The sequence below is a fragment of the Pelecanus crispus genome, chromosome 2 (genome assembly GCF_030463565.1).
Source record: "Pelecanus crispus isolate bPelCri1 chromosome 2, bPelCri1.pri, whole genome shotgun sequence".
NCBI classification, from domain to species: domain Eukaryota; kingdom Metazoa; phylum Chordata; class Aves; order Pelecaniformes; family Pelecanidae; genus Pelecanus; species Pelecanus crispus.
In genome coordinates, this window is record NC_134644.1 from 46,855,082 (window position 1) to 47,112,800 (window position 257,719).

At 39.5% G+C, this 257,719-nt stretch overlaps 3 protein-coding genes across 5 annotated transcripts; 2 read left to right on the plus strand and 1 right to left on the minus strand.

The window, feature by feature from the left end:
* Positions 1-15,754: 15,754 nt before the first annotated feature.
* Positions 15,755-68,836, plus strand: STT3B (STT3 oligosaccharyltransferase complex catalytic subunit B). 2 transcript variants are annotated; one of them, XM_075704530.1, is made up of 17 exons: positions 15,755-15,863; positions 15,912-16,059; positions 38,710-38,818; positions 40,572-40,859; positions 42,593-42,658; positions 46,260-46,359; positions 50,905-51,003; positions 52,632-52,778; positions 55,458-55,506; positions 57,122-57,276; positions 59,018-59,229; positions 60,091-60,278; positions 60,777-60,948; positions 63,309-63,482; positions 64,508-64,621; positions 65,696-65,908; positions 67,935-68,836. In XM_075704530.1, the coding sequence occupies exons 1-17, from the start codon at positions 15,779-15,781 to the stop codon at positions 68,013-68,015; spliced, it is 2,400 nt and encodes a 799-aa protein (XP_075560645.1). In that variant the 5' UTR covers positions 15,755-15,778; the 3' UTR covers positions 68,016-68,836. The 2 variants fall into 2 exon arrangements, with proteins under 2 accessions (XP_075560645.1, XP_075560644.1); XM_075704529.1 differs by having other exon boundaries at positions 15,779-16,059.
* A 5,190-nt stretch (positions 68,837-74,026) lies between these two features.
* OSBPL10 (oxysterol binding protein like 10) lies at positions 74,027-192,409 on the minus strand. Its single transcript, XM_075704864.1, has 12 exons — positions 192,093-192,409; positions 157,208-157,383; positions 155,312-155,391; positions 143,594-143,785; positions 123,839-124,049; positions 114,542-114,696; positions 95,653-95,799; positions 88,423-88,906; positions 78,866-79,052; positions 77,234-77,416; positions 75,512-75,665; positions 74,027-74,755 (listed from the first exon to the last, which is right to left on the minus strand). Exons 1-12 carry the CDS (start codon positions 192,407-192,409, stop codon positions 74,711-74,713), a joined length of 2,331 nt encoding a protein of 776 aa, XP_075560979.1. The 3' UTR covers positions 74,027-74,710.
* A 22,721-nt stretch (positions 192,410-215,130) lies between these two features.
* Positions 215,131-242,353, plus strand: GPD1L (glycerol-3-phosphate dehydrogenase 1 like). Of its 2 annotated transcripts, none has more exons than XM_075704541.1 (8): positions 215,131-215,215; positions 220,630-220,807; positions 222,524-222,664; positions 226,569-226,707; positions 227,899-228,011; positions 235,992-236,225; positions 236,637-236,743; positions 239,391-242,353. In XM_075704541.1, exons 1-8 carry the CDS (start codon positions 215,163-215,165, stop codon positions 239,485-239,487), a joined length of 1,062 nt encoding a protein of 353 aa, XP_075560656.1. In that variant the 5' UTR covers positions 215,131-215,162; the 3' UTR covers positions 239,488-242,353. The 2 variants fall into 2 exon arrangements, with proteins under 2 accessions (XP_075560656.1, XP_075560655.1); XM_075704540.1 differs by having other exon boundaries at positions 215,156-215,215; positions 222,593-222,664.
* The last annotated feature ends 15,366 nt before the right edge of the window (positions 242,354-257,719 follow it).

Genomic DNA, 257,719 nt, shown 5'->3' on the forward strand with positions numbered 1-257,719 from the left:
CTAAATTGGGATATTTACCAAAATGCCTGAAATTAACATTGTCACCTTGAGCTCCACCTACAGCCACTTATGAGAAAGCTGCTCTCCCATGCAATTCAGGCCACCTACAGTCAAAAAAAAAAAAAAAGAAAAAGACTGAGCAGGAAGCCTCAGTTATTGATCCCTGCCCCAACAAGGAGTGCAGCCTGAGACACTCCTCGGAGCCCAATTGCAAATCCTTCATTCGAAACATTAGCAGATAATGCTCTGCATGACCCCAACTACCAGAGAGCTGCAGCTGACCCTACAGTGATATGCAGCCCCAGCTATTGCTTTCTCTTCTCCACAGGGAATAGAAGCGTCATATACTGGAACCATACAGAGTTTCCTATAGGACAGAAAGAGTAGTAACTCGGCTGTGCACTGGCTATGCCTATCAGCAACTCTTTATTACAGTTGGGTGAGCCTTGAGTAACTTTGGGTTCCTCACACGCTCACCTCCCTCAGGATACATCCCATGCACCTTCTTGAGAGCATATACACCCCCGTCACCAAAAATAAAAATCTGAGATCCACTTCTGTGGGCTCATTCTTCCGAAACAAATTATGAATAATTCTGACTGACAACAGTGGCTTAATCCTGTTTGCAGAGTGATAATAGAGTTTCTTGAGCACAATGACTAGTATTATAGTGGGTTGGAGTAGGAGGGCAGGTGATATCTTGCACTTTCTTCTGTGCTTATGTAACAGTATGGAACAGTGCACAAATCCAGCCCTTAGGCTGTTAAAGAAAAGTATGTTATTACTGTCCAGCATTTTATAAATTCTTAATAAAATAGTAACATCAATACATAGCGTGGTATGCTTACCAAATGTAACTTCGGGGGAGGGAGGGGGAGAGGGAGGGAAGGGAAAGATATTTATGGCATGCTTCCTGCATCTGGGTTGCTGAACAGCAGAATTATATTAGAACTGCATTCAAGGGAAATGTATACTAAGTAGTACACATCGAAAGTGAAAATATTTCCACCAACCCTGGGAACAATGCTCATATGTTTAGATATCTTTTTCGTTGCACACATTAAATTCTCTAGGGACTCAATTCAGCAAAACACTTCAGCATAAGATTAGCTCTATGCACTTTAATGGGGCTATTCACGTGCTTACAGAGAAATACTAGCTTAAGTGCTCAGCTGAAGGCATAGACACTTCAACAATTTTAAAAATTACAGTCTTCAAATACAACATGCAAAAATAGATTTTATAAAAATGGATCTTATAAAAATATTCCCAACTTGCAAGCAACTTTTCTGCCATCATCCAGAATCTGCAGGGATGTCCTCACCTCATCCATTGCTAGAGAGAATCCTCAAATCTGTCTCTTTTGTTATATCCAGACATATAACCAAACTACAAATCTGCATGGCAACCTGATCTCCAGAGGGAGCACAGCGATTTCTTTCTTTTTTTTTTTAAATCACAACTCTTCTGTTAATTTTCCTAGAAAAAATGAGATTTGAAACAATATACCTAGAAAACTTTTGAAACAATATACCTAGAAAACTGTCAAGAAAGATGCTTTCTTGATCCAACACCTAAACCAAAGTGCTTCTGCAAGAAGTTATCACTCTGATCCTGATTAACAGTCAGCAGCAGCAGTATCTTCCTGACTTCTAGGAAGGACATGACATAAAAGACACAACTCTAACGCGTATTTCACCATAAGTGTGCTCTGGCAGCACTTCACCTCAACTAGATGGAAATCTTCACAGGAAAATCTACAGATTTTTCTCCTCCCTTAGTTCCCATTCTTCTGTCATGGATTCAGCCCAGTCAGAATCCAAGCAATTCTATCTCAAAAACAATTTTAAAACTCACAGCAAGGAATGCTTAACTCTGTTACTGTAGGCAAGTTGCTTAGATTAACCAGGTAGATTAGCACCAAGAATGCTCCTGATTAGGATTTCATATATGCATTGTATGGGGCAACACAGCAGAAGAGGTTTTTGAGAAAGGGGAGAAAACAGTCCAAACTCTTCTGAAAGCTGGTTTTGCCATAAAACAGAGTAAGGTCAAGGGACCTGCACAGATCCAGTTTTGCACAGATCCAGTTTTTAGGAATAAAATGGCAAGATGGATGTCATCAAATCCCAATGGATGTGATCAACAAAATAACAGCTATGTCCCCACCAACTAGCAAAAAGGAAACACAAGCTTTCTTAGGTATTGTGGGTTTTTGGAGAATGCATATTCCAAATTACAGTTTGATTGTAAGCCTTCTTTACAAGGTGACCCAGAAGAAGAACAATTTCAAATGGGCCCCTGAGCAACAACAAGCTTTTGAATGAATTACATCGGTAATGTAATTACATGCAGTAGCCCTTGGGCCAGTCTGGGCAGGGCAAGATGTAAACAATCTACTCTATTCCTCAGCTGAGGAGAATGGCCCTACCTAGAGCCTCTGGCAGAAAGCACGAGGGGAGACTTGAGGTCGACCCCTAGGGTTTTGGAGTCAGGGACACAGAGGATTCAAGGCCTGCTATACTAAAACTGAAAAAGAGATATTGGCAGCATATGAAGGGTTTGAGCTGCTTTGGAAGTGGTTGGTACTGAAGCACAGCTCCTCCTGGCACCCCAACTGCTGGTGCTGAGCTGGATGTTCCAAAGGAAGGTTCCCTCTATACATCATGCAACTGATGCTATATGGAGTAAGTGGGTTGCACTAATCACACAACGGGCTTGAATAGGAAACCCCAGTCGCCCAGGAATCTCACAAGTGATCATGTACTGGCCAGAAGGCAAAGATTTCTGAATATCGCCAGAGGAGGAAGTGACACGTGCTGAAGAGGCCCCACTATGTAATAAACTGCCAGAAAATTAGAACCAATATGCCCTCTTCACTGATGGGTCCTGTCATCCTGTAGGAAAACATCGGAGGTAGAAGGCTGCTGTATGGAGTCCTATATGACAAGTTGCAGAAACTGCTGAAGGAGAAGGGGAATCAAGTCAGTTTGCAGAGGTGAAAGCCATCCAGCTGGCTTTAGAGATTGCTGAACAAGAAAAATTGCCAGTCCTTTATCTCTATACAGACTCATGGATGGTGGCAAATGCCTTGTGGGGATGGTTACAGCAGTGGAAGCAGAGCAACTGGCAGCACAGAGGCAAACCCACCTGGGCTGCTGCATTGTGGCAAGATATTGCTGCCGAGGTAAAGAAGCTGGTTGTAAAAGTATGTCACGTAGATGCTCACGTACCCAGGAGTCGGGCCACTGAAGAACATCAAAACAACCAGCAGGTGGATCAGGCTGCTAAGAATGAAGTGGCTCAGGTGGATCTGGACTGGCAACGTAAGGGTGAATTATTTATGGCTTGGTGGGCCCATGACACCTCAGGCCATCAAGGAAAAGATGCAACATATAGATGGGCTCGCGATCGAGGGGTGGACTTAACCATGGACACTATTGCACAAGTTATCCATGAATGTGAAACATGCATGCAATCAAACAGGCCAGGCAGTTAAAGCCTCAGACAACGGGACTCATTTCCAAAACAACCTCATAGACACCTGGGCCGAAGAGCATGGCATTGAGCGAGTATGGCACATCCCCTATCATGCCTCCAGGAAAATCAAATGATACAATGGACTATTAACGACTACACTGAGAGCAGCGGGCGCTGGGACATTCAAACATTGGGGTACACATTTAGCGATGGCCACCTGGTTAGTCAACACTAGGGGGTCTGCCAATCAAGCTGGCCCTGCCCAATCAAAACCTTTATGTACTGTAGGAGATGAAGTTCCTGTAGTGCACATAAGAAATATGCTGGGGAAGACAGTCTGGGTTACTCCTGCCTCAGGCAAAGGCAAACCCATTCATAGGATTGCTTTTGCTCAGGGACCTGGGTGCCCCTAGTGGGTAATGCGAAAGTATGGGGAAGTCCAATGTGTACCTCGAGGGGATTTGATTTTGGGTGAAAAAAAGCCAATTAACTGAATTGCATGATGTTAACTGCCATATAATAGTGTATGGCATCACTTTTATGGTTGCTATATGCCGTATCAGCAATATTACGGTAAGAATCACCTAGATTAATGAAGAATGAACTTTAATAAACCTGAGCAAAGTGCAGCAGTGTTGGAACCAGAACTGGCTTCAGCATGCAACAATCCAACACCGCACACCATCTCTCCTGCCCTGAAAGACTATTATGACAGATGGAGCCTAAAGTCATGGACTAAATTAACTCAATGGATATTTTAGAGGGATGGCCCACAGACTAAAGGAATGATATCTGTGTGTATATATCAAGACAGGAAAAGTGGTGGTGGTTAATTGGAATTTATTGGAAAGGGTAGAGACCTGAGCATGACATAGATGGTAGAGAATAAGGGGTGGATACTGTCCTGATTTTGGCTGGGATAGAGTTAATTTTCTTCCTAGTAGCTGGCATAGTGCTGTGTTTTGGATTTAGTATGAGAAGAATGCTGATAACACGCTGATGTTTTAGTTGTTGCTAAGTAATGCTTACTCTAGTCAAGGACTTTTTCAGCTTCCCATGCTCTGCCAGGTGCACAAGAAACTGGGATGGGGCACAGCCAGGACAGCTGATCCAAACTGCCCAAAGGGCTACTCCATACCATATGACATCATGCTCAGTATATAAACTGGTGGGAGTTGGCCAGGAGGCTACAGTCACTGCTCGGGAACTGGCTGCGTATCAGTCAGCAGGTGGTGAGCAATTGCATTGTGCATCACTTGCTTTGTATATTATTATTTTTTTCCCTTTTCTGTCCTATTAAACTGTCTTCATCTCAACCCATGAATTTTACTTCCCCCCCCCCACCCCCGATTACTCTCTCCCATCCCACTGGGGAGGGGGAGAGTGAGCGAACGGCTATGTGGTGTTTAGCTGCCTGCCAGGTTAAACCACAACATTTAGGCACAGGCATTTTACTTTTCCCTCCACCACAGTCACAGGATAAAAGTTTAGGATTTAAAATACTTCTTACATTTCTCTATAACTGAAGTCTTCCACAACTATCCTCATAGTTTTCTTCCTTTCTGCTTCAGGTATCACAGTCAGTCATCACTTGAAACACAGCTGAAGTGCAGGAAATTTAGGACTATTTTTTCTTAATGGTTTAAGGACAGAAGTTCATCTCCCATCAAACCAAGACATCTGTCAATCTGCAGTACTCTTCTTCAGAGCCCTAAGAAACCTAGATTTTATTAGTTTCAGGGACAGACATTCAAAACAGCCTAAAAAGTAAAATACACTATCGCATCCTTATAGTTCTTTTACTCTATGTGTAAACTCTATTTGCCAGCAGACAGGACAACACTTTGAAATCTGTAAATGGCGTTGTTACCAAAAGAACTGGCCCCTGTGACTTTATTCCTCCAGTGGGAAAAAGCTCTGCCATATGTAAGTGAGGCCTACAAAACTGTATTTTTCCAAAAACTCAGAGTTGACTAGATACATGGGTAGAAACACAGTGTTTGTTTGCTCATGACATATATACGCTGATGACCTTGTTTTGAACACTTAACATCTCAACTCTGCTACCGGTATATTATTTATAACTCCAGAGCATTTCTCAAGCCTTGCAGATGCCTGAAAGTAAGGACTACATAAGCATAGGAAAGGAGGCAATGCCAATAACTATGTACTAAGAGGCTCAGAAGAGCCATAATACCATTCTGGCCAATTTAAATATTCATTCTTTCCTTGTTAACATAAAGCCTCTCCACATTCAGTTTCTCAATTAAACAAGAGGTGAAGTGGTTTACATAGCGGTGCTTTAGTGAGATGGAATCTAATTACAGTTAACCTCCCAATATACAAAAGGGTGGCTTCCCAACAGTTAATAAAAAGCGATGGTTAGGAATGATGAGAGTACTGCTTCCAAAATGAACTTAAGATAAAGCACAAGAATTTCTAATTACCAAATTTAAAACCTGTATTGAGAGATATTAATTTCTCAAGCAAGGATGGGTGGAACAAAATATATCGCTCATCCTAGAGGAAAGTAAAGCTTACCGTATACATTTCTTACAGACGTACCTTGCACTAGTGCTTAGGAAGGTGAATGCTTCTGCTTCCTTATCAAGAAACTAGGTGACATGATATTGGCTGTTTGAGTAAAAGGACAATACTACTATATGGAGACAGAGGAACTAAAATATTGATATTTCATTTTTTAATCCTACTGGGGATCTGTCATTCTCCAGATTGTTCTAATACATAACAGAGAAAACTCTTTGCCATCATAAATTAGTGATTCAGGATTGCACACTTAAAAGCACCCAGGGTTTGACCTTGCGTTTCCAAATTTTTAGGAGTCTCTATAGTACTCCAAACCATAATGGTATTATCCTGACAGACAGTGCTTACAATACTCTGGAGGATCTGGCTGATTTCAGAAGCATATCTCTATCTCAGCTAAAATAGAGAATTAAGGAAAAGATGGTCAGTCTTTGTACTTAATATTCACAGCTTTCCTAGCTTCTGGCTGTGAGAACCAGTGGTGATTATATTTATAAAATTTTTCTCCTATCACATTAGAAGAAACCACATAAAACGTTCACTTGACAGTTCAGGTTAGGACATTGCACACTAAGCTACAGGCCACAGTAGGGCAGATGGACTACAATGAAATGACACTGCACTCTTCTCAAGACTAACAACAAAACAACTCTAATGCTGTTAAAAGAACATTTGAACACTGTCTTCTCATTGTTACCTAATGCAATGAGTTAATGAAGAAAACAAGAAAGTCACAGACTAATACAGGTCACTTTTCTCTCCAGAAGGATAATTGTTGCAGAAATAAGAAAAGATTACCATGCCTAATAATTCAAATGCCAGTAATTAACAACCCAATAAAAATTGCCTAGGATTTCCACACAAATCTTACCATCTGCCTGCAATAAAAACCATGGAGTGTATCTCTGCTTCAAGTGGAAGTCACATGAAGGAGATGTAAGCAGAACTGACCGAGCAAATTCAAGAACCTTGTGTGTCAAGATAATGGGCGTATTGTCTCTAAAAAGAGAGGCTCATTATCTTAGAAATTCCTGAATTTATTCTCAATATTAATAAATAAGATCCTGTCAAAAGAAAAAGTTGTGTGACTCCATAAATATGTACTGTCTCTGAGCAGAATATTGAATGTGTGATGTTGTATAAACAAGAATAGTATGTAATAAAAAGATCTTTGAGTAAAGTAAAAAATTCCTGGTAACCAGCAAAAAGATATCATGGTGCAGACAGCTTGGTCATATTCCCTATCCAGCTTGCCTGTGTGAACTTGGAAACCTGCATGTAGCAAGATTTTTTTTAGTGGCGAGACTGCAGGTGCAGCCTCTGTGGGAAGAGGTCAGGGGCTGCCCTGTGCTGGACACAAATGGTTCCAGACAGCTCCACAACAGACCCACCACAGGTCAAAGCTGAGCCCATCAGCCAAGTTAGTGGCACTTTTATGAAAACATATCTAAGAAAGAGAAGAAAATGCCAGCTAGAGAGAAGATGAGGGAACAAAAGGAGTTAGAAACAACAGAGGGAACACCAAGGTCAGAGGAGAAGGTGGAGGAAGGGTAGGAAGTGTTCCATGAGAGATACTCCCCACAGCCTGTGAGACACTAACTTTATACCGTGCACTTGAAAGACTCCAACTACACTCACAAAATACACCTCTCTCAAATTAATGTTGATAAGCTCTTTGTGACATTGTGTGTCTGTTAAATGACAGAGGACAAGAACAGGCATGGAAGCTGCCATACAGTTTGGATGCCAGTGCTATCCTGGTGTGTCCATCCCCCACCATTAATGCATGTCTGACATAGTACGTTACGGGACTGAAAAGACTCTCAGGATGAACTTTGAATACTGTACATAATGGTCCACACTTTAGGCATCAGTACAGGGAACAGCTGGAAGACTCGTCCATCTGTCACCCATACAATTTTGAAGGTCAACAGTTTGACTATTCCTACTGCGTGATCTCCATGGCACAAAGAAGCTAAAGCAACACTGAACATAGTCCTTTGGGCAAAACCAATGTGCATCTGTTCTAGCTCAGAAGAGAACAATATTGAGATTAGAGTTATTGCACAGGTCTCGGCAACTTTGGCTGGTCTCAAGCAACACTGGCTCCATGCAAAAGTGAAGCACAATATCAACAAGGTGGGGGAAGAGAGAGGGCAAGCAGGCTGTATGCTTGTGCCAGGGGAGTAGAGTTATTAAATCAGCATTTGTAAGGCACTTTTGTATCTTCATGCTAAAGACAATTTCATGCAACCCCCCTAAGTGTTCTCAAATGCATTAGTACAGAGAGCATAAGAGGAAAAAACAAGAACAAGTTCTAGAGGACAGAATTCACACCAGAAAACAACAAAGAGGCTTTTTAAAGTTACGAGATGGCTTGTTACGTTAGGGTATATTACTCTGATTGCCACATCAAGGAAGGAAAACAGGGCACGTAATAGTCACATAACCTGCCCAATATATCCTGCAAGTGTCTGCCTTGAACAGTGCCTTGGGTGCTCTGGCAGAAGAGTCTATCCTTTGCTCCTGTTTTGCAGCAGCACTTCTTATATAGTCAAATAAGAAAAGGATCTTTATTTTTGCCTCAGATTTACGTGGCTGCTTTCCTTTAGCAATTAGAAATTCTCTTTTAGGAAATCAATTTGAAATACTAACTGTGTTTTTAAGTAACTGGCATCCAGTATCAATAGGGATTTCAGTGTCCTACAGAAGTGGAACAAATATTTAAAGGAGGGATGCATAAAAAGAGTATAGCAGTAAGGATTAACTATTGTGTGATAGTTTCCTCAGGATTTTAAACACTAAGATTCATTGTTCCAGATACACCTATGATAAAAAAAAAAAAAGAATCAAAAACACATGCCAGAAATTCAACTGGATAACAATACATCTGGGATTTGAGTGCTAAATCATTTACAAAAAGAGATTCCAGTGGTAAGAACTGAAGACCTACAGATTAGATATCACAGAACATAGTGTCTCAGTTCACATGTGGACCAAAGTCATTAAAAGCCTTTTAGTTACTTTTCTGCAATACAGCAGTTTTTCCACTTCTGAAGCCTCTAATCATTTGATGCCACTTGCAGCAGCCAAAAAAATTCAAGGCATATAAAGTCATAAAGTAGTCATTGCTGAATTCTCTTCTCGACAATGATGGAGTCCTTACCTCAGATCTGTATGTGAGGATGGGTTGAAATTACACTATCCCAAAGCACTCATAAGCTCCTGCTTTGTATTGCATTGTGCATTTTGGCACAGTTCATTCCACAACAAAATGACTTAAATTCTTTTGCAATTCTGATGCAGTTATTAATGCAGTGGTTGACTAGAAGAATATCTACACGTAGTCCAGAAAACAGCAAGGAGACAATTAGTCTGAATTGCTAGCAACAGAAAATCACTAGAAACAATCCTTTGTAAACTTTTCTTTCCTCACGGCTATGCACATTTACACTACAAACCCAATTATGGAAAAATACTGCACAATTCTTACAAAGAAATTTTCAGGCATGGGGAATTCTTTGCTGATATTATAGTACAAGATCTTCAATTTTTTTTCCTACTGAATTAGTTAATGCACTGAAGTATCTTTGATATTGTAGAAGAACTTTCCAACTTAAACAACTTGCTGAAATTTATCAGCCAAACTAAAATCAGAAGAGTTAAGCTTTGATAAACTATGGTAATAGTTTACAGACAATGTGCAAAAAATACCCTCTTCCCCTACATTCAATTGCTACCAGGAACTGCATGGGATGTTCTGGTGAGGGAGGCAATGAAGAAAAATACAACTCAAGGGTGATCAAAATCCTACCAACAAAAAAACTCCCACCAATTTCAAGAGGCTTTAAACAACAACATAAAAATAATTTTCTTTCCTCTCTACCCTCTGTTCTTTGTTGTTTCCACACGTCTTACTCTGATGCTGTAACATGCAGCTGGTGTTACAGCTAACAGCAGAATGCCTCTTTCCTGTATGCTGCTCTCCCCTCTCACTTCAGTCTAGTGACAAAATTCACCTTCATTCATTGCAACTAAGCAGTAACAGATCCCATATATTTAAAATGGATCTGTCTCTCACTCCACTCCCCAGAGGTTAGCTGGTTCCCTTAGCAGGGAATTTGCTGTTCCAACATAATAGTTTAATAAGACCCAGTATCAACAACTTCTGGGGACTTAGCATTTACATGCTAAAACACCACTCTTCTGCTGTTTGATGGGCCATTTAGCGATGGCCCTGAAGAAAATGGCCTTTTTTAAAAAAGACTTTTTTTTTTTCCTGATCATCCCCAAGGCAGCACATTCCTTCTTACCACAAAGAATAAAACGAAAGTTTTGCAAAAACACTTGGCTGCAGTGTTTGCCAAGGACAAGTAAGTTCTGGTTAAGGTGCCTGCAAACACTAGAGATGACAAAACATGACACTTCAAGAAAGGTACTTCAGAGGTCCACAGGTTTTAAATGTTGCACAGCACTTATGCGTGTGTGGAAGAATATACACGTGCATGATGTGGAGTATGGTATTTTTTTATTTATTTAAAGAAAGGCCCAGTGTGTGCCCCTCGCTCAGTTTTTCTAACAAGGAATGGGGACTTTGCAGAGCCAGTACTAGCCCACCAGAGGGAAAAGCCCCATTTCTTCACAAGAAGTGAAGATGAGGTTGATACAAAAGGCGCTGGCAGCAGAAGAATATGCCAGGGGTTCGCTAGAGAGAACAAAAAGCATTGAGATTCCTGGCAGGTCTGTGCATGCAAACCAGCGCAATTTTTACCGCTGTGTAGGTCATGGGAAAGGGAAATTAAGTAGGATAATTAAGACAGGAGAAGCAGAGGAGGAACATCAACACACGTTTAAATTATTGGAAAGGAAGAGGAGAAATCACTAGTAGAACACTGTCAGAAGTCAGTCAAGTTTCTACTGTTATTGACTTAAATGCTAGATGAAGGCCTTTTCTAAACACAACAGTTGCACCATTTTAATTCAAATCAATTAACAACCTCCTCATAGTTACACAGATGCGGTGACTCTTTGCAGACAATCTTGTATCAGTTTACAACTGGCTTAAGTGATTTACATGTATCCACAAAGAGTTGCACCTGTTTAACTAAACTGATTCAAAAATTATTTTAAACTCATGCCATTTTGTCTATATGGAGACTAATAGATAGTTATTTTTTAAATGCATTAAACTTCAGATTCTCAAGGATAATTATGTGGAATAGTATTATGTTTTCTCTCATTTAAACACTGCCATACGTTTCTAAACAGTGATCATCTGAGCACATAGCTGAAATCAAGCATCCTCCATCACATCAAGTTATACTCTACTGTGCTACTTACATTGTAATATCCTTCAGTTCAGGAAGTACTGTATCGTCAATTTCTAAAGCCATCCTCAAAAAATCCTAACACCAAACTTATCAACTTGTTCACCTGCAGGACCACAAATTTGGAAGGACCGTTTAAGAGACTTGTTTATTCACCTCAAACCTGAACTGCTCTTCAAATGGCTTTCTAAACTAAGGTACCTACTCCTGTTAATAAACACTGCTGAATTGTTGCCAACAAAGTTTCATGAAAAGTATGAGTTGTTCCCACCAACCATGAGTTTGTACTTCTGATTAATAATTTATTACCTGGATGTGTCCATGGGCAGTTTTATCTGCATAAATTTTGTTTGCTGTTCTTTCAATAGCACACTGAACATCAGTGACACATAGTAGCTGTGAGGAATGAGAAGCTCTCATCTGACATTTTCCTGTCTGCAGCTCCACAACTTTCAAGATGCTCTCGTTTGTACAAGCATAACATGAATTCTGTACTTGGCATTATCCCCTGAATAATTCCATTATTAAGGAAGCTTGAAAATGAAATCAGATTTTTTTTCCTTAAGGCATTTGGCTATTATTTTACATGCTCAGAATAGGAAACTGATTTTCTACATGCAAAATGGTTCATAATCACTACGCAAAGTCAACTCCTCAGTCACTAATGTGGACATTTTTGTGGGTTTTTTGTGTTCAAAGAAAACACCACCACACACAGTGGAACGAATCAAACCAAATTACGTTTAAATAAATGGAAGAATACAAGAGGATGGGGGGGGGGGGGGGGGGAGAAGGAAACAAAAAGAAAAGAAGAGATGAAAAACCTCTTTCCCTATCAAGCTATTAGTATAGGTTTAATGCCATTTTCAGTAGACCTGTTTCACATCTCCTCTACAGAAATGTACTTTCCATTGCTGTCATGGCAGTATAGTACCAAAATCACTGAATCCTTCCATCTAACTGTAGGAGTCTATGAATTTCCATCTGTGTGCATTTGTTTGATCAATTCTATTGTAAGACTGCTAAACTTTATTTCATACAAAAATTCAAACAATATATTTACAGAAACATTAATAAAAGCTTTTACTAGAACTGTGCTTTTGCTGCCGCTAAATTTCATTGCCTAAGCTCTGAGGTATTCAACAGCACAGACTTTTGAACAGTTTGAAAAGACAACAATATCATTTGTTACCAATGACAAAGAAACACTTTACCATTAGTCAGCATTCAAATAAATCACATTCTGTCTGGGCTTGTCTATGCTCAAAAAATTGTCTGATTTAACTCTGTCAGTATAGTCAGAATGATATAACCTCCCTGTTGAATGTAAAAGTTATAGCACTAAAATTTAAAGTAAACACCATATAACCTTATCCGCACCACGATCTGCAATCATTTTAAAATAAACCAGATTCCCAATCAAGGAAAGTTAACACTGATACTAAATTTTACATAAAATGAAGTTCTGATATACACTCCCCCCCCCAGCTGATACACATCATCAGTCCTTTCTGGATCCTTAACATCTAGAAAAATGGTTGTTGGGGGGGAAGGAAAGACAAAGGTATTCTATGTACAACATTACCATTTAAAGCAGCTCCTCTACTGCATTGTTAAGCTTGAACTGCTGTTACCAAAAGACAGGATCCCAACTGTGAGAACAGAAATACCACACTGTCATTTCATAAACGTAGACCAGGACTGAGCCTGTTGTAAAATCAGTCCATGCATTTCAGAAAACACTCAAGAGTTGCAAATTTCTAGTCACGTTTGCTCTTTGTTCATGAGCCAATTAAAAAAAAAAAAAAAAAAACTTCACTTGAAATGCCAGTTGGTCAGCTCATTAAAAAAGCCTCACTGACAACACTAGAAAAGGGGAAAATGTCTAACTTAGTTTATCTTGAACATATTATTGGCCTATTTAAACAAGAGTAAGGAAGAACACAGTCTTAAAAAGCAAGCAAACAAACCAACCCCCACCAAACAAAAAACATAGCCTTTTAAGCAAAACTGAACCTCAAAATTTTCTGGAAGTTTTCCCAAACCTTATTCCAAAAGAATATGTAAAATGGAGTCCTTTAGGAGCAATAGTATGTCGAAGTGCTCATCTTAAAACATGTACACACCTTACAATACAGTAACTCTGCTTTCAAACCCAGTGACCAAGTCACAGCTGTTGACTAATGCAAGGATTGAGGAAAAATAGTTATATTCTCTATAAATTGTTAAACAGAGCTTTCCACTAAAAGAAAAACTTTAATAGAAAGGCTTCCACTTCACTTACAATGAAACATACCATTTTCTTCCTCTGGCAAATAAAATAAAAACAGACACAACAGCAAGGACTAATTAGAATGATACTAGTCAGCTAAGGCTCAGTGTAGCCCCCATCGATATTAGTGAAATTGAACCGTAAATCTTCAGTACCTCTGAAGAGCCGTGTTTGTGTATCAAAGGGAATGCCTGGAGCTCAGACAACAAAACCCAAACTATTCAATTTCAAAAATACAGCCCTACATGAAAGTCATAAAATGAGTTTTGTTGGTGTAAACAGGGCAAACAACTATACACTTTTTTTATTTATTTTGCCTGTGCTTAGTATCATACTACTTCTAAAAGCAGGCAGTCACCTGCCATCTCAGAGCAGAATGAAGGTCAGCAGGAGCATTCAAAACGCATGACTGCAAAACTTCACAAGTTTCCAGTTTTCTTCACATTCTCCTTATAACTGCAGGTTGCGCAGAATATTTGAGGAAGTTACAAGACTCCCAAAGAGCATTTCATTATGTAAACCCCTAAAACAGAAGTCACTTTAAAAAAGAAAAAAGAAAAAGCCAAGGTTTCCATTTGCCTGTCTCTGTACCAGGCTGGAAGCGCTCCCAGCAGAGGCAGGCGGGCCCGGAGGCCCTTGCAGGTGGCCGCAGCGGGGCGAGGCCGGCCAGCTCCCCCAGACCTCGGCCTTGCCTCCAGCTACTCCTCCTTAGCTGCCCGAGGGCCAAGCTCCGGCAGAACGCTTGCCGCAGCCAGCGCGATTTCCACCGGGGTAATTAAACATTTGAAACAAACGGATCAAAGGTGCGTGAGCCCCGAGGAGGCGCAGCATCGGAGAGCAAGCTCGTACTATGAAAGGCAAACAAACGCAGGCTCGGGAGCCGAGAGGCGGGTGACCAGCGCTTAACGCCAGCCCAGGGTCCCCTCAGGGGAGGGAAGCGAGACCCCCGGGGCTCCCTGGGGACGGCTGGCGCCGCTGCTGCCTCCCCCCCACAGACAGGCGCCCCGCCGCCACAGCGCCCTGACACGCAAGGGGCGCCGGAGCCGTTACAACCGTTGGAGCAGCCCCTCGCGCGCTCAGGGGCTGGGGCACGCCCCCCCACCCCACGGACTACGACTCCCGGCAGGCTCGGCTCCACGCCACGCCGCGCGGGCGCCCCCGCGCAGAGCACGCCGGGAGCGGTGCCGCCCCGCCGGCCCACACGCACTGCAGCGCCCTAACACGGCGCCGGCGGCTGCCACGGGTGATGGCTGCCCCTGAGGGCGCCCACGTGACTCGCACGCCTCGCTCCGATTGGAGCAAACCGCCGCCAGTCACCGCCGCCCCTCTTTTTTATTCCCCCCCGCCCAATGGCTGACAGCGCAACCTCCCCTAAGGCGCGCTGCCACGCCTTCACCCCCGCCGCTGCGATTGGCTGCCTGGGCTCGCCCCGCCCCTTTTAAAGACCTGTCGCTCTGTGACAGGTCGTCAGGGAGTTCCTGTCGGAAAGGCTACGGCGGGGATTGGGTCCCTCCCCCACCCCCCCCGCCCTCCCCTCGGAGCCCCGCCCCTCCCGCCATGGCTCCTCCCGCGCTGGAGGGCGGCAATGTCAAACCGCTCGCTCGGCGGGACCCGACCCACCAGCCCTCGCGCCCGCCCCCCCGCCCCCCTCCCCCCCAACTCCCGCCTGGGTCCTCGCGCGCGCGCGCGGCCGCAGGCCCCTGGCGCCGGCCGCGCGCCCGCGCCTCCCGCCGCTCGGCCCCTCAGCCTGCGCGCGCGCGGCCGCCGGCCCCTCCCCCCCGCCTCGAGCCCGGCCCTCGGCTTCTCGGCTCCTCCCCCTTCTCCGTCACTGGTCCCGCCCCCGGGCTCGCGCGCCGTACCGCCTCCTCCCCCCCCTCCCCTTTACACCCCCCCCCTCCGCCCCGCCCGCCCCGCGCCGCACTGGGATGGTGACGGTGACGGCGGCGGCGGGAGGCAGAGCCCGGCGGAGCGAGGCGGCGGCGGCGGCAGCGGGTCAGTGAGGACCGCGGAGGGAGCGGGCGGGCTCCGCCCCTCCCCTGCCGAGCCTCCCTCCCCCCCCCCCCCCCTTCCTCCCGCTCCCTCCCCCACCCCTCCTCCGCCTCCTCCCCGCACGCGCCAGGCGGAGAGGCTGCGAGGGAGCCCCGGGTACAACATGGCGGAGCACTCGGCCCCCGACAACAAGCACAAACCCGCCGCCAACTCCGTGGCGCTGCTCAACAGCCGCGCCGGGGCGGGCGGCGGCGGCGCGGCGGCGGCGGCTGCCGGCGGCCCCCCGGCGGGCGGAGGCGGCCTGTCGGGGGGCCTGTCGCAGCCGGCGGGCTGGCAGTCGCTCCTCTCCTTCACCATCCTCTTCCTGGCCTGGCTGGCCGGCTTCAGCTCCCGGCTCTTCGCCGTCATCCGCTTCGAGAGCATCATCCACGAGTTCGACCCCTGGTGAGTCCCCGCAGCTGCCGGCCGGGACGGGACGGGGCGGCGGGAAAGCCGCCCCCTCAGCGGGCGCGCCTCAGGCGGCCGCCGCGCCGTGAGCCCCGGCGGCGGAGGTGGGGGGGGGGGGGGTGCTCCGCAGGCTTCCCCCCGCCCCGGCCGCGGGGACGGCGGGAGGCCCCCGCCGCTCCGCCACTTCGCGAAGTTGCGCCCTGCCCGTTCCCCCGGCCGCCGGGCGGAGGGAGCCGAGAGCCGCGGCCGCCCTGGGAGGGAGGCGTGGAGGGAGGGAGGCGGTGCGGTCGGGACGCGCTGTGGCCGGTCGGAGGGGGCCCGAGGGGTCGCGGTGCGGGGGGGACGGGCGTGAGGGGCCGCCGCGGGGCAGGGGCCGGCGGGGGAAGGGAAGCGCCGGCAGGGAGCGGCGGTGCCGGGCGCTTCGGTGTCCCCGCAGGGCGGGAGGGAGCGCGGCGGCGGCCTCGGGGACGGGGAGGCGGCTGTTCCCCCGCATCCGGCGGAGTTGTGCGGGCTGGACGCGGCGGAGTTGCGGCAGGACTCTCCGAGGGGCGCGGGGAAAGTTGTGGCGCCGGCAGGGATCGGCGGCTCCGGCGACCGCCCTCGTCATGGAGCGCTTGTACCGAACGTGACCGACGCCCGGGTCCCGGTCCTTCTATCGCGGCGTTGGTCTCCAGATGTGCGGGGCGGCTTCTCGGAGTGGTCGTTCCTAGAGCCCTCGTCGGCCGGGGAGGGGGAGGAGGGTGAGGAATGCACTGCAGGAAGTAATCTTCATAAAAGTGACTTGAGGGATTATAGGGAAACGGGTGACATTGATTTACTGCCAGGTGTTTCAAAGCTGCGTTTCTGAGCCCAAGGACTTTTGCCGTTTCCCACGCATTTGATCCTTCTGAAGATTGTTTTCCCTGCTGTAGAAGCCCTCTGTTCTTTTCCCTATTGGAGGGAACTGAAACCATTTTATGTATAAGATCAAGAAATGCCGCACTCGTCCCTTGCAGCAAGGCGAAGTGAAAGATGATGGGACTTGTGGGGCAGGTTTTTTTAATGCAAAAACGTGACAATGAATTTTTATTTTAGTGGCTACCTCATCCTAGGAATCTGTGGGTTTTTTAGAACTTTAAGTAGGGTAAGCGGCAGATTACTTTAGAATAATGAATTATCTGGTTTTCATTTAAAATTTTATGTCTCGAGTCTTACTGTTAATCGCATGAAGGAAGGAGATGCTTTGTTTTGAAATGCACGGTAGATGCTCTGTTAAACTTAATCAAAAATTGTTACTGAAATTGTACTTATCTGCAAAGCATGCACTCCACTTTGATAGTTGCAAAAGCACAACTTCCTCTTTTCTGGTTGGTTTTTCCCCCCTCGCTCCCTCCCCCCAATGTAATCCATTCACAAATCATGGCTCAGAATAGTGGATAGAGAACAAGGAATTGCTTTGTTTTTAAATGCTGTCTGAAGTAATACACGCTTTGTGATGTGAAAGCCAAATATCTCAAAATATCTTCAAAACATCAAGTAATTGCCCATAATTTAAGTGTTTTTCTCTGCAAACACAAATGAATGGAAGGAATGCAAACTTTCAATTAATGAAGTTAACAACGGGGGGGTGCACAGTTAAACACATCTGCAATGAGGCTGTGAACCTAGGGTTGTATCCTATGGAGTCGTTCTCAGGTTCTTCTAATCTAAATTTAAGCAAAGAGACTCCTTTCTCTCATGGGAGAAGCTTTTTTATTAAGCATACAACCCACATTTTTTTACAACTTTATCTGATTTTTATAATCAAGGCTCATTCTTGTTGGATAAATGGAAATGCTACAGTGTTGAGTTGCATAACTTTTGTTACTAAGCTTTGAAGGACATTTAAAAAGGTGCTGTGGGAGTTAAGTTCATAGCCATGATATGGCTGTAAAGATAAGCTTTTGGTTTAAGCAGTGTGTAAGTTGATGCAAAGTCAACTTCCTGAGTATACAAACAGAAGGCATTGCTGCCTATGCCGCTTTCTGTACCTTTGTTAATTAGAGAATTGATGAAGTTGACAAAACTCATTGATTTTAATGCAGGTCTGTGAGAAGGAGTTGGAAATGTCAAGAATCATGCCAGTGTCATGTTCCTGCATGCCAGAAATGGTAGAGGCAAATGCACTTAAGTTAATTAGTAGGAAAGAGAACCTAAAATGGTAGAAACTGAGGAAAAACAAAGGGCTTTCTCTATTGCAGCAGCAATATTGGTGGAAAGAGTAAAGAATGATGTCACTCCTAAATACTGTTGAGTAGCTAGGTAGGAATGTTTTTTCACAGTTGTAAGGGTCTTACAAGTCTGAATCTAATGTGGAAAGGAGCTTATGAAAAGAGATTAGAAGTAGTGCTCTATTTTTATTTTTTTAACCACTTCTTTAGCAGCTTGTCCAGGTAAACTGGATTTCCACCCTCCACCCCCCCCCCCCCCAGGACAGCGGCCATAGTCTTTGCTGCTGGAACAGTTCCGTAGTTTTCTCTGTTCCTTTGGCTTTTCCTGTCAAGCTTGCATAGGATCTCTTGCAATGTGTTGATATGTCACCTATTCTCTAGTTTTCATTTTGTTATCAAGAGAGGAAGCTGAGGTATGTTTGATAAAATGAGGAGCATTAGGCAAATCTGTTATTCTTTTGAATGGAAAAATATTGTTGCCTCTGAGGTGTAGAAAGCTTTCTCATTTACTTAGGAATCCAGTTTTCTGGTATGGACATAAGAAAAGTAGATCATCTGGGGTGGGAAGAAAGGGAGATTTGCCTTGGGTTTTCTGCATATTAATTGAATTAAATACTACTTTTTTCTAACATCTCTTTCAAGCTGCATTTCTGACAGTAAATTTAGGTTTCAATTCAGGGGCGGATGGTTTCCTTGTTTTGTAAAATTAGCCTCTGAAACTTAATCCAGTTGGCATTTCTTTCAGAAATGACCCAAATGTAGTACAATAGGCCAAGGCAATAGAAAGAGGACAGCTTTTGCTTTTGGTCTCCATTACAATACAATGCCTGTGTGAGGAAAAAACAAACTCGTATTTCGAGATCACCATACTGACACTTACAAACTTGTAACCTGTTCGTCATTACTGGGGTTACTGTTTTTTTCTGCACTGAATACATCTTCCTTATAGTATTGATGCTTTATTTTGATTTATTTCTCATGTCTTGTTTGCTTTCCATACTTGAGCTGGTCCAGAGACTCTGAAAAATGCATGTCATTTTTGGCAGCTCCTAGGTCAGGTGAGCTGTTACATGAAGTCAGTCAGCATTGACTTTAAGCTGTACTATTGACAGGCCTCCAGCATCTAACTTCAGGATTTCATTATCAGGCCAAGAACTTGAAACATGGACAGTGATGGTACATTGGGATGGACAGGTTTCATGTCTGAAATTTGGTTAATCTGTTGGCTGGTTTGGCAGCTGGGTGGACCAAGAGCATAATTTCTGTGCTGTGTACACACAAGTGCACAGCGAAACCTTTTCATGAAAATACAACAGCATGTTTAACTCAGTTGTCAAGCGAGCTCATTCTTTCTGTCAGATCTTGCCTTAAATGCTAGCATGGCTGCTGAACCAAGGCAACCAAAATTATGGAGTACTTGAACAGGGACTACCTTCTATGCACTGTTTGTCTAAAGTACAGCTCCAGCATGCCTGTATGCTATTTCATTTGGCTGCTTGTATCATATATATACGTAATAATCTATATATGTGTGTATATATACATGTATACATATAAGGTAGATCTATCTAGCAAGATGGTTGCACCCTGATACTGCTACTAACTAAAATGGTAACAACCTTTGGTACATCAGTAGTCTTCAGGGAGTGCTATCAAAATAGTAACATTCATCCTGTTTGCACAGTTCTTACAGTTCTCACACGTGTGACTTAATGGTATCTTAATGATTATTAATCATATCCCATGACATTAGATCAAACTTTTGTCTTTCCCTGAGAATTTTAACAGCTTGCTAAATACCAGATTAACACCGGTTACCTTAGGAGTGAAATAGCTGGCTTAAGCTGGAATGCAGAAGCTCGTGTGTCTGAGCATGAGACCCTCTCCGTACCAGTTGGCACATGCAGGATGGAGCACCAGTGCAATCTTTGACAGATACATTTGCCTACCTACTGCTGCCAGGAATGTTGTCTCCTACTGTCCTGCCAGTTCCTGGTACTGAACAGCACTGCCATGATCTCGTACATCTTTGCCTCTTCCAAACCAACATCACTGATTGCTCAAACCACCAGCTTTTTAACTGTCATCAGGGTGACCATTGTTTATCATACCTCACTGAGGTAACATAATTGCGCTAGTGGGAAGTGTGGTTTACAGATATGATAGTAACCCACTTTCTCTGCACTAATACCATCATCTACCATTAGTGGACTTGGTGAGTGGGGATGAACTGGTGAAAAGAAACATAAAGTCGATGTCATTGCTTGCATTTCAGAGGCAGACAGGTTAAAGGAAGTTAGGATTTTATCTTGGGCATAGCCGAAAAGGCAGGTTTTGCTAGGGTCGAATCATGTTTACTAGATGGATTCTTGAGCTGTTATGAACTTTTATCATTCACAAAAACTTAAATTAACACCTATAAATATGATATGAAAGCTTCATTAAAATACAAAGTGTGACTCAAGTGAACATTAGAAGTGGTGTATGGAATTGATCGAACACTGAAGGTTGTGTAAAAGTATTGATTTCGTTGGGAGAGAGTAAGTTTGTGGGTTTGTGTTGTAGTTAGCTGATCTGATGGTTGCCTTTTGGAGTAGGAGTTCTCCTCTGTCACCCACTGTGCAGTCCTGCTTTTTTCTTTGTGCTTGCTCTAAAGCACTCATGGTGAGTTGATTCACTGAGGTAAATTGTCAAAATACCGGAACGTTTTAGTTCCCCAGTCCTGCCCACTGTCAGTTTTTATATTGCACTTTAGTTTCTTATTTTTAAGGAAGAATATGCATGTTGGGAGGGAATGTAAATAGCAAATGATTTTAGATGGTAAACTGGGATTGAGTGATAAGGTGGAGACGTATACATATAAAAACAGAGCATGTTAGGGCACTGGAGCAACAGGATTGGCAAAATAGTATGTAGCAGTGAATGACAGTACCTTAAGCTGGTGTTTATAAGGGGAAAAAAATTCATTTAAAGAGGGTGATAGCGTTGATAATGTGATTTAACAATTCCTAATCTGTAGGCTATGGTCAGATGTGGCCCACCCAGACAATTCATCTGGCCATTGCTTACCTGCTAGTGGCTCTTCTTGCTGGGCAAACAGACAGGCTGTTGTCTAGTCTGCTTGCCTAGTAAATGTGCTCTTCTTGAGGGGTGACAGCCACTGTCATCTCCAAACCACTGTCTTTCCAGAGGCTTTCAACCCATCATATAAGCTTGTTGAAGGTGAGTACATGAATGTGGATCTCTTTAGGAAACATTTCCCACTTACTTTAGGATTCTTTTCCCAAAGGCTTCCTTTTGTTTATAATTTTTGACAACTTCCAGACCTTGGGAAAGCATTTGATTACAGTCCAGTTTGAATATAATCGCTTTGGGTTGATTTTGAGATGTTGCAGATGTCATGAGATTCATATTAAAAACTTTCTACTGTAGCATCTTCATTCACAAGCTTTTTGATTCTATGAAATGAGAAATATTCTATTTATTTCTATTTTATAGGAATATGTTTTAAAAGATTGGGTACTTACTGTTAATGAGCAGTTGGATTAATTTTTTTGTGACTTTTTTCTAAATGTAAGCTACAGACATATTACATTTGAATGACAAAAGTTGTTTACACTCTAGTAATACTAATAATTTTAGCAGGATTTCAGGTAGCCAGGTAGTTCAAACTCCTTTCTGCCATTTTATTATACAAGGAAGAATATTCTAGCGTAGTCTCCAAATCTGATTTAGCAGGGCCTGTGTGTTCATGAAGGGCAAGTTTTTAGATTTTTATGTTCTTGGAGAATAGCCTGCCACATACCTTCCCCTTCCCCCCTTTTTAATGAGGAAGATCCAGACCAGGCATCTTTTTTGATCACTTCTATTGCAATATGACATGGGTTGAGAAACTCTGTTAGTACAGGTCAGTCTCTGGCTTTTGGGGCTTTCTAGATTATAAGATAATAAATCCTGTATGGCCAGGGACTGAACAGCCTTTCCTTGTTTAGGTGCTTCAGGGTGCTGTTTTGAAGCCAAGTAAGCTTTTCTAGAAGGTTGATACGGTGTTAACAGTCAAGAAGATGTGCAGTTGACTGTACTGAACTTTTCTACTGCTTAGGAAATTGCAGAAGTAGGTAAATATTAGAAATTTAATGGAAGGAGGACAGTCTGAAAAAAGAACATTGGACAGAGTTGAAGGCGTAGCAGAGGCTATGCTTTGTGAGTGAGGAGACCTCAGGCTAGATTTGATCAGTTAGACTGATGCAGCTGAAAAGCGGTTCACCATGTGGCCTCATAAAATAACACTCGTGTCGGAATCAAATCTCTGCTCCATCTCTACTATTGTTTTCCTGCTTTATTTAGCAGGTAGTGTTTCTTTCCTCACTTGCACAACTTTTAATTGGGGTGAAGAACCTCATCAGACTTCATGTGGGTGCAGTGATGGGGTTATGCATGAGAGGGTAGGAGGACCGGTGTTCATAAAACACGTGCAGAGTATGGTTGAGTACAGAGACTATCCTTGCAGTCGTCTTTTGGAAAACATAGGAGGTGAGACAGAATGCTTGCAGTGTTGACCCTTTTATTGATTTGTGGATAGCAGAATGAAACTTGAAAAGGAAAATGTATCGGAATGTTCTGTGTAGGCTGGGTCAAACTGAACCAGCTTAATGCCATGATTTTTTTTTTTTAAACAGTCTTCAGCAAATACTCACAAACACTTGACTAGCTAGAGCAAATGCTATGATGAAAATCCTTGAATGGACTTTTCTTGGCAGATATCCTATTATTTGAGCAGCTTAGTATGTTCTGTTTTTTAAACAGAAATTTGATTTGATTATGTAGGGTTAGGGTGGTTTATAAAGGTTACCTTTTGCTTCCTATCATAATTCTGCCTCTAATAGTCTCTGATTTTGGCAGCCTGTAATCCTAATACTCATGCTTTTAAATCTGTCTCATGTTGAACTGGTGGGGGAAGGGGAGAAAAAATTTTGGACAGTAATTCAAAAATCTTATAGGTACTAATAGTTTTTTTTAAATTGGTTGGGGATAGGCTGGGTTTAGGGAGGTGTCTTTGCTGTTCCACAAAGATCTCTTCTGATTCAGTCAGGTTATTTCCCATTTAATGTCTATCTGTGCATGTGCTGCAGAGTTTCCTCAATTTTTGAAAATTCCATTCTTGCAAGCCCTTTGAGGTACATTTGTACTGACATTTAGGGCTAATCCTGAGGGCTTCTTTCTACTTAGCAGACCCATTAAAGCTGCTGCTTTTGGAGCCTGTGGAGCCTGCACCCTGTAGCAGGGCATGTACAGCAGTTTTTATTAACTCCTTCAGCAAAACTTCTTCTAACCATCAGTCTTACCACTCGCTTGGAGAACAAAGTGGACTTAGGACAAGTATTAGGACAAGTATTGCTATAGTCTTTCTGTGCTTTACATCTGCAATAAGTTTTGTAGTATGTCCAATGGATAGACTTACTTTATGTCCCTGTAGCTGAGCAGAGCTTGTGATCTTTATGAGAGCTGTTGCTGGGAATCAAGCTGAGGTATTTTTAATGTGGGTGAGCTGGTAGGTCTGGGCTTGAGAGGTACCATGAAACTGACCCTGATGTTGCACCACACCTTACGCAAGGTGTAAGCAGCCTGAGGAATGAATGTAAGGACATAGATACAAACAAAATAGATCCGCTTCTGTATTTCTCAACTTACTGCTACTTTCCCAGGGTAAAATCTCCTTTGGCATATAGAGAATTAAATGCTTCCTCTCCTTCAAAAGTTTTTGCTATTAAGTGAGGCAATATCCCTGTGCTTTAGAAAAACAAATGGTTTATTTTAAACAAGGAGTAGCTGAATTTGTCCATGAGTGCTTGTAAGAGCAGGAAACAGTACTTAAAATGTCTGTCTGCTATGAGAGACCCAAGTCCGGTATCATACACTACTTTTTAAAGAGCCAGTCTAATAAAAATGACTGGGGTATGTGGACTGTAATGATAATTATTTCCAGGTGTTACAATGCTTATCATATCATTTTCTATGGCAATTGATTTATATGGGTTACATTAGTTTGTTAGGTAAAGAGCATGTTGGAGTTCTGCTCAGCTGATAATCCATGAAGACAGAATTGCAGAACACCTTTTCAAAACTTCCCTCACTTAAACAAAAAAACCCTTGGGAAACTACATTGCAACTGAGGATGTCAGTTTGGTTTGATTATTGATTTTTTGGTGGTGTTCTTAATGGGATTGCTATTATCTTCTAGACTGTTTTACACAGTATTATTTACATTTATTTAAAAAGAGTGGCTCACTGTATGCATGGCCACCATCTATCCTGTTTGTTGAATGGCAAATGGATTTTGCAGAAGGGAAAAATAGCATGTAATTATGTAATTTTAAGCTGTTCTAGCACACGTGGCTGGGCAGCCTACATCTTGTGATTTCTCTGCTTTATTTTTTTCAGTCTCTGCATTCATTTTTTTGCAATTGTTATACTATACATGGTAGCCAACTTCTTCAACTTCAAGGAGTGTGATTTTATTTATTTTTATTCTGATCTTCCCAAGAGATTGATATTTTAAGGAAATCTAGGTATGGAAAGCACCTGTTTGAAGATGCAGCTGACTGGGAAGACCACATGTTGAACAGAATACTTGTGTGCTATAGCCAGAGGATTTGAAAATACAGCAATACATTTGCTTGATGCAGAAGCAAAAGACAACAAAACAAGCCTACTTGTCCTGAATACTTTTCTTTATCTTTATCCAGCTTTTTTTTTTTTCCCTGTAGTCTATTGCATATGTCAAATGTGCTTCCTTCCTATTCTAAACTTATCCCAAGTAGCATTTCGAAGTTCACTTGAGCAACTTAGAATTTCATAAATATTGTTTGGAATGTATATCTTGAAAAAGGCAGTTTCATCTTCATGGTTGAAATATTTAAAGTTTATCATTTGAGTATTAAAGGCCTTTAAAATGCCTTAAAGTTGCAATTCTTCTAATTTAGAAAGTCAGCGAAACATACTTGGAGTTTTGGCATTGTTGTATTGATATTAACAACAGAAGTAAATAGACATCTCTTTGGCTTGCTTTACTGTAGAAGAAGAGTAATGAAAGCCAATGCGGTGTTTGGGTTTTCCAAGAAGTTCTGTAATGCTACTGTGTTTTGACTGTTTTATCTTATACAGGTGACTAGAATGATTTATCTAATGTCAAATGTCTGAAGTAATATTTGAAAAACTGTTGCATATGTCTGACAATTCATTTTACTGTGTAACAGTTTTAATCTTTCATTTGCCAAATAGAAAATGGATTTTGACACTAGAGAGTCTACTTTAAACATTTGTAACAGTATCTTAATTTGTGATGTCTCAGGTCAGCTAGTAATGACAAATGTAATTTTTCTCCTATGGCTAAACATCTTCAGGAGCCAAGGAATTTTTAGTACCTTAATTTTGTAATCCACCGCTACCTCACCAGCACTCCCCCTACCCTCTCACAATAAAACCGAGTTTTTGCTTGGGACAAGACTGGATGATGTGTTTTGTGTCAAATATGTCATGCTTGTAATTGTTTCATCACTGAATTTTATTTTTTAGCTTTCGCTTTTATAAGTCAACTTCAGGGTCCCATTTTCCTTATGCTTCCATCATACTCCAGTTTCAACACAACATTCTTACCTATGCACATCGTGGTTTTGCTTTGTGATAGTATGTTCCGTACAGTGCCATCTGCTGCCTCCTTTCAGGGCTATCTTCGAGAAGAAAAAGCCACAGAACAGCTTTAAATGTTAGTTGAATGGTACTTTTACCTGGCAAGTTAAGCAGTGTTGTCTTCTATCTCAGTATCTGGTACGCTGTGCTGGAGTACCCATGGATATCATTTGCGCGTTGGAAAATGCATGGAAGATGATTCCAAAGGTTCCTTCGAGAACCTCCAGGAAGCTGCTGTGGCTGGTAAGATGGTGGTTCAGAGTGTTTTGAATAAAACCTGACTCTGAAGAGCTACAATATGGCAAGTTGCTGCTGAGCTTGTCTTCACCAGTATTAACGGGCCTTATTTGCATCTAATCAAGTGGAGCAGTTCTCCTGAATTTCCCATCATCTGTTGGACATTTTCTGGGGTAGTTTGCTGCTGTGTTACACGTTAAGGCAACTCGCAGATATCTCATAACCACAGGTGTCAGGATGCAGGGAAAGGGAAACTCCCCTTTTCCAGTGGCAGTGAGCTACTATATTGGCACATCTTGTACCCTGATCCAATCTCAAGTATCCATGAGTTCTCTGACCAACAGGCCATGGGTTACTCAGGGGTGAACATATCAATAAGTTTCTGCTAAAGCTCTTCTACTGTGCTGTAACTGTTTAAAAGTTCTGCCAGAAATAAGATTGTCATTGCTTAAACAGTTATATGGGATGTTTGGGATCTAGAGCCAAATCCCTTTTCTGAATCAGGAAGGCTAACTCTAGTTTTCTAATTTAAATACACATTTGTGGAGAGAGAGTTGAGAGGGCACACGGTCTGGTGGGGATTGAAGCGTGAAAGGTCCTGGAACAGGCAGATTTAATTCATGTCTGGAGAGTGAGGAGAAAGAAGATTTAGGATTATGTGGCCTTAGAACTATCCCTTGAGAACTTCCGCTAGGTCCTTCCCAACAACTCTCATATATCCTCTTTTCAGACCCGCCTGAACTGCAACTGATCCTCTTGCTTTAGTATCCTCCTTTCCCCATTCTTTTTCATGGGAAACCAGACATTCATTTTACCTTTTCTCATTTTATTTGGCAATGGGGGAGAAGGGAAAGGCATGGTACCTCAAGTTAGTACTTGTTATTTAATAAAATGGCATTAGAAATTAAACTCATCCCTTTTACTGTTCATTAATATAAGACAGAAGGGCTTTAGCTACCAAACTGTATACTAATGTAGTCAGCTGGTCAAGGAGGTGATGTGTTTTGGAAAGGACATGCTCCTGGACGTATGATAGATGAGGCAATGGTGAGTGTAGCCTATGAATATTTCTGTAATAGCATTTGTGGCAGAAAGGCGTCACAGCTTCAAAGCATATGTGTGTAATATTAAGCCTAGCTCCACATTTCATTGGTTTTGGGTTGTTTTTTTTTTGTTAAAAAAAGCCCCTTTAAGGTCACTTCTAAACATGAATTGGATTTTACTAAAGTGACAGGAGCACAGTGAAATAGTTTGGTAGCTACAATATAGTAAGACTAAGCAATACTAGAAATTCCATCACATAATGAGAAAACAAACATGTAACTTTAATTTCACATTGTACATGGCAGGAATATGCTGAGCACTGTAGTCACTGCACTACACTTCATATGTAGTGTTTCTGTGAAGTTACTTAATAAAAAGCAAACAATGTTTTGTTATTACACTTTTGTGTTTCTTGTGCATAGTCTTTAAAGGAACATTGGTAACCATTAAGTACAATTCTTAACAGGTTGAATTAAATTCAGTGAAAACCTGCTTTTTTGTTGTTGTTTAGACTTGAAATAGTATGAAAGATATAAATGTAGGGGATAACTGATTTTAAAATCTGCTTGCTGTACTTCAGAATAAATCAGTCATTGAAAGTGGATCAAGGATGCAAAATATACTTAGAAAGATAAACTCCAGTCTGTGTATTGTAGGGAAGGATGAAGACAACCTTCTGTTGTCATCTACTTTCCTGGTCTTTGTTTATTTTATTGGTGACATCCTATTCCCACATCAGCTTCCTCCAGTGTGAGAATATGCAGTCACTTTGCAAGCAGCTGGAAGTCTTTCTGCCCTCAGCTGGAGGCCACCATTCTCTTCTGTTGGACTGTATTAATAGGTCATGTGAGTATTCCTAATCTGCTTCAGAAAAAAAACAGGTGAAATAGTTCAGATCATCTTTAGAGTGGTTTGCTTTTTAGCTGTGATTCAAGCTAGTTTGTCTGATTTGGGCACGGAAGTGGATTAGGAGTGCTTCTGCACTCCTTTTAACTAGCAAAGCTCAGTTGAAGGATAACCGCCACAGTTAAATTTGGATGAGTGTGTAATTCACTACAAGGCATCCTGGAGTTGGTTTTTTTTTTTTGGTCCTCCCTCTCTTACCCTTTTGCACTTGGGCTATATTCATGCCTTTTTCTTTTCAGCTTTATTTGATTAGGGCATAATTAGATCTGTGTCTAGGTTTCTGCAAACCCTGGACATATTGTTTGGTTTGTTCTGCAGATAGCTATGTATGTATATCTATATATGTACATACCCACAGCGGAAAATTGCCTGATCCTTGCTATATGCCTGATGAATGCAATATTTATGTCCATTTATGTCAGGTTACTGAAGGGTTAAGCAGAATTTGAGCAGACATATTGACATTAGATAAAATTAGGTCTTTAACTAGGCCTCAATCACTGGACAGAAATTGTTCAAGTTAGATAGACTGTCTGGTTATGCTCGATGATGCTTTGTATTACCCACGCTGAAACATTAATTTTTTATTTTTTTCAGCATTCGTTGTAGTAAAAAGTCAGTAAGTCAATGTTGCAACAGATGGAGCTGTACAGGTGCTGTGTGAGAGGTCCAGCTTCTTGGACTAAACATAATCTACATACAGAAAGGACAACTGAAAGAAAGCGTAGTCAGAGAATTCAGGTAACTGAGCTAGATGCAGGAGGAAGAACAGCAGGTGCATTAGGCGATGTACTAAAGAGCAAATGTTTAAGGAATATTGGATAAAACACTACATTATTTTAACTTGCTAAACTGACTTAGGCTGCTGGCATGCAACCACAACACTGTAGATTCTTTTCATTTCTGTGAGCTAACAAAAAAAAAGTACGTTGACATAATCTGTACAGAGTGGTTTGATATCTAATGTCTGATTCTGGCTGGACCTACTCTTTCTGATGTTACACAGAAGTTCAAGCAACAGGCTGTTGGTTATTGAGGGGTGAACACAATAGTTTCTGCTAAAGCTTTTCTACAGCGCTGTAACTGTTTACACATTGTACCAGAAATAAGACTATCATTGCTTAAATGATTATGTGGGATGTTGGGGATCTAGAGCCTTTCTAAGGGTTCTGTTTACTTTTTACCATGTCTCGTATTTTATAGGGTAGAAATGGTCTGACAGGCCATCTTGCATCCAGACCGATTCCTTAAATTTCACTTAATGGGAAGTGATTGTGAAGTTGGTTCAACTGCATTTTGGTGTAGCTAGTACTTCCATAGTTGCCACTGCATTGTAGCATACAGGTGACTTTAGAGATGATGACTGTGCCACATACTCCCAAATAGTTAAAATATAATTAAAGTACCCATAACAAATAAGAAATATCCTTTATTTTACTCCATATTTCAGACTATTACAAAAATTAGTATTCTTTTCTGGGTACGTACTAGATCTTGCTACAGTATAGCAGGTAGTATATTTGAGATCAGTTAATAAGAGTCCGCTATAGTTGTTTAGCTGTTACAGGTTGCTTTGTTCTGTAGTAGAATACCCTGAAAAAAGTGGCTTGGGACCTAGTCATCCATTGTTCCTAGTCACTTCTTGTGAAGCAGTCATGTTCATCCCATTGATTTCTAGTATCACATTTCTCACGGAAGGAATATTTTGCTGCTTAAAATATATTGTTCAGCTAATTGCCTTTTGAATTCCTTTCTGCTGACCAGATCCTCATGTACCAGCCTTTAACGTAGAAGATCCTGAAGTTAAGCTGCCTGCATCATGTTAAAAACAAGTACAGCATGAATCTGTTTCATCTGGAAGAAACGTCCTTCTTGAACATATTCTTGAATTTGGTGGAAAGCATCCAGAGTTGTAAGATGCAAGGCTAATGCACCACAGAGTAGCCCAACAGCACTCAGAAAAAACAGACATAACGCTATAGGGCCTTTTGAGTTTATGGTAGTTAATACTGGATTGAGCAGAGAGGTGATGCCTCTCAAGAAGCTGGTGCTGTCAAAAGAGCACATATTAAGAACACATATTGCCATCAGTATTGATGCCAGTCATAGTGTAGTATCTGCAGTGAAGTGTATGTCCAGTAGAGAAGAAAACAAGCATTCAATTTTCCCCTCTAGGAATTTCAGATTATTCTGTTTGCATCTTATCATTGAAACCTCTTGGGAATTTTGACTGTCCCAAGAAAAAATAGCATCACGACTTTCTTCTTAGGTCTAAAATGTTGTTAAATTTTATGAATGGCATAATTCACTGGCGAAGTATGTCTTTTACTATTGATAAAACTAATTCTTTTCTTAATAATCTGCCTTGAGACATGGAATAGTTCAAAAGCAAGACAGAAAAAAAGTCATGAAAAAGCCTAATAGGCATCAGTGTCTGAAACTGTAGGCAGATACACACCCACTACAGTGATGATGGGAAGCATATCGTGGCTTCAGATGTGGTATTGTGTGAAAAGTACAAGCTGTGGTCATGGAATGCTTTAAAAAGCTTGCAGTTCTTTAGGAAAAATATTGAAGATGCCCTGGGCTCTCTGAAGAAGTTAGAGCGACTGTATGCTCCCTGTAGAATTTCATATCATTAAACTACTGGCAGCACGCAGTTCTTGATTTTAGCACTTGCTAAGCATGACATCTTATTGCAGGCAGTAAAAATACCATGCCAGGTAGCGGCAGTAGGAATTCTGTAATCCTTCTTAAACACATTGGGGACATTCTGATATTCTTAATGGTTATTCTATAACCATTCTGGTATTATTCAGGATTTGCATTGAGCATGGTTGAATATTGGACCTGAAAAAATAGGTGCCCTTCTGGTTGTGCCATCCAGCTTTTTCTTCTGCCTGGGCTTTCTACTATTCTTCCCCATCAGGGATTATTCTAATAGTATTACAAACATGAGTTTTGTTGCTCGGCTGGATTCTAGGAACAGAAACTTCTTCCTCCTTTGACTCAGAATGTCCATCTTTTCTGAAGTTAGGTGGCCACATCACTGCGGAACTTCCTGCCCTATTATTACTTCAGCATACTAACTATCCTTCGTACAACAAAGGAGTCTTCACCACATTTTTCTGAGTGTGTTTCTTCAGAATTAGGAAATCTGAAGTCAAAAGCAGGACCATGACCAGTTTTGAACCTGAGGAAACTCATTATGATAGTACTGCTGCCAATTCTCTTATGCAACACTAGACTTCTGGTTGACAGTCAGCTGGCAGGATGTTTATTTCTCTTTTCAAATGGCCCTACTTGCAACAAAACACCTAAAGATTAGTTGGGCCTCTCTGAATGTAGGGCACTCTTGCGACCTTTCACCAAATACTTGATATTAGTTGAGGCTTATCTCGGAATACAAAGAATAATTACATATCCATATATTTTGAGATAAAATCATAAAGACTAAACCATCAAAAAATCCATATTGAACCCCCTAAAACTGACAGAATTAGGACAATATTAAACTCTACAATAGCCAAAGTTTTTTTTTTTTCTTTCTGGTGGACTTGACTTAATTACTGTCTTTTTCAGTCAACTTTAGTAAGAACTGTGCAAACATGTTTCATGTCTCTTGTGAAAGACTGGGGGAAGTTAATGCGTTCATGACTCCTGGGTGTTTGTTGCCCACTGAGGTGCAGAAGCTCCAATTGAGTGTGCAGAGTTGCACTGAGTTTGTGTGGCAAGGTTTTGGTAGCAGGAGGGCTACAGGGGTGGCTTTTGTGAGGAGCTGCTAGAAGCTTCCCCGTGTCCAATAGACCCAGTGCCTCCCGGCTCCCAGTCAGACCCGCCGCTGGCCAAGGCCGAGCCCATCAGCGATGGTGGTAGCCCCTCTGTGATAACATATTTAAGAAGAGGGGGAAAAATAAACCTGCACAACTGCAGCCGGAGAGAGGAGTGAGAATATGTGAGAGGAGCGACTCTGCAGACACCAAGGTCAGTGAAGAAGGAGGGGGAGGAGGTGCTCCAGGTGTCAGAGCAGAGATTCCCCTGCAGCTCACGGTGAAGACCATGGTGAGGCAGGCTGTGCCCCTGCAGCCCGTGGAGGTCCACGGTGGAGCAGATATCCACCTGCAGCCCGTGGAGGTCCACGGTGGAGCAGATATCCACCTGCAGCCCGTGGAGGTCCACGGTGGAGCAGATATCCACCTGCAGCCTGTGGAGCACCCCACGCCGGAGCAGGTGGATGTGTCTGAAGGAGGCTGTGACCCCGTGGGAAGCCCGTACTGGAGCAGGCTCCTGGCAGGACCTGTGGGCCCATGGAGAGAGAGGAGCCTACACTGGAGCAGGTTTGCTGGCAGGACTTGTGACCCCGTGGGGGACCCACAGTGGAGCAGTCTGCTCCTGAAGGACTGCATCCCGTGGAAGAGACCCACATTGGAGCAGTTCATGAAGAACTGCAGCCCGTGGGAAGAACCCATGTTGGAGAAGTTCGTGGAGGACTGTCTCCCGTGGGAGGGACACCACGCTGGAGCAGGGGAAGAGTGTGAGGAGTCCTCCCCTAAGGAAGCAGGTGTGGCAGGGACAACATGTGATGAACTGACCGCAACCCCCATTCCCCGTCCCCCTGCGCCGCTCAGAGGGAGGAGGTAGAAAAAATCAGGAGTGAAATTAAGGCCGGGAAGAAGAGAGGGGTGGGGGGAAGGTGTTTTAAGATTTAGTTTTTATTTCTCATTATGCTACTGTGATTTGATTGGTAACAAATTAAACTCATTTCCCCAGGTTGAGTCTGTTTTGCCTGTGACAGTAATTGCTGACTGATCTCCCTGTCCTTATCTTGACCCACGAGCCTTTCATTATATTTTTCTCTCCCCTGTCCAGTTGGGGAGGGCAGTGATAAGAGCGGCTTGGTTGCCATCTTGCATCCAGCCTGGGTCAACGCACCACAAAAGCAATAACGTTTTCCACTAAAAACTGTGGTAGTTGTGCGTCTAGAGAAATTCCAGAAAAAAGATTTGTGGACACATAAGTACTTGATTATATATAAATGTTCTAATTAGCAACAATTCATGCAGTGTATCTTTATGTTTGTATTAGATTTAAGACCTAATAAAACCATTCTGCTGACATCAGCTTAAGTTAAAAAGAAAGGAACATGAGATTTTTCAGAAATAGAATTGCCTGGTTGCTCTTCCATTTTGCAGAGTTATGTCAGTTTTGGCTCAGATGAATGGAGGACCACCCTTCGTCTTTCTGGCTCTTACGCATGTAGAGCTCAGTGTATGTTTTCTCCTGTCTTACTGTGGAGTCTGTAACACCTTGGGTTTGGGTTGTGGGTGGTAAGAAAGGCTCTTTACGTGTCATAAGTACTTCTGCATACAGGTATTGCTAGTGCAAAATTCTGATCTTGATTAGTTGAAAGTGGCTTAAATGTCCATATATACTTTTACAAGGTTATAAACTCAACAGAAGTGAGCATTTTCATGATGAGAAATACTGCCGTAGTGTACTGAATTCGTTATGTGATTGTTGAAAATTTTCTAAGCCTGCAATTATAAAGGCTTCTGTGCTCTAAAAGTCTTCAGCTGCAGATGCACAAAATTTTCACATCTGCACATTTGGAAAAATGACATGATACAAACTAACTGTGAACATTACAAGCTATCTGAGCAATTCTAGGAGTCAGTTTTTAATGCAAATGTAGATTACAGAATCAATTCTGCCATACAGCATCTAATTAGAGATGGCAAGTCTAGATTCTTGAAAAAGATAGTTGCAGATTGACTCCATATCCAAAATATTCTTTGCATCCAAAGGAAGAATTTATTCAGTGCAACACTTTTATGGGAAATCTAACGAGAAAGTTCAGTAACTTCCATTGAAATGATGAAACATATATACAGTATTCCATATTAAATTTTAAAACACCTGCTTGCCAACATATTATGCTACAAGCACAACATCCTGAAAGACTTATTCTGAAGTCTGTATCTACAAATAAGCAATTACCACAATGAGTTTTGCATATGGTTTTTAAAATGGAAGTACAGTACCCCATCAATCACATAACTAATTCAATGCACTACGGCAGTATTTAGGCACATGCCTAAGAACTTGGCTTGAAAGACTTAGATGAATATTTAAGTTCTCAGTCCATGTTGTGAAGAAGATACACACTTGCTAACATTCAGCGGAGAAAGAGCTCTTAAGGACCTTACTGACTAACACCAGTAAGCGTTGACTTTTCTTATTTTAGCTGACGTTCTAGGAGGAAAAGTGATGCTCTGCTGTTCTCCTTGCCTCTTTCTGTCAGGTCTGTAGTTTGAACTGTCTCCTCCTCTGAGCTAAGCTTTAAAGGAATCGTCAAACAATCCTAAGTCTTCCTACATTTCAGAATTCAAAGTCCAAACCACCAAATTAGTCTGGTATTGTAGTTCGAACCTTTTGGGGGATGCTCTAATGATCACAAAAGCGCTCTATGCATGGTACCATTAATTTTGTAGCACTATTGGAGATACCTGTATTGGTTGCTTCAGTAGAAAACTGAATTTGAATTTAATTTGGAAAGCTTAACTGGGCAACTTGCAAAATAAAGCCTGTAAAGTTTTCAGTTGTATGTTACGTACTGTTAATCTTAACCCTCTCTTCATGCTTGGGTTTGATTTTTATTCCACCCTGTGAACAGCTTTTTTGATGATACAGGGTAAAACTGTAAGATGATTAGTTAGTGCTATTCATAGCGATTGCTTGCTCTGTCCAAGAGCTATGGAATACTCCAGCACTTCTCAGCAACAATTACTGCTATATTCATAAGGAGACATCTTTGGTTTTGGCATTCCTAAGTTTAGTATTTCCTTGACAAAAGTATTATTCAAGATGAACATTCAAGTAAAATTTAGCCTACTGAGAAAGTAAGAACATATAGGAAAAGAGCACACGTACAGCAATGCAGTTACTTCATCCAGATCTTAACAACATCTAAGGCAAATTACACTGATGGCAATGAAATTAATTTGACCCTCCCATTACAACAGAGCGAAAGATCGGAGTGTTTCTTCTTGTGGGAATGTTGTTAACTGTCTAAAACCCTATCAATTTCATGCTACTATTGCCCCATCATCTAGATCTTTTATCTGGCATTTTATAGCTATCTGAGAATATGTAATCTCCGTACTAGCCAGTCAGAAAGAGGGTTGGATAAAAACCCTAAATATCACCTATTCTTGCTGCTGCTGCAGATGGAAGAACTGGGGAAGGCAGTGACACCCAAGCCTGAAATGCAACCCCTACCCAGCACTGGCTGTTCTTGTCTACATTCTGATTCCTCCCTCAGTTGCAGCCCCTAATCTCCAGGATGCAGGCATAGGCAAAGGCAGCACTTCTGGTATTTCCCAGAGCTGTTTTACACCCCTATGAAACCTGTAGGTAGTTATAGATACTGTGACAGTACTGCCGTAGAAATACAATACCACTGTGCTGCGTTTCGAACATGGTTTGAAAAGTGCCAAGACAGTAAGAAGGTTGTGTGACTATGGTTTGTGATACCCACTGTTTGTTAGGGGCTCTCTCCATTCTGGCCAAAAAGGAAACTCTTTTATGAGGTTCAGGCTTTTCCCTAAAGCAGTAGAGTGCTATGACGTGGGTAAGTGGCATTAGAGCATAATACTGGCATTGTGTGATTGCTAGACCATACTGTTGTCTGGTGCACTGCCCATTGCTGCCACTTTGTCAATGCCTGAAGCTGTCTTTGATACGCAGCATTACTCATCAAGCTTCTCCTTATGTATGCATATGTTTATATATACATTTTAACTTATTTTTGTTTGCAGGTTAGCTAGTGGGAGGTGAAGTGAGCGCTTTTTTTTTTTAAAGTCAAAGTGAGGCACTGTAGTTAAGCTTCTAAATACTTTTTACGCTTCTGCGGTCAGAAGGTTATTTCTTGTTCTCAACTATAGGTCTTCTCACAGTGGAAAAATGAATGTACCTATACTATTGCTAATAATTTCTGCTGTAAAGGCATGCCCAGCTGTCTCTGTATGCTTTCATTTGTGGCAAAAGAATCAATTGCTTTTTGAAAGAAGGGGTTAATAGATTTGTATCTATCCAAAAGTATATTAGGAGGGAAGATTAAATCCTTACCTCTTAAGTGGTAGAAGTAGAATGCTGTTACATTGCATTTCAATTTCGGGTGGTAGTCCACTCTTATTAAAGACTTAATGGGATGCTGCCAAAGCTCAAGACAGTTGTTCGCATCCTTCTGAAGTCAGTTATGAAGCTTTACTAGTTCAAAGCATGAGGAGAATGTCAATATGTATTCTTCTCGCCTGTTTCATTTGTTTAACTAATCTTTTCATGCTCTAAAAGTAAACATTAGTCATACTTTTGTAGCCTCTGTGAGTTTGAGTCATGATTTAAAAATTTGAAAGTAATCCATGTTAGTAAATATGTTTCTTGTTTCATTTTTAAAGTGCTAGGATTACAACATTGGCTGGGTTTTTAAGTGTGTTTTAAGTCTGGTCCATAGCTGGCTGGATTTTATGTGTCCTGTGCAACATGGAACTCCTGCTTTGTCTCGTACCATACTGCAGGCACTTGGCACTAAACAAATTAACAATAGACCTTGCTATACTAAGATAAGAGGCTAATTTTACAGGTACAGCATTTCATAAATCACGTTACAGTTGACAGTTCAGAACTGGAGAATTAATTAATATTTAGAAATCTAGTCAAATGGGAATAGTTGCAGGCTTATTAATGTCACATTGCTGTTTGATACAGATTTCTAGGTCAGAATGACTGATGTTTGTGTGAATTTTCTTATATAAACATGACTGACTACTTCTGAAAGTCCACAGTTTTATCAGTTAATGTCTCCTATATAACTGCTTACTTAACATGTAAGAGAGCGTTCCTGAAAATACTGCAGTCTATTTTTTTATTTACCTATTTTTAATGTCATTTGACTGATGCTGTGATAGTTCGGTCAGTGGAAACATGCAGGTTTGCTGACATCTGGCCTTGAATTTCAATTCTTTTTGTTCTTTCACTGTATAGATGAAGAAATCCACTCATGACCTCTGTGTGGTTGTACTTCAGGTATTGGACTTGTAGTGATTAAACAAGTAGGAACTTGATGGGTCTTACAGTCTTGAATGACATTAGCTTTAGTCTGCTGAAATGCATTAGTTCAAAGGAAACCTGGGATATTTTGCGAATCCTAGATATATGAAAGAATTTAATGTAGTTTTAAAATTTGTGTTAGAAGTGATGCATGTTACTGATATAAGTGGGTACTTTCATAAAATAGACAAAATGAAAAATATGCATAAGTTTTTCTAGTCTTGAATACTAGCTGTCTTTGGAAGTCTTTCATGGTGGTTTGCTCATCTAGCCTGTTGTCTGTTAACTATACTCCATTTAGTCATCTGAACTTCTACTTAACTAATGAGTATTATCTTTAATGCTTCTTTAACTAATGAATTTCACATTGTTATCTAAATTACATTAGAATATCTGTTAAGAGGGTTGGGTTTGTGGATGTTGCTTGTTTCAGAAGTGGTGGTCACCCAGGCTGTTCTAATCCTAAACTTTCTTTACAAAACTTTACAGCATGAATACGTGTAGCCTTCTTAGTTTGGCTTTTGAATGATCATTAAAGAGTTGTAGTTTGGGGTAGCATGCACTGCAGTTCTTCTCACAGCAGTCTGATACCTAATTTGAAGAATTAATGGACTTTGTAATAGTTGAAAGGTTTTGCTATCTGAAGTTTGGGAAGTTGGAAAAATTATGTGACAGAAAAGTGGAAGATTAATGCCTTGATGGCAATTCATCGATGTTTTTAATGGTATATGGGCAATGTGGAAGACTGAACTGAAGGTATGCATGGGAGGGCTTTTGTTCTACAAGGAATTTTCTGCAGCAGAGAATGTACAAACTTTGAAAATGAAACTTCATCTGAATAGATTCTACATTGTGTAGATTTTTATTGATTGAAAGGAAGGAATATGTCAAGGCCATTAGTTTGATAGTGTGAACAAATAGACTGATTCCCTTTGTTGCATATTATTACATTACGTCACCTCTCAGTGCTGCATGAAGTAGAGCAGCAGCAGATGTATTTGGGTAGCTGTCCTGTCTCAGAATGGGAGTCCTGCATTGATTCTTCCATGATCTTAATTACGCTTAAGTGGTATTCTGGGTGTGGTAAATAATTGGTTGATAGACTACATTTGAAAACTAGCTTTAAAAGGGAATGCAGAAAATGACAGGAGCATTTGTTAGAGTGATAGAAAACTTTTTAATGTTTATCAAACACCACCACCCCCAAACTGTAACATTTCATCTGTGTATATGCACTAGCTGTAGAAATGAAGAAAATATAGTGGTTAGTAACTGAAAACTTAGTAATTTACTTTAAAACTCTATAGACTTAGAGAGGGCCATTGTAGTTACATACTAAATGAGATGCTAAAGTTTAATTACTTTCTAGGTCTTGGAAAACAGATGACTTAAGGTATGCTTAAAACTTAGGTTCTTGATTTTTTTTCACACCCACCCCCCCCCCCCCCCGCTTTCTTTTCCTGTTTCTTTCTAGGTTTAACTATAGATCAACGCATCATCTTGCATCCCATGGGTTTTATGAATTTTTAAATTGGTTTGATGAAAGAGCATGGTATCCACTGGGAAGAATAGTAGGTGGAACTGTAAGTATTGTAGTAATAACTTAAAGATGACTTTGCAGTAAGTTTTTTTTAACTTTCAGTACTAATTTGACATTGATAAAAGGAGAATCTTAATAAAATATGCTTTTAATTGTCAAATTGCTGCAGAGGAAATAGCAAGATGTTTTTAATTTTTAGCTGCAGGAACTGAGTAAGTCAACATGCTTTAGTCTTTATCCAACAGCATACTGTGAACAAGAAATACAGAACTGAGTTTTACTTCCTTACATATAAACTTCTGACAGTAATAAATAAGGGTATTATGACTCCTGTAATTCTGGTACATTAAATTAAAGAGGAAAAAAAATTTTTTTTTTTAAAAACCAGTTACCTAAATCTCTTAAGGCACAAGTTTTAATCCAGTGGTGTATTTTGAGTGGACTTCATGTGTGTGTGGAAAAATGTTAGGATTTCCCTGGGAAAAGACCTTTTGAAATTAAATCAGCAGGACACCTGTGTGAAGCATCGGGAATAGGTAGAATTGGTGTCAATGCAAGTTACAAGACAGGAAAGGTGGACGAAACTATTACCAAATCAGAATGCAAATATCATTCATTAGTAGAAGAGCTAACAGCCATGTGTTACTTAAGGTGTGAAAGTGCACTACAAATTTTTAATTACAGTACATATTATTTAAATGCATTTACAAAGGTTGTTGTAACAATTGGATCGCCATTTGTTTTAGTATCTTAGAGATACTTGAGACTTTTTATGTAACATCTATATGTGTTTTTTCCATATCTGTCTTATAAGAAGTAAAAACCCTTAGGAAATAGAATTAAAATGTTGATTGCATACATTATTTTGTAAGTCACATGGTATATTAAGTTTTAATAGTTTATCTTGAAAACCAGCTCCCGAGGATATATGCAGGGGAACATTCTGTCATCTGTTAATTTAATTTAGTACAGTGCCCTTCTTAGCTTTCAAAAGAAACTAAGGCAGGTGAAGTCCATATTAAGTTTTCTAGTACATATTGATTTTTCTAATGTTGATAAATGTGGGAGGGTAGAATTCCTATTAAGAATATTTTCATGTTCTCCAATATTCTATGATGGGTTCAATAGATTTGTGTAAGTCTATGCTAGCTTTCCGGGAGTACACCTTAATTCAATTTTATAGGACTTTATTTTAATCCTTCATATCCAAAGATGTCTACAGATGTCTTGTAAATATGTGATACTCAACTGATGACTGTCAGCTTTTCAGCTTAAAAAAAAAAAAAAATCTTGTTGATGCACATTTTCTTTCTCCATGGGTAACAAGAAGTGAGAGTGTGGCATGGTATATTTTGGAGGAAAACAGATGGGGCTGGGAAATGTTGGGTTCCTTCTTGTTGTCTTAGGGTTTTTGGGTTTGTTCTTTTCTTAAAGCTGTTAGCTGGCTTGAAATTCTCTTGCAAACTTTAGCTTCTGCTTCCATACCTTAACAACAAAGTCTTCTCGTGATATGATAAATGTCAGGCAAGATAGGATATTATCTGTATGCTGCTTAGTCATTTACAAAATGGATTATATGTAATTGTTAGCATTTGGATAAAATTTAAAGAACCTTGGTATTCAGCAGTGTTGTCAAAAAATGATTAAAGTAGTATTAAAATAATTCCATTTGCTTTACCTGCTCACTGCTTATATCATCTTAAGAAATTACTGTTTTGTTGCAAACTATATGCAAATAACCTTACGATGATCATTTTCTGCAATAACGTAGTGGGGTTTTTTTTCCCTCCTTTTAGGTATACCCAGGACTGATGGTGACAGCAGGCCTTATACATTGGATTTTAAATATGCTTAATGTGACAGTCCATATAAGAGATGTATGTGTGTTCCTAGCACCAGTTTTTAGCGGCCTTACAGCTATTTCTACTTTCCTGCTCACCAGAGAACTGTGGAACCAGGGAGCAGGACTTTTAGCTGCCTGTTTTATTGCCATAGTTCCAGGTTACATATCCCGATCAGTAGCAGGATCATTTGACAATGAAGGCATAGCTATTTTTGCACTGCAGTTCACATACTATTTATGGGTAAGTAATTGCTGAGTCTCTTGCTTTGGAAAGGTTTTTTGGTTCCTCCTCCAACCAAATGACTGATTTTCCTTAGAATCCATTGAATTCTTATTTTCCTCCCTCTCATCCCTCTTCCCCTTGGCTCTTGATCAGGCAAGTACTGAGAAGTCACATGATCTGAACCACTCCATAATCATGCTCTTTAGTTTGCTATGTAAAAGTACTGTTCAACTGAAGCATGTGTGTCCTGTAGTAGTAGTAATAATAATAATAATGGTGATAAGTCTATGAATTTAAAGCAAACAGAAGGGTTGGTTTTGTTTTTCGGTTTGGAGATATTAGTATTATGTGAGCATCAAACTTCAGCCTCCTTATTTAGTTGGTGAAAAGCAGTAGACTCTGAATATGAAGTGCTTTGAATTGTCTTCTGGAGAAGCTGTTGCCTGTATCGAGGGTCTGGGCTTTGACTTAAGCATCCAAATTAAATACCTAAAGCTGTCCAGAGCAAGATACTAATATTGCTTGCATGCTTAAAAAAAATAGGCTGATGGCTTCTAATTAGCCTACTTGCTAGTGCAGCTTGTTTGTCACTCTTTAATCTGTATGTAGAATTGCATCTGTAATGCAGTTTTGTATGAAGAAGTTTAGGCAAGCTCGAGTTTTTCTGGACTGTTGCATCTATTTTGGAAATACCACAGGTATCATAACTATATTGTTAATTCAGCATAGACACTGTATGGTACTGTCCCTTGTGCGTTCCTTGAATGCATATACTTTTCATTTTGAGTGTCTCCATGTATGTACACGGTCATTACAGCTTTTCCCATGATTCTGTCAAGACTTCTACTTGTCATAAGCAGATGCATACTCACATGTTGTTTAGCTTTAGAATATTTCACACTTGGGATATTGTTGGTAGGAGTATAATGGAAAGGAATTAAAGTTTTTCATGGCTGAGTGACTGGTGTTACTTAAATGCACATTTTTTAAATCTGGACTTAGAATGAACTACAGCTGTAAAGGTGTACTGTGTTTGATAACAATAATAGAATCAACCTACATTGTTACTTTATAATAACCGAGACACGATAGCAGTTATCTGTTCTTACGGAACTCATACTTACTAAACTGCATAGTGCAATAATGTCTGCATGAACTCTTGCAGAATTATGGGTGAATCAGATATATTTTATAGATAACTTTCTAGCTTTATTTAATGTCATTTTCATTGCTATTTTCCCACACCACAATCACCACCATCAGTTTTGGACAAAATCATACTCCTGGGCCAGTTCATGGATCCTGCTAAACTTTTAGTAGTATCTGGATGCTCTCATTAACCTTAAGTGAGGTTTTTCAAAATTACAGAATAGCTCTTTTATTTATGATTGCAAGAGTCGGGTATGATGCCAGCCAAAGTAAGCCATGGATAGTCTATACTTACAATTATAAAGTGGTGTAATGTCTCGGAGAAAGTAGCACAGAGGTGTTGCAACTGCTTTCCTACCTCAGATCATTAAGCAGAGTTGCATTGCATCCTGCCTCAGCTTTAACTAGAGAGATGGGTATAAGCTGTATTGTGTGTGAATGAATTGCACTTGTGGTGTGGTTTTATGGACATCAGTTTAGAAGCATACAAATATAATTTGATATGTGCTAAAGAAGTTCTCTTCACAGTTGTTTTGGAATGAAATTTTGGAATATTGTCCAGTATTTGTTTGTCATTTGTAAATACTTGGTTGTTTTTAAAGGTGAAGTCTGTGAAAACTGGGTCGGTCTTTTGGACAATCTGCTGCTGTCTATCCTACTTTTACATGGTAAGCCTTTTATATATATAATAGCTGAACTATTTGAGGAGGACTTACATAATGCATATGTTGGTGAAGGACAGAAGGAGGAGATTTTAATCTTTGTTGGAGCCATAATATAAAATTGTTGCTTCGTATTACTGTTAAAACCTTAAATATATGAGTAGAAAGACATAATAAATATTTTGAAATTTAAAGTATTTAAATAAACACAATGAAAACAATTTTTGGAAAAACTCTCAAGTGTAGTAATTTTACTTGCAAATTTATCCTATGCTGTGAATAGGTACTCTGATTCAGTGGGATTTTTGTTTTGGTGCAGGTGAATTGAGGTGGAATTTTGATATTCATGTGTCTGTGTGTCATTGTTACTAAAATGCAATAATAATATTTAAAATTTATGGATACAGTTGCACTTATATAACTGAAAGCTATTTCTTTGGGTATAATTATGCCATAAAGTAAAGCTTACCACCAGAACTGCTGAATGAATTCCGTGTCAGATTAAACGATTATAAAGTCCCTTTTCACTCTTGATCTATGAAAATGGAGGCTGTTGTAGAGGTGTTCCTAAGGGCTAACAGAGGGGAAGAACAGTAGTAAAATTGTGGAGATAAAACTAATAGCAAAGTGGAGGGATTTGGTTTCCCCCTTCCTCCATCTTCTGAAACCTTAGACTTGAGGAGTTTTCCTGTACGAGTCAGTCAAAGGTCCTTTTTTCTCCTAACTGATAAACTTTTTTTTTTTTGTGGCTATATGAGAAATAAATTAGCCTCAAAATAGCCAGTGGTGGACAGTCAGGCTAATTGCTTGGTGTCGGTTAAGGTTGAGGTCTCAAATATTGCTTTTTTACAGTCAGGTAACTAGGCTTGTAAGAAAAAGGAATTTATGAACTGTTTTGCATGCCTTTAAATTAAAGTACAAGGTTCATTCAGAGGTTATCTGGATGCTGCCTAGTTTTCCTCTAGCTTTAATGTTCATTGGATTTTGTGGGAGATTTTTGCTGTTAATACAGCAAATAATAGCTCTGTATGTGTCGCTGAAGAGGATAGCTATCTCCAGTGAAGAGTACATTTATTTCCTCCCCCATTTCTCCTCCTCTTTGCCAAGTCATTAAATAAACAGCCACTTCTTTATACATAGCGTTGCTGTTTATATAGCATTACAGTGAAGAGATCCTGTAGGTTTGGTACAGACTTATGTGCAGTACAAAATCAGGCAAGTAAGTTTTCAAATGGTTATATTTTTATACCATAGTCTTTTTTATACTGTGCCAATTTATTGGCCAGATCCTCTGAAAGTGCTGTTCATAAATATGCAGATAACAAATACGATACTTCTACAATTTTACTGCTGAAAAATCACACAATAACAAGTTCTTCCCATCTTAGTTTGACTAGTGTCTTGATCTGTGGGATTGTACAAGAGGGAGGGGATGTGATCTAGAGTGTGCATGGTGACAGAACATACAGAATCAATGTTGTCATCATCATGATGTGCAATCCTTGAATGTAAATTAGTGTTTTTTCTTTTATTTTCCTTTCAAGTGCTGTCAACTAGTGAGTCCATAGCTTAGCCTCAGTGATTAGATGGTAGAATTTTATTGCTTACAAGAGTATACCTACTTCATCCCTGGTGGTGGCTTTCCATATTTGTATTTCCCTTTGGGAAAGAGTTTTGTTAGAATGCCCTTCTAGGCATTTTGCTTAGGTCAATTTTTAGGACAAGGCATAATTATACTATTCGTTACATAGTATTCATTTGTCTTTCTCTGATGCAATTAGTTCTGTTGTCTGTGTAAGTGGAAAATTAAATCAAATCACAATTTTGAGGTAGTAAGAGTCAGTCCTTGCGTGGGGAGTTTGGGGAACAGCTCCTTGAAAGAGAAATGGATATTGCATGGACTGACAGAAATCTTTCTTGCTACCTAAATCTGCTTAAAATATATACCTAACTCTCTGTGGTAATTTGACTCATAGCATTGCCTTGCATTCCATAAGGAGAAGGGTTTTTTCTTGCATTTATATTTTTAGCATTTATTTGACTTCAGCAACTTCTGCTTCGGATAGCTTTTTATGACGAGGAGATAAAGTAAAACAAAGCTTTACATTTAAGCAATCCTTGTAGGAGTAATAGCATGTTTCCACTCTTTTTGCCAATCTATGAGGATGCCTCAGTTTTGTTTGAAAAGTTCCAAAGTGCATCTTCAGTTCAGTACAATCTTCAGTGCTTAGATTTGGTTTAATATTTTGATAATTAGAGATGCAGGTCTCTGGTCCGTACAAACTGCTACCTGCTTCATTCAAACCTTTCCCTAAATATGACAGTGTCCTAATTGCACATTTGTTCTCATTCTATTCTGTCTTACCTGTCTTCATGTAATATTTTCTCTCAACAAGTAAACTTGCCTGTGTAAACCATGATACTTCATGCTAGTATTTTGGCAATAGGATCATGATAATCTGAAATTAATTTCTAGAAAATTTAGAAAATTTCTATTCTACTTGTTTCACATTGTCTGAATCAGTTACCCCAAATTTTGAAATGCTGCGTTTTGTAGTATTAGTATCAAAAAACAGTATTTGGCCTTGTCCTTATTTTATAATCTGTTCTACAGAACATAGTCATTTGGGTTTCTTTTTGGATTCTAGGGCTTTAAAAATTCTACATGAATCTAAGCCCTGAAGTACAATTAAAGTGGAAACCGCATTAGCTAAATTAGCGTTCTAAAAATGAAGATGTAGGGTAGGCATGGTACATATGGGAGAAGTCTAGACTGTAATTTGACAAGAGGACATGTGTTAAAATACAGATTGTCTAGTTAACATTAGCCCTTCTAAGTATGTTAGAAATTTAGATAACACATTGTAATGATAGCTCATTAAATCTTTATCTAAACCAGCAATCAGTGATATATTGATAACATTGCAGTGTTTCCGTTCCAAGTACATCATACCAGTGCTTCTCAAGTGCTGCTGTTGCTACAGGTTCGCAATATCCATGATGATGTTGTACACCATTCCACAGTGCTCAGCCCTGATTCCCTACGCATCCACCCCCTTCCTTTTGTTTCTTTCCTTACACTGCAACCTGCATTGGCTGTTCTGCTCCAGAACTTCTCCTCCTGGAGGTGGAACTTGCTCCCTTTCTCCTCTCTGGCTGGAGATACTGTTCCCTGTCCCCACCAAAAAGTGCAGGACATGGTGTTAAATTTGTATGTCAAAGGAAAATTTTGGATCCTACATGGGACTCCTACCGCTGCCTTGTGCTGCAGCCTTCACCGTGCAAAAAAGTCCCCAGTATCATGTTCTTGTTTGTCAGCGTGACCAGATTAGCTTGGGAGGAGGAGGGTATATAGGAAGGATAGCCTTGAAAATCCACCAGCCCATTTCAAAAGTCTTTAATACTTTGATATGTGGGGGTTTTGTTGGGTGTTTTTCGTTTTTGAAATAAATATTGAGAAAGATTCTGGTGGTATTACTAGTAGTTCTGACTGCTTGGCTAGATGGCGTTTATGTTTTCTTGTTGGACCATCAGGTTGGTCCGGCATTGACTATCCTAAGAATTTGCAGGTATTTTCAGAACTAATTTCCTATTCCATTTCTCATAGGTCTCTGCATGGGGTGGTTATGTTTTCATCATCAATCTTATTCCACTGCATGTGTTTGTTCTGTTGCTGATGCAGAGATACAGCAGGAGGGTCTACATCGGTAAGTTTTGTTCATTGAACAGTCATTTATCAAATGTTGAATCATGAGATATGAAATTAATTATACTGATGTGTTTTGTATCAAGTGGGAATTAAGTAATTGCATATCAGGTTGCATTTTATTAATTTGATTACTGAGTATAGTCAGTTATTTTCTACAACATGGAAATAAGAAGTTAAAACATACACTTCCAAAATTTCATATATGTAGCTGCTAATTAATTTTTTCCTTTCTAGTGCACTGAAAAAAATAAATAATTGGATGGTTTGATATTTGTAGAATCCTTTTAATATATTTTATATGTATTATGTATGCATCTGTAATAATGTTTCATATTTTTGTCTCTTCCTATTATGTTAAAAAGTTGCTATTTTTAAAAAGTTGTGCAGCAGAAATTATGCAAACATATAGTACATTGTGACATATATGAGAAAAGACATAGGGAATTTTAAGCAACCATGTATGTTTTATATAACCTAGACTAACAAGTAGTGTAAGAGTATGTCCACTCCACATGAATCCTTAAGATTTTATTGGGTTGATGGGTCAGCCTTCCTTCCAGTTTCAGGAATGTATGAATAGTGATCTTAGGAGACTAACTTTTTAATTGATTTGCCTGGCATTTAAATACTGTGTAAACTGTTTTTGCAGAGACTTTACCAGTTAAATCGGTTGGCCACGGTGTAGGTGTTGAATGAAATAAATAATAAGTGATTTGGGTATTCAAAGGTTTATAAGTTAACTAGAACATTTTTGATTCCCTCATGTCAAATCTTTACAGTAGGTAGTTTGAGAACATAGTATGAGTTGAAGCATCACAGGATGTTTCATATTTACAAACATATTTTTGTGACCCATTTTAATACTGTTTTATCTTTGTATTTTTTAATTATTTTAAGGCTTTTTTTGTGCCTGCTAGAGAAATTACTATATTTACATATATATATTTGAACCATTTTATATGGTAGTATTTACTGAATTTATTCAAGTTCAGTTTTGTATTTTCGTTACAAAACTATAAATACTGGTTTCATGCTTTTTTGTTAATCTATTTATGTAATTCAGAAATGGAAATTCTTTTTAAAAAAGGGGGGAAAAGCTCTAACCCACCTTTAATTTTTAATGTTACTATTACTAAACTTCTTCATTAACTACTTCTTCATAACTTTGAGGGGAAAGTAATTTATCTTGTTTCGCTTTTAAAATTGTTTTATTTGAGTATTTTCATTTTCCAATTTCTATGAGTTAGGCAAGAGAAAATGAAATTACTAATTATAAAATCCTGAAGTGATGTGGTAACTAGACACAATAAGAATAAGTACTCTTTCTTTTTCAGCTTTCGATGAACTAGTCTTTGAACTCATCTAGGGAAAATAGTACTGCAGGTTCGCGTGAATTAAAGATTTTGGCAGATGTTTGTTTTGCAAATAGCTACAGTGTTTTGAGATGTTATTGCCCTTCAGCTGTGAGGGAGATGTACTTCAGCAGAGTTGTCAGAATGAAAATGTGATTTCTGCTCTGCTGTTTCATTGCAACTGCTGGCTTAGTTTTAGCTTTCATGGAAAGACTTACACACAGAGAAGTCTATATGTCTCGCATTACTATGTGATTTCTAGGTTTGTTTAACAAGATGTTTTTGTAAAACAGGTAAGAATGTTCAAGCACTTCTAGAAGGAAATTAAAGTGTGCTTCACTTCCAAACTATTCAGATAGAGAAAAGAGTTTAGAAAAGCTCATTGAAGTAGGGAGAATAAAGATATTTTTGGAGTTTCTGTGATATGCAGTTGCTAGTGTGCCTACAGCAGTCTCATCACTTCAAAAAGCTACCAATGTGCAGCTGAAACTTTTGTAAGCTATTGTCAGCTGACAGTAGCTGGTAACATCTGCATCCATTTTACTAGTACCAAGAATTTGTGGGTTTTTAATCTCTAGATCAGTTGCTTAATTTTATTTTAAACTAGCACTAGCCTAACTTTTGTAACAGATGAATGTTTAATCTGTAAAACATAAATGTAGAGAACAGTATTTGGTAGCACCAAGTATTTAAAAATAATTATGATTTCCTGGTATGTATTTTTCATATGGGTGTTCATACCCCAAAGAAAAGGTTAATGGGACATGATCTGATATGCCTGGCAGTGTAATTCAGAATCATTTAATGAGTAAGAATTTCCCAGATCGTGAACTTTTTGCCGATTTTAAGATATTTTATGACTTGCAGGCAGATAAATTTATCAGCCAGATAACAGTTGTCATCAATGGTGATCATGCTACCTACATTTGAAAGCTTAAGCTGTGCTTTTTTTTTTTTTTTGTCTTGACAGTGGTCTGTGTCTTTCATTCAGATTGTACTAGCTTAATAATTAAGAACAAGTGCTTTTGATTCCAGTGTAGTAGCAGTGCTTGTATAGGTAAAACCCTCTTTATTCAGATACAGGAACCATTGATACTATTTTCTATTATGTACTTGTAGTTTCTCTTGCAGTTTATCATATGTTTAAAAAGTAAATGGTTTTAGATTTGGGAAGGTACCAATATAGATTTAAGTCATGCTTGCACACTTCAGAGACTTGGTAATTTTCACTTTAATCTGATTTTTTTTCTGTACAATTTTTAAGTTCTGTTTACTTTTCAAAATATTTTGAAAACAAAAACCACTTAAGGATCTTCTAGAATTTAAAACTTAATTTCATTAATTCCTTCTTCTATGTATTGGATTTTATCATTTAAATAGTGAGCAGGCATATATTTATATCAACTACTTCAGTATTCTAAAACTTCAGATCATTAGTGTTTATTTCTGGTGATTATAATCCAGTAATTGAAAATATGTGGTCCAGTATTTGGTTGTACTCTCTGGAGAAGTTTTTTAGTAGGTTCTTCCTGTTTGTGCAGTGTACAGCAACTAAAATTGTTTGTAAAATGAGTTTATCCACAGTAGTTCAGAAAGTTTTTGTTCTTGACCCAGTCAAAGTTATAACCATGCGGGTAGCTTGCAGGAATCAAAATTAACTTCTTGTTTTTGCAAAGACTGCGCACGCAGTAGAACGTAAAAGAAAATGGAAAGTTTGTGATGATCTATCAACTTGATGTATCTGAGTTCCTAGAAAAATTGTGTTTATGTGTGAATTGCCAGGCTTTTTCAGTACCAGGGAGACATATGTGATATCTGTTTGAAAGAAGTCGGAGTAAGGATTGGGGCGCGGAAGTGTTGGAAAAAGTGGGCATAGAAAGTATAACAGTTGCAGGACTAGGCTTAAAAACACGGTGATTTACAATGGTTTAACCAATGTGAAATGTAGTGATTTATGCCAATCATTGAACTTCCACAGGATGGCAGTGTTGTAACACTTTCATGGTACAGTAAATGATTTATGTTGTAGTGAATTCTTCAAAAATGGAGCTTCCTACAGCAAAAACGTATTTCAGTGACATAAGAGAGAATAGATCAGTAGCTAGGCTGAGTAGTGCAATGCAGATGCTTGAAAGAATACACCAGAGAAGACAGCAAGTGGTTGGAAGTATCATCACAGTCGCTTCTGTGACTTTTGGAAAGCATACAGTACCCTGGGAGCATAATCCCCCATTGAGACCACACAGGTGCTATGGGAACAATACCACTGGTAAATGATGCAGTCCCCAAACCTGTTCTCATGGAGGTTAGTAAAGGATTGTATGAAAACAGGGATCTCTTCATAAGATTGAGGCCGTAAGAAAGACAGTGGTTTATGATTTACAGGAGTGTTTAAAAATCTGGGAGGTGGATTATCGCTGTTTGCCACTGAAGGAGCAAAACTTCATTTGGCCTTCAAGTTGTCTGGTTACTTCAAATGTAATCAGACTCATGGCTGTTGGTATTTCTCTCTTCCCCTCCCCTCTCTTCTTCACCCTGGAATACTGAGGTCCAAAACTCTGTCAAAATAAAGTGTATGAATCTAAGTGGATACATAATAATCATTCATATTATTAATACTAATATTAATATTAATGATGTTCTTGGCCTCTACTTTCTGGGGGGTTATGAGTCCCCATGGTTGATACAGATCTATTAATACATGTGCTTAATATTAATTTTTAATTCTGTTGCTTTTCATTTTCTTGGCATGCCTCTGCTCTTGTGTTAAGAAAAGAACAAGCATACCTATTTGCATATTCTACGTGGGTGTCTTGTCACTTCTTATCTGAGAGCTCTTCCCCCACCCGTGACCCATGAAAACAAGATGGGAAGAGAAAACTATTTCCAAGCTAGAGCGTCTTAGGTAGATGGTTTATTTCCCTAGGAGGAGAAAAAACGGTGCAATTAAGAACAACAATACTTCCCTATTTCTGCTAAAAGAGGATGCAGTAAGCAGGTTTATTCTAGTCAAAGGAGGAAAAAGTAATTAGGATGGCTGAAATGTTTAGAATGATACAGTTCTGTTTCAGTGTCGCTGAAGTTGGGGGAGGATGGACTCTACTATGGAACCAATGCTTTTTTGAAATGTGTGTATTCATTTCCTTCTCACCTTTCTCTTCCTCCCTTCTTCTCACTCTTTTTTTTCCTAGCGTATAGCACTTTCTACATTGTGGGGTTAATATTATCGATGCAGATACCTTTTGTGGGATTTCAGCCAATTAGAACAAGTGAACACATGGCAGCTGCAGGTAAGAAAATTAAATGTCTGCTTCCAAACAGCCTGCTTAGCACAAGAAAACCTCAAACCCTTGAGGCTTTGTTTCCTTGTATTAGAAAGAACACATACTAACAAACCAAATTGTTAAAGAAAAAGAGGTACAATTCAGTGTCTGTAGGGAAGTTTTCTTTCCAATTGACACATTATCCTTCTTTGTGTGAGCTAATTGGAGGTAAAATGCCTCTGTAACACTGGATCAGTTACGAATTCTGACAAGCACTTATTTTACACGTTGATAATCTGCTGTTTTGCAATATAATGTTGCCTTCAAGCATTGCACAATTGAAACATTCCTTATTGGTAAACACAGTTTTTACTGAGCAATTTGATTTTAGAGTTGATAGTCTTCTGTAATTTTTCATAGTGGGTTAAATACAAATGACTATCAAGAGGCTGATTTTTAAATAACTTATTTCAATCTTGTTTGATTCTTTTTATTTCTTTAAAGTAAGTTGATTTTTCAATATTTGCTAACAGTCAGACATCTTGATTTCTTGATGGCAATAACCTCTACTAAGACTCATAGGTTTATGTTTCACTGTGTACACTGTTTGTGTGATATAGTTTAGTTTGTTATATTCCTCAGGTTTTTTATTTTGTGTAGTCACTTATCAAAATGTATTTGGGACAACAGTTGGAATATCATTAAAATTTACCAGAAAAATGCTCTAAAAACATGGAAATTTTTTTCAATAATCTGAATATAATGGAAAGAGTAGAGATTATGAAACCACATTCTGCATCTGAAGAATTTTACTTTGATTTAGTGAACAGTTTGTGTCTTTTTCTCTAGGAGTTCAGAGCTAGTGAATTTCAACATTGTGCACCTCAAATTTATTGTTAAATTGAAGAAAGACTATACACTTGAGTTCTGTTTTCTTCTTCTGCTAGCTACTTTCTAGTGAATGTTCACTTTTGAATAGACTAATCATTGGATTGATCTGATTATATACATTGAAATGAATAATAACGGAAAAATCGTGTCCAAGTACTGGTTTAATGTTAAAATCTGAGCAGCTTTTTTGAGGGTGTAGGGTGCTCACCCCATGAATTCTGGTGTTTCAACACTAGCTTTATATAATTCAGTTGTCTGTATTACCTAATGCTTGGGGTTTTGTTTTTTTTCTTCCTTTCATTAAATACTCCTGTTTTGTTCAGTAGCTTGATTTCCATATATTTCTATATTAGCCTTGTTTGTGTGTTGCCTGGGGTCTGTGTCTTAATTTTTCACCGGGTTGAGGTATGTTAACCTGTGTTTTTGTGTCATAATCAGTGCAATCTAGTTTTCAGGTGATTCTCTCCCTTACCCCAATTTAATTTGGGAGCAAAGAGGCGGTGGGTATTGGAGCTCTTGATATAATAAGCAAAGAATGTTTTGGAGAGTATTTTCTCTCATTGCAAGTTTCTGTCATTGCAAGAAATCATCCCTGTTAAGCATTAAAGGCTATTTGTCAGAAAGTGATTTTATACTACTTTTTAGATGTAAGGGTGTACCTTATATTTACTTTTCTAATTGCAATATAGCAATGAGTATGCCAATTGCTTTAACAGCTGTTACTGCTTTTGAGCATTTAAACAAAAACTTTCCTCTTTCTTTAGGTGTTTTTGCACTGCTGCAGGCATATGCGTTTTTGCAGTATCTGAGAGACAGATTAACAAAGCAAGAATTTCAGACATTGTTCTTCTTGGGTGTCTCACTAGCTGCTGGTGTGGTGTTCCTGAGTGTCATCTATTTGACATACACAGGTAAATAAATGTGAAACTAGTTTACCTTTGGAACAGGTAAACCAGATAATCAGCATTTGGTTTAGTCTAAAGTAATTGTTGGCAATGCTACAGCAAACTGGTGCCCATGTTACTCTCTGTGTGTTGGAATTCACTGTGCTTTCTGGACTGCAGAAAAGAAACCCCAAAACTTCATAGCATCATTCCAGTATTTCCGGTTTATCCACAATCCACATAATGATGTAGGAAATCACACTGAATGAGGAACATAACTGTAGCCAAAGCATATTATGATAGGTCAAGGTCAGATTGCTTGCTTTCTGAAATACTTGAATCTGATTTCTGTATGACCAGAATGAATCTGTTAGTTCTACTTTACTTCTGTGGTTCAGCCTCCGGTCTTCAAGGCAGTTGTACCCAATCTCACAAAAACAAGCTTGTCTTTGCTTGGTTGCCATCCCCAGATGCCTCACTACCATCTTCCAATTCCATGACATAACTTCCTTGGTGATCTAATACCATACTTCCTTCCCCTGATGAAGAAAAAGCAATCTTATTTTCCTAGTTAAATATATGTTACTCAGGCAAAAATTGACTTCTGCTTGGTTTAAATTGTGCGATCTTAATATTATACCTCAAAACCAGTTCTGTTTTGTCAGAGTTTTATTTTGGAAAAAACCCACTTTCCTGACACATAACTTGTTTTTGTTTTAGCTGACTTCTTTCTTATACTTCTTTTTAGTAATGTTTCTGGCATAATTTTTTTTTTTGTATTGGTTGTTCAGCACTTTGGACTGTTTAATAGCAGTTTTATTTTTGTTGATTATGACACCATTATTCCAAAAGAATATTTAGTATCTCTATTTGTTTGAAAGTCTTCTAAAACTTGATGGTTTATGATTTGCCTTTCAGTACGTATTGAGCACGTCCTACTAATACTTCGCAAAAATTTTCAGACTGGCATAGCAAAACAAAATTCATCCTCTAATCTCAGTGTGCAGTGTAATATGTCTTCTGTTGCAGTTCCTAGAAAGTGTTGATTGCAACTTCTGAAATTCACTGATCAGTATCACTGCTTCACCAGATGGAACAAACCTCATTCCCTCAGCTTCTGGTATGCTGTGCGATCTGGGCTCCAGACCATCTAGGAGCACTCTGATCCCTCTCTGTTTTCTTAATAATCCTCTTGCAGAAGGATGCCCATATCTAGACCCTGTTATCCCATGTGCAGCACCTGAAAAGAAGGGGTTTGAGGTTCTGGATTGAAGTCCTGCCTTCTATAAGGCATGTCAACGACTCTTTTCAATTTAGAATGGTTCACTGTTTTGGCCTCTGGGATATTTTTACTTTCTACTAGCCACCATCTGGACCCCAATCCACTGAGTACTACTTCGAGCTTGTTAGGACAGCTAGTTTTCAACCCGTCAAATAGGTTTGTCCCATGTTTGTCCAGTCTATTGTTCTTCAGCTTATAAATGAGAAATGAGGAAAATGGATCAAAAAGCACTTCATAATGTCTTTCAGGAGGCTGTGCTCCATGATCTTTTCAGGGTCTCAGGTTACTGGCCTGTAGTTTCCTGCATATTCCTTCTTGCCTTTCCTAGAGGTGTACCATTAGCCACCTTCCAGGCACCAGGGGCCTTTCCTATCACCCTGGTGAAGATGGTGGGTAGTTCTTATATTGGCCAACTCTTTCAGCACCCTCAGGAGAATGCCATCTATTCTCATGTTTTGGGTACATCCAGAGGAGACCATAACCAGTAGTTCCCCATCTGCTAGCAACTCCTTCTTCTTGTGCTTGCAGTGGTTTGGGAGCAAGCTTTGTGTCTGAAGACTGAAGGGAAAAATATGTCTTGTCGTAGAGCATTAACCACTATTTAAATGTCTAAACTAGATATTAAACTAAAACCTTCAGTCAGATTATACTAATTTTAAGTATCAGACAGAGGGAAGACTTACTGTGTCATAGACAAAGACTTGGGTAATAAATAAAGGGATTTAACTTTCTCTTATTTCAGTTTGTCTTCAGAGGGAGCTGAAACAGTTGCAAGGAAAGTGGAAATAAAATTTAAGAAGAATCTTACTAATAACTTTTAATAATTATTATCTTTCATCTGATAATGGTACTGTTTCCTTTCATCTTATAATATTCAAGGATCTAAAGGCTTTGTTTAAAAAAATAATATGTAAAGCTTATCAGCATGTCTAGTAGCAGCTTTTATATTCCATGCCACATGTAGATCCATCAGTAGAGAAACAATAGGGAACCAGTGTTTCACTGAGTATTAGTGTTTTGGCTATAGATTGTTCCCAGTTTCATGCTCAGGCATTTCAGAAAAATTAAATACTTCCTTATCAACTATGTTTTCTTTTTCTTATACTTCTTTACAGATCACAGGTTGCTATCTGTCATATTCTTTGAGGAATATTTTGTTATTGAATTGCTTTGACTTTTGGAGGTGTGCGTGTCTTGATACTCAATGAGTACAATATGATCCTGTAAGAGTGTGTTCTTTTAAAACTAGTTTCATGGTTGGTAGACTTTATAGCCTGCCTAATGCAGTAGGTCTGGTTCACATATATTAGAAGTTCAACGAAATTTCTTTGGTTTTATGCTATGATTTGAAGGAGTAGAAAAATTATTGCATTTAAATACTTGGGCAGCAAAAGGGTTTTTTTTTTTCCCCTTCTCTTTTTCAGGTTATATTGCTCCTTGGAGTGGCAGATTTTATTCATTGTGGGACACTGGGTAAGTAAGGATAAAGGATATAAGGATTTAGATATCAATAGCATTCTACTGAGAACTAATAATCTTTGCTCTCCTCGTCCTCAAATCCATTTACTATTTCAGTCAAGGAGAATATAGTGGGCTTTAATCACTTACCTGGAAGAGCGTATTTGTAGTAACTGTTTCACGATATTTGCAACCATTTCACTAATTTGTCTATTAAATTTCTTGCTTCTTTGGAAGTCTTTGAATATGTAATGGTATGTTTTTCTATATGAAATCGTAGTGCTTCTCAGCATAAAATAACCACAAGCTGTACCAACACTTGAGGACAAGTTTAAAAAATTACTAAGAGCCTTGAACCTACGTTATTTTCATTGTGCAACATTGCACGAAATCACAAAGATGTTGCACATACAGTCTTGCATGTTGCCTGTTAATTACCTTCATACATCTGTTTTGTGTATACAGATGTCTACTCTGAACAATTCTGGTTTATTCCTGCGTGTTTTCATGGGTAAAAACCTGTGTTAGTTAATATTTTGTTTTAGTTAACTTTTAAAAATCCAATGTTGGATTCTTTAGCCAGCCAGGAGAATAGGAATAAAACTGAAGATATTTTTCTCAGATAAACGCATTTAAGGTGAAATTCAGTTGGTAGATTTTTTTTAAAGATTAAAAGCAGGGATAGGAGAACTTCAAACTTTTGCAGTTCAGGTTTTTTCAGGCTCCAAAGTCTAGCTCATACAGGATTCTGTATCAACTCTGTAATAAAAGGAATAGAATAGATGACAGTAAAGAAGCCTCAGATTTATTTGAAGAACATACAGATATTGTTCTTTGCCTATAAATGAAGTGGTCTATATATATATACAAACAAACTTTTGAGGGCTTGTCTACATTAGAAAATCATATTGTGTTAAAACACCGAATGCAGTTTTGAATGAGAACTAGATCTCAGTGAAGAAAAGGACATACGTTTGATACCCCACCATTCGGTCATGTAGCACCCCAGATTAGGGCCGTCTGTATAGCTGTCTTTAATATAGAACACAGTTTTGTCCTTGTCTGCACTGAGTGATTGACATGTTGTTTAATTGACATGTATTTCCAAGTGTAGACAAGGCCTGATTTTTTTTCCGCATCTAGAAGAATGTGGGGGCATTAGTAACTGGTCTGGTATTTAATACTGTAACTTTCTGTACTAAGAAAATAAAGGTATTCTGTGTAGAGGAGAGTTTTCAAAATATGAAGTAAAAAAATCTAGGAGTCTTACCAGCATGGATGATTATCTCTTCAAAATGTAATGATGGGGCTTCCATAGCTGCGTGTTGTCATTTTGGTGAATTTGGCTTCATATTTAGCCATAATAAAACAAAACATCCATAAGTTTAATTCTTTTAATTAGTGTGGAAATAATCCTTTATATTGGTGTTTTAAATAACTCTGTACACCAAATACTTCCTAAATACAGTAAGGCCTGGGGATTTCTTTTGGTGTAAAAGTTTCATCAGATTTCTGCTGAATAGAGCACTTGCCATTTTAATTTGAAATGAATTTCAGAATTCCTAATGTTTACAAGTTTTAATAATTTTATCTTTTCAAAATAATTTGAACTGAATTTTTTTTAAAAAAGGTATGCGAAAATTCACATCCCGATCATTGCCTCTGTGTCTGAGCATCAGCCTACAACATGGGTTTCCTTCTTTTTTGATCTGCATATTCTCGTGTGTACTTTCCCAGCAGGGCTGTGGTTCTGTATCAAAAACATCAATGACGAAAGAGTCTTTGGTAAGAGAAAATATTTAAAAATTGTTTTGAAAAATCTTGTCTTCAACTTGATTCTATTTTGGTTTTGTTTGCTCAAAGCTGGTATATGGCTTGTTCTAAAAAAGGTTTAAAAGTGATGTGTTTAAACATGATTATTGAAAGTTGCCTGCACCTAGCAGTATTTAAAACCATTTATAAAAATGCAGAGATTGGTGAAATGGTGATAGAGTATCATCCCAAGAGGTGGGATCGAAATATTTGTCAGTAGGGTTCCGTTCTGCAGCTGGAGTTGCGTGCTCTTCCACACGCTGATCTTGCAAACCATGTGTCAGGGTACAGTTCCACGCTACAGTTCAGCCAGATGAAAAGCTCGGTGCAAAGGGAAGGTCCCTTCCCCATGCAGGCTGCAAGGCAACCAACACTTCCCTGGGTGTCTGGCACTCATCCCATCACAGATGATGATTCAAAATGCCTTTTCCTTCCAGATTTTGTGCTATTTTAGTGAACGGAACCACTTGCTGTAGAACAGATGCTAGATAAGACACAAGCCTAACCGGAGGTGTGAGGTCTCCTGATGTCAGTGACAGCAAATTGTTTATTTGTACGAAGCTGTACTGTGAAAGCAGACTTTTAAGATTATGAATGAGGCTTGTAAGGATGCAATTTGAAGTTGTAGCCCATATGGAGGAGTGAAGATCATTCAGGTCTTGGGCTTTTACCAGGGCAGGAGGCTCCAGACCAATATAGCTGCCTCCTGGGATTACCTAAGAGGTGTGTGGGCAGTGGGAACATTTACTGTGTTAAATCCAGTGACTCTGAGGTATTCTATGCTCTGTGGCTTACAATGAGTCCTTGTCAAGACCAGTGCTGGGCTTTCAGCCTCCTACTGCTGCATCATCCATTTAAGTCAGCATAAAGAGGCCTATGAGCGAGAATGGAGAGCCATACTACTTCACTACAAAGTAGAAAATATTTATGTAATGTGATCTGATAAATCAGTGTCCCTTTGTGATTTCACAAAAGCGTATTGTTAAACTGTAGCAGACAAGGAATAACCACTGTTAACTTGAATAAGAGATGTTCCTAACCAGTGTATACAGGTTTGTTTGGGTTTTTTTCCTTCTAAGAAAAGTGAATATTCTGAATATTCCTTACTACTCTGAAAATATTGTTTTGGGGTTTTTTTTGGGGGGGTCGTGGAGTGGAGATAATACTGTTCAGGAAAACTTGCTTCAGAATAGGGCTCACAGTATATTGTTTGTCTGTATGGAATTATAGTGTAGACAAGCCCCCAATTTCTCCACAGATGTCTCTAACTTAAATTAAAATTTGATATTTACATGAAATCCTAACACTTCCTTTTGCTTTTTCAGTTTCAATAACTTGTTTGGTCTAGGGCTGTTTGGCCTTTTTAATCAAATGAAACTACCTATTATTCCAGTAGTATTTTTGGGGTGTGATATTAAATTTCACTAATAATGTGTCTTCTGACACATTATTAATGAATATGAAAATGGGGTTGTGTTATTGTTAACAGTTGTCAAGATGAACTTCAGGAAGGGTTTGAGGCCTAAAAGGGATAAACATTAATTGAACTATCTCTGTAAATTAAAAAGCAATGAAATGCAAGATGCATACTCAAGTCTTTATACACACAGATGCTCAACCCACTTCCAGAAGTAGTTTTATGGAGAGCGTGTACATGTGCAGTCAGAGTGAGTGTTATTTTCTAAATGTAATCAGTAGATTTCTTTCTTTGCAGTTGCTCTGTATGCAATCAGCGCTGTTTACTTTGCTGGTGTGATGGTTCGTCTGATGCTCACATTGACTCCAGTGGTCTGTATGCTGTCTGCAATTGCTTTCTCCAATGTCTTTGAGCGTTACTTGGGTGATGATATGAAGAGGGAAAATCCACCAATAGAGGACAGCAGTGATGAGGATGACAAAAGGAACCCCGGCAACCTGTATGATAAGGTGAGGGAAGGGAGCAAAAGTTAGAAGTCAGAAAACAGCTTATTTTTACTTTTTTTTTTTTTTCTTTTGGTCAGAATATTTTAAATGCCACTAGAATTCTGAATCACCAGCATTTTAATTTAGAACAAGTATTGATGTTCTCCACTAAGGTGTAACTGATGCCCTGAAAAAAAATCAGCGTCAGTGTAGAAGTGGTTCCTTGTAGCTTGATTGGTGACGAGCCTTTGACCTAAACAAAGTGTACCATGTTGACCCAGCTTTCTATAGAAGCGATGGCAGACAGTTGCTCGCTCTCCTTAACTACTTATAGCAGTTCTGTGTCACTGAATGTCTCCATGTTTCTCTCTTGTATTTCCTCTAAGACATGGTGAAATTTAAGAAGAACATATTTTATAGAAAATTATTTCTATACATAAACTTGCATACTCTCTTATTCCTGAAAAGGTGGTATTAGGTACTAGGTTTTTTATCTCTTGGGCTTTGTTATACTGGCCCTGACAATGCATGAGCCTTGGGTTTCCCCCTTTTCCTCACAGTAAATATCTGTGCCTTTCTCTTTTCCACCCTGCCTTATAAAAGGGCATCATCATACTGAACCAAACCAAGGAAGTTGCGCATTGACCCTCACAATTATGTGAGTTTTTTTCTTCTGAAAGAGGCTTTCAAGGAATCATCCATTTTTATGAGTTGCTGGATTGTCAAAATATTCTTGTGCACACTTAGTTAATTTATGCTACAACTTGGTCTAGCTTTATAGTATCCCAAAGCACTTACAGGGTGCATGTGGTGAAGAGAAAGGCATGCATTCCATTGTCAGGGGTGATAAAAGTTGCCATAACAGATGTATTTGTGTTTCTTTAGGCAGGCAAAGTGAGAAAACATGTATCCGAACAGGAAAAAACAGAAGAAGGACTAGGTCCCAATATCAAAAACATTGTTACTATGCTGATGCTGATGTTGTTGATGATGTTTGCTGTCCACTGTACCTGGGTAACTAGCAATGCATACTCCAGCCCCAGCGTTGTTCTCGCTTCCTATAACCATGATGGGTAAGTAAGGTCTACAGGTCTGAAAATAATTAAAGGGCAAAAGCCTTTCTACTTCCTTTGCGCTAGCAGTTTGCTGTACCTTCTTTCAATCACTTCCAATCATATGAAGGCAGAATTGTCACCTGAATAAAAAATTCTTAATACTCTAATTTTCAAAAAGATACAACATTTTATGAAATATTTAATGTAAATACATAAAAATAATCCTATCGAAAGCCAATGAGGATGATGGTTTAAAAAAAAGTTTTTGAGTCAGTTGGGAAAATTTGTTTATGAATGTATATTTGATTGGAAATGCATTTAGCCACATCTTCAAAAGCAGTTCAGTTTCTGGCCGTTCAGCTGTCAGTGGGTTCAAACTTACGCCTGCTGGTGACCAAATCCCTCAAAGGGAGTTGAATGCTTAAGAAAACCCTTATTTGTGAGCCCAGATTTATCATGGTGCAGTTAATTAGTTGCTAGTATTTGTATGTGAATAAAATGAACTCTGTCTTCCAGCACTCGGAATATCCTAGATGACTTCAGAGAAGCCTACTACTGGCTGAGACAAAACACAGACGAGCACGCCAGAGTGATGTCGTGGTGGGACTATGGTTATCAGATAGCAGGAATGGCCAACCGGACAACCTTGGTTGATAACAATACTTGGAACAACAGCCACATAGCCCTGGTAAGGGTGGCAGTTTTCTATGGAGTAGAAACACCAACACATATACATTGCAGTCGAGTATGAAATTGTCAATGTCTGCTGATAGATAGTATGATAGATATTAAGGAAAAATCCCACAGAGTGGGAAACACAGAGGTGGAAGGAACATATTTCTTGCATTTATTAGAACTCAATTATAAAGAGTTTTGGGGCTAGAAGGGATCAATTTTGCTTTTGCAGGTTCTGTTTTGTTTCCTTGGAGTTTCCAGAACTTCACCTCTACTTCAGTTTCTCCTGTTTCTTTCGTGGGAGAATAGACAAAATCTAATGTAACTATCCAAACAGGGATCGTTTCAGTTCAGCAGTGTCTTTGCTGACTGAATTTTGAATGGCACTGTGAAAACTGCCCACATGAAACAACAAATTTTCAGGCATCTTGGAAATTAGAGAAAGTTTATGAATAGCAATGGGAGCGTTGCAGATTTGATGCGATTCCGTCTTCTCAAATTTTCAGTTAGACAAAACATCTGTACATTTAATTGCTTTCACTTCTGAAGAGTAAGTTTTAGCTTTGTGCATGTGCTTAAAAGCAGGGTATTAGCATTGCCTGTGGTTACAGGGGCACCACCTCGGGCAACTTAAAACTTTGTTCAGAAACAAAAGAATGCTCTATGTTGTAGCTGGGTTGCAGTCTTACTAGGTGCTGTGTAGTGACTCATCATCACTCAGTGATGATATCAGTCACCACTCAGTGGCTGTTTCTTCCCAGAAGACCTATGTCACACTGAATGGGCAGAATAGGGGAAGGACTTGAGGAATGTATTAGGATAGTTTCTTGTCTTGGGTCAGTACCTAGTGCAGCAGTTGGACCAGATCTGCAGACAAGCAGTGTTCAAAATCAACAAATGAATCCAGCTGTGCTTTGAGCGTACAGAGTCCTGAAAAAATGTGTATTGGGAAAGGGGGGGATCATACATACGTGCTTTTGACAGGGGCGGGGAACTCACATCAGCTGAAAGCAAGCTTGGGAAATTGTACTGTTGGTGCTAATATCAGTCAACAAGCCTTCCCATGTACTAAGGCGCTTTTCTCTTGTTTTGGTTGTTGACCCGACAGTGTTAGTGTGTTTTAGATGGACAATCAGCTCTGATAGCTCTGTGTGCCTCCCTCTTGTTCAAGAGGTAGAAGTGCAGATACTGTATGTAAACCAGCAGATCCCTGCAGGACAAGGTGCATCATGTGAATAGAGAGACCATGGAAGTCCTCTATTGCATAAGCACAGTAACCATATGCATTACAGCAATTAGCAATGATGGTTTTTAATAAAGAATTCTCTCCAGTATGACTGCTGGTGCTGTCAGGTTCCGTTTCGGAATGAACACTCCATAAAGGGGGACCCAAGCAATGAATGTGTGTTGTGGTAAATACCTGAACTTGTGGGCTAAATGAGGCATGCCCCAGAGGTACGTGCCAGATGACTTTCTCCTGCACGGAACTGGAAATCTGCCAAATAACTTCACATTGATTAGGATCATGGCCAAGAAGCTGGGTTTCTCGGTCTTTTTGACAGATTGCAGCCTAAGCTTAGTGTTTTCTAATTACGTTCTTAACTGAATGTTACCAATTTGGATGCAAGATTATGTATATTGTAGTTACTCCTTTTTACCACACCAATACATTATTATGCTTTAAGTGCAAGACCTTCAACAGCAAACAAAACCTTTGAACTGAATGCCAGTTACTGACTTAAGTGAATTCTTTAAGTGTGGGAAGTGACCAGTATGGAAGACCTTCTGGATACAGCTTTAAAAAGTTTTTCAAGGCCAAAACTATGTTATGCTTTTAACTCAAGGATGTCTCTATTCTGACATTTTCTCTGCATAAACTTACCTTGAATTCAACACTGAGGGTGCCTAATGTGCTGCTGAGTACCACGCAGCATGGCAAGGACCGAGCTCAAGGAAAAAAACCCCACAATAAATTACTAACATTTCAAATGATTTATTCACTTTGGGCTGTGTCTAAAGCTTTGGAAATAATTTGGAATCACGTATTTTCTGCGACACTAAGTTTTTGGCAATACAGCTGTGACTTGAAAAATCTGTAAGTGCCATAAAAGGAAAACCCTTATTGCTGCATTTTGTACTCAAAACACTCATTTCAACAGGCATCACTCCTCATACAGAGGAGAAAATATTTCAATATAGGTTGGGCTTTTGAGTTTCTAAATAGATACAGTGGGTTTTCTTTCTCTAGAATGAAAATGTGTGCTTTGGTTGGCAAGTATGTATTTTTGGGCTTTGGTCTGGCAGGATATTGATCTGTGTATCTGTTCAGTAGGCAGCCATGCAGATATTTAAGATATTTTTGCTATGATACAGGTGGGAAAGGCAATGTCATCAAATGAGTCGGCAGCATACGAGATCATGAGAAGCCTAGATGTGGATTATGTTTTGATTATTTTTGGAGGTGTGATTGGCTACTCTGGTGATGATATTAATAAGTTCCTGTGGATGGTGAGAATAGCAGAGGGGGAACATCCCAAAGATATTCGGGTAAGTGGAAACATGCACAGGAAAACTGAAGCGTTCTTGGCTGAATACTGTAATTCTGTATGTTCATCTGTACTGGGTTTTTTTAAACTTTTATTTATGTTACTGCTTTTCTGGTAGTGCTCATTACAGTGGAGGGAAATCTCTACTACTTATTGAAATTTTATTTGAAAAAATGTGTTATGGGTTGTTTTCCTAGAACAGTAGGAGTGCAGAAGCCTGTAACCCAGTTTCTTTCAATATTTATCTTTTTGAAAGGTCAGTAACCTCAAAAGCTTTTCACTTTTTCTGCATGATACTAAAAGTACAGGATATCTTTTGTAATTCTTGTGTGTGTGTCTCACTATGCACTATCATACTTTTAAAAAGGAGTGTTCAGGCTGTTTAAATGGTTGGCATTACAAATTTCTTTGAACTCTGTAAAAGTAGGAGACAAAGTGTTAATATTGACTTATGTAGAGTTTAAGTTATTCAAACATCTCGGAGATTGCAGAAGTCTGTAGTAATATTTGCTTAAGCCTAACAAAAACTTCTGGATATTGAGCACAGGCTTAAGGGAGTAGCCCGCGTGCATAGTTTCATCTTGTACTGGAGATGAAAATGGCAGAAATCTTTTGTTTAAACACTGCGCACATATGAAGTTTATGGTAACACTGCAGACCTCATATATTAACAATACACCTTTCTGAAGAATAATTTTGATAGATACCCAACTAACTTTTATATTTTGAGATCACTTTTCCAGTAACTGCTTACTGTGAAGTGACAAAACTTGTACCAGCACAGTAACATGGATTTAGGAAGACTGGTCCATTGGGGTCTGGGTTACAAGCAGGTTTTTTGTAACTATTTTACCTTTAATGAGCACCATCATTTTCTGTTTTAAGACTAGCTTAAATCAGCTTTTAAACTGTAAAAGTCAGTTCAGATTCTTTGTGAAGTTTTTTTTGTGGACAAGGGAATGAGAAATGACCTTAAGAAGGGGTTTAGTTTATATTGACTCTTTGTATCTTCTTTTATTTTTAAAGGAAAGTGATTACTTTACCCCTCAGGGAGAATTCCGGGTAGACAAGGCAGGTTCCCCAACTTTGCTGAACTGCCTCATGTATAAAATGTCCTATTACAGATTTGGAGAGATGCAGGTTAGTGCTACAACTTCTACTGAATCTTAATGGAAATGTGAGAAAACAAATGTTATTTTGATATGTTTTCCATCTTTTAGATTGAGTGTTGCTTGTAGTAGCAGAATCAGAGGTAAGAGTCAGCTTTACAAATTAAAACACATCTAGGCATGGTCCTACTGTATATAACCTTTAGAAAAAAGCATTTCTGCTGCTAACCTACACTTGTAGTTAGCTTTTTGCTGTCCTTCACATTGCCCCCAGACGAGCCTCTTAATGCCATTATGCAGCGTGCTTGCTGAAGCATTAACTGTTTTGTTGTGGAGAGCTTTAGAGTTGTTTTTTTAATAGCAACACAGAAGTGGAACTGTTAATTGACTATTTAATATCTGTCAGAAGCTACCTGATTTCTCTCCAAGTCACATCAGTGTATTAAGCAACATGGCACTTACAGAATAAGGGCATAATTCTCAGATAGAGCTGTCACTCCCCTTTGGGATCATCAAGCATATGTATGTAGTTAAATCTGCCTTGTTTGCTGTTTTCTTTCCTGTTCTTCCTCCCACTGCCAAGGGCCCTTCATTCTCGTGTGTTAGCACAAGAATCCTTTATTCAGCTAAAATTGATGCCACTGGATCTTAATTGTAACATGGGGGGCGGGAGAGGGCAAATTTAACTGGTAAACATAAACATGAACTTTTCAAGACTTGTATGGAAAACCATGGAAGTGCAACGTACTGCACTACAGAAGAGAGAGTACAAGGGAGCAGCTATGCTAAAAAGCCACCACAGGCTGCCGCACCTCAGACTTTCACTGGAATAGTTTCATCCCTGAATGCAGACTTGATATTTCTGTTGAGACATGAAGTGCCATCTCCTGTGACATCTGTAGGAGTAAAAATTAATTTGTTTCTTTCTCAATTGTAAAAAGGAACTGAGAAGTTTTTTCTGTGTAGTAATAACCAACGGAAGAGAAGCGTTGTCCTTTGAGTAGACCAGTTGAAAGCGCTGCCTTGTGGTACGAAATACCACAGTTTGCAGTGATGGGTGTTTTGGGTTTTGTCTCAAACTAATATGCAACTTTAATTTTTATAGCTGGATTTTCGGACACCCCCAGGATTCGATCGTACGCGCAATGCTGAGATAGGCAACAAAGACATTAAATTTAAACATCTGGAGGAAGCCTTTACCTCAGAGCACTGGCTTGTTAGAATATACAAGGTGAAACAACTAGACAACAGAGAGACATTGGATCATAAACCTAGAGTAACCAACATTGTACCGAAACAGAAGTATTTGTCAAAGAAGGTGGGTTCCTAGTGAAGTAACTGAAAGGGGGCAGGAGATGGCAGTTTATTTTTAACAGTGAATCACGTAGCTGGTGAATTATGTATTTCCACTAGCCAGAATGTTATGGATACTGTTCATGTTAGTGTCCAATATCAGACCTGCCTGCTGGTAATAATTGTTAATTTACTGTCTGCTTAACTTAAAAGCATGTGAAGACACAAGGCTAGATTTTTTTTAGGCAGAATGCTAACTGGAAATAGAGTGTGTCACTGGCTGTTACAACTCTTAAGTCTTCATGTAACTGGAAGTATAATCTCTGAAGTAACTGTATCAGTAACTATGGCTCACTAAGTAAATAATGTGGAAGTTGCTTTCTGACTTTGTTTGAAAGTAGTGATGCCTAGAAGTTTAAAAATTGCAATTTTGTATGAAATAAATTAAATATGAAACTTTTGTTGACGGAACTTTAGTGTCTGGCTGCTTACTGTTTGAAGTCATCTTCATGGTTAGAAGTGTTAGCTGTGGTGTGCTACTTCAGCCTATTAAGAAAGATGTGTTAGTAGGGGAGTTGGGGAGAATATTAGCAGCCCTCTCCTTCACAACATCTGTTTTCTATATATTTCAAATATATGTTGCAAAAGGAATTCCAGAACTCTGTCAGAAACAAATGTGTAACCAACTAAATTAGTATAGGCAGTAAACTTAGACTGCGTCATGGACATACAAGTAAAGAATGTTGGAGGGTAAAGATGCTTATTTTTGTGAGTTGATGGAAGTTCATAAAATAAGGCATTTGGGAGTTGTCACTGAAGCTAGACTTATCTTAAAAGGAAATTAGAAGCTTTACTGTGCCTACTGTACACTTACAGTGTAACTTTTCATTTGATCTTAAGTGGCAAGCAAGGCTGTATTTCTTCGTGATGGATGTACTGACCCCACTTAAGCTGTGGATGTGTTGGTTCTCTGTCTAAAGACGAGATGAAAGTTGATGCAAATTCTGATCCATCACCAACTCTTGCAGTACAAACAGGCTCTTCTTCCCATTAAGAAATCAGAGAACCAGCAAAGAGCATGGGGCAAATGTCTAAAGTGAGATTTCTTAAATGCATTTTGAGGGCTCCTTAGTAGCCACAGGTTTTCAGTTGCTTCCTTACTGGAAATTCAGTCCATCTCCTATCACTCTTCCATGTTAGGAATGACAGTGCTCAAGCTCAGAGATATGACATGTCTGAGTAGTATGCATTAGTTTGTATCTATCTCACTTTATAAAAAGAATAATAATATTAAAAAGAGAATAAGTTATATTTATTGATGTAATAGAGCCTGCTGGTAAGCACAGCAAAGTGCAGCAAATGTGGGAGCTGCCTTCTGTCTAATTTGCTGTGGCAGGCATGTTGAATGTACAGTTCTACCTGCCACGAGCTAACTGTATTTATACAACTTCGAAGTTAATATTGCCTAAGACTAACATTAATGCTTCTCCCCATTACTACCTTAAAAAAAAAAAATCTAAAATACGCTGATGAAAGACACATGAGCAGAAAGCACTAACTAGCCTACAGACCAATAGCAGAGGACTGAAGACTAAAATATGATTATTCAGTTTTTCTCTTACTTTTGAAAAATGCTGCTGTGAGCAAATATTTCTATCATCTTGCTAATTTCTGAGAGACTCAAATAGCACAAAAGATGCGAGAAGGTATTTCCAAACAAAACTAACACTCTTCACCACTTCGGCTCTTTGGGCATATTAGAGCTTTATCATGTTGGTTAATTATTAATTCTGCCTCAGCACAAGCTTTGAAAACAATTCTACAGGTCTGGTAGACGGGGCTTGCAAAAGTACATCTTGTGCAAAAGCAAATGTTGGGCATGAATTAACAATCCCAGCTTCAAAAAGAATAATTGGATAGTACCTAGTTGAGGGTCTAGCATTTAAGCTCTTTAAAATCAATCTAAAGATCAGGCATTGAAATGCGCATCATTAAACCGTGGTCAAGCCTAAATCATTAACTAATACGTTTTATTCTGTTTTTCTTTTTAGACCTCCAAAAGGAAGCGTGGCTACATTAAGAATAAACTAATTTTAAAGAAAGGCAAGAGACCCAACAGGAAGACAGTTTAAATACACTGTTCTGATTGCTAATACGAAGCAGTTGTCCTTGAGATAACCAGTCTTTGCCTTTAGCTCAAGTCATGTTTCACAGCAACATGAGGGTACAGAACCATCATTGGTCCAGATTATTGTACAAAATTTTCAGGCAATGTCTGATTAAAAATATTGGCTTATTGAGAACAGCTGTTTTAGATTTGTAATGTGAAGCAGGACAGAGCTGCTATCCAAGTCTAGCAGCGTTTTTTTTTTTTTATTGGTACATATTATCCTTCAAATCTGTTGAGAATTTGGACTGACTGCACCAAAGAACCCTGTAATTTGGTCCTTGGCACATGCATACTTGTCAATCTTTTTTGGAAAACACTGTTTAGCTGAATAGCAGCGGTATGTAAACTGGAATGGTGAAATCTAAAAACGACTTGTTTTCAACAATTAGGAGGAAGCAGAGCTCTCTGAAATTAAAACTTTCAAAAGAAGTTACTCCCATGATTATTTTCCAATGGTTTCTTTCAATGTCCTTTTACTCTTGCTGCAGGCTGGTTTTGATCTAGAGTGTAAGAAGCAAAGCTGCAGTTTTCACAAGAGATGACAGGACAGGTTAATTGGGTGCTAGCTCAGCTTGGACAAGCTGCTTTTGTTTAACGTGGATTGCAGTATTGCTGCCTTACACTGTCAGTTCATAAGGTAGACAAGGCAAATCTTGCACACCGTAGATACAAGGGCTAAATTTGTATCCTCCTGAAAAATCTGAAGTGACAGTAATGAATGCTATAGTAACATACAGCTGAGCACCATGGGGTGGCTGGTGCTTCAGAATAGAAATTAAACTATTTTAGGTAAATGTTTACATTGGTAAAACACGTATAGTGAGTTGGGGGGGGGGGGGGGGAGGAAAAAAAAAAGGTTGACAGGTATACAAAACCCCTTTTCTGTGGCTGTCGGAGGTAGAGGATTTGCAAACCTCTTCCCCCCCTTACTGCCTTTCTTGGGAGGGTAAAAGTTTTTCTGGAAATCTGTTTCTCTGCATTTTTATTTAGCGTGCTTAAACCAACTGAAGAAATTCCTGCTATAGTGCTATTTGCTTTGTCTGTCTTTTTATACTGGGTTTTATTTCTTTTTTTTTTTTTTAAGTGATGAAAACTGTCAGATGAAATGCACTAAAATATAAATGGAGACTGAACATGTTCACTTTCCAGCTATAGGAAAACTTTATACAGACTTGAAAATTTTCTTTAATTGAAATGAAAGGGTTTTGCAGTTTATTTTCCTGCCACAGGTTGTAACTTTTTATAGAAACAAAGCTTGCATCAATAATTTGATGTAAAAATGCAGAATAGTATGTACCTTTCATGAAGAAAATGTAAATTTACAGTGTTCTGTGAGAATGTTACTGCTGACTTCTTTCCCAAGGTGTAGAATATTTTTTTGATTTATGAGCTCGTTTTTGACTCTGATCATTTACACAGACCAATACTACAGCTGCAACATTTTCACAAAGGTAATTAAATCTGGATTCCTGGCCCCCCCTGTCGTTTGGAGATTTCATTTTATTCTGTTGCTTTAAAGCTCAATGCAGACCAGTTGTTGACTGTAGGGGAAAATAAAGTTAATTCAAGTTTTGTGTTAAGGGTGTTGTGTCACTTTTGTTGTGATTAACTTGATAACATGTTGCTTATATTCCTAGTGATAAATTAAGTCGTTCAAACTCCATAATGCAAATCTGCTGACCTCATGAAGTTGCTGTAATGAAGCCACAGCAGCTACTTAACATCCTTCCAGCTTAAATTTATTAAGCTAAATGCAGGGCCTCTGCTGTGATGAAATTAAGGTGGCTGTAATATTTTCAGAGAGCAGCAGCCATCTTTCCCAAACACACACGCTGCAGTGAATCCTTCCAGCATCTGGAGAAGCTCAAGCTGTTACAGTTGCTTACCCACAAGCAGAAGGGGTGATTATGTGATGCATAACTTGTAGTATCCCGTTGCTTCCAAGCAAATCTGCATCCTGCCTCCTCACCATTGCTAAGAAATAAGCGATCTAACGTTTGGAAGAACATCTGAAAGGCAGCAGAACAGATGCTGCTGGTCAGTCTGGCATTTGGCAGTAACTCGGCCTTGTTTTAAAAAAGGAAATAAAAGGTCCCCCTCCCATCCTTAGGTATCTTTACAGTTCTACCAGATTGTTTTCCATCTTAGCTGACAGTGTTCTCTTTAACAGAGCAGAAATAGGTGAATCCCGTCAACTTTCATAGCATTTTTAAAACCATGTGAAAGAAAAATAAGCTAACTACAGGGATCTGAGCCAGCCTGGGCCTGAAGTTGCCTATCACTTACCTGAGCTTTCTTAAATCTAACTTAAAGGCGTCTGCCTCATTAAATGGAATGAAAAGTCGGAGTCAGTAAGGCAGACGTTTAGAAAAAAACCAAAGTTACAAAGAAGAACTGGCAGGTGTTGTATGACCTTCCTTGGTTCCTCCTTGGAACCTGCATGCCACGTAGGTTACCCGGTTCTCTGCCCGCACCCTAGAATTACTCAGCTAAACTAACTTGTACCTCTTCTCTCTGAGAATTGAACCACACTTGTACCAGCAAAAAATACTAGCATCTTCCATCACTATCAAACATACCCTCCATACTAGTTTACTGGCTACAGCCATACTTTTATTGTTCTACCAGGTCAAATTTTTGAAGATTTTGAAGCATAACTGCCACAAAACAGTAAAATCTGAAGTAAAAAAATGCTTAAGCCAGGCTCTGGTCTTCAGTTGCTAAGGAACTAAAACTGGCAGTGTCCAGAAGCCAGTATTGCATAAGTTCTGTTATCACTTCATCATTACTGCTGAAAGCAGTGAGGGCAGAGAGCACTATAGGTAATCCCAGAAGAAATATTTTGACTTGTGGGAGTAATTCCATAACGGAGGGGGAGAAGAGTCATTAGTGAAGTATCTTGATAGATTTACTCTTGAAAAACCAGTTAAATGCTTTGACTCAGCCTGCTGTACGTATCAATCCCACTATGAATTAAAAACTGAAAATAAATCATATTTGGCTATAACTAAAACTCAGTAATATCTTTAAACCAAATGTATTAAACTGCTCCAAGACATGGCCTTGAAGCAACGAAAGGCAAGGAACGTGACTGGGTAGTGTTTCCCATCCTATATATAGCCAGTGTTGTTTTCTGTTCTGCGTAAAAACAAAGTGTTGTGGTGTGATAGTTTCCAACACTGGACGAATGGTTGAAATAAACCAGAAATGCATTATCCAACACTTGAAAAATGTTGACCAGCATCCATGAAGCACATTTGTCCTCCCCGTGCAAGTATCCAATGCCACAAGAATTGAGAGTTGTATTTTAAGAGGTATCTAATTGAGAATCTTTGCTAATGACAAAGATTAAATGAAATACGATTTTCAGAAACAAGGGACCACCTTGACCTATGTCCTTTTTATTTGTCAAAAGAAGGTGCGTGTTCCCCAGCCTTTCCTAAAGCTGTGACGCTGCCCAGCCCTGTATTCCCTGTGTAGTGCCGTCCAATTTAAACAAACAAAAAACACCTTACCTATACAGCCTCTGGCAGTATGAACAGGGCAGAAAAAGCCCACAACCCACCAGGATTCAGCTGACGAGTCACCTACTTCTTCTCTCAGAGCTGTGCGAACAGCTCACAGGCGCCCCGAGTGTTGCACACCGCTCCTGGGCGTCCGAGCAACCGGTACCAGTTAACTAATGCTTCAGTGGAAAGAGAAGGGGCAGCCCACTACTAAATGAAACAAATCTTTTATTCGTGAGCATTGTTGTTTTAAATTCACAAATTATGAAAGGAAGGCAAATCAGAAGAGACTGCCAGAGCATCTTTTAAATGATAAAGGTATAAATTCTCTTTCTGAACATTTCTAATTTAAGAAAGAAAAAGGTTGCATAGGCTTTCTACAGGTGTGCACGAAAAAAAACCTGAAGTACATGGAGGTTTTTACATTACAATTCCGAGTGTACATTGGCTACTTGAAAATATTTACTTGCAAGTCCAAGACGGCTATTGGAACAACCTACAGAATAAGGCTTATGAATATTTACTTTTCAGTCCTGTAAAATATACTGAACACGTAACTATCAGAAAAATAAAATTACACTTGTGAATCTTGTTCGGGAATCTCTCGCTGATGGGATCTTTTCAGAAAGGCCTATTTTTACGTTTGCCTCTCCCAAGTTACTTTGGAAAAGAACCGGTGGTAATGGCATCAGGGGATTCTTCACAGCATCAGAACAAAACAAAACATTCATCAGAGCACAAGTGGAATGTTCTCGGCATGCAGAAACAACCAACCATGCAGACAGAAAAAATCTTCAATAAATTACAAGCATAAAATTATTCAAATTTCTCCTTAAAAGAACGGCTACGGCATCTTTGTAGCCTCGACAGTCATACCATCAAAGCTGAAAGAGGTCTACTCTTTCAGGAGCGCAGGCCTGCGTGCCTGACAGAGAGGTTTCCAATGGCTATTTTTACTGAGTATGTGGCTTGTTCTTTGGTGTGTGAAAGTCAGAGTTCTGGGAGGATGTTCCACGTGTTTAGTTCTGCGTTTTCGATTGTTCTTTGTGATGACACTACAGACTGGGTGAATACTTCTAGTTACTTAGCAGACTAACCTCTAGAACAAGAGTGGATCCGTTATAAAGCTAATTCTTGCAGGTGATAAAGTACACGTTTTCCTGATGATACTTGGTGGTAGTTCAGTGATTACTATGACAGTATCATTTTGGTTTCGTTCCAGAAAAACATCAACTATTCCTAAAAATAAGATTTTTTTTTTCCTTTTTAAAAAAAAAGTGTCAGTTACAAAACCAAGCTCATACAGTCCACATTTTTTTTTTTAAATAGGATTTAAATCATTTATAACATGAATCTTTCTGATGTGCAAAAAAAGTACGTACAAGCAGACAAAATAGCATTTAGGAGGAAAAGGAGCCACACCTTCATTAAATAGGGATCTGAAGTTCAAATGTAAAGATCTATTAAATATTATGTCTGAATGAAGAACTAACGACATGTTTCCTTGTGTACACACCTCTGTTTAGCCTTCTGAGTCGCTCAAGAGATTTTAAAATCTACCAAAAAAATAATTATAAAATGCAGGACGCCCAAGAACAGATATAAGCAGTGCTTTGACCTAAATATATTTGTGTAATATCTATAAAGCGTAAGCTATTGTATTAAGAAAGCAGACAAAAGGCACAAAATTAATCAGTACTACAGAAAGGTAGGCATCCATGCTACGGTATGTTAGAAATATAGTGGTTTCTTTATGGGGCACTGCAAAAAGCAGCACTGAGCAGAAGTCAGCACATTTTACATGTGCCTTTTGTTGTCACTTCTCCCAAAAACATCTTCAACAAATACGAACTAAAAAGCAACGAAGCTTTAATGCACTTTTAGAATCTGCTCTCTTGGTGTCCCAGTGGTTACCCTTACAAAAGCAAGATCAAGCTTCAGGATTGACCGGGGCAAAAGGAAAAGAAATCAATACACAGGTCTGCTGGGAGCCTTAATGCGGAATTAAGGGCTCTGACCGGATGAGCTCGGTCTAATTTTCCAGAGCCACATAGGGAACGTGCCTCTCGGCGGGTGGGGAAGGCTCACGCCCGTCACAGGAGGCCAGGGCACCCACCCAGCCTCACCCGCCTCAATGCACACCCCGGCATTTTAGCGTGAACGCCATCAGCAGTGGTTTAATTTAAAAGGCAAGGCTGTGAAGTGGGGTGCCTCAAGCACAGCCCGACGGCGTGCTATGCCTCTCTTAGGTGGGGGAGGAAAGCTGAGGCAAGCGCGAGCCGGAACACTGCAGCTACCTCTGCCAGAAGGGATTTAGCGGAACACGTAGCCCAAAAGCATTGGCGTGACGGTAGCCAGAGAACATTACACAGCAAGATCAAAATTACCAGAGCAGCTGGCTCACCGGTGACCAGAGCTCTATTAAACAGCTGGAAGTATGAACAAACAAAAAAGAGGACGCAACGGGTTAGCGCGAACGATGTTCTTGAGAAGGTATTGCTACTTCTTATGAGATGGCAGAAAATTTACACTCGTAAGTGACAGGAAACATGCTCTTAAATCAGCATCCTGAAGAGTGAGCGCGCTGTCAGTGTATCATTCTTACGTCAAAGTGAGTTACTCAATGACTGTTTAGACAGAATGACTGCCGTTAAGTGACATGTCACATTTTAAGTGCAAAACATTTTTGGCAAAAGTGAAAAATAGAAAAACCTTAACCAGTACTAATAAAAAAGTATTTTCTTAAATACTAGCATAGGGCCTGATCCTGCAAGCACACAACTCGGGGAACCCCAGCTGAGTCCAGCCGGAGTTCCGTGCCCTAACACTTAGAGGAAAAGGTCTTTAAATCACTGTTAAGTGTTTATACTTGTTTACATGTAGTGTAAATAATCCACACACAAACACATACACACTGCGTGTATGTATGTGTGTATATATGGACGTGTGCGTGTGTGTGTGCGTATCCATACACACAAAATGGCTCCTGAATAAACGTGAGCTTGTGGTTATTTTCAGATGCATCGTTCACAGTATATAGCTTCTCGTTTGTATCTTCTGATAACAGGACCTATTCAATGACATCTTGAAGTTATATACTATATCATTTTAATGCCTTTAAGGTAAAGTTACGAGGCAACTGCTCTTCCCGTCAATGGGTCTTCCAGAGAGGATTCAAGTATAGCCAACCATCGCCCTGCAAGAAAATTAAGGAGAGTTAACAAACAAGATTTGTACATGCTGGATCTGTGGATGTCCACATAAAAGCTAAAATAATACTCATCAACACAAGAAACCACCCCTGTCATCTGAAAATCCTGTGCTTAATGAACGTACGGGTAATCTGGGCGGGAGGGAAAAAATTACAAAGGGGAAGCGATGGGAAGATGCAACAGATGAACTGCTGGTTAAATAGTGGCACATACTGGCTAATGAAACAACACAGTCACGTAATAGTTCATTCAGTCTTATTTTCCTTTCCCCTTTCCTCTAAGAAAGGGCAAGGATGAACTTAGTAAAATCTGTTTCATTTCAAGCAGATGAAACCCAAGACTGTGTTTAAGATGCCCATGCTTACTTACATTGGACAAATATCCCTCGATTGTGTTCACTTTAGTATGCCGAGATCAAGATTAGCAGGGGATGTGCGTACACGGCATTTGCAAATTAAGTTGTGGCTTTTAAGGTAAAAAACCATAGCTTTAAATGCCTAATATTAGGTATCAAAAATTCAGGTTAAAATTAACTGAAGTGAACAAGTTTACAATATGGACATGGAAAAACCCATTGCTTTTCTTTAAGAGCCAGACTCTGGCAAAAATACTTTAAAGCAATCAGTGGTATATAATGGCAGTAGCCCATGGTAAAAACCACAGACAAATTCATTTGTGCTGGCATCCTCCTGTACGCAGAAACATGCTATCGGGTCTTTAAAATAAGACAGTAAAAGTACCTCTTTGGCAAAATATTTTGGTTTCCACGGTGTTGTAAGAGCCACACGTTGCCTCTCCTCTGCGCGCTGCCTCTCTTCAAGGCGGTGCTTGTGTTCTGTTGCTGCATCAATATTCCCTTCCTTCAGAGAATTGGTGACGTGTTGCCACAGGTGCCTGCGTGACGGGGAGGGAGCACAAGCGACAGCGTGAGAAGGCTTCTGCCGCAGCCGAGCGCCTGGCTGGACAGCAGCACGGTGAGCGGCAGGCCCATGCCGTGTTCTCCGTGCCATTTTTGCAAGTCAGACAGCTTGTGAACCATCACTCTCCTAGGGTATTCACTGCATTTCTCGACCGCATTTTCAGATTTGCTCAACTCCCAGTATTTTGCTATGCGAGTTAACTTTCTCAATAGCTTTTGTTCATCTGCCTGACTCTTTACAACCTGAGCTTTTTTCTCAAGGCAGATGGATTTATTTTTATCATTTCCTGTTCACGTTCTTTACCGATGATCCACCCCCAATGACATGCGTTTATTTGCAGTTAAATTTTTGAATTATAAGGGAATGTTAGCCTAAAGCCAAGAGTACATTAAATTGGGACACTGACTGCTCCCCAACCAGGTTACTAACAGAGGAACTGATGCACTGGTTCTAGGGAGCCCTTCTAGGTCTGTGCTCCATATTCCCAGTTAACAATAATTATCAGTATATAACCAAGCTTGTTTTTCACACGACTGACCGCATTCAGATGCAACGCCTTCTCACACCGTATTAGCCTAGCAGGAACTTTGCCCAGAAAAATACTGAGAAGCAGCCAACTGCAGCTTTCACGTATTTCCAGGGCTGTTTAAATGAGTTTGTTTACAATCTGATAAACTGCATATCCTGCAGAAACACTGGATAGTTGTAATTTGCTTACTAGTATCCAAAAAATACTGTAAATACACTGCAGAGCTACTGGTTTCCTTATTTACTCCAGCCTTTCTATTCCTAAACTGCAGGGGGAAAATGAATTTGTGATAAGCAAGCGTGTCTAGAAAGTAGGAAAATGATATCTGACCCTGCACAATGACTCAAGACACATCTTTGTACCATAAAGAACATATTTACAGATAATAAAATGAAGCTTCAGTCATGTTTTTAAATCCTCCAATAAAATGTTCCTAAATTCAATAAAAATACTGATTTTTCTGAAGATAAACATCAACAGTAATTGACAGTGAGTAACAGAACAAGTTTTTTTTCCAATGTACCTAGTCAGAGTCAGGCATGTGATGTGGGTGCGGAGAGCCTTCAAACCATGTGTTTGTGTGCATATTTATAGCTCGCACTGCATCACATTTTACATGTTTTTATACATATATACATTCTAAAATACACAAAATGTGGAATTCCAGTGCAAATTATAAGATGCAACATCACTTGCAACAAACTGACTGATCTGACTACCATGTTACAATCACTCAAAAAAGCAGGTGAAAACAATGCATTACCATTTTCCAAACGCTCATTAAAACGCATACAAGGATTTTCCCCCCTCTACAAAACTGAGGTACGTCACTAGAACGTAATCTATGTTCCAACGAACCAATACACAGCTTCAGCTATCTGTGCCTAGATTAACGCGCTGTAGGAAGCAAGGCATTTTTGAACCACACCATCTATCTATAACTGCAGTTTGCTTCCCCGTTCTGTTCCCACCCAAGGTTCAGAAGCAAAACATGGTAATGCCTCTGCCCTTACCTTGATTCCAGCGGGCCTTGCTTTGCTATCGGCCTAATCTTTTTCCTGATAACAGGCAGTTTGTTAGTGTCAATCACTTTGGTTTCTCCGTTGCTGTAAGTAAATTCCAGTGTACCGTTCCATTCTCCCTGTGCCTTGCATACAATGGTGTTAGTGGGATTATGTTTCACTTCGGCTGTAACCCTAATTCAAGAGCGAAGAAAAAAAGACCACAGAAATAACTGGTACCATTTATTATCAGCATAGGAAAGCACTACCACAGCTAAGGCTACAAGCAGCTTTCTACATCTACAAAGTAATTTTTCAAGCAAAGTAGTGATGCTATCTCCAAAAAGAGAGACTCAACCTAAGCAAGCTCTGCTAACACAGCAATAGCTTTTGGACGACATTCTCCCAAAGTACAGCAGTAACCCAACTTAAAACTCTGATAGTCAGCTTTAACCCAGAACGGTTTACCTCATCAGCCTGAAAAACAACTCCTGACATTCACCTGACATTTTCAGTACACATGTTATTTTCACACCTGAACATAGTAATGCTGTCAGATACCTATGTCAAACACTTCAGGCACCTTTATTTTCTCCTTAGCTCTGCAAGTTTACTTCTCAGCTGCTGAGAGGCAACAATTAAAGATACCTCAGTCGTCCAAGAACTGGTCTGAGAGTGAGCAAAATAGATAGGTAGGACTGAAAAAACAAAATGCAGGCAGAAGTTTCGTGTGTGTGTGTCTAAGAACATGCACACATGCGCTTCGGCAAGCCATGTCAAGTAATCTGTAAACTCAATTAAGTTTTTAAATTATTAAATTAACACAGCACAACCTTCCCCAAGTTTCACTCACACTGATGGCACCAATTATTAACCCATGCCTTTTAGAAAAACCCTTGTCAGAACAGCCCACGTTGATATTTGCCTAAACACAATATTGAAATGATTGACATGTGTATGATAGAATAATTAGACCGACTGAAATAAAACAGAGGTAACCATGCAAAAAGCACAGCCTTCTCATGGACAACTGCTACAGTCTGCAGCAGAGCAAGAAAGGGTCTGTGTACGTTAACAATTGGGTCATCAACTTGAGCATGGAAGTAAGACAGGAAGCTATCTTGCACAGTGCCTCTTCACACCCTTAATAAAGGGGAACCAAAAACACATAAATAATATTTTCATCATCTGGAATTTCAGTGCAGAAGTGGGAGTCCCCAGTAGGGAGCTACTGCTATGGGCAGCGACACTCGCTTCTTTCTTCCTTACAGGAACTCCACCTGGAACACCAGTTCATCTACAAGACTTACACAGAAGCAGCAGCTGGTGTAGCAGAAATACTGCCTTTTCTACGTACATTTTTCTGATCCTGCACTTAAAAGTAATTTTTACAAGCAAAGCCTGGAAGAATACATTCACTTTAGTTTAATGAGAGAAATATATTCAATTCAATTAAATGATACAAAATGTATAGTTACAATAAACTGTGCTCTAAAGCTGTAAGTCATCTCAGACACTAATAGGAAAAGAAATTCAGATATCTGTCTGTAAAATACTCTGACAGAAGAACCAAACAGATGCCCAAGAGTCTTTCCATTGAAATCCAGTAGCAGGTAAACAAGAATAAGACAGTAATTCCTGTACCTGTGGACTTTTCCTCCATAGAACGGCTTGGTGTGGAACGTGACCGTAGCAGAATAGCCCGTTCTAGCACAATTGATGTTGACTTTCCCTCCAAGCTCCACCCATGGGATGGTAAGTATTGAGCGAGCATAGGCACTAGGCAGCGTGAAAACATACTCTTCTTCATGTTCCATCAAGTAAAGAACACCTACGTAGGAAGAAGGTTGGAAGTGAAATGATAAAAGTTCACTGACAAAACCTGACAGTCACTGACCAATTACTGTGATCAAAACGTACTTCCACAGAGAGTACAACGTGCAACTTGCCTTGAAGGAGGGCACTGTCTGCTAAGAAAAAAAAGTCTGCCCTCTGGAACAAATGTCTTCAAAAAAACATTTTCGAAAGCACACAATTTGAATATGTACCCTGGGGTCCTTCACGGTACCAAATGGCTTATAAAATCTGACTGGATTATTTATTTTGTGTTACTGACAAGCAATAAACTGTTAAATCTGGAAAAAAATACCATTTGCTTGCAAAAAGCCATACTGAATATTCAGATGCTCACTCAGTGTCATATCATCATCTCTTTCCAGAAAAAATACGGGCATGGCCAAAGGACTCTTCAGTTCTCCACTCAATCAGACACGACCAGGTCCTCTCTGCTAATTTCTTACTGATGCATTTGTTGGTAGGAGTGAAAGGCTCTATCTAGGTCTGCCTGGGTGCAACTAGGAAACATGCTTAAGGAAGCCATCTAGAAAATTCCTATAAGTTTGCTCCTTCATTTCCAAATGCCTGGTTTCCACACAGCCTTTGCAAAAGTCCCGCATAATCAACGAGGGGCCGCCAGGGCCACTGCTCTGTTAACCACCAAGACCGATGTCTCTACCATGCAGAGAAAATTACTGGCAATTCTGTTTCATTCTGCAAAGGTTCCTCCACCCTCATGTGTTACAGGGTTGTAAATAAAAACAACATCATGCCACAGCAGTAATTTTTCAAGATTATTTGGAACTACAAAGAAAGTCACATGTCTGATCAGATCTTAGCTTCCCCTGGGCTTAAGGATACAGCTCTCTCCCCACCATAGCTGTAGTTTGGTCTTCAGAATGACAAAAACCAGGACATAAGACCAGGTAAAGTGTACCTTAAACCTTGCACACACAATTGGATCATGCCAAGTATCTCTAATATATTTTTGATTAGAGTTTTACACTCTTCCGTGTCCCGTTTAATAACTGCCTAAAGGCAAAAATTACTGCTTTGAAAATAATTTTTCACAACAGGGATTGAAAATAACCCATCACAGGATGCACTCAGAACACAGAAATATTTAACCAAAAAAAAAAAAAAAAAATCAGGAAAATGATCTTGAAATAGTAATAGTATCTGTTTAGAAACAAGATGAGCTTGAGCCAATTTGCCTTAACCTTGGGGCAGATAGGGAAAGAACACACTGGTAGTGGTATTGATTAGTTTGTCTATCTGTTTAAGGGAGTAATGACACTAATTTTGAAAAGTGATCTGACATGTAATGATGAAAAAGCACTAAATTGGAACAAGGCACTACTACTGCCAACATAAAAATATGCCCTTAATGCTGTATGAGAAAAACCACCTAAAAAACATTCACAGTTTAAAAGCACAGAGCTCTAACAGAATCATCAGCTTAAATATTGGCTCCAATTAATAGAACTAAATGCAGGCACAGGAAGCTCTGCAACTTGTCACTTGTGCCTTCTGAAACCGTTCCACAGGAAAACACCTTTGTGAAAACTGGAACAGTTTTATGCAGTTGTTCTCAGGACTTCTGCAGCCTCAGCCCACCAGCAACGACACAGCCAGCATTTCTACTCCAGCAAGTTTGACACAAATGAGCTGGAGAGTGCAAAAGCACAAACGCAGAAAAGCAATGTCTTAAAAGGCCCTTTAATTATTTTGCCTGGGCAAGTCACAAGTGCCTCGTGTCATGTGTTGAACCCTCACCAGCAGGGAACAGCCAGGAGAGAGCTGGAACACACGCACATTTTGCCTCAAGATTCCTCAGCTCCATACCTGCAGGTAAAACCAAGCTGAACACACTGCAGGACACTGAACTACCCAACTCACCCGGGACATGCAGCCAGGAGAACTTTTACTCAAGAAGATGACTCTGCTTATCAGACTCATTAAATGGATGTTATAATAACATTAAATTAATAAAGAACAATCGAGAAGCCTTTTAACTTGATGATGATATTCGAAAAGGATCAAAGCAAGCTAATGGGTACTGATCAAACGCAGAAAGGAAACCTGACAGTCCGCAGTTGGGCATTTTCCACAGAGAACTACAACAGGTTTTAGACTCAAGTCTGTCAGCTTTCCTTTCTCCTCCTGTTCCCATCTATTCTCCACCTTCTTCATTACAGTCACGGGCAACAGACACGTAGCAGCAACCAGCTGCGGGAAATGGCCTGCGATGCTACCCACGAGGTCACGCTTCCCCAGTCTAAGCACAGACATAATCCTCACGCAGTCAAAAAGCACAGCCCGCCTGAAAGCATCAGCTTCCAACATGACAGTTTTGGGGGTTTTGTTGTCATGAGGGTTTTGTGTTTCTTTCTTTTTTTTTTTTAAAAGACAAAAGGTCTGATAGCAATACGGTGGGCAGGCGTGGTGCTCACTGCTGGGGGAGAACCTCACTGTATTTATGAACCACACCTTCATGTGAGTTTCCCCAGAGCCTCCTACTTCCCCGGGCCCAGCCATCCTCCTCTGACCGTCACCGCGTGTCCCCACACGAGAGGAAACTGCCATGGTAAACACAATTTCCTCCTGGGTTAGCATAGGTTTGCCTCTGTCTCTCTGATGGGATCGATAGCTTTTTTCCTCCATACTCCGGTGGGAGGGATGCAGAGCTCTAATGAACACTGCCAAGCACACTGAAAAGTGAAAAACAAACAACAGCAGTGACCTTCAATGTAAATATTTAACCACCACAGCAGGTTAGATATTAAAAACTGAACCCAGCTCTCTTGGCGGTATTTTTAGCACCTGGTAGCATATTTTTTTAATTCCTTAAACACCTGAATAAATACAGAAGTGCTATCTCTCACTTGAAATATGACTCCAGCTCAATAATTATAATCTAAAAAAGAATAAAGGGAAGATTTGAAATATCCACAACACGATACTACTTTTAGTATTAAGGTGACTGTTAGTTTTGCATTCCATCGCTTACAGAGTCCACATGCAAAACCTGGTTTAACTGAAGCACCGTGAAGACTGTAGCCGCACCACCATGTCTGAACTGAGACCCATGCCCTCTTAGGGAAGTGGAAGCCAAAATGACACTGAGAGTCAACATTTGTAGCTGCTACCACAATTTGAATTCATTCCCTACCCTGCCGAGTTTAAATCTTGAGAAAGTAAAGGCAGAAAAAACTAAAATCCAGCCGTTATTTTTAAAAAAGCCTTGTGTACTCTTAACATCTGCTTCTAAGTATCATTACATTGTGACTGATCTTTAAAAATATCTGCTGGAAAATACACAGGCTATTTTTCTTCCCTTGCTTCCCCACTGCAAGGGATCATTCATTTTTAGTTTAAAAATGGCTATAAGTAAATATACACGAAAAGTTGCAGAAGATTCTCCCATTTTCAGTAACATTTTCTCCTCTCACATCAATGAATTCTTTTGGGAACTGCAAATTCTTTTTAAAAAAAAAATAAATCTTAAGTATTTTTAGGAAGCTATTACGCATGGAAGAATGCACCAGGTAAGTACTCTGGGAGGATTTAGTAATCTAGTTTGTTAGAACAAAACCCACAGAGAAGGGTGAATTTTTTGTAAACAAGTGCGGAATTTTGAAATTCCCCCTTGAAATGTCCTCAATGCCATTTACTCCTGCTTTTGACTAAGGCAACGTATTCACAGTCATGCTCCTCTCCACGACTCCTCAGCCTGCATTAAAGGAAGTGATGTTTGCAGCATATAATTTCCCCTGTTTGACTATCACATGTCCCTCACTGATGCTGCAGCTTTGTGAATTGATTTTCCAGTAATACATATTGATGAAATACCCAGAGGAGACTTTGGATCAATAAGCTGCAGAAGAGGCATGTGAAATTTAATGCTTCCCACTGATTGTATGGAGATCAATCTGAACAACAAATAGTACGTGGGACACAAACGGCCTAGGGCAGTTTTCCTAATTTAACAGGCTCTTCATACTGTCTGCATGATTCTTAACATGGCACAAACAGGAGTGAGTTACGTACAGGATGAACCCCACATGGGCATAGTGCATCACCAGCCACGCAGATTCGCACGGGAAAATATGAGACACCAGAACAAGGCTCATACTGTCTCGTAAGCGTTCCAGCAAGCCGCGCTGCGCTGCTCATTTTCCAAAGACTAGAGCCATTTGCTAAATTAAGTAATGAGTGCTATGCCATACGGAAACTGTTCTGAAACCACTGGGCTAAAAAGTATTAATACAAAAATTAGTATGAGGGTAATATTTAAGTAGCTCTAGTTGCACGGAGTAGTCAATCTTTGGGACTGGTAAATCAAAAAGTCACTAATGCTTCAGGAATAGAAACTATAGACCTGTACACCTATAAACACATACACATACATATATTTAAACAGAAAAAAAAACAAGAGAAAAAACATTCATTGCTTTCATTTAGATTTACCCTGGAAAGAGCACTGAACCTTTTCCCTACCTACAAAGTCTTTTCAAGGTTGATTTCAATTTAAAAAAAGAATTTTTGGAAGCCTATACCTCACTAGTTTTTAAAACATTTAGAACTGCAGGAGTGAAAACACAAGATGTAACTAGCCACTTGACAATACAGAGCAATCCACTTAAACGTACTTTATGCTGTCTGCAAAATTAATCCGTGAATCAAAGGTGATGCTTTTTGTTGGATTTTGCTGTTTGGAACAAAACCCAAGAGCAGAAAAGGAACACGCACAGCCCACACCGACGTGTGCTCACCACAGCCTTTTCCACTAAAGCACCCTTATCCTACAACCAGTATCTGTTTGAAGATTCTTTGGACCACGTAAAAAACATTAAATATTTACATTGACTCTCTCATCCCTTGCTAATTTAAATCTTAATGTGATCTTCTTCATTACACTTCTTCCTCACTCTCTCATTAGTACATAATTAACATTAACCAGAACTGGGGACTGTGCACACAACATGAATTCTTTTATGCAAAACACCCTCTCTTCTATTCAGAGTAGCTTTCTCATGAAGAAACGCAATGCTGACTGCTCTGAAGAATGGGGGTTTTGTCATATAGTGAAGAAAAAGTTGAGACATTTCATTAGCAAGCCAGATTTAGACCCCTCATAACCACAGATGAAGGGCTAGCATATAAAACAGCTTCTCACATGGATTTCCAGCAGTGCTTTCCTACTTGTTCTGCATCCCTGCAACTGATACTTACCTTGAATCAACAAAAAAAAAATATCACAGATGGGGGGAAGGAATCTTAAGTCACTTTGAGATGCAACATACAGTGAAAATTGTACAATGAAGATACTCAGCTGTACCCTTTGTATGACAGGACCATACTTGTCCTCAAATCCCCTAATTCTTTAAATTCTTATAGAAGCCTTTGTACTTCCATGACATCCTATTTCAGCATATCCACTGCTGCTAACCACAAAGCATAAAAAGCAACATGCTCTATATATCTAAGGACATTGTGACAAGCTAAAAAAATAAGCTTCAAAAGCACCACAGAAACATTATCAGCGTATTCCTTACACAATATAGATCCAAAAATTCAGAACTACTGTATTTCTGTAAATAGCCAATTGCAGTAGAAAAAGCCTCATTCAACTGTTTGAAAGCCACACACAAAACTATTCAGTAGAGAGCAAAGTTTCAAAACAAATCATGAGTTTTTTGTGTTCAACACTAAGGTCACAACTAAGTTACATGTCAAACAAAAATGTGCTGATAAATACCTGAACTAGAACAAGATGGCCACTTCCTACCACTGAATTATCCAAAACATTAATTGCGGCTCTCTAATGCTGTTTGGAAGGAAATACTTTTGCTACGTACATCAAATAGTACTGAATGAATGCACAGTATAACGAAACTACTATACCAACACCAGAACAATTTAAATGACGTCTCAGAATGGACACAGGTACATTAGAAACATCAAGGAAACTGTCTTTCAAGTGGCATCATGCAGAATCTAAAATCCTTACTTATCTAACAAAAAGTCAAAGGCACCCACATGTACATAAGTAAACTCCAGCAACAGTCAAAAAAAGGGCTGAATGCTCATAATGGAAAAAAAAAAAAAAACAAAGAGGAGGAAGGGACAAGACCACAAAAATTCAACAATAACACAATTACTTTGGTCATCCAATGCATAGTAGCAAAAACAAGGAACAAACAAAACTCAGGGATTTCTATGATTCATGAGATGTCACTTCATCTCTTATCAAAAGCAGAATCAGTCATGATCCTGAGAAACTCACTTAATCTGGTTTTAGCAGGTTAAAATAAGATTCTAGAACTTTACCAGCCAACCTTGCTGTCAGGAAGCTCCTCCTAAGTGGCTAACTTTAGTTTCTACCTAACTACCTTCATATATATCTTCTAACTGCATCTTTCCTCAATCTGTGCTTTGTTAGACTAACTTATCCCACTTGAAATGCTGCAATGCATAAAATGTCCTTGAATACAAAGAAAAGTCTCCAAATTATATTTCACGTTCAAAAATATTATTACCAGATATGTAAATACAGACATAGTTTTTCCACATTGTAAATCCAGCGGCTAATTTTCATTTGTTCAGCAATCTATTCCCCAGTACTCATGCTGACCTCAATCTACTACAGAATTTATACTTATGTAGCACATGAGAAAGAAATGTCTGCAGTAGATTCTTATTTTTGCACAGCTTGACAAATCTACACACCAACTTAATTAGGAAGACTTCCCTGGGACTAAAATAAATTTTTAAAAAAAATTAAGAAAGTGTAGTTTCAAGTGAAAAAAACTGCACTGCGAAGCAAACATTTTAAACCGAGGCTGTCAGGTTTAGGCTGGCTGTTTTCAGATGGTGGAAAAGCTTCAGTGGTACAACTTCTTGCTGCGTATTGCCAGTGCTCAACACACAACAGAAATGCTTGGACTGCACTGGAGTTTCTCCATCACTTCCCAGAAATGCTGTCACCATGAAGCTGCATGCTTCTGCACTGCTTACATGAACAAAAAAGACTAACAATAACTATAAATTGGTAAACTCAAACTTCCTCCCAAAATGCCCATCATAAAGACAGCAGCAAACCTTGCAATGAAAGGGTTCACCATTGCAGATGTTCCCCCAAAGCCTGCCTCCACTCCTGGGATATCTCCATGTCCTGGTTTCAGCCGGGATAGAGTTAATTTTCTTCCTAGTAGCAGGCATGGTGCTGTGTTTTGGATTTAGTAGAAGAATGTTGATAACACAATGATGTTTGTAGTTGTTGCTGAGAACTGCTTATGCTAGTCAAGGACTTTTCAGCTTCCCATGCCCTGCCAGGTACACAAGAAACTGGGAGGGGGCACAGCCAGAAGAGTTGATCCAAACTGGCCAAAGGGCTATTCCATACCATATGGCGTCATGCTCAGTATATAAACTGGGGGGGTTGGCTGGGGAGCAGCGATCGCTGCTCGGGAACTGTCTGGGTATCGGTCGGCGGGTGGTGAGCAATTGCATTGTGCATCACTTGCTTTGTATATTATTATTATCATCATTATTGTATTGTTATTATTATCATTACTATTTTACTTTATTTCAATTATTAAACTGTTCTTATCTCAACCCAGGAGTGTTTCTCACTCTTACTCCTCCAATTCTCTCCCCCATCCCATCGGGGTAGGGGCAGTGAGCGAGCGGCTGCGTGGTGCTGAGTTGCTGGCTGGGGCTAAACCACAACACTCCAGGATCAGGGAAAAAAAAAAAAAAAAAAAGGAGGGAAAAAAACGGGGGGGCGGGAAGAACTTACTCTCACAAACACACATTAAACAATCCTTGGGGTAAGGAAGTGGTTAATTCCTAGACCCTTTCTCTCTCAAAACTGGGACACATGAGGACTTTGAAGTCTTAAATAATCCCCCCAGTACACACCCCCAATCCCAGGGAACTGTGTGCACTAGCAGCAAGAAAAAGAAATCTCCCTACTCCTACATAATCATAAGTGACTTTGTGTTTAATTTTATTTCCATTAAATAGCTCCCTTCGCTGAGAAAAACAGTACTAGAAACAAATACGTACCAGAAAAATGCAGCAAGTGAAACCAATGACGCAGGCTGGCAGTAGTACATACAGTCAGGAGACAGACAAAAGGACCGATTTCCCTTCTGACAGAAGGACTGATTTCCCTTCTGACACTCCCTTCCCAACTTCCTTAACTATTAAAAGCAAAATACCTAAAAATCATAGGAAGGAGGAAACAGCCATGCTGTTACAGACTTTTACTATCACAACAATATCAAATCCAGTAGTAAGGAAGTTTCATGGCTCTTCTACAGAACAGGGAATATATCGCCATCAGGAAAGAAGCTGCTGTAGCCCTTTCTTCTGTTTGAGTTTGTTCTTTAGTTCCAGCTAGTAGAAACAGCAGAACATAGCCCTGTGTTTTCACCATAATTGTTTTGTTACTAATAAGCAAAACCAAATCACTACATTTCCCACTCTACTTTTTTACTACTTTAGTATCATAGTATTTAACATAACGATGACAAAAAGCAGCATTTACTGTAAATTGTCCTGGTGCTTCTGAGACCACAGTCTAAAAACTAGTTAAGGTAAAACACTAAAAACCATACACAGGAAATTACCCTCAAATGGCAAAAGGGACTGACTAAATTGCTTAGAAACATTAAAGCAGTACATTAGCAGTCAGTAACGACACTGGTACAGGTGTGTTTATCAGTTCAGATCATCCATTAAGAATTTGTTATGATTCCCTGTATTTCTGAATTCATGTTGAGCAATGACTTATCACAAAGCAGACAGTATACGTATGATACGGCAAATCACGATTTATACCGTGACTACAAGCTACAAAGCTTGAGATAATACACTAACTTTGTAAACACTACAGAAACCATGATTCTTTGCAGAAACTATGAAAAAAGAACATTAGGCTTAAGTAAAAACATGGGTTTTCCTATTGCTTTGCTCCAGTTGTGAAACTGTCCCATACCAAATTGCCTATTACTTTAAAAGTGAGCAAGACAAATGGAAGTGTTCTTACAGAATATACTGTCAGTAGCCATTTGCTACTACAACTTAACGTGCGACTGTACTTCAGATATAATTAACAGTCTCACATTCATATAAGCACACATTTATATATGTAATGTGTCTCACATTCTGTCTGGACAGAAAAATGTTACATGAACCCTACAGTTTTAATTCCACACTTCACAAAAGCAAATAGCCACAAGGTTCAAATGAAAGGTCAGAGGGTCAGAGGGCTAGCAAGCAGGAAAATATCTGGATTGCTGTCGTGTTGACACCTACATTAGCTCAAAAAAACAAGATAAAAGCATGTTTCTTACCTTCACCTACCATAGAAACACCTATTGACATGCCCATAAACTTGCTTTTGGTCCATACGTGAGCGTTCACACACATTTTCTTCTCTTTGCACTCACAGTAAAAGCAAGATACCGGTGGATGGTGGGATACTTGTTCAGCTACAAACCTCAGCTTGTAGCACGTGGACTGGTCCTGGCCAAACTCCTTGGTTGGGTCCTTAGAAACCGTGGAGGTACCATTAGTTCTGAATGCTTTCACTTTATCTTTAGGCACATCCCACGAGCAATGAAACGTTTCACCAATTATAGGGTTATAGGGCTTCTTGGCAACCGCTCCCTTTCGGCCTTCGTGAAAAGCTGTTAGATAATACTCCACAAAGCAGATAATTCTTTCCTCGGGAGTGGCTCCAGCTGCAATTGACAAAAACAGGTCTGGATGGGCCATGAAATTTGCATACATCTCCAGCAGGGATCTTTTCTCCAAAATAAATGTTGGAAGCACTACCTGTATGCAAAGCAGACAAAGGCAGATATGATTTCCCCATGATCATACTACCACGGGGGAAGGGGGGGGAAGAACAGTTAAGACAGCTGCAATTCTGGCCCTGCCAAGTTTCAGGACAGCGTATTTTCCTCCCCTGCCACAGCAATTTAATTTTCTTTGCAGTGTTACTAATGAGCGAAGGAAAAAGCAGTGGCCTCGATAGCCATGCAGGCTGCTTCCTATTTCATTATGATTCACAAGAGCAGCTCACGCAACAGGGATGGGCTGTTCCGCTCACGTGGAAATCTGCCTTTTCCTCTCCTCTCAGTTAACAAACCAACCATTGTTCTCCTTGTTTACAGGACATAAAAACATACTTGCATGTAAATTAATTTACATCACACATCAACAAACCCAACTAATCATAACCCTTCAGAAAGAGCAGGGCACACCCTCGCAAACCACTAGAAGATGAGTATTTTATATAAACATACACATTGCCAATCTGGAAGTGGTGGATAGTGCAAGGGGTACACCTACCCATTCTGTCAAACAACTGGGCTCCCAGTTTCACTCCTGGGCCCCTGACCACCCACTGCGTATGTCTTAGGTCCCCTGAAGCCTCTAACAAACCAAGCCAAGTAGATCCAACCAAAACCAAACCTCAGGTGCGTTTCCAAGGATAAAACCATGCCAAGGACTCCTCTCAAGAGGCAGGAAACCACTCCAGGTTTGACTCCCTCTGCGCTACACTGTCATCACATGTGTCATGTCCCCTCCCATCTCCCAAGTCAAATCCCTTGCCACCTCTAGGCTCTCCCGTCACCTCCAGGCACACAGCACATCCCCTCAGTTGGAGATTGTACCATACTACTGTGGTGGGCCCCTGCATGCCTTCATCTTAATTCAGACAAGTTGAAACAAACAAAAAGTGCACAAACTGTTACATTAATATCCTGGGACTGCAGATGCTCCAGGGACCCAGAAAAAACCTGGGCCTGAGCACTAGGCAGGCTGCACTGGAGGGAGCCAGCCCTGGGGGATTTGGATGCAGTCTCAAGTGGCTCATCTAGCAACGCAGATGTTGCCAAAGTCACCCACTTAGGAATAACACTTGGTTAAAAGTTTTCAATGAAACATCCTCGAGTGCACTGCAAGACAGACAAGGGCTACAGGACCTAAAATAATTAAATTCTCTCCCTTCCTCCTCCCTCACCCTCCACCCCTTGTGCAGGACCATCCCAGGGGAGCTCAGAGGTCGCTCCTGCGTGACCAGCAAGAACTTCTGGCACACACAAATTTGTCTAGAGTCAAAGTGGCTCAGTAATGCCAGATGCAAACCAACAGCTGTCCCCTATTAAAGCAATTTTTCTGCTTTCCTCTTCAATTCTTCATTGTGTTTATTTTTTCCCTTTCCCAAAAGCAAGGGTTATTCACAGCAGGCAAGGAGCCACCCTTCAAACACACACATTTGCTTTCCCCCCTGCCGCCCCAGCTTGCTATTCTAAGAGGGACCAAAGCACAGTTCAGTTCTTTTGGATCCCATGGATAATGAAATAGAAGCTGTCAAACTTTTATTCATTGTTTAGTTCTTTTCAAAGAAAACTTGTAAACATGAAAAAAAATTCCAGTCACAACGGCTCTAAATGCAGTCTTAATACCTACACAGTAAGTCAACATACCACACCTGCAAAAAAAAAACAGATCACCGCTCTGTTTGGTAACATACATACTCATTTGCTCTTTCCTTCTGTATACTATTTACACACATATGGTCTTTTACAGGCTAATATTTTTTACCAGTTTAGATATAAATCAAGCAAAGTTCCATCTGTAATAGTCCTGTGACTCTACTCTGTAAGCCTTGAGGACTCTACACGGTCTCTGTTACCAACCTAATGAGGCCCCAAAAGATGCAGGACCTTAATTTTACACTATGAGTGGCAAACTACCGAGTTTTTATTAAAGACAGACTACAGTCCCCTTGGTGGTGTGATAGCAAGGGGCTGAGGAGATTGTTTTTTAAAACTGAAATCTAAAACTTTGGCAGGCGAAGTGGAAAGGCAGTAGATTTTCTTATGGTATTTTTAGCTCTTTAAACAATTCCGTCTTACTTGCAACATTCCCATTCTGACCAAATATTCATTATCCAATATAATCTTTAAAAAAATGCAATTCAGCATTACTGATCCTCAATACAGGATCTCATTTTAATATAAATTGCACACTCGAAGACCAGGTTATCAAGGGGGAAACTGACAGCAAAACATAGAAAAAACACCCCCATCATTTGTGGCTCGAAATACTAGTAGTGACTATCATGAGTTCACTGCACAGATTTGAAAGGGCAGGGAAACTCATTTGAATAAACAGCACTCTGCATCTCGTTACGTCCAAGTGGCGCTCTCTAAAAAGAGTGACCTTTATTAGCACAAATGGAGGAGAAAGAAAGAAAACTATGGACCATACTTAAGCCAATGCAAATTTTATGGTACAACATTAAGACTGCTGTGGTTTCATCCTGTTGACTTGATCATCTAGCCCTCGTATCTACTCTCTCAAGTACTAGCTGTGTGCTTTGCAGCTACATATTTAACACAGCTATGCCAACATCGCCACTAAATGAGATGTTATGAGCCACTGGACACTTATTACTCAGTTTCAAGAATCAATTTGAAATCTGAATAAAGCTTGAACTCCAGCTCAAATGATCTTGCTTTAAAAGCCTAACTAAAATGGAAACTACATCCTTAATTGTAGCAGGAAAGGATCCATGGCAAAACGTAGAATAATTTAACTGTTTCCTCAAAAGGAGGCAGAACTACATATGAAAAATATTGGAGTTTTTAAGCTTACACAACTCCAGTATTACAAAATATGCCTAGAAAGCATTGCCTTTTACTAAATAATCTCATTGCCTGAAAATTTTAATATGCACCACCACCACACACTAACATAGTTTAAAAAAAAAAAAATATTCACACCAGTCTTTTTTTTTTTTTTTTTTTTAAATTGGCCCTACCTTGATTTCTGCAGAAATAAGCAAAATAGAAATAAACAAATTTGGAAGCATACGGCATTCTTGCCAGCACTGGACTGTCATGCACTTGTGCTAGTACTCTAGCTTCCAAAGGAATGAGGTTTTCAACTCTTTTGCAGCCAAGCAAAATGCACTGTCCAGAAGAAGAATACACTTAGGACCTACGTTCTTTATACTGGTTTTGGACTACAATAATTTTTTTTTTTTTTGTATTTGCATAAAAAGTCAAAACTGCCTAATTTTTTCCTCTGAGAAAAAGCTGGCATGACAACCAAATGGACAAAAGCATCTCTCTAGAATAAATACCAAGTTGATGAAGTCTGAAGCAAAAAATTTCCTCATTGCATTCTAAAATGTTAGAATAATCTCTGTTGTTATTCTTTTTCAGGTTTCATGCAAAAAGAAAGCAGTTTAACAGGCATTCTTCCTTTTCATTGAGGTTCAAAAGAGGATATTGGTTCAAAGCTTGATCATAACTTCCTAGGTTTGAATTCACTTTTACTTAATTAGATCTGAATGCAACTGAGGAAAGTAAGAGCACCACTTCTTAAGAACCGAGATATTTATCCCCCCTACTATTTACTGTGAAGCAAAACATGGGTGTCTGTCAGCACCATTCCCTACTTTTTTCAGAAATCTGACCAAGGTACCCCATGCTGAGATGTCCTCCTCTTAGAGGTACAAAAGCTTTCCGCTGTCATCTGTGTCACTGTGGGAATAAAACAAGCTATTTTCATCCCACGAACATTTTAAAATTACAAGATAGAAGTATATTGACAAGCAAATTTAAAACTTATGACATCATGAACATGCTATAATATTAATTTACAACAGGTTAGATATTCTGCAGAATTACTGGCAGCCCTTTTACGCAGAATGGCAGCCCTTTATTTTTAGCACATACTAACTGCCTAGGAAACGTAAGGGAATGCGGGGGAGTCATCACCCATCTGTACAAACTGCTAGCATTAATTTCAATCCATTAGATGCCATTTGCCAACATATTTATCAGGCTGACAGTGATTTTTGGCACTATTCATTTTTTCATTTTTTAAAAGTCCAAAGAACAAACAATTTAGGAACTTTTTTCCCCAGCAATTCCAATTTTAAATTAGATTTAAAGTCCTAGCCCAGTCCAAGGCACTGGTTTTGTACTATGTTCTGCTGCTGGGAACTGTTCCCCTACCCAACTCTCTCTAGCAGCTATTGAAGTCTATTTGGCCACCACAGAGCCTAGCCTGTTCTAGCAAATCCCCATGCAGATTGAATACTTCATTGCAGGTGTTTCCCTTCACAGTAGATTTTTACTGCTTAACTCCTCATTAAAAGGCATGGCAGCATGACACATTTCAAAAGTGAAGCACCTCTGCAACATTAAATGTGGCTATCATCACTGTGGGAAATCCGTGTCAGCACAGGCAAAGCCAACAGTAACATCAGCAAGCACCCCATAGGAAAAGGAAAAGATGCTGTTTCCTCCGATATGGTACATGAAGGTAATGATTATGCACCCAGAACCAAAAGCCACCAAGGGCTCAGAAGAGCTGTTTGTTCATGTGTGTATCATGTTACAATCCATAGCTCACAAAATGAACTGAATAAACAACCCTAGGGAAGAAAGCACAGGAAAATGGAAACATGTAAAACATCCTCTGATATTAGCAACTACTGTGCCACAACCACTTCCAGCAGCAGCTGACTACCATCAAGTCTATCTGAAATCTGACTTGCAGAGCATAAATGAAAAATGAGAAGAGGTGCAGCCAACAAACCAAGCTTTATCGTCACGTCTGTGGCCCTACAGGCCTCATGTCAGGAAGCAAAGTTAATAAAAAAAAGCAGCCAGCTGTCTTGTAATTTTTTTTTTTTAATCCTCAAAATGGTCAGAAAAGTGATGTGCACATGTGGCATGTCTCATTAATACTCATCATATGTGTATTCGTGCATCACACAGGCGAGAGATAGATCTAACTATGCCTGCCATATGCCTCTTCCTCTTTTCAGACTGTGGGTATTACATACGCACATTCATGCGTGCTAGTATTTTGCCACACCATAGATCTGATAATATTCATCACTATCCTCAAAAACTGTCTTCTAAGAACACTATGTAAGAAATAGGTTAGCATATATATTTACATTCCTACTTATAAGTATCTGCACTTCTTTTATTTACAGGAACTTTTTGTGTTTACATTAACCATGTGTCTTTGGGGTTTTTGCCTCCTCTGCCCTGACAAAAAGATGACACTAGAAATCAGGGAAGGTCTTGTTCACGGCAACAGACAAAATGTTTTGAAGACACAAGAACAACAGATAAGGAATCTTAGTCTAGTTTAGACATCATGGACTGAGACAGCCCTAACAAACCAACATAGAAAAGAGGAAAAGCTATGAAAAATTGAGAAATGTAAGAAAAACAAAACAAAAAATGAACTGTACATAACCCCAGACATACTAAGAAGTGACAGGTATAAATGATTCACAAATGAAATGATGAAACTTTTGTTCTATTTAGAACAAAACATTAATTTCCATGCAACTATTCAATAGCTATACTTAGCAACAGATCATGGGATTGTTCAGTCTTAAAACATTTAAGTATCTTTAAATATTGTCAATTGCTCCAGAGGAAGCAGAAAAGACTATATTGAGAAAGCCTGATTTTGTAAGAAAGTGACAGTAAAAATAGATTTCGATTAGCATGTAAGATCAAAAAGGAAAGCAGATGAACTCTTCAGAATACCAAAATGCCCATGAGAAGAATCTCCTGCATAGCTACTTCATGCACAAGGGTAATTCTCTGGTCATTCCAAATTTTTTTTTAATTTGTGGAGGGAGTAAGTCAGAATGAGCTTTTCTTATTTGTGGAAGTAGGTTATAGGGGTTTTATTTGCCTTTTGTTTTTTTTTAAGTAGAAAAGCTTTGTGGAAGGAAAGGGTATTCCATATCTTTACAAAAATCCACTTGATTATTAAGTCCCATGAGCAGGTTTCACTGGAATGTAAGACTATTCAAAAAGAGGCATTCCTTGCTTCCAGAACATCTACCTCCTTTCCAAAACCCTAAGGACTTATAGGAAATTTCTTAGACACCATAACTTCTCTGATCATATCAGTATGGATAAGCTCATAACAATACTGGTTCCAGGACCAGAAGGATGCACAGAAGGTTAAATTGGTGAGCTGCTTAGCACAGACAAGAACAGTGATATATTGAAGACTGCAATTTCTTTACCACCATGGTTTTTTTGCAGCTGCCAAGTAATTAAATGGAATCCAATCCACAAAGCAGTAACTTGAGCACTTATCTCCTTCATCCATAAAACTGGTATTATGATTCCTCAAAATGATCAGTGCACCCTGACTTAACATACATGTGGGATACATACACAACATATGGTTCCTTTGAAAGACTTATTAAAAAAAAAAATAAGGAAGAGTTTCGAGGTTTTTTCTTCTTCTTTTCTCTTTCCCCTTCCCCCTGACCCTGTCCTCCCATCACTAAAATATCTGATGTGGTCACTTTATGCGAAAGCCTACCTAGCAGGAGACAGCACTCCATACCTCTCTGGAACCACACCTTTATGAAGAGGCAAACTTCATTGTCCATGGGGGCAAAACATGTGTACAGGAGTCACACACATGCATGTGCACACACACACACAGAGAAGGATGAGAAGAAGAAAAAAGAATGAACAATTATAAAAGAGATACAGTGTCCGTACCCTGGTAAGGTCCATGCCAAGTTTGAGCTGAGAGATGAGATGGAGAATTACACTACGTTGATCATCCATGACTCCTAAATCCTCCTCTTCATTATCTTCAGTATCTGTCATTTCATCTTCAACTAGGACCAACTCAGAAGCTGAATGCTGAAATGAAAAGAAACATCACCATCTGCACAAAAAGATATGATATGGTTTTTTCCACTATATGTTTAAAAATGGAGCTGTCTCAGCAGAACCAAAGACAGCCTCTGTTAAAACCAAGAAAAGATACACATTTACACTTTAAAAAAATCCAGTGACGGGTTCATAGAGCATTTTGATCCTATCCTCAGAACAAGAGTGGTAAGTATCAGATGCTAATCTACACATTATCTTCTCGTATTTATATTGCAGTGATGCCAGACAAAAATTACAGCATATTAAAGTAACAGATCTTCTATTTATTAAATAGAAGTACACAGGTGAAAATGAGTCTTCAAGAGTTTGCTTCATAACTCTCTCAAGCAAATACTCATACTTCACACCTAGATGTCGCATGACCTGATTTCACACTATTTTTCTCCTTTCCTCTATCCAACTTCGAATGCCAATGCTGCCCGGTTTCCAGACATACTAGCTGAAGATCAAGAGAGAGACATCATGCCATCTCCTTTCAATAGGAACTTTACAGCAGAGAGGGATAATGATTTGTGATACTTTATTTCCCCTCAGGGTTTACAATATATTACTAACAATAATCCAAACAGGTGGTAGTTATTTTGTTCAGTCCATTGAAACCACTCTGCAAGCCTTCCAGATATATATATTCAGGTAAGTTTTTTGTACTTTAAAAAAAAGAGTTGGGTTATACAGCTGAAAAATTTACGGCCCAACATTTCATTATTCCCCAAGGTTTCCATGCTGTAAATGAGACAACACTACCTGCAAAAGTTAGCATTCCTTCATGCTAAACAGCATATTTGCAGAAACAGCTAGTTCATTACATAAAATGAGAATTTTTTCATCTTACTGTGAAAGTCTTTGCAACTGAAAAGTTTCATTAAAACCACCTGATATTCAGAATTAGGTTTCAAAGAAATATTTCTGAATGATCACATTAGAGATCCCTCAAGCGGACAGCAGCTTGTCTAAGGCAAGTGTCCCTGAAATTTAGTTACTACAGATGTTTCCAAGATTTGAATAAGGTGTTTTCTCTTTCTCTGTTTTTTAATTTTTCTTTTTTTTTTTTTAAATTAAATAAATGTTTAGGTAACTGTTCCCAAAAGAATAGCTATTTGGCAAAATCCAAGGACATTTGAAAGACACTTTACAATTACTTTCTTTAGAAAGTAGAATATGTAGATTACATAAAACAGAATCTGGTGAGCTGTAACCTCAACAGCTTGGAGCTTTTCAAAAGGACAAAACCACACTTTCTTCTTCCCACTCACTCAGAAAATAAAAGGATAGAATGATAAGCCCTTTCCTCCCAAATGCACAGCATTATTATCCAACTGACGCCTTACTGACAAGTTCAATTAACATAAAACCTGACAACCTCATACGAAATTATCAGTTGGGGAGACACAAAGCACCGAAGCCTGGATCAGTTGTACAGGCTACGATTCATTTGGAGGGAGCGTGGAAAAAGCAGTATGAGAACTTACAGTAGATGCTTCCACAGGAGGTTTCCCTTTGATCCAGCTTGACCTCATTGAGAGCACTGAGCCACCAAATAAGCGCTGCTGCTTCTGTTACTGCCATGAACCGAGCTCGCGGCAAACAAGCTCCAGCAGAAAAAAAAGCAAGGGAACCTCCCCTCCTCACTCCCACCCCCTCTTTTTTTTTTTTTTTGGCTATCCGACAAGTTGGAGAGTGTGCACCAGATGTCAATCTGCTCCTTGCGTTTCTAGTCATATGACATCGAGATCAGTGAGTTTAACTGCACACAGCTCCAACAGGGAAATGGTGCTGCTGTTTCCCAAAGGATATCCTAGCGGGCTGTTCTCCAGGTGGGGGGGCAAGAGGGAGGGGGCACGAGTGTGCATGAGTGAGAGAGAGAGAGAGAGAGAGAACATGCTAGCAGGTAACAAGCTTTCAAGTGAACATGTAACAGCTGTGTAACCTTTAGTTGTTAACAGCATCAGAAAATAAATTAAATTACACATCAACAAGTTCACAGACTAAATAATGTATTAAGAATTTTCTTTTTCTCCTGGAGATTTTGCATTCAGCCAGGGACAGAAATCCTTCCTTCTTTCCTGCTAAAACAGGTATTAGGTTTTCCATGCCTTCCAAAGTGTTATAAACAAAATAGCAACTGCCTCTCATTGCTACTCTACAAAACGTGCACAGTGAGGGCAAGCAACCCTATGAACAGTTTAGGTGCTCAGGTGTTTGCACTGATCTAAATGAAAGACTTTCTGCTCATCAGGGAGAGTAAGTACAATGTATCATTAGGATCAAGAATGTTTAATGACCATTCTGCAATAAGGACTATAATTTTAATTATCTTAACTTTCCTCTATTTTAAGAACATGTGCAAGGGCATCAAAAATCTCACAACTCTAATAGAGTTAGCAACATACTAGTGACCTTCAGTGCACATAGAATGACATCAGTTGTCTGCATATTTTCTCACTTTCCAAAAAAAAAAAAAACAAAACAAAACTTAAGTGGCAGTTTACAATTTATGGCACAGGAACTGAACAGCAGTCATTTTCAGTAAGCAATATCCTTTCTGTGTTTTCCTCTCTTCTAATTAGCTGTTCTAGGTAGTTACTGAATTACTTTTTAAGAGCACAAAAAAATAGACATTTCTTTTTTAAGTAATGCATATTTTCTTTGAAAAAACAACCATGTAAAAGCACAACATAGGGTGTGTGGACATAGAGCCACAAAATACAAAGCTACTGTATCTGTAAGGGATCATAAAAGTCCAATCAGGTTTTTAATTCTTTTTCTTTCCACAGAAATAGTATGCAGTTTAGTCCTAAACAATGTGTAAGCATGCAGTAGGATGCAAAAGATTATGTTGAGTGATTATCGTTTAATGGCAGCTTTTCTGAATTAGCAGACACTGACATACATCCCCTCTCCCCGTAAAATGTAATTGCAAAGCTGAACTAGGAAAGCAGTGATTTGCTACATTCCTGTGTGGTCAGAGCACAACATAAAAGCTATTGAGCTGTGCACAGCTCAGACCAGGAATGAACAGCACAGCCAGGCTTGGGTGCTAACCCTGAGAATCAAATACTGAACCAGTTACAAACAAGCACCAGAAAGGGGCTTATATTTAATATAATTTTAATCAAAAGTCGTTTACAACACTGGGCTGATGCACCAGGATTTTTCAGAAAAATCTGAATGGGAAACAACAGATCATTTCTAGAAATCCCATGAAGGGGTTCACTTCAAAGTTTAAAGGCCGAAGACACGAAAACACACGCTGGCAGAGATCTATTTAGCAACAGGTCACTTCATTAGACCTGGGATCGATTAACTTAGAGAGGTCATCTGCTGGGATATGAAACGGATATTCTAGTCAGCAGTCTTCATCAGAAAACTTGCTGATTCTTTTTCAACAGATGAAACCTGTAAGGGAAAGAAATTCTTCCTGAAGGAAACATTCTGCATTTTAAAAAAATGTCTTCAGGAAAAAGATACTTCGACAAGCCTAGGATAAAACCACAGAGTTAAAAGCTATGTTTCTGTCAAAGGGCAAACCTGCCTCTGTTCTTCCAAAGCCTCTTCCAGAAGTTAATTTTTCGAATTAACTACTATGCTGGAAATTATTTTTTAGATAATTAGTTGAGTTATAAGGCTCAGAGCTTGGTTTTCCAACATATTTCACAAACTGTATCATGCAACAGTACTGTCAAGCATGACACGGATCTCATCTTGGGGTTTTTTTGGCAGGGGGGAGGGGAGGAGAAGAAAGGAATGTACAGAATCACAGTATCATTTAGGTTGGAATGGACCTCTTGAGATCATCTTGTCTCACACCCTGCTCAAGCAGGGACACCAGAAGCAGTTGCCAAGGTCCAAGTCCAGCTAGGTTTTGAGTATCTCCAAGGATGGAGACTCTACAACCTCTCTAGGCAACCTGTGCCAGTATTCAACTATCTTCACAGCAAAAAAGCATTTTCTGATGTTCAGATTGACTTTCACGTGTCCACTACCTCTCGTCTTGTCACTGGGCACTACTGAGAAGAATCTGGCTCCTTGTTCTTCACTTCCTCCCATCGGGTACTGATATACATCGATAAGATCCCCCTGAGCCTTCTCTTCTACAGGCTGAACAGCCCCAGCTCTCTCAGCTTCTCCTCACGTGAAGGATGCTCCAGAACCTTCATCATCTTTGTGGACCTGTGACGGACTCACTCACTCCAGTAAGCCCGTATCTCTCTTCCACAGCGGAGCCCAGAACTGCACACAGCACTGCAGATGTGGCCTCACCTGTGTCAAGTAGAGGGGAAGGATCCCAATCCACTGGCAACACTCTTCCTAATGCACCCCAGGATGCTGTTGGCCGCCTTTGCCACGAGGGTGCCTGGCTGGCTCATGGTCAGCTTGTTGTCCACCAAGATCCCAAGGCCTTCTCTGCAGAACTACTTTCCAGCCAGTTGGCCCCCAGCCTGTACTGGTGCAGGGGTTTACCCTCAGATATCCCTGGATGCAGGACTTTGCATTTCCCTGTGTTGAGCTGAATGAGATTCCTCTCTGTTCAGCCTGTCAAGGTCCCTCTCCATGGCAGCACAACCATCCGGCTCATCAGCCACTCCTCCCAGTTTTTTTTATCACCTACAAACTTGCTGAGGGTGCACTCTGCCCCATCATCCAGGTCATTAATGAAGATATTGAAGATTACTGGCCCCAGTATTGACCCCTGGGGTACACCACTAGTGACTGGCCTCCAACTGGACCTTGCACCACAGATCACAACCCTCTAGGCCTGGCCATTCAGACAGTTTTTAATCCACCTCACTGCCCACTTATCTAATCCATACTCTGTCAGCTTGTCTATGAGGATGTTACAGAAGGCAGGGTCAAAAACCTTACCATGGTCAAAGCAAACAACATCCACTGCTCTCTCCACATGCACCAAGCTTGTCACTTCATCGTAGAGGGCTACCATGCTGGTTAAGTATGACTTCCCCTTTGTAAATCCATGCTGACTACTCCCGATGACCTTCTTGTCTTTCATGTGTTTGGAAATGCTTTCCGGGGTTAGTTGCTCCGCCACCTTCCCAGGGATCAAGGAAAGGCTGACCAACCTGCAGCTCTCCAGATATTAGCAGAACATCCCCAGATATTCCTTCTTGCCCTTCTTGAAGACAGGAGCGATATTTGCTTTCTTCCAGTCTTCATGAACCTCTCCCAAACACCACGACCCTTTAAAGACAACAGATGGTGGCAACTCTCTCCATGCTCATACGTGCATCCCATCAGGCCTCATGGAGTTATGTATGTGCAGCTTAAGTGCTGCCAAACCCGTTCCTCCTCCACCAAGGGTGAGTCTTCCTCCAGACTTTCCCACAGATCTCAGAGACCTGGGATTCTTGAAGGCTGATGTCACCAGTAAAGACTGAGGCAAAGAAAGCATTGTGTAACTCAGCCTTTTCTCCATCACAGTAATAAGCAGAGACCATATATGTATCCTGACATGGACACACTGAGGACATGTATAGGACTCATAAGGCAACTCTTCATATGATTACACCAAAATATCCTAAAAATTTTCATTAAGACATGAAAAAGTTTATATGTAGTACAAAAAGGACTGCAGTCAGGAGCAAGAGGATGAATCTCAAGAACTTAAAACATCCAGATAAAAAGACATCATTTAATAATATTCCAAGGGAAGTAGTCCTTAAGTCTTCCTACATTCAAAAAAATTGCAAAAGATACTAAAAAAAATAACACTGTATGAAACATTACTGCATCAAGAGAAAGATGGAATAAATTACTTGCAGGGCTTGTTCAGAACCAACATTAAACAGAATTAGCGTTTTCAGACTACGCAAAGATTGCTGTATTTTCTGTAGAGTCATCTAATAACAATTAGTTCTACTAGTGCACATAAAAGTCAAAGGCCTCATTTTGAATTTCAGTTTCCCTTCATTAATGATATAGGCTTGCAAGCATCATTTACACTTGCACTTGTATAACTTGAGAGCTTGCAAACAGGTTTTCTGTGGGTGTAAGATTAAATATAACTCTGTAAGGTCAGAGAGCTTTAGCACATTTACACTAACGTGACAAATTGGCCCCATAAGATTTTCATCAGTCTCAATACCAAAGTTAGAATTCTCTTTGTAAAGTAAACATAGTAAGAATACCCCAAATGTAGTAACATATAATGAGCTGTGAGCTTCTTGCAGGGCTTGTCACTGTATCAGAATCGACAAACTGCACTAACTTGCATGCATCACTTGTCTTCTCCCAGCACGCACACCTTCAAAATATTTAATTGCATTCACTACCAGCTGTGGCATGCACCTGACAGAAAAACATGCAAGCTTACTGCACCCATCCCTCATTAGCAGTGATTTGAATCTCAAACATAGCTTGTACAGTAAGTTGTACTTATTAAATTATTTTATATACAGACTAGCATATTTGCATGCTGTTGTGGTGGGTTGACCTTGGCTGGATGGCAAGTACCCACCAAAGCTGCTCTATCACTGCCCTCCTCAGCTGGACAGAGAGAGAAGGATGTAACAGAAGGCTCGCGGGTTGAGATAAGGGCAGGGGGAGATCACTCACCCATTACCATCACAGGCAAAATAGACTCGACTTGGGGAAATTAGTTTAATTTATTACCAATCAAATCAGAGCAGGGTAATGAGAAATAAAACCGAATCTTAAAAACACCTTCCCCCCACCCTCCCTTCTTCTCAAGCTTAACTTTACTCCTGATTTTCTCTACCTCATCCCACCCTGCCCTGCCCTGAGCAGCACAAAGGGACAGGGAATGTGGGTTGTGGTCAGTTCATCACATGTTGTCTCTGCCGCTCCTTCCTCCTTGCTCTCTTCCCCTGCTCCAGCATGGAGTCCCTCCCACAGGTGACAGTCCTCCACAAACTTCTCCAACAGGAGTCCTTCCCACAGGCTACAGTTCTTCACAAACTGCTCCATCATGGGTGCCCATCCATGGGGTGCAGTCCTTCAGGAGCAGAGTGCTCCAGTGTGGGTCCCCCACGGGGTCACAAGTCCTGCCAGGAACCTGCTCCAGCGTGGGCTCCTCTCTCTCTCCATGGGTCCACAGGTCCTGCCAGGAGCCTGCTCCAGTGTGGGCTTCCCATGGGGTCACAGCCTCCTTCGAGCACATCCACCTGCTCTCGTGTGGGGTTATCCCTGGGCTGCAGGTGGATATCTGCTCCACCATGGACCTCCATGGGCTGCAGGGGGACAGCCTGCCTCATCATGGTCTTCACAGGAATCTCTGCTCCGGCACCTGGAGCACCTCCTCCCCCTCCTTCTTTACTGACCTTGGTGTCTGCAGAGTCACTCCTCTCACATATTCTCACTCCTCTCTCCAGCTGCAGTTGTGCAGGTTTTTCCCCCCACCCTTCTTAAATACGTCATCACAGAGGGGCTACCACCATCACTGATGGGCTCAGCCTTGGCCAGCAGCGGGTCTGACTGGAAGCCGGTTGGCACTGGGTCTATTGGACATGGGGAAGCTCCTAGCAGCTCCTCACAGAAGCCACTCCTGTAGCCCCCTGCAACCAAAACCTTGACATGCAAACCCAATACAGCTGCGAAAGGAGGAGTAATTCCCATATAGAAAATTGAAATGAATATAAACAGAAATGAAATAGAAAATTTCAGTGTACTTCAACCTAAATCTTGAAACAAAACAAAAACTCAAACACATTTACTTCAAATCCCCTGTAAAGTCTGAAATCATCAACATCATCCATGCACTTCTCTAACTTCCAAATGCATTTACAGATCAGCAACTTTAAGCTTAACTATAAGTTAGCAACCCTTTTTTTTATATCCAACAAGCTCCTGTGTCTCTTTAGATAAGTTTTTCTACTCTTCAAGAACAGTTCGAAGAAAACAACATAGAAAATCCTCTTCTCAACATTTACCACCACACCATTACACAATGTAAGCAGAGGAAGGGAAAAAAGAGGGTTGGAAAAGCAGTAGTAGAGTGAACTCAGGTCACTGTTTGAGGCCTGGCCTCCATCTTAGTGTCATCTTATTTATGCTTTGCTCCTGGTAGCCCTGTGACTGATCATTGCTAAGAAAGAGTAGATCAAAGATAAAACCCCAAACACACTGACATCCCATACACCTGTTGTAATGTGGGCACCTGGATACCAAAGTTCCAGTGACTTTCAAAGAGACTTAAGACTCCTCAGTGTTCAGGGTTTGATTTTTTTTTTTTTTTAAAGACTTAAAGAGCTCAGAACCAAAGCAGAACTTAGAGAATTTAGAAAGTAGAACTTATTACAGCCCCTACATCCCAATTTCCTCCTGAAAAAGGTCTCTTAAAGGTAGCAAAATAGGTGGCTCAGCTCAGCTCATTTTCTTCATTTACTCTGAGTATTTCATAGGAGCTGTCTCCTCTACTGCCTTTGTCAGTAGCTTTTGCTTTAATTGCTGGGAAAATTTTTGCCGCAGTATTAATATGCAAAAAGTCTACCACCTCAAGCGGGAACTCACCCCCACCCTCAAAACCCCAAAACACACAAACCCACAGTCACACTTTTCCTAGTATTCAATCCTTATAGCTTAGATATAACAGTGATGAACCAAAATTAAAGTTAAGATAACTTTCAAAATATCAAAGCAAGTAACAGAGGATGACAATCAAATGAGGAGGATTTTACAATTAAAAAGTGAGCACACTATAACCTATACACAACACCACTATAGCAAGCAAAAATATCACTTTCTTTTTGCTTTTCTACTGTCATCTACATACAGATCCAAACAGCAAGACAGTTAGTTTCTCCTTCATAGAACCAGATGGTTGGAAAGGAAAAATGACATAATAGGCAGATTTTCAACTTTGCTTTAAACTATGTATACCAAGAAAAATAATCTAGGCATATCTATCCAGATAGTTAAGTAAATTCTGCATCTGGGTTTGGGGTGTGAGAGCGTGGGGTCAAAGCTTTTATGTAATCCTGGATACACTGTTCATCACTGACAGGTCAAACCATAGAATATTTGGTAGAAAAAGCTTGCATCAGGAAAGAATGCCTACAAAATAAATTTCTTACCAAACCTGTTACTTGTATTTGGTAATTCAGGTCTCCAAAGAAAATAAAATTTTTCAAACTAGGACTAACAATGATTAAAACATCTTATTTTTTTGTGTATGGATAATTTATATATATTTTGTGATATGTTGGTTTGTTGGGTTTTTTTTTTAATTGAATACACTAAACACACTGTATGTTCAAAAAATCCCTCCAGCTAGGGACAAGTGCAAGATTGGAGTGTGGCAATGTGAGCAATCTGTCTATCACTCAAGATTAATTGGATACAACACGTAATAGCAGAGTCATCACTGAACCAAGTAATACTTAGCTCTCTTTAGGAGATCTTTCCTTCACTGCGAAGGAAGCAAGCAAAGTAGAAATGCATTGTGATACTGATACTTTGTAAATATAGACATGCTGACATACAAATGATGCAAGCACAGAAAATAATCACAAAACCTGTATCTTAGGTGACAGATAAGTCTGCAATCTTCTTCCTTCCCAAGAAAACCAATCTGCCAGGTACCTGGAGGCAAGCACATTATCTGGATATTCACTATTTTGAGAGCTTTACTAATGCTTTTTTGTTAATGTTTTGCAGTAGTATCTCTGGGAACAGTAGTTTTTTCATCTTTCAAGAACAAGCTCAAAAAGCTTCCTTTTCCTACCCTGCAGATGTGTTTAACTCTGACCTGTGACCATATTTAGGGGTAAACATAACAATAACAAAATGATGAGGACTAGATAACATAAGAGATGTAAGAAGAAAAAGGGTTGGTTTGTTGTTTAAAGAATAGGAAAAAATGCACGTAACATGAAACAAAGGGCATCTATGTTTATGTTGCAGTATATCCTGTGTAAGCCTTCAGAAAAAAATATTAGAAACTAACTATGAAAGTGATTATGTTTAAGAATAAAGAATCAATCAGTGACTTAACATCCTTTTAAACAGAGATCCTCATTTGTGTTACCTATGGCATTGTAATCCTGTTACACACCAAATAATGTTGGACAACTTTTTCCCTGCATTTTCATATCTTCTTCATAACACAATTCCTCTTGCAAATTTCAGTTTTCATAAACCTAAGGTAGTCAGTTCTGAAAAATCAGCCAAAAAGCAGCTATTTCCCAGGCACAGACTCCACAGGAAAAGATTAAGTACCAGCACCAGTCCACACATCTTGGGAGCATCTTTCATGAAATGAGGGCTACTGAAGTACAGCACTTTAATTTGAATCCTAAAACACAAGAGGACTTTGCAGTATTGCATAAATTCAGTAAGAACTGGGAATAAATATTTTTCATCACTGGTATCATCAGAAGAGAACAGCAATATGTGAGACTACAAAAAAAACGCGCAAAGAGAAAAGCCCCATGGACTTGTCCTAAATTGAAACAAAAAACCTTGAAGGCTAGCATAAATCACAACAGTAAATTTTATGCTAACCTAAAACCACAAGAAATACAGTATCACATCATAAACAATTTTAACAAAACCTATTCCTAATGCAATACAGATACTAGTGAAGAACAATTTCCTGAAAGATACTCAGATTTGTTTTGAGAATCAAATTTTTTAGAAGCAAGATGGCTACAAATACAGCATCTGACACTACCAAAGTTACTCAGAATTTACAAGCTTACAAACCGCGCAGTGCAGCAGGACAGATTCCCATCACTGGCCAGGCAGGACTTCAGAGATCATGAGGTGTCCGAAAGTCACATGCTTATAACTTTGGGGAGCTGAAGACTGCACTGAGCTGCAGGGTGGTGAGGGAGACTAACATGGAGGAAAGTATGGCAGAAGGTTATAGACATCCCCCTGTATTAAAAGGAATCCTCTCTAGAATGAGATGCTTGGGGAGAAACCTGAAGAACTAGGAGCAACTTGCCTCATACTCCCACAAGGAAGGGAAAGACAAACACTTTTTGGTAAAAGGACCCAGCAGGTGATTTTAGTCACCCACCAGACAGCACAGCACACTGATAAGGAAAGGCATCGTACTCAAACAAACCTTTGCTCCCATCAATAAAACCCCTAGAGAAACTGCAATAGTTTGTGCAGAGAGGCTGTGGGACCTCCACTGTTGGAGGTGTTCAAGACTTGACTGGACATGACCCTGAGCAAGCTGACCTGATTAGCTCTGCTTTGAGCAGAGTGTTGAGCTGCAGGACCTCCGGAGGTCCCTTCCAACCTGGAGTACTCTGTGATTCCATAGTGATTCTGCTTGCAAAGCCCAGTAACTGAAAAGTTAGGAAGTAACAGAACTGAAGTCATTCAGCCAGCTGTAATTCTCTTCCATGTCGCTTTGTAAGCTAGCTAAGCAAATTTGTGGCAGAAAAATGCTACCATGTTAGTCAATAATACACCATTCACATACACAAAGATGGACAACTACAAATTTAACCTTTACAATCATCTGGTCTTGCAATAATAATCTATATGTAAATCCAGTTCTCGCAATGCTATTTCTTGTATGCAATATCACATCCCAGCATACTGATTTATAAGAGGAGAGAAATGGTAAAGACATGTTAATACAAGCAATATTAACAATCTTTTCTCAAGGAAACACGCTTATTAAACCATCCTGACTCTTCCTGCAATTTCCTGTCCCATCCACTATACACATTGTCATTGCAGCCACACACATACATAATAAAAAAACAAAAAACAAAAGACAGGCTCAAGTCTTTCAAAGGAAAAATAAATCATTATAAATCATACCAGGAGAACATTCCATGTATATGTGAAACAAATTGAGCCTAGAAGATTGTCATCTTTTATACTGGCCTCTTCTTGAGGCCCGTGGAAGTTCCTACTTGAAAAGCTTCTAGGATTTCTTCTCTGCCTGATGAATCGCTTGGTCCATCTCAGACTGTGAAGACGACTGTGCAGTCTCTCTACACTATAATGTAGAAGAGCCCCGCCTCTTTCGTATTCTCCTTCCAACTCCTCCTCTGAGACAAAGTTTTATAATTAAATACTTTCATCCCAGCTGTTTCCACATCCAGGGCTTTTCAAATGAAGAATCACTAGAATTTATCACCACAAGCAGAAAACGCTATTATTTCCTATCAAGACCAGATGGAATAGCTAAAGCCAGTTTGGATCATGCTTCACTAAGCAAGATAAAGCAAGACAAATACTTGTTGTAGAAGAGTTCAGCCCAACTTACTAAAGTCTAGCTAAGTTATTGACAGTCTTAATGAGATGGGTAAGCTTACTAATGGGCAGTATTGCCAAACCCACATATATAAACATAGTAAGAAATAAAACTGACAGCACAAAGGAAATCAATTGGCACACAACAAATCAATTAGTGCACAATCCTGAAATAAAATTAACCTTGGCTTCAGAGTTCATTTTGCAGAGGGTACCGGTTTTATAACAAACAGCGTAAGCAATTGATACATTTTAACTCAATTTTTAAGCCTTACTGCAAGGGAACTCGAGTTCTTAATATCCAATGATGAGTTTTCACTGAATTTCACTAGTAATTATGGAATGCCACATGAATCAGAGCCTCATGTTTATTCAAATTTTGTATTAAAGCTTCGTATTTTTATTTTACAAAGAATACTACTCTCAAATACATTATATAGATGGCATCTAGAATACATGCATTTTGGAGGTGGGAGTGACTCAACAAAATGCAATGGCTTTGGCTGGAGCTAAATTTTTATTAATTATTTGCATAAACGGTTTTACTAGAGATTGTTTGCTGACACAGTAACTATTCCAGAAAGCAAGCAAAAAAAAATAAACTCAAAATTATCTAGATTATCTTAGTCATTGTCAGTGCTGCTGTAGCAGGCTTAGGGTCATTTAATTCTACTTTTAGTGTAATGGTACATTTAATCCTTAAATACACCTTCAATTGATTATCTCAGATTTCATTTTTCAGATGGTCTACCAGTGAATGGATTAACTGGTACCATCTTTGCCTAGAGATTAATTTATCTATCCAAGTCATTACAGGCCATTTACTGTGCTCTTTAGCCCAAAAAGCACTTCATCGTGCAGAAGGCAAAAAGCAGAGAGCATTCAGAAACCCTGTAATGTCTGTACTACACAGTGAAAAGGAACTCTGTAATACTGCAAATGTTACTTTCCCACCCTGATCTGTTCTCTTTCCATTACTGTACTTGTGGCTAGCACTGTATGTTCATGGCTAAGCTGATCCCCCAACATCAATTACACAGATTTTTGTCAAATACAAAAAGGAACTAGGAAACACTAGGAGCAATTTACACTAGGAAACAATCCACAGTCTTGGGCAAGTCTGCTGAGACACAGATATTTAAAGAAAAGGTAAAATTGAATTAGAAATCATTACTTGTATCTAGCTTAGTTTCTAAAATTGCAGGAGCGCTTTTAAAATTATTTCTTAGCATCTCTAATACATTCTGTAATAGCTCTAAAGGCTATTACATCCTCTGTAAAGGATGAAGTATCATCATATTAGGATGTATGCTAACCTACAGATTGAAAACAACTTCAGCCTGAAAGCTACTATCAGCTGAAGAATGGACAAAAACACATAATCTTTTAAAATTAAGAACTAAACAAAGCAGTACCTCCTGGATAAATAGCGCAGTTCCTTCGTACAGCTGAAAACGTCAAGATTCAGATCATCTAGGGGACTGAAATATCTTTAATAGCCTGGACTTTACTGCCCTTGCAATCACTATCACAATTAAAACCTGGTTTAGCAGTTAGATAATCAGAGCTAAAGCCTCAACCCTACAGAGCTAAAACTTCAATCCTATTAAAAAGACACTTCAATATGGAGCATGTGTAGTTTCTTATGCACACAAGCAAGGAAAAGTTAGGGACAGAAAAGCAGAGAGACTGCATTAGATACCAGATCCACAGGATGGAAAGAATCAGCAGGCATGGCATTTTAAGGCATAAAAATCACACGAAGAGAGCTAAATCGCAGATGTAGCTACAGCATGATTTTTGTAATAATTCTTAACTACACTGTTAGATCCAAAGAAAATTATTCCTTCCCTCCCAGGTCCTGCATAAGAACAGCCTGTTTCCCATTTGTATTTGGCTGCCAGGGGAAGCATTTGGCCTGCAGTTACATTTTCTCAGCTCAGAAGGGGAATTCTGACACCCAAAATGACAATTAGTTGAACTGGAAAAGTAGCTCACACGTGGAAGTGATTCACACCTTTATTCTACTGAGGCACCAAGTTTATTACAACTGAATTTACTATGAGATTCCGTATTTTAAAACTAATCAATTTCAGCATTTCTTGAAAGGAATTTCAAAATTATAAACTCTTAAATGAAGGAAGCAGGGTCCTGTTTACTGCAGACTGGACACAGACCAAGTTCACTTCACAGCTCTGAAGAGTGTACTCTGGCATATTCCATACCAGATCCGTCCTGTTCTGCTTTAAGGGCAAAATCCTAAAAACACCTTGAAATTATAACATAGCTTATGCCAAAAAGTCCAAAGTGGTTCACTAGGGGATGCACAAAAGTATTATACACCAACTCACATCAGATGGAAAACAGTTCTGTTCAGCTCAGCCCTTATCTCTGCTTCTACCTGATGTTTCCGGTGGACAGACCAAAAAATCCAAAAAAGGAAACCAACTAAAACTTGGAAGCTTATTAAAAAAAAAAGAAGTATGAAAAATAAAAGACAAAGGTGCTTGATCCAGCATTTCACTGTCAGGGGTACTTTTTTCAGTGAAGATAACGGGCTTTAACTTCATGCTGTACTGTATCACAACCCTAAAAGAAAACTCATCTGGGAAGGCAAAACAGCGGAACAGCAACATCATGAGAGGACATGCTAAAATAGGCAAGGAATACAAAAGAAAACAATCTCTGCCACAAAATCTTCTATTTTCTGAACTAGTTTAAGCAGTATCTCAAATGATATCCCTACATTTGGAAGCAAGAAACACCCTAAGTAACAAAAGCAAGTGAAGATGTTACCTAAAGAGAAGAATCTTTAGCTGCTACCTTATTTCACCAGGGGTTCCTGAAACCCTGACAGTGCAACAGACCAGAAAGAAAGGTTTTCCTTTAGTTATCTACGGCATCAAAACTCAACTCCAGAACTTACTATATCACTCAAGAATGCTTAAGTATTCAAAGAAAATTGCATCAGATGAGCCTCGTTATTCCAGAGGAGAATTATAAAGATCCATGCTTCTTCATAAACATATAAAAAACACAGCAGAGAACAAGTCATTGGTTTGTTAATGATGTCGCTTAATGCACTGCTGCAAAGTGTCTACATGCTGCGCTGAGAATTAACACAGCTATCACTAAACACATTCAGCCACTCGCTTATGTTGCCAGGAAACTGCTGCCACTGGCAGCCTGCTATATGGGAAAGATTGCTCAGCAGTCATCCTCCCCCCACCCAACACAACAAACATCTCTCTCTTCTTTTTAAAATCACTGCTGATCCACGTACCTGAAATTATCTTTTCCTTATAAATAACATTCTACAAGCAGCTGAGTTGGTTGTTCCTCAAGGGTAGTAATTTAATGGCCTTTTCTATTTCAGACTACAGGTCAATTCACAACTTGTTTGGTCGGTACATCTACTATATTATGCTGACCGTTAGCCAAAAAGAGCTCTCCCGTTCCTTTGGGGTAAGAGATAGTGGTTATATCGTAAGAAGTATAGATTTTTTAAAATAAAAATCTAGGCCCAGTCAAAGAAGAAACTGGAATTAATTTTGATAGCACTGATAGAGGAACCAGCACCCTCTTCTCAGAACATCTGTAAAAGCAAGGCTCACTTCTTTTGGCAGGTATATTTTGAAAGCTGAGCTCCATTAAGAGACTACCAACTTCTTCAGAGATGAGGATTATCTAGTGCCTAGTTTGGGGTTTTTTGAAAGAAAATCATTAAGAGAAACAAGCTTCATTTGAATGAGACATGTGGATTCTTCTTTTCTTCTACATCTAAAAGAAGCTACCAGATAAATAAAAACAAATAAATCGGGATCTTCAATGTCAAAAATTTGTCAAACAATGACATCTAAATGCATTTTCTCATTCTCTGCTGATACCACCACAGTTATTAACAACAATGTATCTGGACTGCGAAACAAGCGGATTGTGATGATTTGCAGTTGCTTTTATATATAATTACACATATTAAGTAATTAGCCCAGTCACTGCTTTTATACCTTTGAAAATGAACTGGCTACTCAGTGCCAAACCTAGACTCCTGCCTTGGACACACAACAGGCCAGAATGTATTTAAATATGCATAAATCCTGCACACAGAATTGTTAAAGTGTATTAAGTCAAACACCTTTGATAACTTTGGTGGGTGTCAGACATCTCCTGCATGACTAACCTGGCTCATATAGCATCCTTAGCAGGGTAACAGTTATGCTGCTCAAAAGATTTTTCTCTTCTTCAAAGGCTGTTCTCTCACCCTCCTTTCTCTAGCTACAAGAAGCAGCAGCTCCAGCTTCCTGCTTGACACTTCGCTCAGCTCGGACAGCTGGGCAGAACCTGCAGCACTCTAGGAAAACTTCACCTCTGCTCCCAGAAAAGGATCTGACCACAGCAGACAAGAGGTGTAGCTTCTGTAATGGGGCATAAGAACTTGCTTGATCTGAACATGAATATGGAAACACAAAAGCTCCAGCTTATGTTAGATGCAACTGTTCACCTCCTCCCTAATTCAGGTTTTGTGCTTCAGCCTTCCAATGGGGCACTGGTATCTTGATCAAAATTATCAGAACTGAAAAATAAATCAGCTACATTGAAAAAAGCACTTCAAATTGTGAGCCAACAGTATCAATCTCAGACAACATGAAGGACTCAGCAGAAGGGAAGACGCAGGTTTGGAAAGAGCTTCCAGGAATGAATCCTGATTCAGACCACTTTCTCAGGGCAAAACCAAATTTCTGCTTAATAAACTGTACTACCATAACAAAAATTACACACGTTAAGTCCAGCTGCTTCTTGTTGCTCCACCAATCCACAAACTTCCACTTACTGCTTCTGCCAAAAACCACCATCTTCAGCTGAGCTTTTTATAACTTAAAAATCTTATTTATTCTCTGCCCCCCCCCTTTTGATTCTTTTTTCAGGGCTAGTGCCCCAGGGCCTCCAGATGCAGGCTGCTGATTTCAGGAAGATTCCCCACAAAACGCTGAGGATTCTGTACTACAAACACTGCTATGCTCCCTTGTTTATATCCACCTCTTCAAGGGTACTCCCTTCTCAATAAATCATGAGTTCCACAAACAAAGCAGTACCTCAAGTCACACGCACAACTCAGTAAAACAAGTCATAAGTGGCTCAACTCAAATGTAAAATGATACCCTGAGATGAGTTAAATCAGCTGCTGCTCTTTATGTTCTTGCTGCAAAGCCCATGCTTCCACATCCCATTTGGCTTTACCAGGTGGCCAAGAATAAAACCATCTAAAAAACCCTAATGAAATAATTGCAGTGTATCAGTGAGTAAAGTAGTAACTCCCAAAACAATATTCTTAAATTGCCTCTTGTCTTAAAAACAGACTATAAGAACTGCAGCTGGCTTATCTGAAAATTACACAACTTCCTAATAAAAAGCAATTACAGGTAATATAAACATTGTGATTAATGGACACTATGAGTAACAGAATTTGAAATTACTTTCTAAGAACAGATCTGGAAGAGGACCAAAGTAACACATAAATTAAAAAAAAAAAAAAGCTGTTTTATCCTTGGATTTTTTGAACTCTATTCAATTCAAGATACTACGAAAGAACTGGAAAAACAAACAGCTTTATTGATGTCCCCAGCCATTACACATTTTGTTAAAGGCAATATAATTTCATTTAAGCCATTCCAATTGCCAAAGAGCATTCACTAGTAGAAAAGGGTTTCTTCAGCGCTCTCAAAAACTTCTTCCCAGTTCTCCAGGTCTCATGTTCTCCAGGTGCCCTACAATCTGTGGGTCTCAGAGTGAAGTATTTCCTGGTGGGCAGCACTGGTAACCGAGGCAGACAGTAGAAGCTGGAGAAGTTTGGCATGGTGAGAGACTTTCAGTGCATGAGATGCCTGATACGCAGCTGTGAGCCTCCTCAAAGAGTCGATGCTTCAGAACTGCCCTTTACCAAGTAAATGCCACAAAAGCACAAATCAACAGGCTGGTGCAAGATGATGTGGACAAGTTCTGCCCATAATCACTTAACAGGAAAAGGGGTCAGAAAACAATATAGTTTTTCAACTCAAAGAATAGTCAGCTATACGCGAGAGACACCGAAGAGCAAACAGCAACATGGAAGAACAAGTAGCAAGCAAATATTGTGGTCCTAGTGTCTCCTCTCTGTCCCAAACCAGCATAAAAAACAGCTTTTTCTGTCACCAGAAGATAGAAATGTGTACTGACAGTCTGTTAATTTCTTTTACGACTAGAAAAGAGACTGTACGCTTGCCACAGTCCAAAGTACCTCAGAGAAGCAAGAGCACACAATATTGTCAACATATTTTTCTAGTATTTAGAGTGCACTTTTGCATGAAACTTAGCATTTTCATAACTGATTTCAAACAAAGAGGATACTATAAAGAAAAAAGTACAGTGAGTACTTAATAAAAGCATCCATCATTGTACATGGTTTGCATCTAACCAACGTCAAGTCTCATAGATACAACAGAAATGGCCTATAGAAAGCAAGATAAAGCATGCCTACCTCTGTATTTGGTTGTAGTGCCTGTCCATCCTGGGCTGCAGATGGTACTATTGCCCATGTAATGTTGGCACTAGCAGACGATAAGGAGCTGAGGGCACCATTTTTCAGTTGCTCTGTGGAGTGCGACTTGGGCCCAGGCCATCCCAGGATACCTTCTGAAGCAGAAAATGGGTGTCAACTTACAAGAGACAGATTACAGGTTTCTTCCATTCATCTCATCATTCTACTAATATAAATGAACTGCTACCTCTTCTCTGCTTCCATGCACAGTTTTACTTTGTAACAAAAATACTCTAGCATCTTCTACGCCAATTTATCTGTGACAAATATTTTTTTAAAAAAATCAATGAAGGAAGATTTTAAAATGTTACTCCTACCACCAGATAGAATTATACATAAAGACTGTATAATCTGGCACACCTTGGTAACTAAGCAAGTATTCTCTATCCACTGTTTTCATAGTTATGAAGCTATCCAAGTAAACCCTCCATTTCATCTGCCAGAAATCAGAGTTTTAAGTCTAGCAGCTGTATTTTATTTCTGTCTGTACTATTAAAAGTTCTTTCTAGATTAAGTGCTAAAATGCTTTACTGGTTCCAAGACCACAGTTTAGAAGACGTCTGATTAGAAAGATATACATTAAATATGAATCAAACAGAACTAGACATCAGAACAACCCTTTTTTCCAGGGGCACCTGATTTCCAGGATAGGTCAGTATTTAAGGATGCCAAGACAGAACAAATGATCAGCTAAGGCGACTGCACAGTTGTTCCTCCCTTACTGCTCTAAAACATAGTATCAACGTTCAAATCAGTAGCCCTCAGGATAGGGCTTAAATTTCAGCTGTTAATTACATGCTGCTATAAAATGCAGAGATACAGATAAGAAAATTGCAGCTCTTCAGTCATTACCATAATTTGTATATGAAAATACAATTAGTGCCACAGGGAAGATCTCCTCTCATCACTGACAACTTTTTAAGACGACCCAAATCAACACAAAGTGCATGAAAGAACATGCAATTTCTCCTATCCGTATCACCAGGGGTTGCCTCCTAATTAAAGTAAATAGTTTGACCTGGTGAGGTAATGCTGTGTACTATTATATTAACACTTACATTATTAAAAATTGGGTCACAAATCCTGTAGCTGACCTTTTATCAAATTCTAAAGATAAAATAATTACAGAAAATTCCTTCCATCTAAAATAGCACTAAGTTATGATGACATGACATAATTTCAGGTCTACTTGCTTAGTGTGATTTTGTGGCACCATCTTTTGCTGAAGAAAGCATAAGCAAATAAGTATAAAATGATCAAAGATCTGAGTAATGAACAAGGGAAAAAAAAATCTAGGGGTCTTTTTTGTTTTGTTTTGTTTTTTAAATGTGTGTTTCACACAATTACTCAAATTTCCCATTGCCAAAGGAAGAACATCTCTGTGGCTCTGCTGTCAGGCCACACACTGCAAAGTTTTTGGGGTTTCAATGACTTTGAGGACTATGCCAGTAGACATTTTAAGTCCCGGTCGAGTTATGTCAACCATGTGAGAGAAAATGCAACTATCAAATAAAAGGTCATTGTCTTGGATTGGCTCTACACATTGATCCTAAACATCAGGAAGCTAGTATCTGCCCCCATTCCAAATATGGGGTTAAATCAACACACGATGTTGCTATGCATGCCAATGTATACACAGGAATGAAGAGCACAGTGACTGTAGTCATAGCAATTCTTTGCTTGCTCCTCAGGTCTTCAGCAACTTGCTGATAGGAACAAAGGATAACCCCAGATTCCTCAAGACAAGCTCTGATTCAGAGGATAATCTGAAGACTGTTTTGGCAGGGAAATGGACTCTCACTGCATGGGAGGAAGGAAGCATACCATCAGCATGAACAATAAAACTAAACTGGAAAATTTCAAATAAAAATGTTGGTTCCTTGGAGGGAATTCACATGTCTGTAAACCGTTAAAAAATTTTTACTCTTTTTGGTGTTAATTAGTACAGATTTCCAAGAGGAAAAACAAAAGCATGAAGTTAAAATAAACCTGTTTCACTTTTGAATAGCCACAAAGAGTTTTATGCAGCATACCTATGCTTCTTGCTCTTCGTTACTTTTCAGTAACAGATCTCCACCTATTTTTCTGTTTCTCCCTGTCAAACAGCTGACTATTGGATTATTTCTGCTATTTTCCTATTACAGAGAGACTAAAAAAAAAAAAATTGAACTGACTTCTCTTTATGCCAGTCTTTGGAAATAATTATCTGATCATTTCCTTGAGCTATCCATTTTCTCTCTGCACACACAATCTATTTGGCCTTCACTGCAAACAATTATTTTTTTAATTAATATATTTTTTTAAAAATCTAATTTCTGTGAATAAGCACAAGAAAAAGCTCCCACTTGAATACATACCTCGCTTCAGGGGAAATTTTTAAGTATGAGCATTTACTTCACCATCACTTACATATTTTTAAAAACACTATGCTAGTTTTTCCTCTTCAGTACAGACACACCATAAAAAGATTATTTACCTCATCTTTCTCCACACAGTTTAGAGACTCTCTTACAGAAATAGAAACTGTTAAAACTATGTGAGCATGTTTTTCCACCTGCCCCAAGGGCAATGCTACCCTTACAAAACAACAAATCTTGTCAGCTTAATCAATTTTTAAACGGATCTTAAAAACACATTATGACATAGCCAATACCAACAGGATGCCAAGAGTTAAGGTCCAAAGGATAAAGGACTTCTGTTTCCTCAATACCACTGCATAAGAGAAAAATTGTTTTGTTAAATTCTGTCTGCCTGGAACTTGACTACTTTGCGGAAAAGACATACGCAGTAAAAGATATTAGCTATAGGCCACAGAAACCTAAATAAATAAAAAGTCAGCTCTCTGAACAAGTTGAAAAAATTCCATGCCTAGTTTCAAAGTACCATCAGGGAACCTTTGATGATCTTTAATCTACAAATCTTACTCTGAGATGTCAGCATTCTCATGTCATCCCCAAAGGAGTTGCCATATACCTAATACAGCAGCCTACTTTTCAGGCAAAAGAGAACTATGAAGAGAGAACTCATCAGAAATAACCTTAAAATCAACTAAGATCAGAATACAATCTCTATATAGAACGTGAAAGGACACAACAACATGGCTCCTACTTCACTCACATTATCAGTTGTATGTCCAAAACGTTCTCAAGAATCTGTCCCATATCAAATCAAATTATTTATTGGAATTTACTCTCCACAGACTAAGCTGCCATCTGTAAATAACTTGATGCTACTCTAATGGAGTTGCCATCTTTGCTACTTCATGACACTCAAAATTTTCCATCACTTGTTCAATTCCTGTTCTTTTAAAGACTTCAAGAAGGGGAAAAAAAAAAAAAGATAAAAAACTAAACATATTATGAGAAAGAAAGTTTATCTTCATTGATAGATAAGAATAGGAAGAAATGGCTGTCACTGTTTTGTTTTTAAGCCAGATTTTTGTTCTGTTCTCAGTCACAGCCAAAGACAGCTGACAGAAAAGTAAATTCAATTCTTATTTTGATACATTTCATAATTCTAAAGATATTATCTAGAAAGGCAGTCACAAATGATATAAAAGCACTCACAGCTACACAGCTACTTACCTATTTGCTTTAAGACTATGCAAAGCACTACACTAATTAAAACAAAACATCTGTTTCTGCAGTAAACTATGCAAAAATTAGAAAGAACATACCAAACACACAACTAGTAAAATCAGCCAGATCTCTTCTACCTGCGCGGTGCTGGTTCTGTGGTTGCACGAGTGAAAACCCAAGCCTGATTCCTCTGGAAGTTCAGTGCATACATACACACAAAATGAGAGTTCTTATAGAAAATATCCATAGAAATAGAAATATTATAGACTTATAGAAAACTTATAGAAAATACTCATAAAAATGAGCTTCTTTCCCGCTTCCCCTCAACACCGATTTCCACTGTGATGAACACACAGCAGACAAATCCACCAAGGCGCAGGAGAATGCTTCTATCTAAGAAAGGTACAGCATCCAGACACAACCTACTCTCCTTTCCCTATAGCAATGCTACAATTCACAAAATCCCATCTATTTCAAATGGCACAATAGGCTGCATCCCACACAAATGCCGTCGGGAGAAACATATTTTCCTTTCACAGGTACACACAGCAGGAGGGAGGGAAACTCCCCAAAGAGGTGGTTTAAAGGAGATTTTTCAGTTAAGCAATGTTGATAATTTTATTTTGTTGGTTCTGATTTTCTAGGTACATGATGTACCTTCAAACTACATTTTTGCATGATAACTGATGCATGATGCTTAACGCCTCCCTCAATTCTGTAACAAAAACCTTTCTATTTTTAAGTCCTCTGGTCTTGGTTTATAGACTTAAAAAAAAATTATGTTTTTTCCTGGCACAATTGTAAGCTAACATCTATTGATAGAACTCTTACAATATACTGTAACTATACTTTTACAAATATCCCCTTAACAATGCAACAGTAGGCCTTGAGGAGAGACCAAGATCAGGTCTGGACTCCTTCCCCTGCCAGGGGTGAATGCAACAGTTTAGTCTCTCCGCTGAATCCTACAGCAGGCTGAAACCAGCAACAGCAAGTGGCAGCTGCACATCTGCTTTCCAGATTAGAAAGACTACGTTGTATTTACTAATGCTGTGCGGGGATTAGGAAATAATTTCTCTTCCGAAGAAAGAGAAACATATAAGGAATAATGTATTAGCATTTAGATAGAACAGCAAATTGTTTAGGTCATTCTCGACAGAAGCAAGTCTAGCGATGATGCATTTAAGGGAGACCTGACTGACCATGCCAAATTTAGTAAATTACACCAGTAACAAAGAATAGGTTCTCCCCTGTCTTCTTTCCTCACCCTTCCCTGCCCACAAGCATTTGGGGGGTGTGGAGAGGTTAACCAAGGAAGAGGACTCCTCTGCTCATTTTTCTCTTCTCCTGCCATCTCAGCTGCAGGAGAATGCCTAGTTGTCATCTGTCACCATATTAAAAGCATCTAGATTTTGTCTTTCCTGTCCATTTATTTTCTCCAAAAAGGAGGCAACAAAGAATCTGCTAAAATAAAGTTCAAAATTACATCCTCCCTGCCCCCCCCCCCCAACTCCATAATCATCTTCAATCCATTCACTGCCATGGGAGACAAAATAAGCAGCATTTGCACATTCAAATGAACTTCAGAAAATCCGTAGCAAGGAAGGGTTTGGGTTTTGGTTTTAGAAAATCCACAGAAAAAAGAAACATTGTATTTTACACTTTGGAAAAGTGGTCAAGTGAGAAACAGAAAAATATAGGAGGGAATTCCTATCAGGGAGATGCTTTATTCAGTAAATGAATGGGTAATGTGAAACGCAGACTAAAAGAACGGATTTATCTGTGCAGGCTGCTACTACAAAACAGGATTCTGTCTGCCAAAACACTAAAATAAAAAACACAGACAAAAAACACAACATAAGCTGGTAAAGCTACTTTAAAAGAAACGTCCATGTTTGCAGTTCGGGAGGGAAGGATGTTAACCATAGCAGTCAATAGGCTCTAGAGATACTCTTCTGCCAAAGGCTACACAGGTGGAAAAAATTACACTGAAAGTTTTAAAGATTGAAGACAAAAGTTTCTTCTCCACATTTTTATTTTAAAAGGCACCTGTTTCCTGTCTGCATGCTAAATGAACTCAAGCTTGTCACAAGGCACTTAATGCTGATTGGCAAATACTTTACATGTACCTCAGTGGTGACATTCTTGGCCAATAAGAAAATCCTTGACATTTTTCTCCCTCCTACAAAAAGAGCAAAATTCCCAAACCCAAAGAAGGTTTACAGATGCAATCCCTCATCCTCAACTCACACCATATGTAGCCAACACTTTCAGCTAATATCCTTCTCCAGCATATGTTTCAATGAAAGAACAAAAGTTAACAAAGAATTTAGCCAGTGATCAATGCACATACCTCTAACAATGACAGCTAGAAATGACTTTTACATTATTTGACATTATTTTCACTCAAAAGTAGAAACAGAGACAGGATTTTGCTTCATTGACTGTTCTTGTTGAGGCACTTCCAAAATCAAGCACTAACAAAAAAGACAATCACAAAAACTCTTCCTTGAAGCTTTAGAGTTGAAATAAAATGTGTTGACTACCCTTCAAGACAAGATTGAAGACTTCAGTTTGATATTCATGTCTGCTTGTAGGCTTGAGGTCTAAGACTGACAACTCATGAGAAACATGAAAATGAAGAGAAAAAAATCATGGCATCATTAAAAATATTTTAAGTCAAGACCTACACAATCCCAAATTCTGGATAAGATTGCACTAAACTGAATGCCAAGCTGCTTGCTTTCTACTCACATTACTGGAAAACAAAAAAATAAAAATATTTACATCAAAAGGAGAGGGTTTTTTTCTGTTTAAAACAATAAAGGTCTGTAAATCTGTTTAAACTAGCTACTATTTAATTATAATTTTCACGAGTGCATTTCATATGTACTAGGTCAGAAACTCTCAGCTAGTCCTTGCTTTAGAAGCAGTAAGATTGCAAGGCCTACGGGACACAGAGAAGAAGTCAGCAATCCTTGCATAATCAGCCATAAAGTCTTCAAGGACACAAGCAGAGCAAAAGTACAGAGAAAGCAGAGAAAATAGATATATATCTACTTTTCAGGCAGTTCTCCTTTATGGCATAATAGCGAGAGCTTTTGAAGCTGAAGGAAGGTAAACTCAAGGGTAAGTTGAATCACCAAAGCTAAGCCACTGATCATTTCTCACGCTCCACATGAGCAGGACTGTGCTGTTTTGCTGGACAGGACTGCTTTCACAAACTGTAAGCTAGAAGCAAGAAAATAAGTTATCAAATTCCTGTCTTGCCTCTCTCTACAAAATTCTGCGGATCTTGCCCCGCAATGCCCACTAGCATCTTGGACACTACGCAGCAGGTAATGAAACAGCACTGGGATGGAAACATTTAACAGTAAGTTGCATGGGGCCATCACATCGCATGGGAAAGGCATTTGGGACTTCCCATCAGAGGAATATATGGCTTTTAAACTAACAAGAGTCATTTTCACCTGACAGTACCAACAGGTGACAGTAAAGGTCATCTTCTGGTTGCATCTTCTGGGTATGAAATTAAAAAAAAAAAAACAACCAAAAAACCACCACCTGGAGGACACAGCATAAAAATGAAACATATTCTCTCAGAATTAGAGTTTGCTAGAGGATTTCTTAAAGGCATTAGTCTGATTAGGTATGAGTTTATGCAGCTTTGATGACTCAAACTCTACCAACTCAGCAGAAATGTTAAGTCTATCAAAGTACACCTGGACAAGAATAAGTGTGTAGGAAAATCAGTAATCAAGATTTGTAGGCCACATTCTTTCAAGCAACTGTGTTCCATAACAAGGCCTGGGGAAAAGAAAAGGAGAAGAAAAAAAAAAAATCATTTCACAGACTTTTTCAGTCAGGGAGAAGAGACTAAATATTTCAGCAGCTTTTGATTACTTTTTTTTTTTTAAATTACATACCAAAGAATGTACCACATGTACACACTGAAGAACTAACTGTTTGCATTCAGGTTCTCACAGTTATACCAAAGGTGCTGGTGTGAACCGGTACTACAGAATTTTAATTCTGAAAGGATTCTTGTACAAGTTTAAAGTCTTAGGAGGAACAAAAACACTTATTAAATTTTATTAAGTACTTTAGAGTCATGGCTTTCCACTTTTTTTTTTTCCCCCAAAAAGGATATGGGATTCCCTTTCAGCAATTACTAAGGTTACGTTTGCTTTTTCTCTGTTCTTGTGCACAGATCCTTCAAAATCATTATCAAATCAAAATACAGACACTGATTTAACAGAAGATTATTTGGACACAGATTCAAGGACATGTAAAAGTCAAGTCATCTATTTCTGACAGTTCACTTAGATCACACGGACATGAAAACCAACCTTCAAGGATTTTGACACTAGAAAGTGACTCTTCTTTGAAGAATATTTTTCATCTTTGGTCCAAACCATTCTCTTTTGAAATGAAATTATATCAAAAGAATTAAATTAAATGCACTTTATCATTACAATTTAGATATTTGCAAGGGTTTTTTGCATTTTCTACAAGAAAAACAGGCTACAGAAAATAAGAAAAATTTTTATTTATGTTCCTTTATGAAGTATTTCAGAATCTGGATGCAGGAAAGACATGACATATGTCCTATGGTATAGCATAGGTGTCAAAGTTTTTACAGTTTTTTCCAAGAACTGTTTTTATATCGTTTGCCTACTTCTCACCGACCCTCCCACATTTCTATTCTCCCCACAATGGGAATTCTTCAGAGGGTTTCCTCCCTAGCTGAGGGCATATCCAGCCCTGTAGTAAACCTACTGTAAGCAAGGACAGGTTGTAGGGGAATATTGTTGAACCACCTGAAGAAAACATAAAAACCCACCACATATCCAGAGTTCTGCTGCTGCTGCTCCTTCTATATCAAAGTCCTGCTCCTGCTCTTAGACTAGACAGTGCAGTTTGTGTATGGAAAAAACACTGACCGCCCTTTCAGAAAGCTAAAGGTCCAACTTCCAACATTATGGACAGAGATGTCGAACTGGGTGAACAGAAAAAAATTCAGCTACATGGGGACTGAGAGGTTCATACCTGCAGAACTCAATGCAGAATCACACTGTTTGACATTTTAGGCTCATAAAAATTTGCCACAGGTTTGGGTTTGGTTTTTTTTGTTGTTTTTTTTTTTTTTTTCAGATAGCAGCACGGAGAACTCTTTCCAGATTTAAAGAAAACCACAGACTGGAATAAATCTGCCTCAGCAGATTTTCCATGTAGAAAACTAGAAATATGATTTTCACTGTAGCATTGTGTAATATTACATGTATTTTTATCAAACAAATCTGTACTGTGATTTCAATCTCAAAAAAAAAAAAGCAAAACAAAACAACCAAGCAGGTTCTGTACTGTCATTAAGAATATAGACTTATCTACCTGGTTTTTTTATTTGCCTTCTGTCATCAGAACCTGATTTCCCTGAGAAGACTTAGGGCAACCTCTTTTCCTCCTCTCTTCTGATTTCAATAGATTTTGCATCTTTTTTTAGGCAAAGAAAAAAAATTATGATACTTGAGGCTGTAGAACCTTACAAGCTACTCACCCCAACATGCCTATCTGAGGAATGGCTAATTTTGCCTGCTTCAGTATCATAATAAAAAACCCCAAGGCACATAAAATAATACCCAAGAGAGCTTGTGCTCACCTGATGACAGTGTCCTGTTATGATGCTGGCCCACTTGATGCATGCTTTGCTGTAATAGAGTCAGGCATTCTCCAAGGCAGCTCAGGGTGGCAGCAGAGGTAGCTTTTAAAAGCAGCAAGTCCTGATCCAAGGCAGAAAGGGGCCCAGAACTTGGGAGAGCTTCAATGGCTTGTACAAGATTCTTCTGTTGTCCCTCAACTTGACTCATGATCTGTAAAGGTCCAAAAACATCTGCTGTCATAGGAAGTATCACTATGTAGCTGTCAAATTTTTATGGGTTGATATAGTGACTAAATGTGAAGAACTACCACAAATGGATGTTAATGTTCTGATCCAAATATACCATATACTTACCTACAAAAACGAAGGGCTTGAGACTACCAAAGGCCTGTAAAAATGTCAAGACTATGTTAGAGAAAATAATCTCTTAAAATAGTAGGTTCATAGAAGGTTTAATAGTGTGACTCATACTTTCTGAAAGTCTTTGTAAGGAAAAGTATGAAAATTCTACTTCCTTCTCCATTATAAATTTAGGCTTAGATTTTCTTTCCTTTATATGTGATCTGAGACACCCAAGGAAGCTACACTGTCCCTCCTCCTTCTCTCCTACATAAAATACCTAATCACAGTTTAAGAACAGACATTTTTCATTTCTGTAGCATCAGTAAGGAATTGTTTTTACAAAGTAAGATAACTTGCAAGTTTACAGATGTTAGCATAGGATGCAACTTAGAGTACTTATTTTCTATCAGATACAGATACCACCTGACAGGGAGAAACTTAATCTGTTTCTAGGTGTGGACCATCCAGATGAAAATGAAATGCGTGCTTGTATAGCAGATAAAAATGGTATTTGAGTAGGCTCTTCTTTAAACAAATTGGCAAACTTCCAAAACCCTTTCTAAAGCCAAAGGAAAAAGGAGACATTTAAAACCTCTCTCTGTTTTTACAGCCTGTAGGAAATTACACATGCATATGACAAGCCTATTTTCTTACACTTACCTTGCAAAAAACCTATTGCAAAAACTTATAGGTTCATACTTGAAGTATCCAAAGCTTTCAAAAAAAATATCTGAAGACTTTGTAAGCAACAAAGATTCAAGCTCCGTTTGTCCAGGCTACTATGCTGTAAAAATGTATTATTATGAACTTCATGACTTTTTTACTATCAGTATTATATTTTCAAAGTATGGTGTGCTTCTGGTAGCCTTCCTACGCTGTGGTAAATCGACTGATCAAAAAAGTGCACGTTGAACGCACTGAAAAGCAATGAAGGAAACTGAACTTAAAGATGCAAATAACCATACTTGCAAACAAGTCAAGGTAGAATTAAATGAAAAGCTGTTGTTGCAAGGTTCATAAGAAAATTTAGCTAAATGCCTTGTTGAAGGTTACAATAATGATATCTTAATAGTCAACATTTAAAACAGAGGCCAAAGCTTCAGTAGAAGCCACAGTCAATTTTAATTCCCTTTGACAGAAAACAAGATCAGTCAGGTGACACAGACCCCCACACCACTCAACTTTAGGGAACCACTAGAACCCCAGGCAGCTCTGAGAAGTCACACACTGCGTAACTGAGCTCCACAGCACAGACAGGGGGTTGCTTCAAAGCTAAAACAAAACCAGAAGGACCACAGACACATACGTGCAAATATTGCTCCCTCAGGAAAAGAGCTCAGGGAGGCAAACTGAAGGAACGGCTAGGAGAGAAAAGATCATTTCCTCCCTGGAAGACTGCGCAATGTAATTGTATGGAAAACTGCTTCCCTCCCTCTTCCCATCCTGAGTAAGAGTGTGAAGTTGAAAACCTGACCTTCCGATGCTTCACAGTGACAGAAACGTTCTATTTTCATTTTTAAGTGACTAGTTTTCCTACCTTCCTTTTTTTTTTTTGGTGAGAAACAGCTTACATTTCCAAAGATTTGCTTCCATAGGAAATAAAATCCAAAATAAAACCATGAAAACTTCAAACATTTCCATTTTCCCCTCCCCCTTAATAAAGGACAACTATATTCTTGTGCAGCTAAGACAGGAGCATAAGATAAACTGACCAGAATGCTTAGGAAACGTTTGGAAAATTAACTGAATGTTTGCAGTTGTCCTGGTTTTGGCCAGGATAGAGTTAATTTTCTTCCTAGTAGCAGGCATAGTACTGTGTTTTGGATTTAGTAGGAGAAGAATGTTGATAACACGCTGATGTTTTTAGGTGTTGCTAAGTACTGCTTATGCTAGTCAAGGACTTTTCAGCTTCCCATGCTCTGCCAGGTACACAAGAAACTGGGAGGGGGCACAGCCAGAAGAGTTGATCCAAACTGACCAAAGGGCTATTCCATACCATATGACGTCACGCTCAGTATATAAACTGGGGGGGGGTTGGCCGGGGAGCAGCGATTGCTGCTCGGGAACTGGCTGGGTATCAGTCGGTGGGTGGTGAGCAATTGCACTGTGCATCACTTGCTTTGTATATTATTATTATTATCATCATTATTATATTGTTATTATTATAATTACTATTTATTTCAATTATTAAACTGTTGTTATCTCAACCCAGGAGTGTTTCTCACTCTTACTCCTCCAATTCTCTCCCCCATCCAATTCTCCATCCCATCAGGGTAGGGGGAGTGAGCGAGCGGCTGTGTGGTGCTTAGTTGCTGGCTGGGGCTAAACCATGACAGCAGTTATCACCTAGCCCAAAGCTTTACAGGCTTTTATCAACTATATTCTTCCTAGATTAGGAGAAATTTAAATAAAATAAATTATTTATTCTCCTTTTATCCAAAACAAGGTATTGCTCTGCGTCTTACTAGCTAACCTAAAGTAGTTTTAAAGGAGCCTTTTTGATTCATCCTTTCTGTGCTACCTAGCTTCACATTATAGTTGTGATACCAGCAGCCATTCTACAGAACTGACGCAGCAGAAGATACCAGGAATGGCAACTTCTGTGTAGGATTCAAAATACTAGAACTTGCTGAACATTTACTGCTCGAGCACTGATCAAAACCACCCTGTTTAAGGTGCTGAATGAACAGAACAAAAAGGAAGAACCTCCCCTATTCTAGAAAGTCACAGAACAACTCTATGGCAAAAGGGGAATGAAATAACATATATTATTTAAATAACTGAACTTTTTTTACATGCTTGCCAGTATTTTTTTTTTAAAGCCAAAAGATTTGCTGAAGTGTGCTTGTTCTAAAGATTAAATCAAAGAGGAGCTAATACAAAAACACCAAACCATGCTAGATGAAATTCATTAAACACACTGACCCTTAACAGGACAGTCACTAGGCCATGCAGCTATAGCATCTTACTTGTGGGCCTGCTTCTTCAGTTTCGGGGGGAGAGGAGGCAAAGTGCTTGATTTATCAACACTCTAAGCTGGTTTCAAAACCAGAATGAAAAGCTTTGATTTTGAGAAAGCTAAATTGTAACTTTTGTTTTCCAAAGTGAAGTAACTTGCTTAATTTTGAATGACTTTGCTCTTACACAGGGTTATTTTAGCACCTTACAGCTCTCCATCCTCCCCATTCGCAAATACAGGCAGCTCAAAGTAGTAGTTCTCTACTTTTTACAACAGCAAAGACTATTTGCCCCTGTCTCCTCACCAAGCCTCAACCCACTTCTCTTTCCACTCGTTTCAGCTTCGACACCCCCCCTTCACCTATAAATAGCTTCTCATAATATTAAAAAGAAACCGCATAGTCCCAAAAAAGCACTCAAACTTCAGAAATACAACTCTCTGGTAGACATAAAATAGGAAAAGTGAAAGAACTATCAGGACTATATGTATTAAAAGGAATTGTATGCGTGTATATATATTTAACATTAGTAGGCCTGCATTTACCTAACTGCAAAAATGTTCAGTAAGAGGAAGCCCCAGGCCAGGAAGAGACCAGCTCATATGCATGGTTTTGCTCCTTTCTCCATCTTCAGCCTGCAGCAGGAGAACAAGCAGACCACATTATGTGTTCCCTATTAACAGCTGCTCCTCAAGCTTGGAGGAGATTTAGACCTTTTAGCCTGCCAGAAATTCTCAGGTATTGTCCATATTCTTGTGGTGGGTTGACCTCGGCTGGATGCCAGGTGCCCACCAAGCCACTCCATCACTCACTCCCCTCCTCAACTGGACAGGGAGAGAAAAAATACAAGAGGCTTGTGCGCCGAGATAAGGACAGGGAAGGATTACTTGCCAATTACCATCATGGGCAAAACAGACTCGACTTGGGGAAATTAATCTATTACCAATCAAAAATTACAGTAGGGTAATGAGAAATAAAACCAAACCTTAAAAACACCTTCCCCGCACCCTCCCTTCTTCTTGACCTTAACTTTACTCCTGATTTTCTCTACCTCACCCTCCCGAGCAGTGCAGGGGCACACGGAATTGGGGCTGCGGTCAGTTCATCACATGTTGTCTCTGCCACTCCTTCCTCCTTGCTCTCTTCCTCTGCTCCAGCATGGAGTCCCTCCCACAGGAGACAGTCCTCCACAAATTTCTCCAACAGCAGTCCTTCCCACAGGCTACAGTTCTTCACAAACTGCTCCAACGTGGGTCCCATTCCACGGGGTGCAGTCCTTCAGGAGCAGACTTCTGCAGCGTGGGTCCCCCATGGGGTCACAAGTCCTGCCAGCAAACCTGCTCCAGCGTGGGCTCCTCTCTCCATGGGTCCACAGGTCCTGCCAGGAGCCTGCTCCAGGGTGGGCTTCCCATGGGGTCACAGCCTCCTTCGGGCACATCCACCTGCTCCAGCATGGGGTCCTCCACAGGCTGCAGGTGGATATCTGCTCCACCGTGGACCTCCATGGGCTGCAGGGGCACAGCCTGCCTCACCATGGTCTTCACGATGGGCTGCAGGAGAATCTCTGCTCTGGTGCCTGGAGCACCTCCTGCCCCTCCTTCTCACTGACCTTGGTGTCTGCAGAGTTGTTCCTTTCACATATTCTCACTCCTCTCTCTGGCTGCAGTTGCTGCTGCGCAGGTTTTTCTGCCCCTTCTTAAATATGTTATCACAGAGGTGCTACACACCATTGTGGATGGGCAGCAGCAGGTCCTTCTTGGAGCCGGCTGGCATTGGGTCTATTGGACATGGGGAAGCTTCTAGCAGCTTCTCACAGAAGCCACCCCTGTGGCCCCCCCGCTACCAAAACCTTGACATGCAAACCCAATACAATTCTCCTGAATAACACTACACTCAAAGAAACCTGCCACCCAATGACACCCTCACAGAAGACTGAATGCAACGGGAATCATCTCTGATGTCTTCCTCCGTAGGTCATCCACTCTCTACCACTTGCTCCAAAACAGCCAATTCACAGCTTCTGTTGCTGCCTGCTTCCTCCTCTCCCTGGCTGATCTTAAAATCCCATGTGATTGCTCTCCCTTCCTTACCCCAGCAACAGCAACTGCTAACTACTCCTTCGCAGCTGGAATTGCAGAAGATCTCCTGGATCTTCCTGTTGTGAATGCACCGCCAATCACAATGCATGGGACCAAACAGTTATGTGACAAGATCCCAAACAAATGGGTAAGTAGAAACGACTCTGTTCTCGGGGTCACTCTCACAGTATGTGAAAGATAGGCAGAAAAAGCTATGAGATACCCTACGATTGCAAAGAAATGTATTTCAGACATAGTAAGAAAGAACATTCTTTCATACAGTAAATAGGCTAAAATTAGCTGCTAAAAATTAATTTAAGAAATAGTAATGAAAAATTGAGGTGCTACTTTCTGTGCTAAAAGAAAAAATTATAGTAATTCAATATTTTGTTAAAATACTAGATAATACATTAATCTTTCCCATGAAGAGAAATCATCTTGCAAAACCTGAATGTCATTTTTTAAGGCTTCAATTTGTTTCTGAAACTAGAAAGAGAAAGTCCCATTTATTAAGTATAATAATAAACTCTCTGTTAAAGATTTTTCCTCCCATCCTAAAACAAAGATAAATAGAAACTTCAAAGAGAGAAAACTGAATAGTCACACCTAAATGGAAGAGCATATGACTGCTTTTGACATGATCTTATTTATGGTGGAAATGCTCTTGTTATCCAGACTCCAGGACTAACAGGCGTAAGTCTGTTTGTCCAGCCCAGACGGGTATTACGATAATCAGAACATCCTTCTGTTTAGAATTACTGATCCTACAGGATTTCACCCAACTAACACAGCGCATGCATCACAACAACCTAAAGCAAACACCAGCTTTAAGCCATCCACAAAACTACCCCATCCACAGCTGTCTCAGGGGCATCTCCCAAGACACAGTGATTTCAAGCTCCCTGAAGCAAAGGAAGAATGACATCAGCCGTGTTACCTCAAAGGGCAAGCAGACACTCTCCCTTTGTCATGTGGAGCTGGCCAAGAAAATAAGTAGCGTCACCAATCCTGTCTTTCTACATAACAATTTAAATACTTCAGATCTTCCTACCCTTCTTTTGGAATATAAAACCTGAGGAAGATTCTTCAGACCTCCCCAGCCACAATCTGATACACACATGAGCAACTTAAATTTTAACGTATGGCATTTTCCTTTTTTGGTATTGATCTCCACACATATTGAATCCTTTTATAGTAGGTATTATGACACACCTACCCATGTGTATGAAAAAATCCAAAGCACTCCAGAGAAAAAGGAAAATATTCTTTTAGCACTGAGAACCCACAGAAATTCTGTATCATCAAGCTCTTCTGTGACGTGCTAGAAATCATTCATCAAGGAGGCATTCAGCTCCATCAGTTATTAACTGTTTTTCTCTACTGTAGTATTCTCTGCACACCACCACTAGCAGCACATTGTCTGCCTACTTATCTCTAGGCAATTCCTCTGAAAGATTTAATGCAGTAATTTTTATTTTTAAAACCTTTCCATTACTGACTACATGCAAGTTGAAAACAATTATTAAAAACATGGGGAAATGAACAACACAGTGCTTATATGCAAAACTGTAAAAACAAACATTTGTGTGGGAAAAGCTTTAGACATTTAAATAGTAACAGAAATGCAACATGGATCACTTTCTTACCAACTCTCAGTCAAGTTGCCCTTGTGAGAAGTTTACTGCCTTCAAAGGCTGGGAAATAGCCAGTTTGCTGCTTCACTTTTCAGGGTTTTTTTTTGTTTGGTTGGTTGGTTTGTTTGGGTTTTTTTAAAATAAATAAAGTGTTATATGAAAACACAGTATCTCTCTCTCTCACACACATATATATACTTTCTGGAAATATTAGTTTCTTGCTTTTAGACAATAGTACCAAAAGAAAAACATTTCAGAAGACATTGGGAAAGGACACAAGGAGACACCAGCTTTTCAAACCACCCTAAAGTAAGTCATGTGTGATACAAGTCAGGACCTTGGTTCTCAGGGTTAAACAAGCATATACCACAGGGGTGTTGGGTTTTTTTCTTTTTTTTAATATAAAACACTGCTTTTCTTAAGAGCAAAAGCAGATAAGTGACAGAAGAAAAGTGACACAAAAAAATATAAACCTTCTAAGTCACTGTAAACCCAATACATTAGGTTGCCATGTAAATCCAACATAGTCATCAATTCTGACCTTGACCAAGAACGACTCTTGCAATCTTGACCTGTATCTCATCAACACCACAAACTGTCATACAGTAAAAATTCAAAGTTAAAAGAGACTACCAATATATGTAAAAGTATAATATATATATACACATGTACCAGATATGTATCAAAATGTAAGATATAGATAACTGGAACTAATGTCACTAAAGAGATCATACCAGTCATTAATTTGACACACTAGCTACCAATTCAGCTCAAGTTCACAATTCCCACTTAGTATCTCCATGAAACTTTCCCACTTTCAACTACTTATTCTGAAAAAGGAAAGAGCATAAACACACATGCAAAAAGACTATTGTAAATACTGTTAATTGCCAGCTCAAAAGGTACACCTCTCTAATTGAGAAGCCTGAAAAATTAAGGTAACTTCTACAACTACAGTAAAAGTGGCATTTTTTCCAGTTTAATGCATTTTTGGTTTAAGCATTTATACTTAACCACTGCAGAGCAAGAGAACTTTTGCCTTGGCTTAACTTCTGAAAAGCATCCTCAAACAATTCAAGGTCACTTGCTATGTGCATCTTACTACTTGAGAAAATAAATTTTCTGGTAAGGATTTATGGACTTCTCTCTTCTCTTCAGTAAAGTCACGTCCACAGATCTTTTAATGGAATTCCATCAATAGCATGCAAGCTAGGAAGGCAAAATTACAGCTTAATATATAACTGAAGTGAAAGAGTATACACAGAGGTTGCTGCTAGAAGTACTGCAACTTATAATACAAAACTCTTATGAACAGAATTTTGCATTTCAGCTTTAAAAGTGTCTAGTGTAGAAACATGTAAAAGACCAGATGACCACAAACATGCTTAAGTTTCACAAGTAACATATCTGTATACTTTGCTTACAATAAAACCCGAGCTTTTGACCAAAAAGAACCTCCTTGAGCTGTGAACAGAAGGGAATTCTATCCACAAAGCTTCAATCTGGATGAAGAGCCACAGTAGCCTCTGTGAACATCACTATGCTAATGAGAAAAAATATTTTAAGAAAGGATCCTAGAACACAAAGTGAGATACTCTGAAATCATCTTGGAAAGATGGAACCAGATAATGACTTCCATATCAATTATCCTTTCTTGATTACTGCTTCCTTCCCATTACAGAGAATAAACACGTAATTCTCCATTATTGTCACCTCAGGGTAGCAGCCCGCTTGACCTCAATTATTTTAAAGAAGCAAACAATGAACACTAAAATTGGAATGACTTGTTATGTAATAGTTATTAAGGCTTAGACACATATATCCTATCAATGAAGCTTCAAAGGAGTAAGTTAATTTTCACTTGGCATGTAATTTGCAGACAGACACACAAAAAATGACTGAACAAACAGAACTATATCTCTGACAATCAGGATGGCAGCTAATCACCAGGGCAGATTTCTTTTTCTTTTCAGTCCTTGCCTCTGCTTTCTATTTCTTCCCTCAGAGGAGAATGAAAACAAGCTCCCCCCACCCCCATCCGCTATTTTGTTCTCTCTTCCCCCACAAGGAATCCACATAATCTCTGTTAAGGGAACAACTGAAAAGCCAGTTGCTACATATCTTCATTGTCTCAGCTAACAAAACATTATTTCCTTTGGGGTTTTGTTTTGGCTTTTTTTGCTCTGCCTTCTCATTGCACAATCCACAGGGTGGTTTCTTGTGAGGAAAACCTTATAGAACAGAGAGCATTAGGACTGATTCTAAAAGCCAAGTCTAAGACAACCAGGAGAAAACAAGGCGTGGAGGAGGCAGTCTGACTCAGTTGTCTCCTGTTCTTAGCTACTCTTTCCAATCTGCAGCTTCCGTTGAGGACAACGTTGCTGTTCCACCGGTTGCCATCAGCACCTCCAGTGGCTATGAGCTCTCCGGGGATCTCAGCACAGGATTTACACTCCAAGGAGCAGCTGTTATTTACCGACTCTTGTCATACACTTTTTAAATTGGCTACTTAATTTAGTCATACACTAGACATGATCCTATGCTCCATTCTTTACACATTCAATTCCTATTTTGTATCTTTCAATTCTGTTACTTGGTCCCTTGCTGCATACCCTTACAACATAATATAATTCTATTTTCTGAAGACAACATTCATTAATCATTAATAAGACTTATTACTTATTGGTCTACTATCCAGTAGCTTATTAGTCACACCTCCAAGCTCCCTTGTTGTTACTTACATAGCTACAACAATCAGACTTCATATTTTGTAGGTCTGCATACTATTGCTTTAGCCTCCCAGTACCAGAGGAGGAAAAGTAATCTACCTTCCCAAAAAATTCTCAGTCTGTTGCAACTCAGGTAATATGGGAGGAAGCTCCTCCTTTCCTTCAATGCTTTAAAACAGGCAGAAGCTCAGTAAGAAAAGGAGCTGAGCTAACTACCTGTTTTACAAAAGCATCTCTGTTCAGAAGAACAAAAGACAGGATATACTTAACAGATCTATCTTCAAATACTGAAGAGCGTATGACATCCGTAGTGGTCAACGTTCTCTGGGACTTTATGCAGACACTTTATTTGGATACAAAACACTCCCAAGGACAACCTGACTGTCCACTGCAAGCTTCTACGGAACTCCACTTCTTATACTGGGTAAATAGAAACACACACTAGAGGGAGGTTCACAGCCCTTGCAACACAGATGCTAGTTAGTAGAGAGGATCTAGCAGTTCTGACAGGATCCCTGACAATGCTCCCAGAAATCTCAGCAAAACAGCTCACTTCCAGGCCAAAACAGATCAGATGCTTCCCTTTGCTACCTCAGGCAGACTCCTTACCACGCTTCTTTATAACCACAGTTCCAGACTTAAGGTTAAATGCATACTTTCTGTATTCAATCTGTCCTTCCCTCACCTGAGAAATGAGTTAGTGAATGATAGAAAGGAAACGGGGCGGATTACAGAATACCCTGTGTCCATGGAGATGGAATAGGACAAAAGTTCAGTCATGCCAGAGAATGTTTTAGCAGACAGACAATCTTGGATTTTCTAAACTAGAGAATGCTTTTAATCTTAATCAATACCCTGAGATATTCAGCTTCCCTTGAATGGCTTCACGTTTTAGGGCGGGGAGGGGAGCTTTTCCTGTCATCCTCCCCAAATTTGCTAGTTATTCTGAGAATCCCTTCTTGCTGCTTAAGATCTGAAGAGAAGAACACTTCTCCCTTCCAAACCAACATAAACTTCAGGTTCTTTTCCCTGTGGAAGAGGAGGATTTACAAACCAACCAAAGTACTAAAACAGTGGATGAAAATAAAACTCCTCTGATAGTATCAGCTATCTTAAGAGGGTGTCTCATGGGGCTACTCCACAAGTCTTTAGGTGAGAAGTTAAAGCTTTTCAGTAAGAGCTGGCTGCCATAATAAATCCTCAAGTGAAAGAGCATGATTCAGACAAACTGTATCAATGAGCAGTACTTTTCCCCACAAATCAGAGTGAGTGGGCTATACATTTTCTGCAAAATTATCAGTATCAGTCTAGCACTGGTCATTTTGCCACTGGAAGGAGATGTCCAGGGATCAGGGTCACAGGACCTGCATGACACATGACGGATTTTCTTTTATGCCTGTTGCGTTAGAGCTCCCTGTGGATACTCCACACGTGTGTAGGTAATGCATGACATTTGCTACCAGTATAAGATTTGTACCAAAACACAATTAGTAAGTGCTAGGTTCCCCCACCGTGAGCTCTTTTCTTGAGCATTTGCTAATCTAACTGCTATATTAACCATAGCCTACTGATAGTCACCTACTGAGACTTACCATTTACTATCAAAGACAACTCAAGGGAAGTAGGATGCTGGGATCTTGAGGCAAAACCACAGAGAAGAGAAAAAGCAGACAGTGGCTGCCAAGGTTGTTTCCCCTGCCCCAAGTTGCTTCCAGCGATCCAGAACCAAAAATTAGAGAAGCAAAAGGAAGGAGCTTGCAAGTTCAGGCAAATCTTGGATGGCAACGGGCTGCCATCCAGCCAAGCAGGAAGCACACTTGCGTGTTAAATCACAGAATGCAGCATTGAGAGCACAGCTTATAAAGAGTATTTTGCGGGGAACTTTTTACACAATTTTACTATAAAAATTACCTCAAAATCTGCAAGGGAAGTCATTAGTTTTAGTGGTTAAATGTTGCTCATAAGCAGATGTTATTCTACTGGCTCTTCTGAGTAGCATTTTCTTACACATTTCAGAAGGATCGCTTTGGTGAAGTTAATAGCTATAGCACAGAGCTGGAAAGCATATTTTGATTATCAGCAATTAAGGCATATTTGTGAATTTTAAGCATTCAAAAAAGCACCTAAGGGGTTGCTGCTAGTCATTAAGTCAACATCAGCAATCACAGGAATATTCTATCAGTTTACCACAGTATAGGATACTGTTGATAAAACCTGGGTTTTGTATTTTGAAGGAAATCAGAAGAGAAAAAGCCATGCTGCACCGGAACATAAATCACACATTTCAACATGCATAGCTTCAAGGACGAGGAGGTTTCTCTCAGAACACATGTTGCTAGAAAATGTAACTCTAACATTTTTCATTTCTTTCTTTTTAAATTATTCCATTCCACCTGGCAATATATAAAGACACATACAGCCTTTCAGAGTAGTCCAATAGCCCCTATAGTACTTACACAAATTCCTGATGGACACTTCCAGTGCTTCTTCCCTTTCCCAACAATGGCTTATACTTCCTTTCACCCCCCTCCCAGTTAGCCACCTAGCTTGTAGCGTCCAAGCATAAACTTTTATTTCTGTCATTTAAACAACTCTCAGGTGTGCAGTATACACTGAAATGACCTTCACTTTTAATCAAAGTAGGTATTACTTCCCCATCTTACAGTCTATTCACCTCATGTTTTCTGAAAAGCGAGTGAACTGTCACTATCAAGACTATCTAATCTTGCCATTCCTGAGCCTTCAATAAAGCGTACCTCTGAACTGTGACAAAACATTCCAAATGCACCCCTTTGACTTCTCATGTCCCAAAGCTGACTGTCAACTGGTTTAAGTCAACATCATTAATTTCACAGCACTGAAGTGATTCAACATACACTGCTATGATTCTGAGTAGCCAATTTATGACATACTGTAATATGGCTGAATTGCATTTATACAGCAACTTTTCCACAAATTCACGTTTTGCATCTGCCAGCCTAGACCTACCAATAAAACTGCAATCGGGCAACTGAGGATCTCTGTGAGAAAAAGTGCAAGCAGCCACCCCAGAACACAGTAAATATCATCAGAACATCATGCTAAGCAGTATGTGCAAGAACATAAGACTATGTTTCCTGAGACAGAGATAAATACATGAACCATAATAAAAATTAAAAATAATTAATCAATTACAGGTATACATCTAGTACCTATAATACAAGGCTACTTAAAAATGTATGTCAAATTCAGGCAGATATAGTTCAGCTTAGCTTGTTGGATGAAATGTTGCTAGCCATCATGTAACTAGCCATATCTTAGAAGCATATTGTCACAAATCAGAATTGCAACCAAGAAGCAGGTAAGCATCTGCTTAATAGCATCCGTGTAACACACACAAAGTTTCTAAAGCATTCAAAACCTGCAAGCCAAGCATTGGAGATGGAGATTAGAGTAAGAACATGTAGCAAGAGCTGCTACAGATCAGGTCTTTGTTAAATAACAGATGAGAGCTATAGCGTTTGCTATTCCCATTTGTTGTAAAATCAAAATGTTTCCTGTATTTCTTAGTGTAGCATGCAGCACTTCGGGTGTTACTCAAGGAGTTGAAGATTATAGTAACTCCCTCGATAAACATGTACAATAACGTAAACTGAATGGTATGCTTAAAACACATGAGCCATTTCTATGGTTACTTTTTCCTGAAGGGCATTTACGTAAGTACTCTCTGTACTTAATATTTGAAACTTGGCTAGCCACCTACTATTACAGCCAGCCACCCAGAAACCCACGCTGAAAGCAAGGCCACTAAACAAGCAGCCATGAGATGTGATACCCTAATCTGAGGAATGATTTACTGAAGTATGTTTTCTTTAAAGCTTTGTTTTCAAATTCTCAACTCTAAATTGAAACTACTGCTGTATTTGTGCTTCAATTGTGAAAGAAAATAGCCTTGTAGCTTTCCAAAAATGTAGGTAAGTGTATGATATGCTATGCTATGCTTGCTTATATATGCATTTAAAACAGAACAGTTGAACTTTCTTTTACGTACAAAATTAAGTGACAGTTTGAAGACATACAAAAGCTGAAGACTGAATTCCCTTCAAATCTGACTACTCTCAAGCTCCTTTGGGAACCTACCATTTACTTAAAGTTTAATGAAATATTTTAATAACTGTAAAGAGTAATCTTAGCTTCTCTGCAATTGCTTAAGAAAACGAATGCTGCAGCAGTCTGTGAATGTAGCTACCATATGCACTGTATTATCCCTAATTTTTAAATTGCCATTTATTAAATGATTGAAAATTATCATCTTTGCACATGCTCAATTACTACTAAACTACAGGCTGAAAAAAAATTTAATTAAAAGAAGCCATATTTGCATCATTTACATTTTTCAGCTTTGGAAGGGGGGAAAAAAAAAATCAGAAATAATGAACGTGGTTCACTCTTGACATAATCTGGATGGACAAACAGTATAATTTTAGTAGAACATTTGCTCTACAATTCCCATAGCAACCTTAATTCTCCTTGCCTGGGTGTCTGGAATCCAGGATGACTCAACCTTTGCATGAATACAAACGCACAGAACAAGGTGTAACTTATATGCACTCTTAGAGACCTCAAAGATACTGCAAAGACAAGGTAAAGACAGAGAACACAAGAGTATTCAGCTCATGTTTATGTGATTCAATAATTATTGGTTTATAGTATTACAAGAATTTACACTTCCTTATGCCCTAAGTGAGACAGTTAATGCTACTTACCGAATAATTTTATAAGCACATGCACATTTACTACTTAGGAAGGTACTATACTGACACTCCCAGAGATTTAAGCATCCCATTTATCCCCTGAGATGTTGTTATTGGTCTTTGCAGTACTAACTTAAGGTAGAATAAACAGACATAGGAGATGAGACTTCTACCAACAAGTCAAATAGCCTCCAAAGAAACTGCCACAGAAGATACCAAATAATTTCACCTGTTTCTCTATGCTCCAAATTCGGTTTTAGTCTATAAGGGTATGGATAGCAGCCAATCGCACTAACATTGCTGAACAGCCAGAAGATTTCTGCATGCTTGCACTGGTATTTTTATACTGTACAAGGAACACACATTTCTAGAACTGCAGCCAATATCAATTCAGAAGAAAGTCCAATGGTAACATCTGCAGCTGCCCCTTTTAGCCCTCGTGTTAAGTTTGAAACCGATTTATACGGTTACAGGTTTAATGCCCCTAAACAAATTATAATGGCTCCTGGTTTTTTACATGCACCCTTACTTATCTTATAACTTCAGTGATATGCCAAACATCAAGAGCTGCAGCATTCTTTTTGCTAGAACCAGCATTAGATTGCTTCTCTTCTTATCCAGACCTTTTTATGTACATACTTCCAGAGAAACAAAAGGAGGATAAAAAAAGGAAATTAAAGTAAATAAAAAGCAAAACCTGACTTTTTCTAAGCTGAAAAGTAAAATTTGGCATGAAACAAAAATCATTCAGTTTTTCCCCTACTACCATCTTAAATGCCGATTACTAAGTTTTACCATCAACATACAGCTTAGTTTATGTCTTCACGTGTTCACATACATGGAAGCCCTGCAAGTCTGAATGTCTCCCCAAGTGGTTTAAATACTGCATCTGCTTTGCTCACCTACAATGCTGCCTCTGCAGTGCTATAATTCTGTAACAGAACTAACAGTTCTCCATGGACAACAGCATCCTTTTCCTCTATCAATAGCTAGTCACAGTTCCTGATTTTGTTATCCAAATACTACAGTGACATGAAGATGTTCACTTCTTGCTTGAAAATTCCCTGAAGTGCTTTAGAAGTATCTCTTTCTCTTAGTACCCACATAAAACTGGACAATTGTGGCCCCAAAAAATTGCAGGTAAAACCCCACTCCGCGAAGCCCTAGGGGCAAGTCTTAGATTTTCCCATACTATAAGGGAGGAAGCAAAGATCTACCAGCTAGTTGCCTAATTCCTGAAGGAATCAAAAGGTAGCCATGTTTGTATATGGCAAAGGACATGCAAGAAGCAGCAGGACTGTCATCTTACCAAAAAGCAGTCCTTTCCAAATTCTAGAACTGCCCATTGGCACATAAAATGGGTGTCACACTGATGGAGGCCCCACGAGAACTGGATCTCACTGTACTAGCTGTTCAGAAACACATGCTAATGAGTAGTCCACTGTAGAGTATCACAAGTTGTAACAAACACCACATTTCAAAGGGATCAGAAATTCCTCCATTGACTTTTTAAAATTGTGGGAAAAAAATATTTCTCTATACTTCTTTTGGTTAACCCCATTTAATTTCTCTAAACTTCTGTAAATAAGTGACTACAAAATGTTCACATAATGCATTTCTTGGTTCTCTAACAACAATGGTAACATTGACAGAGGTTGTACAATAGTCAGACATTCTCAGCCAAAATAAACACCATTCCAAGATGAAGTGTCTGCCATTACTTAGTTCAGTGGCAGCTAAAATTGAATATGAAGTGCAATGTGGCCACTTGGCTTTATGTTCCAGTTAATTTTAACCGCCTGCAGTAAAGAACTCTGCAAGTATAACTCTTACCACAAATTGCTCAGAGAATAATAATATGCATAGTTTAAAAAACAGAATTCAATTTCAAGACCACACACACTTACGTTACCCTAAAATCACTTATTAAAAAATCAGTTGAAAGCACCCCTTTAATGATAAGTTATGGCCCAAATAAATAGGTAGGATCTTGAATAATTCTGCATAAAATGCAACACATAGTAGATTAGCTCTCTCAAATTAATGTATGGTGAATTTTAGTTTTGATATAATATTCCATAAATCAGTACGGACTGGACTATTAACATCCAAGTTAATATAAGCAAAAATCTGATTTAAGAGAACAATATTAAACAAAAAAATTACATTATGATGAAAAGTAATGCTCCTGAGCTTCTTTTCAATTCAATGCAATATGAAAATAGCTTGAGTATTAAAACTAAGTTTTTATAGCAGTCAGAGGCTCCATATTCATGCTCAATTCTAACCTACCAAATTTTTGAAAAAAGGTAAAGTTCTAATTTCACAACAGAAACACTTATTACATGTGTCATTTTGGAGACACACGCAGTTGCTTTTACCACCTTTACAGAATTTTGCACACCAGTTTGGTTCTAAATAGGCTTCTCTTTGAATCAGCCAGAACAAGTAACAGAAGGAAACAATGTATTGTTTATTCTTACTACAAAAGGAAAGAAGGGGAAAAAGAACAACCAAGTATTACCAAATATCATTGTATTATGTCAAATATAAGAGTACATTTTGTCCTATTTGCAACATGGAGATACACTTCACTGTTTGCAAATAATATGCCCAAATCAAGAAAAACTGGTCCAGAACTGAGTGGCAGTTTCAAGTTCAGCACTTCCCAGGGATATTGTCCAAGCTAGAGAAGACCATATGTCCCAAGTGAAGAATGCCCCTTTTGCAGAATTCCTGTTTTTCACAGATATCATATATAACATTGTAGTACTACCATAATATTGTTTTAAAATTTAAAAAAATACATGCTGCTTCTAAATTTCCAGAAGCATATAAATTCTTTCCATTCATACAGCTACTGTATTCTAAAAGATGTAAAATTAGTTAATATAGTCCTATTTATAGTACAATAAAAAAAGCTTATTTGCATGTCAAAGCTTCAATAACTTCATTCCATAATGGGAACACTAACACAGATCTGTAATTCTTTTGCAGTCTCTTCCCTTCATCCAAATCATACCAACCAATTTCCAAATAAAAAGCAAAGATTTGGGGTTGAGGAGGGAATTAACTCCCTCTTATTGTATTTTAGTTCCTATTTCTCCTTGTTTCAGATTTAAAAAAAGGGACTAGAACAGATTTAAGTGCACTTTTTTGAAGGTCTCTGGACCCATCTCTTTATTCATTAATTTAACAAGGGACAGTAGATCTAACAGTCACCATTGACTCATATAGGGAACAAGAATATTCCCTGAAAAAACAGGCAGCATATACCCAAGTCTATTGCATTCACTCTGCAAAAGAGGGGAGAAGGGAATGCACAGAGCGTGACATTGAAATGAAATCTGCCAGCTTCCTTAATCTGGAAAAACAGACTTACCCTTTCACAAGATGGAAATAAAATCAGTCAAGCAGCCACTTTTTACATAAGACTGGGAAAGAGGGCAGAAGGACTGATTTTCCACTGATAGGCTCTTCTTTAAGAAGCAGCACACAAAAAGAACTCCAATACACAAAAAGGTAAAGTTCACACGCCTCCTTATAAAATTTTCTTACACATTGTTTATCTTAGTACCATCTTCCCCTCCCTGAAAAACACTCATTTCTTTTAACCTTCAATCATCATCATATGTTCAATGTGTCAGATTTTTTTACTACAGCCCTCTTAAGTTTTTCTCAATGGATTTGGTGCTGCAGCTGAGGTATCACTCACACCAAACATAGCAAAATAATTATTTTCCAAGAGATTACAGATTAAAGTCCTGTAATATTTACCTACATCACACTGCAATACACTGCAAAGAAATGAGTCAGCAACCCCCAGGCCTCTTCTGCAGGGATGATACCTAGCCACTTATTCTCTGTTTTACTATAGGCTAGTATCTATTTCTTCCTTCCCAAGTGTAGTTCTTTGCATCTGTTGACTTTTTCCTTTCCCAATTTATTATGATCAGATCATATATTAATTCTCTCTTTTAAATTCCTTTCAGCCCTACCCAGCTTCATTTGACAAAGCTGCAACAGCTCCCACTGTTTATTTCATTAATAGGTTTAAGGTGCAATCTGAATTCAACCTATGAGAGCAAATACATTTAGTAAGGTAGAAGCAACTTGGGGGAGATGATTGATAGGCAAAGACAAGATATTCTCATGAAAAACAAACAGATATGTGTTTTCTATAATGGAAAGAAAATGTGGGTGACATTCAGAGCAAGGAATGACTATCATTAATACAATACAGGATACAAAAGAAGTTTTCACTTTTAATGTTACTAGAATAAAAACAAGCATTCTTCATCAGGATGTGTAATTTGAGTCTTCATTGTGAGCACACACTAAGAATTTATTCACATTCTTAATGCAAAAGGTCTCGATTTATAAAACATTTAGGGAGCATAAACTTAAAGCAGACTCTTGAGATTGCGACTTAAAGGACTGGAGTAGATATTTTAAACTCATGTGATAAAAGAATGCTTTAAAGCAGCTAGGCTGTCAACTGTTTCTTTGGTAGAAGGGGTAGGAGGGGGACCTACAAAGGCACTATTAGAGAATAGCAAGAAATTCAGACAAAGCAAAAATAATAGGGGATGAAAGAAAGATCAAAGTGCGTTCTTTGAAAGTCTACCATACTATTTAAGCTTAAAACTCTGTATTTTTTTTGTTGTCTGGAAGACAGACTTAAATCAGTATACAAGTTAACTTCTTAAACCCTGGTAAACAAGCTTTTAAAGAAACATGCTTTCTTGTTTGCTTTTCATGTGTTTAATACGGACAAAACATTCTTCAATTACAAAACCAGTAATAGAAACTTGACAACAAAGTTAAGACTATAGACATGTAGAAACAAACTTCTGAGTGTGGGGAGCTGTGCCTCCTTTCACATTCATTCATCAGATTTACTCAAGCTGGGTTTTTTCTAGTTATATTTAAATGCTTCAGGGCCCTCTTTCCAATCTGAAAGGTTTTGCTGCATGGAGCTTAAAAGAGGTTCCTCCAGCACTGCAGCACCACCGCAAAGTCTGGGAGCTGCGGCCAACCTGCTTCCTCTTTTAAGCATGTGCACACACTAATTTTAACATCAGCATAAAAAAAGCCTGTATACATCAGACTTTAGGCTGAACCAGAACTAAGCCTTTTGCTCAGTGAGGGGATCAAAACAAAGCAGTCAACCATAAAGTAGGAAACAAAGAGAACTGTTAATTTATCAGACTTGATTGCTTATTCTAAAGCAAAATAAGCATTTAGAAGTTATAGCAAAACAGCAGATTTTTCTCTCTTACCTCTCTGACTTCATGGAGTTGACCAGAACGCTGGCTCTTTGCTCTTCGAGCAGCTGCAGGTGATTTGTGATGTGTGATGGTTACAACAGTTGGCCCACTTTGATTCATATGTTTCTGGCCACTAGGAGATGCAGAATTAACTGTCCCAGGTGGCAGCAGAGATGAGCTTCTACTTCGTGAAGATGAAATGCTCTAGAACAAGCAAGCAATGGGATGTTGATATTAGTACCTTTACACAAGTAAATAATTTACAGTTCGGGCTACAGATTTGCACTGTTCTAGTTTCCTCACAAACCTAAATCTGGAGGTGTAACTGTGCTCAGGACTGATTTATTCCTTCTGATCAATCTGCATTGCTCAGCAGGGATCTTCCTGGAAACATTTTGGCTATCACCTTTGTTTCTTGGATTGTCTGAAATTGGCCTTTGCAAAAATCTTCACAAACTCTTACATATTAACATGCTGCTAAGTTCTTACAACCATACTTTTTAGGAAAGATTAGGAAGGATCAAGATGAGAACTGTCAGTGAAAGCAATAGATCTAACCACAAGTAATGATGGCAGCCTTCAACATTGCTGTGACAGTTACTGTCAATGTGGGGTACTACTCTTGAGTCTGCTGTCAAGTGCACAAAAATATTACTTGGGTACATTCTCTCTCCTTATCCCTTACAGGTCCAACTTTGCAATTCTATGGTAATTTCATTAAAAGACTTTAAATGCAAGGCGGACAGGTTCCAACTAGCACTGGAGTTAAAGTCAGGCATCATGACTGTACACTGACTGTAAATGACAAGGCAGATTATCTGGCACCGCCAAGAAGGAAGAGTGAAATAAGTTACATGATCCCTCTGCCACCCCCACACAAAACCAGGCTTCAGACTTTTTGAGGCATTTGAATGTTTTAAAAAAATGGGTTATCACATTCCCAGCGTGCAAAGAGCTGCTATACTCATAGAAATAAGCATTATTCCATTGTTCTGGACTTAGATTTACGAACACTTCCAAGAACGATGGTCTGAGACTGTTTTTGCAACAAATACATTCTTTACTACCGTGACTAATAAGATTGTAATAATAAGCATTTGTAGAATCAGACATTCAAAAACTATCCAACCTGGCTGATAATTCACAATTGCATTAAAACTGGATTTGACTCTAAGGCAAAAAAAAAAAAAAAAAAAAAAAAGCACAGGCTGTGGAATTTGTTAGAAGGACACAGAAGGTTACCAGATTTTTCATTCATCTTCCATTTGAAAGAGCATTGCTTAAACATAACTACAATTAAAATAAGAGCCCCAGGAAAAGGTATTTAGGAGAAGGAAGGGGATGAGGGAAACTGGGTGCAATTGAATTTCCTTTTTTAAATAGACATTTCACAGAAAAAGGCTATCCCTAGTATATAATAGCAGAACATACTTACCGGTGTTTCTTTTTTAAACTGACTAGCATCAGAATACTTCTCAACTAAATTTGGAAGAACAGGGTAAGTTCATTTTTTTTCAGCATAAGATCAACTTATCTTCCAGTTTAAAGTTACTTTGTTTTTAGAATGAAATCTGAGAATCACTGACATTCTAGTATCATGTGATCACAATATTAAAAATACACAACTGCTACCTTCATATAGCTAAACCGATCCTAAAACTCAGATAAACAGCAGCAATGTAAAACAGTGAGTTTAACCATTAGTTTTGCTTGAAAGAAAACAACATTCTGCGAGAAGTGAAGTTTTATTATGTTTTGATTTGGGGGGGGGGGGGGGGGTGTGCTGTGGATCTACAAATAACAAAAGTAACATAAAACAAATATGGAAACATCCATGCATTGTTTCTGTTTAAATACAGAATCAGGAAGGAATTCTAGGAGAGAGTTAGCTTTCAGAAAAAACAGCTGCCAAAATTATCTAATTTGACATGCACACATTGAGAGATATGTTCATAAATTGAAATGCGTGTATATTCTAAGTTAATATCTATATCATTGACATTATTTGGCAATTCAATGCTATTTTCCTCGAGACTGTTTCAAACTGCAGTGACCTATCTGCAGCTGACCCATGGATCACAACAGATACCTTGACTACAGCTCACACCTCACATTTTCTCTTATCATGTCACCTAACATGATACACCTTTCACCACACCCCATGTGCTTAGGAGTTGTAAATTTGATAGTGAACTATTAGTACAAAAGTTGCTGACTAGCTGCATTTTTTTTTTTTAATTGGCTTTGTATCACAAACAAGTAATGAACACATTTCCAAGAAACGGGTATGCCCATCATTTCAGGAGTCTCTTAATCCAGATTAAATTCTTTTCCTGCAAGATTTGCTCTAGTTTGTATCACAACTCACTGGGCTACATCAACTACACTCCTAAACTGTGACTCGAGGCAGAATAAACAGTCCATGGGACCACAGTGCATTTAAGATGGCTTTTCATTAAGTTTTGCAAAGGCACGTGGCAGCTCACAGCAGCTGTTGTTGTTGGACATTCATTTAGGGCATGGAGTTTGGGAATCAACGGAGCAGGAGAGAAAGTCAGGAGGAACAGCCCATCTATAGTTTCAGTAGTAGTGGTGCTCAAGAACGCTGTCCTGCTACAGACACATGAGGTAACCCCAAATCTCTACATACAGAAGTTCACAGCCTGGCAAGGGCTGACCATATCGCACCGCCTGGTCTGCCTGGCGTTCAGCTGCATGCCTTGCCCTGACATAGTGCTATGTGATGTCTAGGGAGAGACCACCTCTGCCAGTGAGCCACTCCTAGAATCTTCTTCTTCCCCTCTCAGCACAAGATAGTTATCAATCCTATGCAGCTCACCAAGTCAGGAAGATTGGCAATCTTGAATTAGCACATACAGCCACAGTCTGTGGCAAATATCAGAGCCAAATACATTGGTTCGAATGGCTCCTAGAGGTCTATAAACAAGTTTTCCTCACCGCTTTGTTTTCTGTCCCTTTATACCTTTCATTCATCTAGTGACCCAACCTTCCCGACCAATGTGCCAGAAAACTCCATCAGCCCACGACACAAATCCTCTAGCATCTAATTTGGGATTATTCTTTAGAGGACGTCTGTAATGTACAAACCCTAAATGAGCTCAGCACCAGGACCTCTGGCTACCCATGAAGCTATCCCTAGGCAAGGACCCATGATAAATGTAAAAAATTCCAACTTACAACTTGCAAAAGCAGTCACACACAAAGTGCGGATGAACGTCTGCAGGAAGCAGTTTCTACAACCGCTCAAACCCTTTTGAAGTGGGGCTCCACTCCTCAATGCCACAGAGAACAGCAGCAGAGCACTGTGCCTGCTCCATCCAAGAATACAGAGGCAGCAGCTAATTTCTTCTGACAGCTTCTTCCTGCCACTGCCAGAAGAGGCCTCTCCAAGAACTACATACTCAGCCCCTTAAGCACTTTTGAATTTTACAACACATTGTCAACACCTATGTCCCAGCCAAATACTTGACTCCTCTTTTGCAGAACTTCTTCAGATCAAATACTGGGAATGACAAGCATCTCTTTTGCATCGATACACAGCTGTGCAAAAATGAAAATTTTCCAATTTTGTTAAAACGTTAAAACCTATGTGAAGTTTTCCACAGCTAAAAGCACTCTAAGCACACATCATACTACAACAGTCATTAAAGTCACTCTCCCAGGAAATCAAAGCAATGACAGTAACTGATGGATCTTTATTCCTAATCCCCTGCTCTTCCCCCTAGCGCTGCTGGTATGACTGATCTGCCCCTCTAACTATTATCGTATCTCCTTTTCTTTGGTCCTACTGCTTTCTAGTTTGCAAATAAATAAATAAAAAGATAGGGGAAAGTCTGATGAAAGGAAGACATAAGCTCTTCAACAATTAGTAATGCATGGTGCCAATAATGAGTCAAGAAATCCACAGGCTGAAGCATCCCAAAAGGATTACAAATACTCTTTCCTGAGGCTACACTTTACCTTTGCTCCAACAGTTTGCCTGCTAGTAAAATGAAACTAATAAAAGAATAATAAAGAAGCCAATAAAAGATTAATTTGTAACTTGCGTTCATCTTGGTTTTATGACCTAAAACTAGCTAAAGTATGCTTAGCTAATATAAATTTGGGTTAAGATTTTTATTTTAGTAGATTGTCCATCTCCAAGATAAAAAAAGCAGTATAATGAATGCTTCCATTTGGATATCAAAAATCCTAACAATTAAAATAACGTAATTGTAGAACAGTAAGTTCCAACCGTACTACTGTTCTCAAGACTTATTTACCCTGGAGATTGCCTTTCCTGCTCACAAAGAAGCCAAAGTGTTTTTCACCATTTACCAGAAGCAAACGGTTTTGTTTATTTTGGAAAGTAAATGCAATGTTCCAGAGATCAATAAACTAATTTCTGAAGTGAATTGTCATATTTGTTTATGGCAGATAATCATCATTTTCACAGGCACTGTGCCACAGATGTTTTCTACAGAATAATAAATACTGAAATGACATTCATTTACTCCTCTGCATATATATAGCACAGAACCAATCCCTGCATGCAGCTTTAGAGCAATGAGAAGTCACACACTATCAGAAAGTAATTATGATTTTGAGACATCACCATTCAGTATTTTAATTCCCATCTACTTCTTTTCCAATGCATCCTAAGTAAACAAACACTGAAAAAAGAAAAATATGGACAGAGATCTGTTAAATTTACATTATCATCATTCAATGCAAATGACTGAATCTACGTAACATCCAAACTTCAGCACTGCAAAGGGACGAGCTTATGATATGCTTTGCACATTTGTATAAAGCACCATTTATGATACTAACTTTTCTGACAGAATATTATAGTGCTTCATCATCTTCAGTAAGGCAATACATGTGTCTGCTTTTAAGCAAAAGACTATGATAATCATTCCATCATAAAAATCTTTTCTTTGTCAAGAATCTTTTGAGCAAGCTCATGTTCAGTCCTAAATGGAATTTTTTTTCCATTTCTGTAGAAGGATTTTGAAAGCAGAGAGCTGTGAACAACTCACTCTATCTTCATGCAGCTTCCAAAGGGAGGAAAAAAGGTGTCAAACACACATATCTAAAGCCAAGCACTGCTTCCTTCTCAGCCTCACCACTCCAAGGATTTCCAAAGCGTGTTTTAATTAGAAGCACCATTCTTTAGTTGACTTCTACAGGTCAGGGACGAGAAGAGGAAGCAGACGAGCATACCAGAGGAGGGAAGAGAGAACTTGCTCAAAAGGCAAAGAGGTTTAATGTGCATAAAAGAAGCCAAATAACTTTCACTAATATGGCTTTATGGAAACAGTTCTCATAACGATGTTAAAAATACCCAGTGAATAATCCATTTAGAAATTTGAAAGTATCTCTGTGGCTACTCATTAATAAGGCAGGAAGAAACCTGATAAAACTGAAGAAGGGCCACCAAAGGTCTGTGATAGCCATTCTTCCATCTATGGAGAAAAATTACACATCTGCCTCATAATGATTTGATAAGAGCACTGACCTCAGATTTTCAGGCATTACTACAGGTGCTGTTTCACAGTACAGATAAACTGCTACTGCAGTTACGACTGAACGGGGCAGGTTTGGACTTTTTTCTCCACCATCCCTCCATGATGGCTCTGAGGCCCATTTGACCTCATGGACAGCCAGTCCAGGGAGTTAAACCAGAAGAGAAACAGAGACGTAGACACACACAGAATTTTCTGCTGATTTAGCTCCCCATACTGCCTTTCCAAAGGGGTGGATGATGGTAACAGGCACCAAGAACACTGCTTGAGGGGAAAGAGAGCAGGACAGTCCCTCACAGAGGCATGCAGTCATCAGGCTGGCTCAGTTTGAAACACAAAGCTTCAGACTAAAACAGAGAAAGGTTAGGTTTTGGCCAATTCATTTCAGCCATCCTCCATCGAGGAGGAAGAAGAGAGCAGGGCTTTAGCACCAGGGGCTGCTGGAAGCTGAGTCCAGCTTCCCCTACATAGTGCTCATCTGATTCCTCAGTGAGCTGGTCAGGTAACTATGTCCTTTTTAGTAGGATGCCATTTTTTCTGTTTCTGACGCCCAAGCTACCACAGGACCAGAAAACACAACAGAGCCCGCACAAAGGGTGGCAGCAGAAGAAAGGGAATTGGACTGCCGTTCACAGCTGCAGGGAATCAGCAGATGAGTTACCATCTGAGCACAATTTAGGACAGAAGCTACTTCACATGACAAAGGTTTCTGTTCCCTGCCACATTCCTGATAAGGACTGAGAAATATAAGGGTTATATGCCAATCCAGCAACTGATCGACATATTGGAATTAAGAGCTGGTATAACATGAGAATTTGGAGAATGTTTTTCAAAGCTGAAGCTGTGTCACTATTTCTGTGAAATATTCATAGGAGAGCATTCCTTCTTCCAGCACTGGATCCAGATCAGCACTGGTTCCCTTTCTTTTTCAGAGCTACTGCCTGCCTCAGAATGCTCTGTATGACTTGCTGTCCTTGCTGTCTTTAAGGCTGCAGTTGGGGACTGGAGTGGTGGAGGAAATTAAGCAGAGCAGTGATTTTTTTTTTTTCTTTCCTCTTCCTTTTTTTCCCTCAAAAAAAGTTGTATACTAACGACTAAATTTAGCTGCATGCTCATGAATGGTCCAAAGGTGAGCTATACAGCTAACACCCCTGTGTTTGTTTTTAGTAGTGCTTTTACAGCCACCATCATTAAACAGTCAAGAAAAAAGGGGTATGAAACAGAAGAACTAACAAGCTTGTGACAATTTATGGATATAAAATTATTCTTGGAAGTTCCCACAAAAATTATGCATAAGCCTATTTCTTCTTGGAAGCATTTTATATTATTGAAAACCAATTTGACTAATGCTTTAATTAAAACTTGTACAATAATATTCACTTAGAATAGTCTAAAAAACAGCAATCCTATCCAGACATAGAAGACTTCTTCCAATACAGTGTGATTTGGCACTCTGTGGAGGCTGAGCACTTTGTAATTAAGCAAGATGAGACTTGTATAGGAATACCAAGAACATTAAGACTATCTTACAGCATGAGAATTATTGCCAGAGAACATTATCCTTTTACTGCTTTTTTATCATTAAGTTGTAAAATTTAATTAAAACAAACTGACAGACTTAACTTGTGTTACATCCACTTGTTAGCTGTATAGCTCACCTTTGGACCATTCATGAGCATGCAACTAAATTTAGTCATTAGTATACAACTTTTTTTGAGGGGAAAAAAAACAGAGAAAAAAAAGAAAGAGGGAAAAAAAAAAAAAAAAATCACTGCTCTGCTTAATTTCCTCCACCACTCCAGTCCCCAACTGCAGCCTTAAAGACAGCAAGGACAGCAAGTCATACAGAGCATTCTGAGGCAGGCAGTAGCTCTGAAAAAGAAAGGAAACCAGTGCTGATCTGGATCCAGTGCCGGAAGAAGGAATGCTCTCCTATGAATATTTCACAGAAATAGTGACACAGCTTCAGCTTTGAAAAACATTCTCCAAATTCTCATGTTTTCTTATGAATCTCCTTCCAATAATATCTATTCAAGATTTCAAAAGCATGTTCTCTCTCCAGTATGAAAGACCTGTAGCTAGGAGTTGCTTCACTGGTATTCTTGGGAATCTTCCCACTGCTTGCCTGCTTATCCCATTATTACTCCCCAGTTAACCTATATCCCACTTGCATAAGATAAAACACACCCCTCACTGCATATTTTACAATTCCCATTCCACCTCCTTCTCAAGTGTATAACTTCTAAAAAATAGCTAGAAATTTCTGCCTCTCGTTCTTCCTGTGAAAAAGGTGAGTTTAAGCCATAGAAGAAGCTGCGAGCAAACACTCAGGCTCCATTTTTTCAGATGCAGAAACATGCCTGTTCCCAGCAGAGACAGAGCTTGGATTCTGTTCAAACTCCAGAAGCTTAAAACACATAAGTAGCTATCTGCCTGTTCATGACAGCACTAAGAGAGACAGACAATTTATGGTTATCACGTACTACAGCCCTCAAAGTATGGGAAGAGGGGAGGAAGAGAGAGATCCAGCCCTGCTGCCGGTAGAATAACAAATCACATCATGACAGTCCTATCAATGGTAGGGCTATTTTAACAAAATCCAAAAATACAGATTTTTGTGAAGTCCTCAATTATGCAAAAGGAAGTCAAACATGTACCCTTCTCTGTGTCATTACAGACCTTCCTATGTAATCCCAGTCCCTAACGCCAACACAAAAGGAACGGTAAGGTGGCTAAAACAGCAGCATGCTATTTTATGTAAATTTAAAATATTTTAAACAGCATGTTTCCACTCCCATGCTAATAATTATTATATTAAAAGCACCTTCATCTACAAGAAAAAAAAAAAAAAATCACAAAAGCAGCAGTTCTTGTTTCCCTTACCTCCTACCAATGGTTTTGAAGTAAGAAACTTTGAGGAAAAGAAAAAAAGAAGTTATAGAAATGCATTTTTTTTTTCTAGTTTCTGGAATCTCTGTGAAGCATCACTCCCTTGTAACCAATATCTGATCTCCAAAGTCTAATCATTGTAGCATTAAAGCTTTTGATCACTTGCTTTTATAGAAAAAAAAAATCAGAGAGAAACTTTAAAACTTACTTGTAGGTGAAATCCAAGTTAGCACTATATGCAATGCTAAAGTAGGGAAAATCTACCTGTCAGATAATACTCTAACCCTGAGAAGATAGGAGGGGAAAAAGATAAAAAGTATATTGAAAAACAAGAGCCAAACCTTGTCAAAAGAAAGGTTCCTAGGAACAGGGAAGCATGGCATTGCTTCAAGTACAGTACACTTCTGGACTAAGAAGCAGAGTCATCAGTGGTCTCATCTGAAGCACATAAATTCCCAACATTTTATTTTCTGGACTGTTAAGCTTAAAAAGACAGAAGATATAAATTCTCTATTTGCTCTATGGCTTACAAAAGTGGAGAAATAAGAGTGCTTCACTAACAAACACGTCAAGTGAAAAGTGACCTACTCTCATTTTAGATGTAGACTTGTAACACCAAACTAAGAATTGTATTATAGTTTTCTTCAGCATTTCTATTCTTTACTAAAAGGATCCAAGCTAATTAAAGTGTATGACTGGCTCTACCAACCAAAATGCATCTATACTGCAGCATCCTATGCCAAGTTTCAAAAAAAAAAAAAAAATATGCAAGAACCCTCCTTCTGCCGTTTGAAATAACCTTTCATTTGGTTCCTCAGTTACATATGGCCACCACCCCTCAGTCAAGGAAATCCTTTTATTTTCTTGCATGATGAGCCTAGGAACCAGAAGAAAGCCACAGCAGTGGTAAGTCACTATGCAAGAGTACAAGAACAAGTCTAGACAGATGCTCCCCATTTTCTTTCCCCTTCCTGTTTCTAAAAGTTGCACTTTAGACCTTCTGGGACAGACTCTGTCTCTGTACGTAATAGCCTCCCACTCACTTAGTCAAGACTTTCTAACAACATTTTACCTTTCAAATACTTTTCAAATCTATTGGCATCCAAAGCATCCCAGTTTTCGTTCATCTCCTTTTACTTTGAACCTGTTTTCAGCTCATTTTCTTTGGGGCTCCCCTACATGGATATTAACAGCTAGCAAATACTTCCTATTCAGCCACTGCAGAGCACTTATTAACACTGTACCTCCCTGATTTGCCCTTTCCCCTTCCCATCATCAGAAAAAAGACTCCAGCGTAGTCAAGTTTCGTCACACAGAGTTCATTCTGTACAGAATAACAAAAGTGATGAAAAGTACTTTTCCCCACTCCAGTGTTTCCGTTTCAGAAATGGAAGGGGACTGATAAAAAGTATTCAAGATAAGTATTTGACAGACTGACAGCAGTCTAAGTATTTTCCCTTTTGTTCTCTGCTCCTTTCCTGGTAATTCCTAAAATTCTATTTGCTTTTTTTGGACCACTACTAATTGCTGGACATTTTCACTGTTATAACACCAAGATTTTTCTCTTGACACACTAATTAATTCAGAGCCTATCAAAATATGTACATACTACTACTGCAGGAGCTCAACACAGAGGCAGCATGAAAAATTCTGAACATAAATTATTACTAAGTGCAACAGTTTTTACCTAAGGAGGAAAAATGATCCAAACTTCACTTACACAAAGATCAGCTTCAACTCAATTACTGCTACTCTAGAATGAGGTTTTGGTAAAATAGACACCTCTACAGAATTATTTATCAGGAGCAGGAAAAAGGAGAAAAAACAAATCCAGTATTAAGAAATATTAGCAAACGAATAGAAAATAGAAGAATCAATTTTCCATTGCACAAGTGTCTGTGAACATATATAGTGAACAGCAGTTCTATTACCTCGTCACAATACACTGTAGATGTTAAACATTTAAATGGGTTCAAGAATTGAACAGAAAACTTATTGAGGAATAATTAGTTGATGGCAATTGAGTATAAAAAGTTACCATCTCTATCTAGCACAGGAGGTCCTTGAGCTGCCAATCAACAGCAACTGGAAGAGCATTTTGACCAAGTAGAGTTGCACCTTTCTGAATGGTATTGTGCCACAGCTATATAAAAACCATATTTCATTGTCATGCATAAGAATTGAAAGAGCACCGAAACACTGAAGTTACTTATTCTCCTTCAAAAAGGGTTTTAATTATACCATAATTGCTTCCGGACAAGTCCACATCACTCAAAAAGAAGAAAAAGAAAGTTGGCTTTATTTTACTTCACACACTTCAGTGAATGCTAGTCTCCTCAAAATACCATTCATCTTTTCAAAGTTTTGAAAGTCCAACTTTCAAAGATACTCAGGATCATGCCTTTGACTGCAGTTAATGCAAGATTGATATTCTCAACATCTTGGGGCAGGGAAGAATCCTTTCTGCTTGCAGTTATATGCATTTTTTTTAATATAGCAAACGATTAGTCATGAGGAAAGCAATTTTTTTCATTCTTGTAAAGATATCAATAGAAATGCCTAAAAGACTGAAGAGCAGGACCTTTTGGTTTTTAGTGACTTAGTATTAACACCAAAAGCATACATAAAATAAATACAATAATAATTTTTTTTCTAATAGGGTTGGTTGTTTGATTTTAATACCTCCCATTTTCAAAGTGCATTCTAATTTAAACAGATTCATGTCATTTCTATTTGGAGGCAGGGGACACCCTCAACCCATCATTCTACTATTTTTAAAGTCCAAAAAGGTTTTTACGTGTCCAAAATATTTATCTGTTTGAGGACAAAAATTCTGACTTCACTTCCAAAGAGAAATAAATAATATAAATCTTCGTATGGTGACCTCTTTCAGATTTGGTAAAGAAGTTGAAGACTGACCACTGCTAACATTGACCTGAAGCTTCTATAAGAGCCATTAAATCTTATAAAATGAAATAAAACTAATATCACAACATTTTTAAATACTAATCAGGACATCACACAGGTATTTATTAATAAACTGTTGATTTAGCCACTCAATTAACCATGTATTGACAGCATCCAAAATGCACTTCATTAATTTCTCATAAATAGGAGAATGTTTATTTATTAAGATTGCCCAATTGACTTAAGTCTGCTCCAGTTAGTGAGGAATGACAACTTGCTGCTTTTATTCATAAACCTCCAAACATCAACCCACTAACTACAGCAACCAGTCTATCATCCAGATCATGCTGTTGTTCACCTGTGCCACTTAAAACACAAGAGTTACTTTTCCCTCTTGATTATTTACCTTAGAATTACCTTCCTTGTGATGTTTGGCACAGGATCGAAGCTGAGTTATCCAATATTGTTTCTCCTTTGCATCAGCAGCTAGAACAGAAACAGAAACAAGAAAATGCAGGGAATCACACATAAACCAATATTGGATTTTTGCAATAGAGGTGACGGGGCAGGAGGAGGGGAGGATTATTTATTCGTTAGGATGCACTATAAATTCTAATTTACACTACTTGAATTAAGTATGTGTAACTTCTTCAGTAAAACACATCTAAACCTCAACTTAAGATGCTGTGGCCAGTTGAAAGAGATAAGCTCATGAGTCGTCTTCATGGTTATGTCCTCCAAGTATTATTAGAAGCAGAATTATGTCAAGATGACTTTTTAAAAATTTTTAATCCACTTTTGTTTTACTTGTCTCTCTTTGTGAAGGACAAGGGCCACACCGCAGCATTTTAATCAGTAAAATCTCTACACTCAGGCTGTCAATCACCTACCAGACAAGCTACCAGTACCCTGGATACTTAAGTACTTCTGTTTTAATGTAGTCGACTAAATCTCTCTTTAAACCTGCATTCACATGCAACTTAAAGACACAAGAATGAAAACCACGATTTCCCCCATACATCTTTAAAAAACAGCTTTAAAAATTATTGAAAAGATTGCCCGCAGTGTATATCAGGTGGCTCCTGCGTAATATTAAGAAGCATATTTAGGACAGAGGTTTGTTTGGGGTTTTTTTGTTTCAGTTTTGTTTTGTTTTTTTTTAAAACAATCCACTACTACAGTAATCCTAATTAAGAGTACCAATACAGAGTGGATAATTTCAGTAAATATTTTCTCTTACTTCCTCTGTTATTAAGTATCTCAATGGTTATTGACTCAGCATAAAAATTATTTACTGATTTGAATCAAATTCACAGATCTCATTAAATTAAAAGCAGCATATTTTAAGTATTTGATAATCTCAAGTGATTGGCAAAGCATGATAATGAAACCACAAGTGTTCATGATTTCTAGCTGTGCATATTCCAAAATATTTTAACAGAAACCCTCCCTGGTTGTTCTTTTGTGTCAGTTCTACATAAAAACCAGAAATACACTGTACCACAGGACAGTCCTGCATACTCTCTCCTGCTAGCCAACTGATAGACTGTGGTCAGAATAAAACATAATTTTAAACTTTTGTTACACTGTATTACATGTCACTTTTTTTTCATATGTATCAGTTTATTTTCTGATAAACTAGTTTGATAGGAAAGTATCCAGATTAATCAACCACACTAAAAATACCTTAGAATCAGAATACTGCCTTTTGGGTTTGGTGGGTTTGGGGTTTTTTTTTTTGGTAACATTCAAAATTAACTCTTACATACCCTGTATTGTCTGTCTTACATTTGAGAGCAAGGGAAGGCAAAATTTTATGTTAAAGGTGCACTGAATTATTCCAAGACTGACAAGAACAGAGCATCTTAACAGCCTTCCACTGGTATTTTTCCCTTCTCCAAAGCATCAGCAGATTCATTACTGCACATTATCTGCAGGATGGCGGCAGGGGAGAACAACAGCTGAAATTAAATGCTATGCTGCGGACTGCAATGAAAGCAGCTTTTGCTTCCTTCAGAAGCAAACAAGATATACTGTACAATCAAAATGCCACAATAACAACTTATAGAAGGCATCTTGAGGTATCTTCCAGCCCTGAAAGTCTATATATTTTAAATTCACACATATTTTAACTCCAGATTACTGTTCCACCGTGTTTTACAACATAGTATGTAACAATATAGATGTATAACCACTACTTTCTGACAGCACAGGGAAGTAAAAGAGAAATGATAAGAAAGAAGAGGTGCAGAAGCAGGAATGGGAGAGAACAACTCAGCTGGCACTTTAAGCAGCACCGTACCTCTCAACTTATACATCTCTCCACTAGCAGAGTAGACCACTAACATGTGTGGCACTTCATCACTGGGTGATATTATAGCTCCAGCTAAAGACAAGGTTCCTCGTGGCTTCTGGTTTTTACTCTGTTCATTCACGAAATACTGCAGAATCCCCGTCTCAAAGTCCAGCACAAAGTACCTGTTCAAAGAAATTGCAATCGTATAGTATTTCTGTTAAAAGAGTTTGTCAAGCATTTACTCAAAGAAGAGCACAGACTGATCTTAAATCAAGATCATAAACAAACAAATGAGGAGTCATTTTTGTAATAACTCGATTTTGTAAGGTACTGTTATTTTGATGATTAGGTTTGGTTTTTTAAGGGCATGTTTGAGCTACTATTTTACTCATGTTTCTGTCAGATTAATGGTGAGGTTCACATACAAGACTTAAAAGCAAGGAAAGTAGTTTTTAATTGAAGAGGGTCCACTGAAGAAGTATGAGACTGCTTCTTTTGGGGCGTTTTGGCCCCTCCCCCATTTTTCCATTTATAACCCTGAAAGACATGCTAATTCCCCATAACTAGTCTTTTGAAAAAGTGACACTGTTTTTGCAGAGGGATGAGCACAATTAAAGATACCATGGTATTTTCATCTTTGTGATAATATTTCATGTACAGATGTTGAGTGTAATTTTGAACATTGGCCAAGGGAATTGAACATTCAGTTTCCAGTAAGTACTAGGTAGGAAGTATGGACACCCATGTACAAGAAAACAATTAGGAGAAGAGAGAAGTAAAGTCTAAATTCTATTTGGTCATTCTGCTAACAAATTCTAATAAGAAAAAAAACGTTTTTACTGCTACTCATATATTTAGGATCAGGAAATACACAGCCAGTGAAAATCCAGTAACAGTAAGGATTTAAAAAAAAAGAAAAAAAAAAAAGAAAAGAGTTATTCAGAATCACAGTACACTGAGGAAAAAGAAGAAAGATAGCACAGATGGGTGGAGAAGAAAGGAAGAGCAAGAGCAGTAACTCTGCCTGAAAACTTTTCCAGGACTTTATTTTCACATCTAAGCGACACAACTGATGGATTAACTAAAGAAACAAATCATAAATGGAAGGTACTGAGTTTGATGATGATCTAATTCCTAAATTGGTTATTCTTGGATTGTTTTTGCAGGATTCTGAGGAAAACCTCAGGAAGTTGAAACAGAGAAAGAGAATGCTTTATATAATAAAACTGGAATACATTTAGAAATAAATTGATTCAAAATAAATCAGAGTTCTTATTCAGATTTAAACTTACTAAGCCAAATAGCACTTCTTGTTTGTAGGATGCTAAAATTTTGCTCCAGCATAGCTCTGTGGGAACAGGAAGAGGCAATGGGCTCCTCTCACTAACAACAAAACAACCTTCCCTACCCTATCAGTCTTCATTCACCCAGTTTTGACGAACACAAGCCATCCCACAATAAACCAACCGCTAGGACTGCAAGATCATACAAACAAAAATAAACTAATTGCATTGTCCAAGTGCACTAAATGAAAGTGAAGATGTTTCTAACTTAGTGTGTCAGTCTCAAGAGTAGGAAACAAACTTCCCCCTCCCCCCCCCCCCCCCCCAAATAAACCTATCTTTCACAACAGCACAGATCTTTCCACTTCCCTGTGGAAATCAGGTATGCTATTACACAAAACAACTATTTAACACTTTAACTCTTTGCCAAGAGGAGACAGCAACTTCTTGGCTCACATGAAGGACAGTTTGCTATGACTTGCAAAAGAGTGAAGATGACACAAATGCAGGTTACCCTCTTAGCTTCTACTAAAAAAAACAGACCTAACAATCTGGCTAATACCACTAACATGGGCATTAGGAATGCATATTATTTCCTACTGTTCATCTAGATCGGATTAGCATAGGTCATATGAATTTGTGTACAATATTTCAGAAACTGTGATTATTCAGACTTCTGTAGCTTTGTATAGGCCAAATTTGCTCGTTACTACTCTGTTCTGAAAGCAGCATTTTGGCTTAGCCCTTTTTCAGTACCCCCATACGCAGAACACCTCTAACCTTCCCCCTCATAGAATGTTTCCAGGATTGTCTTCATAGCCTGTTGAGGTTCTCAGTGTTCTTGCACTCATCTCTTTAATCAAGCTACATAAGCCTGGACATGATGAAAGCAGTCATTGCCTAAAATTTACAGAGCTTCAGATGTTTTGCTCGGGCAACCTTCCTTTGCCACGTTTATGCATAACTCTACTGCCACCGCCTCCACAGCAGAACAAAGATCAAATTCTCTTTAAATTATTCACAATCATCCCCTGTCCCAAATAATTTTAAGCTAGTGCTTCACTAACCCTCACTTCTGCCCTGATTCCATCTCCCACATCTCCCTTAAGTGCCTCTGCATCCCTTCCCTCACTAAGCAAATGGAAAGCCTCCTTTTTGTAATCATGAAACGCATCTCTTCACCGCCTGTCTACTGAGTTTACCTTCACCACAAAAAAGGACTAGAGAGATGGCAAGCTGAATGCCAACCACCTCAATGTTTTCAATAGTAGTGTTAAAAATAAGGAGGCCCTAAATGGAAATTGCCAAAATTTCAGAAGACTACCTTATTGACTTGTATTACACGAGTCTATAACCTTCCTGCTTTGTTTGACTTTTAAATGATCTTACAATACTGCTCTCCCACCTACAAAACATATTTTCAGGTTGCTTAGTGGGGAGAAATGATGCACTTAACTGCAGGTGAAAAGAGCAAAACTGGAAAACATACAACTAAAAAAAGTCAGACTTGCACATTCCATAGTAAATCTTCATTTTGCTCATTTTGTTTTCCTCATCCATTTTAGGAATATGTTTTACATATTCAGGAGAAAAAGCAGAGCACTGGACAAAAGTCACGCCGTGCCCCTGAGAAAGTGATACAGTAGTTTGACCCTAGAGCAAGTGTTTCTCTCCATCCAACTGACAAGTTTTCAGCAATCTCTTCGGGTTTAGCAAACAAGTATAGGCTTTATATGTAGCAATGTCCATTCTGAGCCTGTGCCACGCACATCATAATTTCATTGTCCTTTTATTGTTCAGGTACAAACCACTTATTTCAGCCTTTGTTATCAGGCCATCGTTTATCAATTACTACCTTGGAAGTCATCACTGTGGTTACTGCAGTACAGCTCTACAATTAACAAAAGGAGGAACAACAGTAGGAAAAAAAAAAAAAAGACAACAAGAAAAATCATCTTCCCTTTTCTTATCAAGGCCAAAGGATTTGGGGAAAAAAATTCCTCTGAGTCTATTAGAACAGAATCTATTAAATTACATAAACACTACAAGCACTTCAATTCAGAAACTTTTGCATGCTACACCAGCAAAGCACTCCCATAATGACTGTAAGCTCCATAAAGATGTGCTTTGCATTGCCATAAAGCTACCCCAGGGACAGAAACCAGCCATTCGAGTACAGCATACACCTTTACCAGCATAATGACATCTGAGAGCAGCAACTTCTGCAAATCCACATATGCAGAGACAGCATCCTTCCACATCCTTGTCATCACAGCTACAGCAGTAGTGTTAACTTGACCTTCTAGCCAACCATGATCTATTTTATGTATAGTCTCAGAAAAACAGAACATTATCACTGGCCTTGTGCCTTCAGTTTTCAGTACTTGTGATGATGTCTAAATTGTCTGTAAAAGCATGCAACATGTTTCCAGTACAACTCAAGCAGTAATCTTAAGAAAGAAAAAAGTAACTATTTCTCGCAAGCCTTCTCATTACCCGCTTCAAGTATGCTGCCTTCTTTGTTGTCCCAGATGAATCAGTTTCTATGTCTGCCAACTTTGAAAGTCACAAGAGAGAAGAGAATTATCTACAGAAACTTAAGTCCCAACTGCCCAACAAAACCTGGTTGTGTCAACAAAATAGCTTTCCGGTGACTTTGGAGAGCTCAGGAACTCTTCACAGTCATCCTGACCACAACAGTGTTCATATCACACAGAACCAAGTATTTGCTTTTCAAAAGTTACGGTTTGATGTGCAACTCCCCTCCTCCCCTTTCACAGAATGGCATCGCAGAAAAAGAGAAAGAAAAAGACAGGAGTAAACTGCGCAGACAAGTATAGTCCCACAAGAGAAGCAGGGGGATAATGCACTTTGAAAACTGCTAAAAGGATAGGAAAAGCCAGGAAAAGGAATAAGGAATTAAATGGCAAATCAAGCAGCGCAAGACTTCATACAAAGGAGGCAGGGGGTGAGGGAGGAACAGAAAGAAATAGAAGAAACAGAAGCAGCTTTCAAAAACATTTTCTTGCATCACAGACCAAGTGATGACCCAGTTCAGACCATCACAAAAACGCATAAGAAATGGAGACCAGATTCTTTCATTAACTGAGGATGGAAAAGCATTATATATATAAAGCAGAACAGAAGTAAGAGAATGGTACGTGTCCCATTTTAGAAGACCAATGTAACTGTATCAAAAGGACAGGGATATCTTTCAACTGTTAAATTTTAACAGAAGTCATTTGTTCTGCACACCAGGGAAATAACAGCACTAACCTCTCTAGAACTGATTAATCTCACCACCTTGTCCTGTATTTCTCTACTGGCCTTGCTCACAGAGCACACACTTACCCATGATGTCGGATTTCTGTAATTTACAGACTAACATTGATGAAAACTAATATACTCTTCAGAGAATAGTCAGGTAGGAGATAGCAGAGTCAAGTTATGTCCTACTAGACATACAAACAGTGCTATACAGAAATGATGAAATAAGTGTTACTGACAGACACTTCCAAATGACAGCTAAATTTTTCTGTTATTCCAAAATTGGACAAAATCATCATTTTGGGGTTTTTTTAAATTAATATTCATTAAAAGAGTCCATCTAATGGCAAGCTAGAAAATTACCACTTCAACACATTTCAAGCAGTTTTAACTGTTTAAGCACTGTTCAGAGTAGACACATAACATTACACGCAAGAAAAAGCAGGCCATTTCACAAAAGAAAAGTCTTGGCCAATGGATTTCTCACTGTAAACTCAAATCCGTTCAGGGAACACAGGCTTCCTGCTCCTCTGGCCCAGCCTCCCTCAAGCTCCTGGGATTCACCGGGACACTCCCGACTGCCTTTCCAACCAAATGCAGATGCATTACCAACTGATATCAATGACAAGATAAAACCCTCAGCCACACTCCGTGAACTACAATTTTATTGCTGTTCTATCAAGCTAAAAAAAAACCCCAAAAAAGTCCCCACACCCACAAAACAGTCTGACAAATACCAGAATTTTTTTAAGTTACTCATGAGTTTCTCAATATGGCCTGATGACACTTTATTTCTATTTTACTTGCCGTATTTCAAAACCAGCACTCTCAGAACAAATCCTAAGTCTTACAAATTCTGTAACTACCTGTCTTAATTAAACACTCATCATGCTTCATTCCTGTCTCCTTTAACCGTTCACCCTGACAACCATTTTAAAAAAAAAAAAATCAGAACAAGTATGACATATTAGGAAGCATAACTATGTTGTCTTCTGAATTCTTGGAAGGGAAGACACTGTATCAATAAACTATTTCAACTGGATTATGCATTCACCGCTATAATCATTCATTATAGTAATAATTAGAATATACTAATATTATATAATATAATAATTTATTATTAGTTCCCCATTCAAGAAGAATTTAAGAAAAAGCAATTACTATGGTTTAAAAAGTGATAAAATGCCAGTGGTATAGTAGGAGATTGAAATGGTCTACCATCACAGCCTGTCAACAGAGAACAGCAGCTATACAGGTCTTCCATGAGAAAATTTGGCATTTTCAACACTATCCCAGTTTGAGGATTAAAAATTCAAAAAAGAAGTATTTTACAAAATTAAAAAAAAAAAAGACACACAGAAATATCAGAAGCACACAATATGAACGTTTCCCATGTAATTTACTCAACTCACCAGATTTAAGAATTTTCATTTTCCCATTTCCAGTCAAATTAAGCATTTCCACATTCTCCAGTGGAGATGCATACTTTAAAAAAAAAATTAAAAATCAAAACATTTTTAGACATCTCAACATTCAGTTGCATGTCCATAACATGGTGCACTGCTCACTGAAGCTGTCACTCAGATGCAAGTCTGCAATGCACCCAAAGGTTATGTTCCAGGCAGAAAAACACACCTCTTAAAATAACTTCCTTGTTTTCTCCCCTTATTCTGAACACATCTCAGAAACCAACCATCTGAAAGTAAGTTTTCACTTCTCTGTAATCCCAAGAAGTTTTCAAGGTAGGACTGCCAAAACTTTCCATTGTGTAAAGTATTGCTAGTGGTCCAAATTCTCCCCACACCCTTCTTCCCCAGTTAAGTCAGTTTTCTGGACCAGATTTTGTACAACTTCCAGTTTAAATTCAAAACGTGATAGAGGGTTTTTTTATATAAATACTTTTGCAACTGGACAACTGCAATCCCAGTCAAATCTTTAATTATGGACTCAGTCTGCTAAAAAACCCACCCCCACCTCTTTCGGAAAGCAGAATTGTATTAATTACTTCCTTGGGTTCATAAACTAGCCTACATTGGAATCCATGCCTCACAGTTGGACTGTGCCTAATCCCAGAGTTCATCTGTTTAAAATGGATGCCCAAACACTGCACAGTAGCATAGACAAATCCTTTGACTGAAGACAAAATCTTCCATAATCTCCAAACAATAAAATGGTTTTCATTATATGATGACCTAACACAGCAACTACTTCTGGATGGAGAGGCATGCTGAATTTCAACAGCAGGCTAACCTTGCTTTCAGCTTTTGCAGATTTTTTTCCCAGCTACTTTCTCACTGATGGACAGAGGAGCTTTTCCCTCTAAACACCCCTTTAGCTCTTCCACAGACACCTTTTCTTCTAAATCAGTCTCACAATACATACTTTCTGATCTACTTTTTATTTTGCTTTAACCATAAAAATGCAAATTGTTCAGATAAAATACATTGATTTGAAACAGCAAAGTCTTCACCCCGATTTAAAACCTTGATAGGCAACGTCACCTTCCCTATCATATTAGAAAAGTAACAATTCATGTATTTCTCCTTCTCAGACTGCTGAATTTACTATTCCAGACAATGTGACAAATACTATGCTCCACTGCACATTTCAGCATGAAATTAGCTCAAGAACAGAAGCAGCTCACCAACAGAAGAATTTCACTACCTTCTCCTTCTATCTCTCTGCTCTCAACATTTCTGAGTTTCCAAACACATGTTTTCCCTTCACTCCATTCCAATTTTCCTCCAGTCACTGCCAGGGCATGTTCTTCAGCGATTCCATAATCCTCAAAAAGAGGAGATTTTCAAGAACAAGGAATCAAACTATTCTATAATTCTCTTTTTTTTTTTTTTTTAAACATAGTTTAAAAAAACTAGATAAGAATTATAGGATAGAAAGTAAATGACTGTGTCAAAGAAAAGCAAAGTTTATGGTTCCAGTAACTGAACAAGATGTCACATAGAAATATTTCATTTTTAGGAAACTGTATCTTATTAGGCCATCTTGGAGATGACATTTATGCAACTGCTTAATTCTTTTTTTCCCCCTTTTACCTTGAGCCATAAGATTAATGGAATTATTCATGCCAATAAAGATAAGGCATGGCATACACATTTGACAGTCAAGGGCTTTATTATTAAAAAATCATCTCTAAAGTTGTCATTTAAAGACAAGTGGTTGGGAGAACATGCTTACATTTCAGTAACTGTTTAATATCCTTCATGCATTGACGTTCCTCAATTTATCATCTTCTAACATACGAAAGCGTAAGAACTGCAGTATTCATTAAAAGCTTTACTGACTTCAAGCACCTCTGAATGAAAACTGGATTTTTAAACCAGTAATTTCTCTGCATTTTATAATTGTATATCAGTCAAGCTGAACTACAATTTGCTGGATACTTTTAGAAGTGTTCCACATCTAAAATGGAGATAAGAAATAGAGTAAGTATTATCCACAGCTAATAGATGGACTGCTTGTTTCTGGTCATCATGCCCTTCATGATTTTTAACATCCACAGAACTCTCACACAAATAAAATCTTAAGAGAAATCTCCTTTTCCTGTTTTGTCAAGTCCCAGTCAATCTTTAAGTTTACAAGTAAGCCCACTTCATGAACCAAAACGTCACTTCTTTCTCAGCATCTGCAGAAGCTACAATTGCTGCTGACCAGCTCATCAGTTCATCAGCTTCTGCTTGCCATGCCAATTACTTTCAACAGTCTGAAATTCTATATAGTCAACAACAGACATGCTGCCCAAATTTTATTTAAGCAAAAAGAGACTACAGTAAGGATAAATATTAATATTATTTTTCTAATTGCCAATAGAGTTGCTTAGGGATTGCTTTTTAGGACTGAGGGAGGAAAAATAGGCTTAAAAATAATGCATCCGTTTCTACCCATCAGGCTTAGAATTCATACAGATTTGTGGAAAAGTACATTCATCATACTAATCTATGCTTTAACACAACATGGCCACATTGAGAGCTAACAATTGCAATTTAGGGGCAAACACATAAAAAAAAAGGTACACAGTTGAGGTTGATACCATAAATAGCACTTACTGCTCACAGCCCACCAAACTGGCTGGCTGCCCAGTGCTACTTTGTGTCATTTAGTAGTCCTTGCCACCTTCCTTTTTATTTGCTCTAAATGCACTACTACTTAATAATTAAGCAGACTCCAATTTTTGCATTGCAGATCAGAGAGAAAAGGCTAGCAGTGACATAATTGGGGGAATAAATGTGCTGGTGCAATCTTAATTCTGCAATGTTACTACCCAGCTCGATTCAGATCACAGAATAAAAACAGAGCTTCCAGACAGGAAAATACATTTTCCTGCATAAGAAAAACAACCAAGTTCTAAACCAAAACAAGAACAAAGTACTTCCATGTCACTCCTAATAATTTGGACGTAGTGAAAGGACATTAAGCTTTAGAAAGACGCACTTCTATGTGATTCTAAAACTAGATACAGGAAATGTACAAGAGACAACTAGTTACACATACCAACTCCATTCCCCATTTGAGGGGAATGCAGTGTTCTGCATGACACAAGACTCTGCTGCTAACTTGGTTTTCACTGAAGTCAGGTCCACAGGATAGTCATTTGGGCACCAAAATGAAGGAAGCTGTCTGGCTTATCCTCTCTTGGTCCCACCTTTCCACTTTATCCAGGAGCAAGACTTTGCTCCTTTGAGAAAGCAAAATTACAAAGACCTACTTTGGACCCTGTACAGACAACTGCTTCTCTGCTCCAAGTCTTTACACAATATTAGTCTGTCCCAACTAGAGGGAAAAAAAAAAAAAAAACCCCACACCAATAAACAAGACAGCTATCAGAAATCAAGCTCTTCATTTTCTTCTGTTTTCCCAAAACCTAGCTAAAGTTGGTTTTGTATTAAGATGTTTAGATTTCACCTAGTCATCCCAAGAGGATGCAAAGGAGTAGAATGCATGTACTTTGCTTAGTCAAGCAATATGCTAGTTGGAAAGCACCTTAAGTCTATCCAGCAAAAGAACTGTTAGGAGGACCTGTAAGCAAACTAGGCAAGCAGTAGTAAGTAAATGAGAAAAACAGACTCATTTGCTTTCATTACCACAACAAATCACCTACAAAAAAAAAAAAAAAAACCCACAAACAAAAAAAAACCCCAAACCTAAACATTGGGGGAAGAGAATAACTAAAACTTGGAAAAATCTAAGTTTCTTCCCCAAAATAAAGAAAAAAAAAATATATAAAATGAGACATTCAATTATGTCTAGCTTGTGAAGGCAGCTTTTCCATATTAATATTTGTGATTCTCTCTACTCACATTAGCAGTTGTCAACACTGCTGTTGAGCAAACAGCTGCATCACCACAAAGTTTTAAATGTCTCCCAAAACTATGCCAGTCATGCCAGGAATCTTATTGCCTATTCTTTTCTGTAACAAAAAGACACACCAAAATTGTAAGTGATACAGAAATACTTGACCTTCCATAAAAACATGTCACTTTTTTGCTTGACACTTTCTGCAATGAGTTCCATAAGATTTGACAGGTTTCACAAGCATACTTCACATCAAAAATTGCCTAGTGCCTAGCATCAAAGTCTTTCACAAAGTACTTAGAAAATACAGTATGAAATAACCAGTTTAGAAGATGGCCTAACATACCAAAAATACAACTCTCCAACAAGCTGAATAACAAATTCAGGAAGCCTGAAACGCTGAACCAAAGGCTCTACTATGTGCATTAAACACACGTAAAGAATACGTAAGCATCGCACAGATCTATTTGAAGGAAAGTAATCAAAAAGAAGGCAGCACTGAATGCAGCCACTGTGAACACAGCTGCTCATAGTGCTAATGAGTCCAACAGTGACTGACACTATTATATATCATTCTTTCAACAGTCTCCACTTTAAGTAGGGAGATGCACGCGCACACACAGAGAACACATTTCCGGGAAGGTCACATATGAAGACAGATCACTAATGAAGTGAGATTTGACCAAGGGCAGTATTTTACAGAGATTTGTCTGCTACTTGCCACATTCTGCAGGAGATTTCACTGACTGAAAAGAGAAGATGTGACCTTAGCTTGGTCTTTCTGGTACTTCTTGTTACAACATCCATAAATGAATCAAATATATCCATTTGACAGCCTGGTTCTTATGCAACATAATGAGAGAGTAGCAAATTCAGTCACCTAATATAATGCCCCCACAACGCACGCTCTCAGGGAACCTGGAATTGTTGGTTTTGTATCAGCACTACCATGCAACAGAGTGTAAAGAAAACCCCATTGAATTTGTGTGAGTCAGCCAGGTCTAAATCACAGTTTTATCTCAAAATACTATCATCCATAATCCAAATGCTCTACAATTTGCAGCTACTAAATTTTGGCAACCCCAAACATACACACCCCTGAAAGAGGCTGCTGAACAAAAAACATCTGCAGTTGAAATACCCCTACGCCCCTCTACTTCACCTTCCGCAACTAGAGTCTGCCCTCTGAACTACACTGAGACAGATACTATTACTAGAAGAACAGAAAATGTAGGAAGCAAGCAGTAAACGCACACACACGCCCCCCTTGTCTACTACACAGTATCTTCCACTGGCCCCATCCTAAACTTCCGTATCACTTCCCTCTTATGGTGTACCAATGACAAATCAAACCCTTATTTGCAGAGGTAAAGTTGGTTTATGTTGCTCTCACTTGTGCCTTCCAACTCCACCTCTCTCTTCAGACTTGGTAGTGTTAGGTTAATGGTTGGACTTGATGATCTTAAAGGTCTTTTCCAACCTAAATGATTCTATGATTCTAAGATTCTCTAACAAGTTGTATTCCTTACTGGTAAGAATTAACCCTAACTCAACCCAGCACTACTGTTACTGGGTATTATGTCCCATCTAGGGAAGGCACCTTCATACATCAAACGTTTGAAGATTTTTAGAGCTCTCTTTTGCTGCCAAGAAGTACAGACTGTATACAGAAAAGCACTCAGCTGTGAGACAACCAATATGACCCTGAGGTTTTATGGCAGACCTCGTGTTAGTTAGGATTTCACCTGGACATAAAATACTTTCAGGGACTGAAATATTAATGAAACAAATAACAAAGGCACAGAGAGTGACCCTGAACAACAGCATGAACGCTGAAGCTGAGGAAGAAACAATTGCTGGATGACAAACCAAGGGATGGCCCAAACACCTCCAGGTGGGAATATCAGGCAAACTATTCAGGTAATCAGACCACAAAACAGACTGCAAATAGAAGGAGCTCAAATTACAAGACTACTCTAGCTTCAATTAGAGTAGCTGTAGAGTAGTTCAGCTACTCTAAGTGCTGCTTTTTGCTCAATTTAACAATGAGAGAACAGAAATTAGAAGTATCATTCAAGTCATATCTTGAGCCAATTACACAGACAAAAGGAGTCTGTTATCTCAGCCCAAAATATTTGGGCTGCATGTCTCCAAGTTAAAAGCCAGGGAAATCTACGTAGGTGAACCCTAATGAGTCTGTTCCTCACAGGTGAATATGGTCCCACGCACAACAGTAACAGCCTGTAGCGGTATGTCAGGGAACTTCAGGGAGCTGACCTGCATATAAATAAAAAGGAGTAAATGTCAATGCAAGCAAATTGGCCGTTGGAGTTCTTTCCAACTCATTTTTACTACATACTGAAAACCAAGGTTGCTTTAAGACAGACTGTAAAAACGCCGAAGTCACAGGAAAGATATCTGAAGTCATGCAACTGAATTGTAAACTGTACTATAAAATCTGCATTATTTTGTATATAGTAATTATTGAACAAAGTAGCTAAATCACTGAACTGTCTTCACTGTTACGTAGCTCTTCCCTCTTTTTTAATTATTAAACATGAAACATAAAAGGTTAGATAGGATTCATAAACTCTCTTAATACAAAGATGGCACCAACCTAGAAGTTTTCCATAGAAAAATGTTGCTGAAAATTAGTTAGAGCAGTCACACGCGTCATTGTTTATGGAGACAGAACCTCAGTTTTATGATGACCACTCTGCTGCCAACAAGTGAGGGACAATTTACAGAGAAAATGAAGCAGAGTGATGAAGTAGACAAGCGCGATAGTTTGGCAACAGGATGTGCCAAAAGGTTTTCAGTAAATTTACCTAAAACTAAGTAAACAGAAATCTGAAGAATCATTTGACGCTACAGACAAGAATAAAGCACTCTACTAGCTAGACTTCCAGCCATCATCCAGAGCAACACACTCTCCTGCACTGGACTATATGTACTATAGGCTAATTATTAGGCTAGTGAAGATTGGTTTTTTTCCTACTTCTTGCTAAAACTAGTTCATCAACATCTTGAACATATCCTTGAAGAAAAGATTTAGCTGGTTACTTCTTCCAAGGCTTACTAGGTGACCAACAGAAAAGCCAACATGAGACCACACTTTGACAGTACATTCATATCTTTCTCTTAAGCTACACAGAGCATTTCAGTAGACTAAGCAAGCACATACTGGAAGCAGCAAAGATGTAACTGGAGTACTTTGAAGCTGGAGTACTTAACAAGAAAGATATCAACACCCAATATATACTTAGCTTAAGATTTTTTCATCTTTTTTGGCCAGGTTAATTTTCTGCCATTTGAGTGAGCTGAATTCCATTACCATGCAATCAATAGGACATCAGAGTCATGACAAAGTAAGAGGGAGTGAGGAGCAGCAAGGAACATGCAAGGAGGTTGCCCCCCCACTTTTGTTGACAACGTGCTCTTAATTCAGTTCAAGAAACCTCATTAAGCCATACCTTCTGAGGGCTATTTTAATGCCGTAGCACTTTACTGTATTTATCAGCAGGGATAAAACTGTAGAGAATAATTCTGATGCTTCTGTTATTCTTATTTGGTGTTTTCTATTTCTAACGCTTTTCTATTTACACACAATATTGTAAGTGACGGTCTGAGGTTTGGGGTTTTATTTTTCGATTACAGAGGAATAACCATAGTACTATTTTTTCCTCATTCATTTCTCTCTTATAGCATATTCTTGACTTCTGTCTTACCACCTGCCAACATAAAAACCTATGTATATAGAAAAAGTAAACCTACAAGTAAAAATGCAAATCTACTGTAGTCTGTACATTCAACACTCTCAGGTATGCTGTGTACAGATCTAGTTATATCACTCCTACTATACTTAAAGGTGACCAGCAGGCAGAAAAAGCACCCTCTTTGTTCCTTCATGATGTATGAGAGACACTTAGGATGCTCTCCTCCAGTCATATCAGACTCAAGATATTAGTTCCAGCTTTCCCTAGTCTTCCTGGAAGAGTAATGTGCCAGAAACAGTACCACAAGATAATAAGTAAATAAAAATAAATAAAAACTCATTCATATAGAGCAAACAGGTAAATATTCAAAAGTCCACAGGAATCTAAATGAGTCTGTAAAGGCATTCCATCTTCTATGCGTGCTTTCCTAGAACATACTTTTGCATTCCAAATCTTGAAAAACTTCCAACAGGTACCATTTAAAAATATTAAAAGTCACATTTATTACTGAATACCTGCAGGCTCCAAATCACAAGTGCCCCTAATGCATGCTGTGGCAGGAGAAGCTGTTATTTCTTCCCATTGCCTGCTCCCTTCCAGTTCATTGCCAGAGATTATGGCGCCTGCAGAGCAGCAAACAATTAACCCTAGCAAAGTCCTGTGCTCAGTGAAACTAAAACTGGTGGACTGATGGCAGATGGTAGTGTACCACTATGCCATATTATGAACAAGAGCAGCTGAGGGCACTGACTCACAACCTCTACTACAACGGTTAAATGAGTGAGGAATAAGCATGAGCGGTAAACGAGTGATCAGAAACAGGCCTCAGTTAAGTATTAACCAAGACAAATGATCACATCCCTCTCCCACAAAAACTAGTGTGCTAGGCTTGCTGCCAAGTGTGGGTTACATTTACATCTCTTAGATTTTCTACACAAAACACAGCACAGTTAACCTCACCTCATGCCCACAGCTCAGCTGGTTGTAAAACCTCATCCAAACTTAGGGCTCACCACCGCTCCTCCATCCCTTGGGTCCTCGCTGCTGCTCAAACTCAGTGGGAAATAATTAAATTTGCTAAACCATCAGAAAAAAAACATAGAAGGAACAGACAGTTGGGAGAGGGTCTCCCCCTTTCAGCAGCCAGAAGGTGAAACAGTGGCTAATTTTCTGGTCTCATGAAAGCAGTTGGTACAAGCTCCCACAAAAGCAAAGGATGTCATTTCAGACACCATCTACCAGCTTGACCCAAACTACAGAAAACATTCATGCTAATTATATCAGCAGACAACAACTGGAATATGCAGAATAATTTGTAACTACTAAATCATTATAAAAGCCTACAAAGAGACACAAGCCGTATTCGGTTATTCCTCTTAACTATGCAACAACTTTTAAATTTTCTTCTCCTAATCTGCTTTTCCAACACTGTTATTTGGAAGAAAGTCAGAGATATTTAATTCTGTGCAAGTTACTGATATGAGACTCTAAAGAACATGACATTCCTCTGGAAGCTAAAACCCTTCCAAAAAATTGTATTTAACCTGATTTAAATTTGATGCATTTCCATGGATGAAGATTTAGGAAATCAGCACAGACATCCTCTTGTAATTGTGTGCAGTCTATGTGAACAATTCCATTCCAGAACTACTTTATTGAAGAAAATACATAAAGTAGCTCTGGTATTTCTAACTACATACAATTCCTTTATGATCGGTAATTAAAATAATAATTTAAAAAAGGTTAAACATCAGATATGAGTCTTTTAATCTCTAAATCACTTACTTTTAGATAGAAATACAATGTCTTGCATGTTTACACCACAGTCCACAGCAATGGTGCAAAATAAGCAGCAATTGTTCCCCCAAAATCTCAGTAAATTGTTACATCAAAATAATTGGGCAAAGTGAAAAAAGATGCCCTTAGAAAGCACAAGTGAAAATCAGTTGTAATTTCTCACTCTCCCTCCTCAAGGAAGAATTGCTGATTTGCACTTTCAGTGCAAAAAAAACTAGTTCAGCTGAACTAGCCTTCCCCTATTTGGTGTCACGTCAGAACTACTGCTCTGTCATCTTCATTTCTTTGTTCTCATCACTGGCCAGTAGCAGTACTCAGCACCACATCCCAGTATAGCCTGCACAATAATAAGAGTTCTAGCTAACTAAAGAATAATGCAGCCAGGTCAGTCTTTGGGTAGAACAGGAACTTTGCAGAGTCATCCATCCAGTGGGAATGAGATTCATTTCCTCTACAGCTACAAGCATTACATTGAAACTGGCCAATATTTTCAGCTGTAGGTCTGTGACAGATGCACTTCACCCCTAGCCATCCTTTGGTTCAGGCTGACTATGGAGCAAGAGGCCTCACGCCCTGTGGTGAACCTGCGAGCTGGAAAGCTCCTGGCTCACGTACAAGGGAATGAAGGTGCCTTGGAAAAATATTTCGAAAGGTGGTTTTGAAACCCAAAAATGCAAGATAACCACAGTACAGAACAAGATACCAGAGCTAAAACAAAGACATCCATCTTGTCTATACTATTGACTAGCAGCCAACTACTTCACTCTATAAATATTACCATCAGGATGGGCCCAGCTGGAGCTCTCCCTGAACTGCAGCTGGACTGCACGCCAGGTGACTCTCCCCTTGAGCAGGGACACCTCTCAAGGGTTGTGATTCCTCACCTGAGACTAAGAGACCCCTCCTTACCCAAGGCGGAGAGATCCCTTACCCACGACAAATCCTCAGTTACTGACAGCATGCTGAATTAATACTAATGAAACATTACTAGTTCATGTAGCTACTCAATATTATTATAAACATTGTATAGATAATTCCATTAGACATAAAGCATTGTCCAAGTCTGAGACTAAGATTGGACCTAGCCACACCTAGGCTCCATAAGGAGTTTAGAAAGCAAGGGGGTCCACTCTGAACCTCGTGACTCAATGGGAGGGTTCTCCTCACTCTTTGCATCTCCAGTCTCCGTGTGAATCATTCTAACTCGATTCTAACTCAATTTTCCTTTGTATGTTTCTTCCATGCAGTAATTAGTAAGGTGAACCTTGCCATCAAGCTTACTGAACCTTATTAAGGTTAATATTAACTCAACGTATTAAACCACTGTTAAATTTTGTTAAATTCCATCTAATTTATTGAACTCTGTCAAATTAGTATTTCACCTCCATAAAATTTACTGCTGCTTCTCTCTTTGGAGTGAGGTGCGTTCCACTCATCCACAAGGTCACATGCATTAGACATAGCAGTCCTGACTTGACAGCTTGTCCAGCACACAGAGAAGCTCACTTGCTGCCCCATTATCAACTTTCAATGACTCCAAACTCCTGGAAAGTAAGCTTTTATGCAATTATGAGCAACAACTTTCTCCCAGGCTGAAAACACAGCCTCTCCAACACTAACAACTACTTTACTAATACAAATCCTAGACAGATGGTCAAAGAAAACAGATAGTAAGAACAATTCGCACCATTCAGCACCAGCAGTCCTGCCAAATTAGTTTCCACTGTACTCAGTACTACATCAATTGCCATTTTAAGATTATGAAAAATGGTATTTTTCAGGAGCCTCCTACATTACATTACATACATTTCCATCAAATCCCTTGTTATATCTTACTGAATTACTGAGAAGAGTCATATTGGCTGATCAGCTGGCAAGCAGGTACTTTTAAATAAAATTTGACATCATTCTTAACACAAAAGCAATCAGTCCACTCTACAAAAAGGCAAAAACTCACTAGTAACTTTTTAAAAGCTTAATGTAATTTCTGTTGTCATTCCTATAGTTACAATCACACTAGTTATAAAAGCAGTTCAGAAATTGCTGATCTAATCCACCCTCCCACAGAAATAAGAAGAGCTCCTCTGCCATAATTGAAATTATGAACTTCTGAGCTATGAACAACTATGAACCAACAGCTTTGACAGAGAAGTTTAAATCTTCACTTTTGCAATAAACTAGTACGGGTATTAAAAAAGTAATGCCGATAATGAAAATATGATAGCAAAACCAATTTCTTTTAAACATGCTGACAACGTCACTGCTTATCAATGGTACAAAGCAGAATCACCTGCCTGTAAAAGATCAAACCATGGAACAATGAGTTAACTTAATGAGAAAAATAAAACATCTTTCAGAGTCTGCTTCTAGTTCAACTTCAGAATTTTTTAGATTGTCTCAGGTCAGGTTTGTGCTCTCCTCTTTTTGGTAAAACCAGCATTAAATATATTTTAGCAAAACAGCCCGCTTTTTTCCATGTGATGGGAAATAACATCAAGTTGTGAGATTTCTACTGAACTTGAAGTTTAATTGTTCTAGTACCACCTAGCGCCCCAAATCTTACTTTTACTGCCTGAACATTTAGGCTACATTATGAACATCCTCATGAACCTCCACAGTCATAATAATGAAATGCTACAGGGAGATTTGGACAAAGGAAAGACCAAGTTGTTATTGCTTAACCATTTCCTCAACTAGCAGTTATAAGCACACTAAGTTCTCTTCAATAATGACTTAGAATTTATTTTAATGTCTTTCCTTCAAGTGCCGTTCAAAAAGCTCTTCCTTCTAGCTTTTTTTCTTGTCCCTAATTACGATAAAAATCAATGTTGTGTTAAGTACTTCTCTATTTAACCGTTTGTTTGTAGTTTTCTTTTAGTTTATATTCAAATGTTATCAACCGTTTGCAAACAGTCTTAATAGATGCTGCTTCTTAGCTGTTAGTTTCTCTTATCTGGCACCTCAAACAGACAAGATACGGTTTGAGGGCTTCAGAATGTGTATGATTATTCTCCCCCTTCCCCAACAAAATAACTCCTCTCACTCATTGTATCTAAGACACCACAAATATAATTTATAATTTTATAATCAGAAATGCTCAAGCAAAAAAAACAGGGGGAAAAAAAATCCTAAAAGAAATGTTAGTCCCAACTGAAAACTGGAACTACAAGGAGATGCATTTTTTTTAACAGCCATTTCTAAAAACTTACTGTCCTGGTTTTGGCTGGGATAGAGTTAATTTTCTTCTTAGCTGGGATAGTGCTGTGTTTTGGATTTAGGATGAGAATTATGCTGATAACACACTGACATTTTAGTTGTTGCAAAGTAGTACTGACACTAGTCAAGGACTTTTCAGCTTCCCATGCTCTGCCAGATGCACAAGAAGCTGGGAGGGGGCGCAGCCGGGACAGCTGATCTAAACTGACAAAAGGACTATTCCATACCATATGATGTCATGCTCAGTATATAAACTGGGGGGAGTTGGCCGGCGGGCAGCGATCGCTGCTTGGGGACTGGCTGGGCATCAGTCAGTGGGTGGTGAGCAGTTGCATCACTTGGTTTTTCTTCCCCTGGGTTTTGTTTCTCTCTCTTGTTGTTCTCCTTTTCATTACAATTTTTATTACTATTATTTTTTTTTTCAATTATTAAACTGTTCTTATCTCAGCCCACGAGTTTTCTTACTTTTGCCCTTCTGATTCTCTCCCCCATCCCATTGGGGTGGAGGGTGAGAGAGCAGCTGTGTGGCGCTTGGTTGCCGACATGGGCTAAACCACGACACTTACTATTTCTCAAAAGAAATAGTACAGAAGTATCATTCCCTCACTTCAGGGAGCACAAACTTTAAGTCCTGTTTTCTAACAGTGATTTAACATTTGAAGGTCACTCCTGCTCTGCAGTGCTCTTTGGTACCCTATTACCTGCCTTCACCACAGTACTCACACAGGTCCTGCACTGCAGCATTTGATAAGGCACCCTCTCTGCTTTTCATTTGATTCTAAGCAGTGACAAGCACACAGTAAAAAAAAAAACACCGAACAAACAAACAAACCAACCCCCACAACCTAAATGCACTTGGAGGAAAAAGTCCTTAATAACACACTAAAACACCAGCAATAGTTTTAAGCATTTCCTTAGACTCCTCTAGTAAACCCCATGCTTGCTGCTAGAACTGCAATAGCCAGCTTGCCTACTATGCAGTCCTTGAAACAATGACAGAGCAGGAAACGATGCAGAAAAAGTGTTTCCGGAAGAAATTCAGTAGCAGGGATTTCAAGAAACAGAACTTCTTTCCCCTGAAGAGAAAGACATAAGGTGGTCATTTTTTCTTTCAGCAGTATAAACATGCCGCAACTTAACTGAACCTCTGAACGCAGTGTTAGCAAATGCATACAGCAAGTAGACAGGAGAGGGGCAGAATAAACCAACTCGTAAGTGTAAAATACTCTTTAAAACAGAAGAGACGAATCACAATTTGTCCAAGTACCTAACAGATGACAATACTATTGGGGGATGGGGGGGGGGGGGACGGGGGATGGGGACACAGACACAAACCAAAAACATAAGCACAGAACGAGATAATAAACAAACAAATTGCCAAAGCAAAGATCCAGTAGTTTTCACATTTCCAGAACTAACTTACAGTTTCATAATTCTGATAGTTTCCTTTTAAAAAGCATACGATTCAGCATTCCAATAATTAAATCCAGTTGAGGGGATTATTTAATGAAAGTTAAAACTCAACATGAGTAGGGTAGGTATTTTCAGTCTCTCAGACATCTGTTCCTGATGTCCTGACACCATCTCAAACAAGCAGTCTGTGAGAAACTGCACCATATTTTTTCCTATACCAGCTGCTTTCCCTATTACTACTGACAGTTCCATTAAGCTTTCCAGCTCCCTCAGTTGAGACACCTATTCCACGGCTCTTGTGTTCAAATGCCACTTTTGAAAAATCAATTTTTAAGTTCAGGGAGAACAAAACCCAAAAAGGCTTCATGCCTCTCTGGAACCTGAGGTCACAGCTCATCCATCTCTAATTTTTAGCACATGTAACATTTTCATATCCGATCTCCTTACTTTCAAATGTTTTCTTCTTCTTCAGTCCATCTCCTACAGCACTACTCCCCCCCCCACACTTGCTGTCACAGTATCAAAAGCAAGATCAAATAAATGGGAAAGGAGAGAGATCCTTAGAACATGGGAAGGACGATAGGTGGATTCGTACCATTTATCTGATCCTACAGAAAAGCTTCATATTCAACTGCCAACCTGTCTGTTCAGTGCAAGAAGGAGCAAGACTGTACCTGGCATCTGTTCAGCCCCTTTCCTCGAGGCTTTAATTCTTCCATGTAAAAACTAGCACAGAGAAAAAGATAAGAACCTAAGTTACGAGGCTAAGAGTTGCAAGCTGCTACAGTTTGCTTAGAAGGTCCACCTATTTCCTGCAGCTCACCCCTCAACTCAGGGACTCCCACCAGAACCTCTGTGCCCCAGGAGTACCCACCCAAGCCTCCTACCAGCTTTCACAGCTGTCTGACATCTCTACAAAAGGTCATGCACAGGGAGATGCTTCCAATACTTTTCCCACACTGAGAGGAGCTGTGTGCTACAGGAAGCCCTGAGTTCTGTCCACGTTTGAACCATCTGCCAGCCCTTAGTCCACAGCATAGCAAGAATATAGTATATACTACAGGATTTCTTTTGGCCAACAACATAGAATCATAGAATAGAATCATAGAATCGTTTAGGTTGGAAAAGACCTTGAAGATTATCCAGTCCAACCATTAAGCTAACATTACCAAGTCCACACTAAACCAATTAAGGGTAGACTAGACTAAACCATGTCCTGAAGTGCTACATCTACCCGTTTTTTGAACGCTTCCAGGGATGGTGACTCCACCACCTCTCTGGGCAGCCTGTTCCAATGCTTGACTACATTTAAACCACCGCACTGAATGAAGTAAGCTACACCATACCTGCAACCTATCCTTTGCTGCTGGGCCCAGGGGCTGCGAATTAATTCAGTAAAGCTCAACAGCTAACACCAGTCTAAGCTTACAGGCACACATGAACTCCAGGCCATGTAGCGCTGAGTGCCCCAAAGCAGGGCTGTGGGCAGCCGTCGATGCCAGCCATCAGAAACCACCACAACAAAACACTCTAGAGTGTCCCAAAACGCGGGTATCACCCGTCTATGCCCTGTAAGCAGCACATAAAGGCTGGAAAAGCACTGCATTACCAGAAAGCTGCAGAATAAAACTTGCAATCTGAACCTCTGACCCCCTGGGAAGGACAGAGCAGCTGAACAAGGCTGTCACAAGCAACAGGTTATCAATTGCTGACCATCTGCAACTGATTCTCATGTTTGTACTCACACCTGAGAGCTTTGCTTCAAGATACTGGCTGTTCTCATAGCTCCTTATGACTATCAAGTTTAAATTAGTATCTGAGTTAAAAAAGAAGGATAAGAGTACCAGTGAAGTCATTATTTTCCCAACATAATCACATTTTCACTAGGGGTTTTTACTATCAAAATATAACAACTGTTACATAACTAGCAGTTCCATTAGCAAGTTATTTAATGACAGAAGAAAACCAAAGAATTCAAAGTTTCTAGTATTCCAGTCTCTGGTTGTGTTTTTCTCATCCAGGAGCAAAGAAACCCAGCTAGACAGAACCAGGCGCCCCAGCTTTCACTTCTGGGGAAAATTACCAACCTTCCCCTAACCAGTGCAATTTGGGACTTGGAAGCAGAAGAGGATATTCTGAAATAAGCTTCAAAAGCATGTTTAGATTAAAGTGCCCTCCCAGAGAGAGAGAGAGAGAGAGAGAGAAGAAAAATATGAACCACACATTTTATCAGCAACCTCCAGATCCCTTGCATTTCACTATCTCCCTGATGATGAATTTACTTGGCACATTAAACTGCATTCCTTACTGGGTGTGGAACAATTGCAGGCATAGTATGAAGCCTGGTAAACACTAAATAAAACGTATACATAGACTTAACTGGACAGGACTTGCATCAATTATAGCTGTAGCTTTTACAAACAGAATATAAATTACAGAAATGCCTTAGGATGTCCAAAAAAGCTTGAACAAATGAAAGAGAATAGAAGCACTGGCAATGGTGGGATAGAGATGGAAAGGAAGTACAGCATGATTCCACAGTCAATTTAAAATAAATCCATATTTTTTTTACAGAGAGATCTTCCACAACAGGAAGGAATAACTGTATCAGTAAAGATTACCATACTACATAAGAATTTTTTTTTTCCTCAGTACACATTAAGGACTGGCAAGTATAAGTAGTTCATATTGTCATTATATGTTTAAAAAAATGGCAGAAAAAGTTTCAAGTATATCCCAAACTACTCCTAGTTTATTTTTAGATCAACCAGATTTCAAGTTGACATCTTTTCAATATTCAGAAGCTATTTTGTTGAAGCCAACTTTTTAAGAACAAGAACGTATCAAGAGAAAGATACTGACTGTGCTGTATTACAATAATGCAATCCAATGAGGTTCAAAGCATAACCACATCCCATCAATGGATATTATAGCATAAATTTTCAATTAGCTGCCTTGAGTCAGCAAAGTTTTATAGAGGTTGTATCACAGTTCACTGACTTCTTTGCCAGACCTTCATAGCTCATCCTTGTTTTGCAATGCCCTGTCCTCAGCAAGAATCATTGGTAGGAGCAAGCAACTCTTCACTGTTATTTTCTAGTCCGCAGCTAAAAACATCAAGGAATAAGAGACCTCAAGATATAACAACCTTCCTGTAAACCCAAAGATTAATGTTTAGATTTGAAAAACGCCTTGTAATCAATGAAAGCCACTCGTGGATCTCAGTTTTACACCAAGAAAAGAAAAACATATATATTACACCTGGCAATGACTTAATGAGGAAAGACATGTTTAGTTAGAGATCAAGCACCTCTTCCTCTAATCTCAGTAGCATAAGCATCACATCTGAGGCTTGTTCAAATTTTGTAAAGTACCCATGGTATTCTCAGATGAAGTAACAAAACTTTTTTAAAGAAAACACTATCATCACAAAATATGGTGTTAAAAGTTTTAAAAAAGAGAACAGTTGTGCTATAACCTAGTTTTAGTAAGTATTTTATTTTTACTGTGTAATGTATTGCAATACTGACAAGGATGCAAGCTCATACAGCTTTTTTTTCTTTAATATATTATGGTGTGTGCAAGGTATTAATAACATTTCTAACAAAACAGACAAGTAAAACAGTTTGAAACACCTTTTCATCTGAAGCGTGTTTGTCTTCATCAATCTAGGTCATCAGAATCATAATGCCAATACAAAGCTTCTGTATTCAAAAATCTGGCTTCCTTATTTTTTGTGATAACTGCCTCATGTTCATCTAGCTATTTTTGGCTTGCAGACATATGTACATTACTCATATAATTTATGTGGAAGAAGCACATAATAACAAGAGCTGATTACCACCTGCAAAAGCAATACAAAAATTTTAAAGGTAATTTCCAGGAACACATATACATGATGTCAGGAGACAGCAGTCCTCAAACCAATTCTTCATTCCTCCCTCATTCCACACTGTACTACCTATATAATTCACTGAGGGTATATTCTCTATAGCTGTTCTAGACACAAATTATTACAATATATTCTAAGTGAATACATGGACTACCAGATACTTTCTAGCAGACAAATGCTTTCTGAACACATCTGTTTGGACAGTAATTGTTGTGCAAGTTGAATGAATAAAACATCTGTTTTTAAATTTCTTTTGTGTTTTTTACTGTAGTGTTTATAGCAGCTGTTATTTTTCACTTTCAAGATGCAGATAATTTATCATCTAGGTTCTCAAAATTGAACCACATGAACATTGGCATTTCTCCCAACTCCAAGTTTCATTTAAAACATTATTGTACTGACAGAACCTGTTCAACAAGTAATATTCATTCCACTCTTATACACAAGGGGCTAAGAGCTCACACTCTCATATACACGGGGCTGAGAACTTAGCTATGTTACACTAATGACATTTTTTGTGAGCTGCATGTATTTTTAATATATTTACATAGAAGAAAAAAATGCAAATGGCAAGTTAAGGTCTTGCTTTGGGAAGTTTTGAAGTTCTCAGTTTTATATCTTCCTTTCTGCTTGTCCTTCCTAGCTTTTGAATTTTTTTTTTTTTTAAATACAGTCGAAAAATTCCTGGTTGGAAAGAATGAACATATCCAAGACCATGCAGTATTTTCTTTATATATCATGCAGAAGAAAATACGATATACAAAGTAAGATTGCAAGATTAGCATGCTGGCTCACGTCCATCTCTTCTCCACCCCAGGTAGTTGAAACAAAGCTTTGCAGAAACCAGACCTTTCTTACATGCTGCATCACCTTAGGACAGTTGGAACTTTGCAGCTTTCTGTGCCAGTACTTTGCAGTCCAATAGGGTTTGCCTTGCCTTTACTCTTAGGACTATAATTTCATTGACTGAAATGAGATGTTTAAGTTGCTATGTTTGGTCTTTATCCTGACAGTTGATACACAGCCATCTTCACAACAGAGTATCTTGTCAACACTGTTTCTTAGAAACATATGTATAAAGTCCACAGAGTCCATGAGAGGGTGGTTTCATCAATATGTTGTGAGATATGCAGTGTATTAGCCATGATCCTTCTGAAGAAAGTGTATTTAGATTTGTGAGCAACAACTACTTCCAAAGACCTTTATGCATTATGTTGCTGCTTTATATATATATATATACATATATTTCTAAAAACATTGTTCTACAAAAATCCAGATCCTCATAGTTTAATCAGAAATGAAGAAAGAGTACTTATAACCATTAACGAGAAAACAGTTTCATCACCACATATGCTTGAATTCCCACATAAACAATATTGTGTTTAAAAGGGCAAGCGTACGTCTGGCACGTTAATATATATCCAGGTGGACACTGTCAGTAGCTTCCTCTGGCTGCTATTCACATCAGTCATCTACTAGCCTGAAATGAGCTCTCCTACAGAAGGTGGCAGAGGAAAGCAAGCAGAACCAAAAAAAATCCTCACTGCACTACCCATTCTGCAATTTAAAAAATTGTAATTTCCTCTCTACTTCTCATGTGCCATTCTTAACGGCAGTATTAAAATTAATAAATAAGAGCAGATTATCTCACTTGGGTTTCCAAGACTTTATTCTGAATTCCTGTTATATGATTTCCAGACTTCCTTCTTTTTTTTTTAAAGTGGTAAAGGTCTATCGTTGTGCTGTCTTCAGTTCAGTATGTACTTCTTTCTCTCTTCCATTTTTTCCCTTTCCACGGCTCCCTTTCCCTCCATCAGTCCTCCTCCAGAGGCTTTAACTCCTTTTCTAAACCTCTCCCACCATTCTACATCTCTTCTTTCCTCCCTTGTTCTATTGCCAAACTACCCTTTCCTTGCACTTGCATAATAAAAATAAGGTCAAGGTCAAGTTTGACACATGAACCCAACAGTCATAAAATCAAAGCCTAGTAACCAGGTAAGATTACTCACAGGTACTAACAGGCATTAGAAGAAGAAAAAAGAAAAAAAGAAAAGAAAAAAAAAAACACCACAAAACCCACACTACACCTTATGGTGTGGAAGGCAAACCTTCCAGCTCAGAGAGAGAGAGAGAGAGAGAAATCTCTTTATTCCATTTTCAAGAGCAGGAGTTTCTATAAAAAAGCTTACTGTGATAAGGCACCAAAAAAAAAAAACACCCCACCTTCAGGAGAGGTTTTTGTGCCCGTGCAAAATGCCCAAATGTTTGGAGCAATGAATAACACATTTTTTGCTTCTCCATCTTGCCTACACTGTGGTATCTTTATCACGACCAAGTTCATTACCTACCTCCTACCACCATGATAAGAGCAGTATGGAGAAAAGTGATACAACTCTTCTTCAATTCCCTGCCAGCTCCAAATAACAGCAACAGACAAGAAACGGGCCATTTCCCCTCTTCCCCCCTCCTTTTTTTTTTAAATGTTATGAATTTAAGGAGAATAATAGCAGAATGCCTGGTCTTGCCTGCACTAGCTTAAGCTAGTCTCCTTTTACGGGAAAGGGTTTCTCTATATTCCAAAGGTAGAAAAACACACACACCTCTCTCCTGGTGAGGCTAAACATACTACTCTGACTCCAGTGCATAGATTTTCGCACAGTGTGTATGTGTCCCTTACATAAAAGCATCAACCTATCTCAATTAAAGATGTAGCAACCAATATAGCTGTAAGTGGCAGTGTGGTTCACAATTCTGTACATAAGTTAAACGCAGAAGCTTTATCGACACAGAGCCCCAACTTAGATTTATGCACTTCCTCTAACTTCTAAATATACTGCTGAATGACCTAGACAAGTTGTCCCATCACAATTCTTAACTGTGCTCCAAGTCCATTCTCAATCAAATCAAATAATCATTATTGACTTACATTATAAAAAATCTTGGGAACCTGATGAAAGGCACTTTATATAAGGTGCAACTCATACTGCAACAGGTAATCTCTAAAAGGCTGTACGGTTGAAGCAAAGCCATTTCCCAGGTCACTGAGAAATATGTACTTGATGTATGAACTTGTAGTAGTAACTTATTCAAAACCACACAAAAACATTAATTTAGGGATTTCAACTTACAACCATCCAACTGATAGCCTAAGGTCTTTTCACTCAAATACCTTAAGGCACCTGCAAATGCTGTACAACACTCGAGTGGGTGCACTGGACTAAGAGATACACAACAGCAACCACATTTAGCCTGTGGAAGGGTCCTGAAACAAGCACCAAGCATACCGCAATTAATAGTACATATCAGCATAGTCCAGTCTTTCATTTTGAAGAACAGTACTCCAAATTTTAAACTAATTTTATCAGAAAGATACTACCAACAAAATTGTTAGGTTTCACCAAGCATATAGTGAATGATTAAGAACGCTAAAGTTCGTCAATACTTGGTGCATCCAGCTCCTTTCCACCAAAACCAATGGGAAAGCTCTCAAACTGAAGGAAACTACACTGTGCAAACATTTTAAAAAGTGTAAATGCAACCAGACCAGTTAATTGCATAAGCCTTTCAGCCTATCCAATGCTCAATAAAATAACACAACAGCTGATACAGTACATTTTTAAACAAAAGATATTTAAAGCAAGGTTTTGATATCACAAGTTTGCTTTATAATATTAACAGCATTGAAGCAATGTTCTAATGCAGGCAGCACTGACTTTTAAGTACAATACAAAATGTACAAGACACATTAAAAGCATTGAAAAACAGTTAAAAGATGGAGCCAATCTCAAGATATAACTAAATGAGGATCTTTGAGCAAATGTATTTCTAATAGGGTTCCTTGGCAATCAGATCTCGGCTTTGGAGTGCTTAGCAATGACCTAAATGGAAAAAAAAATTTCCATAAAGATTGCTGATGACATGAAAACAAGCTATCATCAGCAAACAACGTGCATTCCAACACTGTCAAAATAAAATCATACATCTAGTCACAAAAAAAGTCATAATTACAATATAGAGGGTTTACCTGGAAAAGCACTGACTCATAGAAATTCAGGGTAAGGAAAATCTACTGATTGTTTTGTCCAAGTAATTCTTCCAACTAATAATCAGTTTCCTCAACTATATTTTAAAATTATTGTCTTCTGTAAAAAATAATTAACTACTATTTTTACCCCCTCAAAAACAGGGCATGCACACACCATGAGAAAGCCCAAGAAGCATCACTGGGAATATGCAAAAACATGCTAACCACGGAGAGAGCATACTGCAGGGAGGCAGCTGCCATGGCACTCCTTTTCATCACCTCCCCATCCAAAAAAGGATAGTTAAGTGCTACTCTTCATTTTGACACTTCTGGCACTCATTTTGGTAGTACTATGCCATATGTTACTGGATCAAGAGGTATACTGAATACCCAGAGAAAACGGCCTAGCAAGCACCAGGGTGTTGCGCCACTGACAGCTTAAGCAAAGCAAGTAGGAAATAACAAGAACGTGGGTATGAAGATACCTGTCTGGAGAACCCAGGCAGCACCAGGGAACACGAGGTCTCAGTGTTGTGTGTAATTAGACTAACAGTTAAACTTACAAGGCAAAATTAACAACCTAGTTTTCAAAAAAACAATCATGGAGACCTAAAGAGCTAATGGTCTTTGAACTTTTTAAGCAGGCAATGTGTTGGAGGAAATGGAATGCATTATCCCTGTATTAGATCCCCAGTGCAACCACAACTGAAACTGCACACAGTTCTGGAGTCCACATGTGAAGAAAAACATTGAAATACCAAATAATAATCAGAACTACCATAAATTATTAAAATTACTGGGAGATCTGACTTGCAGCAAGAAAACTCCATTGGTCTAGATACTCCAAATACAGACAAAAGATAACCTAGCCTGCCCAAAAAGACTGCACATAAAAATTAAATTTGATAAGAGGTATCTTCAGTCTCATACACAACCACCATAATGAGATTCAGTGAAAAGTCAAAGGCTGACATATTAAGAACAACAGGCAATTTTTTAAGTAGTGTTTAAAACTGGGCAAATCATTCCCACAGCTATGGTGAAGAATCTTCTATCACTGGAAGAAAAATTTTCAGATACATATCCAAAGAGAAGCACAAGTCTAGGTGGAACAGAAACCATGACAAATTCTATGGTTTGCGCTACAGAACTGGGTAGTTAAGGACCTACATTCTCCAACTTTAAATCACCTACTAATTAAATGCCATCTTGGAAGGACAGGTGCAGTAGCATTTAGACAGCTGTTTACTGAAACATTTTTATATGCAACAGTTAAATAATAAGCAAACTTTGCCTCCCTGGATTAGGTTCCAAAAAGTAATCAGACATCTCAGTAAGATATCCACAAAAGCCTACAAGATCTAAAGCACAATGCCAAGACACTTGAAAATAAAGTTGTGGAAGTGTATTAGGACCAAAGAAACAAACTCAGCATTTTTAGTTGAGCCAAATGCAATACTTTTTATTTCATCATTCATTATAATACATATTTAGCAAATGTGATTTTACAATAAAAACCAATAGTTATGGCAGGTTTTAGCAGCCTTTTCACTTAGAAGGTTCAGCCTTTTAAATACATCATAAAGAACAAAGTAAGAATATTAGGAGAAGCTAAAGCCCAAATACATTCTTCTTATTAAACAATTGTTTTGAAGTATAAAATGACTGGGGAAATCTTTCGAATACTTTTCTTATAGACTCATAAAAAGACTCCGGGCACATTACTTAGTTTAACAGCTTATTGTCACTTCTCCTACATGAACAAAATCCATATTCATAAACTGGTGGGTTTTTTTAAATGAGCCAACAAGTGCATGTGTGCTCCCTCTAACCACATTTATCATTGCATTGCTAAGCACAGAAATCACCATTCAAAAAGCCAGCAGCAAAATGAGCTACTAATAACAAAACCCAGATAAGGGTAAGTAAGTGCTTCAGCGTTAGTGCCAACTGCCACTTCTTTTCACTGTCTGAAAGCTAAGCGTGACATCTGGGTGAAAGGAAGACCACGCTCTATTTTGCCTGTCACTTCATTCCCTCTGGTACAAGACTGCTGCTCAGCTCTGAAGTGCACTTGCAAATCCCAAATAGACTGCCTGAGTGAAAATGCCCGGGTCTCATTTGTGCACAGATTTCCAATGACAGAAGAAAGAGAGAAGGCTGCACCTTCAGCTTCTTAAATCAGAGACTCCCCCTTCCCAAACTCTGCAAATAAATCCTGGTAGGTATTACAACACTACACAAAGCCCCGTATAGATACACCAGAAACACACTAAGGTGACAAGATACACAGTGGAGGGGTTAGTGTTAATCTGATTCTAGGAAGAACACAAAAAATTCCCATTTTAGCAAACTTCACAAACATTAAACAAACACATGGTTATTTTCTCCTCCTCAGATAGTGTCTACTGTTAGCATCCTGACAGTACAGTTTATTCTATACTAAAAAAACAGTCTATTTCTCTAGGACAGAATTCCCTCCCAGCAGCTATCTACATTGGTATACCGATACAACTATAGTCATATAGTTTGCTCAGTAACCATCTACTCTTTTTTTTTTTTTTTTTTTTTTTACACTGGAAAAAGACCACAATTCATTGCTAGAGCAACTTGACTGGTACCACTGAAGAATTAGCAACTACTAGAGGTGTTAACTACCCCAAAGCTCCACAAGCAGATGTGTCAATCCCAAAATCCTGCAAAGATGGGCTAGCTAATTCAGAAGGAGGGAGAGGGGATTATTACTGGGTTTGAAGTACCTTCATCAATTCCCCTTCTAAGAAGTCACAATCTTTCTCCAGAATATATATAAAATTAAAAAAAAAAAAAAAACCCAAAAAAAAAGTTACATGCAGATTTTTGTAGCTGCTGTAGCACAAAACAGCGCTGACACATTTTGTCGACATACTTAGAAAACAACCCTCCTGTAACAGCTATGGTCAGAGCAGCATAACCTCTGGGAGCCAAAGAAGTCAGCCCCTACAGTAGCACTGAAGTCTGCTGGTCCTTCTGGCAGTATCCTAGCTGCTGTTTGGGACACTGGAAATAAGGAAGGGTCTTTCTGTGGTGACAGCAGTCAGATTGCAACTGTTCTCTGCAACTACACAAGCAAAGAGACCACACTACAGCATTGTGAAGCCTGGTAAAGAGACTGAGTGCAAAAAAAAACCCAAATTGCCCCGAAGTATACTTTCTGTTGACATCCAAGGAATGCAGCTAACCCACAAAAGAAGTCTGGTGGTGCTCAAGCACAAGTTCATTGGGCACGGTTCATGCAGACTGGTAACACAAATGTATTTCTCAACTTACAGAGGAAACAGGAATAGGCCAAAGTAATGCTTTGGATAACACCTGGGCTATAGAATAATTTACACAGAGCAGTGTGGCTCAGAAAAGCAACAACAACATCCATCAGCTGGGGCTCCATTTGTTGTTGTTACAAATCCAAATTTAAGCCCCAGCCCAAATGCAGATGATCCAGGGGCTTATACATGCTTGCAGGACAAAACCCTATAAGCACAAGTACTAAAAACATTTTCAAGGAAAAAGCGGGGAGAGGGAGGCAGACCACAAGTGAATTTCACACTACCTTGGGCAAATGGAGCTTTAAGACTTTTTACAACATTTTACTGATCTATTCAAAAACAGGATAACAATGCCACAGGCAATAAATATTTCATTAATATCAAATTAACTCATGCAAAATGGATTTTGCATGAGACGATTCTACAGAGGCATATTTGTCCGTCAAACCCACACAACTCCCTTCTAAAATACAAGCTACTACTCTCCCATACACACAGGACAAGTAAATCCCAATAGAAATGTTTCATAACAGTCCTTCAAATCTGACAACATAATTATTTGTAATTTCATAGTAAAGACAGTCAGATGCCCAGATGTCTTAGGCCAGACACAAGTGTTCTTAGATCAAAGTGTCTGTGGTTTAGATTAAGTTCTGCTCTCTGCATTCATACCTGTGTAAATCCAGAGAAAGTTACAGACTTTAGTGGAGACACTCTAGATGCCCAGCCCCCTTAACATCTTTCTTACAAAACAAACCACCTCAAAACAACCAAACAAAAAAAGCAGTGTTTCCTTCTGCTTGCTACAAAGGTGAAGAAGAACCTCACTCATTTCCAAATCACATTGTTCCTGAACCTGCTAGAGCAGAATAGATTTCTTTAGTAATAGACAACAAATCCTCAGAAATTCTTAAAACAAGAAGTGATGCAGCTCTCCAGACTGACTGAACTTGAGGCCTTCAATTACTTCAGTTAATGCTTATAAATGCAGCATTATGCTTCAGTATTCATACTTGGTTGCCTCATCCAAAATAAGACTGTCTTGCATACACCTGCTAAAGGACAACTGATAAAAAAGTGACACTAATTTATTATAATTCAGGTGACAATAATTTCTTTGGACTTGTAGAGGCTACTCTGCACATAAGTGTTGGATAACCTAGGAAAGCCTTTCAACTTCAATACCACATGGCATAAGCTAACATTAAATATTTAAATTATTTAGGCTAATGAATAAAGAGCTTTATAGAAGAACATTCCAAATCCATGAGCACTGAACTCCATCAGTTCTTGCTTTATTTTTCCATTTTATTTATATTCACACCATCTGGCTGTATTGATCATGCGATTAAACAATCTTGTGTTTTTTCAGATTAAGTAAATTCAAAACTAATTTGTGTGATCATTCAGTACCACATACACTCTTGACTGATTTGCAGGTGCCAGCTATGAAGTCACTTACCAAATCTTATAGACTGAGCTCCAGTTCACAGAAAACACACTCCACGACAAATATTCAGAAGGCCAAGTGGACAACCAAGCTCAAACCCACAGATCACTACTCATTTATTGGACGTTATAAGACAACCAACTTTTGTAAGCCTCAAGTTTCAACTGTTCTGTTTAGAACTTGTATCAGTTTCCCCATCCCAAACAACTGATACATACATCGACAGAACGAAATAACTGAAGAAACTAAAGTTACTTAGCGTAAGAGCTCTGTGTCATCACAAACCACCTGCTCAAACAGCCAGATTTACAGAAAATAAAATTGGCAATTGACAAAGCATGATAAAGCAGCATTAAAAAAGACTGCTAAAAATAAATGGACATACATTTCCAAGTGCTATGGTAGAATTGTTTAAGTGACATTTACCTTTTTTCCCCTGATGTGTTCAGATAAAAGTTTCTTGGACATACACAAATCATACATGCTATTTCAAGCTGTCAGCCTTATCAAAGATTTAATCTGTTCCCAAACACAACAAACAGGCAGTTCCAGACCCAAAGATTTATAAGCAAAAAGCTCTATTTTGTAATTTCATCAGATTACATGGAAGTGACCCTTAAAATCACTCACAGTGAAAGTTACCATTTCTACAAAAAGAGATGGAGGTGTCGGGGGGAAAGAAAAGAGGGGAAGGGTGGGCTTTTAATTTTTAGTCATGGATTTTAGTCCTACATTTTAGGTATCAAAATGCACTTATTTGGTTATTAATCAAAACAACAGGAGGACTACACAAATCAACAAACAGAAGTCCAATGTGAATCTAGCACAGAATTGCAGTAACCAAATGACAGTGAAGGGCCTTCTCTATGTCTACACTGAAGCAGTCTAGTTTTATGGAGATGAGTGTGTATTCAAATCATACCAGACATATTCATTATCACTCATAGCTGGTGCACCTATGCGTGCCCTCCAGTGTATGGAATCAGACCAGCTCCTGAAACTTTTCAGAATGTATCGCTACAGGACTCCTACCACCGAGCTAGTCCCACACGAGTCAGCATCATAGGATCATCAGCACTTCTGCAATTTAACTCTGTCACTTATAAATACTTTAAAGTTACTGTCAGAAAACCAAGGACCCAGCCATTTCCATGTTCCTACTGCTTGGGATCACTTAATATAAGCAACAGCAAGTTTTGGTAGGTTTGGGTTTGGTTTGGGTTTTTTTTAAAGGTTTGTGCAGAGGTTTATAACTAGTCGTATAAATGTTCTCTCTGTAGCATTTGCTTCTCTTTAAAACCATCACTGTGATGCCTTACGTTAAAAAGTCAAGTTTTAGATACTCATCCTCATCCATCCACTAAGAGGACAAAGTTTAATAAGGAGAAGTAAAACACTAATAAGAAATCTTTTCTCTTGATTTCAACAGATCCCAATACAGCATTATTAATTCTGCTGTCTGGCTTCAACTCTGTAGAAAATTTTGCACTGAGACGCTAGAGTCAAAACCAGACCTTCCCCCGGACTTCCACAGATGCACATCAGCCTGTCCACACCCAACAAATTGCAGGACCAGGGCCTGTCACCGTATCAGCATAAATTAGGACTTGTCAAACAGGAAGGGCATAGCCACAGAAGAGATCTTATTAAACACACAGGTAACCGTTTCCTCCGTCCTACCCCGTAGCAAAAAAAAAAATAATAATCACAAGCGTGGCATTTTCTTCCCATTTATTTTGCGAGGCTCTCACCCAGGTTTTTTTTTTTTTTCTTTAGTTATCCGAGATAACTCCACAGAAGAGGACTAACGTGATAGAAAAGGAACTTAAAAGCAGAACAGCATGTGCGGCGTTCCTCCTCCCCTGCCCCCGCCCGCACCTGCGGCGGCAGCGCCGGGGCCACCGCTCCGGCCGCGCCGCCCTGCGCCCGCCGACCCAAGCACCGGGCCGCCCCTCCGCGCCGCCCTTACGCCCAGCTGCTCCTTCGGCCGGGAACACAAGTAAAACAAAAGGCAGGACAGCGGGCGCGGAGGGGAAAGGAGCCCGGCCTCGGGCAGGGCTGGCGGCACAGCCCGGCCTACCTGGCGGCAGGGGTCGGGGCGGGGCGCCGGCAGCGGCTGCCCGGACACCATCTTGGGGGCGGCTGGGGGCGAGGAGCGGCGCCCGCGGGGGGAGGAGGCGGCCCCAGAGCGCCGCCGGGGGCCGGCCCGGCGGTTTACCTGCTCTGCCAGCCCTGCAGGAGGTTGGTGTATTTGCTGAGCGTCCCTTCCAGCACCGGCTCCCGCCGCCTGCCGCCGCCGGGCGCCTGCGCGCCCCCCGGGCTGGCCGCCGCCGAGCCGGGGCTGCTGCTGCTGCCGCCGCCGCCGCCGGCCCCCCCGCCTCCATCCAGCCTCCCCGCGGCCGCCGCCCGGACCGGCAGCCCGCGGCTGGCGGAGGAGGACGAGGGAGACGAGCCCGCCGACGTGGGGCGGCTGCTGCTGCGGCTGCTGCTGTTGCTGCCGCCGCCCTCGCTCGCCGCCGCCGCCACCTTCTCCATGGAGCCCCGCGGCGGAGGCTGCCAGCCCGCTCCGGCCGCGGCTGCCGCCCGTGCCCGGCAAAGCCCTGACTCACAGGCGGCGCGGAGAGGGGCGGCGCCCGAGGGAGAAGGGGCCGGGCCGCGCCGGGCGAGGGAACCGCCGCGCCGCCTCCTCGCCAGCTGCTGAGGGGAGCCGCGCGGGGCCCTGGGCGTGGGCGGGTGCCACGCACGCACGCACGCAGGCAGGCACGGAGGCGCCGAGCGAAGCGGGAAAGGCGGGACGCGCGGAGTGCGCGGTGCGGTGCGGTGCGGTGCAGCGAGGTGGCACGCGGCCGTGCCCGCGCGGGCCCGCAGGCCGGTGACACTGGGAGAAGATGAGAGTGGCGGGGAGGGCGGCGAGCCCAGCACGCGGGGCCGGGCAGGCACCGGCCCCGTCCCTCACAGGCCTCACGCGGACCCCGCATGACGCGCACGCGTGTGAGGAAAGCAGCGGCCCTACGCAGGGTGTGCACGCCAAAATGCCACCAGCGAGGAGGATGCCCAGGCTGTAAAGCGTGTGGCTGACGCTCTCAGAAGCTCACCAGAGCGCGAAGCATAGCGCCCAGAGGGGGTTTCTTGGAACACAGTGGTGCGCGTCGCTGCCCGTCACCGCGGAGCGTGACACCGAGGAGACGGCTGCCCATGGTGTAGCGCAGCAGCAACGCAGAGCAGCGCCCGCACCCACTGAAAAACGGAGAGGTAGGCGGTGTGCCCAGCAATCAGGAACACAGCACTCTTGCCCAACACACAGCATATACTGCTGCACGTAATGTATATCAGCATACCATCTCAGCATATACTGCTGCGCATAATGTATATCACCATACCATATCAGTCGTAGCATTCATCCGGACTTTGCAAAATATATTATTGTGGGTTAAGTCACATCTCCTGAAAGCAGAGGATGTAACCTCAAGATCACCGTAAAAAGCTAAGCACGTCCTTGTGCGGTCAGCTCGGTACAAGGCTGTGTGTTTGCTACGTACCCTCAAATCATTTCTATGGCCATCCTTGCTGCGTTAGCCAAGTGCCTCGGTTTGGTTCCAATATGTATCTTCACAGCACGCCAGAGATGTAGTTATTCTTGTTGGCATTTTATAATTGGAGACCTGACATATAGAGGAGCTCAGAGAGTCTATGACAAAATGTGAACTGAGCTTAGCTCCCGTGCTTTAACCCTGTGGAAAGTTTTACAGTCTTGTGTACCAGAGATTCTTTGAGTGTACTGAGTATCACGTGCCCTCTGTGTTCTGCACCTCAGAAGATACTCAAGCCATCTGAATCCACGTACCATTAGAGGTCTACATTCCCCATGTAAATAGAGAGGAGGGATCCTAACTTAGATTTTCCCAGTTTTCTCTCTGGAAAATCCTACCATATGTGTTGTAGTTGGGTAGCTGAAATGTTGGGCAACCCGATCCTGAATTTTGGGTGGTTAAACTTCTCATGTTGTAGCTAAATACTGAGGCATTGCAGTCTGGAAAACTTGGATTTTAATTTCATGTTTCATTGGCGGAACATTTAATGCACATCTCTTGCAGTACAAAGATTATGAACTCAGTTATTTTTTAAAACAAAATATTTTAGAGTAACTACATTTCCAAGTCAGAGCTATTACTTAAGATGTTAATGTAAAATTCCCCAATCATTGTTTACTATGGGAAAAAACTCAATGACCACAATCTGAAAACCCTCATTCTCAGGCTCAACTCCACTACTTCTCATGACCACAGGTTTCAGAAGACATTGGAATGAACAAGGCATGCTCCTTCAGGAAGCTCAGACCTTGCTTGCTGGAGATAAGGAGGAGACCCCTGCATTTGTCCTCATAATCAGTTACAATGACAGCCCAGAACAGTGAAACAAAATGCTTTAATGAAATAACAGTGTCATCATATCAGCCACTGCAACGCATTACCTATATATGTTCTACATTATAGGTAATGAATGTGATTGTTTTCTGCCTTCCACAGAATTTATTGGAAGAGAATTATGTCAGGAAAAGAAACCGCCTTACACAGGTATAGAGAAGCCTCCCCATACCTTTCTATGCAGTAAGACCCAAGTAACAATGGTGTGCTCATCAGGGAGTTTCTCAAATGAAAGCAACAACAGGCTCTAAGTATATTATGTTCCCAGGAGAATTTCACAAAATCCCAAAACATTCTTCACTGCTGCTAGAAGGATTACTGTGATGTGCTAACATAGGAAGTCCTCTTACAGGTTATAAACTAGTTAACAGATGGGAAACAAAACAGAGGAATAAATGGCCACTTTTCAAACAGAGGAAAACTGCTACTCTGAGTTGGGATCTATGTTACTTGGTATCTTCTTAAATCAGAATCCCTTCATTCGTTCGCTCATAGTTAAAACTAGAATCAAGTGCAAAAAACAGCAGAAGGATCTCACAGTAGTGACTAAATCACTGATAAAATGGCAACTAAAATTCAATGTTTCTAAAAAACAAAGTATAAAGCACATGGGGAGAAAACAGCTTTTACTATGCATGCATAATGATGATCTATAAATTAGCTATACCCTCTCAGGAAAGAGATCTCAGAGTCATTTTAAATAGCCCTCTCTGAAAACCCCATCTCGGTGTTCAAGGGTAATCAAGCAAACAGCTGTGATGAGCTCATTAGGAAAACAGAAATAACAGCATGTTGCTATATAAATCGACAGTACAGCCAGTGTCTATGCTCTGCATTTGTAATATTCCTTCAAAAAGGACAGAGTAAAACGAGAAAAGGTATGAACTCCAGCTTTTCTATGAGGAGAGAGCTAACTGAACAGGGTTTTCAGTTGGAAGAGACACCACCAATGTACAAAACAGTATTCAGGTTAATAAGAATGATTCTTCACTGTTTCTCATGGAACAAGAACTATGGAGCAGCTGGTTTAAAACAAGCACAAGAAAATACATTTTCACATGATTTGTACTTGTAAAACTCATTGTTACAAGATGGTTTTGGATGCCAAACATCTAGAAAGATTGAAAAAGCAATTGTTTTTGAAGAACCTTGAAACAAGGTTGACCAAAGTGTTTTAAATCTATTCAAAGTTCGGAAAGGCCCTAAACTTCTGCCTCCTTGAAGACTGTTTATTTTATTGATGAAATAATCCCTGCCCTGTTCTTGAGTCTTTCTCTAAACACCTACTAGTGGAAGGAATAAAGTACTGGACTAGATAGACCTTTGGTTTAACCTGTGGTGCAGCTTTTCATGCACTGAGGATTCCTTCCCCTTGGTTAACCAAAGGTCCTTTTGAGTCAAACATTGGCACTCTGTGCAGCTTTTAGGTTGTATTTAAGCAGAAGAATATGTAATTCTTCTCATCCCTTTTCCCTTCCCAGTATGTACATACTGTGGCAAAAAACAGAGCTGGACAACCTTTCATGGCAATCTTGATATCAGTGAGCCCCTATCTTCATTTATTTTAAGTTATTCATGTTCTTCAAAATGACTGAACCTGGGTTTTGGGGGGGGGGGGTTTATTAGCTAATGGTCTGTCCCAGTAGAGCTAGACTTCAGGGTAATACTGACTTAGCCTGATGCAATACTGCATGATGTATGCTTTGTTACAAGTATTCTTAATTAGCTATTTATTAACAGCAACCTGCCTAATGAAGGTTCTCACTGTTTCCAAGGTAACACAGCTGCTGCGTTACGGTCCTCCTTTAGAATGTTACTTTCACTCTCTGATCAAACCAAAATTTTGCCTCTTTCATTAAGTATCCAAAAGAATCAAAATAACTCATTATTTATCCCACCTTTTAGAAAGCAAAACATCTGGTAAGATAACAAATTCAATACCCTTGTCAGGAAACAGAGACATTTCTCCATCCTTTGCTAAGCTACACAGTGTTAGCTTCTAGAACAATGTCAGCTCATAATCCGTTCGCCAATTTCTGTTTCCTGGTCATCTTGATTTGGGTTTCTATACCTTTTTAAGGCTCCCCTAGCAAACGGTTTTCTAGAATTACTTTCCAATTTCTTTTTCCACCTCCTCCCGCCACCAGATTTCCACTCAACTTGTTACCATCATAATCATATGGAGTAATTTAACTATATGGTCTACAGAAGCTAATTCTGCCCAGTCTACATTCAAGCATTGAACCTATTCCACGGAAATGCCCCAAGGCTTGCACAGTTGTACCGTCTCCTCCTTCTTGCCCTACAGAGCCCTCCTGAGACACTGCTTCATTTCGCATGAGCTTTGGAGACTAAAGCCATCTGTCATTAAACTGCAGGCGATACCTAGGGCAAAAACATACCACTGTGCACCTCTATCACCACTACCTATAGACATCAGCACTGGAATGACTCAGATACAATCCCTAAAGTTCAGTTCATGCCACAGTCACACCTGCACCAATCCTGCTCTCACTCATGCTTCCCCAGTTGTCCACGCAACTGCCAGAGAGTGAATGCAGCAGGCGGAACAGTGCACAGCAGCAGCATGTCCTCCGGTCCTTCCTCAGATCCAGTTCCATAGGTTCCTGGACCTGAAGGTCTAAAAGAATCAGTGACCCCTCCAATCTGGCCTTTTTCATAACACAGTACAAGAATAGTAATACGATGTTCTATCTTATATAATGGTTTCACTTAGATTTAACCAGCGTCGAAATGCTTCTGACTGGACGATTTCAAGAACATAGAGAAGCTACCATTAACTTTGCAGTCTGCCAATTTTAGCATTAGCTTTGCTGAATCAGTATGCATCTTATCTTCTGTCGTGGTTTAACCCCAGCCAGCAACTAAGCACCACACAGCCGCTCACTCCCTCCCCCTGCCCTGGTGGGATCGGGGAGAGAATCAGAGGAGTAAGAGTGAGAAACACTCCTGGGTTGAGATAAGAACAGTTTAATAATTGAAATAAAGTAAAGTAAAATAGTAGTAGTAATAATAACAATATAATAATAATAGTAATAGAATAATAATATACAAAGCAAGTGATGCACAATGCAATTGCTCACCACCCGCTGACCGATACTCAGACAGCTCCCGAGCAGCGATCGCTGCTCCCCGGCCACCCCCCCCCCAGTTTATATACTGAGCATGATGCCATATGGTATGGAATAGCCCTTTGGTCAGTTTGGATCAACTATTCTGGCTGTGCCCCCTCCCAGCTTCTTGTGCACCTGGCAGAGCATGGGAAGCTGAAAAGTCCTTGACTAGCATAAGCAGTACTTAGCAACAACTAAGCCATCAGCGTGTTATCAGCATTCTTCTCCTACTAAATCCAAAACACACCACTATGCCTGCTACTAGGAAGAAAATTAACTCTATCCCACCCAAAACCTTCTCTCCCTGGTGCCTGTAAGCCTGCAACGTATGCTAAACATGCTTCTTTGCCCCACTTCATCCTGCTGTCAGCAGCTTCTCATCCAAGTTTCTCATCCACCAGCATAACCATCCTCCTAAACCTCACTTAACCTAAAGCTAGCGACAGGGAAACAGTCAGGAGAGACACGGTGTACGGCAAAAGTACCCAGACTACCTTTGCTGCCAGGAACAGTCAAGGCCAGGAAACAGAGACTTGCATGCAGCATAATTTACTCTACCACAGGGCATTGCACATTCATTTGGACTGAGGTTTGTGCTGCCACAGCTAGACTCTCATAGCTTGTTTACTCAGCTACAGTGCATAGCTCTGTAATTTGCAGGTTAGACCAGTTGAAACAAAACTTGATCAAATTGTCTGAGCCTCTGGAATACAAACTTTGGGATGGTTAGCTGGACAGAATACTAGTTTATATTATGTGTATTATATATATTTGCATTGTATGTCATCAAACATGCATCAGGAAGTGATGTGTACGACAACCGTGATGAAAGGTATTTTCTGCATAGCTAGAATCAACCCTTTGAACTGCAACTGGAAACAAATAGGAAGCCAGTACATAAAGAAACTAAGCGAGCATAAATATCACTGACACTTTATATTGTGTATTTTAGCTAGTGGGAATGGCCTTATTCTGTGTTAGCTAATGTTTGGACAGTTGTTATAGGTAGTCACAAATACAGTTCTTTAAAAGAGATTCATTCATACACAGAGGCCAGAAGAAAACACTGAGATTATCTAGCATAACCTGCCGGATAACAGAAACCCTTTTTGGTTTGATGTGGGATTACAGATAAATGTCGATATACCAAATCTTAACAGCGTGCAGGCATTTTTACCCACTGTTCTTCTAGCTCTGTAGTTAAACATTTAGAGATTTAAAAAGTACCGTAGCTCACTAAGGGTCAAATTCAGATTCAAGACCAGGCTGAGTTTACTCAGTGCCACTCTTCTGTATCATATCTCAAGCCAGTGCTCAAGCTCTCTTTTATTCCCCTTTTTGGAGACCTGAGTGGTTCCAGTGGAATCTGCCAGATTTCAACATTTATTATTCATAAGGCCTGAGGCTGTATGTCACTGTAAAAACACCCAGCTTAGTGTCCATCCACTTTCTAATTGAAATATCTATGCAGCTGTAATCTTATGCCTGATTTGAAAAACCACTTTTACATCCTAATAGTATTGTTATAGAGCACTTATACTGCAGAATGTGTATCTATTGATAATATAATGCTAGCTTATGCCACTTGGGCTCTGATCTCATATTCCACCAACAGCGATTTGTATGGTTGTTTGATAATAGCATGCAGTATCTTATAGCTTAAGAACCAGTCTCATCCAAATTGGACCAGTCTCTAATCCCCTTATTCACCCACAGCAGAGCTGTATTTTACTCACATCATCTTTAAAAATACTATTCAGGTAGTGTTAGAATCCACCACACAATGGGATGACAGTTTAAAAAAAAAAAAAAAGGAAAAAACTATGTGCTAGAAATTAAAAACAAAACACAAACATTTAAGACTTTTTGGCACTGAGAAAGGGAGAAAAATTCAGTTAATAAAACTTTCTAACAACTAATTATGCAGAAAGTACTTTAGATTACTAATTTCAGAATCCATTCTGCAAGCAGTTTCATCTACAGAAAACTAATGGAAGCAAATACAAGTTTCTAATGCAACACGACTGACTCCTTTTATACCTACAAATCTGCATAAAAAATACTTATAGGTATTTCAATATGTGTGATTGAAATACGTAGACATGACAAAAGACAGAGTATATTTGAAACACTTTCTGAAACTGTGGAACCTCGTATTAAAACAAGCATAACGTTCACTCCCTTTTTCATGACAATGTTTTAAAGCTGGGCAGATTATAGAAATTTCCTATTTTTTATGAGTAATGACACAAAATGCAAGAACCTTAGAGCAAATCACAATACCTATATTTTAACTGCTTTTTACTATGAAAATAAATCTCTTGTAAATTCAGTAAACTACTGGAATATATTTTGCCATTCAGTTCTAAATTTTAGCTCTCGCCAATAAAACCAGTCAATAAGTGTGTAAAAGGCAGTAAGACTTGGGGTTTTTTTTACAGTTTGGGGGTTTATAGTCTTGGGGGTTATAGTTTGATTAACTAGAATGTGTGATGTGTGCAATTATCCCAAGCTAGGGATGACAAGGATGATGTTTGCCAAGGTTCACCACTGAGTGATTTTAATTTGGCTGATAACAGACAAATTATAATAGCTTGTGAAAAACACGAGCCAAAAATTTCTTACATGTTACAATAAGTAAGATTATTTAAAAAAAAAAAAAAGATGTAAAAGGAGTGTGCTGCATATTGCCTAATTTGTGCAAATGCTGGGCTAATTCTTTTGTGGTCTGCAGTTTTAATGCTGATGTAACAGATAGGCAACATTATGTTCAGCAGGACCCCACAGCACAGAATTGACTGTTATCTTCACTGATTCTGAAGAACAGTAGAAACTGAGGTTGATAAAAGCCTGACAAGGTCATTTATCTAATCCTCTTGATTGCTGGACAGAAAGAGACAGCCATATTTTTTTCTCCCTCTTCTCCAGTGAATTTGCTTGCAATGCTTGCTGTCTCGTATCACACTCAGCCTTGACAGGAGCATCCAGTGGAGATAACCTCAAATATGCAAAGAGCTGAATTATGATTCCATCTTTCTGTTTTCTAAAACTCAGCTGTCATTGTTGATCTTTGACTTTTGAGAGCCTATTCTGCAAAACTGAATGTGCATTCATACATGGCTTGATAGGAGAGTATTTGCCGTGATTTCAAAGGTAGAAACAAATGTTAATTTTTTAGAATAAGCAAGTTCAGGAAGCTGCCATTTTTCAGTTTAACTTTTCCTGTCCTTGGTCTTTTCCATAGAGGATGCCTGAACAGGCGCTCCATAGCTGCAGTTTCACAAATGCAGACAATCTAAACTCTGAGCTCTGCCAGCTTCAATCAAGCATAAACTTCCCCCTACTATGGTGATACTGTGTTACAGCCTAAAAATAGGGCTATGCTTTCCGAAAATGAGATAGCATTGAAGTTATGAGAGTTGATAAAACAGATTCCAGACACTAACAACCAGAAATGACAATAAGAGGAAGAATCCAGGGGTTTGCACACACAGACGATTTTATTCCTTCTTTATAAGATACACAGAAGACTGGAGAAATTTGTTTAAATTTTTTCTGACATCCTGTTTGTGTGAAATGAAGAAGGTATGTCTAATCTTACTATCCTGTTGGGGAAAAATAGAGACCAGTTCTGAGAGACCTTGAAATCCTGATCAGGAGAGGTCAACCTCTAACTAACAAGACAGGCATTGGATCTCTAAAAAAACATCTTCTCACAAATATTTGAAAATGTAATCAGAAATAAAAATTTAAGCAAACAATATAACAAAGCTTTGAAGGGTCTCCATAAGAACTGTCCCCATCCAAATTAGGCTTCACTGAATCTGATGTCAGATTTCAAAATTCTGTAAGTTCTCCACATAATTTTCAAAACATTTCACAAAAAACAAATAGAAAGGATCTGAGGTTTTACTATAAATATCAAATGGAACAGGAAAGGTCTTCAAAAGATCACACACCTCCTTTTTTTTAGAAGACTGCTTGAACAAAATCATCATCTAAAAGCTATAAATAAACTCGTACAGAGCAAGTGCTTCATAAACTGGAATAGGATCTTATTATGGAAAAATACAGCCCATATACTAATTTAATCTGATCCCAGATTCCGTCATGTTAGAAATCAAATTCATACTGCTTTTAGTAGAGAAGGGCATAGAATTCTATTGCTGACAGGGAAAAACGGGGCTTACAGGTTTTAGATTTTTTTCTTTGCTAACAATGAGGACTGTCACACCACACTCGGAGCACCAGCAAGGTCTCTGGCAGTTACTGTCGCCTTATTTTGCCAGCGAGATCTGTTCTAACCAAGTTTAGACAACACTTTGATAGCAACACAAGCGGCTGGTCTACTGTAGAATTCCCAGTGGAGGTGGAGCTGCTCCAGTGTCAGCCTAAGAGTGTAATGGGGAGTTTGCCAAAAAAGGCTAGGCTAGATGCAGTCTTCGGAGGCTGCACATAAACCACACATGTCAAAATCCCAGCAGTTAACTGCCAGGAAGCTTATAACCCAGGGAGAAATAGAAGACAAGTCTCGTGACGTAACCACAAGATTTTCTCACTCTCATAGAGCTTCAGAAGGAAAACTGATGTTTGATGATGCAGTGCAGCAGAAATAAGTCAGAGGTCGTCAACCACAGCCAGAGATAACAAAGTGTTTCAGGGTAATTTGAATCTTAGGAAAATATTACAAAGGGAAATAGATCTAAGCAAGCCATCACAAGCCATCGCACAAGGAACAAGAAGGGTTTAAGGGGAAAAAAAGCTTTCTCTGCATGAAAGTCAACTGATGCCCTGATGCCACAGGTTTTAAGATTATTTTCCTTTAGTTTAGTACTTTTGAGGGGAAAATACCACTCCTATCTACACAAATTTTATGCATAACACTTCTGACACATTCCTTGCGCTCAAGTAATTTTCTTCACAGAGGATAGGAACTGTGTTTAGGTATTCAGAGGTACTAATGGCCTTATTAATTAATAAATACACAGAAGAAATACACAAAGCAATTTCTTTCCACTTTGTTTTTTCCTAACATTTCCCTAGTGTAAAATTAGCACAGTTCTCAAAAGTGGAAATTCTATGAAGTTGTTTAAATGCAGTACAGGTCCTCAGGCTTGAGTCTTGCTAAAAGAAAAAAATAAAAGTGAAGGGAAGGTAGAAAACCACTCTTGCATCAGCCTCTTTCTCAGGAAAATTCTCCACTTTATTTCAAGTCAAGAGAGCAAAGGTTACCAACTTCTTTTTCTTTGGCTAAGAGCAGTTTGCTTCAATTTGGACTGGGGAGGTAAAAAAAACCCAGCAAGCAATATACAGTATCAGTTTACAAAAAAGGGATGAATATCCATTTGTAACATAGAACCAAAGCAGCACATTTTTCATTTACAATCTGTAGCACAATGCAATTGATGTTTCTTCCTTGGAGAATAAAGTTATTTTCTTCTCACTAATGCTGTTCTTAGCTACCCAGGAATGCACACAGGGAAGGACTGACCAGGAAGCATGTACCTTCCTGTTTCACTGGCTTCTGAACTTCCCCTACATTCCCTGTACTGTTAGTGGCACCCTTTGTGAAAAGCTGCACCTCTGAGAAATTTGTGCTATATACTAGAGAAGATCAAGAAATTCAAGCCCCAAAGCACTTAATGTAGTTGATCTCTGCTATGCATCCTGTGTCCCAGAGTCTACTTAATGTCGCATAACATCATAAATAAAATTAAAATACATATCCTAAGGGCTCAGTCACAGCTCTAACTCTCTAGAAATACAGCAGACAATGGAAGGAAGTCCAAACACTGTTATACTGTGTATACAAAAGCAATAGGTATCATTAGAAGAAAAAATGACATTGAGAAGGTTGCCTCTTTACGGTGGCTGGTGCTGAAATGCATGGTACGTTTAGGCATCTCCTGTTAATACAGGTCAAAGGAGGCAGTGAAACTGCAGCATAGAAATGCAAGAAGTACAATAGCTGTGCCATAAAATGAAACACAAAAATGTGGTTTTATCTAGGGTAAAAGATTACATTAGAAGTATCTGTGGCTGAATGAAAACTGAAGAATCAAATTTGTTTTCTCATGAGGGAAAAGAATATTGAAATCTAGGACACAACTAAAAAGCTTCAGAAAACACTTAAAAGACTGGCAGATTTAGAATTAATCTGGGCACATTATTTAGATTTATCTCAAGATCTACTCAGTCCAGAACAAGGCTTCTAGCAGATGGATGGTGGTCTAATTCAGCAGACATGACTGAAAATTCAAAATGCCAGTAAAAAGGGCAACTCAGGTATGAAGTTCACATCCGCAGGGTAATAAGGAATATGCATACAAAGCTCAAAATCAAAGTCAAGCAAAATAACACAAGAAGCCTTACATTCTGTGATAGCCAGCACAATCTAGGAAAACATGTAGATTGTAGAAAGAGAAGCAAAAAATCTAATACATTATGTCATTTTGCAAGGGTACACTAGCAGAGTGCACAACATCAAAAAGGAGATGATGAGGGCCTCATTAAGTGTGATTAATTCCTCACAGGAGTTGTACCAGGAGATGAATGGACTGTCAGCTAGAAAGCAAATGGGAAATGTATTGCTTTGTGCACCAGTGTCCAGCTTAAAACTAATGTATTGCCAGAACCGCAGAGTTTCTAATAAAATGTCCCTAATAATAGAAGATAAGCAATAGGACCTAGATCTCACAGTGGTTAGCTTTTCCCACAGACGTAATATATTAATTAGGCTATATTTCTACAAATTGTAACAGTGTCAAAGGAAAAAAAGCCCAACTTTTGGATTAAAAGTAGCTAACATCTTTGGTCTTACTAAGGAGGCCACACTCAGAGGCAAAGGGAAAGCAAAATAATTCAGGTTATTATGAAGACATCTTCCTAGAGAATATAGAAGTCCTCACAGAGTATAGGAAAGAGCTGGAGAAGATCAAGCACTTCACATTTCGTGCCTTCAGGAAAGTTCTGTTTGGCCTAACATAGCATGAGAAGATAATCCAAACACATTATTTTGGGAGTCACAGAGCAAACAGAAGAACCAAAAGAGCAAGCGCACTTAAACATCATCGAAAAAGTATTCCACTTAGGCATGGATTCCAAAGAGTTCAGCAAATATTTAAAAAGGGAACGTGTTCCATTTCCTCAAAGGGAAGGAACACTCAGGGAACATGGCTGATGCCAAGGATTTTTGTTCACTGAATGCATTCTCAAAATCTTCCAGATATATCTGCAATAGCCTATCCTGAAAAGCTTATTTATTTCACTTTTCCCTTTGAGAAAAGACTAAATCATATTTTTATTTAATCCAATATTCTAATACAATCTCCAAGGTTTAAAGGTGCAAGAAAGTGCCCAGCTAATGTGGTAATTAATGACTACAAAGTCAATTTTCCATTTCACTATAATTTGGACAGCTCACACACATCAGAAGACTTCTAATTGTGTTACCGATGATGAATTTTGAATGGTCAAAGCATGCATGTGTTGTGCATATTTTAGTGCCTTCCAGGCCAACACACTAAACAATTAAAAACTTTGAAATAAATATTCCCGCAAACTTGAAAGCTAAGTCATAAACTACACTACTAAGTTCACTGTTATTACAGCAGATTAACTAGTCATGCAATAAAGTTTATCGGTACACAAAGACAGACAATGCATCATCTCCACTAGCAGCAACTATGAAGATCTCAATCTCCAAGAGTACTGATAATATTTCTTCTGAAAGATGCAGCAAGTTTTATAGCAGTTGAAAAAATAAATACAAATGAGAAGAGGCTTCATGATCTACAGTGTTAAGTTACTCTTCAGTCCAAATGTTTTTTACACTATCCTGGTACCCATTCTTACCTACTAGGTATAAACTAGAATATCAGAGCAGAGGAGACAGGTCTGCAGAGATGGGAATAACTATAGGGAGGATAGTCTCTTTGTGTTAATAATTGTAAAGAATTTCCTCTTTAACCAAATGAATACAAATTAGACTATCAAACAGTGCTAGAGTCTCTCCTCTACATAAAAAGACAGCTAATTTTTTTGAGACTAGTTTGTGGCATGCTGTTGACTCTCAGAGTTGATTTATGTAAATCAAAGTGGATTTATCCCTTGTGCATATTCAAAATTAAAAACTTCTACTGAGAGATATCCACTGATATTTACTGATATCTGGTGATATGTATCTACTGATATTTTCTGGATTTTATTCCTATCAGTAGTGACCAAAACTCAACTCTTCTTCACCCTGTTTCTTAATCAACATGTTTGCATCTTATACTTCTATCATTTATGGCTGCACAACCCTATCCACAGCAACCAAGTTGCATGAGCTTTGGGGATGAATACTTCAGGCTCTAGAACATTATTTTCTGTCTGAATACCACATTAATGCACATAAGCATTACAAACAATGAAGTTTTTCTATCCAAAATTAAAGAAAATCAAAAATAGTGATGAAATTGTTAACATCACCATAGTTCATCATTATTTTTCTAAAAACTTGCAGGGATATTTTTTTTTTTCCCTGTTGCTTCTCCCACACCCAAGTAACCAACTGAAGGAATTCGGAAGCTCTTGTGGAAAGGCCTCTTGCACAGAGACCTAAGCTAGCTGCTAAAACCAATGAAGCTATCTATAAACTACAGATTTTTAGTTTTGCTATGAAGAACATCCCAGTCTTTTTTAAACATAAAGGCTGGAGACACAAATTAGGTCCAAAGTGGGAAATTAATTCAAGTAATTTACTAATTTTAAGAATTGTAATAAAAATTGATGTTAACTGCTGTAAACTTCATTTTGTGCCACATCTGGTTAAGAAACATTCAGTCTAATGCGTCCTTTGTCTCCATCTCGGTCTTTTGCTCAGTCAGTTTGCATACAAACTCTGTAAACCAATGAAGCCCCCATAAGTTTGAACTTTAGCTGCATGGGACAGGATTTATTGTCGGGAAACAGCAACTCCCTCTAGTGCCAAAGGAGCTTCCTCATTCATAGCACACTAAATTAATCTCCAGTGAAAGTCATTCTTTGCTGATTAATATCATGTTCTTGTTATAAAGTTGCGATCAGCAGTCTTTTCTTCTGTTACCGGGGTTTGTTGTATCTGCTAACACAAGTGTTAACAGGCACTAAAATTTAATAGAAAAAAACATTTCTGTGCTTGCAAATGAGGACACTGTTGGGCATTGGTGATTTTTTCTTTGAAACCAATTGCTTAAGTACACTGAAAAGCTTTGGTTTACATACTCTGACCCTATCAGACTGGCACTAAAGCTGGCTAGCTGCCATCTTTGAAAGCTGTTTCAGAACCCCCTGGCCTTTCACAATTTATTGCAAGTGTATGATTTCCAACTAAACAAAAACATTGAAGTCTGTCACAGTAACTCTGGATGCTAAATTTGTCCTAGGTGTTGATACTTGGGAGGTTAATATGCATAGACTCTACCACAGAATAACAAAACAGAAAGTTGGAACACCCTCATGGGAGTTTTTATCCTCTGCAGATAAGATAAATAAAGCCCTATGCCCTTGAGTTACAAACTAGCTGTGGCAGATCAGTTCCACGGGGGACATTCCATGCTGGCTTGGTATGCTGATAACAGGGTTGGGATGCTGCTGGTACTATTAAGACTGCACATACTGTACACGGAGGTTACTGAGATTGTCACACTCGATGCAGAGAGGCTTTGCACACATTAGGATTGCACAGCTTGCATTGTTTTCTGATGCACAGCAACAGAACAGGACGAATGTAAGTGGTAAAGGCAAAAAACCAGCCCACTGCTGGTGAGAAATAAGATTGCATCTCAGTAAAGGGGACCAGAGGCAGCAGGGAAGCTGTCCTACCTGCATCACAGGGAGGTGACTAGCTTGCAATGTCTACCCTCCATCCTGAAGATACACTAAGCACTATGGGTGGAAAAGAATAGGAAATGGGATTTATAGAAAAGATCTCACTAGAAACTCCTGTTACGATGCTCTAAAACTTAGATAATGGTCTGATGTCCAAAAATATGCACTTAAACCTTTATAGGATCACTTATTATGACCTATTCTCTAGAAAGAGGATGAACACCAGCTGCTCTGCTGCCTTAAGGTCAGAAGCTGAGGTACAAACTGCCATTCCTGTAGTGTATGTGATGGCCACTTACAAAGCAGACAAGCACAGGGCAATATACACGCCCTGTGCAGATCCATAGCAGCAAGGTATGTCTCTGTATGTTGCAATGTGGCACAGTTCTGTACAGTACAGAAGCTAAAATAGCACAAAGTCAGCATACAGAGAATTAGGGTCTCTACAGTGCAGATAGAAGGGGTGAAGACAGTGGGGCCAAGAAATTACATGTCTATCCCAGCGCAACTACCAAGTACAATTTGGCTTTCTTACTCCTGTAGCCTATACTTTTTTTTTTCCTTGGATCACTGGCACGCTGTGAGTCCCACATAGTAGAACTCCTGCAGACTGTATGGTTTTACACAACTGATATCCCACCCACAACCTGGTCTTCATCAACAACCAGCTTGACTTGGTACTTAGTTCAAAGGCGTGCAAACTTCCTTCCTGCTATAAAGAACCGCCCATTATGAGAATGTTACCTGAGATTTAACTAAGTAACCAGCCTGACTGCCCAGGTAGAGCCATGGCATAAGGTGATTCTTTTAAGTCTCCCAAGAATCTCTTAAGGCAGCGTTTCTACGCCTATTACATATTTTGTGGCTAATGAAACATAGGCTGGCATAGTTGCTGGAGTTTTTACGTTTTGCATGAAGAGTTAGTAAGCTGCTTTTTACTAAATACCATATTAGTTTTTCTTGGCATGTAGAGTGTATTTTTAAGATATAACATGTTACAGATACAGATTTTGTTTATCGTACCGGATTTATTTTTAATATGATCTCACATAATAATAGTGATTTGCTCCAATTCTACAGCAAGGGAATAAGGTGTTTTCACTTCCAGTCTTAAATAGTTTTGTAATCCGGAATAATTTGCCCTTTGTACATACCTTCCTTGTATGAGTGGGTCATGTATTAATTGTTACTTCTTATGGCCCTAGTCCCTAATCCTGCATAACTTTACTCAAATAAACTGGCTCTGTGGCTGCTCAACTGAGTGAAGTTAGACAGGAACACAAGTAAATTGCCTTTCTGTGTAGCTGATCTTTGTCCTCTTGTTAGTCTGGCTCCTGCTCTCAGCAATGCAGGATCAGTACAGGTGCATCCACATAACTAAGAAAACAGTTATGAATTTGCTGTGCTAAAAGTGAATCTTATATAAGCCTGCATAGTTACAGTTTTTAAAGCTAGTGTAGAAAAACATTTCTAGCTTTAGCTGTCAGGAAACAGCAAGAATGAGCTGCTCAGCAAAGGAAGGTGAGCCAAGAGGACAAGCCAGGGTGGCAAGCAGATGGGAGCAATGCCCTTCTTAACAAGGGTGTACTCCCACACTACCTAAGCAGGAAGAGCAAAGCAGGTCCAGTGACAGTTACCAGGTTCGGCCAAAAGTCCACTGCTGGCCAGACAACTCTGCAGACACCTGGCAGGTCCAAGGTCAACCCCAGGAGACAAGTCAGGAAGGCAAGACCAGGGTTGGCAATGTACAAGGCCAGGCATTGCATACATGCAACATAGTTCAGGCAGGAACCGACATTGGCCTGAGCCAATGGATGGAGTGTGCATGGATGTAAATGTTCATCCTGGTCCCATCTGATGTTTCTCAAAGCTCTTTTTCATGACCTAGCTGTTTCCAGAGCAGTCTCATCCAACGTTACACAGCTGTGCCACACCATAGCTGCCTGTGAACAGAGGCAGCCAAAGCCTGGGAGATGGGGAAGGGGTTCCAGAAGAGGCTTGCAGATAAAGATGGTTACAGCCTGGTCAAGGCAACTAGAGCCTGTGGGCTCACCGAGGGCCCCGATAGCAGCTTAGTTAAAATGTTTTGTAAAAGCTTTTTAGCTATTCATTTCCATTTAAAAATGGAGTACCCTTCTCACATTTCTTACTCTCCTTGCTACATGAAATGTTCACAAGCCCATACACACTGAGGCTCACATTTTGCTTAAAATGAACCAACAGTTACTTTCTGATTTTAGTACTTTACATTGACTGTTTCACAGTCAATTTATGTTGTTCATTGTTTCACAATGTTTACATTGCAAAAAATGTGTTCCATGGTTCTCAGTTCAGTTTCTCTTGATAGACAAGAACAGTTCACTCATTTGTTCCAAAAAATGACAATGACATGTAATCAAATTTGAATGCAACAAAAAAATCAATTATGGAACTGCATACAATTTCACATAGTCTATGTCAATAAAAGCTATTAAACAGTAACAAACTGACTTTCAGACATAGCTACCAAGAGCATGAGCTAAGCATATAATTGATCTAGCAGGAATTCCTGGGCACAATTATTTCTAAAAATCAGTCAATACATCTTTTTACAATAACTTTATCTGAATGTTTTCTTCAGACTGCATAAGACTGAATATCTGATACATGAAGAGAAATGAAGGCATATGTATCAAGGTCAACATTCACTAATGTTAATGGAACTGCCTTCACTGTCTCAATCCTTATTTTGGAAATCCCAAACTTCACATCTTGTGTTACTAAAAACTTGTAGTGAAAGTACTGGGGCTGTCTTTCCAGAAACTTTCAATCTGGAAGTGCAGCTGTGTGCCGGTTAAAATTCATTCTAGATGTAGTAAAAGTCACCGGAGCACAGTAGAAAGAGTCTATAAGTGATCTATCCTGATTCCAGATCACTGGACGGTCCATCAGATTCCATTATGGATGAGAGAACTGTGTGGTCACTTAGCTGTGCTTCCCATCATGAGAATGTTGGTTACATCCATGAACTTCTGATTCCATAATTCAATTGCCATGACAGTCATTTTACATCTTGACCAGCTAGAAATAGTTTTCACTTCAAGTCCAGACACTTCTTTACTATCAGATCCTTCACTGCAAAAATGTATTGGTGCCAAGTGCCACTCCAGAGTCGCCCAGTGTCAGCATGATGCTAGCAACACAGCACTGTACCTAACAATCCAAGAAACCAGTAGTAGTAAAGAGCAATGCTAAGAAAATCTGGACTATTGCTTGTGAAGAGCTTGCAAGCCCACTCAAAAACCTTTTTTGACTAATAACTTTGCCAAAATTTTATGTATTTGGAATTGGGATGAACAGTACATAATTCCAATTCACTCCTCCTAAACCTCAATTATACTCTGTGTGTGCTTGATAATAACCCTGTGTAGCTATAGCCCCATAGATCAGGGCTGCACAGTAGTGGGAGGCTCATTTTAGAGTTTTGTAAGAGATCCGGTCACTGCAGTGTCTGGAAGGCAAAGCAACTATGCGAGCAAGAGTTATCCGCAAAGCAGAACTCAGTGATGAGAGCGGAATGTAGGTGCAATAAGCACCAGAGCGGAGGCACTAGTTAGTCTCTAGCAGCTGCAAGGGTCACATCAGAGATGCTGATCTATGCTTTGCAAATTGAATGCTTTATCAAAGCTGACCTGTTAAACAGCAGGGAACTAGGCCTACATTCTTACACCATCACCATTCTCCTAACTGCCAAAGACAAAGGTCTTTGTTATTGTTTGCTTTGTGGAAGAAAGGTTAGAAAGAAGGCATTCCCTGCATGCCATGAGAATGGTTCAGTGAGTAAGGTGAGATGAAGACTACTTCAACTTCAAGAAGATAAGAATGGAAGGTAGAAAAGAAAGGAATTATTTGAGGCCATCTGCCTTTCAAAAAAAGGAAAAAAAAATCCACATAGGTAGAGCAAAGTTTGCCTTTATTTTTTCTTTTGTAAGGAATATCTTTTAATACTGTTTTTATATAGGACAGAGCAATGACAGGCAATTCTGCTGAAAATAGTTCTCCGCTGCCTAAAGATTGTAGGCAAGAACATTTACCTGACAGACACCCGTATTTCCCCAAATCAGTTTTGTGTATTGCTCTCAGCCCACATAATTCTTTCTCTGTTTTATATTTAGACTCTATATTCCAGAATACAAATCTAATAGCACTAAATTGCTTAGTCAGACATTTGACTTCTTACGCTATGGGCTGAGACAGTTGTTCAACAAACACTTTATGCTAGAAAAAGCAGATAAACACAGCTAATTCTCCTATTTGATTTTCTGCATGGACTGCACAAACAAGAACTTGTGTGTCAACACGAGGTGGGGGAAGAAAGTGCAGAAATGGGAATGAGGAACTGGGGGAGGATGGCCTTTTTACTGACCCAAAAGGTTTATCATCCTATGACCTTAAGTAATAATGATGTAACGCAAAAGCTTAATGGAATAATTTGTAACAAATTACCATCAGTAATAGGTTACCTGAAAGAAGTACACCATGTTGATCAGGCAGAGGAAAAAACAGTACCAGCAGAATCTGTAAGATACAGAGAGGAAGTCTTTATAAAGCTAAAATAAGACATTTATGTTCCAGATTTCTCCTTATCTATTAAGCTTTATAATTTGTGCTTGACCTAGGTTCCCAGCTAGATGAAAATTGTGTTTATCTTGTAAGGCCTGTCAAAATGCAATATGATCTCCAAGCAAAGCTGCAAATACTCTTTCTTCTTTGAGAACAGACAGGTGATATATTTGGAAGACTGACTTATTTTGAAGGTGCCTGTCAACCTTGCATGAGGTGGGTAGTTCTCAAAAAATAAAGTGAGTACATTTGCCTCAATGTAAGGAAAAGTAAAACAGCTTTTAACCCTCAAAACACCTTCCTTTCCTCATAAACTTTTTATCCTGAAAAGTGCAGAATAGTCAGACAAAGTAGAGCAGGACTGGGAAGTCTGAGGTGAGAATGGGCATAAATTAGAAACATTTGAATAAAGGAGTGGAGAGCTGACAAAATAAGCACAGATCAGAGGTGGGAAAACAGGTTATGTGAAGAAAGGATGAGGAGGAATAGGGAGTGGAGTTGAAGGGGAGGAAGTCTGAGCGGGAGGAAAGGTAAAATGTTTGTGCCTTTTAGCATTTCCTGCCCTTAATATGCATTTCTTTTTGGGGGACTTTAAAGCTACCCAGCAGTCACTGGGAATAAAAACCCCAAAACTAAAAGCCAAACCTAACTCCTTCCCATTCTGTACACCTTCAAAAAGTCGAAGACTGGGACATGAAGAGCACTTTCTTAATTCTATTATTCAGTTACATCTATGTTTGTTTAATTTAGGCAGAACCACATCCTCATGTCTGTCTTTAAGATGCTTTAGAAACTGAGGTGTCTTATGAAAATATTATTATATCTTAGTCTTCTTCCATTTGAGGTCATCTACTCAGAGAGGCTGAGCTGCGCTACCTAATCCGTATCCATAGTTAAGCTAAAGAATTTACACTACTAAAGAAGTCACACAGTTTTGCCAGTCCCACGCTCACACAATAGTATGTATGTAAAAGAAATTCCTACAGCAGAATTTAGAACTACTCAAGATGTGTTTCAAGACCTTAATATGTTTCAGTGCAATAATTACCTAATTATATATAAATCAGATTCCTATCTTTTATACAGAACGCTAAGAATAAAATGAAAGGAAACTGTTATTTAATGCTTTTAAATGTATCCTAAAAAACATGGTTTTGATAATAATCTATTCAATGAGAAAATTGGCATATTAAATGGAAATTTTCCAACTAGGTAATCAGGATCGTTTTCAGAAATTTGCAATTAGAGCTAAATATTTTAAACTATTGTAGATCTCCTGTATTTTCTAGTCGCCAGATGTTTCTGCTTTGTACAGGACTCTTTGCAGTTGTAGCTTAGCACTGACATATCTTATTATCTCTGGGTACTGAGTTTTGAAAGGAGCTTGTCAGGTTTTGATAAATGCTTGGATGTCAGGCAAATAGAGAACTTCCTAGAAAAAGTGGAACAGTAAAAGTGTCTGTTTGCAATGGTACTGGTAGGCCTCTGCAATGTAATTCTGTAATACATCTGTGGAGTCTTCAAGATGAATATGTGTTTATATTTTGGCTGATAACAGAGTTTGTATAAACTTGAACTGTTTAACTAGACTGCAGTTTAGTTCATGGTGAAGGTGTATGTTAAAGTTCAGGTTGCAGGCTGCCAGTATGACAATGACAATTCTGTGTAAAACACAGAAGTAGACACACAGCCTCGTAAAATGCTGCAGGCTGATGGACCATAGCCTTCTAGACTGTTGAAGAACTGTCAGCTTTATGAGAAAATCTATAAAAATTATAATTAGTCTGTATTGTTTATATTTCCCATTTAGCTTAATAAAGACATTTATCTTTTCTGTCTAGATCATCAAAATGATCCTGAAGTGCTTACACTAAGTATGTACTTTTTGCATGGTTTTCATTCCCCTGTTTCATTAGGTATTTAGACTCTGGTCACTTGTGTCCTTTTTCAATTTTATAGGACTACCCCTTCCCCAGTCCCTCAAAAGGGGAAGGCTGCATATTCTCAACCCCGGTCTCTGGATGCTTAAGGCAAGCACAAGCAAAACACTCCCTCCCAGGACTCAAATAATGATGAGATGAAGGTTTTCTCCACATTAGGAAACGCTACCAGTGGAAATGAAGATACTAGTGCAAACAGACTGGATTGATGCATGTTTGGTTTTTTTTTTTTCCCCCCTCCCTCCTAGTTTATTTTAATGTGATAGCAAACCGGCAGTGGGGTAAATGAAAACCCCACTTTTAGACAAGGAGAACACCAGGTAGCAGTTCACACCACTTCAGTTACGATGTCCCAAAAGGCAACTAAGCTGGTGCAACTTTTCCTCTCATGTAAGCCTCTAATTGAAGAAGGATTTCAGGAACAGGATTTCAGGCCCCTTGCAAGCCACTTAGAAAAGGTACAAGAGGAGAAGTTTGCCACAGCTCCCTGTAATTAAAAGCTTAAAAGGGTAGTGTCTTGATAGATGGTTTATTCTAATAAAGAGAGGGGGGGCACCATCTTTGTACAGAGGCAAGAGCATTGTGTTTGAGTTTTTCCAGGTTGTTATTAAATACAGCTGAAGGTGTCAGTAGAAATACACCTTTGACAAAAAAAGTTTATCACAGACGACTCAAAACCACCTTACCAAAGCAAACAGATAATCTGCATTTTTTTTTTTTTTCCCCCCCTGGAGAAGCATGGGGGATGGAGAACAACATGATTTTGGCTAAAGGCTGAGGGGAAAGCAATATTTGAAAAATACTCGTATTTCTCTCACTAAGATTCCCATCGTCCTCCCCGCCGGAGCCTGACCTGCTTTATTACTCGATACATTGGTTCCTCCACATCTGGGCCCTTCACAGACTTACTCCCAAGCTATTCAGCGCCGCTCAGGCACTAGGAGAGAGCAAAAGAGTTTTGTCGTGACACGTATGACTGAAATGTGTGGTGTTAGTTGAGTAGAAAAGGGTGACAATAAGGATACGGCACAGTGCCGGCGGGACGGGGCTGCCAGTTTGGGTCGAGGGGCTGCCGCCATGGAGGGCGAGGCTAATGGCAACGGCCCGGGCCGTTGCCATTAGCCTCGCCCTCCATGGCGGCAGCCCCTCGACCCCTCCACAGAGCCGGCGAGGGTGAGAGAATGAGCAAAGCGTGGCGGAACTACACTTCCCGGCAAGCCGCAGGGGCGGAGGGAGGTGAAAGCGATCCCCTGACGGCGGAGGCGGGGGAAGCGTGAGGCGGTCGCCTCAGGGAGCCCATCGCCGCGGCCATTGGCGGGGCGCGGGTGGCGCCGCCATGGCGCTTTCCGCGGCGCCCCTCAAGGTCTGCATCGTGGGTTCGGGCAACTGGTGAGTTGCGGCGGCTCCTGAGAGGGCTGACACCTCAGCGGGGGCCCCGGCCTGACCTCCCCTACGGCTGTGCCTGCCCGGGCCTTTGCTGTCGCTTCCCGCCCAGCGCCGTGGCCGCGCTCCCCTCAGGGGTGGCGGCGGTGAGGGCAGCCGCGCCCCGGAGGCGACGGCCCCGGTGCTGGCGGTGAAGGGCGATGTCTCCGGCAGCTGCCGGCGGAGCTTGGGCTGCGGCGGGCTTTTGGGCGAGCTTGTGCTGTACCGGGTGGGCTTCTCCAGCCCTCGGTCTCCCTCGGAGGCGGAGGTACCGCCCTGAAGTAACCGGAGGGAGAAGCGGCAGAACCGAGCGCCCTGTTTTGGCGTGCTTCTAGGCACCCATCTGTTCTGTGAAGAAGTTATTTTAGGATATTTTTAACCTGGTATTTGTTGTGTGGTTTGTCCGATATCAGGTGACGTAGACGTTAAAGATACTGAACTTTTTTTTTTTTTTTCCCCCAAGCAGGTCATTGCTAACTAAGCGCTGCCTTCTATAACAAGTTTACTTCTGTCCAAAAGTGTTGTTCAGTGTTTCCTACCTGTTTTCGGGGTTTCCTATGTTAGCTATGTTCCAAGGTAGTTCAAAGAAGAGTTGCGAGACGCCAGGTTATTTGCAATACCTTTTCTTTTTCACATTGATTTTGCTGAGGTACACTGAAGGCTTGAGACAAGGTTTTGTTGCTGCATCTATCACTAGCTTATAATTACACTTAAATAAACTTAATGTTGTGTCCACTGAAAGCAATATATTTACTAATCATTTTTCTAAGAGGAGCGTCATGTTAATAATCCTTTGGCTTGCTTCTTCAATTTCTCTACCGTTCCTGATCACTGTTTTTACCCTGGATCCCTACTTAACCATTAATAAGTAAAATATGTTATATAAATATGTCTTCACAGTTTGTCGCTTTAGTTACTAATGCTAAGCATACATTGTTTCCGATAACATTCTGTTTTTTAAGACTCCATCTAAATTCAGAGGAGTTTGGTGTAGAGCAAGGTACTGCAGTTTATTAAAACTTTCGTCAAGGCTATCTTAGACTTGTTGCTCACCCCCTGCCCCCTCTCTGCAATTGGCTTTTGAGGCTGTTTTGCATAGTTAAAAATATCAGCAACTGCCAAGTTGTGGCTTTCTTTGTGATGGTTTGTTAAGAGAATGGCTGACATTTCAGTGCTGCGTCTCTTGCTTTCCTTGCACTAGCTTGTTATATGAATGGGAAGATACTGTGCACTGCAGTATATCTCAGAAGGAAATTACGTAGTTAGACCTATCAATCTTTTATTGGGTATTGTTGCCGTTCTTCCACACTCAAAATCTAGCAAAAAGTTTTACAGAAAGTTTGACTGCATTTATATTTGATTCACTGTGAAGCACACTCGCGGAAGTTACCCACTAGCAAAAACCACCTGCATATATATATTTTGTTTTCACCTCATTGGATTAGTTTCATAACAAGAAAAGCTCTTGCTTGACAGGCTGGATATTTGGGTGGCAAAATACCTGTATCTGCAATGGTGAGAGAAAGAGATAATGCTGTTAACGGGCATCAGCTTTTTTCTTTCTTTTGGGGATAAATGTATTAAAATAACTGATAGTTTATTTCATATTTGATAGCAGCGTGGCTTTTTTTTTTTTTTTGTAACAGGAAAGCAGAAACCAAAGTAATCAAAAATTTTAAATTGCAGATGATTTCATGTGCAACAGCTCTCCCATCCCCCTTCCCCCCTCCCTCCAAATGTTTCTGAAAACAGTAATTCTTGGAGAGTTAGGTGATTTCTTCCTCAGAGTCCAAGGGATGACAGACACCAAATCCTGACTGCAAAGAGCACTGTGATGCAGTAACATATGCAACCATTGAACTAAATAGGACTTAATTTGAATTGTGTACCTGTGTGCATGTAAGTGCCTTTTTGTACTGGGGCCTGTGGTCCTTCATAGGTGGAAGTAAAAAAGTGGAAGTATTTAGTACTCAAAAGCAGGTAAATAGAAATTGAAGCACTTATATGCATCTTATCATTGATATTTTGGGGTTATGTATTTTTGAAGCCCAGATTACTGGAGTGTGTGACTGGTGTTGCCTAAAGTGTAAGCATGTAAGTAGTTGAAGTGAATGGGGTTTGGCATCTTTAGCTGTTTGGATACTTGTGGGGTTTTGGGGTTCTGTGTGAGATGATCCTGTCCCACAAGTGCCAGTAACGGTATGGATTTCTTTGCCTTCTCACAGTCCTTTAGCCTATACCAGCGATTAAAAAAGCCAGTAAAGGAGCTTGGCACGACAGTGACCGTTTAGAAGGGTTGAAGCAATCAACTTGGATGATAAACTACTTCCAGTCAGACTTGTTTGGTCGGTTTGCTAGGGGCAAGGTCACCTTAACAGTGAATTTGACTTGGCAAGGGTCACTCGACACCTGATGGACAGATGGCTCACAAGGCACCAAAGAGCAGTAGCTGTGCCTTTTGCTGGCCTTCCCCATTTAGGGTTGCTCAGCTGGCAGATAAATGATGGTATTAGGCGCTTTAAGATAGGGGATAAAATAAGCTTTCTTGAATGTGAGGAGAGTACACCTTGGGAATATGCTTTGGAGCCTCAGGATTCAAGGACAGTGCCCAGATTCAGTTAAAATGCTGCCTCGAACACGTACTATAGCCTGCTTTTCTGATAACACTTCCAGGGCAGGTTAACAAGGTGTGCACGGCCAGAGCTTACCCCTGTCTCTTTTGCTAGAACCAGTTGTTAATTAATCTGATTGCCCAACTTGAACAGAAACTGTAGAGTTTGGGAAGTTACCAGGACAGAGGTGTTCGTGTGGTTAGGACCTTGCCATAGAAAAATGGGAGGTAAAACTTGTGGTTTAACTGAGGTGATTTTACAGGGACAAGTGGTGGAGCTAGAGTTAATGGTATTATTTGCACTTGCGTATTGTGACTTCTGCTGATGCTGGTATCAGGACATGTTTAGGAGTTTCTGGGTTTTGTACTTTACTTGGAAAGTGATGGGGGGAAAGCAGACTAACAGTGGTACACTGTAACAGTGAAGGGCAGGAGACAAAATGGGTGGTCTTGCTCAGTGGGCATCAGATACAGTTCTTCAGAAGGGTTAAATAAGCGTATGTGATTGTATTTGGGCATACCTTTGATAGTCATTGCAAGGAAGAGAACTGCTGTTTGGCATGCAACGACCTTGTGTTACTTGAATAGCATTAACCATCCCTCAGAGCATGTCAGGGTTAAGGTTTATGAAGGAGTCTTTCACTGTGGTTTTTCTTGTGTAACTGAGCTGCTGCAGGCACCAAGTCTTGTAACCTAGCTCACACTAGAATTGTGATTGCTAGGAATAAATTGGCAAGAATTCCCATTCCTTTGCTTTGCGATGTGTCAGGAGTATACAAGACGAGCCAGATGTTCCAGTAAATTATTTCAGAGTACACACTGGGGAGTATTAGGGCACAGAAGAGAATATAGGCTTGCTTGTTGGATTAACAGGTGTGGGAGGTTGGTATTTCACCTTGCATAGAGCAATCTTCGTCTCCATGTCAGTTGTTTGACCTTGCGTAATTCAGTCCTACAACAGTTGTTGCAACGTAACAGGAAATGAGGAACCAGAGAAGCCAGTCAGGAGAATCTTCTTGAATTCAGGAACTAAGACTAGGCGAATCTTCACTTTTTTAATACTACATTTAAAGGCTGAAAAAAAGACAGGTAAGGCATTTAAATGTTAAATAGTAATGGAATGAATGTCTCACTCAAGTAGTACACGCTGCCAAACTTTATGCTGGCAAACTGAAAAGTCCAGTTAGACAGTTGCTGGATCAGTTATTTCTGTCTTTATCAACACTAAGCACACAGAATGTGTAGTGAAGTTCAAAACTGAAGACAGTGATTTACCAGGATCCAGACTTTATATATAAATCTGCAGTAGTAAATGTGCTTTTGTTCAAGGAACACAAAGCACTTTCTGAGGAACACATACCTGTGTTGTGTTGAATGTGATTCATGCTGTTTGTGTGGATCTGAAATTTGGGGGTTGAGCTGGTGAGTTGTCTACCACTGCAGCGGAAACCACTCTGTGTGCGTGCAGATCTAGAATATGAGCTTGATAAGAGGTGGCTGACAGTTGTGGCTTCTGTATCACCTCCTGAACCCAGGGGACTTTGTAATGTGTGAAGTGCTGTTAGAAAAATAAATTCCAGTCTTTGAAGACATACAGTTTTATGGTTTAACTGAAGAAGGTCTACTTAGGATACTATAATTTTTTCTGCCACTACTTAGAAAGTGACCTTAGGCCTGTGATAGCTCACATCTTTAATATAGCACAATGAGTTGTGCCATATTAAAAGCTCTTGGAGCAGAATCAATCTGTTTGGTTTAGTTGCCAGCTATGAGTTTATTACAAGCAATGTCCATAAAAAATTTAGGGGAGTGTGTGAGTATAACTAGATTTGTAAAGTTGAAGTGTTCTTACCTCCTAATAAAGTGTGCAGTTTACACACACACGCACACACATATGTAAGCCTTAGGTTGGTGACTCTTTGTAGTTTTTTTGCATCTTTCTAAATTTTTTTTTTGTCTGCTTAGTAGCTTATCAGTAATTATGAAGCCGCCTTCTTGTCCCAGGAAAGGAAGTTAGGTTAACAGGCTTTATGAAATGGCATCTTTTTCTTCCATGTAGCATTCAGGCTAGGAATGGAAGGGAAGGTTGTGTTTGTTCCTCTTCTTTTCTGTAGCTTCAGTAATTCTGATTAATTTCATTGCTGCTTAGACATCTGAGTGGTAAAATTGATCACCATCCTACAGGTTTCACTGTGTGCTGTTCTTGGGGAGAAAATGAGGCTAAACGTAATGGAATTACCTGCCTGCAAATTCAGAGGATGCTGTTGCAATAGTTAGATTCTGTGAGGTTGGCAGCATAGCCATAAAGCTTACAACTTATGCAAGATGTAAATGCTTCTTGGCTTTATATGCATATCAGTATTGTACAGCAATTGGTGGGTCAGTCATCTTAGCGAAGAAAGTTTCTTGTTTCTTAAAGCTGAAAATGGTCCAGTTTTTAAAATTAAATGTCACTTTACCACTGCTTTGAAGATATAATCCATTTGATTTTTGGAAATAGAACCCAAACTCTCACTGGATAGCCAATAATCAGACAAATAAGGATGTTTTCAGTAAATACTTCAGTCCAACCTACTCTAGATATATTTATTTGAGAGAAAGTAGCAGATGTGAATGACTGGTGTATTTTTCCACTTGTTTTACTAGATCAAAAATGCTACATAGTAACTGGTCCAATAATCTGTGAATTTCCATTTATTTAAAAGACAGTCTCTTTCTTCTAGAGCAAAATCATAATTTTTTTAGAATATTTTTTTCTTCTTTCCTGCAGGGGTTCTGCGGTTGCCAAAATAATAGGCAATAATGTCAAAAAATTGCAAAAGTTTGCTTCCACAGTGAAGATGTGGGTCTTCGAGGAGAATATTAATGGGAAAAAACTGACAGATATCATCAATAACGAACATGAAAATGTAAAATACCTCCCCGGATACAAGCTGCCAGATAATGTGGTAAGGCTCAGAAGCTAAATTCTAGTTACGGAGTACAGGGAATGTTGCTCATGCTGTGACTGGAGGTAGAAATTTGTTTTGTTAACAACTTTAGGGTTTATAATATTTCAAACTGTATGCTATTTTACTGATGAAATCAGAGACTTGAACAAGTAAAAATTATACAATTATGCAGGTAGGTAAATCAATGCACTGTACTATCTTTTCCTTTTTCTTTTTTTTTTTTTCCTCTCTCTTTATGTTACTTCAGCTTCTGTATAGGGTAGTAAATGTGAAAACCAGGGCAAGACTAATGTAACATGATGGTGGGTGGGCTGGTGGTGACTCTTGCCCCAAAAACATTATAGGAAGAGACTGCAGCAGCTGGCAATTCAGTAGAGATTTTGGGCAGAAAAAACACAGGAATTGCCGCACATGCAGTTTTCTCTTTAGCAGTAATGCTGAAATCCCATTTTCCTAGCCTTTGTCAAGTGTGGTGTTTCTGCTGTCCACTACCTGCTCGTTCAAGTTTGTTCTCTTTATCAGTAGGTTCAGCTTATTGCTACATTTTAAGCCTGAGCGTTATTTTAAGATGGTCATCAAGTGTTAGGAAAGGTGGAATCTGGCAAGTGACTTCAAAGTAGGTCACCTTAGAATCATAGACTCGTTTAGGTTGGAAAAGACCTTTAAGGTCATCCAGTCCAACCATTAACCTAACACTACCAAGTCCACCACTAAACCAATTAAGGGTAGAGTAGTAATTTCATGTTTCCTGGCTTGGTGGCTGGATTATTTTTTAATGAAAGTAAAAACTAGGAATCATTAAGGTTGGAAAGGATCCCTAAGATCATCAGTTCAACCATCAACCCAACACCACCATGCCCACTAAACCATGTCCCAAAGTGCCACGTCTGCGCCTGTTTTTGAACACTGCCAGGGATGGTGACTCCACCATCTCTCTGGGCAGCCTGTTCCAATGCTTGACCACTCTTTCTGTGAAGAAATTTTTCCTAATATCCAACCTAAACCTCCCCTGGCGCAGATTGAGCCCATTTCCTCTTGTCCTATCGCTAACTACTTGGGAGAAGAGACCAACACCCACCTCACTACAACCTCCTTTCAGGTAGTTGTAGAGAGCGATAAGGTCTCCCCTCAGCCTCCTCTTCTCCAGACTAAACAATCCCAGTTCCCTCAGCCGTTCCTCATAAGACCTGTGCTCCAGACCCTTCACCAGCTTCTTTGCCCTTCTCTGGACACCTTCTTAAAGGGTAAACAAAATCTGTGAGTACAGAGAAAGAGAATATAAACCAGTAGGTGTAAGAGGCCTGGAGAACAAATTCAAGTGTATAAGGAACTTAAGTAAAGAAACTACTTTTCTGCATGCAATAATTTATCAAAAATTGAGATTATTTTGTCAAAGAGAAGGCAGCTTTTTATTTTATATTTTCTTATTCAAAGTACTTGTTTGAATGTTATGGAACATTTTGAATTTTAGTTGCACTAACCATGCTGGTGGCTGTGAAGATGCCCCTTTCAAGACATAAAATAGCTTGTTTGAAAGCTTAAATTCTTTTGCTTTTCTGGGAAGTTTATGTTACTGCTTATTTTCAATGATGAAACACAGTAGTTTGTAGCATTCACTATAAGACCAAAATGTGCTTTCACTTACCAGATAACACTTGTGTATAGTGTTAATTCTAGGAAGTTATGTGGCCTTTCTTTCCCATAACTACACAGGTTGCTGTCCCAAACCTTAATGAAGCTGTACAGGATGCAGACTTGCTGATTTTTGTCATTCCTCATCAGTTCATTCATAAAGTCTGCGATGAAATCACAGGACGAATACCCAAGAATGCACTCGGTATAACTCTCATAAAGGTATAATAAATACTATGCATTGCGTAATAAATACTGTGCATTAATAACTGAGAATGTGTCATGGAATCTTCTAAAACAAGATGGCTTGCTATTTTGATATGAGAAGAATTTTTGCATTAGTCACTTGATTGTTCCATTAAAACTTTGTAGAGGCAAGATTGGAATTTGTCTCAGTCATTAGTGGATTGTTATGCGGTGTTTTGTTTTAGGCTAATGCTTGCAGGAAGAGGAAAATGATGCTGTTCACAGGACTTTTGAAAAGAAAGAGGGAGTGAATATGTTTTGCACCATCAAGCTGACCAATCTTTTATTTGTTGTTTCCAAACACATCATTAGATGAAGAACAGAGAACAAGCATAATGCTTTGATTGTTAACGCACATCCCACACACTGAGTTGATCATTTTAAGAACTGCTGAGAGAATTTCATGTGACTGAGAGGATAGTGCTCTTGAGCATGTCAAATATTATGTTGCAAGCAACAAGAGGGTGTTCAGCATGGCCCAAAAAGACAGTTTGAGCATAGGAAATAGGAGGGTGCAGAGGTGTAGGAAGTGTTCACTGGAGTGTTTGTAGTTTTGGTGGCAGGAGAAATCTTAAATGTGGATGGGCTTCTCCACCGCGCCCCTCCGTGTGTGTTTAGCTGCAAAGAATAAGCTATTCCCACAAGGTTTGGCAGATTCTGGTTTGTTGTTGCTGTGTACTTAGTTAAGAGTAGGCCATTTTCTCAGCACACGTTCCCTTGTTTACTATCATTTCTGGAAAATGATACATTTATGGATCTGTGCTTAAAAAGAACAAAACCCCACTATCACTACTTACTGCAAGCTTGTCTCTTTAGTTTGGCTAACCAAGCCCATCAAATCTTTATTTTTGTCAGTGCTGACCTGATACATTGCTGAGATGTATGAAATAGTGATGCTTCCCAAGTGCTCTTGCTGCATTTTGTAGAAAAACTTTTCATATTGTAGAAGGATAAAATAAGGCAGTGTTAAAAGAGCTGAATGCATAGTATCGAAACCATACAACTGTCCTAGATGCCCTTAAGTTTATTGCTTTGAAGTTGTCCGTTTATACTTCTTTCTTCCGTAAGCTCAAGATAAACTTTATTCTCCTTTAATTTGCTAAATGTGATTTATGTTCTTATGTCCTTAGTGATAGGAATAGCTCTAATAAAATCAGTGGAGTAAATGAGGATTTATGTCAGCATATCTGAAGTCAGAGTCTGGGTTTATATTCCCTTGGGATTACCGCTCTGGGTATTGATTACCAGTGCCTTAATGGAGTGTTGATTAATGGCTATGTTAAAAAAAAAGGGGGGGGGGGGGAGGATACTTCTTAAAAAAAAAAATCCAAACCCCAAACAAACAAAAAAACCCCAACAAAACAAAAAGCCCATACTTAGTGTAGCGTAAGTAAAATAGTGACACCTGCCATGCAAAGCAGAGCTGATTACTAGGCAGCTTCCCACTGTCACGTTGAGACACCGCATCAGTAGGTGGTCTTTCGAAAGAAATGGTGTGATGCCCCTTTTAATTGGTTTGCAGGAGAATGCAAAGTACGTTAGCTTTTATGAAAAGGCATAACTGTGCATCATTAAAAATATCATTCATTAAGAAGAAAGGGCAGAGATTGAACACAACAGTGAAACTAGTAGAGGCAGGAATGCATTCTTTCCTCTACTTTTGCAGCTTCTTTATGCATCCTGTTTTCATCAAAGTCGTATTTTTAGTGGTCTCATTATGCTCAACACTAATGCTATTAAAGTAGCTTGTGTTAACTTTGGCAGTTAAAGTGCAGTTCTGCTCTGAAAAATATCTTTAGTGGGACATCTTGTTTCTGTGCTTTCTAAATTGCTTGGCAAGTTAGCAGTGTGTCATCTTTTAGTCTTTTTTTTTCTTTTCTTTTTTTTTTCTTTTTTTGACCAACTCATCATCAAGCAGAGCCTAACATCTGATAATAAATCAGTCTTTGCACCAAAAACGTTTGTCTGCTGGTTAATCTGTGTTCCCATTGAAACATTTGCAGCTGTGTTGCTTATCACTTTATCTATGAAAACCTAACAAATCATTGTGTTGGCAGGGGGAGGAACTGTATACAACTTATGATGCAGTACAGCAGCGAGCATGGGAAATAGGATAGGTGGAGGTCACTCAAGATAACTCTTCAGGCAGCCTCAACATCAATCTCATTTTCATCTACCCATATACAGGCCTGAGGGATTGCTAGGGCGCAAGTGATAAGACCACAGAATCGGACTTGCATTGTGTGGGGATCATTGCTGCCCAGTGGAAATTTCCATGTTTGAGCCTTGGTTTTTGGGTGAGGGAGGGGTGTTTGTTTTTTCTCCTGTCATCTTGTCATTCAGTATTGGATTTAACTCTGCAAGAAACGTGCAGCTCTCTTTGACTTTGTCAGAAGTTGCATCTGTTTCATAGCGGGGCTGAATTTGGCACTAAGCCTCTCTGATCTCCTTTCACTTGGATGAATAATTGTTGTGTACATATTCACATTTTTGGAGTTGTTCCCAATCTGTGCATGCTTTTCTGTTTATTAATTGCCTGCTTAGGAGGAGGGGCCTTACAGTTATTTTGTGGGGACATTTGACACTGTGAGGGAAAAATACAACGTGTATGTGTGCTTGCTTTCAGATTCTTTCTGTATGGCTCATTAAAGATGAGAAAGCAGAGCTGTGCATTAAGTGATACAGATTGAAAAATAATGCAGAAATGCGAGCACTGTTGTCTATAGTTTAATTAGATGGTTTTATACAGGCATTCTGCATGTCTCTTGATTGCACCGCATTATTTAAGGAATAGCACCTGTGGTCTGTGGACATGTAAATTACTGCCTGCCTGAAATGTCACTACTGGCAACATACAAGTGTGTGTGTGTGTGTATATGTGTATCTGGAAGTAGTAGAGGATCACAATGCCTTTTTGTCTTTAAGTCATAGTTCAAAATTACCAATCCCCAAAGGTACCAAATCTCCAACATTAAAAATAGTACTGTATAAAAGGTTACTGTGGGAAGGAAAGACCATTTCAGTACCTTCTCTGCCATGCCCCTGTTCTAAAAACCCAAAAGGAGTCTGTATTTAGCAGGCTAGGAAAAAAGAGTTTTGTGAGAAGAAAGTGGTCTCATTTGGAGTTCTTGGTTCAGGCAATTCAGGGTAGCAGGCTCTCTTCTCCATTGCAGCATTAACCTTTGGGGTGATCTTTTCTAAGGTGCTATTTCTGCCCCTACTTTCGGGCTTTGTAAAGAGTGCATCATAAATACAGATTAAAAATATCCTTAGAAGTTAAATTATTCTCAGTTGTTCAGCTTTCTACATATCTGTGAATGGCTGTTCCATTTGTAGTAGTATTCAAAATGATTAAACTGGGTTTCTACTAGTAAACCGTTGTTGGTATTATACACAAGGGAATCTGATATTCCAGTTCAGATACCTCCTCACAAAACAAGTTATTGGGATGCCATTTTGTGAGTTTTGGTGCAATTTCAAATCCAAGTGCAGGCCTGATTCACAACTGATGGTTTGGTGATGCTTCACTGGTTTTAGTAAGGCTACACTGATAATAAGCAGCTGAGATTCTGAACTAACAAAGCTGAATATTTAGCACTTCTTAGAATCACGTCCTTGAGTGTGGAATAAAAACTGTTACCATCATCTAGAGTTTAGTCCTAATTCTTAAGGTGCTACCTCCTATGAAAAGAAAACAGCTTGGAGAGGTCACAACAATAGCAGAAGTTTCACCGGTAGAAAGTCTGTCACCTTTAGTCTCTATCTGAATAGGCCTTGTTGCAGTTCTCACCCTCATGGACAAGACTAATTGTGATGTGCTTTCTTCTCTACTGTGTCTAATGAATGACTTTTTAGTAATTCCATTTAATGTTGGCTGCAGGGAATAGATGAAGGCCCGGAGGGACTCAAACTGATCTCTGACATTATTCGAGAGAAGATGGGAATAGACATCAGTGTGCTGATGGGAGCTAACATTGCCAATGAGGTGGCAGCAGAGAAATTCTGTGAAACCACAATAGGTACTGTTCCAACTAATAAGAATGTTTAAAACATGCTCCTGTCCTCACAGTTGCACACCAAATAGCTCAAATTTTATCTTTTTCAACATTAGCTGGCTGTTATCAGAAATTGTTGGGTTCTTCTTATTTTGATATTCAATTTCCTAGGATGTTTACACTTCCAAAAGTACTAGGGCAATACTGGGAATAGAGGGAGAAGGAGCAGTCCCATTTTACCTAGTCTGACTAGAGTTGTGACCTTAGCAGGTGAAATACTAAGCATGCTTTTTATCACCCTCCACATAACAAACTGCCTTATTTTATTACTGTGCTTAAGATTTTTTTTGGGTCTGCATGGCTTTATATGGATAAATGATTATATATTCTGTACTCCAGCTCAGGTGTTATGGTCACAGATGGTACCTTTATGCATGTTTGGGTTTGTTTGTTTGTTTTTTTTAAGGTATCAATATCTTGTTTTAATTTCTCAAAATAATTAGTTCCCCCAAAAGCTAGACAGGGTTTTAGTTCTGTGTTGATGTCTGTGCACCTTTGCAGCACAAAGTGCCTAGTCTTGAATTTCACAGTGTCTAGATAGGTGTATGTGTGTGTGTATATGCATACAGGTAGTCATACATAATAGCACAGAGTTCATGTTATTTTTTCAGTGTTAATTTTTACAGTTTTGTGCATTTTTAGCTTTGTAACTTCCCATTAACAGCTTTTGCATTCAACTTATTTTTGAATGGTTGAATTACCTCTTAGTGCTTAGAAACATTTGTCAGTAGCAGCATGCTCAACTAATAAAACATCCTTGACATACCTTTATCAGTAGGTATTTTTCTGGAATGCAGGCCTTAAAAAAAAAACTGGTAGAATTGCACCTGCTATATTTTTAATTCACCTTTGTTTTATTATTAACTGTTCTTTTTAAAGAGAATGATCAAAACGAGCGAGTATAGAGATTTAATGGAATTGTTATTTAGAATCTGTTGCTGAGCAGACAATGGATTATGAAGTCCAGAGTAACTCAGTGCAGAGCTTTTAAGTGTGATGTAGACATGTCCTTAGTCACTTAAAACAGGAGTCTGTTTAGGATGAAGATAGAACAACCTTATCTCTGCTTTTAAGTATTTTGACTTGCACAGGAAAGGCTAAATAACACCCACATAAATTATTCATTTTTTAGCCTTCCTTTCTCTCTCTCAACAGGCAGCAAAATCTTGGAAAATGGCCTTCTCTTCAAAGAACTCCTGCAGACTCCAAACTTCCGAATAACTGTAGTAGACGATGCAGATACAGTTGAGCTTTGTGGTGCTCTGAAGGTAAGATTAACAGGCTGCGGCTGGTACACAGATGGAACAATGATCCTTGTAGAGAAAAGAGGGTATTTTCATTTAGAATATTGTGCTTTATATAATATATAAAACTGCTGCATAACATTTCTGGAAGAACCAGATGGGAAATTAGGGAGCAGCAAGTTCTGAGAGTTGGCTTTTAGACCCTTGTCTCACCATCTCCCAAGTTCTCTTTCTACATCTTTCACTTAGCTTACACAGTCACGAAACAAGTGTTGATTTTCATCTAACTGGTCAACATATTTCTAAATCCATTTTAGTTCCCTTTTTCTTTTTGCAAAAGTGTGTTCACAAAAAGAAAGGGAGAAAGAAGTTGGCATTAATCCTTTGTGTCTGTTGACAAAACTGTTCCCCTCTTCATTGACTTACACAATGTAAGCACTCTTCATGTTTTGTATTTTGTGGACATGCACTGCATAAGGTTTGTGTGGATAACCACATACAAAAATGGCCTGAATAGGAAAAAAGTTATTTCGGACAGTTACTCATCTGGAGGTTTTTTTGGTAACAAAATTGATGCTGACAGGAAGCAAAGGCTAGCTTAAACATATTCTTACTGCTGTTTTTTTCAGGTTAATTTACAGGCCATTTGTGAAAGGAAGGCATCAGTCGCTTGGCACCCTGGCCAATAGTACTGTAGTTCACATTATCTGATATCTATCGTGGAAGCATTTCTGATGGGTGTAGTGGTTTAGTAGATAATTTGGCTTACTTTTTTATTTTTTATGTTTTGGATAATTATTTTGTATTGCTTTGTTTTCTCTGTTGAAATTATGTCTAAACTATACCATTCACCTGCAAAGCTACCAAGCCAAGGAATGGTGTCTTTAACCTAAGGAGTTCTGATGCCTGCTCAGTGGGAAATAGATTGATAGCTATAATAACGTAATTTTTGGCATACTGGTTTTCTTGATAATTTTGTCTTGAGAGCTGTCATACTGGAAGCCCCAAGAAGGAGGTGGTCATGGGTCTGTGCACTGGGCTAATGGGATACACTTTGGTGTAACATGCTTTGGAGTTCCTGTATTAATAGCAATTTCTCAAGATTGTGAACCTTGTAATTTGGCTCCACAGCTATTGCTTTAAAATGCTGTGGTGATGTGGGAGGTTAGCAGGAAAGAAATGCCTGTGTATAGACCCATGAAATTAGTCAAAAAGTTTTAAAAATTTATTTTTCTTTGAAATCTGCTCAACCTGATGTTTTCTGGCTAGCTTAAATTCTCGATTGATAGAGGAGTTCTGTCCCGGATAATTTTTATTCCAGACAAATCTCATGAAACGGTGCTAGAGATGTGCATGCCCATCAAACCAAGCAGCTAGTCAGCAGACACTGAAACTCCACTGTAAAGGTCCAAGTCAGGCAAGATACCAGTATCTCTTTGGAAGCGCAGAAGAATTTAAATAAATTGTTCTTCTTGACAGGGAAAGATACTGAGGGTGAAACTTGTGTATTTTCTTTGTAGCCTTGTTTTGTTCCTCCCTCCTGCTTCATTATTCATCGTGCACCCTGCAGACTGAACTCTCTAGTTGCATTTCTAAAAAGCTGTATATATTCTGTGTGCTCTGGTCATTTGGTTTTGATTGCAGTATATTTTGTTAACTGCGTTGAGACTTCTGAAGAAATGCATGGTTTGAGCTCTAAACAAAAAGCAAATTAAGGATAGATTAACTTGTTTAAAAACACTATGGATTTCTTGCCTGATTAAAAGGCATGAACTGGTATAAAGTGGCATAGATCAGCCATGCTAGTATAGGTAATGTTTTTTAACATACAACTCTTCATTAATCTCAAAGAAAATTTTATTAAAATCATATTTTTAAAAATAATTTTTCATTTAAAACACTTTCTCATTTAATCATAAATCTTGACAGCATGTAAATAATTTCCTGAGCTGTTTTTAAATCTAACATTGCAAAATTTTATTAATGCATTGGGAACACACCTCTGAAAGAAAATTAAGAAGTGAAGATTAAACAGATGGGTATGTTTTTATTGCCTGTGCAAAGCAAAATGCAAAGCTCAGATGTGAATAGTGAAATGTAAACTTGGCTTTTTTTCTTCTTACTAGGAGAATTGTTTGCTAAGGGTAAGAACAAGCACTTTGGTTTTTTATGATTAATCTGATAATCTTTGTAATAAAAAATGTGAAAAATGAGCATCTTTTCATGTGATTGTTTTTAGGGAAAAATCTAAAGTGTAGGTTCTGTCAGCTGACAGTTACTTTATCAAGCTTGGAAAGTTACTTCATGAAAAAATAGTAAAGATTAGCATTATTTAACTTGCTGAAAGGAGGAAATTCCTATTTCAGAAGATCACAGTGTCGTGCTGTGTGAAGAGATGGGTATGAAAAGAGAGGTTCTACTCTCTTTCTGTAGCAGTGCCAATTCAAAATGTCAGCAGTGTCACTGCAAACTACAGCTCAGGGGACAGAAGTAAGCAGGCACACATGCCAGTCCAGACTGTCGTCTTGGATGTGGAAATAGTAAAAGCAACTCCTGTATTGGTATGTAAAGGATGAGAAATACTACACTATGAGAAATAGTATATTCACCCAGCTTCTGCATTTTTCTATAAACACCAGCTTGGAAAAAGGAGACTTTTCTGGTATTTCTGGCATAATAGACTAGATCTTGTTAAAAGTCTGTACTTACCTCACTCTTTATTTCTGCAAGCCTTTCTAAGCAGGGAAGATTTTCAATGTGGATGGTTGCCCAAAGGTTGGGAAAGAATACAAAAGGGTGACAGAGAGTGGTCTGAGCACAGCTTTCCCTTACAGTAACGATAATTTTAGGTTTGAAATGTGCTTTTTGAAGCATATTTGAATTCAGACTGTAATAAGAGGTATTGCAGCTGGGTGATCATGAAAGAACGTGCTTGATTGCTATTTATATACATATATATGCATATATATAAAAAATAACCACTTCATTTACTGTATTTATTTTTTGTGACAATGGGCTGATGGAGATGGACTGAAGTATAGAAATCAGTGCAGTGGAACTGCAGTCTTGCGTCAGCTTGGAGACTGGCTGAATAGGCAATGGCAGTCACTTCACAAAATCTGATGATACTGAGGAAGAACAGCTGTCTATAGTAACTTGTTGGCTATAGGAACAAAAAGTGCTTGGCATGTTCTTCTCTATCAGGCTATTTTTCTTTCGAGGACTGAAGCACATTTCACATTTACTTGTTGACCTTTTCTAAGGGTTGAGGTCAGAAATTAGCAAACTTCAAATTTGGATAGTTCCGTTTCAAGGTGTCCAGTTGGCTTTACAGGCAGCCTGACCCAAGGCCACCTACACGTTCTGGCTGCCACTTGCCAGACAATGAAGGGGCCTTCCTAGGGAGTGCTTGAAGGTTATGACACCACTGTAAGAGTAGTACGTGCAGCTATGCATACATATGGATGTGCTTCTGGATGCTGATGAATGTGAAACTGCAGGGTAGCACAGACCCCAGGTTATCACCTCTGAGGCGTCCTTAGAGTCCTTAGAGCCTGTGCCAGCATGTGGTCTTACAATCAAGCAGCGCAGACATGAGGCAGGACTGAGCTGGTGTGTGAACCTAGCAGCATACTTGAGAGGCAATATAAACATCAGTAGCTGCATTCTTGGGTGTAAACTGTACTGGAATCACTTAGTGTAGTGGTGACAGGGGTGAATGTGAAGGAAGGAGAAGTGAGAATCTAGTCTCTGGATATGGCAAAATGGCTGTGCTCCAGCTGCCCGAGTATTTGTTCAGGGATCTGGAGAGTTAAACACCCTCAAGTGGCAGCAGCCAAGGACTGAGACAGAGGTGACAGTTGCTGTAGGAAGGAGAAGGAGCAGCAGCTGTGGTTGCCTTTCAGGTTGCTTCAGGCCCATCTCTAAATCTTACGGCTCCAGCTTAGCTTTAAGCAAAGAAGTAAGGAGCGTAACAATGATTTATTGTTTACCAGGTTATGAAACCCAGCATTATTATTTACAAAGGTGGTCCTGCAAAGTGTGTTTATGGCAGTCAGTGTTGGATAGTCAGTCTAGGTAGTGTAGAAGTTGATTGTGGTCATCACTCTTTCCTGAGATTGAGTGGAAATGAAATCCATTATTTACATTCAAGTTTGCCAGGAGCAAACAAGCAGTTTAAGCTTAACCTCTCTGACAGTCCTGCTGATCCTGTCTTTGATTTGTTGAGTCTTCATTTGACCTCTCTCAGCCATGATGTGAAGCAAGGAGCTTCTCCAAGTTCATGTGTAAGTAAGAGAGAAAGCAGGCTGTGCTGAGCTGTGATACTACCTCAAGGAAGGCTGGATGTTCTGGGTGAATTAACATTTCTGCTTCTCCAATGATCTATTTAATTATGGAGAGGTAATGGTTGCCTCAGAAATGCCCTCTGAAGCTGTCTTCATGAGCACTTCACAAACTTACTGTAAACAGAGTAGGACTGTAAATTGGATATTTCTGAGCACTGACTGTGTAAGCGAACAATCTGTCAGCAAAGTCTGTAGACTTGTTAACCTTGGTTCCTTGGTCATCTATTGACCTTGCATTTGTGACCTCTGGCAGGTCTGCAGCAGATCATGTGCAAGTAAAAGACACTTTTTTTCATTCGCTCTGACACATACTGTGAGCAATGCCTGGCATCAACATTTCTTTTCTGGAGTATAGCTTCACTATCCGGTGATAAAATAACTGAGTCCAGTCCTTGCTTATGTTTTAGAATAACTAGGACTAACACCAGCTTCTGGATACCAGACCAGCTAAAGACTCACCTGTTAGTGCAAAGCATTTTAGTAGCTTAAAACCATATGCAATATAAAAACACCCTGTACATCTTGCTTACAGCATGCATGCTTTAATGTAAAAAGCTGTTAATGCCAAGATGGGGAAGTGTGTTTGCCCAAGCGTGAAGTGGGTTTGAGAGCTCCGAATCACTCAGGCCCAGAGGAACACTATGTTGCAGTTATTTTGGGGTGGTTGTGGCAGTATTTTTGAACCTCTGGAACAACAGGTTTGTCTGTAGGCTAAAATCATCCTTGCTTATTGGGCTGTCAGACCCCCATGTTGTGTATGCAAATACAGTCAGTCTTTGAGGTCATGGAAATGTGGGCTCTCTCCTCTTGCACAGATGTATACCCATTGCATTTGCAGGAACTCTTGTAACTTCAGGTGTAGGCTTTGGCAGTGGCAGTGTTCAGGATCAACCATATCAGATACAGAAAGATGTTTTGGCCAGGTAGATACGTGATTCTCCCCCCGCCCCAGTCTGCTTCTCAGAGGATCACTATAGTGTTAGTGCCACTAGGCTCTTGTGTGTTAGTTTGTGTTTTGCATATGCATCTTCCTGAAACAAACTTGACTTAGTGCCTACACTCAGAGATTTCAAGTACCAAGCTGCCTGTTTTGGTCTTGTTTTGGACAGAAAGATGACTCAGTCCCAAGTTTTGTGAGATTTTTTTGTTGTTTTGTTTTTAAAAGGAATGGCTCATCTTTCACTAAGGTGTAACTTCCAGTGTGGTGTAATTCAGTTCTCTACAGAATATTAGACACGAGAGAGTTGTCATAGATTCTTCAAGGATTTAAATGAAACCAGATGGTAGAGCTTGTAAATTCATAGTTGTGGCCTGAGGGTTATGTAGACTAGGGTATAACAGTCTCCTAGATGTGGGTGTGTGTTCTAGAGCATGATCAGTTGCAAACTCATTATTTGCAAACTATGTGTAAGAACATACAATGGGGATATTGTACAAACGAGGAGCTTAGTGTTTCAGTGTTAGACTCACAGCTTCTCCCCTACCCCATCTCCTCAGAAGCAACTAGTCTTGGTGTGACTTGCTTAGAGCAGTATTTCTGTTGCTCCAAAGACAAACATTGCAAAAGGTAAAAGTAGACAACAAAATGCCATAGGCCAAATCATACTGTAAATTATAATCAAGTAGCTGCTTCAGAGTGGAAAGGAAAGTCAAAGCAGGCAAAACTGGAGGGAAGGGGAAGCTTTAGTACTGGAGTGTTGAAGAAGTATGTGGAAAAAGCCTAGAGGTTGTTCAAAAATGTTTTTGTTTTTAGCCGAGTGCTAAACACTTGCAGACTTCACTTATGTGGAGATTCCATTTAAATGGCCTATCCTGCCTGAAGACTTCTTAAATACCTGTTTGACTTCCTCTTGCTTTGCCAGCAAATGAACAAATCTTGGAGGTTGGTCTGGGAGAGGCATCTGATGAAAACATACCCTGACTGAATAATCACAGCCAAGATTTAAGCCAAGATAATCTAAAGCACCAGCTTTAAAAGTCTAATCGTCTTTTGCTAGTCCAGGTCTGATGGCGAGATATGTCTGCAATTTTTAAGGTCACCTTTAGACCTCAGCTAGCTGCTCAAAAAGCAGTGACTCGTCTTCTGACTTTGATTGAGAGTTGCCTAGACGTGACAGGCCACACAGCACTGCAGCTTCGGTTCTGTGCTGGTTTTGGCTGGGACAGAGTTAATTTTCTTCATAGTAGCTAGTATGGGGCTCTGTTTTGGATTTGTGCAGAAAGCAGTGATGATAATACAGGGATGTTTTTGTTACTGCTGAGCAGTGCTTACACAGTGTCAGGGCCTTTTCTGCCTCTTAGACCACGCCACCAGTGAGTAGGCTGGGGGTGCACAAGAAGTTGGGAGGGGACACAGCTGGGACAGCTGACCCCAACTGACCAAAGGGATATCCCACACCATATGACATCATGCTCAGCATACAAGGCTGGGGAAAGAAGAAGGAAGGGGGGGACATTTGGAGTGATGGCATTTGTCTTCCCAAGTAACTGTTACACGTGATGGAGCCCTGCTTTCCTGGAGATGCCTGCCGACAGGAAGTAGCGAATGAATTCTGTTTTGCTTTGCTTGCCTGTGAGGCTTTTGCTTTACTTACTAAACTGTCTTTATTTCAGCCCACGAGTTTTCTCACTTTTACCCTTCTGATTCTCTCCCCCATCACACTGCAGGGGAGTGCGCAAGTGGCTGTGTGGTGCTTAATTGCCAGCTGGGGTCGAACCACATCAGGTTCTTACAGTTCAAAAACCAAAACCAAACTGGCGGTTAATCAGCTTGTTGCTTTCATTAGCAACTTCTGACTGTTGCTGTTTCTTCAGCAACAGCTGAAGTTGGTTTGGGTTTTTTCCCTGCATTGGGTGCTACATTAGGTGCCGTAATGTTCTTTCTCCTGTGGTTTCTGTTGAGGTCACTGCTGCTGTTGTTGCATGCAGAAAGGTATTACTACATCTATTGCTTCCTTGTTTGCTTTATCATTTTGTCAGAATGCCATCTCTTTTGGAGTGTTTTGGCTTTTGGTAGGGTGGGGTGGTTTTTTTGGTAGGAGCAAACTAACCATGGCTAGTCTCTGACTCCCAGGCCAGAAAATAGCTTCTATATTCACTTCACTCAAACGTGTCTCAACTAATCTCTATGTTTGTAAACCAAATAAGGGACTTGATAGCTGATTGTTCACAAAGAAATAGTACATTGTTTGTAGAAGGCTATCACCAGGTCTAAGGGAAAAAAAAAAAAAACAACTAGCTTTGGTCACTCTAGCTTTACCCCCACCTCAGGACAGGAACAGCTCAATCTGGATAAAACCTTGTTTAGGTGTGGGGTAACCTGTTTGTTCTTGAAGATAGTCAATAATAATAGTTCCACAGCCTCCAGGGCAACTTGTTCCAGAACTTTAACTATGCTTTTATCCTTGGAAGTACTGAGTAATGTAAGACTTGTCTTTTTTTTTTTTTTTTTTTTTTTTTTTTTGAGGTTATCCCATAAACCCCAAAACAAAACAAAAAGCAACAACAAAAAAAAAAAAACCCAAAACAACAACCTAGTCTTAGATTAATAAAGTATTTGCAGTTCTTAAGGACACCTACACTCTGTCTTTTGGTGTCTTCTAGGATTTTGTAAGCAGTAATTGACTCATTTCCCATTTGTTTTTTCTCTTCTCATTAGAATATAGTGGCAGTAGGAGCTGGGTTCTGTGATGGCCTTTGCTGTGGTGACAATACCAAAGCTGCTGTTATTCGCCTTGGCCTAATGGAGATGATTGCCTTTGCCAGAATTTTTTGCAAAGGACAGGTGTCTACTGCCACTTTCCTGGAGAGCTGCGGAGTTGCTGATCTCATCACAACATGTTACGGTGGCCGGAATCGACGTGTAGCAGAAGCGTTCGTTAAAACTGGAAAGGTACCTTATTCACTGGGTGAAATCCAGTGTTGCAAGTGCTAGCACTCCTGGTTTGTTGGAGTAATAGTACAGTTATCTGAGATGCGCTAGCTGTACAGAGTGAATACCCTACTCTTTCCTCTCATTTTTGAGTGTGTTACAAGGTTAGAATGAGTGTAAAGGTGTTAAAAAGGAGGGGTGATTAAAAAAAAAAGCTGGAGCGATAAGACATTGGGAGATGGAGGTTTAAGAAGGAGAATATTTACAGACAAGAATATAGGAGAATATTATATACACTTACTCAAGTACACTTTTGAGAAAGGAAAAACACTCAGTAACATCTTTTTTTTTCCATCCAGATGATGTTGTGAGGCTTATGAAAACTTTATCATAGCTCACCTTTTCTTCCTTCCCCCTGCCTCTGTTTTTTAGTCTATTGAAGAATTGGAGCAAGAAATGTTGAATGGTCAGAAACTGCAAGGACCACAGACTTCTGCAGAAGTGTATCGCATCCTCAAGCAGAAAGGAATGCTGGAAAAGTAAGTAAGAACAGATAAAGCAAATTCCACATATCCCTTTTTTATCTCCATAACTCTTTTTGCATTTTTAGTCTTGTATCTTCATGAAGGTAATAGCCAAAAAGAAAATCACTGTAATAAGAGTAGCTTAATCCCCAGTTGAAAATCACCTATGTCTGTCTCTGCAGTGTACAGTAATTAAGCTAACTGCAGAAAAAAAAATCTAATTAATATGTTGGCTTCAGTCTTTGCTGTTTACGATTCCCTAAATGAGACAGGATGCTGTGTTTGGGGGTTTTGTTTGGTTGTTTTTTTCCCTGTTCTATCTTACAACAAATAGAGTGCATTAATAGAAGATTTTGGGTTGTGTTTTTAATGCAAGATACGAAAACGGAGAGTTCCTAATTTGTTTGGTATACCAACATGTATGTGTCAGTTCTTCATAAAAGGTCCCATTGAACAAGGCTTCTGAAAGCAACTTCAAAGTGTTTTTCGAAAACTGTTGCTACTGCTTTAAAACATAAAACACAGGAAAACAGCCATGGTTTCAAAGTGAAGAGGTTAAGAGTCTAGTAAGAGTAAAATTTCATACTCTCATCCTACAAAAAGACTCCCAAGGCTATGTAGAAATACGCAAAGTCAAAGCTCAGTAGAAGAGCCTTGGTAGCAGGGTTGATGCCTATTGGTATTTACGGTGCAATTCGTTTTTTCATTTCAACAGTTGTAGAACTAGCCCTCTTAATGTGCTCAGACATAAGATGCGTTAGGAGTTTGCTGGCCATGAGCCTGCAGTCAGCCTTGATTCTGCTTTCCCGGTGTGAAGTGTGGCAGACCTGTGCACAGCAGAGTAATGTTCTCTGTGATGAACAGCAAGACTTATGTATCAAGGTGTGGTTTGTGTAGTGGTACTTCTTCACTGAGAAGTAACTGGCAGTACTGTATCTAAAGCTGTGTGAAACTCGCTTTTGCTTCAGAACGTTCATGTGTTTTGTGGCTGCCTCCAGTAAAACCTCACGTAGGCATAACAAATTTTATTTTAGTACCTACATTTAAATTTTTATGGTAAAAGCAAATTCAGGCCCCCCCCCAGCCCAATATATTATACAAAATGAGTGATAAGTGAGGCATGTTACACATTTGCATTTATTAAATTTTTTTTCTGTGTATTTCCTGGTAAGGGTTTTGCAACCTAAACAGTGTAGCATTGGATTTGAAAGAGCAGCTATGTGGCTATATGCTAATTTTGGTTCCACCGATGAAATAAAACCAAAACTCAAGTCAGTTGGATTGACCTGAAATAGTCTTTGCTATTGCTGCTATTTTTGTCTTGTTCTCCACAAAAATAAACCTAAAGAAATGAACGCACATTCATAGCAAGACATTAAAATGTTTCCAATAATTCAAAATGTAGCATTTCATTTTTGAGCACTTCTAATAAAAGCCATGGAAACAATGGACTAAATTCACAAGCATGTCCATTCCCCCACTTGCCCCCCCGCCAGTAATGCAAAGTATTGCATTCAGCCCAGTACAAATCTTGTATCTGCCCCTGAGAGTGCAGTAGTCACCATGCTCTAATGGTACTCCTGAGTGGCTCATGGCTTCTCTTGTGACCTCCGGTTCACTCTGAGGAGTCTAGTTCAGAGCTCTGTGGTGATACCAGAGTTATCTCAGCATAACACATGCTAGCAGACGGTATGGGCAAACATATATGGTGCTCAGTACTGGTTGGGGGTTCTGCTTAATGCTGCATTTGTGCATTACAGATAAAGCTTTAGAGTGACTGATGGGACCACTTTCCTGAGGAGAAAGTCCTAGTCCAGATGTATTCTGAATCACTCGGAAACTAGCTATTTCACCATCTCTAACACTCCTGATTTATTATTTCAGTCAAAATAACATAGTGTGTTTGGTCAAAATTTATCAATATAAAAGGCCATACTGAAATGGCATATTTATTCTGGTGAACAGGTAATTAGTCCCTAAAATTCACCAGGCTCTGTATAAAGATGGGACTTGTCTGGCTGTCACTGTCCAGGAAGGCAAATATAAATTTCTGTAAAGCATCTTGGCTGTAACAAGCCTCCAGATTATCAGAGAAGCCTGAATAATTTGAGGGTTGTTGGAAATGTGGCCAATTTAGAAACAAAAAGAAAGAAGAGGTAGAATTTAGTGTCTCAAAATCCACATTTAATTTTCGACTCTATTAAAAACTTGACCTTCAATTTCTTCTTGGGTCTCTTTGTGTCATATTCTGCAATTGTGTTCTCAAATTATTGCTCAGAGATAATGCATAACTGATATGCCAGTCATCCTTTTTAACCATAGAAGTGTACTGCTATAAGAATGTCAAGGAAAGATGCGAGTGTTTTTAATTTTTTAATTTTTCACATCACTTAATGGTTGTGCCATACATAATGAATGTTGCAGGCTCCATTATAGCTAGCTAGGCTTTTGAGAGTGACTCACTTTAGAGATGCATGTAGGTTCTGTATTTATCCAGCGCTTTTCAGTCCAGTGTTAGCATATGACAAATACTAAAAGAAATTGATTTTTCAGTCTCCCTCTTTCCCCTCCCTCTCCTCACCCCATTTTATTTCTTTCATTTAAGAAAATGTTACAGAATAAACTTAATGCTGTATTTGCTTTCCCCACCCTGTTTCCTCAGATTTCCACTCTTCACTGCTGTGTATCAAATCTGCTACGAAGGGAAGCCTGTCAGAGAGATGATATCCTGCCTTCAGAGTCATCCAGAGCACATATAAAATCAATCGGGCCATCGTACTAATGCAGCTTTCTGCCTTTCAAATTTATATCTGGGTTATGTCAAGTGGATGTATCATTAAGCTTCGTTCAAAGCTGCTCACTAGGCAACAGCAGCAACATGAATGTCTCTGAATAGGTATTGTTTTTTGGTTTACAGCCTAGTTTGACATAGCATGCAGTGTTGGCTTGGTGATTGTCATTTTACTGGCTAAAATAGAACCGTTTTAAGATGCGCAATGCAAAAATTGCACTACGTATCTAGTGTATATACACAAGTGTACTTTGTGTGTGTTCCTACACCATAAAACACAATGTTCTGTTGTCTCTTATTACGACCTAGTCCAAAATCCACTGGACACCGTGGGAAGAGTCCCACTGGTTTTGATGGAGACTGAATCAAGCTTGTAACCTTGAAATATTAGGAGTCTTTCTATTAGAACTTGGTTTTAGTCTGCATACACATTGGAATTTTAACATTTTTCATGTTTATGATCATATTAATTTAGGCAATATTAATGCAAAACAAGTGGTAGCAGTTATTCAGGGGGCTACAGGGATATTTTAATGAACTCTGGTAAAGAATATTTTGATTTTTGAAAGTCTTTAAAACTGTCAGACTCTTTTGAAACCAATTTCTAAGTGAATTTAAAGTTTTTAATTACGCTGTTTTAAAGGGAATGTGCTAGAGGGGGATTATTACCTCCCCTTCTGTTTTTTAATCCTTGCATTTTTGTATTTCTCCATTTCTTCCTTGCTGTTCCCAAGAGGTAGGCTTTTCTAGAATCCCATTCCCCCAAATAAGTGGGAAATGTTGCCCTGGGGAGTCTGAACCCTGGAGCTGAGGGTTCATTTTAGTGTTGTACCTGTGGTCGTTCTTCACTGGTGGTGTTTGGTGGGTGGGGAAGGATACTCTTGGGTATCCACTGCTCAAAATTGTCATGCTGTGTTTCTAGCTTAACCATCAGCTGTAAAGTGTTGCACTCCACAAAACACTCCAGGGAATGTTTGGGGAATTCCCTGGTGGATCATGCGTGTGTTGTCAAAAGGGTTATGTGCCAGCATGCTGACTGCATTCATTTCAGTGCCTGCCAGTGACTGACATGTCAACTGCACTGTAGTCTTGAACCAGCCTCCCCAGAGAAATGGTGAATTCTGAAGTTACTCTTTCACTGGACAAAACTTTAATGGGTGCTGCATCAAGTCCTTTATGACCAATCTCCCAGAAAGCTTCTCAAAGGCATCTGTCTCTTTTATTCCCCAGGTATCTCAACGAGGTTTTTCAGACAGCTTAGCTTTATCATAAAGGTTAATTTTATTTGTTATTGGAAAATTGGTGATTTTATGGAGTTTGGGGGTGGGGTTGGCTTGGTTGGGATTTTTTAATTTTATTTTTTTAAGTAGGTTGATGCAAGAGAAGATAGATAAATGGAATCTGTCTTGCTTTTCTTGTATACTAAACTGTAATTTTTTTTGGTAAAATATATGCTAGGTACATAAAGAGTGGACTCATTCTTGCAGCTGGGAGACGAGGGTTAGCATCGAGTTTTACAGAGCTCAACAAGAATGCCCATCCACTCTAAATATCCACTCCAAACCTCTAAGCAGTATAAGAACTGTTGTTCACTGTTCTCCGTGATGTTTTTAGACCAGAAATCATGAGCACAAACCCATCCTGAAGCTTTAAGCTGTCATTCAAAACTTCCTAAAACAAAGGGGATGCCTGGGAATAATTGTCATACTTAAGTAGCCTGGATTACTCTGAAATAGGTCAGCATTGTACAGACAGGAAGATGCTTCAGCTCAGGGGTACCATTTCTTGTGCTCCTACGATGTTTTGCATTAATTTTCGGAAGATCTCTTGAATGTCATCAGATATTCACAGTTGTGAAAAGTTATTTTGCCTTATTTCTGATTTAGTGCTAAATATAACAGGTAATGGCCAGAAGTGAAGTAACATCAGATGTTTGTGGCAATTGAGGAAATCACTGGTAGAGCTGACTTGGGGTAAGCACTCTGCTTAGACAATTCAAAGGATGTTTTAAGATCGGAAGCACTAACGCACACATAGAGCATACACTCCTCATTACTGCATAACTTTCAGTATGTCTGCTTATGCTTTGTGGTTTTTTTTTTTAATACCAAGCTGATTGGCTTTGCCTTTATATGTGTATATATACATATATATATAAACCTCTTTTTACATGCAGTATGTAGAACAGTAGCATTTTGTAAGATACACAAAGGGCTATATGAGCTAAATGTGGTAAATTAATATATATTTTAAGATTATTTCTTTATTATTCCAGTATTACTTGTACCACTGAAACCCCAGAATCTTAATTGTTCTTGTTTTGTACAGAAGCCTATTCTACGGCAAATCCAGAGAAGTGGTTTTTATGGAATTCTTTCTTCCAGTCTGTAATGATATTCTTGTTCTTTTCAGACAAAAAGTGAGGTTTCAGTAACTAAAATAATTTATTTAGATTTCTATAGATATCTCACCATTTGTATTTGCTTTTCAGTGCTTGAGAACATTCAGCTTGGCACTAGATATTTTTCCTCCACTAATATTTACTGCTCATAAAAAGACTGTGATATGATACTGGAACTGAATGAGTAGAATCCTGTTCTACAAACACTGTTTTGCCTAGTACTGCGATAGTCTTTCTGAAAACATTAACCTCTGTGTAAGGTTTTTGCATACAAGGTAGTAAATTTGTAACTAATTCTTCATTTATGAACATTAATTACTAAGGAAGGCATTATCTTCTAATGATACATACTGCCCTAGACATATGACTGATTTTTGTTTAAAGATTGTGAATATATACCCATTTGAAGAGTTAGTACAAATAAACATTTTTGTCTTGGTAATCACTTTGGTTTCTGTTGTCTCATTTCACGTGGCTTGTGATTAATATTTTATTTTCACTTGATGGAATGTAGGTTTATATGGATATGGTATGTAATGATAGATATGCGATTGCCATGCAAGAACTTAAATTTTAAAACGAGCTACTTGACATCCAGATGTCAGCATTTTTATTCCTATCCATTAGTGAAACAATTTCAATGAAAATAGTGTCTTTGACCTCTGAAGGAGGTTCTTGTCTTCAGTTGCTGTGTGAGCCACCGGAGGGCACTGGTGGGTAAGTGACCAATTCCACCTGCTCCGCAGTTGCTTTTCTTCACATTTATTTCTGAATTTCCTTAGGTTCCTGTATGACTGCGGCTGTCTCACACTGTGTTCCTTGTATGTGGAGATGGTTATAGTTCAGCACCACATGCATGTGTTGTAGATCCACTGGAAGTGAGAGAACGAGCTTGCTGTTAAACACCCAACACCTTATTACCTCTGCCCAAAGCCCTGTCTTGCCCGTTGTCCAAGACCCTCCCAGTACAGGGCAACAGTCACTGCCTCAGCTCTTGGACGATACAGTCTGCGAGATCTTTCGGCATCGCTTGGGGTCCTGTAACGATGCAACGGGAACAAGCATTGCTGGATGCACTTGAAGTTGCAAGAGCCTGGAAAATGATACGAGCACGTTGTGCTCAGTTTTGTCAGTTTTTATATCAGCTAAAGGGGTGGGAAGTGTCACGAGTGTTTAAGGAAAGGAAGGTCTACTACTTAGTTGTGGGGCACCATACTGTAAACAAAGTATGGGTTTTTTGGTGAACAGAATAATGCACTGTCTACCTGAAAGCCTCAAAGCATTTCATAAAAGGAGAGCAATGTCCTAATTCCTCATTTACAAATAGGGATACTGAGACAGGTGAAGGTGGTTGCCCAGCAAACCTGTGACAGGATGCATTTATTCCTAATTTTAAGCCAGAGTTTTGGCCCTTAGGTCATTTCTCGTACTTTTAGCTCCAAAGTGTATTTATTTTAAGGGTGCATGAAATCAACTAGTAGAATAAATATGTAGGTATCTAAAACATACTGTCCAAAGGGCCTTTAATTCTAGTAAGTCAACAACAACAGGAAAGTAAAAACCATCACAAGAGAATTAGGATGGATATGTTTCTTTCATATGAGCATTATCTTCCGAAGGGGCGGTGCTTTCTCACTAAATCAGTGCTTGCAGGCTGGGTGGCTTTGAACCTCTGGCTGTGAATAACACCCAGGCTGGCCCTGAGATAGGGGAAGCGTGGCAGGCAAGAATTCAGTTTCCAGCGGCCTGTGCTGATGCTGCTTCATAATGCTCCCACCCTGCACTTCATTGTAAGGCTGGAGTCGTGTGAATGAAGTACATAGGTATCACAGAGGCTGCTTAATGCTGAAATAAAACGGTGTCCCAGAACACGTAGCACTTCGTATTATTAGAAAGTGTAAAACTATTTTCTCTTCTGCCTGTCTCCTGGCTGCAACGAGTTTTCTGCTGTGCTTTGCCATGAGCTGATAGCAATCTGAGCACTAAAAGGTAACACTTCTATTTTGAATAATGGATGAGAAGAGTATCTGCCTGCAATCCCAGCATGTGCCAAGGAGAGGTGTTTGGCATTCAGATTAAATAAACCTAGTTCTCTTATCAGTCTGTTCTAACTTGATTTCAGATTCCTGCCAATATGCTTTGGGTAGGGACTTTCAGGTACCGTTGATCTATCAGTCTAGTTCTGCTCTTACTGAAAGCAACTGCAGAACTGGATTTTAAGAGAACAGTAGTAGAGTGATACCCAGAAGAATGGTATCTCTGTCAGAGTTCCCCGCGTCTAAACTGAATTTACCTATTTGTTGTATTTACCTATTACCTACAGTATCTGTTTGAGAGAGATGTTGTGAAGGGTAATTGTAGGGAGCATTGGGAACCGTATGTGGATTATTTCAGTAAGTTACTAGAAACAGCATGAATTACTGCTTTTAAATGTATGTCCTTCTTGTAACTCATGTAACTGAAGGAATTAGTGAATAATAAATAAAGGACAGCTCTGACCTGTGAGCAGTCTGGATTGTTTAGGTGGGGTAACTGCCAAAGTCTGCTCAGTATAATCCATACTGCACTGTGATGTTAGCGCTGCTTCTTGTCGCTGCACTGTGTTTCGTTTTCTCAGCTGGATGGGAGTCATTTAGTGTCTTTCACCCTACAGCTTTTTTTCATATCTGTTCCAGCTTCCCTCTCGTCTTTATGTAGCTGCACTTGTATGTATTGTTTTGTAGCAAACCTTTACAAGGGTTCTTTATACCAGAAGGTGTATGTGTGTACATGCACACGCATATGCTCATCTACCCAGGTAAACCCCTACCTACCTTTTATTGAACCTTTGTGTGCACAAGTAAGCCTTGTAAGGGACTGGGAATTTTGCACAGGCTTTTAGCGAGGCCACCAAGAGGACTGATTTTCAGCTGCCTTTGCACCAGCTGTGTCCATCCATTCATTTAAAGCTGCTTGGTTGTGAAGCTAGTGCATAGATCTCTTCCAGACCATCCTACAGTCTCTGGGATGGCAGTAAGTCAGCTTGAGTTAATTGAAAACATTGCTGCTATTTTAGGGGAACAGTATCACACCTATACTACCAGTCATTGAAGCTCTGAAATGCCACGTTTGTGAAAAATTGTGCATAAACCATGTTTAGGTGAAAATAATAATGACATTATTGAACTAGTTTGCCCTTTCTTTCTCCAAATCCAGGTTCATTATAAACCCCATTTTAAAAATTGCAAACTACCGCATCACATTCTTGTCACAGAAACATCGTTCAGCTCTCAGTGTGATAGATTCTTTCTGAATAGTTTGTTTTGAGAACTTAGTGAATACCTTTCAGTTTGATTACTGAGCACAGGCATGTGGTGGGCTCAGAAAGTACAGCCTTGGGGTTTTTTTAGTTCGCTTTTCTGCCTTTTGAAGGCTGGAGAGAACGGGAAAGCAAGCCAAATCTGTTAGCAAGCACTGGCTGAGTTCCTGATCTATGTAAATAGTAATATAGAGACATTTATGAAGCATTAGCTAGTATTTAAAATGCAAACTTCAAACACAAAAAACTTGCATCACAGCTTCTCAGTAAATGTAAGCCATTTTTTTAACATGCTATTCTTTATTGTGGTACCTACTCCCTATATTGTTGCATCAAGGATAAACCAATATGTATTGATACATGATTCTGAAGGTTCAAAATACTCGCTTGAAAGCATTTTAGCAAAGTGAGCTCAAACCAAGCTGCTCTGTATGGTGATAGCTGAGCAGAGACAGCCTTGGCTGTGTCTGTGCTTTGGATTAAAGCCCAGTTTTTGTACAAGTGTTTTTACTGCTGTATTTAAACCCAGTTTAGGGATTTTTCTAATTTCCACTTACTGTGCAGAGTTGCATTTGTTGCATTTGAATGTGACAGAGATGCTTTGGTTTTGGTTTTGTTTTTTCAATGCGGACTTCATCAGCATAATTTTCTCCAAGCTTCAAGTTAGGTGGTAATTGCAGTAGCACTTAGTCATGCCAGTCTTCCCTTGTCTGTGTTTAGTCTTTTCCCCTGGTTTTCTTCATCTGCATTTTTTTTCAGGCTGTAGGCTACTACAGAGAAGGAATATAGGGAATAAGGAATAACCTTTCATTATTCCCACAGCTTTAACCAGCATGGCAAAAAAAGATCAGCATACTGCCGTCTGCATTTAGCCTTGTCTTATGTTTGTTGCCCAGTAGAGAGGTTAAGTGAGGAATAAGGTCTTCCAAACTTTCATACTGTTGGGTTTAATCCTTCTGCCACTTGCATCTTTATTCATATATTCACTGTTTTAAAACAGCAGAAGCTCAAGTTTTTCTTCATGGTATTCCCTGGTGCAGTTGCTCAGGCAGCTTTAAGTCTCTAGAATGTGTAATCACACCAAAATCTTGGTAGCTAGCAGTGATCTTCTTCGCCCAGCCAGGCTCCTTAAACTTTGTAACAAAAGCTGCTTAATTTGACTCTAGTGTATTCCTACTCTAGAGCCACAGTATCCTCCTACACTTATGTGTACTGTACTTCATTACCATACTCATTCAAATAATACTTTTTTTCCTCAGAAATTTTGTCTCCAACTTGTACATGACTATATATTATTCACAGATATATTCTAAAACTTGTAATTCGGCTGCTTATGATCATTTGGCAGAGGAATGTGCAGTTAGCCAGTGTGACAATTTCCAGGTCTGGCTTTTCTTCTAAAATACAACGTGGTTGGCTTGACAGTGCTGGGCACTGCTGAGCAGCAGAGGTGTTTCCTAGCAGGCACAATTAGCTTTCTGAAAGCAATCAGATTAGAAATGAGAGAAGGGCGTGGAATGAGGTTGGATTGCCCACCCTACAGGTAAATCGTTTTAAGTGTAACTTGTATATACTATGTGTGGAGGAGAGAGGGAATGGAATTCAGAATATTGCACTTGGAGAATATGGAGTGAGACCGAGTCAGTTTTAACCAGTGCAAGAGCTGGTAATGCCAGAACATGCACTAAAATACAGGAGGAGTGAAGACAAAGCTGTTGAGAGTTAATTCAAGCCCCTTTTGTCCTGTCATCCTGTACCAGGCATGGTTTCATGGTAACAGCTTAGTGCAGCAATGTTCTCTTCAAAACTAAAATATGGGAAATGTCTCCTCAGAGAACTTAGCAGTTGCTCAAGTGCAAGAGAGATTTCACAAGCACACTTGGTATTATCAAAATGCACTGAGATGTAACAATTGCTGTTGAAGTTCCCCCTCCCTTCCATGTATCACTCTCCAAGAAAGATACGGGAAACTCTTGAGATGAGAAAAATACGCTGTTCATGCACTCCAGACAGGTTACACAGAGGAAATATGGACTCTACTCACTTTGCAGTGGGATCATGAGAGTTCAGAAAAATGCAGAAATTGTCACGAGAAAGCCTGGCAAGAGGTGGTCAGAGAAACACTTGCAACCTCCTTGGGGTAAAGACCCCCATTCTTTCCTGCACACGCTGCATTTAACAAGTGAGAAATAATCAGAAGTGTTGTCTACCTCTTCATCAGTTTGTGATTTTTCTCAGAGCTAAACTAAGCAGGATAAGGTCTGACTAAGTAGTGAGAGATAGGCCCTCAAAGCAAAGCTCCTCAAAGTGTTCTTCCTGAAATTCTGAGGGAAATTTTCTTCCTTCTCTCTTGCAATTGCAGAGCTAGAAGTGAGAGCCCTAGTAATAGCAAGGTATCCATAACCCTGGCTATTAAAGTTTTTATGTGATCTTAACAAGCAAATAATTATAATGCTATTAGCAGCTGTAGCCTGGTGTTACCAGAGGTTGAGGTTAAATGATAGACATTGAGCAAGAACACTCCAGGGACACTCCGGTCTCCTGGTGCATTTTTATCTGTCTAAAATAGGTCCTGACCCACAAGTGGGCTGGAAATCTTGCTGGTTCCTTCCACCTGAGAACTTGTGTGTTTCATACAAGCTCTTCACTAGCACAAAGCCAGCATCACTGGTTTTCTTATTGCTACTGTAATCAGTCCTAAAGTGAAGAGTAGGGGACTTGGTTACATGACTTGTGAATTATCAAATATTATGGTGATGGGGGCACGAGGAGCACTTCTGTCAGTGATCGCATTTAGACAGAACCCGTCATGTCAGCATGTGGGCTGTGTCAGGGGAGCATCCAAGGAGTGGTAAGCAAATACCAGGGGGTTTAAACATCTATGCTCTTCTAACGTTGGTACAATAATTAGGTCCAGACTGGATGGACAGATTTTTTTAGGAAATAGGGTGGAAAGGCCTGGTATGAGAAAATTTGAGAAGCACAGCTCCAGGTACCTTGTTTTAATTACTGAATTGGACTAGACTGATTTAAAACTCATAATGACTGGGAACTCTGTACCAGGTCATCAGGCCTTGGATGAGTCCCTCTTGAATGCATCACTAAAAATGATAATGAGGTTTATTGTTGCAGAAGCTGTAGGCTAAATTAGCAGGGAACTTAAACTATTTAAGGCAGCCTGCTTGAGTCAGGATGAAAGCATTTCAGCTGGGCTATTACAAGGAAGTTCCTGGGACTGCTGACTGAGCATGTCCTAAAGAACAGGCAACTTCATTCCCTGGAACTGCTTGCTCCGTGTGTTAAATTCATGTTTTAAAAAAGGAGATGCATGCACATGCACAGATAGCACGTGAACAGGGAAAATGCTTAATTTTCACGTCTGCTTTCAGTTCTGAAGTATTAGTGTTAACACAGGATTTATCTCTATTCAATGCAGTTTTCTTGGACTTACCCAGTCACAAGTCTTTGCATAGCTAGATAGTTTTGGAAAGATTATTTTGCTTTCAAAAGCATTCTCTGTCTTGAGATGATTAGTAAAATATATTGAAATCCAGTAGGCAGATCTCAGGAAAGAGCTGATCTTCATATGCATTTTAATATGGATTTGGGGTGTTTGGGGTTGGTGGTGGTTTGGGTTGGCAATTTTTTTATTTTCTGTACTGCCTTTGAGCAAACACAGCCTAGTGCATCTGCTTTGGTCCAGTATTGTTGACCGATTAGAATGTGATGATGGCTTTTTTTTAGCACAACTTATGTCAGGGGACTCACTACCACACACAGAGGATAAGGGCTGCTTCTCTGTGTAGTGCTAATGGAGAGACTACACCTTGTGCTGTCACTCATCTTATGCGATTAGAATGTGATGATGGCTTTTTTTTAGCACAACTTATGTCAGGGGACTCACTACCACACACAGAGGATAAGGGCTGCTTCTCTGTGTAGTGCTAATGGAGAGACTACACCTTGTGCTGTCACTCATCTTATGGCTCACGCTTGCTAAAAGTTATTTTCAATCATCACATTAATGAAATACTCTGAAATAATGGTTTTGGTTTTTAAGACAGGGATACATACAGAGCAAGTATGTGGGGGATGTAGTTCTCCAAGTCCTGCCTCTTCTTCACGTCCCCAAATTTGGAGGTGAACTATATCACTCGCACTCAGGTGAGGTAGACTGCGGGCTTGCAAATATCGCAGTGTTGTTTATTGCTATTTATGAAGATAATTTATTAAATCCTGCATTTCAGCACTGATGAACTTAAGTAATCCCCTTACTCGTATTTCTCTTACTTGTGAATTACATCAAGAAATCCTTCACTAGTGAATTCAGCCACCCCATAAAAGTAGGCTTCTAGCACAAGAGGGATGCTTGTATGCAAGACATAATCTCAGATTTCATCAAAGTAACACCTGGTTTGAATATAGCCTTGCTAACTTTGATGTTTTTCCTTGTACTGCCTGCTTGAACAATGAATCATGAAAATATGACCTCCCCGATTAGTACTTCATTGAAATGGTAATCATAACATCACTTAAAAAGAAAGCACAGCAGTTTGATGCATGACCTTCACTTGCACACACTGATACAGCTCGCTTCCCGAGCCTCTGATTGAATCCTTGTGAGGAAGGCAAGTAAGAAATTATTTGATTGGTGTATTCAGAGAACCACACTGCTTTTGTAAAATCATATGTTTGATATATTTAGTTACTACTTTTTTAAAAAAAAAAAAAAAATTCTGGGTCTAGGAGACATTCTTTTAATTATATAGCTGTGTCTGTGTATGTATGTGTGTGTGTATACGTGTATTTTTATATACATATATAAAAACAGTTTTCTGATGTGCTGAGGAGATGAAGGTTAAGCTATCACACTACCTGTCCTCATCTTCCTTCATAGTCTTTTAACCTATTGGTCGATTCCAGCTGAACATGACAAAGTGGAACAGTACCAAAATTCTTGTAAATGCCAAGAAAACGTGCTAACTGAGGATACCGTCTTAGTAGAAAAAGGCTACATGGAGTAGATTGATGTTAAAAATGCCCCCGCTGCAGCGAGTACTTCCAATGGAGTCTGAACTTGCTTGAACACTAAGGTGAGCCAACCTCAAAGTTCATAGGAAACAAAGCTTTTTAATTGTGGGTCTCATGGGGACATCTGTGTGATAACAAATCTCATGTCAGAATTGTCTCATAGTTAGCATTAAGCCGGACATTCACAAATATATGATGGTCTTAATTCAACTCAGTATTAGTAATTAGAGCTCCATCTATCTCAGAGCATCCTCTACTTCAAATCTAATACTTCAAACCACAGGGCTGTGCCAATTCACATAATTTAAATACCTAGGTAATGAGGTTGCCCTCAGTAGAAAGGCTGTATTTTAGCTGCACTACGAGCATTTAGTAAAATCCTTCTTGGTATGTTTTTCTTATGGTTCAAAAAGCTTAGATAGCCTAACTCCTATCAGCTCTTCTCCCAATCTCCTAAAATCCCCAAATGAAAACCTTCCTTTCTTCTGAAATTCTCTTCTCCCTCACTGATCTAGCAAAGAAGTATTATCCGTGCTCAGTAGCTAGTTAGCAGGGTGATAAATGACTTGACAGGATAAGCTTTCTCAAGACATGTCATAAATGGGATAAGCTTTTGTTCTGAGGAAATCCCAGTCCCTCCAAAAGGCAGCCCATCATCCATCCCCTGACTGCTCTATAGTCTGATACCGTGCACCATTCTCACACAGCCCAAAGCCTGTAATTTTCAAAGCAGACTAAGTGAATTGAGAAATTTAACAAAATTTGGCTTTCCGATTCATTTAAAAATCCCAGCAGGTTTTGCTAGACCAGCAACAGACAACACACCCCGTTCCCCATAAATACATGCAGCCATAACAGAAAAATCATTCTCTCTTCTATTTATCCCTGGTTTCTCCAGGCTCTTACTTCTCTTGCAATAGTTGTTTTCAGGAACCTAGAACCAAAGAATGCACTAATGCAGCTATTTTTTCATGCACTGACACAAGACTTACCAGATATCAGCAGCTTTGTGTGCTGGTTTTGTGCGTATCTGTAACACTAATGCTGTGAAAGCATCCAGTAACTATTTATAGTCATGAGCAGTGTTCTGTATATTCTAAAACACTGGTGCCTGCACCTCTGCGTCCTGCTTCGCGTTGAACTTGACTGTGTTTTGTGCTAGGGAGATTTGTTTCTTTGTTTTTGTTTTGTTTCAGGGCTAAGACTGTTCTATGAATACAAATAATAGGGTCATTTTGTTCCTTGTGTTCATAGTAGTCTTTTGGCATTGGTCTACTTGCAAACATAAATTGCCGATTTGAAAATACTGACGCCATATCGCTCAGTCACTTGGAGATTTCAGACCATTACGTGGTATAATGTGTTCCTCTGTTAACATTTTGCTCTCCTTCTGTTAATGGATAGATGTCAAATGTCTCTATCCCTTACTAACAGAACGCGTGTGCAAACCAGCATGAGAAGCCGTAAAACATCTGCCTGCATTTCTCTGCCTTCTCCTTCCACTGTTGTGTTCTCCAAGACGTAGGTCAGTGCCCTGCTAGGCTCCCCGTTCTCCTCTCCTGGACTTCAGCCCCTACGACAGAGCACATACACTGGCACCTCGCCCCAGCCAGCTGCCACCTTTCTCAGCAGATCCTGCAGTCAGCTCAGTGGCCTTTTTTCTTTCTCTGGATGAGGATTTTCCACCCGTAAACCTTGCAGGCCACGTGCATAAAATTGATTCTCCCCCCTACAGCACTTTCATTACCCAACTATTGGCCAGGCACAGCCCAGCCAGCGAGATTCATGAGATCTTTTATTCTGCTACCGCTCCAGGACAAGGAGGTGATGTGTTGGGCACTGGTACTGCATGTATATTGTACAGCTGGGTGACTAGAGCATTAACAAGATTGTAGCTTTATGGAATTATCTGGAATTTATTTCTGTGGTTTCTCAAATCGCTGGGGTCATCTCTCGTCATGTTCTGTATAATACAGACCACAAAATTTGTCAACGTGAGCTTGGTAAAGAGTATATTTTAAATAAATCCATAGCTTTGAATTATAGATTTAAAATGATGGAGAGTCTCCTGCTTTACTTAATAAATTATTCAAATAGCTAATTATGCTGTATTAAAAAGATATGTTAAAAAACCCCAGACAACAAAGATGCTTTCTTTTCAGCCTGAATTTGTCCAGCTTCAGCTTCCAGCCACGGTACCTGGTTAGGTTTTTGCCTGCCAGCTACTGGATGTCTTCTCTCTGTATATATATGCACACAGCCAGCTCAAGTCACCTCCTAATAATTTAGCATAATATAAGGCGCACTTGAGGTGTCAGGCATGTTTCAGGGTGCTGTACCAACCACAGCAGAGCAAGATAGCCGTCTGTTAATAAAGCCTGCAAGCAAGCTGATGACGGAAGTTATGAGGCGGCTGTAAACTCTCTCCCTAAACATGGGTGATGCTGTGATGAAACCACAGTGGAATTGTCCAGTCTTTCATTAATTATCTAAAACCAAACATGGCATTGACAATTGTTGAAGGTGATCTTTTCCTCCAGCTGTTTTGCACTGGGCTTGGGTGCTGTATAAACATTACCTGCTGTGATTTACATAAACATTTAGGCAAGCATCATCCTTAAGGAGTAGGAAACATGCACGTCTTCAGTGGCAACGTTTATATTCTCAAGTACTGTAATCACTAGTAGGTGTTTGTACCATAGTAATATTTAAAGGTCTACGGAGAGCTGATGACCCCAATGAAAGTATTTATGAGTGTGCCTCAAGGACAGCCTGTCTGGACACGCTCGGGGCAGAATAAGCTCATTCCTCACATAACGTGACACCGGACACTATAGAGTATTCAGGTGACTCGTGATTTGCACGTGCAAGAAGGCATGGCCACCAGCTGCACTTGGAGCTGTGCTTGCAGGCTCACTGTAAAGACAGACAGCTGAGGGCAGCTGAGAAGCAGCCTGTGAAATACAATATGGGCATACTCTCGAAGGTGCATTACAGATCTGAGGTCCCTGACCCCGAAGTACGAAAACCACAACTCCCATTCTGACAAGATTTCTACATAGACTTCACACTTGTCACTACAACCTCTTCTCTTAATTTGAGTTGATGTGCTCTCTGCCCTGAAGTTAAGCATATGTGTACAGCGTACCGGGATGTTTTTCTAAGTACAAATCAGGTCTGGAGGAAGTAAGCAATTTTTCCTCAGCACAGTATCTAAGACACAGTTGAGTTTCGGGGCTGGGAGGGATTTTTAGATTCCCAGAGCAGATAAAACAGCTGGTGAAAGGCTAATGCAAAGAAAATACATGGCTTATGTACTTTATGATTTCTTTTCTTAACACAGGCTCTACCACCAGTTTACTTAGTGTCATGATAATGGGTTTCAAAACTGGGAAAAAAAAAATCTTAAATATTACAGTTCACAGCATGGAGTTAATTCTCTGTATGGCACTGTGTATGTTCTAAGACAGCTTTTTGGCAGGTACAATGTCTGTGTGTCTACGGTCAGGCCTTTGGCCGTATAATTCAAGTAAACCATGTAAAGAAAGAAATATTTGCGAGAAAAGGAGTACAGACTATAAACAGCTAAATTTTTCATTTTCCAGCATTAGGGTAGTAACTATGTATCTGATGATCAAATCCCATGTACTGTCATTACTCGGACTGTAGTTTCAGTTGGTATTGATTTTATGTTCATTAATTTTGGGGTGCCCAAGCTGCAAAACCAAACGAGCCTCATGTTCAGTAACCCCATGTAAAAACACAGATCCTCTACAGAATTGCAGAATAATAGCCATTTTGAAAATATGGGCATCTCATCTATTCTCTCTCTGTTGCAGCAACATTAGAAGATCCAAGTATCTCAATCATGAAAACCATCTTTACTTTGCAAAATACCAGTTCATACACAGAGTCTTTTGACTTGATTGATCATTAGGCATGCCTATAGTACATGTCACTACCAAAGTACAAATCAAGTATTTCTGGTTTGGGTTAGTATAAATCAGCTTTTCCATAGAGCTGTAAGCTGCCAAAGAGTACTATATGTTATTAATTACTTAAATACGTTTGTAGCTCAAAGCCTACACGTTGCTGATTCCAAAAAGCCATTATATTCCAAACATTTCTTGATTTAATGCTAACTAAAAATATCTCATCCTCAGATTAGCACAGTGGGATGTCAAGGGTGAGAATACTTGTCCTGGACATCCGACACGAAACCATGTTGCTTACGTATGACCTGGGTTCCACGGAAAGTACAATTCCTTTCTTGCCCTCTTCAGAATAAGCTCTCTCAGATTTTTTAGATCACTCCTAGGTGGTTTAAAAACAGTAAGTTTTTGTTGTTGACTGAAATCTGCTGATGACCAGTGAAAAATCTCAATCACCTTTCCTTTTATATTTTTATTTGTTTTACTTACCTAAAAAAAAGTCTGAATAACTTTGACATTTGAAAATTCTAGTATTTGGGAGGGGGGAAGGGAAGCTGTATTTCAAAAACAGAAAACCAGTTCAGGAAATTCCAGTCAGCTCCGCTCTTTGGGCCTGTGAGTCTACTTTAATTAGCACTTCCAGTTGGCCAGATTGTTGCTAAGAAGGTAGTTCTAGAGAGCTCAATCAGTAATCTCAAAAATGTTGATACCTCAGGATTTGAGAACCAAACCAGCTTAAATGGAAGGATCTGTAAATTAGATATCGAGGCATTCAGGAATAAGCCCTTTACTTAGAAACCTGATAATACTTGTATCAGCTATTTTGCTTTTACTAAATCATTTACGTTGAAAGGCTTCACCAAATTACATATTTTTTTTCTAATCACAGGTTACTTCATTATAGTAGTTGACAAACAGAGGTTACAATCTTGACTGGTGTTTAAAAGCCTCACCAATCCTTCCCTTGAAAGGTTAATTTAAAATACAGAAAACGGGCCACCTTCTTCTCTCTTGGTAGTTCTGTAATAAAAGGTTGATTGTTCAAGCAGCAGCATTCAATTATTTTGCTTCTGATGCTATCTACATGTAAAAAAATCTAGCTAAGCTCAGATGGTCCCTGCAGGCTTTCCCGTTCTAGCCTTCGGTGCAAGGATGCAAAACAAAAAAGTAGAGCCTCACAGTTAACATTCAAAATGTAGGCTATTATGTTGTCAAGTTAAAGAATGAAATTTGCTTCCTGGAATATCAGTGATACAGCTCCTGGAGTGTTTGCCCTTTTTTTAGTGACACATTCTTCGAGTATGTTTGCCAGAGAAAAATGTGCTAAGTAAGGAAGTCAGTGGCAGCCAGCGTTCAGAGAAGTTGCCCAGAAATTTAGCCATCCAGTTCTTGTTGAATTAGTCATGATACTAGAGCTCTACAACATTGAAAACTTATGCTATATTAATAGATTTAATATAGTTGAAACAGAAAACAAATGTTTCACTGTGTTTTTCGTTTTACTTTTTTTTTTTTCCACAGGATGTGGGATGCTGAAATGATAGATGTGCAGACGAAAAGCAATGAAATTTATTGTTCTGATTGTGATGGTTGAAAGAGAAACAACATTGACCTCCAGAAGTTTAGGGAGAAAAATAAATACAGAGTTTTAGCATTATGCATCAAAACTGAGACCACTGAATAATGTCCTGGAAACACAGTGAGAATATACATCCAGTGTAACATAAATCAGCTCTCAGAAGGAAAGTGCCGTGAATGACGCAAACCATTTTGAAATGTGTGTTAATTTTGCTATTGGCATGAATTTTAGCCCCACATTTACTTACTTTTACTTACTGATCTTCAATGGGAAACTGAAAAGACAAGAGTCTCTCAGAGGAGAAAATCAATGCTGTTACAACGGATCCTCACGAACAGCAATGGGGGCATCTCAAAGCAGCTCTGGCATTGGAAGGAAGCTTGGCAGTGCTGAACAATCAGATAAAGCACTTTTTATTTGCAAGCCAGCTGAAGCAGGTCTCTAAACAGACCAGTGCACAGATGTGTTCTGTTCCTTTAAAATCTCAGCTCTTATTTAAGAGAAGGGGATAAAATAGGAACACAACCAATACAGAAATGCTGCTAACTCCATAAAAAATGATGGTTTTGCCAAAAAGTGTAAAATTCCTTGCTCATGATTGAGACGTCCTGTTAAATGGTTTGAGTGTGTGGTTTGCTAATGGTCTTTTTTTTTTTTTCTCTCTCACAAAGAAATTATTCATATCATATATGTATATCATACCATGCTGAGTGGCTGGCATCTCATTCTGATGACCTCCAGTTCACGTTTGCAAAACTCTGCCACATTTCTTTTGCCATCTTAAATAAAAAAGCCACCAGTGCCTATGAGTACATGGAGGCTCCACAGAGCCCGAGCCAAGACACACATTCCAAGAAGCCCACGGAGCCTGTGCTGTGACATGCTCACGCTGTGAGCAGAGGCACAATCATGCATGAGAACCAGTTCCTTTGGGTAATTCACGTTTCCCGTATTTCTGGGAGAAACCCTGCCACCCTCCTCCTCCCTCCCCAGCTGATTCAATCCCTTGCTGAAAGGTAATACTGCAAAATCCATCCTTTGTTAGCCAGTAGGAGAGCAGCAGTAAACAATTCGAGCACAATAGCCACCAGACATATGGAAAACCATTTTTACTGAGCTGCCGCATGCAAATGCTTTGCTAACGAGAATTCCTGAACATTGAAAAGAACTATAACCTGTTTGCTTGTTGTTGAAACACCATACTTTTTGTGGAATGGAAGATCACTTTAGAAGCTCTTAAATGACGCAGAAACGATTTTTCTTTTTTTTTAAGGCAACACTTTAGACTGGAAAAGTACTAAAAAATATAGGTTAGGGAACAGCTCGACACTGTCAGGTAGTAGGCCAATAATGACCTCATACTTTCCACTTCCAGTGACTTTCATGGCTTTTAAAAAGTCTTTTGTATCATGGAGACTCATGGTTGTTTGGCAGATCCCAGCGAAATCCGCATTTCCAGCTGTGAGAGGGCTGTGGTATCTCTTAACGTCTTGTTCCCTGCCGGTGGTGCTTCGCGGTGGTTCCTCTCCCTACAGCGTGCCGCTGACGAGCGATGGCAGCCAGCGGGGATGACAACCCGCAGAGCTGGCAGCTCTCCTGTCCACATTCGCTGCCCATGGAGCCAGGGGCGACAGTCTAAATGGACGACGATGGCAGGCGGCTGGGGTTGGACCCCCCAAACCGTGCTCACCCATGAGGCTACGGCACGACTTCCCGCGCTGTGTTTTACAGAGAACGGCGCTGGCTCAGCTCGGCTGCTCGGGCGCGCTGGAAGCAGACGTGGTCCCAAGGCCTCTGCGTGTACAAAAGTCCGGGAGGTCAGGGGATGGTTTCAGAGGGGCCCCGCGCTGCCCCCTCAGAGAGCCCTTCCCTAGCGCTGGGGATCCCTCGCACCACCAACCCCGGGCCTGGGTCCCCCATAGGACGAGAGGAAATGGGCTCAAGCCGCGCCAGGGGAGG

What these genes read in the sequence shown, in the direction of transcription:
- GPD1L (XM_075704541.1), top strand. Translation starts at nt 215,163, where the DNA reads ATGGCGCTTTCCGCGGCGCCCCTCAAGGTCTGCATCGTGGGTTCGGGC. An exon ending in ACAAGCTGCCAGATAATGTG is followed by an intron (nt 220,808 to 222,523) that starts GTAAGGCTCAGA and finishes ATAACTACACAG; the next exon opens with GTTGCTGTCCCAAACCTTAA. An exon ending in AGCTTTGTGGTGCTCTGAAG is followed by an intron (nt 228,012 to 235,991) that starts GTAAGATTAACA and finishes TCTTCTCATTAG; the next exon opens with AATATAGTGGCAGTAGGAGC.
- STT3B (XM_075704529.1), top strand. Translation starts at nt 15,779, where the DNA reads ATGGCGGAGCACTCGGCCCCCGACAACAAGCACAAACCCGCCGCCAAC. An exon ending in TGAACACATGGCAGCTGCAG is followed by an intron (nt 51,004 to 52,631) that starts GTAAGAAAATTA and finishes CTCTTTCTTTAG; the next exon opens with GTGTTTTTGCACTGCTGCAG. An exon ending in CATCTATTTGACATACACAG is followed by an intron (nt 52,779 to 55,457) that starts GTAAATAAATGT and finishes TCTCTTTTTCAG; the next exon opens with GTTATATTGCTCCTTGGAGT.
- OSBPL10 (XM_075704864.1), bottom strand. Translation starts at nt 192,409, where the DNA reads ATGGAGAAGGTGGCGGCGGCGGCGAGCGAGGGCGGCGGCAGCAACAGC. An exon ending in CTGCAGGGCTGGCAGAGCAG is followed by an intron (nt 157,384 to 192,092) that starts GTAAACCGCCGG and finishes TTCTTTGAACAG; the next exon opens with GTACTTTGTGCTGGACTTTG. An exon ending in TGTTTCTATGGTAGGTGAAG is followed by an intron (nt 79,053 to 88,422) that starts GTAAGAAACATG and finishes CTTCCTACGTAG; the next exon opens with GTGTTCTTTACTTGATGGAA.